The sequence below is a fragment of the Mangifera indica genome, chromosome 4, assembly GCF_011075055.1.
Source record: "Mangifera indica cultivar Alphonso chromosome 4, CATAS_Mindica_2.1, whole genome shotgun sequence".
In the NCBI taxonomy this organism is placed as follows: Eukaryota; Viridiplantae; Streptophyta; class Magnoliopsida; order Sapindales; family Anacardiaceae; genus Mangifera; species Mangifera indica.
This window is the reverse complement of record NC_058140.1, coordinates 19,030,930-19,305,006: the sequence shown is the minus strand read 5'-3', so window position 1 is coordinate 19,305,006 and position 274,077 is coordinate 19,030,930. Positions and strand designations below refer to the sequence as shown.

Below are 274,077 nucleotides of genomic sequence, written 5' to 3'. Positions count from 1 at the left end.
ATTGATCTTTTATACAAGATTGTTGCATACATAGTTGATCTCTATATCCACTGTAAAAATTTAGTATTTTAATATTTTTAAAAATAGTCAATGGGTACCTCATGTTTTACATTCCAAGTGAGCGAGTCATATAAACTAATTTATCCCAACTAAATGCTCCTCATTTTACAAGCATAATTGAAGTGTTATTAGTAAAGTTACCAGATTCATCTGAATACTGAAGACATGTTGCAATATCATCATGATATCCAATTGTGTCATGCATTCCCGAATTCAAGTCACACCTATAAAAATAGGCTCAAAAGGAATCAATATATATCTTGATATTTAACTTGCAATTTGACAAATAAAGAAAAATATTCCATAATTTGGTAAAAGAAAAAATTTATTGTTAAGCGTTTCAGGTATCTTATCCAGCAATAGACACAAGCAACAAGCTGAAAGAATAAGACTTCAGGCAACCTTACAAACTTGAAAAAGTAAACTTAACAAAAAGACAAAATCATGCAAACTACACAAACATATAGTAAAAAGAGAGAATTTTATCACGCACAACTTGACAGGAATTTAAGGAAGGCTGTATAATCTTTCTTGAAATGGTAATATGGACAGAAATCTTCTGTGGTTTAGGCATGGTAATCCTCTCTCCGTTTAGCTTTGCTTTTCATAAGGAAGTTTAAGAATTGAGAGTTCACTTTCCAACAAATCCCATTGTCATCATAGACCATTAAATTGATGATGAAAGTTATGCTAAATGCACCACTTTTCATCAAAAGTTCTGGTTCTACCATAAAAAGAATTTAAAGTGTCATATTGTAGCTAACATTTGAGCATTGTGAATTGTAAAACATCTAATCTTGAACATTCTTGATTTTTATAGTTCCAGTTTAGTGATACGGATGTGCATTCTAATTCAAATTCTCTTCTATCAAATTAAATTATAAACTTAACGAAAATGAAAAGTGAATATCGGTTTGAGTTTCAGTAATGTAATACAACAAACCTTCTAATTGAACCATCAGAGCCAACACTAAAGGCCCCGTGGTCTTTTTGGAAACAACAATCAAGAAGTGCAGCTTCCGTGGGAGACACTAATCTAACCAGAGAACTATCCACATCATACAATCGAAGACACTACAAATAAACAGAAATCTTAAGTCATCAACAAATTTAGATGAAAAAATCATAATTGTAAAAAAAATAAAAATTACTTACAGTATCCCATGAAGAAATTAGGAGATTATTTGAATTTGGAGCAAATCGGATTCTGGAAATGGCGTCGCCAATCTGGTTCTCGAAATCCAAAGAAACTCCATTCATTTCTGAGATTTAAGGACTGAGTTCTTGCTCCCAACCGAATTTTAATTCTACTCCTCCATGCTCATTTTCATGCACCCTTTGAGTAATTAGTTGAACGTACAGTGTGTGGAGCGAACCGACCCTTGTAAAGGTTTCAGGCTTCTCATTCAGAGACTTATGATATTCATTTCAGCCGCTCAATAGCATCGCTTGTCAAGAAAAAATAAAACCCTAATTCCTTTTTCTCTTTCAATGTGGTTGTCCTTCGGGTTTGAGTGTGCTAAACTGAAAAATTAAAAATTAAGTTCCCGCTCGTGTTGACTACAAAAGATAAATTAAGGGTAAATTAATTAAAATAATTATTTTATTAAAAATTTAAATATTTCCAAATAAACTATTAAAATTATCAGAAATAATTAATATTATTTACTTTTTTATAAATTTAAAAAATTAGTAAATTTTTTATAAATAAATTTTAAAATATTATATTTTTTTTTCTTTTTTCTTTTTCAACGTCTTTTCTAACTAATGTCTTCTCTAACTAACTTTTTTTTTTTTACTTGTTTTCAACATTGTCTTCAGATTAAAGATGACAAAAAACCTAATCAAGCTTAATTTTTAGTGGATAAGAAGTTTAGTCCTATAAAAAAGCTGATGGTGCTTAATCATTGCTAATCAACTCTTGTTATTATTTATGACATATTTTACAGTTCGACATTTTTTACAAAAAAATATATGTTTATATTTCTTAGTATCATTAAAAATTCATTTTTAGACACATTAAAAATATATTTTTTTAATTAGTTTTTCTAAATTAAATACAATTATCTTTTGCAATTACTGAATTACCCATCTGGTTCAATATGTTATATATATATTTTTTTAAATTTACAAATGAATACCGATACAATATGTATTTTATATGCAGACCCATTTGAGAAAGCCCATTTGAAAAAGCTCTACTGATATAAATTATGAGAGAACAAAATTTCTAATCCTTTTCATGAAAGTTTAGTTTATTTACAGAATTGTGAATTGTGCAGTCATGCACCAGCTGAACATTCAAACATCTAAAAAAACAAACTTCAATTACTCAAAGACATTGCTTCTGTCCTAAAGAAATCAAACTTTACATCTGCAAAACTAGACATTTCTCCATTATCCTTATACTCAACGTTTGCTATTGCTCCATTATCATAAACATCTAGATATTCTGGCTTCGCAACCAAGATCTGTCTCTGTAGAGGCACTCAGCTGAACTGTATCCTGTGATTCTATCATCACAAGGTCTGTCAGAACATTGCACAATGTTGCTCACAATCTCCCGTTTCGCCTCATCACTTACTGCATATCTGTCAGAGAAGAGAATCATCTCCAAGCACTAGTTACCTGAGTTTGAACCCCTGTAACGTTTGTAAAACCTTTTAATTAATTACTTAAAAAAAAAAAAAGAAGGATCTTCAAAGAAGCTCATTAGTATAGCAGACCATCTACAGTATATAACAGATGGACAATCCCGTTACCTATAAGAGTGAAGGGATTTAGACACATTTCAAATGATCTACAGAGCATAATAGATGGGGTTGTCCATGCTTAACGATTATAGTCTTTGTCAGTAGTGTAGCGGAATCCTTATGCAGATCTTAGTTGTAATGAAATAGACAAAACAAAACAGCAATACTCTGTCATCAGGAAATAATGGCCAACTCGCCTGAAACCTCAAACTCGTATTTATTAATTTTTAAAAATTTAAATAATTATTTTTATATTAAAATTAACAGATAAAAATAAAAATAAAAATGTTATTTTGTTAATAATATTAAAAAATTAAAAAATTGAATTATTTTTTATTGTAATTTAAATTTTTAATAATTTATTCTAATACAAAATTTAAAAAATAATCATTTTTTGTTAAGGTTTTTTCCGTGACCATAAATTTTTCCATCTCAATAAAGCATAATATTACAAGAGTATCATCATTGCTACCTTGCTTAGCACCATCTAGCAGAATATTATACCAACAAAGGAGAATATTACCATTAGAGTGGGTGATATTATGAGAGCATCTGGTCTGTATTAATTAAAAATTATTCGTTTATTGTTGATATTAGTTTTTTTTATTTGTAATGAAATTAATATTTTAATATAATTTAAAATAAAACAATATTCTCATATTTTTAATTATTATAATATAATACAATAATTATTTATATATATCAAAATAATTATTTATATATACAGAATTTTAGTAGACATAATAATAAATTAAACCTAATAAAAACTTTTATTTTTGGTAATTTAAGCCAAATACACCCTGTATATAATGCAAACTGACTGTCCAAAAAAAAAAAAGTGGGAAATTTGTTTCATAGGGGGGGAAATAGTCCTTCGGCCCTGAAGCAGAGGTAAAGCAACAGCCGTTTCATGTACATCTGAAGCTCATTGATTGAATCCATTTATAGTTACATGGGTCGATGGCGATATGCTTCTTTAATTCTCAGTCGTGTTACCTCAATTTATAAATCACTTCTTGTTCCTCCACACCCTCCAACCTTTGGCCCCGGTTTATTTACTTTGAGACACTTCGGTGCAATCCCATCTCGTGTATCTGTTCATTCCGCCGAATTAGATTCTAGGTCACATGATTTTGACCTTAACTATGAACTGGGAGCTAACGAAGATGAAGACACCGCCAAAATACCCGTCAAAGCTTACTTTCTTTCTACAAGGTTAGCCCTCTGTCTGCAAATTTTTTGGAGAAATTAATTATTATTTTTTTAGTCTAGTTTTATTTTTCTCTTTAATCTGATAGGTCCGTATATAAGCATGTTAGTATTTTATGGATTTGGTTCGTTTGCATTCATATATAAGCATGTTGATATTTCATGAAATGGGTTGGTCTGCATTTAACTTACTCTTGAGTTGATACTCGAGTTATAATTTAAGACCTACCAATTCCATATGGCTTCCACTCTGTTGTGAATAAGTTTCCCGTGGAGTTCTGAGTAAACCCTTATCAAGTTTCACGATTGTTTGTGAATTTGATGTAACAGTGTTCTTTGAAATTGGCTTAGAACTGCACACTCAACTAGTGGAAGCCTTTAAACTCTGAGGTTTTTTTTTTCTTTTTTTTTTGTGAAAGATTATGTCAAATGAGATAAATATAGTGCATGTCTGGCCGAAGTTCTTGTTCGACTTTTGTTTCCCTTTCCTTGTATGCAATTATGCATAATTGATTTAAGTGCCACATTCTTAGAACTGTCATGAATGATATCTCCGATTTGCATTTTTTAACACTATATTTCAATTGCCTGTTTTGTCCTTTGAAGACAATGCTATTCCTATAATGCTTTTGTCTTGTTTGGATTGAAATCTTTGATTTTGAGGTTTTATCTCAGGTATTTTCACGTGATATATATGCTCTTCTCTATGTCCTCTCAATTAAGGGACTCCCTCACCTTTCTCTATTGTTTGGTTTTTATGATGATCTGGCTTCTCAGATTCATGGTTTTGGCAGTATCAATTTGAAGAGCTTGCAAGCTGAGAATTTGAGTGATGTTATCCCCCCTTCATCTCGTTCATCAAATTACATTGCCCTCAGATATTGCAATTTGCCTTCAGAAATTTGTGTAAGACAATTAAGAAATAATTTTTCCTGCAACTTGGTTAAAATCTCGGCATGTTGGCGCTGTTTAATTGTTTTGTTCCTGCAGTTGTTACACCTAAGTATCTACAAAGTTACTTCAGCTCATTCACTGCTGTATAGTTTATGATGTCCCTTATCAGTGATCCCTTTTTCATGATTTTGAATAGTCATAGGGCAGTAGAAGCTTTCATGTGCTTGGTCTTCTTATATGGTTAATTTGAGGCTCTTATAGCCAAACGGAGTGCCACCTTTTAATTATCTGCCACCAATGGCAACCTATGCAGCATAACTATGTTTGGACCAGCAGTATAAAATGTTTTCACTTACACAAGGGCACCAAGTTGATTTATGTATTGTTTTTGGATTTGTACTAGTCTTTTTATGATGGTTTTAATTGGAAATTCTTCCTAGATTCTTAATGTGGTCGGTTTTTCTGGGTGTTATGTAATTTCTGATTTAGGAACTTGGGATCAGGGAGAATGTGAGCCACTGTCGTTACATGGTTGTGTTCCAATATGGATCTGCTGTTCTGTTTAATATCGAGGACCATGAAGTTGAAAATTACCTGCATATAATCCGCAGTCATGCTTCTGGATTGCTCCCTGAGACAAGGAGAGATGGTAGTTTTCTTAAAAAGATTACTTTTTATTGAACGCTATGGATATACAAAAGTTGTGTATCCTTTTCACTTTTGTTCTTATTTGATATCTCTTTAGCCATAGATAAAGTATCCAATAGTTTAACAATCAGTGAACTCATGTAATTTGTGGTCGCCATCAACAATGATGTTCCTTATTTCATGTCACATGTTTGCCTAGCTTTTAATAAATATTTTCTGGGTGCATGTGAAGCTAATATTCTCTTTGGTCCTTGACCCGCTGTATTAGATTATGCCATAATGGAGAAGCCACTCTTGGATGAGGACATGCAAGGAGGCCCAGACTATCTTGTTCTTAAGACATTGGATACAGATAGCATTCGTATTATTGGAAGTGTGCTTGGCCAAAGCATTGCATTAGATTACTTTGTTTCTCAGGTAATTCCTTTTCTGAACTCTAGTTGATCTTTTCATAATGCTATGCTGCCTATTCTGCTGTCTGTATTGTTAAGCCGGTGTCATTGAGTTGCTTGTTAGATATCTCTTTTTCTTCCTTCTAAAATTTAATGCTTGAGTTGTTCAAACTAAAGTTCTGACATTATTGAATGCTTGTCACTTTGCATTGAAACAAAGCCAACCTTTCTAGTAATCGCTTGTGTTCTACAAGTCAGTTTCCATAGGAATTAAATAAAGATTTACTTTGATCTCTCTTTCTCTTTCTCTCAGGTTGATGGTATGGTTCAAGAGTTTGCAGGTATAAATCGTGCAATGGAGAAAACTGGAACTTTCACGATGGATAGGACAAAGCTCCTTCAACTTGTTGGGAAGGCTAACTCAAATCTTGCTGACGTTATTCTCAAAGTTGGACTTTTTGAAAGGTAACTTCTAACTCTTTTATGTGGTTTGACTAGTTTCGAAGTCAACTCTAGTCACTAGATTGTAAGATTCCAACTTGTTCTCTTTAAGATAACCTGTGTACAAGAATAGAAAATAATTATTACACTGTGTTTTCTTGCACTGTCATTTAATGACTCATTGACCACAGTTCTGACAAAAGAGAGGGCAAAAAATGATCTAACGAGATCCATTATTAGGTCAAAGTATACAGATTAGTTGAATTGATGGAATGTTCTTGAATTACATTGTATGGTGTCTCATTTGAAGAATGATGTGGCTTCCAACCTTGATATAACTATATACTGGATTGTTTTAAATATAATATGAATTATGTATATGAAGAAGTTCCACCTTTGTATCAAGCATGCTGTCTTTTGCTTATGTGCATATTTACTGGATGAATTGCCTTTAAGCTTGTGCTTGGTTCACTGAAGTTGATAAAGTTGTTTTACTCGTGATAATTTGTGGACATGATTATTTGCTTTTCCATTTTGAAAAAAAGGAAAAAGAAATAAATTAGAGACATTTTCTTTTCTTCCCTACTTCTCTTATGATTGGGTGAACCCGGATCAGAATAACCCAAAATTTGAGCCATTGGTACCAGAATACTGATGTTATTCATAAGAATGCTTCTGTCTGCCCTCATATCTGTTCTGGTCTTCTCCTATTCAGATCTGAAATTGCTTGGAGAGATGCAAAATATGCTCAAATATATGAGTACCTTCGTGACGAGTATGAGGTTGCACAACGGTTTGGAAATCTGGATTTCAAACTGAAATTTGTGGAGGTATATCTGCTATTATATCACTTAAGGAATGCATATTTCTTTTTTGCTTTCTTGAATTTTAGAGAGCCATATATATTATCTCCAAATTGTTGCATCTGTTTGAGATGAAAAATGATGTATTTTTGATTGTTTACTTGAGGGATGTGATGGAGGGACGGAAACTTGAACTTCTTTAAAAGCACAATGAGTTCACATACTTTAGAAGAATAAAGTTTTTCTTTTGAAAAGAATAGGTTTTATGGGGATTTGAAGTTTGGTATAGGTTATATGGGGATTTTTTTTCTACTTTCCATCAAAATTTATACTTTTATATATATTTTTGTATATTAAACTTCACAACTGCTTAATTGTGTTGTTAGATTAAATTGAAGTGATGACAACAATTACTTGCAATGGCATATGCTTTTGTTAATTATTGTTATGAACTATTCTTGTCTAAAGTGAATTACACCTCTTATTGCAGCACAATATTCATTTCCTCCAAGAAGTTATCCAAAACAGAAGATCAGATCTTTTAGAATGGTGTGTCATTTTCCTTTTGACTCTTGAGAATGTGATCTCAGTATATGAGATTGTTCGCGATTCGACTGGTGCTTCTCTGTGATTCGACAAGGGAATTAGAAACCTTAGGATGACTAAATTAAGTGATTATAGAAAATTCAATTGATTTTTTGAGCAAATCAATTTGTTATTATGTATTTGTAATGAGACAGTGACCACATCAAAGTCAGTTGATTTATAGGGAAACTAATTATTCATTAAGTAATTGTAATAATTCTCCCATTGCTGGATATTACTCCAAAAGATTTTCCTTATTGTTTTGATGAAGTTGCTTCCATAAACAGGAAATAAAAAAAAAAGAGAAGACTAGTTGATGGCAAGTGAATTTGAAATTATTTGAACGTCAGATGAGATTTATGGTTATGAGATGAGATTGTTAACTATTTCTTGCATTATTGAACTACTGTTTCACTGATTTCACAATGTAGAATATTGTTATATTGCTTGGTTTAAGGTCAGTTTGATGAAGTAGGCATAGGATTTTAACTTGATTGTTGTTGGCTTGAGTTCAACTTAAAAAATATTTAAAATATATAATTTATATTTTTATGAACTACATCTTCACAATTGAAGTTGAAAAGTAAGAATTTTTAAGATCATAAGTGTACAATTTTGAACATTTAAGAATTTATTTTATTTATATTTGATCAAACTAAACAACAATGAACTTGAGTTGTTGAATTTGAGCTCTGCTTAACAGTAACTGAGTCAACTCGCAAGTAACACGCGAGTTGTTGTTGAGTTCGTTTGCAGTCCTCCCAGCAGAGGGAGAACTAGATTTAGGCAATAATTTCGGTTTTCATGGCAAATTAAAAAAAAAAAAAATTCTACTGTTTACCGCAGGATAACCTGACTAGCTTATTTTCGACTGTAACATCAAAGAACGAGGAAAAAATAAACACACATTGGAAAAATTACTCTAACGTGACAATTTTGTGATTTCACCATTACAATTAGTATTAACAGTGAAATATGTAGAAACTACGGACTCAAAGTGTAGGAGAAATATAACTCAGAACAAAATATAAACGTTCCCTTAATCATGATTCTGAGTTTGGTAAGCCATTAGCATGATTTGGACGATTCCAGAACTTCCATGGAGTTAAGAATGAATAATCATCTTCCAGGAAAGACGTGAGACGTTCGTAATCTATAATGGGTTCACTCACAAGATTTTGTTCTAGCTTCGATCGATACTCTTTTTCGGGCAAAGTTTGATCTATTTCCGCTTCTCGTACTTGTCTTTCTTGCAGTTGCTCTGGCATGAATTGTATTCCCAGTTCTATCCAATCTTCCTGTCGTCCAAGAAAAGTCGGTGGTTGCTTCTCCAAAGTTTGCGACGGAAGAAAAATATCTTCTTGTTGCTCTTCCATATCATGAGTTTCCAACTGTTGTAGCTTGTCTTCTTGGAGTTTAAGCATCCGAGGAGGGACTGGATTTTGTTGCTGTTGCAGTTTGAGTATGCGGGGAGGTAGAAATCTCTGGTGTTCATGTTGGAGTTTGAGAATGCGGGGAGGGTGACATCTTCCTTTCTTAGCGAAAAGAGGAGGCTGTTCTTGGAGAAGTTTGAGAAGGCGAGGAGGAAGGTTTATTCTTCCCATACCTGCTTTCTCTGTCTTATCTCTCTTGTGAGTACAGTATGTATGAATAAGTTGCTTATATAGAGTTTTATCTATGTTAATCCTAGTAGGAGAATGATTAGAAAGAAGACGACGAGATAAATAAATAAAACTCCTATATTTACAAGGAAATACAAGTTTCCTGATTTTAAAATTTTTACGCACCTTTAATTCACCCTCAATCTTCTTAATTATCTTTTAATTAAAAATTTTATTTATCTTATTATATTCATAAATTGAGAAATTGTTTTCAATCCCTTTTTTATTTTTTTTCCCGCCTTATGGCAATGTTTAGGACAAAAATACCCTTAAATTTAAATAAACTCTATTCACGTCTCTCGTCACTCCATTTTAAAACAGAAGTCTTACCTTCTCTCCATTGCCGGTGGTAACGATTCTATCTTCACTTTGTTTTCATAAACGAGACGCAACAATTTCAAAATTAATTTATGGTATGTCTCTATTTCAATCGATGTTTTGACTAAGTTCTAGTAGATTGAGTTAATGTTTTGTTTGTTTAGGTTAATCTATGTTTCGACAAAAGCAACTTGTGTTTTCTTGCCAAAACTCTTGGTTTAATCAATGTCCGAGTTTGATGGAGGGTGGATCCAATCCAAGTAGGCTCAGATTATGACAAATAAGATAGATACAGTTGATGTCTGGCTGAAGTTCTTGTTCGACTGTTGTTTCCCTTTCCTTGTATGCATAATTGATTTAGGTGCTTTACTCAACTCGGCACTATGATATCTTGGATTCGCTTTTTTTTTTTCTTTTCAAACTGTATTTCAATTGCCTGTTTTCTCCTTAGAAGACAATGCTATTCCTATAACGCTTTTGTCTTTTTTGGATTGAATTCTTTGATTTTGAGGTTCTGTCTCAGGTATTGTTCCTGCAGTTGTTACGTCTAAGTATCTACAAAGATTTTTCAGCTCTTTCACTACTGTGTAGTTAATGATGTCACTTGCCAGTGATCCCTTTTTGAGGATTTTGAATAATCATAGGGCAGTAGAACCTTTCATGTGCTTGGTCTTCTTATATGGTTGATTTGAGGCTCTTATAGCTAAACAGAATGCTAGAATCGTCTTTTAATTATCTGCTACCAATGGCAACCTATGCAGCATAACTATGTTTAGAGACAGCAATTTAAAATGTTTTCCCTTACAAGGGCACTGAGTTGATTTATGTATTGTTTTTGGATTTGTACTAGTCTATTTATGATGGTTTAGTTTGGAAATTCTTCCTAGATTCTTAATGTGGTCTGTTTTTCTTGATATCATGTAATTTCTGATAAAGGCACTTGGAATCAGGGAGAATGTTAGCCACTGCCTTTACATGGTTGTGTTCCAGTATGAATCTGCTGTTCTGTTTAATATCAAGGACCATGAAGTTGAAAATTACCTCACATGTAATCCGCAGTCATGCTTCTGGATTGCTCCCTGAGATGAGGAGAGATGATTAGTTTTCTTATGAAGGTTATTTTTTATTGAATGCTGTGGCCTGTGGATATACAAAAGGTGTATATCCTTTTCACCCTTGTTCTTATTTGATATCTCTCATGTTGATGGTATGGTTCAAGAGTTTGCAGGTGTAAATCGTGCAATGGAGAAAACTGGAACTTTCACAATGGATTGGACAGAGCTCCTTCAACTTGTTGGCAAGGCTAGTTCAAATCTTGCTGACGTTATTTTCAAAGTTGGACTTTCCGAAAGGTAACTTCTAACTCTTTTATGTGGTTTGATTAGTTTCAAAGTCACCTCTAGTCACTAGTTAGTATGATTCCAACCTGTTCTTCTTATGATACCCTTTACAAGAATAGAAAATAATTACTGCAATGTGTTTTCTTGCACAGTCATTTTATTAATTATTGACCTTATATCTCTCTTCAGACGGTTCTGACAAAAAAGAAGGCAAGAAATGTTTTTATGAGATCCATTATTAGGTCAAAGTATACAAATTAATTGAATTGACGAAATGTTCTGGAATTACATTGTATGGTGTCTAATTTGAAGAATGATGTGGCTTCAAAGCTTGATATAAATATAGTTTTAGGGATAATATGAATTGTGTATAGAAAGAAGTTACATCTTTGTGTCAAGCTTGCTGCAATTTGCTTATGTGCATATTTACTAGATGAACTGCCCTTAATCTTATGCTTGGTTCACTGAGGTTGATAGAGTTGTTTCTCTCATGATAGTCTTCAACATGATTATTTGCTTTTCTTATTAAAATAGAAACAAGAAAAGAAAAGAAAGTAGGGACATTTTGATTTTTCCCTAAATTCTCCTATGATTGGTTGAACCCGGATGAGGATAACCCAAAATTTGAGTGATTGGATACAGAATACTGAAGTTATATTCATGCAAAATGCTTCTGGCTGCCCTCACATCTGTTCTAGTCTTCTCTTATTCAGATCTGAAATTGCTTGGAGAGATGCAAAGTATGCTCAAATATATGATTACCTTCTCGAGGAGTATGAGGTTGCACAACGGTTTGGAAATCTGGATTTCAAACTGAAGTTTGTGGGGTTATATCTGCTAAAATATCACTTAAGGAATGCATATTTCTTTTTTGATTCCATGAAATTTAAGGAGCCATATATATTATCTCCAAGTTGTTGCATCCGGTTGAGATGGAAAAGGATGTAGTTTTGGTTGTTTACTAGAGGGATGTGATGCAGGGACAGAAACTAGAACTTATAAGCATACTGAGTTCACATCTTTTAGAAGAATAAAGTACTTCTTTAGAAAAGAGAAAATATAAAGTTGAAGATTTATGATATACCAATCGTGTCTGGTCAGGGTTATTTAAAGTTTGGTAATATGTTATATGGGGAGTTTTGTCTACGTTCCCTCAAAATTTTTATCTTTATACATATTTTTGTATATCGAATTTCGCAACTGCTCGAGTGTGATGTCAGATTAAGTTGAAGTGCTTTTGTTAATTATTATTATAAACTCTTCTTGTCTAAATTGAATTACACCTCATTTTGCAGCACAATGTTCATTTCCTCCAAGAAGTTTTCCAAAACAGAAGATCAGATCTTTTAGAATGGTGTGTACTTTTCCTTCTGACTCTTGAGAATGTGATCTCAATATATGAGATTGTTCGCAATTCAACTGGTGCTTCTCTGTGATTTGACAAGGGAATTAGAAAATTTTAGGATGACTGAATGAGTTGATTATAGAAAATTCAATTGAATTATTGAACAAATAAATTTGTTATTAAGTATTTGTATAGTGACTATATCAAAATCACTTGATTTATAGGGAAACCAATTATTCATTATGTAATTGTAATAATTCTCACATTGCTGGATGCTACTCCAAAAGAATTTCCTCTTGTTTTCATAAATAGAAAAAAGTTGGTTAGTTGCTGGCTAGTGAATGTGAAATTAATTATCTTATCAGATGAGATTTAAGGTGATGAGATTGTTAACTGTTTTTTGGATTATTGAACAACCTTATAATGGTAATGGTTTAGGAGTGCAAACTAGACCTTGGCTTGATGGAATAGAAGGTTTGAGTTCAAACTTCTGAGCTAGGTTGTTGCCAGCTTAAGCTTGAACTCAAGTGTGAAAGTGAGTATGGTCAATTTGGGAAATTATTATGTTAAACCCCTCTAAATTATATATTTATCAATTATTTTTATATTTTAAATCGGAAAATAAGATTTTATTGATACAAATATAAAATTTTTAAATTTTAAAAATTTATTAATATTATATTCAAATTGAATTATGAACTCGCTAAACTGAGCAATTGGAAGCTCTTCTTAGGTTTAATTATAATATTCGAATCGTTTTATTAAGAATGTGGACTCTGAGGGATAGCATCACTAGCTTATTATTCAACTGTAACATAAACGAAGGAGTCAAAATACACACACATGGAAAGATTACTCTAGCGTGACTACGTTGTGATCTATCTACCTATTACAATTAGTGCTAACAGTGAGATATACAAAAACTAAGGAATCATTCCGTAGGAGAAATATAATTCGGGTTCAAGATATGAACGTTCCCTTTCCCTTTCTCTTGATTCTGAATTTGGTAAGCCACTAGTATGACTTGGACGATTCCAGAACTTCCGTGGAGTTAAGAATGAATAATCCTCTTCCAGGAAAGATGTGAGACGTTTGTAATCTATAATGGGTTCACTCACAGGATTGGCCCAAGTTTGTAATCTATTTCCACTTCTAGTAGTTGTCTTTCTTGCAGTTGCTCTGGAAAAAATATACTCCCACTTCTATCCAATCTTCCTGTCGTCCAAGAAAATTCTGTGGTTGATCTTCCAAAACTTGCGACAGCGGAAAAATATCTTCTTGTTGCTCACCTTCAATATCATGGGTTTCCAACAGTCGTAGCTTGTGTTCTTGGAGTTCAAGCATGCGAGGACGATCAATATATGTTTCAGTTTCCATCATTAATGCTTGATTTTGCTGTTCATGTTGGAGTTTGAGTATGCGAGGAGGAAGACATCTTCCTTTCTTGGTGAAAAGAGGAGGCTGTTCTTGGAGAAATTTGAGAAGGCGAGGAGGAAGGTTTCTTCTTCCCATATCCGCTTTCTCTGTCTTATCTTTCTTGTGAGTACAGTATGTATGAATAAGATGTTTCTGTGTTAATCCTAGTAGGAGAATGATTAGAAAGAAGAAGAGATAAATTAAACTTTCCTATATTTACAAGGAAATACAAGTTCCCTGATTTTGAAATTTTTACGCATATTTAATTCACCCTTAATCTTTTTAATTAATCTTTTAAAAGTTTTAATACAGTTACCATATCAAAATCAATTGATTTATAGGGAAACCAAATTATTCATTATGTAATTGTAATAATTCGTAAATTGCTGGATATTACTCCAAAAGATCTTCCTTTTGTTCAAATGAACTTGCTTTCATAAATAGAAAAAAATGAAATGGTTAGATGATGGCAAGGGAATGTGAAATTATCTGAACATCGGATGAGATTTATGTTGATGAGATGATATTGTGATCCATTTCTTGCATTATTTGAACTACTATATCACTGATTTCACAATGCAAAGAGTCTAAGGGTGCAAATGAGCCGAACTGAATAATATTTAACTTGAATTTGGTTCAATGGAGTACCTTTAGGGTTTGAACTCAACAAACTCAAACATTGTTAGCTTGAGGTTAAGAGTGAAAGTTTGGGTTTGAGTTTGAATTGAAAAATAGTTAAATTTTGTAATTTGTAAGTTTATTAATTACTCCATAATAATCAAATTTACTCTAACGTGACTATGTTGTGATTTAACAATTACAATTAGCATTAACAGTGAAAACAAAGGATTCATACAGTAAGAGAAATTTGACTCAGCTTCAAATATTAACGTTCCCTCTCCCTTTCTCTTGATGGTAAGCCAATTTGAACAATTCCAGTACTTCCATGGAGTTAAGAATGAACAATCTTATTCCAATTCCAGGGAGTTAAGAATGAACAATCATGTTCCAAGAAAGACGTGAGACGCGCGTAATCGATGATGGGTTCACTCACAAGATTTTGTTCAAGCTTAGATTGATACTCTCTTTCCGCCGAAGTTTGATTTATTTCCACTTCTAGTGGTTGTCTTTCTTGCAGTTTCTCTGGCATTAGTTGTATTCCCACTTCTATCCAACCTTCCTGTCCTCCAAGAAAAGCTCGTGGTTCATCCTCCAGAGTTTGCGACAGCCGAAAAATATCATCTTGATGCTCTTCTATATCATCAGTTTCCAACTGCTGCAGCTTGTCTTCTTGGAGTCGAAACATGCGAGGAGGTATAATATATCTTTCAGTTTCCCTCATTGCTAAATTTTTCTGTTGTTGGAGCTTGAGTATGCGAGGCGGTAGAAACCTTTGGTGTTCATGTTGAAGTTTGAGTATACGAGGAGGAAGAAATCTGAAACGAGGAGGCTGTTCTTGGAGAAGCTTGAGAAGGCGAGGTGGGAAGTTTCTTCTGCCCATATCTGCTTTCTACGTCTTCTATATCTTGTGATCAAAGTAAGTATGAATAAGTTGTTTATATAGAATTTTATTTGTGTTAATCCTAATAGAAGAATGATTAGACAGAAGAAGAGATAAATTATACTTTCCTACGTCTACAAGGAATCACAAGTTTCCTGATTTTGGTTCAAGTTAAGGTCCTCCTGCATCGACGACATGAATTTCTACGCATACTTATCTTCCCCAACCTTTATATTCAATGCAATACTTAAAACAAGCTTATTTAAGCCCAATTTAGATAAATTTGAAATAAGTTTAATTCAAATAAATTCAAATTCCAATCCTAATTTTAAAAGTATTTGACTTATCAAACTTATAAATAAAAAATTTCACTACGAATTAATTAAAATATATCATTTTGATTAATACATATCAAAACAATGATATATTAATTTTTTTATTTGATTATATTAGTAAATTAAACTCAAATAGTTTTGAATTGAATTTGACCCGATACAAATCCTTCCTTGTTCAATGATAATATCAAATGTTTTCTATTTCTTTAAGCAAAATGTAATTTTAAATCTAAATACACTCTATTTACGTCTCTCTTCGAATAAAAATCTATTCAACGATAATTTCTCTTTCTCTTTACTTTATTTTAAAACAATATGATATCTTCTCTCTGTATTTAGATTTAAATATCTAATAAATACAAAAGATTTGAGATTTAGGCCCTCTAATTCTTGGCATCAGGCAATGATAATCACAATTAACTCAAAACTCTTGGACTCTAACAGCATTCTGGGGCATTAAAAAAGCATCCTTAGCCTTAGATTTCTTAACTCCAGCAGTGAACCACACCTTATCAGACTTGTAGTTCTCCACTGCCACACTTGTAGTTACCTTAACCCACACAATTATACTGAGTCTGGCAAGAATTTTGACTTGTTTTGTAGCCCTTGAAAGGAGAAGTAAATTTTCAACATATAATTATATCAATTTGTTTAATTTAGGTGACAGTAATTCTCAAATACTCCTTTTGAGAACCATTAACCGTGATCTATTTTGAAATTTCTTGGATTCGTTTTACAGTTCACCCTTAAATATAGAAAAAAACTGGAAATTCTATGGCGGGTCAATGAAATTGTTCGAAACAGAAACAAAAGTTAATGGTGATGTTTATTATACTAGAATATTTTTGGAAGCATGTATAAATTCAGGGCAATAATCTCAGTTTTCATGGAAAATTACCCAAAAAAAAAAAATTCTATTGTTTACCAAGGGATAGCATCATTAGCTTATTATTCAACTGTAACATAAACGAACGACACATTGGAAAAATTACTCTAACGTGACCATGTTGTCATTTAACTATTACAATTAGTAGTAAAATATATAAAAACTAGGGACTCATACTGTAGGAGAAATATAATTCGGGTTCAAAATCTGAACGTTCCCTTTCCCTTTCTCTTTGATTCTGAATTTGGTAAGCTGCTAGTATGATTTGGACGATTCCAGAACTTCCATGGTGTTAAGAATGAATAATCATCTTCCAGGAAAGATGTGAGACGTTTGTAATCTATAATGGGTTCACTCACAGGATTGGCCCAAGTTTGATCTATTTCCACTTCTAGTAGTTGTCTTTCCAGCAGTTGCTCCGGAAAAAATTGTATTCCCACTTCTATCCAATCTTCCTGTTGTCCAAGAAAATCCTGTGGTTGATCTTCCAAAGCTTGAGACGGCGGAAAAATATCTTCTTGTTGCTGATCTTCAATATCATGAGTTTCCAACTGTCGTAGCTTGTCTTCCTGGAGTTTAAGCATCCGAGGAGGGACTGGATTTTGCTGTTGTTGGAGTTTGAGTATCCGAGGAGGTACAACCCTTGGGTGTTCATGTTGGAGTTTGAGTAAGCGAGGAGGAAGACATCCTCCTTTCTTAGCGAAGAGAGGAGGCTATTCTTGGAGAAGTTTGAGAATGCGAGGAGGAAGGTTTCTTCTTCCCATGTCCGCTTTCTCTGTCCTGTCTTTCTTGTGAGTAATGTACGTATGAATAAGAGGTTTATATGGAGTTTTATCTACGCTAATCCTAATACGAGAAGAAGACATAAAAAAACTTTCCTATATTTACATGGAAATACAACTTTCCTGATTTTTAAAATTGTACGCTTATTTAATTTACCCTTAATCTTTTTGTAATCTTTTGAAAATTCTATTAATCTTATTATATGGAGGCTTTGCCTGGTTAGAGGCATGTTCATAAATTGAAAAATTATGTTAAATGTGTATTTCTCATCAAATAAAAGTCTTGTCCACCTTCACTCCATTTTAAAACAAAAGTCTTATCTTCTCTCCATCATAGGTGGCAATCTTTGTATTTCTCTTTATGTTGAGTGAACTTTAACATATAAATTAATTAATTTTGTGTAATATAAATTTTGATTATTAAATAATCCCATATTAAATAAAAATAATATAAATTTCAATTTGCTAATCTTATAAACCCAATATATTTTTACACTCAATTTTTGTAAACAAGAAGCAAAAATGTCAAAATAAATTCATGGTATGTCTCCATTTTAATATCTAATCGGAACCTATACTTTGTTTAGTATTAACAAGATTGTTTGAATAGGTTAATATGTGAGTAATCTGTAAGTTTGTTGTTTATATAGGATTTTATTTGTGATTATCTTCTATATGGGAGAAGGCTCAGAAGGAAACAAGGAAATACAACTTCTCTAATCTTGATTTAAACAAAATCCCCCAATGTTTTTTATTCTCTAATGATTACAAAAGATTTAGGCCATCTGATTATTTGGCATCACACAATGATAATCAATATAAACTCAAAACTCTTCTACTCTAACAGCATTCTGGGGCATTAAAAAAGCATCCTTGGCCTTAGATTTCTTTACTCCAGCCGTGAACCACACCTTATCAGACTTATAGTTCTCCACTGCCACACTTGTTACCTTGACCCACACAAGGACCTTTGTCTTCATTCCTTCGATACCTGTGAGCTTTCCCCTTATTAGATTTGCCTTCAGTCGTGTTGCATACCTTATAACTGTGGAGTCTTTGAAGCTCACTTCACATGTAGATGGCAAGTACACAATCAGCTTGGCCTTTGTTTCATCAAATTCATAACAGATTATGTTCTGGGGAAAGAGGCCTGGCGGTAGGTTGTACTCTCGAAGCAGATCAGGCAGGCTTTTCGTAGGTTTTCCTATGGGTTAAAAACAAACACATGAGCATCTTGCTATCACTATACAAGCCTTATTATTTGAAAGAACGAAAATTATTTCTAAAAAGTTATCCTCTAGTTTACACAACCCCTGCATGCTCAACTCAAGTATCACCTCATCTAAAGAGTAAAAAGCAAAAAGACTGATCAGTTACATATTAAAGTTTTGATTATATTCATAAAGTTTGATTTTATTAAAAAAAAAAATCTGTGTTGTTAAAATGGAATCAAAGGATACATGAATGAAATACTACTTCAAGTGAAGGCATGGCAAAATTTTCTATCTCTTAGGCAAAATGCAGCACCTTACAAGGGGCTCTTAGTGATAACATCACAAGTAAATGAAGAGGTTACTAAGCATATTTGAAGAGAAAGATACATCACAGTTAACTTATTTCATGAAGGACTGAAATATTTATCTTATTAGTTAACTTTTCTTGCATAAAAAATAATAACTGTAATTAAGTTGTGTCCTGGCATATCAGAACTAGGTTATGGCTTCCACAAATGATAGGCAGCAGCAACATAATCTCCCTCTATGTACTCTGTGGTGATTTTGATACATGATACCAACTAATATCTACCCTAACACATTCCAACTTTATCAAAAGGCTATAGAAAATGCAGTCTTCAGAACATTGAAAGGGAGTTTGTATTGCGGCCAATTGTAACTTTCAGTGTGTAAAATTGGTTTGGCTATAATTAGTCATTCATAAAGCAAATTATGTATCTATAATTAAGACTAGCAAATGAAAGAGAAATTCAGTAATGAACCTTTCAGCTTGTTAAAAATCCATTTTGCCTTCTCTTCAACAGTACTTGAGATAGTCTGCAACAGTAAGGAAGATTTTAGATATATATATATATATATATATCCATCCAAAATGATGACCAATTTCATATAAAAAAAGGTAAAATTGTTCTTGTTTCATTTCAATGTTCATAATATGATTAGCAAGTTATAAATTTTGATACTATACGGTGTTAAGTATTCCAGTTGTAAACTTACACCTTGGCTGACAAACTCAATTGACAAGTGTAGCTCTGACATTTATGAAATGACTTCATACAACAAAATAAACTTACCCAAAGAGAAGAGGAAAATAAGATAACATAAAAGAACATGACAAATCATCATCCCAGGGCCTATATAATGTGACTGTCTATGTAATTGACATCTATATGCAAAGATAGAAATTTGAATAATTTCATACGGATTAAGTTGAGAATTTGATTTGTCATTCAAATGATATTCCAGAGCTAAAAAAAAAAAACACCATTGCTCTCCTGCCCTTCATAGTCGGTCAGCAACAACATTTCACTGTTTCGTCAGGGATGAGAGATCGTGAGGAAAATTCTAAGAATCCAAACCAAATGAAGTCATTTAAATCGGTTTAATACAATTTTTCAAAAGAAATCTCATTTTTCCAGAGCCCAATGGATCAATTTTTTCTATTTCCCTTGCTTTCAATAGTCAGTTTTCTGAAAACTTTATGAATTTGCATACCAGCAGAAGTTTAACAACAAAATTGGAGATGTGATTTCATTTTATCCTTTACAAAAAAAGCCCGATTGACAAAAAGAAACCCTTTTGTTTTTGATAAAGAAGCCTCAGCAGAATAATGCCATAAACATTTAAAAAAAAAAAAAAAAACCAAAACAAGCCCAAAAATTACCAAATGCAGCAGTTAAATCACAGTGTAAGTTTCATTCCTTATCCCGATTTCCTTTGTATAGAAAACCCATCTCCCAATTCTTCCTATTTCAACAAAAAACCGCAGATCTCACACTCCACTAAAATTCACACATCTCCTAAAACCAACAAAACCAGGAAAAGAGGTTAAAATCTGTACTCACATTGATGTCTTGAGAGATATTAGAGAGCTCCTCCTTAGCTTTCTTAGAGATCCATAAGCTCCCAACCTTTAAACTATTAACAGTTGTGAGTGCTTTTTCCATTTCCTTGTCTCTGCAGATCTCACTCTTTAACACTCAAATGTCAAGTGAGTGAATCCAACAGCAACAGCAACGGCAACTATCGTTTGCACTTAAGCCAAGTCATACACTTATATACACATGTACATACAGGAACAATAATCTCAGCCAAACTGTGCTGTGAAAATAGCGGCGCTCACTGTTGATGTATGACTAAATCGAAATGACAATTTTAACCTTAGTGAAGTTCATTATTATCTTATATATTTTGGAAATTTTCTTTTTCGTCCCTAGAAGATGTAACGTTAAAGTTTAAGCAAAATCAGTATCAGATAAAAACTGAAAGAGCATTTTATTTTGAAAAGAAATTCCCATACACAAACACTTTGAGTTGACATTCATATACCCATTTTGGATAATAGCTTGATGTTCAATCACTTGTGAACCAAAATGTAAATGCTGGAATAGGTTGGCTGTTGACAGAAAGGCAAAAAGAGAGATGGGTAAAGTCCAAAAGGAGAAATATTTGGGTAGAAATCTTGGGGCCAAATGTTCATGTTCCACATGGTGGGGTAAAGTAGATGCATTTTCCAGCTCAAAAGTTTAGACATAGGAGAAAATTTTCTTAGCTTTTATAATAATATAAAATAATGTGTGTCTAATTTTGAGTATTTTTAAAAAATATATATAATATATTATTATATTATATATTGATCATGAATTAAGGATATAATAATATATAATCGAAATAACAAATTCCATCTTTTAATTTTTTGGATACTCTTTAGAAGTTTTATCACATCCGTAAGAATAAGACCCATAAACAAAGTCAAGTGCACACACTTTAGCCTGGCTTCATTCGAGCATTTTGTTTGTTGGTGCCCCCTGAGCCTTCAAATGGCCTTTTATGCGCGCATTTGGCCTTGCTTCCAAGTCTTGATTTGAAGGGTGTGATAGGTTCTCATAGCCATGCTTACTGATTCATCTACTTTTCAAATTCCACGTCTAGCTTCTTCCATTTTTTTTTTTTTAAATTTTTAAATTTTAGTTGTATATTGCAATGTAATTTATTAGGTGAAATATATGGAAATAATGTTTGAATCCCACCAGCTGTAACGATAGATTAGACAATCCATTTGACTGATTTTTCATTATAATTTAAGGGTCCATTCTTTGTCCACTCTAGAACGAGCGCTGATACAAGTGAAATTGGGCTTCTTTCAGCCTAGACGGCAGAGAGTGATGTGAGCCCAATTAGGCTTGCTCTCAATTAGTTTTTTCAATTATCATATAATCTCCAAGTAAATCATAATTAACAAATAAATAATATACATTGTCAAATTTTATTAAGAAAATCTCTGCACCTGACAAAACCTGACTAACCAAATTACAAAATTAATCAACCAACCTAACCCTGGTTGACCATGAATTTCTTGGCCTTCTTGTAAGCATCCCTAAAGTATCTCTTCAATTTAACCATGTCAAACTTAACATTCTGGGTCTTCAGGTAGACATCCATAAGTTCCCATCTTCCTCTCGTCACTGCTTCTGGGTTTGTAAGCACCGTGTCATTAGCCCCATATATTTCTGCCAAACTACTTTCCTCTCGTTCAATCTTATACTCCATATACTCTAACCCCAAAACCCTAGCTGGGTTTCTGAAATACGTATCTGCTAACCACTGTGTCCCAATTGGCACCACCTGCACTAGCACAGACCCTCGCCTGAGAAACAAGAAGTGTGTCAATGCTGCACCATGCACCCCAAACATTGCATGACTTCTATGAATCAGCTTGAACGATTCCGCCAAGGAAGTGTTTCTTGTTGGTTGAAAGATGGTTACATCAAACCCCACTTCCATAGCTGTCTTTTTAACTTGTTCAAGGTTCATAATCATGCGGCCATCCTTAGGATTTCTATTCACAAAAACGAGCCTGGGCCTTGAGGCAGGGCGCCGGCTAGACGATGAAGTTTTATCACGATCCTGGCTATAAGCTTTTTCAACAATGGCTTGGAAATCAAGAAGCGTTTTTGAGTTTGGTAGCAATTTCGGATCAACCATCATGGGCTTATGTTTAATGAGGCCTACAGTCACTGAGGGAAAGCAGTGGGTGATTGTCTCCTTGTCCATGTCGATGATCGGATGGCGACTGAAATGAGTGAGTAATTCTTTATACTTTCGGCCCCACCAATCTTTATAATCAGTGATCAAAAGAATAACATCGTCTTGATGATGATCAGGGAATAAAGAATTGAGGGTGATGTAGAGGGGGATGAAGCCGTCCATAAAATCATGGAAAAAATTTCCAGTATACCCGCCTGTGCTGAAAACAAGTGCAGGAGTATCGTGTGTGACTCCGCACCTGCAGACGTCTGAGGGAGCTGTGGAGAGAGTGACTTCTTTTACCAGGGACATTGCGCTCTTGTCCTTTAAACGAGGGTAAGGTCTGGTTTTTATCAGTGAAGATGAAGAAGCCAAATTCAAATTGGCGACATCCATGGACAAGAATCTGGCTCTTACAGGGACGAGGAGTGCTGGACCGTTGATTGAGCACTGTTCATAATTCTCAGAGCCATAACAAGTGATTACTCCGGTGGCCGTGGGTGAGCCTGCACGTCTCAGCGGCGGTGTCCAGCTTTCGATCTCTATAACCGTAACAACAAACAACAGAAACACAAACCATATAATCTTCGTACCTGAAAACCAGATTCTCAAGAAATACATACATTACAGCTTGAAATTTGGTTCATACGGTAGCTTATTCATACCTGAAAACCAGCTTCGACCCATGAAAGGTGCAAGAGTGACATGGAGAACGATTCCCGACAGGACGAAGCATATAAGCGCTGTTGTTAATTTGCTCTTCATAATCACTTGCAAAATTGTTAATTGCTATGGTGAATTTAGATACTGATGTTACAGGTAAAGCTGATTAGGCAGGAAGCTTATTCATAATCTTATCAAGTATATATGCTTAAATTTTATCAAGCTTGGTTGCCTGTTGGTAGTGATGATGGCCTATACCGTAATCAAATGATTTTTTTTATGGAAATAAGGCAATTATAAGAGCAGAATAAAATTAAAAACCCAATAATGCATTAAGAGTGTTTCCAAAATCAGGTGTTAGTAATTCTGGAATGTAAAAATTAAATTAGTTTCCTAATACAGGCAAATTACCAATTGAAGTTTCTTACATGAAAGCCAAGGCTGTAAAAACTAAGTGAGTTTCCTAATATAGGCAAGTTACTAATTGAAGTTTCTTACATTAAAGCCAAGGGTCCATGGCTAAGTAACTAAGAAGATACAAACAAACTATGAAATATATGATATGTTATCGTTTAATTATTGAATATATTTTATTCTTAATTTAATTAGTTATTGTTATGTCAATTAACTTTGATAAAAGTTGCAAGTGGATTTTATAACCAAAATATGTAAATATTTTAGAAGATATCACTTCACTTTTAAAGCCAAATTTTATTATGAATTTGTCTTTGTGTGTCAATTTTTGTTTTCAAAAAGCCACAAAAAAACAAGAGTGTCATTTATATTAAGGGAAAATTTTAACCAAAGTTTTTATTGATATTAACCAATCCTCTAAGATTTCTGAAATAACTGAAATTGAAAATAAATTATAATTAAAAAGAGATATTATCACTTGCCCAACCTTTTTTTTTTTTTTTTAATCAAAATAACTCAATAGTTAGGTTTTCCTTTTTACCAATCACTTACAAACTACAATTTTCTTGTCCATTGATCTCTTGGTTAGGGATGACAATGGGAAGAGACGGGGCTGAATATCTTATTTCCCATTCTTGTTTTTGTCTCTGTAAGAGATATCAATTTTTGTCCATATTGCAAAGTAAAAATGTTTCTCCATCCCCTGACTATAGAAAAAAATCTTCTCCTCATTCTTTACTTGTAGGAAAAAGATTTTTCTCCATTCCCATACCTGCGTGGAATAATCTATTCTTCATATCTTCTAAGCACAATATAAACATATTAAATAATAAAATTAACTAAAATTAAAACCAACCTATTATTTTAAATGTTACAAATAATATTTATTAACCACTTTAATATATATAAAAAACTTAAATAAATTTGAAAAATATAAATAATATAAAATTTTAAAGATATGTTAGTTTTTTAAATAAAAATATAATATAAAATAGTGGAGACAGAGAAAGAGAGAGGCAGAGACAAAGTGAGATGAGGATGAAACACATATATCTCTATCTTTAACCCATTTTTAATTGTGGAGATGTCTTTTATCTCTACGACTCACCAGCACGAGCCGAGGACAAATCATTGGAGAATTGTTCTTGGAGGAATGGGTTTGGCCATGGATATAGACTTTTTCTAAGGGGGCTCGGAAATGAATGGAACTTTTTGAATTTGGTATTATCGTAGGATCTATTTTCATAAATCCATGTGAAATAAGACCTAGAGTTGCAGAAGTGAAGCAATGAGTGACGGTATAGTTGTCAACGTTTATTATGGGATGCTTACTAAAAGTTTGTAACAAAATCTGATACTTGTTTACCCACCAATCTTGAGCTTTGCTGATGAGAAAAACGAAATCTTGATCGAGAAAGACTGAACCGACGGTGATAAACAGGGGAATAAACCCGTCATTGAATTCATGCCAAAAGTTTCCGGTGTACCCACCTGCACTGAACGCTAGAGCTGGAACATTGTGTTGAATTTCACATTTTGGGCTTTGTGCGTCTGACGTTATTGTCAACTCCTATGTCCTCTTCATCACAGAATTCTCAAATTTCCGAGGGCATGGCCTAATCTTTTCTTTCAATGTTGATGGAAAGGCCATGGTAGAGGGATCCACAAGGAAGAAAGTAGAGGTTGTAGGGTCGAGAACAGTTGGACCGTTGATTGAGCATAAGTCATAATTTTGATGAGATCGGTCGCAAGTAATTAGTCTTCCCCGTGGGGATTGTAAAGCTGGTGGAGGAAGACGATCCAACACCGAGTCGTTTGCTGAGTTAAGTTTCAAATCCTTCACACCTGAAATCACAGCGGGAAGACTACTTTACATCCAAATAAAATATTTGCCGGTGCAATTAGTCAAATCAAATCCTATATATTATAATAATCATGATAGTTCATATCATCCTAGAGATTGCAGTTGAGATTTAAGATTCATCAGATTGATCTCTAACAAGAAAAATATTCTGGTAATTCTCAAAGCCATGTTCATGTTCAGTTAAAAACAAAAGATTTGTATCGTAAGAAGTGAGAAGCTGGTAAACTTCTTTGGTTGAGAGACATTAACAGCTTCGAGAATGGAGACAGCACGTGCAATTCGATAAACGAGGAAAAGTAAGCAAGTCTCTAACACATACCTTGATCGATTATCGTTTAATGTGATAAGTTTGTATTTGATATGACTGAAACGTAGTTTCTCTGGAACATGAAGAAGAACACAAAAAAGAAGCATAAACTCACTGACGCCAAATTTTGCCTCTTCATCGATTCTACTGTGTAAATGTACAGCGATGAATCTTCACTTCACCGGATATGCGTCTTCCACGAATATGAAAAGCCAGTTTTAAACTTTCTTAGTCAACATTTGTAGGTATCACGAAGGAGAAAATTATATCAGCCACTTCCATTGGTTGGCTTTGAGAGTTGCTCTTCCTAAACTGAAACAAGTCTACATATACATATAAGAGAAAGCAAGCGTACCTCTTCTACAACGAAGATTTATAGATGGATATTATCTCCTATGAGATGGCAAATTTTAAGATTTATGGATCTGAGCAAACGCTGTATGAATGAAGACATGTTGATAGAGAGAGTCGTGACAAGTTGTGGTTCGGTCAGCTCTGACGGCGAGAACCAGAGAAGAAAATGGAGATGATTGAAACCTTAAACCATCTGGTCAACATTAATTTGCAGCTTTTAAAACTATCAGAGACATCCCAATTGTTAGTCTCCCTCCATTAATGAAGTATTTGCATTTATATATGTATATATTTTATACGCCTGTTTTATTAATTAGATCCACACGTCACTAAATTTTATTAATGAATTTTGTAATCAACTTCAACAGTTATTACTAAACCAACGAAAGATAGGTTTAACAACTTAAGTGCTTACATTTAAACGAAAATGTTAATATATAAATATGTAGATTAGACTTTAACACAAGTTAATTAATTTTATATAATATGAGTTTCAATCTTTACATTTGTAAACTCTATATATATTTTCGACATATTTAAAATCATAATTTCAATATCATAAATTTAATTAAAACGTTTGGAAACAAAGGGAGTTTCTTAATAAATATAATTATTCTTATCAAGACATAAATCTTAACTCTTAAAAACTCTTTTGAAATTGTATTCATGATTAATTCCTTGGTATTGAATTTTGGAAGTCCTGGTAATTCATTAATACAGGGATATTACAATAATAATTTAAAAAAAAAAAAAAGTAAAATTTGATCGATGAACAAGGCTAAATTAATTATCCCTTCTTGTCCATGAATTGCTTCGCCTTCATATAAACTTGCTGTAAATATTCCTTAAATCTAACCAAGTCAAACTTCACATTTTGTTCCTTCAGATATATGGTCATAATGGCGTCCGACCAATTCTTCCCTCGAAATGCAACTGGGTCTTTTATTATTAAATCATTCTTATCATACTTTTCTACCAAGCTGGTCTCTTCTGCATTGATCTTATACTCCATGTAATCCAACCCCATAGCCCTAGCCGATTTCCCAAAGCACATCTCTGCCACCCCTTCAAGCCCCAACGGCACCACCTGCACCAGCACCGAACCCGGCCGGAGAAACAACGAATGTGTAAGAGCTGCACCATGAACCCCAACCATTGCATGGCTTGAATTCACAACGGCATAAGCTTCCTCCAATGGGGTTCTTGGAGTTGGCTTAAATACAATTACATCAAACCCTACTTCTTCAGCTACACGTTTAACTTCAGCCTGGTTTAAAATAACACGCCCAACACTACCTTTGCGACTCGCTAACACCAACCGCGGCCGAGAAATGTGCTTGGAGGGGTAGTTTCCGCCGTGGCCATTGGCTTTCTCCAGGAAAGCACGAAAATGGGCGAAAGTTTGTGAACTTGGCATCAATTTGGGGTTTATGGTCATAAATCCATGCGAAATTAGGCTCAAAGTGGCAGAATTAAAACAATGAGTGGCATTTTCATTACTCAGGTTTATGACAGGGTGCTTACTAAACGTCTGCAATAAATTTTCATACTTGCTGACCCACCGATCACGAGCTTCGGTGATAACAAGAACAAAATCTTGATGTTCAAAGACTGAATTGACTGTGACAAAGAGGGGAATTATCCCGTCGTTGAAATCATGCCAAAAGTTTCCATTATACCCACCTGCACTGAACACTAGAGCAGGAACATTGTGTTGTACTTCACATTTTGGGGTTTGTGGAGTCGCCGCTATGGTCAGCTCTTTGATCTTCTTCATCGTGAAAGCCTCCCATTTCCGAGGGTAAGGTCTAATTTTTTCGACGGGGGAAGGCCGGGATGCGGCGGAGGGATCCACAAGGAAGAAAGTGGAGGTTGTGGGTTGGAAAACAGTCGGACCATTAATCATGCATAAATCATAGGAGTGATGAGAGCGATCGCAGCTGATTCGTCTCTCTTTGGGAGATTGCAAAGGTGCCCAGTTGCTTGTTGATTTACGTTCGAAATCCCTTTTATCTGCAAACATGAAAATGTTAACATATTATTGGATTTAGAATCTCCAAAGTTCATGATTTTTAATTGTTCAGCCACATGCCCATGCTACTGCTATTATCCTATGAAGATAAAACAAAAACGTGGTGAGATGTTCAATTCTGTGGCCGGTTTGCCATCTGACTCAATAGTCAATGCATTGAAATTTCTGCATGTCAAAAAATATAAGGGGCACCCATCCGAACCAACAACTCTATAGAATTAGATAAGACAAGTCACTGTAATCAATGAATAAGATAAGAAAAAAGTTTAATTTTGATATATTATTAAAAAAATATAAATTTATATTCATTTATATATAAAATGTTCTCTTTTATCACTTAAATTATCATTTGAGGTTAATGTTAAAATAATTTTGTTGACATATAATTTATTGTGTTGAGAATTAACAAACATTATTTTAGTGTCATCCAAGATTAAATTTGAATGAGCTTTTAACAAACATTATTTTAGTGTCATCCAAGATCAAATTTGAGCAAGCTAGTTTAGGTTGGAATAATAGTTCAATTCGATCAAACCCAGAATAAATAGTCATCGTTTTCAATTTGAGTTCAATGAGCGAAATATATTTTAACTTTAAAAAATATTTTTAAAATTTAATTTTTTGAATTTTTTCTAATAAAAAATATGAAAAGAAATTGAATTGTATTACAAAAGAAAAATAGTAATATTATTTATAATAAATGAAGTGTTTTGTTAAGGTTTATCTCAGTAATACGAGTTTTTTTATAATTCAATTGAGAGTTTATTTATAATTTATAGAGTAAATTGTTAAGCTGCATATTTCCTAAGTGTGATCACTTTACAAAAAACATATCTTAGAAAAATATAATTTAATAACTTAATTCATTAATTATAAATAAAATTTCAACTAAATTTAAAAAAAATCTCATATAGTTGATATGAACTCTAATAATTTATTTAATCCATTATAAATAACTTTATTATTTTCTCTTTTCAACATAATTTAATTTTCTTCCATATTTTATTTTATTTAAAAATATATATTTTTTTAAATTAATAATTAATAAATTTAAATTTAATAATCAAATTTTAAAAAAATCACAATACCTAGCTGAACTTGAGCTTGGATTTGACTCGTCATATTGAGCTACATTTGAACTCTATCAAAAGTTATTAGCTTGAGTCACCACAATTATTAATACAACTAAATTAAGATAAATATATAATCACAAATTGTGGCAAAAACTTAAATTAAATTACAATATTAACTATATATAATAATTAACCCAATGTTTCGGAGATCACTAAAACGACATTAAAATTATATATCTTCATCTTCATGTTATTGATCCTGGAGAACCAATTGAGCACTTAACTAGTAAAATATTCAGACATTTCTTGAACACCAAGTAATGCCAACTGGGAGACAAATTTTCCGGCATTGACAATTTGTAAATGACAGAATACATAGCATGAACATGTTCAATAAACAACAGAAAGCTTTCGAACACATACCTTGGTGAATTCTGGTTGAATGGGATACTTTTAAATTTAATGTGGGTGAAAGGCTGCTCTGGAAGATGAAGAACACAAAGACGACGAGGCATGCAGTCACTTTCGGCAAACATTGGTACTTCATCGATACAACTAGATATATTAAACTCTTATGATCTATGGATCTTCAGCTGGCGATGACACTCAATTTGAAGAGTGATCATCAGCTTTCTTGCTGATTGAAGGAGCTGTTTTCCCAGAAGAAGAAGGAACAAGTGATGAAAGGAAAATATTTAGAGAAGAATTAATAATCCTTAAGATTTATAGCTGACGGAGAAAGTATGAGTTGGGGCTATAGATCTGACTACCCTGGAAAGAAATGGGAATAAAAATGGAAACCCTAAAGGCCTAACCCATATGTGGGGCAAAGTAGGCAATATTGAGAGCTTTTAAAATTAAGTATACCAGACACCCAATTGTTAGAGTCCATCTGTATAAATTATGGTTGACTAATTATATTAAAAATATATTTTTTTTAATTTTGGTTTTGCAGTTGAAGGATGGATACTGGAAGCCAAATCAAAGAATTGTAATATATAAATTTTTTTCAAGTGTCAAGTGTCAAGTATACCATATTTGGTGGTGACTTGACTTTCTCGAAATGAAATGAAATTTGTGAGTTAGAGTAACGTGCACATCAACAGAGTTGAAAATTATTATTTTTTTAAAAAAAGCCAAACGACTTATTCTCACCAAGGTTTAGTCCTTTCCCAAAATTTCACTTCAAGAGTTTCAAAATTTTAATTATTCACTCATGGATCAACGTCTGTTAAAATTTTTTATTAGTTATAAAGATAAAATTATTATTTTATCACTAATATTAAAATAAATAAAATTGCATCTTATTTTTCTTCATCAATTTAAAAAATTAACAATTTTTTTCATCTAAAAGTTTGAAAAATTCATTTTCCCATGCTACGATTTACATTCTTTCCCTTCATTATTTGACAATTGGACTCTAACCGAACCTGCCATCATTCATCCTTCTCCCTTTGTTACTGTTGATTACGCCAAATGAAGGTTGATGAATCCTCGGGGCAACAAAGTTCATTGAAGCCCAAAGACGAAGAGGCCAACTTCTCCAAATCCTTTGCATTTTTCATCAAATCGGCTCAAGACAAAACCTTTGTCGTTCTATTCATCTTCTTTTGAAGCCAAATCAATAAAAAAAATTGATAGATTCTCGTTGTTCGAAGCCGATTCAATGAAACCTCTTTGTTGTTGGGCTTCGTCTCATCAGTGCTACTTCATCTGTCGTAGGACGTCATTGGTGTTGGCAAAGAGAGAGGGGAGGAGAATGGTGGAGATGGTGGCTATTATCATTGCTAGAGAGAAGAAAACCCTAAGAGTTTTTTTTTTGGGGGGGGGGGGGGAATGCATTTTTCAAAGTTAAGGCTGGGGTGAAATACCACTTTTCAAAATCTAGAAAAATAAGATAAAATTATATTTTTTTAATATAAAAGATGAAATAACAGATTTATCTTTTATCCTAATAAAAAATTCTAATAGAAAATGACCTATGAATGAGTGTTGTTGTTATAATAAAAAATTCTAATAGAAAAATATAAAAAATGAAATAACAGATTTATCGAATTAATGAAATCTCGCAAATATGTTTTTTGGAATAAACTAAACCTTGGGTGAGAATAAGTCTTTTAGCCAAAAAAAAAAAAGCTAAAACTTGTTCAAAGATCGAGTGTTCACTTATTGTTAGAGTTTGAATGAATTGTCTGAGAAATTATATTCATAGTTAAATGGTTATTGTTAGGACTTTATCTTCCCCTTTGAATTGCCCTTTGGACTTTGTCTCCTCACATAAAACAAATCTCATTACCTTCATTCGATGGTGGATGACACTCAGCTTGCCTCTTAGACTTTTCAAGTTGTTACATTGGTTACATATGGTGCCTAATTAGACTTTCTAACCACTTCATTGAAAGAACTTAATGTCAAAATCAATAAGCAATATCAAAGGGAATTTTCAAAAAGGGCTAGGCATCCAAGAATCATATTAGTTAATAAATCAGCAATAATTATATTTATTAGTTTTTTATTAAAACAATATTATGCATACCTATTTTAAATATACAAATGGATATACATTAAATTGAACTATTACCGTAAAAATAAGGAAAAACAAATATCTTATATAGAAATTCACATTACATGAAATTACAAAATACAGTGCCACTCCAAATATGCACCACTAGGGTCGGTCACTAATGTTTGCAACAATGGGAAACTAAATCCTGTGGTAAGGCAAATTTGAAAAAACTTTAGGATAAAATTCTAAATCGACATATGTGATTCGTCGGATAACATTTCCTATATTTCATATAGCAACACCGGGAACAAAGTAAGACACACGTCACTTCTCTCAACTGATAAATCTCTATACTGGGAGGGAAAGTGTCTGTTACCTCGTAAAAGAAAATATTAATTTCTATATCATTTCTAGAATCATTCAATTTCATTTTTTATATTTAAGAAGAATTTTACATTCTCACAAATGACAAACTATCCTTCCATTTCCATAAATTGTTTGGCCCTCTTATGCACTTCCTTCATATATTCTCTAAATCTAACCAGATCAAAATTTACATTTTGCTCTTTCAAATATATGTTCATAATAGCTTCCGTCCAATTATTTCCTCGATAAGCACCTGGATCTTTTATCACTAGCTCGTTCTTGTCATACTTTTCTACCAAGGTACTCTCCTCTGCGTTAATCTTATATTCCATGTAATTCAACCCCATGGCCCAAGCTGACTTTGCAAAACAAACCTCCGCCACCCATTCCAGCCCTAACGGCACCACCTGCACGAACACCGAGCCCGGCCGAAGAAACAATGAATGTGTTAGAGCTGCACCATGTACCCCAAGCATTGCATGACTTGAATTTATAAGAGCATAAGCTTCTTGCAAAGGGGTCTTAGCAGTTGGTGTGAATACAATAACATCAAAACCTACTTCTTCTGCAATACGTTTTACTTCATCTTGATTTAATATAGCACGTCCAAGGCTACCTTTTCGACTCAGCACCACAAGCCGCGGCCTGGCAACCAGAGAATTGCGCTTCAGTGTTGGGTGGTTTCGGCCATTGCTATAGGATTTCTCGAGGAAGGCACGAAAATGGAGGAATGTTTTTGAGTTTGGCATCAATGCAGGGTCTATAGTCATGAATCCATGTGAGATAAGACCCAAAGTTGCAGAAGTAAAACAATGAGTGGTGTTATCGTCGTCCAGCTTGACGATAGGATACTTGCTGAATGTTTGTAACAAATCTGCATACTTGTTTACCCACCAATCGCTAGCCTTACTGATAACAAGAACAAAATCTTGATCAGGGAAAATTGAGTTAACGGTGATGAAGAGGGGAATGAACCCATCGTTAAATTCATGCCAAAAGTTGCCGGTGTACCCCCCAACGCTGAATACCAAAGCTGGAACATTGTGCTTTACCTTACATACTGGGATTTCGGGGCCTGATGTTATGGTGAGTTCTTTGATTCTTTTCATCACAAACTTCTCCCATTTTCGAGGATAAGGCCTAATTTTTTCCACAGTTGAAGGCAGCGTTGAGGTGGAAGAGTCAAGAAGGAAGAAAGTAGATGTTGCAGAGTCGAGAACTGTAGGAACAGTGATCTCGCATAAATCGTAATTATGGTGAGATCTGTCGCATCTGATTTGTGGAGATTGCGGTGGTAACGCAAGAATTTGGTCCATCCTGGTTGTTGATTTCGGCGCTAAGTCCTCTTTACCTACAGCCACAGAAATAATATTTCAATTTTGGACGAAAATAACATTTTTTTCTTAACTCTTGACATCAGTTCACATGTTTAAGAGTCATTCTAGTTATTTATCCAATTTTTTCTGTCAATTCAGTAATCTTATTAACTTGTACAGTTCCTAAGACAAGTGATACATATAATTATAGGACAATATTATACATTAAGTTTTTGAGTAATCAATTAGTTACTTATACATATATCACGTAATAATATATCATTTTAATATTTAATTGAAATACTAAAAAATGAGTGTACTTAAAGGTTGAGTTTCAGTCTACAATAAACAAAATTCAATAAAACTATATAAATTCATTTTAGGTATATAAATATATATACGTTTGTATATGTCATTATATAATTAAATGATTTTGAATTAATGATAAAGTAACACTCAATCATATGATGACATATAAGTATGTATACAATTATGTATCTAAAGTTGATCATATAGCATTGCTCAAACGCAATTATATAAAAAAAATAAAATGAATAATTGCCCCAGAAAATATAATTTATGAGACCTTATATTTATCGACAAGCAATCGTAACATGTATAAGTTTTATTATAATAATATTCTAAAGAGTATAATTAGGCAGAAGGATACAAAAGGTGTTGAAATAATGAGATGTAGCTAGCGATCTAAATTTGGTAGATACCTTGTCTCAATTTACATATTATATTATTATCAATCCCTGAGATTAAGCACTAACTGCTAAAATATTCTGCATTTCTCATGCACCAAGTAATACCTACTTGCACAGGGGAGAAATATATGAAGCTTCCGAGTAAACATGCGCAAAATTTTAACCTAAAAAATTAAGATAAACATTTGTAACGCATACCTTGATGAACTCTCGTTGAATGTGATAGATTTAATTTCGATGTGATGTAGAGGTTGCACTGGAACATGATGAAGAAGACGATGAAGACCAAACATGCAGTCACCGTCGCCGCAGAGTTTTGTTTCTTCATTGATACTAATTGTATAAATGATATAAATAAAAATTGATCTTCACAGAGGATCAACTTCCAGCAGCTTCAAGCTTCCTTATTCAACGTCAATGCGATCTGCGTATCGCCTTATCACGATTTTACACTCAGAAAATCCGCCTAAAAGAAGAAGAAGAAGAAAAAATGAAGACGAAAAACTTGTGAAATTAATCAGATTCATATATATCTGAGAAAGAGAGTACCTGAGCATTTTGAGACGTTGAATCTTGAAAGAATCAAACCTCTGCTGCAGCAGTTATGGTGATGTATGTGATATTGACACGGACATACCTACCAAATGATTGAAAGTCGATGGCGGAAGGATGGAGGCAAGAGAAGCTAATTTGAAGGAAACATATACGTGTCAAAACAACAGTGGATTCTATGAAAGAGTTGTGTAAGTTGAATCGTTTATATATACAACCAATAGCAATCGAACATGTGCACTGAGAGGTTGGCGCGTCCGCTGCAATCACTGTTTGCAACGACGCTGATGCTGCCTGCATAAACCGTTGAGTTGTCATTTTTTGTATTAATAAACATGCGTGCAGGTCGCAACTTACCGAATATGTATTAATATTTAACGGACTTAAAAGGGTTGTTAATTAAAATAGCGGGTTCATACAAATTATTTTATGGATAATATTATGGGTATAATTGTGTATAAATAATAAAATATTATTATATTTATGTATAGATAGATTTAATTTAATGTTAATAAATTATTATTTGTGTATAATATAATTTTATTGTTATTTTATTATCACATTACTATATTTTTTGAAATGTAAATTATAAAAAATAAAAATAAAAGTGTAAAGTTGGTATGTTAAATTGATGATCCAACCAAAAGGGCAAAGTGGTAAAACTAATATTGAAGAGATATGGATATGGTGGGAGCGGGTGCAGGTGATTATCTGACAAAAAGCAACACAAGTAAATAGTAAGGTTACATACTAGATTGGGTAGGTCCCACTCACACATCATTATACACCATCATTTAATCCTGTCCTTCCTCCCCCTCTTCGGTCTTTTCCAGTATACGTCATAAATGAATTTTTAAATTATATTTTTACTGTTAAATATGAATTTTTCTGTTCAACATTTTTATTATTGAGAGGAAAAAAAACTATTTTCCACCCTTTTTTAATAACATTTTTTCATTTTTTTTAATTCAAACATTAGTTTTACGGTTAATCAAATTTTTTATGCAAAATATACAAATGTTATAAAATAATGCATTTATATTTCTATAATATAAAAAAAATTTATCAACTTAAATATTTATCATTTTTTATTTTTAATTTAAAAATTATAATAACTCTTATTTGTCTTAAAATTAGTAATATTATATATATTTATTTTGAGTATACAAATCGATATAAATTTATATATATCATTACATAATTAAGTGTTATTTTATCTTTAATTCAAAATCATCTAATTATCGTATAATGACACAAATAAATATATACTCATTTATATAATCAAAATAAATACACATAATTTTATTAATTTAAAATATGGTAAAATCACAGATTCCAATGCAATTTTAATTAGAATTATATCATTCTAGTATGATTTTGATTGAATTACACTGATTTTAATTGAATCACACTATTTTAGTACAATTTTAACAATTGCCAAAAAAGATTTAAAATGTTAATTTATTGTTTATAATTATTAATCTTAATATTAATATAAAATATATTCAATAAAATTTTAGGAATAAAGTTTTATCTAGAGTTAAAAAAAATAAAAGTATTTTTATCATACCTATTTTAGAATTTAATGAACTTCTCTAATAAAGTCTCATAAAAGATGGAAAAATTTAGTGTTTAAATTTCTTACTGGGATCTTAGCTTCTATCAAAAACTTAAACCCAAATTGTTCCAAGATAAATAAATTTTAAAGTTAAAAAAAATAACTATTTTTTATCTCCATGCCATTAAATATCTAAAATCGGATTTTCAGGGAAATGTCCAACTTAGTTTCAGGCCGCCTTCGGCTCAGAAAGGGGCAACCCGGCCCAAAACAACGGCTCAGCACTAGGAAGAGTGTGGGCCGGGGGGAATTGCCAGACTGCCAGCATAATAAAATGAAAATGGCGTTTTGTTGGTTAAAATTAAATGAAGAAATGGGCCCACAATGGGATGTGATGTGATGATGTGTTACTTGAATACCTTAAAATGGCCACACTAGAGAATAAAATTCTATACCTTTTTAAGACCAAATTTACAGATTTGACATCACGCCAATCAAACCTTAATGTTATAGTGACCGATATCACTTGTGGACCCTAATGTCAGTAAAATTTCAAACCCACCCAATTTGAAATCAACCAATAGCACATATTATTCACTATTTAACTTCAATTACATGTTGAAATCATATTAAATTTCAATAATTATTCACATTTATTTGTATAATTATATAAAAAATTTGAAACCTGATTTTTAAATATTTAAATAATATATTATTTTATAATTAAATATTATTTTATTTTTAATTTAAAATTATTTTTTAATGTAATAGTAAAATACAATTGGAATTTGAAAGAATAAGAATGTGGCAGTAAAAAGTGATGTGTGAAAGCAGAAACAGAAAGGGCGGTGCGTTTTGGAAGAGAAACAAACAGTTACTTTCTCGAGAAAGCAGGGGAAAAAGCACTTTGGGAGTCGTGCTTCGTGACTCAATGTCAAATAAAAGTGGGTCCATCCTTTTCAAGAGGGGTAATTCGGTCATAACATTTTTTGAAGGGTTGTATCGTTATTTATTCAGAAAAGGAGGGGTATTGGCTGTGTTGTGCGAAGGGGGAGCCCAAGGTTCATGGACAAAAGATCCACATGGGGATCTGAGAGTGTGAGTCAATTGGGTTTCGTCTTTGAGAGTTTTATAATATTTATTTAATAATAACGCCAAAAGACTAATTCCCACCAAAGATATAATCAAATCTCAACTCAAACACTTCAGTTTTTTAAACTTAAACACTCATCCATCCCTAATTTTTATTAAAAAATTTTGTTACAAGTAAAAATAAAATTACTATTTTATTAAAAATATTACAAAATATTTAATTTTATCTTATTTTAAAAATTAATAATTTTACTATAATCTCAACTTTATAATTTTAAAAAATAATTTTCTTCCTCAAATTTTACCATAGTCTCATCATAAAATTCTATCCACGATAATCTGATTATGAGGAATCTTCTCAAACAATCCCCAACTATAACGGCTTATCTCCAACATCAATCTTTACATCGATGGAGACAAAGAGAAGAAGTGACGTCTTTTTGTCGATGGAGACGAAGAGATTGATGCCAAAATGAGCCATTATAGTTAGATAGTCACTAGAAAGGAAAAATGAAACTTGGGGATTTATGAAAAAAATGTCATTTTTTAAAACTAAAAAAAGTTTAGATTAGAGTGAAATTGTTATTTTTAAAATCAGGAGAACGAGATAAAATTATATTTTTTTAATATTTATAATAAAATAATGATTTTACCTTTGATCTTAATAAAAATTAAGTAATGAATGAGTGTTTTGGTTTTAAAAAAGGGAAAATGACTATTTCCCACCCATTTTTTAGGCTGATTCCAAACTGATACTCACGGCAGATCAAAACCCATTTTTCTCACCCATGACCAAACTACCGTCTAATTTCTCAGTTAGGGATAGGGGCAAAATCGATATTTTACTGTTTAAAACCTCAAAACTTTAAAATTTCACCATTTCCCCCTTCCAAGTTTTAAAAACTAACAACTCAACACATCCTCAAAGTTTAAAAAGTTTAATTTCACCCCTAGGGTTTGCTTCATTTTTCGGCCACCATCAACGGCCAACCCATTCCACCGATCTCGCATCTTTGACGACAAAGGACGATGAAGGACGACCCTTCGTCGCCCAGATCTGGACAACGAAGCGTCATCCAGATCTGGAAGAGCAGATGAAGGATGACGCTTCGTCGTCCTTCTCCATCGCGTCTAGACGATGCAACGAGCGACGAAGCGTAGTCCTTCGTCATCTAGGTAGAGCGACGAAGAGAGATCTCATACCACCGTTATCGCTCCAAGAGAAAGAGGAAGCGGTGACAACGTCGGAAGATGAAGTTGAAGAACGAGGTGAAATTGCTATTTTTGAAAGTTATGGAGGGCGGCTACATTTTGAAAAATATGGAAACCCTAGGTTTGGGGATAAAAATGTTACTTTTTAAAGTTTAAAAACTTTAGGTAAAAATAAAATGTTAGTTTCTAAAACCTATGAGGGGTGAAAAACAATAATTTTTATAAGTTTTTAATAAAATAGTAAAATAACTATTTTACCCTTCCCTTTAACAGTAAAAATAGATGGCGGTTTGGTGGGAAAAATGGATTTTAATCTGTTGTGGGTATAGATTTGAGAATGGGGTAAAAACATTGGTGGGAAATAGTCCTTTACCCTTTAAAAAACTAATAGATATGATTAAGGTTTCTCAATACCTTAGGTGGGAAAAAGTGCTTTGGCCTAATTAAAAAATATATATAGTAAGTACGGACTGTCTTCGAATCTCACACTATGAACTATCCTAGTGGACTTCCCTTTCCCTATAAATTACTATTTTTTAAAATTTAATTTCAACCACTTACTTTTAATCCTTAATTTCTAATTTTTACATTCATTCAATATTATTATTTTTTTTAAATTCTCTCAAAAAGATAGACATATAGTTTCTCATAGTGGGAATGTCGGTATTAGATATGACATAATTATTCTTAATTTGAAGAATCAAAAAAGAGTTGTAGTATGAATATAAAATGCGTTACCATGACCACCAGCTAAAACGGTTGGTGGCATGTGAAGATCACAATGACATATACTCCAAATAATTAATAATTGTAATGAATTGACCCCTAAATTCTCCATCAATATTGTTAAAAAATCAGGGCGGTCATTTTATTTGCCAGCAATGTTTTTCAAGACATAAAAAACAGTATTATTGATGCTGGAAAATTGCATAGACTATAACTATATTAGATCTTGAGGGTGACGTTAATGCGAGGCAGATTGAAACATATGTGAATGTGAGATTGTAATGAATTGAGTGTCATTTTTGGCATGGTTTGTTCTGTTCTTTGAAAATTTATGTCTATGGTTACTTTATTTAGTATTTGAATTAACAATTCAACAATATGGCAATGTTAATGTTAAAATGTTGCCTTCCTATATTTGTATAATTATTTATTTATAGAATAAGAGATTACGATTATATGAGTAATTATATAATTAGATGTAAAAATTATATTGTTATAGAAAGTGAATAATTATGCACCTGATTTAGTATAAGATTATTGTTTTTTAATTATAACCGAAGATTTTACAAGAGTAATATGATGATAATGGAAATTTGTCGTTACATGTTAAGAAGATTGTGATAAATGATCATAACTATCGAGAGTAACTCTTCTCCTCTATGGGTTTTTTGTCTTTGTTGTGTCAAAGATTGACAATTAAATAATATCCAAAGGACTATTTTCTACTCAAATTTTAATTCATTCTCAAATGTACATTAGCAAGAATATAAAAATCTAAATACCCATTTGTTTTTAAACTTTTGTTAAAATTTCAATTAAATCAAAAAGTAAAAAACATTATTTACCTATAAATTTTAAAACCTTTAAAGTTTATTTTATTTTCTCTTTTTAGTTTTAAAAACTATCCATTTCTCCCTTTAATTATTTTCCAAATTTAAAAACGAACTCTCCCCTCCTCCAAGTCTAGGGTTTTAGCCTCTCATATTTTTCCTATTTATAGTCTACCCCTAACCTTTTGAAAAAAATTTAGTTAAACCCAAGGTTTAACTCAACTTCTAGATTGTCGTTAGTGACCTTCTACCCCTGTCTTTGACATTTGAGACCAAGCTGCTGTGACATCCCCCTCATCTTCTTCCCATTTCTCTCTGGTCTAACATAAAATTTGATTGAAATCGAGTGAGAGATATCACTCAAATTCACATCGACGGGAGGGAGAAAGACGTCACGAATCCTCCCTAGTCTATTCTTCAGTTTGCTCTACTCTCATCCTCCCTAGTGAATTCACTATTTTGGCCAAATTTGGTGATTTTTGCCTTCTTCATTCCTCGATCTTCTACGTCTATAGGAAGGGTGTTGTGATTTTAGCTGGATTTGTTCTGAACTAAAGAGAAATGGGAAGAAGATTAAAAGGATGCCACAACGGCTCAATCTCAAATGCCAGAGACGGAAGGAGAAGGTTGCTAGCGGTGATTGAAAGGTTGGGGACGATTGTAAATGAAAAAAATATAAGAGCTTGAAACCTTAAACTTCGGGGTGGGGGGAGTCAGTTTTTAAATTTGCAAAATAATTAAGTTAAGGAAGAAAATTATTAGTTTTCAAAACTAAAAAAGAAAAAAAAATATAAATTTTTAAGGATTTAGAGTTTATAGGTAATATAACTATTTTACCTTTAAATTTAATTACAAATTTTATAGAAATTTAGAGACAGATTGATGTTTAAGCTTTTAAAACTCTACAAATATATTTTTTCGAGAATAAACAAGAACTTGGGTTGGAAATAGTCCTCTAGCCTTAAACTAGTAGGCATATGCTAACCAATCCAATCGGTTCTTCGTTATTGATTTTGAGAGTTTGACTGTACAAGTATTATTCGTGTTATCATCATCGTATCAGCATCTGAACATTTTTTATTTTGCCCAAATTCGAAGCAAGCAATGAATAAATTTCTAATGGCGTTTAATGTTCATTTGAACCCATCTTATTTTGAATTTTTAAATTTATACCAATTCAAAGGCTTAAAGAGTCCAAGATGCACACACAACTGATCTGATCCCCATCACTATGATGTTACTATCATACTTAATTGTTTTTAGATTTGCGTTAACATAAATTGACTTTGTATTTGTACCTTTTTTATATTATTATTATTATATAAATATTTTATTTCATATACTATAATGTTCATTTCCAATAATATTATATTATATAGTTTTTTTATAATCATATTTTACTCGTAAGTCAGTGGCCCTACCTTTTCGAGTCAAACCAAATTTGGGAAAATATTGGTTTCCCATCAATGATCAAATTACTATTTACTATTACTAAAATAAATTATGAATAATTAAAATTTTTCATTTTATTATATGTTTTGGCATTAATACGTGAATATTTTGATTTTGAAATAGACATTGGGACCCTTGGCATCTGGTTACCCAAATCTGCCACTAGTTGGAACTTGAGAAAGTAAAAGCTTCACGCATTTTTCCATGATAATGACGATTTCTATTTTTAAGTTGGGACCACATTAATTATATTTATTAAATTTCACAAATAAAAAATCTTAATATTCTCATTATTTAATTTTAAAATTAATTATGTGATGATGACATGAGCCACATACGCACCATATTATATATAGGCCATGAAATAGTCTGGTAGCCAAATCTTCTTATAAATGATCGGACCGGTCAGTTTATTTTTATTTTATTGGTTGATAAAATAATAAATTTTTATCATTTAATTTTAAAAAACAATATTTTCTCATCTATGGTTAATTTTAATAATAAAAAGAGTATTTATAAAATTTTTTATATTAATATAAAGTTGATAATATTACTTTAGTTTTTGACAGTTCAAAAAAAAATTATACTTAAATCTGAAATACTTTATTTTTTCTATTTTACTTCATATTTTTGTTTCATTATAAATCAATTTAAAAATTAATGATAATTATTATATTTAATTAAATTTATATATATGAAGTACACCAAATCATTTAATAAATAAAAAATTTAATAAACATGAGAGAAAATATTTTTTCAAATTAAAAGATAAAATTGTAATTTTATCAAACTTTGGGTAGGACATAGCTAGTTAAATATTTAGATTGGGCTGCAGTTTGGTGTTCATTCCTTCACTGTCACTGGTCCAGATGGATTTCGAGTGATGAGTGTGTGTGGATCGCTTTTTAACCATAAATTTCAAACTAATTTTAATTATTTTAAGGAGGATTTTATAATGAACAAAATTTTTACAGTAAATTATTTAATTTTTATAAAAGAAAAAAAAATATCTGAACCTGATAATATGTGAAAATTAGGGAATAAAAAAAAACATATTTATTTTATGAAATTAAAAATTGCTTGTGAAAGTAAGAGTAACAGTAGAGAATCTGAATAAGCAGCAAAAAGAAGCCACGTGTTAGTCATAAAATACTGATATTTTATTAAGAAAAAACGTACAGTCCTAACAATTAAGACACAGAGGATCAGCCAATCAAAATCAACCAGAAGTATCACTTCCTAATCTCGTAAATATCTCCAACTTTTGATGTCATTTATTATCGCGTTAATCTCAGCCTTTCCAGAGTTTTATGGGTCCCACTCTTGTCTACTCTGTTGTATTAACCAATTAATCACTAATTAATTACTCTTCTAATCTAACAATATAAAATAAAAATCTAATTCTAATTTTCGACAAATATATATATTTATATTTCTAAAAATTATTATAAACTTTTAATAATATCCACTCTACCAAAAGCAAGAGAGGTGGGTAGGGTCAAGAAATGCCCGTTTTCTATGTAAAATCTCTTTATTCAAGAAAATAAAAAAATATATAAATAGAAAAATATGAGAAGAAAAAGCAGAGAATAAAAAAGACCGGATATTGACAAATTTCATGTCACTGTTGTTCTTAGAAGGTCGTTTGTTTGTGCGAAGATTTCTTATCTGGGATCTCTCCCTTTCTCTCTCTAAAATCAACATAGAACTCACTTTCCTTCTCCGCAAAATTATATTAAATATAATTAAACTCTTTTATGTTTTGTTTTTCATTTGTGTTAAGAGAGAAAGAGAGAGAGAGAGAGAGAGAGAGTCTGGCCCAGCAGATCGAAACTACTTCCAGATGACGATCTAAGCTTTTTCACTGGTGTTGAGAAAATACGCACTTGCTTGTTCATCGTATAATTATTGTTTTTTCAGCTTTATCTTGTGTTGATAGTGTCACTTTGGACGCTCAAGTTGTTCCATCATGTGGAGTTTCTCTTCAATTCATTGAATCTATGGTGGATTCTTCAAGGAGGGCTGATTAGAGGATGTGGGTCTGAGGTAAAATTTTATTTTATTTTATTTTACTTTATACTTTAATTAATATATCACTATATATGAAACATAATATTTATTTTATATCCGATGATTTGGCTAATTGGGTTTGGGTTTACGCATTTATCTATCACTTAAGGTTAATACCCTTCACGTATTGTTGTTCTGTTCTTATATAATTGTTTAGTTATATTATTTTTGGTTTCTGGATTGATTTAATGATAATTCGATTTGACGAGTGATTTTAGTGTTTGCTAAGGTAAATTTTGCTTGTTTATATTTGCTGTCATGTCATTGGTTTAGATTTTAGTTGCATAGGATCTGTTCTATTAACATTTGTTAACAGTTTTAACATTTTTTTGTATTGATAGAGTCGTTGATAAATTAGAGTTGGTCTTTTTGATAATTGGTTATTAATTTTCCAGATTTTTTTTTTTTATTTCTGTGAAATACAGTCTCTAATGTGGATTTCTAAACATGTAAAGATATATGGTGATATAATGGTGTTCTGGGTTATAGTTTGTAATTAAAAATCCCAATTGTATATTTTTTATTCTAATAGTAGTGGTTAAGATGTTCCTATGCCAATTGTTGTGTTCATTTTAGCTTCAAAGGAAGTGAAGAGATTGCTGATGTATGAATTCCTTGGTCCATAGCTACACATAACAGATTTTAATTTGGTTTTGTTGGGTTGGGCACATTTGTTGGCTATACCTTCTAAGCAAATGAAAGTTATATTTTATGGTCTTCAATAATATTGGAATTTGTTAGACAATGATTTTGGTTTTTACGACTCCTTTTATAATATTTGATTTATGTATGGTTTAACCAACAACATAAGGGTCTTGAAATCATTATACCTATCATGCCACTTCAAAATAGTAGCTTTGATTGCTGGTGACTTCCTTGGCCAATAGGAAAATGAATTCTAATTCTCTGATTTGCATATCATTGAATTTGTTCTCAATGAAGTTATAATAAAATTTTCCATATCAGATAAATTAATGTCATTCATATTTAATAAATATAATATGTCTGACTTTTAATGTTGCTGAGGAGATTTTGTTGTGTTCCTCATGAACTAGATGAAATGAAAGGTAGCCTCGCCATTTATGGACTGATTGAAATTTTAATGGCGATGAATTTTTTAAATGTAGACCAAAATTTTGGTTATTGCAAGTATCCAACATTTACCTTCCAACAACCTAGGTATAGTGGATGTGTGTGTGCACACAATGCATGATTAGATATAACTTAAATCCTTTAAGGAAACTTGCCATTTCCTGCAAGTTCTTGATTATTATCCATATAACAAGTTGTGTGGAGAATTATAATGAGCAGTTTTACTAATTAAATTCTTTTGGAGAAGCTAATTATTTAGCCTGCTAATGTTGGGCATTTCTTTTATTGATTTACATTTTATTTCACGTATTAATACTTTTTAACTGATTGCCAGGAATGGGAACAAAAGTTCAGTGTAAAAGCTACTTGCCCGGATATTACCCAATGAGGGATCTTAATCAGGATAACAATTATAGCTGGCCACTATATTATGGAGATAGAACGTTGACAAATGGGCAGTATTACAATGGTTTCTTGCCTAGGGCTGCTGCAGAGGCATATTCAGGGTATGAAAAAGATGAAGTTAAGCGGAAAATGCTTGAGCACGAGGATGTTTTCAAGAAACAGGTATTCCTATTCTCACTTTTTTCCTGATCATAATTTTTGTTGCTTCTATAGGATGAATGGGATGTAGACGGTCTTCCCTTGATAGGGTCTAATCAAAGTCAGCACCCCATTTCTGATGTATTTATTTGATTTGCTTTCTTGACATTTGCATGTATCTGAATTCTCTGGCATCATCCAGGTGTTTGAACTTCACCGGTTATACCAAATACAAAGGGACTTGATGGATGAAGTAAAGAGGAAAGAACAACATAAGCATCAGATACCTGTCGAGACATCATTTTCGTCTAGCCACTTGGCCTCTCAAATTACATCTGAAGATGCTCGGAAATGGCATATCCCCAGCTTCCCTTTAGTGAACTCTGTTGTTGCAAGACCATCAATTTCAGGTATTGAAAACATTCATTCTCCTTTAAGTTCCATGAAAGGAAGCTGCACACAAGCTGGTCCCTTACCTTTCCAAAACGGTGATAGTTCAAAGGATGTTGAGTTTCTGGAGTCCAGACCCTCAAAGGTCAGGAGAAAGATGATTGATCTTCAACTTCCGGCTGATGAATACATAGACACTGAAGATGGGGAACAGTTCAGGGATGAAACAATATCTGGCTCGTCAAGTTATCTCCCCTATGGAAATCATAAATTCACATCCAATAGTGGTGTCAAGCTGTTGGCTGATGATGGGAAGAAGTCTGGTTGCCAGCTAGATGCTTCAAGATCTGATTCATATTTAAGAAGTACAAACAGTTTAGCTGACTTAAATAAGCCTATTCCAGTTGAAGAATCAAATACTTCTGCATATTTTGATCCTCTGAGCCATGCCTCCCATAAAGGGGAAATTAAAGGCCATGAATTTTCTATTAAAACAACACCACAGCTTCAAGGTTTGCCTAAGGATTTTTCTATGAACTCCCATCATTTAAGCAATGGGACTCCAAACAACCGACACTTAGACATTAATGAAAATGATAGAAGCTTGTTTTCTCATGTGATAGGAACAGGTACTTTTTTTCCTTGAAGTTCCAACTTTTTTTTTCATCATTAAGATTTAGCATCATCCCAACTTTTTTCCTTTTGACATAAAATGCATATCCAGATTTAGCATTATCATACATTAATGTATCGACGGCAAAAGGAAAAAAAGTTTTCTGTTTTGTTCTTCTCTTTTGCACACAGACAAGCTCATATGCACTGTCTTGCATTAGAAGGAGGGCATTGTGGCTTTCATTTATATGGAAAAATGTCACTGAGATCTTTGTCTTTCTTGAGTTTTCTGCTTTTTTTACCCTATTAGATTGCTTAGTTTAGTTCTGATGCCTTTATGTGGTTTCTGTTCACAGACCCCACTAAGAGTAACCTGATATCTGTTTCTCGAGGTCTTCAATATGAGAAGTTACCTATATCTTCTCAGTCAACACTGGGTCTGTTTAACAAAGCTCATGAACCTCCTGCTTTTTTGCTAACTGATCAACGCAAGGTAGATCCATTGAGAGAGAGGACAGTTCATGGGTTAGAAATTTCTGATAGAAATCACTCCAACAATAACCATCCCGAATTTGGTGTAGCTTCTAATATACCCAGTTCCTATTCAGTTGCTTCATCTTCTGGTTTGTTTAACTCCTGGCCTCACTCAGTTTCAGCTTGGGAAAAGCCTTGTGGTAGCTTAAACCAGAAGTCAATGTCAGTCCAGACACACTCATATTTGAATTTATCTGATACCTTGAGTAGGAGTCAGACTGCTGCTCAGACCTATGGGATATTTGGAGACAGTTGGAATCTAAACGGCAATCCTAGACCAACCTCAAGAGTTGAAGGTGAGTTGCCTAACCGGAATGGGTTTTATTATGGGTCCTCATCGGGAACCAAGGAACATGTGGTTCTGGCCCCTTCATTCAGTTATAATCAACTGAACTATGGTCATGATGATAATGTTGTCTCTGAGCATGTCATCAACCATGGTTCTGCAAAGTTCTATAAAGATTCAAGTAGTGTAGACATGAAATCTGCAAAAGATGGGAACTTTAATGCAGTCCAAGGTCTTGAATTTAAAGATGGAGGAAGGAAGAATGAGGACCTTACCATGCTGCCTTGGTTAAGAGCTAAGTCTTCTTGCAAGCATGAGGCAACCAGTACTGATAGGGATTTAAATTTTGGGGACTTGAGTTTTCTGAGATCTTCTCTGAAGCAGCCAGTGAATAACAATGAACCTGGAAATAACCAAATATTTACTCAGAAATTGAAGTCAGATTCAGATTCCAATAATGTTGAGACAGGCAAGGTTGAAAGAAGTGAATTCCTGAGTGACAGGAAAATTCTTGGGTTTCCCCTGATTGAAAAGTTTTATACTTCTAAGAATGATTCTTCATCTCTCACCTCCCCTTCTGTGTGCATTCCCCCTCCATCTGTAGTTGAAGTTGAAAATGGCAGGAAGAATAGAGTGCTTGATATTAACTTGCCTTGTGATGCTGCTGTTTCTGACTCAAGCCAACAGAGTGCAGATGAAGAACTGATCATAGAGAAGAAACCGGAAACAAAGGTTGCCAGTTTCAGGCATCACATTGATCTGAATTCATGTGTGAGTGAGGATGAAGCTTCATTGATGCCCACTGTTCTGAGCACTTCTGTGAAGACAGGAGGGATTGATTTAGAAGCCCCAATAGATCTTGAGACCGAGGATGATATCATGCATGGAGCAGAACATCCACAAAAGTCACAGGAAGCACCTCTACAATCACTTCAACAAATAACTGAACTGTTGCCTGATGAACTTGTCAGAGTAGCAGCTGAGGCAATCATTTCCATTTCATCATCTAGTCCTTGTGATCATTTGGATGATGCCACTTGTAATTCATCAGAAACTTCTGTGAAGGACCCCCTTAATTGGTTTGTGGATATAGTTGAGATAGTTTCATCTTGTGAAGATGATCTTGAAAGTAAGTTGGATGCTGTTTTGAGTGGCAGAGGGGGTGAGGCTAATGAGGAATCTTCATTGGAAGAAATTGATTACTTTGAGTCAATGACATTGAAATTGACAGAGTCAAAGGAAGAAGATTACATGCCCAAGCCCCTGGTTCCAGAAGACTTCAAAGTGGAAGAAGCAGGAACCACCTTATTACCAAATCGGACCCGAAAGGGCCAGGCAAGGAGAGGAAGGCAGTGGAGGGACTTCCAAAGGGACATCCTTCCAGGCCTTACTTCTTTATCAAGGCATGAAGTGACAGAAGATCTTCAGACCTTCGGAGGATTAATGAAAGCAACAGGTCACACGTGGCATTCAGGATTGACAAGGAGAAACTTCACTAGAAGTGGGTGTGCCAGAGGGAGGCGGCGGTCTGTAGTTAGTCCATCACCTGTTGTGGTAGCTAGCACTTGCACTCCATTGATGCCACAACTTTCTAATATTGAGGTGGGACTGGACGATGGAAGCCTAACAGGGTGGGGAAAAACAACTAGACGACCTCGCCGGCAAAGATGCCCTGCAGGTAATCTACCTCTGCCGATGGCGTAATATAGGAGGAGGCTTCTATTTTAGTAGTTGAGCATTTTATAGAGAAAAGTGGGGAGTTGATCCTATGGCTTTTGGGGAGTGAGGTTGTAGTGAGGCATGGGGATTTGTCTTTGTTCATTTCATAGCCCATAATTTTCCCTTAATTTGTCTTGTCTTTGGGTGTTTACCAACTTACGTATTATTCATAAATAATGTTGCATGATTTCTTCAGGGATGTATACCAACCTTGTTTTTTTTTTTTTCCCCCCAATTAGCTCCTGTTTAGAAGTAATTTATTCATTGCATTAGCTGTTCCTGGTCGACGACTTGGTCCAAGGCCAAGGGGACCTTACATTTAGAAGACAGATTTTCTACTAATGTTGCTAGATTGCTAAACCAAAATTAATCTAGAAGGAAGCCTTTAAACCTTCACACGGTGATTCACCAAATCCAGTCAAAATAATAGTAATCTGTTTGAAAATCTTTGATTTGAAATTGCGAGGAAAGTGGGTTCGATTGATTGACTGTTCTATCTTTTTGTTGAGAAATATTGTGGCAGACTCTTTCTCCCGCCTCTGCTTTTTCTTTACACTCAGGAATCATAGCACGCGCAGAGAAGGAGCGTGGATGGAACAGAAAAGAAAGAAAATCTAAGTTTGGTAATTTAGAGAGAAATGTGTCGGTGAAAGTGCCCCGATCCTATCCTGCTCTTTCCCCATTCACCCAATCAAATTTTATAAAAGAATCCATTCTTTCTAAAATACCATTCTTGTCCTCTCAGCTTTTTTGTTTCCACTTTTCTCCCCTTTTATTTATTGATTTTATATTTAGTTTCTAAATATATACTATACATCATCTAGCACACCTATTCATATTTTAATTTTTCCAACTTTATTTTTTAGTAAATGCAAATAAAAAACGTTTATAATATATAATATAAAGGATAACTCTTCATATAAATTATCTTTAATTAAAATAATAAAAATATTTTTTCAAATATTTTTTTTAAGAGCAAAAGTTAATTTCTCCGTTTGATATAATTTAAAATATCAAAATTTGACTGAAATAACACTCTTATCATAATTTTGCTTTCTGATCAACGCAATTAATATGCAATTAGTTGAGCTAATTATCGAAACCGGGAAGGGAGAAAATTGTAATTAATTCAATATTCTTGGTCAAAGTAAAATACTAGACATAAGCAACCTTAATCAGGCCCCGTTAAACAATTGACGGGGTTGGGCTTACCAGTTTAAATAAAGTGACAGTGACAGCGACACTGACACTGACACTGACGCTGAAATAGAATGAAATTGATCTTTCTGGTTCTGGGCATCAGTTTTCTGTTTTCCAAAGTGTGGCGGGAGTGAGACTGGAACTCTTCAATGAGACACCAAACAAACGACCTAATTAACACATGGCGAAACTCATCTCTTTCTTTCGTCGCTCCACGAAACCCTTCCTTCAACTCAAATATCTCTCTTACTCAGCAACGCATTTGCACCCACATCAAACCGTTCCTTCAATACCCCTGTTCTTTTTTCTGGGTATCTGCAAAAACATCCGTTCTCTGAAAAGAATCCATGCTTTGCTTATTGTAGACGGATTGGCTGACGACCTTTTATGTAACACTAAACTGGTTAGCGTCTACGGTTCTTGCGGCCATGTAAAGTATGCCCGTCTATTGTTTGATAGATTGCGAGACCCAGATTTGTATTCTTTTAAAGTGATGATGAGATGGTACTTTTTGAATGATTTGTACAAAGCGATTTTGGAGTTTTATAAATGTATGAGAAAATGCGTCAAAGAGCATGATAATGTTGTGTTTTCGATAGTTTTAAAGGCCTGTAGTGAGTTGCAAGATATTGATGAAGGGAGGAAGGTACATTGTCAAGTTGTTAAGGCAGGAAGTCCTGATGGTTTTGTGTTGACGGGTCTTGTCGACATGTATGCCAAGTGTGGAGAAATTGAATTTTCTCGGGAAGTGTTTGATGAAACAGTCGATAGAAATGTGGTTTCATGGACTTCAATGATTGTGGGGTATGTACAGAATGACTGTGCACAGGAAGGATTGATTTTGTTTAATCAGATGAGGGAAGCGTTAATCGAAGCCAATCAATTTACATTAGGCAGCTTGGTGACCGCGTGCACAAAGTTAGGATTTTTGCATCAGGGAAAGTGGGTTCATGGTCATGTGATTAAGATTGGTCTTGAACGTAATTCAATCTTGGTGACAGCTCTCTTAGATATGTATGCGAAGTGTGGAGAAATTAGAGATGCTAGATCAGTTTTTGATGAACTTTCAGCTATCGATTTTGTATCATGGACGGCAATGCTTGTTGGATATGCTCAAAGAGGCTATCCTAACGAGGCTTTAAAATTGTTTACAGATAAGAAATGGGCTGGAGTTTTGCCCAATTGTGTTACTATAACAAGTGTGCTTTCAACATGTGCACAACTGGGGAATTTGAATATGGGAAAGACAGTACATAGTCTTGGGATTAAGCTTGGATTGGAGGGTCCAGCAATGATCAATGCTCTAGTGGACATGTATGCCAAGTGCCACATGATTGAAGATGCTCGTTACATATTTGAGACAGTTACAGACAAGAATGTAATTGCCTGGAATTCCATCATATCTGGGTATTCCCAAAATGGGTATTCATATAGAGCACTTGAATTGTTTCATCAAATGAGATCAAATTCTATCTCTCCTGATGCAGTAACATTGGTGAGCGTCTTCTCAGCTTGTGCTTCCCTTGGTAGTTTCCAAACTGGTTCTTCTCTTCATGCATACACCATAAAAGAGGGCCTACTATTATCAAATGTCCATGTAGGCACTGCCCTGGTGAACTTCTATGCCAAATGTGGAGACGCTGACTCTGCTCGCATGGTTTTTGATGGCATGGGAGAGAAAAACACTGTGACATGGAGTGCAATGATTGGTGCCTGTGGAATGCAAGGGGATGGTAGTGGGTCCCTTGCACTTTTCAGTGATATGTTGAAGGATAAAGTGCAGCCTAATGAAGTAATCTTTACAACAATTTTAACTACCTGTAGTCATACAGGGATGGTTGGGGAGGGCTGGCGATATTTCTATTCAATGTGCCAAGACTTCAACTTTGTGCCTTCCATGAAGCATTATGCGTGTATGGTTGATCTATTGTCTCGTGCTGGCAGGCTTGAAGAAGCCTTGGACTTTATAGAAAACATGCCTGTTAAACCAGATGTTAGTTTGTTTGGAGCTTTCTTACATGGATGTGGAATGTATTCCAGGTTTGATCTTGGGGAGGTGGTGATTAGGAGAATGCTACAGTTGCATCCTGATAAAGCTTGTTATTATGTGCTCATATCTAACTTATATGCTTCCGATGGAAGATGGTGTCAAGTTAATCAAGTGAGAGAGTTGATGAAGCGCAGAGGTTTGAGCAAGTCCCCTGGGTGTAGCCAAGTGGATTTAGATGTTGCTGATGATTTCTCATGTTCTAGGGTGGCATCTGTTGCTTAGTTGGGCTCAGTAGATAATACTTGCCAAGCTTGAGGTAATCAGGTTTAGCAATCCGAGCTATAAAATTAATAGTCCTCATAGAAGCTTATTGAAGGGGAATGGTTGAGGAATGTTCGAACAGGTTATATCTGCTCTTCTGCTATAAACTCTCTTGGACCAGTGCTCGCATTCACGATTAATGTGAGTGATGCAGAAAAAACAGTCTGTAACATGTTGAAATCTATTCAAACAGATAACAATGCATGCACGACAGTACAAGTATTCCATGTTCCGGGAACTTCATTGAAGGAATTGTGATCCAGAAGGTTCTTCTTGTTGTGCTTGTACACCTTCTCAGTTAAAGATATACTTTTTGCAGTTTGAGCATACTTGCCCCAAAATTTTGAACTTCATGTAGTCCTTTAAACATGAGCATGAAGAACTCTGATGTGTCAATCTCAACCTGAAGAATTATCGTGCATTAAGGTCCATCCACAAGCTTGATGGAAGCTTGTGATATCAGGCGTAGCTTCAGCAACTGAACATCAGAATATTGGCTTATGTTTGGATAAATGCTGGGACTCCTGTAAATGGTGGGGGTTTGTTAAATTATATGTAGATTTCCCAAAGCTTATTGGGGTAAAAAGACTGAATCAATTCTTTCCTGGGGTATATTGCCTCTGTGTTTGGGTAGAATCGGTACGTTGCAAATTCCTTGCAATACCAGTAAGTAAATTGTTTCAGCGGGAGGGAGATCAGCTGAGACTGGAGTCAAATGTACAAGAAACTTTTTTTTTTTTTTAACAAAAAATTGTTTATAGAGTTGTTAATTACACGTGTATTAAATATCTATGAATACTGAAATAAATAGTTTATCCTAATACGAATCAAGAAACCTTTTCTTTTTGTTGGTTTATTTACCTTGCCTATTTGGGATGCTGTTGCAAACTAGAAAGCTTTTGCAATCAAATATAGGCTGGTAAGAAAAAAACCATGGAACTGAGATAATCATGTTAAACCAAACTAATCAACCAAAGTTTTAAGTGTGCTCTTGAATAGAGTCCACTGATTTTCTTTCAGTAGTGACACAAAGCATTATACTTGGGTACATCTGTGAAAGCTGTCATTTAAATAGGAATAAGAAACTCTTTGCAGCTGCAGCAGCAGCAGCGAAATGCTACAAGTCCAGGTACTCTATTCTTGCACGTAATTTTTACTTGTAAATCTCAGAAGATATTTACTCATCCCTGCGTAAATATCTTCTGAGATATTTACTTGTAAATCTGCGTAAATACCATAGTAGAAAGTACATCAGAATAAGACCGACATAATCTGTCTTCTGTCATTGTTTCTTTGATGGAGATTTGGGAGTAACCAGGTGAACTTCTATAACCTTGACAAGATTCAAGTTCCATAAATAAAATGACGAAACCCAGTCAACATTTTCTGAGACAAATGCGGCACCTATAAGTTTGAATTGAACAACTTCGGGGAAAGAATCATCAATCAGAAGAAAATGGGAGATGTTACTGGTATTGTTCATTTCAAAAACAATTGCCAGCTTCCAGCTGTATTAATTTTTTCATGTGCCGATTTGAAAATTTTCCAAAATTCTGCATATTTCTTCAGTCTTCCAAATATGTCACCAGCTCTAAACCAATGAATTCTCAGTATCAAGCTCAATTCTACTGTATCCAGGGACCTTCTGTACATCAAAACCATCCATTACTGACCTCACATGCCCAAATTTATTCCAGTTTCCTTCTTCCGCGTATATATTAGATAATAAAGTATAGTGCCCAGCATCACTTGTACTAATATCTGAAAGGTCTTTTTCAATGATTTTGATCATATCTGTTCTTTTATGTATTCTGCACCCATTAAGAAGAATACTCCAAATGCTAGCATCAGCAGGAAATGGCATTGTGTGGATCATTCGATATGCTTCATTGACATGACCATTGCGGCTTAGAAGGTCAACCATGCAAGCATAGTGTTCTGAATCTGGCTCAACTCCAAAATCCTTCATCGCGTTAAAATAAAACTTCCCTTCTTCCACAGAACCTGAATGACTGCAAGCCCATAAAATGTTTGTGAAGGTAAATTCATTGGGTTTTATTCCTGATTCTAGCATTTGCTTGAAGAGTGAGATGGCAGTCTGTAGCTGACCATGCATTCCATAACCTGCAATCATGGCACTCCAGGATACCACATTCCTTTCTGACATGCTATTGAAGACTCTTTGAGCCGTTTGAAGGTCTCCACACTTTGCATACATGTCAGTTAATGCTGTATCTATATAAATATCCTTCATTATGCCATAGCAGATGAGCTTGCTGTGAACCCATTTTCCCTTTTTAAGATGACCCAAATTGGAGCAAGCTTGAAGAACACCTAAGAAGGTCACTTCATCCATCTGAAGACTGTTCAAATACATTTGATGAAAAAGACTGATTGCTTCAACTGAAAATCCATTTTGGGAGAATCCAGAAATCATAGAATTCCAGTTTACAACGCTTTTCTGTTGGATCCCATCAAATACTGTCCATGCTAAATTCACAAGACCACATTTCGAGTACATATCAATTAGTGAATTCTGGACAAATTCATCTGAAAAGTCTCTTTTGATGACATAACCATGTATCTGAAGCCCAAGGCGCAAAAAACCCACATTTCCACAAGCTGACAGAGAACTTGCCAAACTAAATGAGTCTGGCATCAGACCCTGTGCCTGCATCTGTACAAAGACTGCTAATGCTTCATTCACCAATCCTTTCTGAGCATATTCTGATATGAGCATATTCCATGATATGATATTGTCTTCCCCAAGTGAATGAAGAACCTTTTCACATTTGCTCAATTCAACACATGCAGCATAAAATTGGATTAATGTTGGCCCCAAATAATCAGACTCGGATTCCATAGCTTTTCGAATAATATGACAATGAACTGACTTCCCTTCTCTAAGCCAGGCTAACCCGGCACATGAACCTATTATAGTCAACAAGGTTACTGAATTGGGTTCCGCTCTAACCTCGAGCATCCTGAGAAAAACATCCAAAGCTTTCCAAAAACAACCACTTCTGTTGTAGCAAGAAATCATTGCTGTCCATGAAGTAGTACAACTTTTGTCAACCGTGAAAAAAACAGTCTCGGCACTTGACAAATCATTACATTTACTATACATTACAATGAGAGAATTGCCCAATGGTCCATCAATCTTAATCTTCCTCCGTAATATGTGACCATGAACAGACCTCGCTAGTCTCAGAACACACAATTGGCCACAAGCCTCAGCCACACTAAGCATCGTCACACAATCCGGTTGAACACCTTCAACAATCATCAGTCGAAGTATATCGAGCCCTTCATCAACCTTTCCATTGTTAACACAACATGTAATGATGGAACTCCAGGAAACCACATCTCTAACCGACATTTTGTCAAACACTTCCCTAGCATCGTCTAAACAGCCTATTTCACCATACATACAAACAAGTGAAGTCTCAATAACATCATCATTATCAAATCCACACTTGATTATCCTTCCATGAACTTTTCCACCAATACCCAGATCATCAGAACCAGAACAAGCTCTCAAAACCGATGGATATATGAAGTTACTAATAGGGCCGTGCTTGCATATCATTTTATGGTAGAGTGAAATGGCTTCTTCAAAGAGATTGTTCCACACATAACACTTGATGACGACGGCCCACATAAAAGAATCAGGTTTTGTGAAGGTTTCAAAGACAAGCCTCGACGATTGGAGTGTACCCATTTGGGCATAGGACTCAATGAGCCTAGTGGAGGCGGGTGGGTCATTGTGACGGCCAGTAACCAAAAGGTGGGCATGGAGTTGAGTTAGAGTTCTTAAAGTAGTGCATGATCTGAACAAGGGCATGTAAAGGGTCATGATTTCTGTTTGTCAGCAGCAAAAGCCAGCATTCTGAGGCGGTTTCTGTTCAAAAACTGAGGTCAAGTTCAGAGCAATGAATAAAGAAGACAAAGCTTTGAAGATTTAAGAATGATATTATTCATGATCGTATCTTGAAACTGGCTTTCCACTACAGGCTTCCAATTGGCGATACCGATTTATAAAATTCAGGTCCTTGTTCCTAAATATTGTTGTGCTGTTGCTTTTCTTCTGTTTTATTTATTCATTTGAAAAAAATACTGTTAGCTCCTTCAAGTCTTGTTCCTGTTACAATCACTTCACCCTTATTATAAGATAATTTTTTTTTTCTTTCGCTTAAAAGTCACCAAAAAAAAATACATGAACTTTTCCTGCTTGTTTTCCCGTCTCAACTTTGCAAGTCGGCTCCATTCCTCCCCACGAAAATAATATACATACATACATACATACATATATATATATATATATATATATATATATATATATATATATATATATATATATATATATATATATATATATATATATATATATAAAAGATACAAAAGAATCATGATCATATACAAACTACAGGGTACGGATGAGGACTACTAATAAAGATTGAAAACAGTACTTAGTATCATGTTTTGAGCTCAGATTCTTCAAAGCTCACGAGCATGTCACTTCGGCTCCTCATCTTCTGGATCCATGGGCACTTCATGACGTGGCCTGTTATACTTCTCACGCAGCTGCTTGATTGGGATGAAATCCCCAGCTGTATCCATCCCATAAAATAAAAAGGAAACATATGGATGATCGAACCTTCCCTGTATATGATAAAGTGCAGCCCACATGTGAACAAGAAAATCCTCTGGGGACATGTTTCATAATTTTTAACAATAATTCTGCGTACCGTGTCTGGCTGTTCAGGGGCTATCAAATTATCCTCAGGAACTGCAATACAGGAAAACCATTCAAAGTTTAATAAGAGCATTCACAAAGATGAATAGCAATAACTTTAAAACAACCTAGGATTTTACTAACCCAAGAAAAGATACAACTATATTTCATGTCAACACAGGATATAGTGAATCCAACATATACAATTATGTTATCCACGTCAGGTATTATGCAGGCTCAACTCTGTAAAGCCTACAAGTTGAGTTGAATACTGATAAAAAGGCATTCTGACAGAAAAAAGTAGATTATATTGGTACAAAGAAGAATCAAACTGCTACAATTACCATATGCCACTAGTAGATTGGGATCTGCATGCATGTCAACCAAGGCCTAAGAAGAAATTGAAAACCTTGATTAGATTAACAACAGCTGCAGCTTCATACTCATCTAATTGACTAAAACAAAAAGAAAATGGCATATGCTATTTCATGAGGCAATTGATCCGGCAATAAAAATATAATGCTGTATCATTTACTATATCATCTACATTCTCATGGCAAAAGAGAAAAGATAAAGCCAGTGATAAGGTTAATTGCACCTGATAAAATGGCTGATTAGAACCTCGAGGCAACTTGTCGACTTGTGCAGTATCCATCCATGAACTAGATTCACAGCACACTGGATCCATTCCACAAATTACAGCTTGATAGCCTAAAGCCATAGCACAAGTTTTAGCAAAATAAACAAGCTGAGAAAGGGAAACAAGAAAGAAAGCAATTAAAACCAAAATCCTCTCATCCTATGGTGTCAAAGGCATCTGGAAGATGCATCAAAGGCCCCTAACATTCTTTATCTTTCTTTATGTGTTTATGTTTTTTTTTTTTTTTTATGGGAAGGGGTGTACGAGAGAGGAAAGACACTCCAGTGATCCAGATATATTTTAAGAGATGACAATGGAATAAGGTAAATCTAGTTTACATTGACTAATTGATGAACCCATGCAGAGACACAAAACACTTGAACAAGAGATTCGAGCATCAATCATTGCATCATCAGAAAGGGAGAAGCCAACTCTCATTTTTACTAGTGACATTTGATTCTTTTGGGCTTCAATTATTCATAATTCTACGAGGCATTTGACATACACCTCACACTAAATGATTACAATCAGGAAGGATCTATCCATTTGGTACAAGGTCACATTTGTACTGAAGCAAAAGTTAAGAGCATAAATAAGTATAGAAAAAGTTAAATTAATGCAGTGAAATGCATGATAATTATATACCAAAAATTTTATGCTTCACTTTCTGCCCTAAACGAAATGCATATTGTGCAGTTTCAAACACCAGAGCTTTTGCTGATGCAGCCAGAGACTCTGCCTCTAATTTGGAAATTTGATCCCGCAGTTCAGCCGCTAAAGCATAATTTTCACTCTGAATGGCACTCTGCAAATCTGCACTGCAAGTAAAGAAATTTAAACAGTCCAGTAAAATTTTCATGCTGAAAATTAGTCACAACACTAAAAATGCTCCCTAAAAAAGGAATGACTACATGATGAATGACTCACCGCAATCTTATAACACTTATAGCCTTATCTTGAGCTTCATTCTTTGAGGATAATCCCCTTTTTGCCTCCTTTTGCCTGTTTATTTCTGTCTCAACCTTTCAAGAAGAACACTTAATAAGCGTACTAGGGTCTCCATTTACCATGAAGCTAATTCAAATGCACAGGGATGTGTGTTAAGGTAGGCAAGCATAACCAAACTTAATATGTTATACATTGAAACTATTTAAGGTTAAAGGAAAACAGTCCTCAGACTGGATGCATTAGTCCAAAGAATACATAAAAGTTGTAGTAAACAAATTAACAGAACAGCAGGCTTTGAAGTAAGAAAAAAAACACCTGGAAAATGAGCAGGATGCTTCTTAACAAGTTATTTACTTGAGTAATATGTGGAAACGATCTCCTAATGAGTGGTTTCTGACATATACAGGATGAGAGATCTAACCTCGGTAAGTTTGTTTCTCAACTGTTGTGCAACATCATACTGCTCCATGTTTAAAGCGCACTAAAATTTAATGATACCCAACCATCAAAGCTTGTGAGTGGAATCCTTGAATTTGGGAGAGAAATTTTAAACCATTTCACTATGTCTATGTATAAAGATGAAATTAAAAAAACTGTGCATAAAACCTGTACTCGAGTTGCCAAGTCTAGCTGAAAAAAGAAAATCAGTATATCCTCATTAGCAGCCTCACTACGCTCTGAGCTTGAATCCAACCCTTGGTCACCACCTTTAAAGAGCCACCCAGCTTCAACCCTCAAATTTCTCTGTCTTAGTCTATTGGGCTTACCCCTCAGGTGTAAGTTTTGAACACATTGCTCCCAAAGGCATTGCCCATCAATCCCCAAATAGGTTTTCTTCACTAGTTTGAAATGTCTTCGCCATGAAGAAGTTGACCCATGAAACGCGCCATTTCCAGAGATTGTTAGCGTGCCTACTGAAAGGCCTTGTACCATTTTTGTCCAAGGAAGGAAACTTTAATTACAGAACAGAGTAGAAACTAGGCGTATCACTGCCTTTGCATCTGTATTAACACAAAATAATCAATTCAAGGGTGTTATAGCAAAATTTAATCAAAAGAGAATACTAATATTATTTTTATTTAAAATTTTCTTCCTTCCCTTTAACCAACTAATATTATGGCCTTCTTCCGATCAACTACCAAAACATCACATGGTTCTCAAAAATTACCAAAATAAAAAACAATTTGACAACATGAAAGTAAAGAAAGTGGCACTAACTAATTGAGAGAAATAACTTTAAAAAAAAATTAATTAAAAGATAGCAATTCCATTAATTAAATAACAGACAGGAGGTGGGTGCAACATCTGATGATAATAGAAACTAGAGTAGAGAGAGGGAGAGTGCATCAAAAACTAACCAGAAAGCTGCGGCTGCTGCCTGCCGCGAAACTAGATTCAAGAGAGAAGCCGCTGCCGTTTCGTCCTCAAAAATTACAAATATTGGTTGGTTTGTTGACTTTAAAATTAAAATTAAAAAAGAGGTAAAATCCTGTGTAACGAGGATTATGCTATTGACTTTGTTATCGCGCCAGTATGTTGACAAAACCATTTTACCCTAATGACAAAAATGCCTCCCACAATTCCCGTCCACGTAAACATTTAACTTACTTTGTTTTTTTTTTTTTTAAATTTAATTGAAGTGCAAATGAAAAAACAAAAAACAAAAAATATTGATTTTATATTGTTATATCAAAAAAAGATTTTACATAATATATATATATATATATATCTAATTGGGTTTATTTTTTCTTTTTAGAAATATAGCAAATTTGCATTCAATTAAGATACTTTATATTCATCTTAAAAATAATCTGAAAATAAACAAATAAAACCCATGTAGCTATTAAAGAAAGCTCAAATCAGCTCTGATTTATTTTTATTGAAAATCATCCAATTCCAATTTAACATGATACAAAATGAACAAGCTTATTTTCACCATCAGACACTAATTGCTGAACAAATATAACGCTACAAATCAGAAATCAGACCCAAATTTACATGACTAACAACCAACATACAAAAGACCTCCCCTGCTAAACACATTTAAAGTTAAATACAAAATGGCAAATTACAGCTTTAATCATCATGGGGACTAAGGCCGCTGATACACATATTTTGTTCTTGGGTCCACGATAAGACCTTTTCCTCCATTCACTTCTAAATCAAGCCTGCATCAACCACATAAATACAACATTATAATCCTATTTCCTTTGTTCTGACTGTAAACAAGGAATAAGGAAACAGTATGCAAGGTGCTATGAGTGCAGTAAACGTGAAAACTGCACACGGGGCAAAAGAGTGCCCATTCTTCGGTAAATGGAAACAAAAGTGAATGCCCAAAAAGAAAAGAACCAGAAGACTCACTGGAACACAAAATCAGGGATGGTCAGTTGCTCACGAGGAACATATCTAAACAACTGCAGAAGCCGATCAACATACACCACTTTCTTCCACACCTAAGGAATAGCAATTAGTTACCAAAACATTCAGAAGCAGTAAACTACTAAACTTTCAAAGTTCACATTTCAACTAATGTTTGACAAACAGTTTCAGACATACCACACTATCCACTAAAAATTGCATTGCAAAGATAGCAGCCTTCAAGTGTAAAGTAGGGTGCAGAACGTAAATTGCCTACATAGAGCACATAGTGCAATCAGAATTAAGATTAGCTTTGTTTTGTTAATAAGGGGATTATTAGTTGCATACATGCAGGTTACGTTGATGTTTCCGACCAAGTATTTGCTGTAATCTTCTCATCCATCCCAAGTCTGGTTGGCTGTTTATTACAGAAACAAAAACAAGATAAGCAAAATAGGACTGTAAAGATTAAGGACTGTGACATGCGTTATACAGCTCCACATCAGCCCCTTTGAATTGTTGTTATGAAGAGCTTTATTTATTAACATAAATTTTGAATCTCAAAATCTAAATGCCCAAGGCCAAATACAATTCATAATGCTAGCAAACAACTTCACAAAGAATGAGGTTCTTCAGGAAAATGGAAAACTAGTCAACTAAACACAAACTTCAAAAGAAATTTATTATTCCCACTATTTTACCAAATTCAAATGCATGTTAAGTTCGACTTCTTGACAGTTTCCCAACTATGCTCGGTCATAAAGATTGTTCTGCTTTCTACCTGGTTTATGTTCTGTTCTCAAGGAATGGACTCAGGGATTTCTTAGCACAACAAGGAGATCATGATGAAAATCAGAATGTTAGGAAAGAAGGAAAATCAAAAGCTTAAAAAATTTTAATGAGTACAAGACAACCATTTGATAATTATAACATACATTGAAGGACATGAAAATGGTTTGCCAGATTGTTTCAGTTCCCACCATTATCGATTATACAAGACAAAACAAGGAAGTATAAGAAGGCATAAACCCTTCTCCAACCATGATCAAAAGATCACACTTTACTGACCATGAGAAAAAAAGCTGCTCCTTTGTACTAATATTTTGTCAAAAATAACACGCATCATAGTCACTAAAAGTTATAATTATCACACAATTTATATTGTCCTAATTTTATAGATATATAGTAGCAGAAAAAGGTGCAAAATAACCATAAACAGCTTGCCCTCGACACAATTTAGCACCTAAAAAATACATTAAATTGACAAGGAATCTAAATCAACATGAACAATTCTCAGTAATTTACTTGGCTTTTCAACAGGCAAAGGCACACAATATTGCAACCCAAACTCGATATGCATGTTAGCAAGTTCACCAAAAAATACTTACAGCTGTAAAGATGCAGCAGAATGAAAGTACACAATAGTATAAGGCTTCTGAATTAAGGGCTCAAATTCCTGAAATTAAAATTAAAATATTTAGATCAACATCCAGTTGTTGACAAGAATTAAAAAGTCAATAAGAAAAATTAATTAGGATGAGAGGCATTTCCATAGATGCTAACAAGTAAAATGGGTCAAACGGAAGCACTTTGTAACTAAATTACCTTCACAACATAAAGTACAAAACGCTCAAGATCAAGACAACGGAGCAAAAAATGTGCTCCCACAACAACCATTACAGGGCGTCCCTCAATGTCTACCCCACCACGGTAACTGAAATAGAAAGAACAGAGTTACAAAATGTTATATGCACCATAAGACCATCAAACCAGAATTCATATACTCTTTACAAGGAAAACAAATTGGTTCATAAAAAAGGTTCACAATGCCATCCAATAGAAATGGATCATTATCTGAATTTTGACAACCACCACTAATTAATCTACCTCAGTTAACTTAATAATGGAGAACCAAATCATGTAGTTTTATTTAATTATTTAATCATGTAATTTTCAGTTTCCTATCTCAAAATCATGCAATCAGAATGCAGATAAAGATGAAAAACAATTAAAATATTCAGTCAGTATGTAAACCAAAAGAAAATGACTGAAATGCTTACACAATCTTCATCTCAGCGATTTCAGAAAGATTAAGTGAATTGGCCTTAGATAGGTATCTTGAATGAAGTGAGTATTCTTCAGCAACAGATAATGAAGGTCCACCAAGGTCACCAAATCCAAGCATTTTAGCACAATTCCACCCACGTTGTGCTTGAGCAGTTTTTTCCCATTGTTCCTTGCGTTTCTGATCTGGATCTTTCATTAAGGACATAAAGGCAGGATCCAAATATGAATCCAAATATGACGAGTTCCTATGAAAACAATGTTCACCCACTGAGTCATTTGGTTGTTATTTTATCATCATTATTAAAACAGTAAAAGATTGTATTGTATTGAGTTACGAAAAAAAAGAAACAAAGAATTCAAAAAAAAAAATTGTATGGCCAAGATAAAAGACAACTAACTAAAGTAGAGCTTTACAGAGAAAACAACAAAACCAAGGAAAAAAATCAATATTATCCCAAAAATCCCATTCCAATTGAAAACTAAAACATTCTAGAGCAAGTAATAGTCCAACAGTGAATTATGCATGTGCAAATTTCTGAAAAAATTGACATTTGTACACATACAGACTCCTGGAGTGAATATCTTATATAGCCATTGGCTCAACACCCTTAAAATGGTTTAGATTTAATGCAACATAGTGAACCGATGTGCTTTGATAATGACACAAATTAAAATTAGTCTCAACTATGCTGATAAAAGGGTTCAAAAGTTGTTAAAAATATGGAGCTGCTGGAGCTTCCTCTATGTGTATTTTGAACAGCATGCTGCCTCATCAAAAAAGTGCGATTGCAGAAAAAGCAGAAAAAACTGCAAGACACTTCACTTGAAAGACATAAAACCAGCCTAAATAGTGCATGGCTTCGTGAACAAGCACACAAGCAAACTGAAGTGAGGACTAAATTGTAAAATACTCCTGACATCTATGCATGCCCTTATATATTACTAAACTATGAAATATAATTGTAAGAAAAAAGAAGGAAGAAATTAAATTAATATAGCACAGTAAACCATGACACACAAATCTCAAAGCTCACCCAAATATTAATAATCTATCACAAAAAATTAAAACAAAAGATATTTCACAAAATTGAAAGTTGTATGATTAAGTAATTAACTGACCTCCGTATCAAGCCAACATCACTGACTGGAAGTTCAGCTGGAGCCTGTGGAGGCTTCAGAGGAGTCTTTTTGGGTAACGTCTTTATTCTAATTTTACGTTCATCTATAATTGTCTCACCATTCTCATCCCCAACATCAGCAGGAAGTTTTGAAATGGCCACCTCCTCCTCATGCTTATCCCGAGGAAAATAAAGAGGAAGCAATCTACAATGTGAATGTAATAGTACTATGAGAAAATACCTTTAGCGTAATAAATATTAAAATATATCAAATACAGAAATAACAGCAAATGCCACAAGACAAATAAGGAATTATGAAAATTCATTTAAAGAAAAGGCATATATTTTGCTGCTGCCAAGTAATTAAAATAATATATAACATTACTATACCTTTTATATATTTCTGTATCAGATGATGTTGTAGTGCAAAAAACAACAGCAGTAATTATATCCTTCTGTTTCTCCAGAAACCGCCGTACAGTCCCTGAAGATACAGCAAACAAACGATGAATTGGAGATAATGAATAAGAATAAAAACACTCCACTAATCACTACCGAATGCACATGACCTATGTGCCTTTAACAAAAGTTATTTTGCAAATCTTTTTAAGTCCTAAAAGATAATTGGAGCAATTACATCACCAATGGCATTTGTAAAACTTCATCAAATGACATCATTTTTTAAAACAGTATTTTTGCTTGACTCTACATAAGAAAAAGATATTAAACTTTTGATAATTAGTAATTATGATAACAATCTGTACAATAGCAGCATTTGCAATGACAAATCTGTATTTAAATGTCCTAGTATCACAGAATACATGATTCAGTTCTAGCAATTCCCATATATTCACTATAATCTGTAATGTTAACATAACCAAGAGCTGTACACAAGGACAATTTCTTACTTATAGCCACATGTGCAGCTGGTTCACGTGGATAGTTTTTAGCCTCTGTGTATATACAACCCATAGCAATGCTGCATTCATGCACATAAAACAGGAGTTTCAAATTTACACAACTGTAGCAGCACAACAGATATACTGACTGGAAGAAAGAAAACAACATATTATTTGCTACCAAATAACCTCTTAAGCCCATTTTCAATGAGAAGTTCCAGGCAAGACCGATAGCAGTGACTAAGAGCGTTCTCTGCAGCAGTATGATATTTAACAGCATACTTGGGACCAACAGTATGGATAACTCTCCTAAAATATCATTAAATGAAAAAGATCAATCAGTTTTCAGCAATGCAGAAATTCATGAATCTGGAACTTGAAGAATAAATAGTGAAATAAGCCATGGAGTTTAAAACGAAGCACATCAGATATAACTAGAAAATCACAGATATTAAAGTTCAACATTCAGCAGCACAGTACAACAGACTGCTATGGCATGAAATACCAAATATGCCCATGGTAGAGTTTAAGAAAAATCAACTAATTGCAAGATCTGAATCTAGGGACATATTAGTGGAATGTTCTAAAAATGAAGACTCCCCAGTCTACAATAAGGCATAAGCATTTTCATAGACTCAATTAATAATAGATGAACAATGTATAGCAATAAAGGTGCAATGTCATGTTTGAAGGGAGAGAGAATACAAAAATGAACTTCTAAACACTTGAATATGTTTTCTCTTATCCTAATACACATGTATTGAAAAAAGAAAAAACCTCCAATCTACCCACCTAGCAGGAAGATCGTACGCATTAGTTACTTTCGCCATCCCAGTCCGGCATCCACCCTATCAAGAAACAGAAAGTACATCATGTCAATTCCACTTCTCACTTTCTACATTTATACTGTTCCTTCGTAATCAGACACAATAGAAAGCTTCAAATGAGACATGCTTCCTCTTTAAATATGCACTTGCAAACCACAATACATCTTTTGTTTTAATATGTTAAAGTTACAAGTAGTTGTTGGGTAGCATGTAATTCGGCACCCACGACTAAAGCCATATGACCATGTACCACTGACATTATAGTGAAGTGAAAATTTTTGCATAGAATCCAAGAATGAAACATTTACAGTTAACATACCAGCGTAGCACACTCTTCTGCAAGACTGGGCCCAGCAGCTGCATGCAAACCAGGACTGCTGTGTGCTTCATCCAAGTTCTGTTGACAATCCAGAGAAGAACTGAATAAAATAAAATATTAACTAGCTAATTTATCTTATTAACTATCCCATTTACCAATAATTCATGCTTGTCCAGACTCTAAACTAAGTGGTGAATAGCAATGAAACTAAATCAGCTTCCACAAATTTGAATTTCCTAGTTAAACTAAATACCAAGTTAACAAAGACTGGCTATAGATGTTCCTTATATGTGATGAAACGGCAAGAACTTCCTGGAACATTATCTGGCAAGTCAAGAAGCTTATATAACCACTCCTTATGAAAGGAACTTTCAAGAGATGGTTATGCAAACTCACAATGTAACGATTAAAATTACAAACTAAAGTCAGCAGTATGAGCCTGACTCTGAACATTGAGAGCATGAATCTACACTGTTTATAATGGATTATGATTCAGGGGAAAAAACTTCAAATCCAGAAGTTACAGTCTTTCTGAAAACACAAACATACCAAAAATCATGCCAGGTGTCACAAGGAGACAAAATTAAAAAGAGAAACATAGTCTACAAGTCATCATCATAGAACAAAATTAGAAAGAGAAACATAGTCTACAAGTCATCATCATAGATTCAAATGAAACAAGAATGCATAAGTATTAACTGCTCACCTCATTTGTAGAATTTACAACAGCATCTACTTCAAGATTCCAGGGATTTCCCCTCCACAAATATATTTTCAAGTTAATTTCATGATCCACAGGAAACCTAGAAATCATCCCATTGGTACTACTTTCTGCCCCGGATGGAGACGTTAAGGGATCAGGGAAATATGAATTAGAAAACGAAGGATCGTCATTCTCATACACCAAAGAAGACCTGTGCTCCGCATCACTCCACCGAGGAACTTGATCCAAAGTAACAACAGAATCCCCACTATCACTCGGTAACCCACCCCGTGGCGTGGCTGTGGCCACTGTCCTATACATTTTTGGCCCACCCAATTAAAATGTGTCTTTCCCTAACTTCTAAATTCCCTCTCAGAATCTCAAACTTTCAATCGTCCACATGAATTTCAAATGCGAAACTAAACTAATCGAAACAAGTCACCCTGAAAACAACAAAGAGAGAGCCTACATCAAAATCGAAATCACCACATACAAACGTAGGATAACGAGTCCTTTCAAAAGGAAAAAACACAAAATCAAAGGCTTCTCATTCCCAACTAAAAATTAAGCAGAAAAAATAAGTCAATTCTAATCAACACAGAAAATTGAATTAACCGCACTAATCAAACCCTAAAATGAAAATTTTCAGTAGAATTGAAACATATGAGTATCGGGATGAAATTAAAACCCGAATATGAGAATTGAGACAGCACACCAGTGATTGAAAATCTGAATACTCGTAAATGAGCTTTTAATTTTGATACTTTAAGCGTGAAAAATAACAACTATTATTGCAAGCTCACGATGATACGTCAAGTTAAAATTGGAATTTGTCTTTTGTGCCGTTTGAGCCAGACTTCCAATTCCACCCACTATTTTTCTACGCATTAATGTAGACCCTGTTGCCTTTGCCTGTTGCCTGTTGGTGCAAATATGGATCAAATTTATCAGACAAATAAATAAATAATTAATTAATTTAAGAAAATCAGACTCATGAAAAATACGTAATAGAAAAATTACAAAACTTTTGAAATATATCAGTCAAATGAAACAACATAATCTATTTATAGGAAAAAAACATCTTTTTACAAATTTAATAAACAAATAATATGAAGCAAATATATCTATAATAAAATAAAAATTATAATTTTTTTTCAAAGGAAAAATCCCACTCAAATCGGATTGCCACTTTATAAATTTTATCTTACAAATAATCTAATCTCAACTTCCCTTGAACTAGAATTTTAAGTGAAAGTCATTGTTGGTGCTTATTGCTTAACCACTAATTCCAATCACATGCCGGGCTTGTTTGCACCAAATAGAGTTTGAACATGAATTGACTTAAATTTGACTCGATTTTATTACGATTAATTTGAATCAAACTTAAACTGACCAAAGATTTTGTTGAAAGCTCATTGATGGGATGATTAGTGATATCGATGGTATATATAATATTACAAATGAGATAAATAGTATTATTGATATAAAGAATGATATCTCCGATAGAAAACAATGTCGTCAAAAAGAGAATTTAAGCTGAATCTAAATTAAATTATCAAACTACAGTTTCAAATCGAACTTAGTTCGAATCAAACCAAATGTCAGTTCAAATTAAACCAAATGATAAATACAGTATTACAGTAATGTTTTTACCATAAAAGACACTGTTAAGTTATTTTTCTAGCGCTTGAGTTGTCTCAAAAAAAATTTCATGCGGATCAAGTCAAACTGCATCATTTTCAAATGAAAGCACAGGAACATGGCAACAAAGCTGTGCTCGTCAACATTTTCTTCTTGTTCATGGTTCTCAGTTGCCCTTCTAAACTGGGATTACACCCTTTCTCAACTTAAGATCTGTTTGTTGAGGTAAAAACTGTAAAAACCAGTTGTGCTTTAGATCACTAATGTTTTATGAAAAAAAAAAAAAAGGAAAAAACAATTTGTAATATAATTTCTTCTACACCATTGTCACCTACCAAGTTGAAGAACATTCACCTGAAAGTTGCCCCATCAAAGATGAACTTAGAAGATTGAACTATATATCGATCCAGTCAAATTATGCTCTTAACAAATAAGTTATGAACAACTGAACTCACAACTCACTCTCTATCAGAGACTAGTGTCAATTCATATCATCTCTTTCATATTACATAAATGATTAGGAAAAAAATGAGTACCATTCTCCTATCAGAAACTATATGAACACTGATATTCCAGGAGCAGATTTGTCACTACATACTGCTAACCCAGTAAATTGTTACCTAGAAATGGCTCATTCATTTACTCCAGCCTTTTGTTTCAGCATTTCAATGAATTTCTCTCTATTCTCGGCGGACATCCCCTCCGCTGAACAATCACCAACTCCCCACTCAGCCCCACTCAAGCAGTACTTGTTTTCAATCTCCAGTCGGTCCCTGAAATTTTCCATACTGTAGTAACATTACCATTTAGTGTTTTCATATGATTTCTACATGCATAATTACTATAAAAATGGACTCATCTACATTTGATAATGGGAAGCCATCAACATAATTAGCCTTATAGGGCGATATTGTGTGTTGTGACTTGCTGCATCTGAAAGTAGCTCTAGTATAAACATGCAAAACTGAGTCTGAAGTGGATTCATCTGACAATTGAGCATAAAATAGAGCATAAGTTACATAGCCAAGAATTTACTTCTCTTTATTCAACTTGGATTTCCCTAGCAGCTTCTTGAGCAGGGGTGATTCTTTAAATCTTGCATCATTTTCTGCATACTTCTTCTGGTTTTCCTCTGCAAAAGGAGTTTCAACTCAGTCTATTTTATCAAACAAGAACTGAATTTACTACTTGTTGGTAATCACACAACCAAGTTGGGAGATCAAACCTTTGAAGCGATTTAGGAAGTCGATTTGAGGCAACTCAGGACCAGGAACTGACTCAATTCCAGAAAATCCAGACAAAAATCCAGCTTTACCTGAAAAACTCAGAAACCCAAATGATCAGTTACATTTACAAATCTCATAAATTCATTAGCCTCCATAGACATTAAGTTCCCAGAGGCTGGAGAAGCAATAATAAGACGATGCAAAAACCATCTTTTTGATTGGTTTTGGCTTTGTTCCAGAGGATGTTAGCAATAATACCTATTGATGAATCCCTGACTTCAGGTCTTTTAAATTTGATTGTATAGTTAATTATCTAGACAGCCACTGAAAAATCAGTAGTGAAATCACTGAAATGCTTTGTCACATCTTCTCCAGAATGAACAATATCTGCTTAACATCTTCCATGCCAAATTGTAAAAGGGGAAATCCCATTAAAAGTGTAGATACTCATATTACTTGTTACATGATTAACATTTCTACTTTAAGTAATGCTACTGGTATGCAAGGGAAACAGCTCAAGTGTTGAATAAATTAAGGTATTTTCAGAATTTTGCCTGAAGCAAGCAAGCAAGCAGTTATTATTATCATGACAGTGAAGTCCCAACTAAAACTAATTAATACAAAACTTGTAGAAATAAAAAAAAAACAGTTGATTTGCTCTTCATCAATACCAGAAAAGTAAAGTCAAGACCTAACAGTAATTGAATTGCTCACCAATATTTTATTCAACTTAGAACGAAATAACCGTAATTCTAACCACATCAGTAGTTGTAGAGAGGCCCTTCGAATGGTTGGTCCCTCTTCCATAAAGCAAGAACCCAACAAGATATAATACCGCTGGAAACACCAATAATAATAAGAGAAATTGAAATTTTTACCTTCTTTTTTTTATCGTGTATATATTTATATCATTCATCTCTAAATTTAAATAAAAATATCACAACAGTAGTTTATTTTTTTAAAATATTTCTATTGATGTAACTTATGCAGAAAGAGAGAATATTATTTCTCTCTTTTTCCTCAGTCTTCCAATGAGAAAGAGACGAAAACTGTTAAATTTATTTAAAGAATTAACATTTGTTACAAAGATTTCATAATAAAATTATTCACATTTAAGTCAGTACGTTATGTATTTTTTTATGAACAATTAAAAATTAAATAATATATGGTAGATTCACATAAAATTTAATTTTATTATAATTTTATATTATTAGATTGTTTAATATTGTTTAATATTATTTTTATTATTTAAAATTATTATAATATTATATTAATAATTATAAAATTTAAAAATTTAAATTTAAAAAATTTTCAAACGAAGCCAACCCTTGGCACGCCAACCACCTCCCCTTAATTTTTTTTTCTCTTTTCTTTATGTAATAGGCCCATACAAGTTTAATGGAAAAATGAATTCAAATGCCTCTGTTAAAATAAAATATTATAAATGGGGAACAATTAAAATAAAATATTATAAATAATTTTATTTTTCTTTAGTATTTTATTCATGCAGTGGAGCCCAAGGGTGAAAAAATCCAAAAGAAAGAATTGAAAAAAAAAATCTTAAATATTTATTCAGAGTACACCAACTCTTGGCGTTGTCCCCAAGAGTTGGCGCCAGCCCTTCATTTCATTCAGCTAAACCCCACCAAACGTTATCTCCTTATTTTTTCAGTTAAATTTTATCAAATAATTTTCTAAATTATATTTGTCAATAATTATCTGACAATCATAATAGATAAGGTCTAATATAAGATATTAAATAAATATGATTGGATTGCAGTGGGTTATTTTTTTATTTTATATCTTTATTTTTTAAAATTTTTAATCTAAAATTTATTTTATTTTTCAATTTTTTTTTATTTTTGAAACATCTATTTTATTTTAAAATACTTATTTTATTTTTTATAGTATAATTTCAAAGTTATAAAAAAAAAATTAAAAAAAAAAAGAGAAAGAGAAAGACTATTTGTATGAGTCGAATATTTAAAAAAAATAGATTATTATTATAATATATTTATTTAAAATTTAAGATAAATAGTATATATATATATACACAAATTAAAATAATGTTAAAAATTTGAATATCCCTAATAAAAAAATATCCAATGTATTACCTGGGCTTGAAGAGGGAAGAATGGCAGCTGAAGCAGCCAGAGGGATAATGGAGTAGCGCATCACGTGAAATGGTGTGGAAGACGAAGACAAACAACAAGTGGAGCAACTTTGGAATTTTTTATCGCATCCACGTGGGAAAGATGGGATCTTGTTACGAACATTATTGGGTTTTGCGCAGAGTGTCAAGTTGGAGAATGAGAGAGGCGGAAGTGTGGAGAAGAAAACCACGACTGGACCCTCTCTCTTGGCCGGGGAGAGAGAGAGAGAATAAGATGGGAAAATAAACGGTTGTTATTAACCAATCCAAATTCCATAGAAAGCACTTGTGGCATCCTGCTATTGGGCTCTAATGCAGATAATTCAGTAGTTTGCATGTGTTTAAAAATAACAAATGACTTTCATCTACATAAATTAAAATTTGCAGACAGGTTAATTATCTAATGATTATGATTATCAATTCCACCAGGATTTGATTTATTACATATTCAATGAAACTAGAGGAACAAGAAGATAAAAGGGAAAGCAGGCCGGTGATCAAACTGTGATATCAAGGAGCCATGATTCATGAACCATCAAGTTTTTCTACTGGTCTTCTTCCAATTCTCTATGAGCTCCTTCAACGTCTTCTCAGAACTGCCACCAACTTCAATAGCTTTTCTTGCCTCTTCTCTTAAAGTTTTGGCACGCACTCTCAACGGGTTGTTTCCCATCAAATCTTTGATTCTTTCTCCGATCTCCTCTCCTTTCACCAGCTGCTGTGTACCCCAGCCCCACCTCTTGACCCACATTCCCAGCCCACTCCTTTCAATCACTTCTGCATTGATCTTCTGATCCCCAAACTGTGGCCATACTAACATTGGTACTCCATGCCAGACGGCCTCCATCGATGAGTTCCACCCACCATGAGTAACAAACCCACCAACAGCCCTGTGATCCAATATCTCTTGTTGATTCACCCAGTTCTTAATAACAAACCCATACTTTTTAATTTTCTCCAAAACGTCTCGACCAAGCAACTCATCCAAACTTTCTTCATCCTCCTGGTCAACTTTCTTACATTTCACCACCCAAAGAAATCTACACCCGCTCCTTATTAATCCGTCTCCAAGCTCCTTTATTTGTTCCCTTGACAAGGCGAACCTACTGCCAAAACTAACATACACCACTGATCCTTCTGGTTGATCATCAAGCCACTTCACAGGTGCACTGCACTCTGTCTTCTCAAATTCGCATGGCAAAAGTGGTCCAACGCTACAGTAAGGTGGAAGGCCGTCTGCAGCTCTTTTGTCATTAATCCCGGGAAGGATGCCGCCTTCTAGTGCTTCAAATGTGTTAATTAATATCCCATTTGCTTTTCTGAAGCTCTGACCATTTTGTATGAGCATAGTAGTAAAGAGATGGTTTAAATTTAGAAATACTGGAGGGACTGATGAAACGGGTACCGGGGAAAAGCCTGGGATTTCAATAACCTCATCCAATTGAATCGAATCAAAATTGGTTTTGGATGCAACAAAAGCTGGGAAAGTCTCCTCGAGAGAACACATTCTGGTTGATGATGTGAATAAGACGTAGTTTGGTAGATCTAAGGTTGCACTAACTGGAACAACAGAGGAAACCAAACTAGAATCAGTGACAAGAGCAGAGAGAGGAGGAGAGATGGAAGAGAGGAGAGGAGTGAGAAGGTGAGCTGAACGGCGAATAGCTTCCCAACGGAGGAAAAAAGGGTCAGTTGTATTGGCTGAAGAGGGATCAAAAGGAAGGAGATGAAACTGCTTTTCAGTGATCTGAGGAAAAGCAGAGAGGAGAAGAGAGATTGCTCGAGACTCGGCAACCGAAACAGTTGGATAAGTGGTGATTACAGTGACACGGCAATGGTGTTGAACAAGGGTTGCAGCTAAACGAAGAGAAGGTGTTAGATGTCCCATTCCAGCACTTAGGACGAGAGCTACATGTGGATAGGAGTTGAGTGCATCTGAAGCTGACATTTTTTGTGACTGAAAATTGTCAACTTCGATGAGAGAAATCACGTAAGGAAGAGCTGTTGCCAGTCTTTCTTGTCTACCTCCACATATATAGAGGGAGACTTGGACTGTTTACATTTGCAGGACATTAAAATTATCGGCCACAAAATTGGTCTATCTATACCATTATATTATATTTTTTATTTTCCAGATATTTTTATCACTTTATTTATGAAAATATCAACTTATCTTTATCTTCAATTTTATTAAAAAATAAATATAAAATATAATTTTATATTATAATTTTATATTATTATTATAATTAAATTAAAAATCAGTTAACCGAAATCCCGATTTAAATTAAAAACAGTGAAAAACCGGTTAGCCGGAACACCCAGCGTTGGCGTTCATGCCAGCTTGATTGACACAACATTTCTTTACTCCTGTTTAGCCCAAAAACCTGGATGATTTTGGTCGTGCTCCAGGGGAACTTATAATTAACAATCATTGGCTCACTAGGCACATATTAATTAATTATATATTCCGGCCAAGTGTCTTAGTGCTTCCAATTTGTCCATTTCAAAAATCACAACACTTAGGGGGCATGTAAAGATTGTTTTGTTCATTACTAGTGAAGAAAATTCAGTCAGTAATAATGAGCAGCAGCAAAATGCAACATAGGTCAAATATTAAAAAAAGGCATTTCTTTCTTACAGTTTAGTTTTTAACCTTTGACATCAAATTCAATATCATCGACTATGGCAAAAAACGAATTATCAAACACAAACTTGCAGCGTCTAATCAAACTAAAACTTGATAAAATTAAGAACGAGAGAGAAAGAAATTCAAACAAAGCTGCTGACTTCTTGTGTGATGATGGTAGCAGACTAGTAGTTGGTTGATCTTGCTGGTAGTGGTTGAGCAGTGGAAGCATGTGGTTGGTGACTGTTTGTATGGAGGAAGCATGCGGTTGGTGAAAAAATATCCAGATGCCCCCACCAGCGTTAGGCCACGGTACTAGCCACGCTGCACCAACCCGTGGTTGTATGGTGGAAGCATGTGGCTGGTGAAAAAATGTCCAGAAATAAGTGGCGAAGCCTCGTGATGCAAATTTTCTCAAATTCAATTAAAAAATTTTTATTTTTTTAAGTTCTCTCGAGTGCAAATTTTTTTTTTTAATTTTTAATTTTTTAAATTAAAAAAACTTTTTTTGCAGACAAATGTCTAAAATTTGGAGGGGACCAACGATCCCCTACCCTGTAAACATTTAAAATTATACTTGCGAACTCATTGAACATAAATGGCCAAAGGACTATTCTCCACCCAAGATATATTGTTTTCTCATGTTTTTTCCCGTTAACTTTAAAAATTTCATTTACTCATTCATGAATAGATAAATTAACGAAATCTTAACCCTTTAAAATTTTATCTTTTTTTTCCCTCCTAACTCTTAAAAACCAACTATTTTTCCCTAGACCAAAATTTAAAAAATAGCATTCACCCCCCCTCCCCCCAAAGTTTAGTTTTCAATCTTTAACATCAAATTCGATATCATCGCCAACAATGAAGTTTTCCAGAGGCATCACCATACTCCGGTGGTCTCTCATCCCTCCTCTAGAATGCTGGTTAGTCAAAATCTGAGCTAAAAAGTCGAAGAGCTTCGTCTTGTCTTCTCAGACAAAGACGAGACCGTCATCTTCGTTTTTTTCGCCCTAATCTCCGTCAATCAACGTTTCAAAGGAAGGAAGAGAGACCATTGGAGCATGGTGATATCTTTAGAAAGCTTCATTGTCGATGATGATATCAGATTTGACGTTGGGGATTGAAAACTAAACTCTAGTAGGGAAAATGCTATTTTTTAAAGCTTTATCTAGAAGAAAACGGTTAGTTTTTAGAGGTAGAGAAAAAAAGAGATAAATTTTTAATTTATTTTTAATATTACAGATAAAATGATAATTTTATTCTTTAAATTATTAATTTAACAGATTTGTAGGTAGGTAAATGAGATTTTCAAAGTTAACGAATGAAAACTCAAAATAAAAACATATTTTGGGTGGAAAATAGTCCTTTGGCCAACATAAATTCATAAACTCCCCGAACAAAGTAACAACAAACTTAGACTTGACTCTGCTCAAAGTCAAGTCGATACAAACAACTCATGAACAACTCAGTCTGTTCGCAGCCGTTAACTGCCATAAGTTTGGCATCTTAAAATATATCTAGAAGACCATGTCTCATTGGAAAGATTTCAATCTACTGCTACGACTGAAATTCAGTAGATTAAACTTATAGGATTATTATTCCAAAACTATAATACAGATATTTTAAAGGCATCCAGTTTCTCTTATCTTTCTTGTTGATAATCCCCCATCACAATGTAATGATGCCTTCTTGCAAGAATTAAGTTTAAATGTTTAAGCTTAAACCAAGTTTGCCTCAAAGACCCACTTAAAGAAGAGGAAAAAAATATATATATAGTAGAGAATCTTAGAAAGTTAAGCAGTATCTGAAGCTTAAAATTTTGAACTCCTAAAGTTTCCATCGAGTAAAGTTACAAATAGCTGATATATTTAACACCAGATGAGTCAAACGATTGGCAATATTCAGTTCTTTGTTTTAGCCCCAGATGGGTCAGTCTTGAGTCCTGACTATGCACTCCTTCAGCAAGTATGTCACTTATGACAAATTCCAAGAATTCATCCTTCAAGCATAGCTTTCGCAGCATCAACCAATATAGGTCTAAAATCATTTGAAGCCCGACCAAGCGCGGTGAACCCTTCATTGTCTTGCATATCAACATCTGCTCCATGTCTTATTAGAAGCAGGGCTACCTGTAATCCACAGCCACAGAACATCAATAAGTTTAAATGAGATTTTGCAAATGGCGCAATAGATTCGGAAAAACCTCATCAAATATAGACAAATCAAGCGATCAATCACAAAATAGGTTCAGTGAACGAACAATGCACTTCAGTGGAAAAGAAGTCACTAAGAAAATATTGTAAACATCTGATTGTCCAGTAATTCTATTAAAAAAAAAAAAAAAACCTCTTTGTTTTCGCAAATCAGTGCATGCATAAGGGGAGTTTGACCAGCTTTATCAGAAGCATCAACTTCTGCACCTTCCTCAATTAACAGTTCACACAACTCTGAATTCCCCAAGCTAGCTCCCCGATGCAATGGGGTACAGCCAACCTAACACAAAGTGTTTAAGGTATTCAGTAATAAAAAATAAAATATAAACATCTTAGAATGTCTAGGTAAATGAAACCAAGGCATTAATAGGAGATCAATAAAGTCGTATGGGAAGTTGCAGGCCTTGTCCTTCGAATTAATTTTTGCACCATGCGTGATCAGAAGCTCAGCAATCTTCAACCATCCCTTGCTGGCAGCATAATGAAGAGCAGTGCGCCCACCATCATTCTTCAAATTGACATCAGCTCCTGCTCATAATAAGCCCGAAAGCACAAATCAGAGCTTTTTATGAAATACAATTACAGAACAATAGAGGGCATGACCTAAAATCGTAATTAATAGTTCACGAAGAAACCATTCAAGCATTAAAAAAAATAAAATAATTGCAAACAACCCATCAACATAACCGCATTACAAGCAATTTGGAGACAACCATGAAGTTTCTGACCTTTGCTCAGCAAAATTTCCAAAATTTCCGTGTTCCCAATGCTAGCCGCCGAATGAATAGGAGCTCACCCTTCTTCATCGCCAGCGTTGATCACCTTGGTCGACTCATTGACATTTGACAGTATTTTCACAACCTAATAAGAAAAAAACAAAACAAAACATTTTCTAATTTTCCCGCGTTTTCTCTGCAACCAAACAGAGTGAAAGAGAAAAAATCAGGAGAGGAAGAGGAAAAGAAAAGAATAACGAACCTCGGGGCGACGGGAAGAGACGGCGACGTGGAGGAGGGAGCGGCCATCTTCGTTTCTCAAAGATAGAGATTTGGATATGTGTTCCGGGGCGAGTGATTGAAAAGTTGATGAATCTCCAGTTTCTGCGGCTTCAAAGAGGTCTTTGTCTTTGATGATGGGTTGGTGTTGTGACTGTTTGGGAGGATCCATGAGGACGCTAACGGATCAATCGTACGGTGGATTGAACTTCAAGATTTGAAGGGAATGGGTATGGTAATTTCGATGCAGTGGGTTTCCCGTAGTTCGTTAGGTTAGTGAGTGTAAGCTTGAGGCTTTCCGTATCAATCCCAAATTATGCACGGATTGGATATAAATACAATCCGAAATATAATTTATGTTATTAAATTTAATCTTAATTTAATTTTTTGGTATTTTGTCATGTCAAAAATTGGAATGCTTTCTTCTAGTCTGATGATACTTACTATGTCAAGGCCATGCCATTCTATTTGAAATTAATACAAGGGTTCAGATTTCATTGTTTATATTAGAACCGGAACAAAAATTAGCATTGTGGAGTAATTATAAAAGAGAGCCAAGTTTATTTATGAGTTCGGAAGCAGAAGCGGAAGCATGATGCAGGAGTTTTCCCGGTAGTTCTGATTATATTAGCCTTCTCTTTTGCTTTCATTTCTTCGCCTTTCCCCCGCTTGTGCCCTTGCTCCTCCTGCAATCTGATCGAATATCTCTATTTTTTAAAAAGCCAAAGGATTTATTTCTATCCAAAGTATCATATTTTCCCAATTATTCTCTCTTAATTACAAAAATTTTAAACACCCATCTATAAAAGGTTAAACCTGTTAATTTTAAAAGTAAAATCATATTTTAATTTATAATATTAAAAATAAATTAAAATTTAATCTTCTTTTTTTCTTAAATTCTAAAAATTAATAATTTGTCTCCCTGGTCAAATTTAAAGAAAAGACATTTTCCCTTTATGATTTAGTTTGTAATCTCTAGCATCAAATTCAACGTCATCGCCTTTGACAAAGGACGAATTATCAATAGCAAACTTGCAGCGACTAATCAAACTAAAACTCGATAAAATTAAGGACGGAAGAGAAAGAAATTGAAACAAAACAACTGGCTTCTTGTGTTATGATAGTAGTAGGCTAGTAGTTGGTTGATCTTACTGGCAGTGGTTGAATACTGGAAGCATGTGGTTGGCGAGTGTTTGTATGGAGGAAGCATGCGGTTGGTGAAAAAATCCAGAAACAAGTGGCAAAGCCTCGTGATGCCCTCACCAGCGTTAGGCCACGCTGCACCAGCCCGTGGTTGTATGGTGGAATGGAAGCATGTGGCTGATGAAAAAATGTCCAGAAATAAGTGGCAAAGCCTCGTGATGCCGTCACCAGTGTTAGGCCACGCTGCACTAACCCGTCAGGCTTCAGACTAGTCCCGTCCATGAGCTCGTCTGACCTGTGAATTAGGGCGGAACCAATCTATATAAAATTGAAACCAAAATCATTAAAACTAAAATGAAAGGTGGATTCTAACGGTTTAATTCTAATTTTGTTTTATTGAACCATCGGTTCATAGCCAGTTTATAAGTCGATGGTTAAATTATTAGTTTAAAAATTCATGAACAGGTGGTTCACTAATTTAATTTTAAAAAAATATATTAATTTTAAGTAAAAATCATTAAATTTTTTTTAATTTGTCAATTTAAAAAAACTGTATTTGCAGGGCAGTCCCCTGCAAATGCTTCTGCGACATGGGCATTATACTTTATATATATTTTAAATTTATTTATATAAAATTTTATTTATGAATACCCACTCAACCTTTTAACTCTCTTGTTTATCTATTTTTATTTCTCATTCTTTCGATTTTTAACATAATCTTAATTTTTCAATTAAATTTTTTCAAATTCAATGAAAAAAACTCTATTTTTTAAAATTCTCTCAAATGCAAACTTTTTAAAATTTTTTATTTTTTAAATTAAAAAACTTCATTTGTGGGGGATCGACAGTCCCCTACAATTGTCAAAAATTTGTAGGGATCACTTTTGTAGTATGACCATTAGCCCTTATATATATATACATATGTATATATAAATAAAATTTTACTTATAAATATTTATCCTATCTTTCAACTCTCTCATTTATTTATTCTCATTTCTCATTCTCTTAATTCTTAATATTTTTTCAATCTTTTCATCAAATTTTCTCAAATTCAATTAAAAAAACTTTATTTTTTTAAATTCTCTCAAATGTATTTTTTTTTAAATTAATAAAAAAAAAAACTTTATTTGCACAGACCAACGGTCCCCTAGAAATGTTTAAAGTTGCAAGGGACCAACGGTCCCCCACCCTGCAAATGTTTAAAATTATACTTACGAACTCATCGAACATAAATTCATAAACTCCCCGAACTAAGTAAGAACAAACTTAGACTTGACTCTGCTCAAAGTCAAGTCGACACAAACAACTCATGAACAACTCAGTCTGTTTGCAGCCGTTAACTGCCATAAGATATCCGTAATTCTAACCCCATCAGTAGTTGTAGAGAGGCCTCTGGAATGGTTGGTCCCTCTTCCATAAAACAAGAACCCAACATGATATAATACCGCTCGAAACACTAATAATTATAAAATATCCAATATATTACCTGCAGGAGCGGACCTGGGCTTTTTGAGTTCAGGCCCAGGTACATTCTAAAATTTAAAAAATCTGAAAGGTCCACACTCACTTGGGCTAAGAATAAGAATATATATATGGGCCCAAAATAGATACAAAAGACTTATTCCGTTTTTCGTTTTTTGGATAAGTTTTTGGGTTTGGGCTTGGTATACAAAATATATTTTAACAACATATACAAAACAAACATTTGGGTTTGGACTTGCTAATGCAATGTACGAAATATGCAATTGGCTTTCGGCTTGTTATAAAAAACCAATTTAAAATCATTTTGATAAAAAAACGAAACTTACTTAAAAAGATATTTGGGATTCGCTGCTTGTCACGGCAAGGGTTTTCCAGAATAATAAAATTATGTGTATCTACTTTAGGTACATAAATATGTATATATTTATATGTATCATCATGTGATTAGATGATTTTGAATTAAGAATAAAACAATAACCAATCATATGATGACACATATGAGTGTGTATATATTTATGTACCTAAAGTAGGTACACATAGTATTGCTCTTTCCAGAAAGGCAAAAACACAATTGAAGAAAGCTAAAAACAGGTGTGTTTTTGTCTTTCTTTTATCTCTTTTTGGTTTTTTAATCATGTGGCTTTTATGTTTCTTGTTAGAAAGTGGTATGTCACTGTTATTTGCTTGTCAATTAGTATTTTAGAATAAATTTGAGGCTTTTATTGAAACATGTGAGTTTGTTTTCATTTTGTGTTTTATGGGAATGCATAAAGAATAATATTATACGTACTCATTTTGAATACATAAATATATACACACTCATACATATCATTACATCTTTCGATGCTATTTTATACTTAATTCAAAATCATTCAATCATATGATAACACATATACGTATGTACATATTTGTGTATCTAAAATGGATACACATAGTTTTATTGATGCATAAAAATAGTGAAAAATGAGAGTGAAAGTGAATTCCAATAATTTGTTTTTACTATTTATTAAAACATTTGATATAATTGACTTATAACAGTATTTGAGAATGAAAAAAAAAAAAAAAAGAGAGAACTCATAGAATTTCATTGTTTGAAAATAGTATTTTGAAAATAAAAATAGTAAAATGGATTTAGCATCAGTTTCATAAAAACATTATTTTTAACAAAATCTTCAACATTGGTTGTATCCTCATAATGTATTGGTGTCTTGTATGTCTCATGAGTTCTATTATGTTTATGTTCTATTACTTATAAAGTTATTACAGCTTAGAACAAATAGATATTTTAATAGCAAATACATTTATGGTTTTCATGTTTTTTGTTAGAACAGATGGTTATTTTAAACAATTATATAAAAAAATTTATTTCAAGAAAATAGTGAATTGTTTTTTTGTTTCTTATCCTCGTGCCAAAGTTTATTGTTATTAATGTTTATATAGATGTTTAATGGTAAATTTGTTTTCTTTATATATTGAGTATGAATTTTTAATACTATATGTTTTATTATTATTATTATTGTTAATATGTTTTCTTTGTCATTAATTAAATAGCTATGATATTCAATTATTTTAAGAGATTAAAGAAAAATCTAATGGAGTGTATTGATAAAGATGCTACTGATAGAGAAGTTAATAAAATCTCATTAGAAGAAGTACCACAACCGCGACAACAATGCCAAATACAAGAAATTTAACCTTCAAACAAAGTGTTTAATTTAGACGAGTTTGAAGTTGATCCAAGATTAAGAATCTCAATTTATAAAATTTGTTATACCGACAAACAAAAAGAGGAAATTCAAATAGTACATTTGCTTAAAGGTCCTTGTCAACCTAAATATCATAATTTTCCTTTCACTCTTTTTGAAGATAAAAAACGTAGGTTTACATCAGAGTGATGCAAAGAATGTTCTAATTGGATGAAATATAGTGTGACAAAAGATGCAATATTTTGTTTGCATTGTTATCTTTTCAAAGGAGAAATAGACGATTATGGTGATATCGAGAGAAAATAAATTAGCTTTCTACATTCATTGTTTTTCTCATCAACTCCAACTAGCATTAGTCAAAGTTATGAGTATCATTCAACATTTGGTGAATTTTTTCAATATTATCAAACACTATAACGGTATCTTGCAAGCGCAAAGATTTGCTACGAGATAAACAATATGAATATATAATATCTTTGATTTATAATGGTGATCTTCAGACGGGATGAGGTTTGAATTAAAAATGCATTATTAAATTACTAAGAGATACACGTTGGGGTTCACACATAGGGACGATTCATAATGTTATAAACTTATTTTTTTTCTGTTGTCGATGTGCTTAGGGTGATTGAAATTGAAGGAGACAATTGGTAAAACAAAAGTCAAGCAAAAAGTTTATACGAATCATGGAAAATTTTGAATTTGTTTTTTTGTTATTTTTGATGAAAAAAGTATTGAGAATCATAAATGAACTGTCATAAATATTATAAAGAAAAAATCAAGACCTTCTTAATAATATGCAATTTATACAAATTTTAAAAGGTCGATTGCATAAAATGAGAAATGAAGATACTTGTTTCGACATCTTAGTGAAAGAAACTTCTAACCTATGTAAAAATAATGACATAACAATCACAGAAAATATGGAAAATAACTTTAGAAGGATAAAACAGGAGATTACATTAGTTACAAATAAACATCATTATAAGGTAGAGTTGATATATACAGTTTTAGATAATATTTAAGAAGAACTCAATAACCATTTTGATGAAGTAAATATGAGGTTGCTACAGTGTATGATGATCCGAGTAACTCTTTTATTGCATTTAACAAAGACAAATTACTTGAATTTGTAAGGTTATATCTTGTCGATTTTCCTAAACATGATATTTGGTTACTTAATGATCAACTTGAAAACTATCATGAGGATGTTACCACCAATGCCAATTTTGCTTATATCAATGGGATTGTTAGTCTTGCTAAAAAAATAATTGAGTTTAAGAAAGATGTTGCGAACAATAAAGTTTTCTTACTTATAAAATTAACAATGGTTTTGCCTATGAGTATTACAACAATTGAAAAAGTATTCTTTGCAATGAATCTTGTGAAAAATAGTTTGGGTAATCAAATGAGCGACGAGTAGATAAACAATTACTTAGTGGTTTACATTGAAAATGAAATTTTTACTACAATTAATAATGAAAATATTATTGAACGTTTTCAAAATATATCAAAAGAAAAAATCGTGTTAAAGTCAAGATTTTTAGATATATTATTCCAATTTACTTTCATATTTAAATAATTGATACTCAAATATTCAAATTTTTAAGTTTATTATTCTAACTTGATTATTTGATTAGTACACAGCTAGATGTGTGGACTTTTAATCGGAATGATTTAGTTTTGATTTTGATGATTGGATTTGAAATTATAAAACCTGTAGATTGACAAATTCTAGTAATTTTAATCCAATTTTTTGTAATTTAAAATTATGATAAAATTCTAATTTTTTGTAAAATATAAATATTTTTTTAGATTATGACTAATATAAATAATATTGATTATACTGAATTTAAAAAGATTATTAGATCTCATAATTTTTTTCTCTTATTACATCTAGAGGTTTCTCACATAAAAAATTATTTATATTAGTATTTTTTAATATCATTTTAATTATTTATTATTTGGTGATTTTATTTCAAAATTTCAATAATTAATTGATAAATAATTGTAAAGTTGTGAATGCCCCTGAAAAAGAATCCTGCATCCGCCACTGATCACCTAGGTTTGAAAAGAGAAGAATGGCAGCTGAAGAATGGCAGCTGAAGCAGCCAGAGGTATAACGGAGTAGCGCAGCACGTGAAATGGTGTGGAAGACGAAGACAAACAAGAAGTGGAGCAACTTTGGAATTTTTTATCGCATCCACGTGGGAAATATGGGATCTTGTTACGAACATTATTGGGTGTTGCGCAGAGTGTCAAGTTGGGGAATGAGAGAGGCGGAAGTGTGGGGAAGAAAACAATGGCTGGACCATCTCTCTTGGCCAGGATAAGAGAGAGAGAATAAGATGGGAAAATAAACGGTTGTTATTAACCAACCCAAATTCCATAGAAAGCACTTGTGGCATCCTGCTATTCAGATAATTCAGTAGTTTACTTGTGCTTAAAAATGACAAATGACTTTCATCTTAATAAATTAAAATTTGCGGACAGGTTAATTATCTAATGATTATGATTATCAATTCCACCAGGATTTGCTTTGTTACATATCCAATGAAACTGGAGGAACAAGAAGATAAAAGGGAAAGCAGGCCGGTGATCAAACTGTGATATCAAGGAGCCATGATTCATGAACCATCAAGCTTTTCTACTGGTCTTCTTCCAATTCTCTATGAGCTCCTTCAACGTCTTCTCAGAACTGCCACCAACTTCAATAGCTTTTCTTGCCTCTTCTCTTAAAGTTTTGGCACACACTCTCAACGGGTTGTTTCCCATCAAATCTTTGATTCTTTCTCCGATCTCCTCTCCTTTCACCAGCTGCTGTGTACCCCAGCCCCACCTCTTGACCCACATTCCCAGCCCACTCCTTTCAATCACTTCTGCATTGATCTTCTGATCCCCAAACTGTGGCCATACTAACATCGGTACTCCATGCCAGACGGCCTCCATCAATGAGTTCCACCCACCATGTGTAACAAACCCACCAACAGCCCTGTGATCCAATATCTCTTGTTGATTCACCCAGTTCTTAATAACAAACCCATACTTTTTAATTTTTTCCAGAAGTTCTCGACCAAGCAACTCATCCAAACTTTCTTCATCCTCCTGGTCAACTTTCTTACATTTCACCACCCAAAGAAACCTACACCCGCTCCTTATTAACCCGTCTCCAAGCTCCTTTATTTGTTCACTTGACAAGGCGAACCTACTGCCAAAACTAACATACACCACTGATCCTTCTGGTTGATCATCAAGCCACTTCACAGGTGCACTGCACTCTATTTTCTCAAATTCGCATGGCAAAAGTGGTCCAACGCTACAGTAAGGTGGAAGGCCGTCTGCAGCTCTTTTGTCATTAATCCCAAGCGGGATGTCGGCTTCTAGTGCTTCAAATGTGTTAATTAATATCCCATTTACTTTTCTGAAGCTCTGACCGTTTTGTATGAGCGTGGTGGTAAAGAGATTATTTAAATTTAGAAGCACTGGAGGGATTGATGAAACGGGTATTGGGGAAAAGCTTGGGATTTCAATAACGTCATCCAATTGAATCGAATCAAAATGGGTTTTGGATGCGACAAAAGCTGGGAAAGCCTCGATGAGAGAACACATTCTGGTTGATGATGTGAACAAGATGTAGTTTGGTAGATCTAAGTTTGCGGTAACTGGAACAACAGAGGAAATCAAACTAGAATCTGTGACAATGGCAGAGAGAGAAGGAGAGATGGAAGAGAGGAGAGGAGTGAGAAGGTGAACTGAACGACGAATAGCTTCCCACCGGAGGAAAAAAGGGTCAGTAGAATTGGCTGAAGAGGGATCAAAAGGAAGGAGATGAAACTGATTTTCAGTGATCTGAGGAAAAGCAGAGAAGAGACTAGAGATTGCTCGAGACTCGGCAACCGAAACAGTTGGATAGATAGTGATTACAGTGACCCGGCAATGATGTTGAACAAGTGTTGCAGCTAAACGAAGAAAGGGCATTAGATGTCCCATACCAGAGCTTGGGAGGAGAGCTACATGTGGATAGGAGTTGAGTGCATCTGAAGCTGACATTTTTTGTGACTGAAAATTGTCAACTTCGAAGAGAGAAATCACGTAAGAAAGAACTTTTGTCACTTATCACTCTTTCTCATCTACCTCCATATATATAGAGAGGAAATTAGAGTAGAACTTACACAACAACTGCTTATATTTTTTAAAAATCTTAAAGAATTTTTCAACCCCTCCTTCCTATCTCTTTCTTTCTCTCTTTTTTTTTAAGGTTCTCCATCTGAGGCATAGTTCATTAGTTCTGTGTTTAATTTTTTAATAATAATAATAAATTTAATGTAGAGTTTAGAAGAGAAATGACTGGATTGAGTTCTGTATCATTAGTTGAAATCCTAATAAAACAAATGATCGACGAAATAGACGGCCTGACAAAAAACCGGCAACAGAAGGTGCAGTGGAGCACAGCAGATGGTGTAGTTCCTGATACAAGTGACAATGCACCAAGCAACAAACTGGTTGACCTAAATGGTAGGCCTAACAGTCCAGGTGTTTACACTTAAATGAAAGTGTTAGAGACTTAAATAAAAAGAAAAGAAAAAGAGTTTCACATCTAATGAATAGAACATAAAAAAGTGGTATATAAATGTTGTAGATTGGACCTTAATAAAAGTCAATTGATTTTGTGTAACATGAGTTTCAATCTTTACACTTGTAAGTCTAATATATATTTCTGACATTGACTAGGTCAAGGTTTTTATTTCGAAAATCATCATTATCAAACACAAAATTCACAGCCACAAAGCATCCATTATCAAACACAAACTCGCAGAGAGAAAGAAATTGGAACAAAGCAACTGACTTCCTGTGTTAAGATAGTAGTAGACTAGTAGTTGGTTGATCTTGCTGGTAGTAGTTGAAAAGTGGAAGCAAGTGGTTGGTGACTGGTTGTATGGTGGAAGCATGTGGTTGGTGAAAAAATGTCCAGAAATAAGTGGCAAAGCCTCGTGATGCCGTCACCAGTGTTAGGCCACGACACTAGCCACGCTGCACCAGCCCGTCAGGCTTCAGACACAACGCTTCGCTGGGAGACCAGGGTGTGGCCAATATCATTTTAGTGCGTAAATGCAAAATTATACTGCGAACTCATCAAACGTAAATTCACGAACTCACCGAACTAAGAACAAATTTAGGCGCAACTCTGCTCCAAGTCGATACAAACAACTCATGAACAACTCAGTCTTTTCGCAGCCGTTAACTACCATAAGATTGGCATCTTAAAATATATCTAGAAGACCATGTCTCGTTGGAAAGATTTCAATCCACTGCTACGACTGAAATTCAGTAGACTAAACTTATAGGATTATCATTCCAAAACCATTATACAAGATATTTTAAAGGCATCCAGTTTCTCTTATCTTTCTTGTCAACAATCCCCCACCATAATGTAATGATGCCTTCTTGCAAGAATTAAGTTAAATGTTTAGGCTTAAACCAAGTTTGCCTCAAAGACTTAAAAGGAAAAAAAAAAAAAATAGTAGACAGCGGCATAGACTTTGAGAATCGAATCTTAGAAAGTTAAGCAGTATCTGAAGCTTAAAATTTTGAACTCCTAAAGTTTCCATTGAGTCAAGTTACAGATAGCTGATATATTTAACACCAGATGAGTCAAACGATTGGCAATATTCAGTTCTTTGTTTTAGCCCCAGATGGGTCAGTCTTGAGTCCTGACTATGCACTCCTTCAGCAAGTAAGTCACTCACAACACAATCTAGTTCTGTAACAAGCTCTAAGAATTCATCCTTCAAGCATAGCTTTCGCAGCATCGACCAATGTATGTCTAAAATCATTTGAAGCCCGACCAAGCACGGTGAACCCTTCATTGTCTTGCATATCAACATCTGCTCCATGTCTTATTAGAAGCAGAGCTACCTGTAATCCATAGCCACAGAACATCAATAAGATGAGATTTTGCAAATGGCGCAATAGATTCGGGAAAACCTCATCAAATATAGACAAATCAAGGGATCAATCACAACATAGGTTCAGTGAAAGAACAATGCACTTGAGTGGGAAAGAAGTCACTAAGAAAATATTGTAAACATCTGATTGTCCAGTAATTCTAACAAAAAAAAAAAACCTGTTTGTTTTGGCAAATCACTGCATGCATAAGTGGAGTTTGACCAGCTTTATCAGAAGCATCAACTTCTGCACCTTCCTCAATTAACAGTTCACACAACTCTGAATTCCCCAAGCTAGCTCCCCGATGCAATGGGGTACAGCCAACCTAATACAAAGTGTTTAAGGTATTCAGTAACAAAAAATAAAATATAAACATCTTAGAATGTCTAGGTAAATGAAACCAAGGCATTAATAGGAGATGAATAAAGTCGTATGGGAAGTTGCAGGCCTTGTCCTTCGAATTAATTTTTGCACCATGCGCGATCAGAAGCTCGGCAATCTTCAACCATCCCTTGCTGGCAGCATAATGAAGAGCAGTACGCCCACCATCATTCTTCAAATTGACATCAGCTCCTGCTCATAATAAGCCCGAAGCACAAATCAAAGCTTTTTATGAGAAAAAATTACAGAATAATAGGCGAGATGACCTAAAATCGTAATTAATGGTTCACGAAGAAACCATTCAAGTATAAAAAAAAAAGGATAATCGCAAACAACCCATCAACATAACCGCATGACAAGCAATTTGAAGATAACTATGAAGTTTCTGACCTTTGCTCAGCAAAATTTCCAAAATTTCCGTGTTCCCAATGCTAGCCGCCGAATGAATAGGAGCCCACCCTTCTTCATCTCCAGCGTTGATCACCTTGGCCGACTCATCGACATTTGACAGTATTTTCACCAGCTAATAAAAAAAAAAAACATTTTCTAATTTTCCCGCGTTTTCTCTGCAACCAAACAAAGTGAAAGAGAAAAAATTAGCAGAGGAAAAGGAAAGAAAAGAACAAGGAACCTCGGGGCGACGGGAAGAGACGGCGACGTGGAGGAGGGAGCGGCCATCTTCGTTTTTTAAAGATAGAGATTTGGAGAGGTGTTCCGGGGCGAGTGATTGAAAAGTTGATGAATCTCCAGTTTCCGCGGCTTCAAAGAGGTCTTTGTCTTTGATGATGGGTTGGTGTTGTGACTGTTTCGGAGGATCCATGAGGACGCTAAGGATCAATCGTACGGTGGATTGCCAAGATTTAGGGTTTTGGAGAGGCGGTTGAACTTCAAGATTTGAAGAGAATGGGTACGGTAATTTCGATGCGGTGGGTTTCCCGTAGTTCGTTGCGTTAGCATGCAGCAAAGTAATTTGGTGAAAAAATTGAAATTGAAATAATATTAAACTTTACAAAATCTTGTCAAATAAATAATTATCATTAAAGATAAAATAATTTATATTATTAAATTTAATCTTAATTTAATTTTTTTGTGATTTGTGGTATCGAAATTTAATATGCTTTCTGGTCTGATAATACCTATTATGACAAGGCAATTCTATTTGAAATTAATTAATACAAGGTTCAGATTTCATTCTTCACATTGTAACCGGAATAAAAATTGGCATTGTGGAGTAGTTATAAAAGAGAGCCAAGTTTATTGATGAGTTCAGAAGCAGAAGCGGAAGCATGATGCAGGAGTTTTCGCCGTAGTTCTGATTATATTAGCCTTCTCTTTTGCCTTCATTTCTTCATTTTGTCGCCTTTTCCTTGCTTGTGCTCTTGCTCCTCCCGCAATCTGAGCGATAGATTCCATTTCACTGTGGAAATTTGTCAAGGCTTTTAATCTTCGTTCCGCCATATGTCTCTGCAGCTCCAATAATTCTGGGGTCAGTACGTAGAAATCAATTTCGATTGAATCTTCTGAAAAATGGAATACACAAGTATACCTCTACTCTATCAAGTTTGCTTCTGGCTTTCTTCTTCTTTTTCTCTTCCCAGGAATGTATTGTCTTTTCTAACTTCTCATACCTGAAAATCATTTTCTGTCTATTAATGAAGAAGTATTCTTTTTAACTGTTCGGGAAATACATACAAAAGAAGTACTGCAAAATTTAAATTTGAACTCTCAGTGTTGCATTTTGGTTTTTCTGTGCTTCCACCTTTCTTTGATCTTGTCCATCTCAGATTTCTCCCTGGCATCTGCTTCTGTTTCATCTGCTTCAAGTTTTACTGAACTCTGTCTTTTGATTGCCGCTGGTGCGAATGGAGGTGACCTGATGGGTTTCTCAGGTGACTTCTCCTCTACGGCATCAATTTCTTCAACTAGACCTCCTGAATTCATCATTGCATTTTCTCCTGGTGCTTACAGTTAAATCAAATTTTATTAAACATAAATGACTATTGGAAATTGTTTCTTATGTTCATTATCTTTACCTGAGAACTGTTTGGATCCGCTTCCAGGCGTATCTTCCTTTTTGCTTCTAAGTCTAGTGAAAGATGGCTGAAGCTGCGGGCTCTCATCAGTTATTTCCTGTACTGGGATTGTAGCATCTTCTTTTTTGCTTCTAAGTCTGGTGAAAGATGGCTGAAGCTGAGGGCTCTCATCAGTTATTTCCTGTACTGGGATTGTAGCATCTTCTTTTTTGCTTCTGAGCTTGGTAAGAAATGGAAAAAGACCCTCACTCTTCTTTTTCTGTTCTGGGATGCCTGATTCTTCCATAGACTTAATAGCGTAGGCGGTTGCAGCCACCGCAGCTGCATGCTCTATTTGGACGTTGGGATCATAATCATGACTCAATTGCCTGGAGAACAGTCTCTGCAACCAGTTTTGAGCTTTCTTCTTTTCTGCAAAACAACCCTTTCAACATTTGTTAAACATTGTTCTATCTATAAAAGCTATTGCTATCTGAACCATAGCGATGTGATGTGAGCTACAAGATTATAGTTTTATTTATACTTATGCTTTCAAAAATCAAGATAATGAAAATTTCCAGGAAAATTATTGGTACCTCCTCTGAAAGATTGAGTTTTCTGGAGTTGTGTTTTGGGGCAGCTTGTATTATTTTCTTGTCCCACATTCAAAAGCTTCTCCCTAACAAAAACCCTCGGTCACAAATAGCAATATCTGCAACATTGAATAATGAAATTCCAGAGTTAAATAATAAGGTAAATTACCTGACTTGCTTGATCAAAGCATCCATTTTTGTTGTTGTTGCAGACTATGAACCACAGAGAAAGTGTCTGGGTTATGCATGAAGACTGCGTTTATCTGAAGGAGAAGCTAAGCCTCAAAAATTGATGAGAGATATGCTTTGCATGGAACCGCTAACAAGAAAAGTATTCTTTGTCTTAATGACTTTTGGATTCAATATTCCTTCTCTTCAAACCTTAAATCCAAATTCATCTAGTCTTAATCTTTTGCAGCGGTTAAAAGGAATCAATGCTTTCCAGCTGGGGTTGAGAATGAGAATAATCTTCTTCCAGATTCAAAGTACACTAATATTTACAAACACTGATTAGTGAGTCATGATCTGAAGAGCCCTTTTGAATTTTATTTTAATTAGATTACAATGACTTAGCATATTCAATTACTAATTGTCATATAAATTCTAAATTTACTACAATTAAACTAAAAAATAAGGGAAAGAAATTGCATATTAACCAAATTTCCGCAGCTAATTGACTAAAAAGAGAACTAAAAAAAAATTGGGAAATGAAATGGTCTTCTAACTACAGGCAGGTGCCTCGAAGTCTCTGATGGTTACAAAAACAATTGAATCAGCAGCAACAGAGATAGGGGAAGCAGGGTCAACAAGCCTTGGATTCATTGCAGGGATATCTGAAGAATCAGTGAGCTTCAATGGACTACCATTTAGCAGCATCTCATCACTTTGGATGTTTCCATCTTTTGGTGTCAAATGGTACTCTTCTCTCTCGTTTCCACCATTCTCTGCACTGAGCTCAACATATAAGTTTCCATCATTTATAACAGACACATCAAACGATGTTTTATTTGACATGTTGATCAGCAGCAATGAAATCCCGGGCTGAAAAAGGACCAAAATTTCCGCAGTAAGAACTTGCCTTGGTATAAATGATCAGAAACATCAGTTTAATATAATTACCTTGTCCCTTGCACAATGAGAATATACACGCAAATAAGGAGAGCCACTATGTTTAACTCTGAGTACATTTCTTCCCATCAGCCGATGCCACAAAAGTGCCCTGATAGAATACTACATTAAAATATAACTTTGTTTTTTATACAAAAAACTATTGTTTAGTAACTTAGAACTTACCCATAATAATCTGGATTTGGGATGAAAGTTGTAGTGTTAAGGAGAGCATAATTTCCACCAATCAAAGCCTGTCTGCAGAAAACCTTATGGTTGAAGGTTGATGTCATGCCAAGCTGGTCCAGATACCTGTTTTTTTAGTTCAGTGAGTAAAAATCTGTGATTCTCATTATGCAGCAAAAGGGATTTTAATGGTTACCAGAATCCATTAACAAAAGTATGAGAAACAGTTTTGCCACCACTGTTGTAAGCTCCACCAGCTTCTCCAACCCAAGCTCCTGACCATGGTCCAAACTCTTTGACAGTCGTTTCTACGTCCCTGTAAGTCTCAGCAATCTGGCTCAGGTAGAATGGATCCTGAATCCTGGTAATCAGGGCCGGATCATTCCCTGCATTTGCATCAACATCCATACGTTCAATATTTCATCTTAAAAGCCAAAACAAGCATTTTCATGAACATTAATTGATTATATAATCACCTGCTCCAAGATTGTAGATATGGTGGGTTAATCCATCAACCACATCTTGCCCAGATTGCTCAAGGAAAATTTGAAACCATTTCCTGTCATAGAAACCAGCTGGCCCCAATACCTTAGGCTGAGTTGTGGCATTTGAGTACAATTCTTTCACTAGATTTTTCAGTACTACCATGTCTTTAGCATACTGCTCAGCAGCTACTCTTGCACCCACCCCGGATCCGCATAGCTCATTTCCTGAAAATCCCAAGATCATATAGCTTCATATTTTCATGAATAACACATGAATTATCTATAAGACTCAATATTATTTACCAAGTTCATAAGAGTCAATATTATATCCTTTTGATATGGTATATTCCATAAGAGCGCGGGCATTTTCAGAGTGCCAATCACCCTCCCAAAGATTATTGTCAGCTTTACATTTGTGCCTTCTAATGAGAGCATTCAATCCAAATGTCACTACAGCTCTGCAAAAGAAACAAATTGATTAAATTATGTATCTATTTTCCTTTTTATTCATGTATTAAGAAGATGAATGTATATATGTAAAATACCCAGTTTGTTGAAATAACTGATTGAGCTCATCCCATTTATCCATCGTGAGGCAGCCATGGCTGAATCCAAATAAACCATCATTTCGTCGCTTAAAATGAGGACACTTTTTAACAGAATTCCCAACTTTGTACACAACCTGGTCTTGCAATGACCCTCCAACTCTGATTCTCAGAGAATTAAATGCTGAACATGAAAATTCTCCGAACTTATCAATAACCAAGATTCAAACAAAATATTTACAGAAATATACGATATGGTGTAAACTTACTTACCCTTTATAGCGTTTGAAAGAATTTTGTTCTTCAAATCCTGAAAATCCCAGAGTAGTTTTAGTAATACATAATGAAGATGCAATAAAATTGAGATAAAAGATGAAGTGAGATTACCAGATTGAGAATGCCGGCCTTTCCCCATGGACACTGATTATAATCGCACTTGTTAACAGGCCACCAGTCGAGAGTTGCACACACAAAATTATCATCGGTTGTGCCAATGGTCGTCACTCCTTGGACTGTAACAGTCACATCTTCTGCTGAACACAGTGAGAGCAACATTAAAAGAAGAAATGAAACTGCTTTGATCTTCATTCTCAACATCACCAAACAAACAATCAAATGGATTCTACAGAGAATGTAAAATGTATTCACTATAAAAATCCTCTATATATATATATATATAGACAGAGATTATAGAAGACGAATTCTGTTATGAGAAAAAGAAAAGATAACAATAATTCTTATTTGATGTTATCTCTTTTACAGATGTAATTAACAAGATTATCTTCAAATTCTGAACAAATTCTCCTTGGTCACAATGAAAGAGTTGATATTGTAAACGGACACAAACTCTTAGGATATTTTATTTTGATTATAAGAGTTGAATCTCATTCAACTGAATCTACATTTGTCTCAAAAAATTGGAGACATAAATTGTCAGTGTTTTAATTTCAATTAATTGAGATAATATCTATAACATACCATCTAATTTAATTTTCATCAAGAGGTAAATGGTATTGTTTATGAGGATAAGTACAATTTTTACCTCAGTAAAGAATAGGCAGTAACTGTAATTAATTTACAGGAGTTATTGGAGCCCTTTTTTTTTTTTTTTGAAAATCTTTACGCTGTGCTGTGACATTTGTTAATTTATCGCAGAGAAAACTGTTCAGAAGTAAGTTTTATTCCCTTGAATTACAATAAAACTATATATATATATATATATATATATATATATATATATATATATATATATTATATATATATATATATATAATCATTTAGTTAAATAATTTTATATTAAAAATAAAATCATATTTAATCTTACGATAATAAATCATATGGATATTAAAAAATATTTACACAATACACATGATTAATTATCCTGTTGAATAGTCAAATGATCATGTGATTGAGAACTCAACTTTATGTTCACACGGTTAGTAAAAAATGTATTAACCCTAAAATCCATCTAGGTCAGCTTAAAAATTAAAGAAACCTAACTTTTTTTTAAACGTTCAGTAAATACATGAAATCTGATTTAATTAATAAACTTTTGTTAAGTATTGAGTTTTGATCCTTCTGTGTAGGTTCTGCTTGGCATACCCAATACGTTACAAGACCGTGAGAAAGGTTTATTACCGAGAAAAAAAAATATATATATCTAGGACCCCATAAAAAATAATTGAATTTAAATCTTTATTATATTTATAAAATTTAAATTTAATTAATATAATAATTATAAATTTGATCACTAAATATAATAATTATAAATTCAATCATTAAATTTTAAATCTACCGTTTCAACAACAGAGGCAAGTCCCATATAAAAATAAAAAATTCCTTATTTTTGGTTTTACTTTGGATGAGAGTCGAACTCAACGGTCAAGACAGGACCTCCCGCTTACTTTGGTTAAGTTGATTTTTTGCAACCAAATAACACAGCATAAATAAGTCAGTTTTTGTTAACTAGCAAACAACAAAAGTTCCAAATAGACAAATTTATTTTCTCTTGGTTGGTTATGTGTTGGATTAATATACTATTAATATCTTCAATTCCGGGAAATATCACAGTAATAGCTATTTTTTACAAGTTGATCAGAGATGGACAAACATCAAATGCTCTAGTTCAAATGACCAAATGTATCCTGCTACAGCATACAACCAGAATTCACTATTAATAATGAATACCGAGTGAGGTATTGACTAAACTAGAAAGTCCAAATCAGAAACCTCGAGGACTTTATGGAAACCTATCGGGTTTACTCCAGGCCTGAAGGAATTCCCTTCAATGTACCTGCAAATTCATATCTTGAATTTTAACACCCTAAATTATGACATAGGAATAAAGTGGTAAATTTTGAGTTTGATGGAAAAGACAACTCACATTTCTTTCAAAAACCGGTGTTTATAGAAGGCATTGGGGATTCTCCCCGAAAACTGGTTGTGATCCAAGTACCTGAAATCGTCAAAAAAACAATTGCTTATGAATTAAAAAAGCCTTATATGCCAGCATAAGCAACTATATATATCTCCAATGAGGGTATTGATTGATATCCCAAAATCACACTATGCAAGCTGTAACTGTAAGTAGCACTATGGGCTATATACAGGCCGTAGGGGGGACTGACCCACTCCAAAATTGCAGATTTCTTTTTGTGTTCTCTTCTATTCTTTAAATGATATCTGATTTAAAGACACATGAATTAGTTCACATTACCGCATAAGTATTGCAACATGCTCGTAACCACATAAACAAATGTTATGAGCTTAATCAGCTTATTCCATCAAAGTTCTTAACTGAATTGGATTTATCTTTGATGGTCTTTAAAATAGAGTCAGCAGACTCAATTTAATAAAAAATTTCAATGATATGAGACATCTTGTAAGTTCTTCAACATATTATTACCTAATTCAAACTTTTGGTTGGCTTCAATGGAGTTCTATAGAGAGTCTTTGAATTATTAGCAAATCTTGAACCAAAATAACATGTTTCTAAGATGCAACATTTCAAACATAAACAATATAAACCAGTCAGTTCAGGAAATTAATTAATTGGGAAACTTTTTCCAGTTTTACAGAGAATAATAGTATTACACATCTGAAGAAATATCCTAAATTCTCATCCCAAATGATATGTCATCATAAACAGTGTTGTTACCATATCATTTATCACATCATTCCATTATTGACACATAAGTGCCACATTGGACAGCTCATTATTTGGAATATGAATTTTGGGATTTTACTAGGGAATTTGAACAAGTACACACCATTTTTGAGAATATCTGCAAGATCAAAATATTTAAAGAAAATAGTAGAAAACAAACTCCTTATCACCTGGGTCCTCAGTTCAACTCTATTTTTTCTTTCAATTGATCAAAGTCCTACGACTTCTTGTTCTCTTTTTTCATTTGTTCTTGCTCATTTTAATTCCATCATTTACAAACTATCACTATTAGTTAAAAACATCCAAAATAGCTTTAGTTCATAGCTGCCAAATTTTCTTTCCCTGCTTCATCTCTTTTACTTTTGTCCACCAAAGAGCACAAACCAGGATCTTGGAATGAACCTAACTAGCTCCTAGCTCAATCAATCTCATAAGTTAAAAAGATTTGATCCATTAAATAAAGAAATGAATCCCAACCTCTTTTAGGTGCCTAGTGCCAATAAAAAGTGAATGTTACCCTTGCTAAACTATTATTCAGCAAAGGAAATTAATAATCAGTCCTCAAACAATTGTAAAATCAGCAGAGAAATTGAATAAAGAACTTACAAGTAAGTCAGTCTAGGGATATAAGCAAGTTCAGATGGTATAACTCCAGACATTTTGTTGTTTGACAGGTACCTGTAAACAACAGAGCAATTGGTTCATGATAGTTAATAGATATAGGAAAAAGAATATAGAAAATACATGCTCATTGGGAAGGACAAAAGACATAATACTCACAGGATTTCCAATTTGGTCAAGTTAGCAAGTTGTGCTGGAATTCCTCCAGTGAGATAATTATTATTTATATAACTGCACTTTGAATTAAAGAAATTAGCATATGATTCATAAACAGAGTAGTGCAATGAGAGAGTGAAGTAATTATATATTTGTCAACTAGTAGAAACTTACAGGTTGCAAAGAGCTGGAAAGCTGCCCTCAATCCGAATAAGTTCCCTAATGGTACCCACCAAATGATTGTTACCAACATCCCTATGAAAACCCAGTACTCTTGTGAGACACATCACAAAAATAAATGCGCTGGTTACCTTGCAACAAGTATGCTGAAATGACAATAAAACTTACAAGTGCCGAAGATTTTTTAAAGTACCCAATTCTGGTGGAATTCTCCCAGTAAGGCGATTTTCATGTAGATATAGATAGCGAAGCTCTGGAAGATTAGCAAGCTCCTTGGGAATTTCCCCCTTGAAATTATTGAAACTCAAATATCTGCTCATGTTTAAGTTAATAACTTCTCAGTTATTAATAAGGTAAATGATTAGAAAGGGTTCTCCAAAAAGATGTCCGATTGTTAAAGCGTGTTACAAGAAATAAATAATACTCACAGATGAGTTAAACTCTTCAATTCACCGATTTCAGGAGGGATGACATCTTGAAATTTATTCCATCTCAAATTACTGAATGAACAACAAAACATATGTATTATAAAATAATCAAAATGCTTAGAAATTCAGGGTGTTTTTCTGCCTATTTCATTGCAGTTAGTTACAAAGAACTCTTCATATAAGAGCACTACAAAACAATCTCTTATAAACTAAAAAACCTGCAAAGCTTCCAAGTAAAAGATGTATGCATATAATCTTAATTCAAAATCGCCAAATGCAGTAATGTACTGTACAGTATTTTAAGACGTTTAAGCCGTCCGATTTGTGGAGGAATTGGTCCAGTCAACTTGTTATTATGAAGATCCCTGTCATGTTAACACACGTAAATTCATCGCTTAAATCAAATTCTTCTCTCACTATCAAAAGCATTAACAATGAGCATTGATAAGAGAAACCTACAGTCTAGTAAGATCCATTAGATTTGTGACAGCTGTAGGGAACAGTCCAACGATCGATACAGCATATACTTGCCTACAATAATTTAAAAAATATAAATATTAAAAAAATGTGCACAGATACCTTCCCAAGCTGAACGGAGAAAAGTCAAAGCTTACAGCTCGGTGACGACTCTGTAGTCGCCCTGAGTGGAGCACGTGACACCAGACCAAGGCGGAAGGTCACCGTCACCGCAAGGATCATCGCCGACCCAAGAGTAAACCACTCGCCAACCAAGAGACGCCTTGATTTCATTCAAAGCCTTCACTGAAACAAAACTACAACAGTAAATTAAACAAAAGTAACTTCACAATAATGAAGAATCACGAGAAATACATGACAGAAACGGTACCGTCACGCTTGATAGTTTTGGAGTCAGTCAAGTTCAGAAGAACAGCTAGAGTGAGAATAAGAGAGAGGGAAAACGCTAAGAGCTTCATTCTAGGATGTCGTTTTCTATCGAGTAAAGTGCGTAATTTTCTTTTTTATCAGTAAGATTTTGGATCTGAATAATTATAACTTGTGAATATTATTCCATTATTTAATTCATTCCCGCGTAGCGGAAAGCTCATTGGCTGGCTTGTAGTGTGTCGGTAGCTACTTTTATCACCTACAACTAGCGCCACGCTGTTATCACCTATAAAATTAATCTAAACTCAATTTAAAATTAATTTAATATTATAATTAAATTTAAATTTGATTTTTTTAAATTAAACTAAATTTAGATTGCTTTAAAAGGAGACATGTTAAACTAAAATTTAAATTCAAACCAAATTAAATTTAAACTAAACTATACCCGAAATTACTTCAGTTTGAATGTGACCATGGTTATAGGATCCTCTTATAGTCTGATCTCAGAGAAAGGTTATAAAAAAAAAAAAAATGATATTCATCCTACGGAAGGCTGATAATCATTGATTGTAACTGTTTCATATTTACTTTTAATTTGTAAAAATCTTACAGTCATTATTACTCCTACTCTACTGCCCGCTTGACTGACTCCGAAAGATGATCCCTAACAAAAATGTGACAGAGATGTATGCGACTATCCGTGAACATGATCATCCTAATGAGGCCAAAGGTTATCTCACATTCAAATTTTAGATGAATCTTAAAAAGTATTTTATAAAAATTTAAAATTTTAATTATTTATTTATAATTCAATTATTATTAAATTTTTTTATTAAAAATAAGAATAAAATTATTATTTTATTATTAATATTAAAAAATATAAAATTTATTATTATTTTTATATTAACTTTAAAAAATAATATTTTTTTCTTTAACATCTAAGATTTATTTTTAACAACTCTTTAATAACTATCTTTAATTACTTACGACTTTTTTTTAATTACAAAATCATTGTCGTCTCTTTTAAGACTAATCTTTTGTTTAGAATTATTCGAATCAGATAAATTTAAATAATTTATCTAGATAACCTTTTTGACTTAAGAGATTAAGCTAAAACATGAGTGGAAAATAATCTTTTGACCTCTTAATAATTCAACTTTTATCAATCGGTTCACTGTCACATTTTCTTAGTTAATTGTGCGAAGAAATTACTTTCTTTTCTGAATTAAAACTAACAAAAACTTAGATTTAAAAATTACCAGTAAATTTAAGCCAGAATTTAGTTTGTTTTTAAATTATATTTGTATCGAGTGCACAAGAAATCAGGTGATTGTGCAAGTACTTCACGAAAAGCAGTTATAATAAGTGCTTTTGAAAATAACTTGCAGCTTCTAAAAAACGTTTGGAACCCAGGCCAGGAAAAAGGCGCCTTCAAATAAGCAAAGCCTGGCAAGTTACAATACGAATAGGATTGTGTTGCTTTGGCCACCAACAAAGTTTGGAAATTGAAACACAATGAAAAGTCATAGCACATTTTGGCCATGTACGTACGTACTGCTTCTAGAACTCAAATCACAGCTCACTCATTCATTCATTCATTTACAAGATATATATAAATAATAATAATAAAATAAGAAAAATAAATTAAACAAAAAAATATTAATTCATATTGAAACCATTAATCAGCACTGTACATGAAACTCATGGAAACTTCATCATCTTCTCCATTGGCAAAACGGTAAACTATTTCCATGATTGTTTTCGTTGCTTTCTTCATTCAATTCCCACAAAATTTTCTACCCTAATTTCTTGCTAAAGAACGTAAATAAATCCAAAAACAAGCATGGAAATAACAACCTCATATACATAATGACATGCCGATCAAATAGAGAAGAAGAAAAAGAAAATCTAATTAACAGTATTAACCAGGAATTAAACTGCTCTTAATTTGTTGACGATCGATCATTACCCACTCATGATGCCAAAGACTAATTCTTTTTATCTCCAAGAGGTGCTTCAAGAAAATAGTATAAGTTAAGAGAGAGTGGAAATTTCCCTCAATTGTGAAGAGGGTTTGGTCCGGAGGGGACGAGTCTCTTGTCCACACCGAATACCGGGTCAAGTTCTGCATCAGGCGATAAGGGCGGTGGCGGGGGCGGAGGAGGTCGTCGGGAGTGGCGGTGGATTCTTTGAAGTTGAATGCACAACAGACGAGACTTCTTGTTAGAGAAAGAATCACAAGAATAACCGGGGTGATAATTCCTCGTTGAAGACGGTTTAGGAAGGCGAGTTGCAGAAGTGGAGAAGACGAGTAGAAGGAGGAGAAGCAATATCAAGATCAAGAAACGGTGACGTTGCATGGCTGAAACTGAAGAAAGGGGATGGAAATAAGAGTAAAACTGCAGAGAGGTCTAATTTGAAATGAGTTAGAGAGAAGGAAAAGAAATGGTTTTGAAAAGTAAGAAGAGTTAATTGCAAAGCGAGGGACACATGAAGAAGGAGGATGAGGAAGGGGCCACAGAAATGAGAAAATTCAGTGAGAAAATTGACTCAAATTAAATTTCATCATCAAATAAGTCACGTAGATTCTTAGGTGTAGCAGTTAATTAGTTGCTAGCTAGTTAGGTTTATATTTTTTTAAATTTATTTGAGGTATTTAATTTTATTCAATATATTTGGTTATTTCATGTTAATTATGGAATGTGAGAACCATACATTAAATTTTATTGGCCAAAAAAGACTTTTTCTTCCCACCCAAGATTTGTTGAAACAACAAAATTTCATGGATTAAATTTAAAAAATTAATATACTTACCTCTATATTAAAATTTATTAATATAATTAAAGATAAAAATATTATAAAAACTAAAAGTTTATTATATTTTTTTTTAATTTAAAATTTTAATAATTTTTTAATTCAAAGTTTAAAAAGTGATAATTTTCTTATTAGAATTTTGAAACTATCATCAGAGATAACAAATTTTATTATTTTTGTCCTTAATCTCTCTCATTCTCTCTCAGATAATCTTTATCAAAAACAAAAATGACGAATCGTTAAATTTTTAAATAAGGAAAAGAAATGTGATAAGTTTTTAGTTTTTTTAATATTTTTAACAATGAATTTTAACAAAAATATAAACATTTGGATTTTTTTAATTTAACTGTGAAATTTTGTGATTTCAACAAACCTTGGGTAGGAATAAGTCTTTTGGCCAATTTTATTTTATTTTATTTTAATGAATGGGATGAGGAAAAATGAAAATACTCCAAAGACGAATTAATACACGTTTTAATCATGTAAAACATGAAGCGTTACATCTTAAAAATCAGTCTTAAAGTTATTCATCTAATGAATTACAGCCCGTGTGTGTAAGTATGATGTATTTATCATATTATTTTCAAAAAATTTCCATCTAGAACATGCCTCCACCGCCTGCCTTTCTAGCGTCCGTCTCACCTCGTGAAAAATCAAATTACATTAATGTCAATGAAAATCTTGGTCAAGGATTTCTTTTTTTGATTTTTTCTTGGTTCATTTTGATTTTTGAGTTTTCTTTTATTAGAAAAGAGAATTTGAGATAAGGGACGCTTAAGTCAACGATATGATATTTGATCAATTTTTATGTGTTGAATAAAAAAAAAAAAGTTATAGTTTTAAAGATTAATTTTATTTATAATCCTAATAAATAATCCTTATTGTTATAAATCATTGTATTGCCTTTTTGAATTTCTTTTCCTTCAAATTCTTCTTCATTATCTTCTAAATTCTTGTATTATAAATTAAAGGGCAAAAACACTATTTTCCATTTAAGTTTTAGGTCAATCTAAAAAATGTATCTATATTTTTTTAAAAACTTAAACATTTATATATAGACTAATTTATGTTAAAAATTTTTATTATAATTAAGAATAAAATCGTCGTTTTATTAATAATAATAAAAAATATGTTATTTTTCTCATTTTCCCCCCGATGTTGAAAACTCACATTTTACACCCAATCTTAACTTTAAAAAGCAACTTTCCTCTCCCCCAAATTGCTAGGGTTTTCTCCCCTCTTCGGTCTCCGCCAATAGTGGTCGTCACCATCTCCACTTTTAGCTCGAAAGCGCCCTTTCCTTGACGGAGGACATTGATAGAGACAAGATGAATCGTCTCATCTCTTCATCAAGGAAGAGACAAAGATGATTTGTTTTTGGCTTTTTGTCGACAAAGACAAAAGACAACGAATCTTCTATCTTTGTTGACAAAGAGATGGAGATGAACAACTTCATCTTGTCTCGTCTTGGTTGATAGAAACAAAGTTTTTCGTCTCCGTTGACATCCTATACTGAGAAGGAAGATGATCAGGCTAAGACGAAGACCGAAGACCGAAGAAAGCCCTAAGGATTTGGAGGAAAAAAGTTATTTTTCAAAGTTTGGGATGAGGGTTGAAATGCAAGTTTTCAAAATCTGAGAGGAAAAAATACATGACATTTTTTTTTTTTAATATTATTAATAAAATAAAGATTTTACTCTTAACCCTAACAGAAAATTCTAATGATAATTGGTTTATGAGTGGATGTTTAAGTTTTTGAAGAAGTATGAGTGCGTTTTTGAGATTAAGCTAAAACTTGAGTGGGAAATAGACCTTTGACCTAAATTAAATTATAACAAAATCAATAAATTATATGGTTATTGTCTCCATGTTTTATCTTTTCTATAATAAAATATGTATTTTGAAATTTGAATGATAAAAATCACACCTCTACTAAGGTTTCAAAACATAACAAAAACACCCCTTTTGTGTATTCTATGATTAGATTAATAATTTTCTTATATATAAGATTGAGAGTTGCTTTAGAGTATAGATGTGTAACCTCCCCTATCAAATTTGTGGTATTTGTATGTGATTTTTAGAGTGGGGGTTTTGGCTTAAAAAGAGATTTTTCTCAACAAATTGAAAAGATAAAAAAAAAAAAAAAAAGAGAAAATGAAAAGGAAAAATGGGGAGAAAACAAAATATTTTCTTTTATTTTGGAAAATGATGGAAAAAGTAAAATGGGTATTTGCATTTTTTAATCTAATATAAATAAATTAATTAGATAAAACTTCAATTTTCACCGACAATAGATAAGGCTTCCAATACTTTTTGAAAATTGTGGCTATAAAACAGTATCTTAATGTTATGTGAAAAAAAGCTTTTAAATGTAATAAATCATGATATTTCAATATCTCTCACACATGCAAGTATTTTTAAAAAATAAAAAAGTAAAATCAACCATGACGATACACATTATATCCCTTATTGGTCAGTATTATTCTACCAGGACTTGTATTAATAATAAGTACGTAAAATTCAAAGTATGATGTGATTTAACACAAAATAATAAAAATTAATAAAATTAATCTAATGTATATGATCGTTTGTAAGCAAATAAGAAAATAATGATAATATAAATGTTTTTAAAGTGGTTTAACACAATATTCGTGAATCAATATATACTATTATTTTATCGAGTATTCTAGAATAAGTGTAGCAAAATGAATATAAAATATTACAAATGAACTCTCAAAAGAGTTTTTCTGAGAGTGTTGTCTGATTAACTTCTTTTATATCTGAATAATCCTTCGTTTACACGACTAAAAGATAAAGATTAATGAAGAAAATTACATAAAAAAATTGATATAAATTTTATTATATCAAATATAGTTGTCCAAAGGGAATATATTGACATACTTTCGGACAAAGTTAAAAATGATTATGTGTATAATTATGAGTAAATGGTCTTTTATCCGCGCTTTTGGCTGGCCCGTGAAGGGATGATATGTTTGATTGTTGCGTATTATATAAATAGTTGGACGCTAATTGCCTCTTTGATATCATTTTTATAAGCTTGTATTGCAATATTGATATTTCGAGGGTAAAATAATAATTCTAATATTTTTATCCAGTCTTAACTTTTAGTGATAGGAGTAAGGGTAGATATGAACTGAGTTAAATCTGAATTTTTTTAATTTAAGTTTAATTCAAATTCGTTGACTATGATTTAAGTTTAATTTAAATTTATAATTGGGATATATAGGTTAAATTTGTGACTCATTAATAAAATCATATTATTTAATATAATTTGAATTAAGTCACAAACTAAATTTAAATCGAATTAAAGTCAAACCGAATTAAACTATTTATAGCTTGAGTTTGACTTAATTTTAAAATAAATAAAATTTTTTAATTTAAATTCTATTCATATTTAAAATAAATGAATTTAAATCAAACTAAACTAACTTTTAAATTTAAATCAATTTGATTTGAATTCAACCTAGATGAAGGAGAATCCGTTGATAGATTGTTATTTCATTAAAGATAAAATCTATTCATTAATTTTATAAAAAATAATTAATTATATTAATAAATTTAAAACAGTGAGTAAATCTACTTTTTAACTTAAAATAGTAAAAATTCGTCCTTTCATCACTCGTTAAAAAAGAAAGTACCGAATCGCATAGGGAAACTGGAAAGACACTGTCTAACCAGAATCGTAGGACAGATGGCACCTCTATGTTTCCGTGTGTTTAAATCAAAGGAAACAAAACAGAGAAAGAGAAGTTCTAACTTTTAACAAATTACACGCCAAACTTGAGACCTAGGTGTCACTTCATGGTTGGTTGATCCTTTCTTTACAAACCTTTGTAAATAGATGTGCTTATTTCCGAATATTCCTTCTAAATGTTGTGAAATTACATTCTTGTCCCTGTTTACGATTTTCTATCATCGGCTCGGCTCCTTCTTGACCAACCAGCATTGCCAATTTTCTCCGCTATTCACCATGTTCGCTCTCTTCTTCTTCCTTCTCTTTTTCACCCAAACCCTAGCCTCCGCCGCTCCCACTCTCACAATTTCCCCCAAAATCCTGAACAATTCAGGCGACACCGTTTTGATCAAATGGTTCAACGTTCCTTCACCTTCCAGACTCGACTGGCTCGGCATCTACTCACCCCCCGACTCACATGACCAAAATTTTATCGGCTACAAGTTCCTCTCAGCCTCACCCTCATGGGCTGAAGGATGGGGATCCATCTCTTTACCCATGACCAATCTCCGCTCCAATTACTCCTTCCGGATCTTCCGCTGGACTGAGTCCGAAGTCAATCCCAAAAAGCACGATCACGACCACAATCCCATACCTGGCACGGCCCATTTATTGGCTCAATCGGAGCAGCTGGGGTTTGCGTCGGACCGTGGGCCGGAGCAGGTGCATTTGGCGTATACGGATGAGGAGAGTGAGATGAGGGTGATGTTTGTGGCGGGGGATGGGAAGAAGAGGTATGTGAGGTATGGGGAAAGAGAGACGGAATTGAGTGACGTGGCTTTGGCACGTGTGGAGAGGTATGAGATGGATCATTTGTGCCATGCCCCTGCTAACAGGAGTGAGGGATGGAGAGATCCTGGGTGGATTTTTGATGGAGTCATGAAGGGCCTCAAGAAAGGTGTAAGATATTATTATCAGGTAATTGATCTTCGCTTTAATTTCTTGATTAGCTAATAATTTCGTTGTCATTTTGATTGCTATAATGTAATCAAATTCTTATCTTTCAGTTGGTTAAGAGGGCTTATTGAGGAAAAATCTATAGCTTAGTTTGGTGAATGATGTCGTTTCCCTATTAATCTTAAATGCTAATGAATAAGCTTGATTAGTTGAAATATTCCTCCACCTTTTATGTCACAGTTAATTGGATTATGATTCATAAATCTGCTCTAGTTGGGCCTACTAGTTTGTGTTGGCATATCAATTGCTATTTATATATTGTTAGCTGGTGTAAGGTTATATGCATGTAAGGAGAAAAATAAATATGCTAAAAACTGGTGTGAGGGTATATACATGTGAGGAGAAAACTAAATATGCCTTTTTAGCATTTTTGGTGTGCCCTGTTTGTTGTAGCCAAAATGGCGGTGGGTAGCTATGTTTACCTCTTGAGCTCATCAATTCGGTTGAATGTCTATGCTGTTTATGACAGGTTGGAAGTGACTCTAAAGGGTGGAGTGAGACTCACAGCTTTGTGTCTCGGAATGAAGATTCAGATGAAACCATAGCATTTTTATTTGGAGATATGGGAACTGCTACACCTTACACAACATTTGTCCGTACACAAGAAGAAAGCATATCAACGATGAAGTGGATTCTCCGTGACATTAAAGCTCTTGGTGACAAGCCTGCTTTTGTTTCACATATTGGAGATATCAGTTATGCGAGAGGTTACTCTTGGTTGTGGGACCAATTTTTCACACAAATTGAACCTGTTGCATCAAGAGTAGCATACCATGTTTGTATCGGTAATCATGAATATGATTGGCCTTCACAGCCTTGGAAACCTGATTGGTCACTGTATATTTATGGAACTGATGGTGGTGGTGAATGTGGGGTACCCTACAGCCTTAAGTTTCACATGCCTGGGAACTCTTCAGAACCAAGCGGGAGCCATGCTCCGGCAACTCGAAACCTTTACTACTCAATGAATGTTGGGGTGGTACATTTTGTCTACATTTCAACTGAGACCAATTTTCTTAAGGGGAGCAATCAGTATAATTTTATAAAGCATGACTTAGAATCAGTTGATAGGAAAAAGACCCCGTTTGTGGTTGTCCAAGGGCACAGGCCAATGTACACTACAAGCAATGAAATTAGAGACAAGCCAATAAGGGAGAAAATGCTTGAGCACTTGGAACCTTTGTTTGTGAGATACAATGTGAGTATTGCATTGTGGGGTCATGTCCACAGATATGAGAGGTTTTGTCCTCTGAATAACTTCACCTGTGGGAGCATGGGCCTGAATGGAGAGAAAGGGCAGGCATTTCCTGTTCATATTGTGATTGGAATGGCAGGACAAGACTGGCAACCTATATGGGAACCTAGAGCTGACCATCCAAATGATCCGATCTTCCCACAGCCTTATCGGTCTCTGTATCGAGGGGGTGAATTTGGATATACTAGGTTGGTTGCTACAAAAGATAAGCTTACCTTTTCCTATGTAGGAAACCATGATGGGGAGGTGCATGATATGTTTGAGATCCTGGCATCTGGGCAGGTTCTCAATGGAGATGGTGATAGTAGCGATGGTGGCATTGGCAGTACAGAAGCCACGAGTCATATGGTTGAGTCTACCTTTTCTTGGTACGTCAAGGTAGCAAGTCTCTTGGTACTTGGGGCTTTTGTGGGCTATGTTCTTGGTTTTGTTTCACACAGTAGGAAAGTAGCTGCTTCTGGGGGAACTGGACTCCTGTGAAGAGTGATGACACATGAAGTATATTACATTGAAGCAATAGTTTTCATGCAATGTTTACATAAGGGTTTGAAGTTTTCAGGCAATGGTTTCCCATAGTTTGGACTGCCTGAGAAGATGGAAACAAAAAATGGTATGGCCATAATGCTTGTGAATAACATTTTGTAGATATGCAATTTCCTACTTCTTGTGAAATAATAGTAATGAATGACTCTACAAGTATTTGTAAGTATTACTTTGCCTGTATGTCAAATTAAGATGCTACTATATAATCTAAGAAGTCCTTTGTACTAGTGTATGCATGATCTTGTTTTACCTTCATATCTTGTTTTGGTGGCTAACTAGTTCCAATCTTCTATGATTTCCATTGATTTTGAGAGGACTCTAATGATACTAAATGTAATTATTGATATGTATAGGCAAACCCTTGAAGTATTGATTTTATAACATCTAAGATCTTTTTGCGTTAGCCAATGTGCAAATGAGTCGAATTCAATATTGTTTGAGTTAAACTCAACTCAATGGAGTAGACATAAGGTTCGAGCTTGAACTCAATGAGCTCGGGTGTTGTCGGCTTGAGTTTGAGTGAAAGTGAGGACTTGAACTCAATTTAGGAAATTTGTTAAATCGTATAATTTATATATTTATCAATTATCTCATATATCTAAAATTAGAAAATAAGATTATTTAGATTTAAACACAAAATTTTAAACTTTTAAAGGTTTATTAATATTACACTCAAGTTCATTGCATTGAACAACAAGCTTGAGTTTGACTCAACAACGAGTCATAACTTAGCAGATCAACTTGACCTTTCACTAATGATGGTTATGTCCCTCACCTTTCTTCCTTGATATTCGATATGTTTTTTAACAACTTAAACATTTACCTACCTCATCAAGGAATTAGTAGGTGACTTATCGCCAATATTCACTAGCCAATTGTATGGCATAAGAGATGAAATTATCTCATGGAATTCGGTGTCGGATACTCCATTGTTGCCGTTTATCTACTTGGCCGGTGGTGGATTCACAACTTTTCCGCTGGAGCAAAACGATAAGAGGTTTTTATCGAGGTATAAGAAATGTGAACATATGGACTTTTCAAACTCAGGCTATAAGAAATGATGATTTCATCAAGGTTCGGGTGGGAACAAAGTAATTCAGCATATAAAATAATATTTTTTTTCTTTTTTATTATTTTTGCTCAAGTAAACTGGAGACTGTACAAACTCAAATCGGACATCTGAAGAAAAAGGTAAAGCAATGTTTGCTCCTGGAAGGCACTGTCAATTGTATTAACGCTAAGTTTGAAGTGTAAAAGAATACAAAAATTATATCCCAATGACATCTTCCAAAAAAATAAAAGTAAATTGTAAAAAAGAAAATAAATAAATATCTCATCAGAATGAAGGTAAAAAAGATTGTGATTGTGGCTAAGAAAAATTCTGAGAAGCTTCATAATCATTCATTTTCCCAGCAATTTGCGTGTGCGCTGGTTGGCACCTTTAACTCGAGAATTAAGCTCATCCACGTCGTCAGAGAGATGATCAAGAGCTTTGTTTTGCCTGGATTTACCAAATTATTAGAACACTGTGTTTTTGTAAGACTGAAGCAAATAAACTGACTTATTCCAAGAATAAGGCTTCTAGTAAGAAAAACCAGCATGAAATCTCAACATGGTTCCAAAAGAAGTACTCCATGAAATTCATAAAATTGAGTATCCATATAGGTTAATCAGAAATTGCACATGCGAGAATCAGTAAAACTAACCTGTCAAGTTCGGTTCCCATATCAACTGCCATGCCCTTCAAATCACCAAGGATGTCACTTAAATCTGAAATGGCATCATCTTGCTTCTGCTTCTCCAGCTGTTTTTGCAAAACAACAGTCATAAATACAGTAATAATACCGCTGAAGTTTTATGCAAATAATCAACATATGCAGATACAAACCTCTACTTTCTGCATGACAGTTTGTGGTTCAGAAGTTGTCTTACTAGCTGAGCGTCCCTTCGGTGCAGGAGGCATACCCAATTTTTCCCTCTCCTCTTTGTAGTTTTCTTTTCTTTTGGATGGTTGATCTGCCAAGCCAAGAGGTTACCAAACCGAAAATATTTGAATAAATTATAGAGGAAAGTGAAAGAAGCCGATAATGTTAGCAGACCTGGCGCGGTTAAAGGCCCTGTAATCTCTCGAGTCTTCTTTGGCTTCCAGGGCTTTGAGAATATGCCACCAAGATCGTTTAAAAGTCTTTCACCCTGAGATTGACATTATAGATTAGGAAATAAAAATTTCATCGCCAACAAAAGCCACTTGAAGGAATCAGGGAAATGATCACAAGAACACTAATATCAATTGCAAGGACAAAAAGGCATTTAGAAAAAGATAATCTCTTTCTGATTACCTATTGTACCGCCATGTGCACTAATCCAAGAAAAATTAACAATAGCAATCAAAATTTGGATATATGCCTATATTGAGCCAACTTTGGTTTGATGATTCAAACAGGGTTTTTTTTTTTTTTTTGTTGTTGTTGTATTTGTCATCATTTCACAATTCTTCTATTAAACCTTATGTATCACATGTGCTCACTTTGACTCATCCTTTAGAGTAAAGGATTTTCATAAAATAAAAGAAGCTAATGCTCCCACCTTACTCAAATCTTTCTCTGTGGCAGCAGCCATCTCATGTGTCCTATGAATTTGTTCACCCTGCTGATGCAACATTTCAAGTGTTTTCGTAGCATCCCCTCTGATGTCCTCAGCAATCCTCAAGCAGTTCATAGTAGTATTTGTTGTTTCCTCAGCCTTATATGCAGCATAATTCTCAAGTTCTTGTAAGCTTTGATTCTCAAGTCCTCCAGAGTCGCGGAAATCATTCTTGTACTTTTCTCTTGATTTATCATTGAAGTTTCCCGTAAGTGAAGGTTCAGAAGCAGTTCGCCTTGAAGCCTTTAAACTTTGATTCTTATCAGGTTCATCATCCGAAGCATAAGTAGACTGTGAAGAAGGCGGTGGGTCACCTGGCTTTGCTTTTGAAGACCACAAAAAATCAAACATTTTGAGTATAAGCTACAAGATAGTTACTAAAATGCCCAAAAACCAAAATGACAGGATCGTCAACCAATCAGCCACAGAATGACACCTGAGAAATAAGCAATAAGCATCTCAATTAGGGGAAAAAAATGGTATTTTTGCAGTCACTTTTGCCATAAATGATTAAATTCTGGCATATTATTATGACGTAAACACCAAAGTTTCCCAAAAAGCAGCAACCATGTTGAGGTACCCCGAGATTAACCATGCATAATAAACCCAATTATCGCTAAATTGACAGTAAAGAAACTATACATTAGCAATAACAACATGTAATTCAACAATATGATTAGAGGACCAAAAAATAACAAAAAAATTAAGCTACAATTATTAAGAAATGAATGATGAATCCACCAAATTGATAATGCAAGAACATGGAGCCAAGAAAAAATAATTAGAACTACAATCCACGAAAAAAGTGAAGCTAAATAGAAAATAGGGAGGGGGGAAAGACAAATGGGTACCTCTTCAAACAAAATGGTGGATTCGGAGAACTTGTGAAGACAGGTTTAAAACCCCAACCCAAATCCAAATAAAGGAAAAAAAAAATGGAAATGGGTTTGTGAAAAAACGAGACGAGAGAGGACCTGAAGATGACAAATGCTATATTTATATGGCTTGAGTCTTTGAAGAAATCAAACAGATGGGAGGCGCCGCGTAAAAGCGGACAAGAGAAAGACCAACCAATGATCTTCTGAGACTTGTTTTTTTAAGACCGTTGGGGTTTCAAATTAATTTCTTTTTTCTGTTTGTGGGTATTACGCTGTAAAATCAAGAATGACACGTGTAATTAAATCAAATTTCCACTCTGGCAGAAGTTTTTATCGGGGTCAATTGGATAAGTCGATTTTGGCCTAGTTTTTGGAGACAGATAAGAAAATAAAAAACAAAAAAAAGATAATTACTATTTTCCCCTGAGTGTTCTACCCAATGTTTTTAAAATCGAATCGATAATTAAATAAATTATCTCACTAATTTATAATTCGGTCAGTTCAACTAATTCGATCGAAAATCAATCGATTCAATTATTATCAAATTATAATAAATATATTTTACTTAAAATTATAAAATATAAAATCAATTAAGATAATTATATCTATGAAGATTAAAACATATTATTTTTAAAAAGTAACAATTATTTATTTGATTTTAATAAAATAATTAAAATAAAAAAACTCTCAATCTAATGATACAAAAAAAATATAATTCTGTAAGTTATTGTTTATAGAAGATATTCCAATAGATATAAGATATTTTTTCTTCTTTTTAATTTTATTTTTAATTTTATTTTTCTTTACAAACATTTAGAAATTCATTCAATCTAATAAAAAATAAGCAAACTATTCAAAAATAATTAAATTTTCAAAAAATATTCTAAATTTTGATCAAATCCGGTTCTATCGATTTTGATCGATTCATCCGGTTTGACCGAGTTAATGAATAAACTGTTTTTTTATGTTAACCAGAGCGAACTAGGAGCTAGTTTCCAGTTCAACCAGCTAAACTGGCCGATCCGATTTAGTTTTAAAAATATTGGTTCTACTTGCGTATACAGTGAATGGAGTTGCTGAGATTCATGGTGAGATTGGGAAAATGAAGTTTTTAGTGATTTCTATGAGGCATGTTGTAGGCTATTTCTTTAACTAATTTATTATAAATTGTTGAGTTGCTGTCTACATATTGCCTGATAAATGTCTTCATATGTTACCTGCAGTGGGACAGAAGACTGTTTCTTAAACACTGTGAAATTGACCACACTCAGTAAGGTAAGATGTTTGCATATAATATTTTTAAGTCTCTCTGGTAACATTTGGATCTGCAATATTGCTCCCTCCAGATTTCTCTTGACTTTTCTATGTGGTGTCTGCTTTCTCATTTGCACATGTGAAACAAATGCCCAGAAATCTGCAACTGTTTCACAAGTTCTTTCATAATACTCATAAAACAAATCTGAGATTTTCCCAGTCTGCAGTGCGGATGATGATGATGATTTTCAAATATAAATGAAGAGAAGCAAAAAGAAGAACAAGATTAAGGCTGCATCCTTCCTCCAAGAAAAATCTGGAGGTATTTCCATGTTTGATGTACAGGTTAATTTCCTTCCGATGACTTCTGACTTTTTGTCCTTTTTCTAGTGGCTACTTGTATTCAATTTTTTTGAGTCCTAAATCTTATAGATAAGGGTGTGACTGCAGCTGTGAAATCTCATATTGACTTGGAAATAATTTTCACATAGTAAGATAGTTAAAAAGAAATTGTATGCTGATGATTTTCATACTAATATCCCAACACTGAACACACTAAGAAACCCCCAACAATGTAATTGTATGCTGTTTGAGTATTTATTGTATTGTAATGTCATTGCCATTTAAACAGAGATGGACCAGAATGTCAATCTTGAACACAGCCAGCTCACACTAGTTCAGCAGCAACCGCACAATTTATGAATATGCCAGAGACATATGAGGGTGGAGCCTGTGGTGCTGCCATGAAAGGTGGTACAGGGCACTTAAATTAGTGGGAAATTAAAGCAAACCCACATAAAGAAGTCTTGATACAGATTCAATGCCATAGCTAAATGGTTTTTAGCATTGCAGCTGGTAAAAATCCTTGGTCTGAATGTTCCATTAATAGAAGTAAGTTTTAGCAGAAGCAGAAGAAGATCTTGTGAACATAGAAACAGGATAAAGATCATTCAACAAAGTGATCATCTGAAAGGAAGAGGCACAAGGTAGTTGTTAATATGACAAGAATATAATAGGTAGCTGCTATGTGATTGGTATCTTTTTTGTCAGAAGTATTCTTTAATCTATTTTCTCTCAAGCCAAACGCTCACCTTTTATTTTTATCAATTTTGGAAAATCATTATTGAAGAATAAGATTGGTTACAGTGACAAAATACCCATGGGTTGTGGGCCTAAACAAATTTATAAGGAACAAGTAACACTTGATGCACTGTTTTAAAACCCGAATGGAATTGGTTAGTTTAATTAGAAACCAATAGCAAATCTGATTCAAATCATAATTAAAACTTATTTAAGTCGTTAAACTTAATTGACTTAAAGTTAGAACTAAATAAATAGTGTTGAAATGTGATTCAATCATTAAGAAAGATTGATCCGATCGTTATCAAGATCTCATACAGATGTTATATTGTTAAAACTTATTTTAAAATTCTAATTATGTTATGTTAATATTATTAGTCCGACTAATCAACTCGTATATTAATCTTTTGATTAAATCAACACTTAATCCGAATCTAAGAGATGGGTTGTCAATAATTATTCAATTATTGTTATAAATTATTTCAAAAATTTTTATATATCTTATATAATTTAAGAAATTATAATATGAGCTAATCAAGATGATATATGAATAATATATAAGCATAGCCCTTTTCTAGAACTCCATTACTATAAAAATAATATATTAGTTAATGGGTTGTGAAAAGTGGAATAAATGAAATGCGTCCAAGAATCTTAGGAAATGATGCACTGGGGAATTGAAGTGGATGGAGACCAGCCTGATATTCCCATTAGATTAAGCTATATACGTAAAGAGATTTTTTTTTTTTTGATACCCAGAAACACTACTCAACTTTATCGAATAGGTAAACTTTAGGTATAATGATTAGACCTAAAATTATAAAGAGACGCAACTAAATACTTTAGAAGACACTCATTTTTGAGAATGTAGCTTTCAGATTCTGAATGCAGCATGTCGCATATTGTTGATGTGAATATATAAATTAACTCCCTAAATATGCCAAATCAAGATGTGATTAGAGCTACAAAACCCCACCTTTTTTGGTGCGTAAAAGTTAGATTTCTTACTTTTGTTTGATGTTTAATCTTGTATTTATTATTTGCTCCCTTTTCACTCACATCAAGTTGGGCATCATTCCAGTTGGGTCCATTTTCAACTCCAAGCATATGCATTCAGGTCTTATAAATTTTAAGTAAAATTCATGGAAAAAAAAAGTTATCTTAATCAAGAATTTCACCAATTAGTACTATTAATTAACTTCGTAATTATGTATATAGTATCAAGTTGGAGATTGTGTTAATAGTATATAAGTTAACTACGATATATTTGAGTTAAGTTAAGTTTGAACAAGAGTTAGTTTGAACTCAATTCAAATTTATAATGTCCGCGCAAGATCGAGTTCAACTTTTTCAAATTGTTAAACAAAAGAAGAAGAAAATGAACTATTAAAAAAAAAAGAAAATCATTCGAGCATAAAAGAATCATTAAAAAAAAAATTGTTCAAATACAAAAAAATAATCAAAAAAGAAAAATACTCAGAAAATAAGAAAAAGAATCGTTGATGAGATGAACTCCGACATGAGACATGACGGAATAAGAAAGTTCAAGCTAAACTAAATTCAACCTAAAACTTCTTTGGTTAAATAGTGGAACTTAGAAATTTACTCATAAACTCATTGAACAACTGGAGGATACATAATTCATTTCATTAATAACATTTATTAGGGCAAGTCAACCTCCAATTTTCAGTATTTCACTGCACCCTCCTCACATATCATCTTCCTAGGCCATAATTACTAAAGTATCGGACCGTTTCTTTGAGATCGAACCAATCATATTAAATAGGATAAACTTTTATTCTAATAACCGACTTCACAATCATTAAACTAAATAGGTTAAAAATTTAATTTTGATATGTCATTAGAGAAAATTTGAACTCATATTTTTTTATATATGAAATTTCATTTTTTGTCATTTAAATTACCTTCTCATTCTATATCTAATCATACTATAATTTACCTTTTATATATAGTTATTATTAGTATTTACTACAACAATCTTGAAATGCAGATTTAGGTGAGAACTTTGTGTAAGATGATCCATCAAAGCTATTTGCTTAAAAAGCATGAAAACTTTTTATCTTGCAAAGGCCAGGCCAATGCATGTTAGCTTGCTATCAATTCTTCTCTTTTATTATTTGGTTGTAAGATAAAAAAATAGTATACAGCTTTTACAAAGCTTTCCAGGAAAAGAAAGCTGATAAGATTTTTATTTTACTCGGAGCTTAATTTCATGTCTGTGAGTGAGTAAAACCTTAAGATTCCTTAATTATATATTAAGCATTCATCCTTAATCATAATTAAGGGATTGACAGGCATATATATATATATATATATATATATAAGAGCTTGATTTGATTTGGTAATTATTCTTCACTCACATTTATTCTTTTATCAAATTGATAATATGAATGTCCCTTTCATCTTCATCAAATCAATAGCTAAAGCTCCCACCTACCAGAGCTCCAAAATGGTTTCTTCAAGAATCATGACAGTATTACTGCTTCTTCCTCCACTAACTCTCTCTAATCATGCTATATATATATATATATATATATATATATATAAAAATCAAGATTCATTGCTTCTAGTTATAGTATAAAACAAAAATGGTCGGCCCACTCATGCTTCACCGTATCAGTAATGTCACCAACAACTGGTTGGTCGGTGTCGGCGATTAGCTCTTAACCGTCGGATTTATATTTTCAGCCATGGATGTCATCACATCAACTATCCTATTTATATTCGTAAATATGTATATTATATACCCTACGCAAAGCATCTCTAAATAGTACTGGGATTATATATGAACTGATGCCTGTCATTTCTTTTCTTTTTTCTTTTTTAAATAAAAAATATATAAATGAATTATGAATAATCATCCACTAACACTGCCTTGATTCACGATTCTGCTAGTTGCAGAATGAGGTAAAGAAACGAAGTGGTCCACTGGTCCTGATGAAAAACAGATTCAACCAAACAGCACAATGCTTTGAGCTTGGGATCGGTCGGGCCTGAGCTGATGAGAGCTAGCTAGCCCAAAGGGGCGGAATTCTAGGTATGAATTAATGACAAAGCTATAGGGTTGACTGCAAAAGAGGGTTAATAAATGGATGGAAGGCATAGAACTATAGGTAGCGGCAGTTTGTGAATGGATGGAGGACCATTCTCATAACATTAACATCACACTTCTAGCTACCTATATATATATATATATATATATGAATGGGGTTAGCTAGTTAGGAGGACAGTCCTAATTATCGTTATAATGAAATTTATGTGGCTTCCCATCGTATATTTTGTCATTTACCAGTCAAATTAGCTAGCTCTCTCTACATCTAATTCAATACTTTCTGTAAGGTTATATTCAAGAACAGGTTAGGGTTGAAGATATGAAAATGGTAGCCCATATATCCATGCATGCAGCTGTTTTAAAGGGGTGACTGAAATCTTTCCCACAAGACAACAGAAAGATCAATGTAATCTAGGAGATGATGCTTTTGTAATGTTTATTAGATAAATTACTGTGACAAACACAGAGGGAATTAACCTTTTTAATATTTTTATATTACTTTTAAAAAGGGTATTGATTAATTAAATTGAATTGGGTGAAGGCACAGGGTCCACTCTGCATGCTGAAGACGAAGCCGCAACCGATTCGAATTGACCTATCAAACGCCAATAATCCCTATCATATTGCTCCTAGGGTTAATAATTAATAGTCATGAAAACTAAGAGTTTAAAAAATTGTATTGTGTATATATCTCAAGTGAATATATTTTAGAATTTTAAAAATAATTTGAAGTTTTTTTCTTTTTTCTTTTTTTGGAAAAACACTCTCCCATTTAGGGTTGTATTCAAGTCGAATTAAACTGAGCTCGAGCTCATCAAGTTCACTTCAAAGGTGTTTGAGTTTGGTTCATTTCAAATAAGTTGAGCTCGAATTTGACTCAAGTTTAAGTTCGAATCAAGGTTTGAGCTCGAATTTGACTCAAGTTTAAGTTCGAATCAAGGTTTAAGTTTAATTCAATACCAAAATGATATTGTTTTAATACATTTTCATCAAAACAACTTCGTTTGGTATTGAATTTTTTAAGCTTACGAGCTTAACGAGTCAAATACCTTTAAAACTCAAGTTTGCTTAAACTAAGCTCGTTTTAGACTTATTCGAACCGAATTCAAACAAACTCAGTTCTAGTTCAGTGCTATCCTCATTGTTTGAGAGCATCTGACTTAGAGTAAAATTATATACACAGTTTTTAGTATTTAATTGATTATTTATACGATTTGTATCATGTAATTGTGTGTTACTTTATCTTTAACATAAAAATATTTAATTACATGATTATAGATGATCTAAGTATCTAATTAAATACTTAAAATTTAATACACATAGTTTTACTGATTGAGTTATTATATATTTACTTAATATACAATGAAAAATGTCTTCCACAAAGCAATAGTTGCTTTCTATGTACGATATGAAAATACATGGGATTGGTCATGGTTGGTTGTAGATTATGCGTACATGATGGCTAAGGCTCAAAGGTCCCGCAAGTCACAAGTTGAAGTTGATAGTTTGAAAAATTAAAATAAAAAAAATAAATTTTAAAATTTACATCCACTTGATGACCATCCATCTTATTAATATGCATTATTACTCATAACCCCACACTCCTCTCTAACTCTCTTTCATTCACAAGATTCCACAATTATGTGCTTCTGCTAGACCTTCGCCTTCACCCTCGCCCCCTCACCATCACCACGTGTTTCTTCTATATGTATTTTAATGCCACACACTTATCACTCATGTCTCCTTTTCCTTTCACTAAAAACATATTTTTCTTCGTGGAGATAGATGCTTAAGGATCAAGTTAACTTTTTATATATAAATTAATATTACTAATTAAAAAGAGATTCGAATCCTTCGCCCACATTGGCTTTTTCTCGTTCATATAGTCGTTTCCCTTCTATCTAAATCTTTGTATAAATTATATGTAAATTCGGAAAATATATATCTAAATGCTTGATTCCCTTCAATTCTACCTTTTTCATTAGTTAGAGCTCACCCCTCCATCAATGTGGCAGACAAAAAATTGGACCACTCGCATTAATATCTATTAATTTCCCTTCATACGTTGTTACCTTCAACATTATTGTATTCATAATCACATATTAACTAATAATATTGTCTTCGTTAATTGGGGATTTTCAATTAAATATAAATTATAATCATGAAGTTATGGCGTTGGTGTCACCAAATATGGGCATATTTTAATTCAAGGTTTGGCCAATTGATGGCATTGCTAGAGAGCTATGGCTTTTGTTGAATGAGTTAGTTATTGTGCAATGACTTAATTTCAGCCACATCGAAAATTATTCAATCACTAATTAATTAATTATATGCCTAATCATGAAATTAATTGCTAATTTATTTATTTTTTCCTTGCATTATTTGAACGAGTTCAAGTTGTTGAATCTAAAAACTTAGGTTTGAAATGGCCAGAGGACTTATTTCCACCCAAGTTTTGATACGTTTTTAAACTCATATTTACAGGGTTTGAAAAACTTAAAATCCTACTTATGGATCAATTGTTGTTAGAATTTTTTGTTAGAGATAAGAGTTAAATTGTTATTTTATTAATAATATTAAAAAATATAAAATTTATTATTTTTCTCCTAAGTTTTAAAAGCTAACAACTTCATCTCTACCTAAAGTTTTTTAACTTTGAAAAGTCAAAATTCCCCCCCTAAACCTAGGGTTTTTTTTTTTTACCCCTCCCACCACCATCTTCAGTGCCTACGACTTTTTCTCTTTACTGTAAACGGTTGATTGACACACGAAAAGAGATACGGAAACACCGACAGTCGAAGATCTCTTCTCCGATGAACAGATCCAAAATTTCTTCATTGGAGACAAAAAGATTGATTCTAACTCTTCGTCAAGATGAAGAGATCCAGATCTCTTCATCTTTGAGGAGATACTCTAGTCGTCGATGTCTCCAGATCTCTTCCCGTGTCTTAACTAACAGTTTAGAGTGAAGAGAAAAGAATGTCGACGTTAGAGATGATGATCGAAAAGATTAAGAAAAAATCTCAAAGTTTGGGAAAGGAGAATATAATTTTTTAAAATTAAAAAACTTTAAATAAGAATGAAATTATTAATTTTTAAAACTTAAAAAATAATAAATTTTATATTTTTTAATATTATTAATAAAATAATATTTTTATTTTTAATAATAATAATCCATCTATCGTTAAACTCGTGTTAATGTGCCTTTAAGAAGCATCAAAGCCAAATAGTCCTTTGGCCTTTTGAAATCAACATCAATCTTTAATTCATGGCCCCCGCTCCCAAAAATCGAATTATTTAAAAGTTTGAGTTGTTGTGATGTTGGTAATAACAGGACAAAATTAAATCTTTGTGCCAAAATCATATCTTATTTTCTATTTCAATTTGTTTAGTTAAATAAATTTGTACCATTATCGTGACATATTTTAGTACTTAATTTGTGCTATTAGAATCATCTTATAATCGCACAATAATTGATTTCCTTTTATTTATTAATTTATTATTACTCGAAAATAAAAACGTACAAATTTAGTGTAGTGTGAATAAGTTTAATCCACCTATATAAGTAATTTAAATGGTAAAAAAAACAAAGTATCTAATGGGTATCTAATGTCTTATCCATATGACACACCACAATGAGTGTATACACTTTGTTGCCCAAGCAAATTGTGCTGCATTTAATATAAAATTGTTGCATGGGTTCAACAGGACACTAAATATAAAGTCATTGAGTTGCTCAAATAACACGTACCACATTAAACGTTAAGTGGTAGAACAACACCCAACTCGCTTGAGCTCATTTAGAGATAGTTTGTTTTAAACTTATTCAAATTGAGTTCGAATTCGAATAAGTTTGATTCAAATTTAACTCTAGTTGTATGACTACCATGAAACACTAAATATAAAGTAGTTGAATTGCTCAAATAACACCCAACCCTCTGTAATATGTGTTAATCTTGTCAATACACATAATTTATCCTTGATTGAATAGATATGTAAACTAAGGAAATCCTGTCAACACCATATGTCTTTGATAACGATAACGCCCTCTCCACTTGAAAATAAAAACTAAGAGGAAGGTTAGGTAAAATGATCATTTTTCCAAAAATCCTTTTGACAATATTCTTCTATGATCATCTCTTACTGTCATACTTTAAACAAAACCAATATCCCTCTTAATTCTCGCCAATATTATATTATTGGTACAAATTCACTCCTCAACGTATAGCAAATATTTGGCAATAGCACACCGTAATGGACTTGGTCGAGTAAGTGGGTGACTTCATAACCGATGTTAACAAGAGATCAAAAGTAGGCTTTGTAGCTGAGGGAAGTATTGTCGAAAAAGGAAAATTGTATGGTTCTTATAGAAATAATCTAAAACGAATTTCATATTAAATTAAATTGCCTTATAAAGTATGTATTATTTTTTGAATCAAAATGGGATATTTATAAATAATAATAATAATAATAATATATTATTATGAGACTAAATTCTGGTGGTGTAAGAGTAAGACCACAGAAAATGGTCAATTCAACTAATTATTTATCCTATACACAAATTATGTAATATTATTATTATTATTTTTTTTTTCCTAAAGGCAAGTAGTCTCCATCATGCTCCACAAAATTATGAACAAAAATTGATGTTCACAATTGTTTCTCTCACAAACCTTTCTTTCTGTATTCGGTAAGCAGCATAATGTATGGTGAACCCACCATCTTCACGCCCACTCTCATCACCATAGTTTTAGTGACACTATACAATGCAATTTTATAGCTCCATTCAATGAATGTTAACTCTTCTTAAATGGGAGTAGTTGAATTTATATAATTTTTAAATATAAGTATTCTATTGTTAAATGAACAATGCTCTATATATATATATACCTAAATTTTGATATCTAAGTAGATATCTAAATGATATTTTCTTAATTTAAAATCATTAAAATTGAGTATACATAATTTTATTGATTGTTAAATATATGTAGCAATAAGAATAGTATTATTTGCACAAACAAATTTTACTAACTTATTTATACAAACTAAAATAGCAATATGTGATCCCAATGATTAGTAAAACTGGTGAAATATTAGAATTTTCTTGGTAAATGCCTAGGTTCCAGCCTCTGTCATATTTGTGAAACCTTGACTTAACTTGTGTTTAGGTTTACCTGTCTAACAAATATAAGCGAAGTCCCATGTTATCTTAGTAAAACTAATAGAGTATTAGAACTTTTAAAGTGAAGGTCTAAATTCAAGCTTTTATTATGTTTGTGAAATTTTGACTTATTTGATACAATGATTATAGGTTCATTCACTATATTTGGGATTTATCCACCAACGAATACTAATGGAGTCTATGGGTATTTAAAAAAAAAATAGTAGGGCAATATGTAATTGAATGATGTACACATTTTACATATTCACTTTTGATACATTCAACAATAATGATTTGGTTATTAATAAGGTGATAAAAATGCATTCAACATCACACCGTTTACATAGACATAATGATATCACTCACAGGAATACAATCCACATCTACGCAGATCGTCATATGTTAATGTTTTCTTCTCAAATGAAAAAAAAAAAATATGGGACATTGATAATCGATTGAGGTTGCCGTAGTATTGGATAATGGCCAAATTTATTTTGTAATTATTATTATTATTATTATTATTATTATTATATGATGTCCTCATTATTTAATTATAATAAAACTAATTTAATAATTATAATTTTTGGCGAAAGTGAAATTAGGAGTAGGCTTGTGCAAGAAAACAAGGTGCTCTCGTCGCCCTTGTCGGAAAGTATCTCTCTATTACACCAGTATTTATTCATGCGTGTGGGACCCATCTAACCTCCCGTACTGTTGCGGTTGACGGCGATTTTTCTAACTTATCTCTTTTCTATTCCTTTCTCACTCTCCCTGTATTTGACGCGACAACAAAAACAAATTCAATTAAATTAAAAAATAAACCCCCCAAAAAAAAAAAAAAAAAGCTTGAAAAACTACGCGTCCTCACCAACACAACAGGACACAACCCCAAAACCCTAACACACACACACACACACACACTCACTCACTCACTCAGGCTCTCTCTCTTTTTCCAAAATAACCACTTTATTATTGTTGTTGCTTTTTGTCTTTCCATCTTCACTCGTTTTTTACCACCACCCGATCTCTGCTTATAATGGATGATAATCAGAAATCGGATCCAGGTGGCACGCCCGTTTTCAGTAGCGACTCGAGCTGGACACTCGCTGAGCCTGACTCGGACAGTGTAAATTACTTGCTTAACGGCGATAGAGACTCTTCTATTCTCACTGAATTTGGCTGGAATTTTCATCCTGACAGTTCACGCTCCTTCGCCGATGAGAGATCCGATTTCTTGGGGAACGACGTCGATTATGCTTTGCCGCAGACTGCTAGTAGCGTCGACTTACATGCTGGTCCGGTCATTTCGGTACCGTCTGCTGACGTGTCGACGTCCAATCCGTCTGTGTCATCGAGCTCCAGCGAGGATCCGAAGACGGAGAAGTCTACGGCCTCCGGCGTTAAACCGCCTGAGATACCGTGAGTGGGATATGAATGAAATGAAATGACTAATTTCGTAATTAAATTTTCTTTTCAACGGTGAAAAAAATTAAAAATTTTATTTTCAAAAAAAAAATAACAAAAAAAGAATCAAACAAACTATCAAATCCATTGAATTGTAACCAATTCATTTTATCTTGCAGTGAGAGCTATGTTCGTACAGTTATAGAAACTGTCAAAAATGTGTGTTCGTGCAAGTTGGGATTTGTTAGCTGAGAGGCCAGTTTTGTAATTTTGTCGAATGTGTTGTTGGGTCGGGGGGGCTGGTCTGGTGAAGAGAATTTTCATTAATTGAAAGTGCCTTCTTTTGTTAACTCCATGAGCACCGGCCGTTATTGCGGCACGAATGACGTGCTCTTAACTTTTATTTTTTTTCGGCTTTTGGGGAATAATTTTCGGGTCTAAATCTATATATTTATTACTTAAATCCATTCAGAAAAGGGACATATATTTCAGAAATGTTAATTCTAGATACTGCTACTAGAGAGTGGTGATGGTCTAATTTAGAGAGAATCTCTTTATATAGTTTTTATTTATGAGATGCTTGTTTTGAAGTGTGTTTCTCTTGTTCTTCATTCAACCCCGTCCTCAGATATTTTCCCTTGCTTTGTTTATCTAATCTAGTGAAAGGTAATATATGTCTGTGATTCGTATGACATAATGCTTCTCTTAATGGGTTTTCACAGTTACTTCATTTTTTTATATATAGTCAGTCATTTATTTGTAAAATTCTGAACTTAGAACTTGGTTTCTTTATCTATTTTCACTTTTCTGATCTCACAGTTGTGAAGTTGTTTCCTGGTAATTTGTTCCAATCACCATAGGCTTATATAATTTTATATTTGTTTTTCCTTGTTTGGACTGAAGAAGAAAAACTATAAATGCTGCTATGTATTAGTTTGTATATTGCTTGTAACGATAACATCGGCAGCGGAAGGATAAACAGTTTCATGCCATGTATGCATACTGCATAAAGCATTCATTTTAAATACAAAATTTATGGTACAATGATGTCATTTTGTTCAGTGGGCAAGCATGAAGAGTGCTTATAGCTAGCCTTCGTTGTAAGTGCTTTTATTATTGTTTAAATTTCTGCAGTTACCAGTTGCAATATCAACCCTAGCCTGAAAAACTTTCATGGATTTCGTTCTTTTAAATTTATGATAGAGGGATTTACTTTCCTCTTTTGCATTCTGGTTGCGGCAGAATAGTGGGAAAATCTTCATGGTTCTAGGGAATAGTAGCGCTAGATAGCTACATGCGTACACTTGTTGTTGACCTTTTAACTAACTTCCGACTCATTAAATACTGGTTTCCCTTTATGTGTTCCTTTTTCTTTTCCCTTTTTTGTTTTGATTTTTAAGTATTATCACGTCTGTGAAGCTGAACCTTTAACATTTCACTTTAATTTATGCTCTTCATTTACATTGTATATCAGTTTTTGACAAAATTTTCATTCCTTGAGACAACATATAAACTATTTCTCAGCAATTTTTTAGTTTGAAAGAGGATAGTCACCAAAAGGAAACACCTCTCTTCATGTAAATATCTACATTCTTCACTGGGTACATTGAGTTATTCCACGAAAGCAATACGTTTATACATATCCTATGATAATTTTATGTAGTTGCAAATGCCATTAGGGTATTTCTTTTGTAGGAGATTCATGTCTTAATAATTTTCTTTGACATTTTTTATTTCGTTGTTATTTCATAATAATGGTAATTTTTTTAGCAGGAATAAGGTGAGAAAGAAAGGACAAAAGCGAATTCGGCAGCCACGTTTCGCATTTATGACTAAGAGTGAGGTGGATCATCTGGAAGATGGCTATAGATGGAGAAAGTATGGACAGAAAGCTGTTAAAAATAGTCCATTCCCCAGGTCTGTTGTTAGCTTCCTTTTCAAAAGGAACCAATATTTTCGTGTTTTAAATTTAATCCAAATCTTCAATCTTCCGTGTTAAATTTTATAGGTGCAATGTTGCGATTCGAATCACAATAAGTGATTGTATAACACATTTGCTTCATATCCTCTGCCCCTTTGTAGAATATAGTGGCTGACTTTTTTCCTAAGTTCATTTTCTTTAACATCACGAATTCAAAATTTTCTTTTCGAAACAATAATATCTAATTTTGAAAATGAATTTATTATTTTCTGTAGGATAGTATTTTCAATGTTTTAGCCTTTTATGAAACTATTCAGATGAGAGTAGTTTGGATGATTTTTTATTTCGACAAATTATGTGGCTCAAAGTTTTAGCCATCCCAGTTAGTTGAAGTCCCGAATTTTCCATCTTTGTTTTAGATCTTTATATTAAAAAAATAGCTGAAAAAAGAAGGTGATCTTATGTTAATTGAGCTGTGTACATAAACTGAAATAACTGCGCGATCTTTACTCGATGTCATAGGAGCTACTATCGTTGTACAAATAGCAAATGTACTGTGAAGAAGAGGGTGGAACGGTCCTCCGAAGATATCAGTATTGTAATTACAACTTATGAAGGTCAACACTGTCATCACACCGTTGGATTCCCTCGTGGTGGAGTCATTAATCATGAAGCTGGCTTTGCTGCCCATTTGCATCCTACATTCTCACCTTACTATTATCCGGCAGTTCAGATGCCACAGGAAAGTCCCAGTAGTGTACAGTCTCATCAATATGAAGAGAGAGAACAGCCTGCCTTGCCAGACCAAACCCCACAGCTGCCCACTGATGAAGGACTACTTGGGGATATTGTGCCTCCGGGAATGCGTAATAGATGATACAGAAAACAATGGTACGCTTTACTTCACTTACTGAAGTTGAATTGTTAAAGTGTGCATGTCAGAATGTCTAGAATTCCCTTGAAATCAACCCAATACTGAAATTAAGAATATTAATTCTCTTAACATCATTCATAGAGTGAAGTCAACCCTTAGGCCTTGTCACTTAAAATCTGTAAATTTTGGTTACTCATAGGTGACTAGAGATGTCAGAAATTTCCCTTGTAAAGCACTTATGGGAACTGTGCAGATTCGACAATTTAAAAAGTGATAGACTTGGAACTTACCTATTAAATATTACTCGATTGAGTTCGATCTCTAGGTTACTTTTATATCTCTTAGCGGTCAGTGGTCACAAAATTTCAATTGAAAGTCATGGAACTTGGTGTTTTGAATTTCAGATTGTAGAAGGCCTTTGACATATAACCACATTTGCACCCGCACGAAATATGGATATTATCCAAAACATTAGTCAATAGACATCTTAGAACGATTATACTTGCTTATATGTGGTAGGGCAATCTCTTGCTTGTGATGTTCTTCGCCTACTAAATTGTTTCCCAGTAGCAAAACATCATTGCCAACAACTTCTTGTTCTCATTCGCTCTAAACTTATCCGGTTACTGTTGCTTTGGATTTGGCACTTGACATGTGGACTCATTTTGCCGACTATATCATGTTCATCAAGTTTCCACTAGCTTTTTAGAGAAGATTGTGATGGGCAGCTAACTTTATGAAAGACTAATAGCCACTGGAATTCCTTCAAATGACGTATTAGAAGTCCTCTCCCATAAGAAAAAAGATGCGCTAATAAAGTTTATTTTAAAATATCATTTTTATGTTGTGATTCATAGCTTCTCCCAGACCTAAAGTGGGATCTACATCAATTATTTGTGCAACATTTGAAATTTTCATTGGGTCGTTCTCTTTGAAAGGTTTTCATTGCTTGTTTGTGGTTGGTACCTTGTCCTTTATTTTGGGTTGGGTAAAATTTTTATAAAGAGACAACTCTAGTATTTTAACATAAATTCTGCCTACATATTCCTAGTTCCCTATTCTCTTCAATGATAAAATTGGGTCACAACACTTGAACTATCAAGAAACTGACTAGATTTGATGCTTTAAAGCAAATTACTACTTTGCGATCATGCTTGTTTTCTCATTAAAGTGTTCTTTTTCTTTCTTTCTTTTTAGAAAAAGCTCATATGAATATTTTTAAACTTGTTTAAAATGAGAAAGCTACACCTTTGGATGATTTTAACATCTGTCAAACTCTAAAGTCTCTATTAATTCAGTTCTCTTTAAGGTACGTCCTCTGAGTATGTGATACGTTAACATGCCTAACCATAAAAACAGAAAGAAATATCATCACAAAGGCAGGCTTGATAAAGAGTTTCTGTTCATAATCGTGAAACTGATACACAGCATTTAATTAATAAAGAAAAAGTTGAAGTTAAAAAGAAAGAAATATCTGGTTCCAAAGTGCAAGCCACAGGCCATCTATTTGGAACAAAGATGAGGTGTGGTGACGAATCTGACATTTATATATGCCTTGGTGAATATGTTTGAGATGCTGGCTGTCTCTCTTTTCTTTTTGCAAATATTTTATTCATAATAATGTTTATAAATATATCTTGTTTATAATTAGTAGTTTGATATTAATATACAGTGTTTCTGAGAAGAAAGCGATTCTTCTTAAATTGATGATGCTTGTGCATGTGCAGTGCAGGGATGAGTGGTAGACAGGAAAATGATATATCTTACCTTATTAGTAGGACCATGCCCATGTTGCTATCGATTTTGAAACTTGAAACCCTCCTGCAGTTTAGTCTGGAGGTAGGTCTCTGAAAAGGGAAGGGAGAGTCATGTTATTTGATGATAATATATACACATATATATATGTATAAAAAATGATGATTGCTTTGGAAAGCTGTAACTGAATTGGTGTAGGCAGATTAATTAAATTGTAGCATCCCAGATTATTGGAAGATTACTGCTAACTTTGTTATTCTTCTTGATACTTATTTTCAATTCCATTTGAAGGGAAACCAGATCCTAGATATAGTGCCTTTTTGGTTGGTTTTTGGAGGATGGGAGAGAGAGAGAGGGAGTGAGAGATGTTGGTGGTTTTGTTTCATACGTGAAGAGGTGATAGATAGGAAATGAATAAAACAATAGAAATGTTGCGTGGATTTCAATGTTGCTTGAGGAGGAGATGTAGTCATCCGACATTACTTTTCCACCTCTCTGTTAAACTTTTTTTTTTTTTCCTTCGGTCCGGACATTGTTGCTTTTCTTTTCACCTTACTTTAACCTTTTCTTTAGGGTTACGTTATCCCTCTCTCACTTCATGACTCTGTCACTTTTTTTTCCTCGTTATATAAATCAATTAAATATTCACTGTTCCTTTTTTTTTTTTTACCAATGTAACAGTTTCTTTCTCGGGGATAACAACTAGGAGGGATAAAAGGGAGATTGATATCCTGCCTTTATTTTCATTGAGGATATCAATTTTTCCTCTTATTATAAGGATAATAAAAAATTTTTATCTCATTTTTATAAAAAAAATGTTTTTCTTTATCCCATAAAAAATTCTCACCTTATATCTCATAAATACAATATAAATATATTAAATAATAAATAATTAAAATTAAAATTAATTTAATAATTCAAATATCATAAATATCATATATTAATTATTTTAATATACACAATAAAAATATAAATAAATTTAAAAACATAAATAATATAAAATTATAAAGATATGTTAGTATTTTAAATAATGATATTAATATAAAGGGGTAAAGATAGGGACGAAAATGACGACGAGAACAAGGCAATGAGAAGACACATATAATCTCGTCCCCAATTATGAGATTTTTTGTCCCCATCCTTGTGACCTTCCCTTTTCCCTTCTCATTTCTTGTTTTTATTAAAAAATACTCTCCCCATCAAAGTCAAAGATGGTCTAAGACTTAAATTAAAATTAAAATTGTCATCTTTATTCTCTCTCTCAAATAGCGTTTCTCTTCAAACAAAATTAACAAATATCCAATATGTTTCCACTAAGATTGAATAGAACGACTATTTGCCACCGTGTTTTTTTCTTTTAAATTACACTTTCCGGTCTTTACTCTTTAAAAATGATATTTTTTTTCTTGTTTAGTTAAAATTTTAAATGTTAATTTTAACTATAAAAAAACAATTTTTTTTAATGAAACTTAAAAATGAATGCCACCTAAATTTTTAAAATGCAAACAAAATACATTTTCCTTAATCAATTAAAAAATTTATCACTTCGATTTTTATCTTTAATTAACAAAATGAAATCCTTAATCCTACTTATGATCAATTTCAAACTAATAATCACATCTATTAATGTTAAATTTGTATTAGTTCTAATATTATCTAAGATGAATCACAGGAGACTTCAATTGAATTGTGGTATCTTGTGTGATTCAATTGAATTACATCAAAATGATAAGATTCCAACCATGTTAGTACCGTTTTGGTGTGATTCAATTGAACTCATACTAAAATAGTATGATTTACAATTAGAATTACACCATCTCGTTGCTATTAAACTAAAATAGCATACCAACCAAATGTTATTCTTGCCAAGTCACAATATTTTGAGTTGGGTTTAGCCGGAATTAGATTTCACTAGTTCGTCAATGAAATTTATAACTTATTTTCATTATTATTAATCTTAAATTTTATGTAAATCATGAATATAAATATAAAGTTTTAAAGACAAAGTGATATTTAAATTTAATAATATTGAAATTAATAAGAATATTTTTATTATTTAACTATGTTCATCTTAAAAATTGATAAAATTTACTATCAGAATGAAAGTTAAAAAAAATATTTTTAATTTCTATTAATCTCAAAATTCAATAAAATATTATATCCTAATCATCCATAGAAGAATCTTAAGTGATTGAATTAGTTAGTAGCGTTGCTAAATATTATTTTTAGTATAAATCTTAAAAATAATCTAATAAAAGAAAAAATATTTTAAAAATAACAAATAAATAGCACAATCTAATTTATTATTATTTTTTTAAATAAAAAAAAGAGGTGGTGTGTAGTATACAGCATAGTAATTTGACAAGTACAAAAGATGAGAGAGAGTCAAAGAGAACGTCATTGTCAAAATTAATGGGCGCGCGTGAACATAATGATGCCCCTACTCTTTCAACCATGTGATGTTGTTCCTTTAACCTATCGTACACGTGTCATTTTCTTCTCAACCTGCTTTACCACCACCGTCATCTCTGGTAAGGGCAGCTTTTCGCCGCTTTCTTCGGGTGTTTTAATCGCCAATTCCTCGCCTGACAGTTAGGCCGTTAGCCGTTACGTTCACCACCAAATATTAAGATTAAGTTCTTTACCCAAATAAAGATTTTTTAGGAAATTAATTAAAATAGTGATTTTTTTGCCGTTTATCCTTTTTAGGACAATTTTTTTACCCTTCACTTTTAAAAGCAACTGATATAATTTGTATCTATTTTACTTTTTAATATAAAAAATAAAAAACTCTAAATTAAAATTAAAATAAAATACACATAAAACCAAATATAAAAAATATAAGATAATCAAAAATAGAAATTTCAAATCAACTGATAACTGTCCTTGGAGCCGGAATCTCTTATAAGTAACAACACTTCATGAATAAATTCGAAAGTAAGTTAGAGTTTTTGTTATTTACGATCGTCGTTTATATGATTTGAGTTTATATATATTTTTATCGAACTGACGGTAAAACCTGACCGTTAATAGTTATGACTTATTTGTCTAAAAATATAGTCGTTGATGGAGAGAAAACCTAGGCACAAAACGCTTAAATTTATAAGTAAACTGTGTAAATCATGCAAACCACGCAAATCCATGCAAACCATACAAACCTTGCAAGCCCACACAAATTATGCAAATCACGCAAACTATGCATAATATGTGAAGTGTCTATTATGTGGTTGTGTAGTTTGCGTGGTTTACATAGTTTGCTTGTAAATTTGCGCGTTTTGCATCCAAGTTTTCTCTTTGTTGACAGCTATACTTTTGGACAAATAAGTCATAACTATTAATAACTAGGTTTTATCATTCGTTCGATAAAAATAGACATAAACTTAAATCATGTAAACAACGACCAAACATAAATAATCAAAACTTTAACTTATCTCTAAATCTTTTTCTAAAGTGTTGTTGCTTGTTAGAGGTTTCAACTCCAATGATAGTCGTTGATTGGTTTGAGATTTTCGTTTTTGGGTACTTTGCGTTTTCTGTAATTAATTTTACGTGTATTTTGTTTTGATTTTGGTTTAGCGTTTTTTGTTTTTTACATTAGGAGTAAAATTGGTATAAATTATATCAATTACTTATAAAAGTAAAAAGACAAAAAAGTTGGCCTAAAAAGATATAAACGGCATACCATATGTCTATTTTAATTAATTTTCCGATTCTTTATTACTAATACTAATTGAGGAGATTAGTGATTTTTAAAACAAAAACAGGTGTTTTTCACTGTTTTTTAACATCCATTTAGGCCGATTTTAGGATAGCACACCTAATTTTATAAAAAGGTAACAGAAAATTTGGAATGAGAATAAGGTTTTCATTATCAATATTTTACATATCTATTTACGATAAATAGTTTAATCATAAAAAAGGAAGAAAAAATTAAACACCAATTTCATATTTTTTAACATAGAAATAAGAATATTATTAATTAAAAAAAAAAACATATAAAGGAAGAGAGATATCAACAACGTTATAATTTGTTTTTGAACATTTATTAGCAGAGGATTATAAATCAATAAATTTATATATATATATATATATATATATATATATATATATATTTTAAGCATATAAATTATTTGTTATCATATGATTTGATATTATTTTATCTCTAATTTAAAACCACTCAATTATATGATGATACATTATATATATTTGTTTTATTATAAATTTATAATTATTTAGTTAAGTTAGTTGTACACAGGAGTAAGGTTGAATTTGAGTCAAGTTGGCTCAAGCTCATTTGTTGGCTTGAGTTCATTTGTTAACTTAACTTAAATAACTCTAAAATGAGTTTACTTTTGGTGAACTCAAACTTTATAAATTTTTATTATTGAGCTCAAGTTAGTGGATATTCGATTAGTTAAACTCATAAGCCTTAAAAAAATGAATTCGAATTGACTAAAATAATATTATTTTAATTAATACATATCAAAATAATATTGTTTTAATTGATTTTGGCTTAATATGATTCATAACTATAGCCAAACTCGAGTATGAGTTCCCTCTGTAAACAAACTCAAACTAGTTTGAGGAAAACTTGTTAAGCTTGAGTCTAAGCTCCAGTTTGACTTTTCAAACTCAAACTTAAATCTAATTTGACTCAAATCCAACCTAGGGCAAGCATTCAGGAAGAAGTAAAAAAAAAAATAATAATAATTGAAAATGAAAAAATGTCAAATTCAATCCGTAAAATGAAAGGCATCCAACTTTATATGATGGATCATTACAATAACGCAACACACGTGAAAAAAATAACATAAGAAAAGCCCATATCAGTTTAATGAGGCAATCAAGCTAGCTGAACCTTCTTACTCTATCAAACTAAGCCCATATCAAAAGCCCAATTCTAAATTTTGGGCCATGGCCGTTCAAACTCTCACATCTCAAGCCCAAAACGTTACCACAATCTTTCTTTGAATTTTTTTTTTGTTTTTAATATAAATAAGTAAAATTCCAATACATTTTAATAAATAAATTACTTATACAATTTTCTGGGTTTTATTCAAATTTATGCAATTATCAGTCAATTTTATTTTTAAAAAAAATTATTTTAAACAGCTTGAAAGAGGAAATAGAACTGAAATGAGTGTGAATGTGACATTATACCATAATTTTAGAGTGCGAAAGACTCAAAATAATAAATTGATAAGGATAATTATCTGTTAATCAGTTTTAATTTGTAAATATATATTTAAATAAGGATGATAAATAGGTACATTTTAGTTTTTTTTTTTAATTATAAGGAATTAATGATACTAAATGTGCACTAACAATTTAAGTCTAAATATCCAAGGTCCATGTTTCACTGGATATTTATTTTTATAGGATTTAAAAAAAAAAATTAATGACATTTAAATAATTAATTTACCTTTTATTTTAGATTTTGTTTATACTTTGTATATCTACATTTATGGTATTTAATCTTCATAATCACAAAGTATACAATACATAAAAAATAAGGCAACAAAATTAAACTGACCTGATTACCAATTCATTCCTAGAAAGGCATGGAATTTAAGTACATAATTTTAAGATCCAGAAGGGGAAATTTGATTGAACTAAAGAACTTGGGCCAAAAAAAAAGTTCAAATAGCGAAAGAGCAATGTTACGTACATCTAGTGTTAAGTGTCCAATTGGGTATTTGGGTATCTTAGATGATATATCATTACATATGATTAAAGATTATTTTATTTTTAAAATCAAATTATCTAATTATATATTAACATATAATCAAAATATTTAATTAAATATTTAAAATTAGACGTACATAATTTTATTAATAGTGACTATGATGAACAGGTCAAGGATGACCCATTAGGGAGTCTTATTTAGTCTATTGTAAACTTACTTAAAGTTTTTTTATATACAATAAAATTATGTACATTTAATTTAAATATTTAATTAAACACTCCTATGATATTTTATTATATATTTAAATAATTTTAAATTAAAAATAAAATAAAATAATATTATATATTAATATATTAATTAAATATTCGAAATTGATACGCATAATATTTCACACTTATATAATGACAGCTGACTTAAACCTCATCCGGCTGTCTCTCACTCACTCACTCACACACTTAAGGATAATACAATAAAATAAGAAACAAACATGAAGGACACAATAACCAAAATAAAATTATGAAATCCTCTCAAATCATGTGAGAAAAACAAGGCATAACAGTGTGATAAGTTCTTTAGTTCAATGGTAGGTGACTTCACAACCACCATCACTCACATTTCCTCTTCAAAAACAGAGCAGTGAAGCCAGATTTTGATTCATCATAATGTCACGAAAGCCTATTCTTTACTTGGAACTTAAGAGTGTCTCAACCACCCCTCAAATCTTCTCTTCCATTTCAATGCCATGACACCTAGACACTACCTTTGCCTTATTCCTTCACAACCCAATTGGCTCTTCTTTCTTTGCCAAATAAAATTTATAAAAAATAAGACATGGGGTTGACCTTAAATGATGAATTGTTGTATGGTAGAGAGCAGTGATAATAATTGTGGCATGTGAGGTATGTTGTGCAAAAGGAGAACCTTTTTTCATGTATAGAAAGGATTGCATTAAAAATGAGCAGATGCATTTACTGTAGAGTATGTCAATAAGTGAGCTGAAGTTAAGAAATCTCTCTTTGGCTTTGCCTTACAAATGCTGTGCATGCAAAAGCTTCTGGCATGTAAATTTGTAAGAGGAAGCTTCTCTCCTAATCCATAAAAAATGCCCACTTTTTAGTGTTTCTAATAATGCAAGGCTTGGTGGTCCCACATTCTTTTAGTAAAAAACAATTTCTATCACTAAAGCTCCTTCAAGTTTTATGATAGATTATGCATTAATATAGACCTAAGCTTGTGTTAACAGAAGATCATTGGTCCTTACTGACAAAAACAAGTGATTTCAATGGAGTTTAGTATGCAAGAAGAAAAAGAAATTAACATCAATGTTGTTTCAACAAGAAACACATCAGTACAGCAGGGTTCTGCAATTAAAGGTGAACATTTTACCTCTAAATCCAAATTCTTAAATGTGAAGCCAAAGGAAAACACAAAAAGCATTCACCAATTTGTTCTGTCTGTACACTCTTAAGCCTTTCTTGGATCTTCATCAGCATCATCATCAAGCTATGCTAAAATCTTCTGAGTTAGAGATCAAAATCCAGCAGCAGCAACTCATGCTTCTGTTGCCTCCCAACCACCAACCAAACCTACCACTGTGCGAAGCCTGCTTCATCAGTTGCCTCTTCCTCCATTGGGGCAGGAAGATTAAGATCAATTAGGCCATGCATCTCATTTAACTGTTGCTTAATTACCACAGTTCTATCTTCACTTCCTCCAACAAAATGGGACCTTTTGTGGCCTCCTAAAGCTTGGCCAGACTTGAATACCCTGAAGCAGAATGGGCATTCGTGGCCCTTGCTTTTCTTGGACCCCAATCTTTTCTCAACACTCTGCTCAATTGGGTTTTTTCCATTGCAAGACTTGGAAAGTTTTCTGTTATGTGGAAGAGAATTGGTCTCTAAGCTGTTTTCACCGCTCTCATTGATCGATTCGCAGCAGCCCGTTATCTTACTATGGCTGGCTGTGTGTCCCCAGAGAGATCGATGTGAATGGAAGACCTTGTTACAGGTCAAACACTTGAATTGGCTTCTCTTTTGAGCATTATTGCTGAAATTTTCAGGACTTAAAGATTCATTCTTAGTTCTCTTTCTTGAATCATATTTAGTTGAAGCCCCGTGTAGTTGAGCATAAACTTCTTCTTTGGTCAAATCTTTCCCAAATTCAGTTCGCTTGCTAGAACTTTTCCCCAAGTTTACACCAAAGTCCTCAAATCGAGATTTGCATTCCTCTCTAGACTTCTTGAATTCACCATTCCCGATAAACCCATCAACAGAAGCATCAGATTCAACCTTCTTAGGTCCATTTCTAAAGTACCCAGAATCAGAATTATCAGAAACATCAATCTCTGCAGATTTAGACTTGCCGTCTCTTGCTCTCTGCATTTCCACAAACTCATTACAGTTCGAGACACAATTTACACCATTCTTCCCGGAAATTTTAATTTCAATAGACGATGATTTAGCTTCCAGAACCACTGAATTGTTATCAGACGAATCGGCAAAAGAATTTAAGCCCTTTTATAACTAGAATCCCTGGACAACATCATCAAACACATAGCCACCTCTTCTTGCTCTTGCTCTATCCCTGAAACAGATGAAGAACCATTTGCAATATCGAAAGAAGAAGAATTATAAACATCAATGGTCCTGTAACCAACTCTCTTTGATCTCCTTAGCCTACTTGGAGCCGATGTTTCAGTATCTGATTCACTATCCATTATAAATTTTTGCTTCACATCATGACTACCCTCTATATGATCTTCAAAACCGGTTTTAAACTTCTCAGAATGACAAGCCATGTGACCACAAAGAGCTTTCAGGGATTGAAACCCTTTACCACATTCTTTACAGACCATTTCTTGATGTAAAGTAAGTGTGTTTGAATCCGCAAACCTCTTTGTTCTCTTTGGATTCTCTCTAAGAACATAACCAGATTGTCCACCAGCTTCAAGGCCCGGCTCTTTTTTAGTGCTTCTTCCATAGAGAATCTTGTCTATGTCGAGCTTAGCTGCGGCCTCTTCCGCTGCAGCTGAATTGCCGCCATTATTATTCATGTGAGTTCTGATGTGACCACCCAAGGACTTGCCACAAGGATACCTCTTGTGGCAATACTTGCAGACGAACTTCTTCTTTTGATTTGCTTCCATTTGTTGATCTGATTCTGATAAATAAAAACTAAAAAATACCCAATAAACAAAACAAGATCAGTAACTCATAGTTTACCTTAAATCTTCAAGAATGCTGCATTCATCATCTCCAACAAGGTGATCAAGAAACACAGAATCAAATCCAGATCCAAAAGCGAACAAAATGGTCCACCAAGTTGGCTTCTTGTTTTCTTAACTACTGATTGATCAAGAGACGATCAACTACCATGGTGTAGAGATGTGACATTTTATTTTTAAAGTATGAGATCCGACCCATGAAAAACAGACCCCTTGAATCCCATATGTTTCAAGTACACATATACATAACATAAACCACTCTTGAATATTAAAAATTCAATGGAGTTTCAAAAGAAAAAAAGGGATTAAAAAAAAAGAAAAAGGAAATTTCAAAGAGACGGGCCGCCAATGATGGCGAAGAAGGGGCATATGAAGAGAAGAACCCAAGCAAAAACCATGACTCTTTCTCTTTCTCTCTCTCTCTTATTTGTTTTGTGTTGTAGTTGGAGGAGAATTCCATGCATGGAAGCAAAAGATTAAAAAGAGAAAAAAAGATAGGCAGCACGTGTATTCAAATGAGGACTCTTCGGAGTTGGATTGAACGGCCAGGATTTCGAGTCTTTTGAGGATCCCCAGGAGTCAGGAATACTAGATTTACCTCACCAAACTGAAACTGAAACCGCATCCAAACTATGCCTTTCTTTGTCTCTCTTCTCTTCTCCAACTTCATACACAACTCAAAGTGATAGCTCAGAATCTCCATAACAGTTATTGCTTTCAGCTTCCTCATTTAAAGACTCTTCTTGTACTTTCCCCACTTCATTTCTGGCCTCATCACTTTTTCAGTTAGTTAAAATTATTGGATTTTATTCAATAAATATATTGTTCTAATCTAAATATATAAAATACTTCTATCAATTCAACAATTTTACCCTTAGGCAACTTACCATAGCCTCTGTATGATGCCATTAACAACATAAAAGAACACTAAGGGAAATTAAGTATTCTGACCTGTCTTTTCTAAAAAAAATGTTTGGTACAAATTTAAGATCAAATTGGCATGATTTCAATAATGGCAACTAACTGTAACCTGACCCTCAAAATGTGCCAACTCTTTAATTCTTTAGTAATAATGGTTTCCTTTCACCAATCTCTCTTCACTGTAACTGTTCCTATGATTATGAAATCAAGTTCATATTGGAATTGCTTACAAGTAAATTCTCATAAATTTGCTAGGTAGTTTCCTTTCACGTTCAAGTGAAGCCAGATTTGTAATCATCCTCTTGGCTATTGTCGCAATTAGTATAACTTTTATTTTCTTGTATTTCTCTTTATTCTCTTGTCTACGGGCCAATGCTTCTTCCTTGGTTGGATTCGCTTTGTTTTTGTTGGGAATGAGGACCCATTTCATTGATAGGTTGAAATCAAATGAATTAACAAGTAAATTTCCTAGAGCATGAAAATGAAAAATATTGGCAATATGCGTTTCCGAAAAGGTTGAAAAGAAAGAGATTTATCGGTGGGTTTGTCTGTTTTCAGTCAGTCAGCCGACGTATTCCCAATGCTAAAGGTTTGTCTCTGGTTCGTTGGATTCAAGATGACCAAAAGGTGAATGGTCATTGGCTTGTTTTTATTCTTTTCACCAATTATCTCCGAAATTGACCAGCCCATTTAAAGATATCACCATTTCTGAAAGGACTGACTTTGAATATCACATTTTCATTATACAAACGATCAACACGATTGTTCTGGTCAATCTGCAACACTAGAAAGCAGCTTTCAGTCAAATTAGTTTTCTATTAGTACATGAATAAGAATATAATTTGTTTTAAGAATTAAATTAAGAGTATAATAATTTAAAATATAATATAATATAATAATAATATTTTAGAATAATTATATTTATAGAATTTAAGTAAAATAATATATTAGTATTTTTTTATTATTTCTAATTGAATATAATATTTATTTATATTTATCTAATTTTTTCGAACATAATAATAATTTATATCAAATAATCTTCAAAGTAATTTATCTTTAAAATAATTTTCTAACCAAACGTCCCATGAGTTATAATTCTATTAAGAATAACAATTTATATATATGTTGTCTATAAAAAATGGTTAAATCCTAAAGTTAGAGGAATGAAATACAATAAAAGAGTGAGAATTACTAAAAGAATGGTTTAAAGAGAGTCATTTGTGAAGCTCGTGAGATATTTTTATAATTTAAAATTTTCTGCAACTCTCATACACAACTATAAATCTTATATTTGTATTTGTGGTTATCTTTTATGTCCTTTGATCACTCTATTTTCACTTTAAGATTTGTTAATCTCCCCTAAAATCTTCGTGGCCAAGAGGGAAAAAAAGGAAAAAAAAAATACATCAGAACCTTCCTCACTGACACTTCAGCATACACTAAAAGGGGGAATCACCTTCTTTTTCCCAATCCCAACGGTACATAACTCAAGGGACTCAATTAGTGTTGTTCAACCAAATGCCTTATACATGTCATATTACTGTAATATATTATTTTCCTTTATTAAAGTATTCTAGGTGGCTCCTCTGGGGCCCTAGCAAGAGTTCAGGTTTGTGCAACACAAAAATGACAAAAAAAGATTCCATTAGGAGTGCTGCAACTTGCTCATGTACATACATTTTATTCCACAAAAGAATGTACAAGGAAATTTAGAGGACAAACTCTCCTATCTTTAGATAATATAAGTTTTCTTGCATGACACTCCTAACTAAGAAAGTCTAGAATGTGGCCCTACTGAGGTACCAGCAGGGAATTTCTCAATGAGCCACCAACGGATGCCTTAATCATATCTTGTCTTTGTATCTCAACTGCCTTGGCCAAAGATCTCATCAATAATGTTGCATGTAGGCAGCAGATCAACACCTTTTATCGGACTCGAATACCGTCCATCCCAAGCTTTAGCATCACAGGAATCCAATAAACTTGCATGACCAACCAGGTCATTACACGCATCCGGTTCACCATGCAAACTTTTACTAAGGTCAGTCTTTGCTCCACTTACTTGCCATGCACGTACAGCATCCAGTGGACCACAAGTATCAACCATATCAAACTCAAAGGAAGTACATGAGTCATCTTGAATACTAAGAGTGACAACTCTCCCTGTACTTGTATCTACCTGTGGAACTGCAGAATCAACCCCATTCCTGTTTGACGACTTTTCCATGTAAGACTGAGATATACAATCTAACCCATAATCTTCTTCAGTTGCATCAGCACCAAAATTTCCAACATCTCCATCAGCATCATCTTCCTCAGAACAATCCTCTTCAGTGTCTGCTAGCTCATCTTCAGCAACAGGAGACTCAATGGCAGAATCTTCTTCTCCTGAACCTTGAACATTGTAGAGATCCCCATGACTTCCATGCCATTCATCATCATCGCTATCGATATCCAGAGAGTAACTTCTATTTTGAGAAGCCCGCCTCTGGATCATGAATACATTAAAATAATAACTAACTATTTCTTTTTTGGTTCTGGAAGGGAACATTGCTGACAAGTGCTTCCAAAAATTCCTGCCTAGGGATGCAGGATTAGAGTAAACAGCATCATGAAAGGCCTGCTCCTCTTCTTCAGTCCATTTACGGGACACCACCTCTCCCATGTCACATAAACCCAACTTAACAAAATTTTCATGCCCAAGGGATTTCAAAAGTTCTTCCCGTGCTTCCATAATATGCTGTTGCACACATCTGACAGAGCCCTTGTCCAGGCAGTCACAGTCTGTACTTCCCTCTCCAACCTTGTCAGTGTTCTGTGCAGACAAAATTGAGTTGGGCATTGGAATAATACAAGTCCCCATCAGCAACTCTTCATTGTCATTTTCAACATTGTTGTCTAATCCCAGATAATTTGAGGAACTTTCGTTGATTGTGGCTTTACAATCTGATATGTTCTTGCTTGTGTAGGGGTCCCAAGATGGAAGGCTGGCCTGATGATTTGGTCCAAGAGGAACCTGTTTTTTAGGGGAGCGATCTAAGACAGAAGAATAGGTATTATCAAATGGAACAAATGTTTTCCATGGGAAGTTATATCCAAAATGTTCAAGTGAAATAGATGCATAAAATGTTGACTTGGACCCAGCATCTTCCTCAATGGAACTATTGGTGAATTCATTAACAACAGTTTCACTTTCAGATTCCCCTTGCCATCCATGTGGATGAACTCCATCCACATCCTCACCTGGTTCAAACGAAAATACTATTAGTTCAAGTAAAAATTTCAACATTCAAAAGATTCAGTTATATTTTGACCATTGTCTTACCTGAAATATCAGGTTTCTGAAGCGCATTATTAGAGGGAACTTGTTGAAATTGAGTCAGCTTATTGTTAACATCAAGCTGTCTTGAATGTTTGCAATGTAGCTCCTGGAATTCTTCATCATCAAAAGGCCGCTTAAATCCCATGTCTTTAATCTTAAGCTGAAATATAATTAGTTAAGAGTCAAGCCACAAAGTCTATGGTATTGAACTCCAGAAAGTGGTACATGCAACGGTTCTAACAAGCATTGTTGGTAATATCACATTCCTAGTCTCTCTTCCCTTTTTGCTTATTGAAAAAAGTTAAATCATTTTCACTATGAACCCCAAAATGAGAAAATGTGATTAATTGTTTTAGAACAATGCTACATGTATACATTTTAAGTACACAAAATAGGTACATAAATGATGTGTCATCATCTATAGACCCATTTTGCGTACTGAAAGTGTGCATACATAGTTTTATTGATAATTTTAATAACAAAATTATATGCATACATAATAATTTGTTACCATGTGATTAAGTGTTATTTTATCTCTAATTTAAAATCATTTAATCACATAATAATATAACATTGTTTGTACACAAAATTATATACATTGTTTATGCACATAATACCACTCTTATTTTAAAGCATGGAGATGAAAACCAAAATATGAGTGCATTGCCACATTCAAGGTAGACTGTAGTACAGGAAATTACTATTCATCAAAAGAATTCAAAACATGCATCCCCTCAATGGGTATTGCTTACTGTCAAGCACTCAGAAAAGGTACTAACAGATTGTAGGCAGTAAACAGACAAGTAAACCTAGTGGTAAGTAAAACTTGATAATATGGTAACATAAAGAATTAAAAGCAAGCTTAGGAAAATGATATTAACAGTAATTTAAATCAATAGTCCATGTAAATAAGCTTAATCAAATTAATAGAAAAAGACTACCTCAACAGATATGTCCAGATAAAATTTCAGGCGACTTGAGACCCTAAAAGGCTTAAGTTTGACAATATTAGACCGTATAATATTCTAGAGAATCTTAATTTGATGTGAATTTACGTTTCCCCAATTGAAACATATAAAAAAACAAACCCTAATTTTTTCAGAAACCCTAACCGTAGAATCCCAATTTACGGTCAACAAGAAAAATTAACGGCACAAAATTAAATGAACCACCTTCGAATCTATCAAAGGAACCAAACCCCTCTACAAATTTATAGATTTGAACAAACCCTAAGGAACAGAAAAATTCGACCCTAAAAGACTTAAGTTTGACAATATTAGACCGTATAATATTCTAGAGAAGCTTAATTTAATGTAAATTTACGTTTCCCCAATTGAAACATATAAAAAAACAAACCCTAATTTTTTCAGAAACCCTAACCGTAGAATCCAAATTTACGGTCAACAAGAAAAATTAAAGCACAAAATTAAATGAACCACCTTCGAATCTATCAAAGGAACCAAACCCCTCTACAAATTTATAGATTTGAACAAACCCCAAGGAACAGAAAAATTCGAAACCTAGAACGGAAACAAATCGACACTTATCTACGAAATTATAATCGAATAAGGGAAAATATTAACACATGTCGAGAGTCGAATTTGAAAACATGAGAGATCAAAAGATTAAAGGTCTCGATTAAGGAGATCGAAACCCTAACCCTAGGATTGTGTAAAATCAACGACTGGGGTTAAAGAAGATACCTATCGATTGAGAATTAGACGAATTGAAATAAGCTTTTCGTCGATTTGAAGATTAAAGCGAAATCTTTCAATAAAAAAGGAGATCGATTTGGGAAAGATTGGACGAAACACTGGGTCGATGAGAGGAAAGGAAATGCGGTTCGTGCCCTTTGTAAAGCAAGCGGTCTGAATTAAAACCGGGTTAATTTTGAATAGCGAAATTCTCGTGCAGTCTGAGCTGGATGCCTAGATCCGATACTCTTACTTATAATAAACCGGCCAAGTTTAAGTGAAATTACTATAAGATCCCTATTTCAGTATTATGTGTTATTTAGAGTATGGTCAAATCACTATGTCTCACCCAAACTTTGATGAAATAACATTTCACGCCGTTTAAGTTTGAACATTTCTTTTCCCCACCGGTCTATCAATTCTGTTAGTAAAATCCATAAATCGGAAGAGTAAAAAATCATTTCATGTCAATTCTGTTAGAAAATTTCTTTTCCCCACCAGCCTATCAATCTGTTCAACCACGAGCATATCATTCCATTGCATTGAATAACTTGCCTAAATATTTTGTCATTATATCAAAGTCCAAAACTAAAGTTTTACCAAGTACATGAGGATTTTCATTTTACAAAAATACCCGCCATTAAAGTGTCAAATGAGAACTCATTTAGACCTTCATTCTTTTGATTACATTATTAAAGCTGACCTGCCAACAACTCAAACAAAACTCAATCTAATTCCTTTGCAACGAATATATAGAAAGCAAGCAATACTGCAGGTGTACTGGTACTAAAGATTGATTTATTACATTAAAAAGAAGTAAACAATAATAAAATCGGATATTCTACTGAAAGATCCAGACACCAATAAGTCTGAAACCCAAGACAATATGTAAAGTTAAGAAACAAATATTATATTAATACTATGTTATAAGACTGGTAAACAAAATAGAAAACTATTGGGTGATGCTTTCATCTCTCAAACATCTACTATTCTACGTCAACCCTTCAAATATTCTTCTTGTATTATGCATTTTTCTTGTTTATGCCACAGCAGGCATGTCCTTGAGCCAAGCATCCAGTGGCTTACCAATGGAGTAAACTATGAACCCAATTTTCCTCAGCTCCTCCGTATCGACAACATTTCGACCATCAAACACAAATGCTGGCTTCTGCATGTTGTCAAAAATCTTCTTGTAATCAAGATTTCTGAACTCATCCCACTCAGTCAGAATGCAAACCCCATGAGAATCCTTTGTTGCCTTATAAGCATCAGAAGTAACTTCAACTTGCTTGATGTCAGTAGGGCTAATTGGCTGAAGATGACGGGGATGGTCCCATTCATACTTCTTCATTGACAGATCCCTCCTAATCTGTTCTTCGGAAACCTCTGGGTCATATATGCTCAACATAGCCTTGTCACCCAATAGCCCGTTGCAGACATCAATGGCAGGTGTCTCTCTAGTGTCACCAGTGTCCTTTTTGAAAGCAAATCCTAGAATGGCAATCTTCTTGTTCGAAACTGTGTTGAACATTGAGGAAACAATACGATTTACAAACCGGCACTTCTGATAGTCATTCACCTTAACTACCTGTTTCCAGTAATTTGCAACCTCAGGAAGGCCATTGCACTCACAAATATAGATCAAGTTCAAGATATCCTTCTGGAAGCAGGATCCACCAAAACCTACGCTGGCATTCAAGAACTTGGGCCCAATTCTTGAATCCATACCAACAGCATGTGACACTTGGGAGACATCTGCACCAGTTGCCTCACAGAGTGCCGACATGGCATTGACAGAAGAAATCCTCTGTGCCAAAAAGGCATTAGCAGCGAGCTTTGAGAGCTCAGCAGACCACAGATTGGTGCATATAATCCTGTCCACAGGAACCCATTGAGCATAAACATCTTTCAGAGTTTGAACTGCCTTTTTACCTTCAGGGGTTTCCCTCCCACCGATGAGGACCCTGTCGGGGTTATACAGGTCATTAATGGCAGTTCCCTCAGCAAGGAATTCTGGGTTTGACAAAATTTGGAAATTAATCCCCTTGGCGTTGTGTGTCAAAATTTTTTCTATAGCCTCAGCTGTTTTCACAGGGACTGTTGATTTCTCGACAACAATTTTATCAGACTTGGAAACATCAGCAATCATACGAGCTGCACTCTCCCAATAGGTCAAGTCGGCAGCCTTGCCAGCACCAAGCCCTTGCGTTTTGGTGGGGGTGTTAACAGAGACAAAAACAATATCAGCCTCGGAAACATGCTTCTCCACATCAGTACTAAAGAAGAGATTTACCCCTCTGCACTTTTTAACAACCTCTTCAAGGCCTGGCTCATAGATAGGGAGTTGATCACTATTCCAGGCGTTGATTCGTGGCGAAGAGATATCAACAACAGATACTGTAATTTTTGGGCACTTGAGAGCAATCACAGCCATGGTTGGCCCACCCACATATCCAGCTCCAATACAACAGATCTTCACCATTTTTTATAAGCTATAAAATACAACACAAACAAAGTTATAATTTGATACCAAAAACAAAAAACTAACAACAAAATTCTAAACAAACATTCAGCGAATGAATCATCAAATTAAATTACGTTTAAGTTATTCGAAAACGATATTTAATTACCTAAAGATGACTTATACACCTAAATCTGTATTGAATAGTCTAGTGTTTGTGCTAGTGCAGAGATCAGATCTTGGAACATTAAAAATAAACCCATCAAGATCTCCAAGCAAAAAGAAATGGAAACGACTGAAAATGAAACGAAGAGAAAAGCATCTCCATTGTATAAACAAGCAAATTGAAGCATCACCACCCCTAAAATTACAATTCTAATAAAAAACAGATTTGCGCTTATTATTAACAACACACCGATGGAACACAGAATAAAAGAATTGACCTGAGAGCAAAAACATGCAGAAGAAAGAAAGAGATCAGGATACCTTCTTCTGGGTGCGGATGCTTAGATCTAATAGTAGAATATTTAGAGAGAAAATGAGAGGCAGGTGGCGAAGAATGAGGAAATCATAAGGCTGTGATTTGTATTTATACCCAGTAAGTTCCCATAATTGAAGGGTGTTTTAACCTTCTTGACACGTTTTTCATTCTTGCTTTTGTTTCAGCCACCAATACACAGAAACTTAGATTGATAAATGAATCAAAGAAGAAAACTTTAGAAGTCAAAAGAGGAGTTGGGTGGAGGCAAATCCAAAACGACATAGAAATTGAGTAGTATTGAAGTCGTGGAGTTGGGACGAGGATGATGAGATGCTGAAATATGTTGGTAAATTATAAATAAAACTATATAATATACGGTGGAAGGATTTATATATTATTATTTTATTATAAGGTAGACCCTATACGTGTTACATACTAACATTGCTTGGAAATATGTTCTTTGACGTGTTTTTCTTCTTTATAATATTTTAGAATAATATTTTATATTTTATATATATATATAATATGTTTTTAATTGATTAAATATTATTTTATTTTTAATTTAAAATTTTTTAATTTTATTATATTCTTATTTTATATTAAAAAAATATATACATATAGTTTTGTTAAATATTTTGTTATCATAAATAAAAAATTATTATAAAAATATATTAATGTGTATAAATTATTATTTAATTTGATTAAATTACTATGTATAAATTAATATTTTGTTTGGTTGGTAATATTAAAAAAATATAAAAATATTATTTTACTTAAATAAAGGTGAAAGATCGCAAAATTGCAATAAGTAATGATAAAAATTTGGGCCAAAGGACTTATTCCCACCTAAAGTATCTTTTAATATCAAGTTTTCACTCCTTAATTAAGAAAATCTCAAACACCCACTTATGAGAGGTTAAGTTTGTTAGATTTAAGGGTAAAATTGTTATTTCATCTGTAATATTAAAAATAAATTGAAATTTAATCTCTTCTCCCCCCCCCCCCCCCCTCTCTCCCCCATTAGAAACCCTAAAAACTAAAAGTTTACCCCTAGCCCAAGTTTTAAAAAATGACATTTCCCCCTTAGAGTTTAGTTTTCAAACTTCGGTGCCACTATTAGTGGTCTCTCCCTTCGATGATCTCTCTCTACTTAGCTGGACTTTCGATCGATGTCGAATAAGGCTTGAGAGACGAAGGGCTTTGTCAGGAAGATAAAGTTTTATGTCTTCTTAGACAAAGACGAAAATCATGGCTTCGTTTGGGAAACAATCATCCTCCTAGAAGAAAACGTTTGGGAAGACAAAACTCTTTGTCTCCTAAGCCTCATTCAATGTCGATCGAACATCAAGTTGAGTAAAAAGAGATCACCAATGGGAGAGAAAACTTCGAGAGAGAAGACCGCCAAAGATGATATTAGAGTTTGAAAACTAAACCTTGAGAGGGAATATCATTTTTTAAAACTTGGTCTATAAGAAAAATGATTTGGTTTTAGGATTTGAAAGAGAAAAAAGATAAAATTTTAAGGGTTAAAATTCTGTTAATTTTAACCACCCATAAATGGGTAAATAAAATTTTCAAAGTTAAAAGATGAAAACTTAAAATTAAAGGATATTTTGAGTGAGAAATAATCCTTTGGCCTAAAATTTTAATAACATCAAGATATCTTTGATTTTTTTTCTAAACATAAAGATGAAAATAGTAATTAGATTTACCTTCTAATAATATTTGCTCTAAGCTGTCCACTAAAAATCTTATAGATCAAAGTAATGTACAAAGGGTTACCTAATTACATGTAACTCTACCTCTTATCCTATAAGTTGAAGGTTGTACAGGGACATATTGTTATTTATTATATTAATTCTGTTTCAGATTTGTAATGACAATGAATTGCACCCTCAATTTGATGTGTTTTTCGTTGGTAACTTAGTATAGATTTTCATCATCCACCCATTTTATCTTAATTACAAATTCTCATCGATGCAAAATTTTGCATATGAGTACACTTAGATTATTGGAATTTAAATTCATATTTAAAATCCATATTCACATGGGTTAGAAGATTTAAAATTCCAAGAGCATTCTTACAATAATAAGACAAATTTTTATTAAATTCAAATCCTTGCTTGTTGACACTAAATCAGAATACAGACCTTACAAATTTAGAAGAATTATAATGCCAAGTGCAGAAAATGGAAATGAAACAAAATAAAATTGTATAAAGCAAATTAGATATAACCCTGTTTGACTCTTCAAATTTGTCAAACTATTATTGTTTTTCATTAATATCAATTAACTATTTTAATTATTTTATATGTGTATGACAATTAGTCAAACTTTTATTTTGTATATATTTGTAGCTGCTGAGCATATTGCTGCAAGTAAGGAAACGTACATGGCTGGCCAGAGGTCCATTGTGTTGGTGACTGTTATGGCTTTATGCCTCTTTTGCAGAGCCACAATGGCTAATGGGAATTACTGGAAAGTTGCTCATGCAACGTTCTATGGGGATATGAATGGCTCCGAAACCATGCGTTAGTCATCCATCATCAGCTTCCTCCTCTTCATTTTACAGGCTTTCTTTTGGTGTTTTAACTTACAATCTCTAACAACTTCAGTCTTTTCTTTTGTTGTTGTTATTTCAGAAGGAGCCTGTGGCTATGGAGATTTATTTAAACAAGGCTACGGCCTTGAAACAACAGCCTTAAGTACAGCACTATTCAAAAATGGCCAAACTTGCGGAGCCTGCTACGAGATCCAGTGCCACAACTCCACACAATGGTGCTTAAAAGGCAAAATCAGAGTAACTGCAACAAACTTTTGCCCTCCCAATTACTCAAAACCTGACGGAAACTGGTGCAACCCGCCTTTAGAACACTTCGATCTTTCACAAAGAATGTTCAGAAAAATCGCTCTTTACAGAGCCGGCATAGTTCCAGTCATATACCGTAGGGTTCCTTGCGTTAAACATGGGGGTATTAAATTTGAGATAAAAGGAAACCCTCATTGGACCCTTGTTTTAGTATACAATGTGGGAGGCACAGGCGATGTCGCAGACGTGAAGATCAAAGGCTCCAACACAAATTGGATTCAAATGTCGAGAAACTGGGGCCAAAACTGGCAAACTTCAGCGCATTTAGTCGGCCAAAGTCTGTCATTTCGAGTGAGAACCAGTGATGGGAAAATGGTGCAAGATGCTGATGTTGTGCCGTTTCATTGGCGATTTGGGGATGTATACGAGAGCAAGTTTAACTTTCCCTGATGAATAATAAGGCCATGTTGATTATGGCCTGTTTAGACTGAAAGATGATTCAGTTTGTGTGTAAGTAAATATCGTTTTCTTGATAACGAAGAACGATGAATAATCTCTGATGAACATACGTAATATTGTATGTTGCAATAAATGTTATTTGGTGCATTTTGAATCTTCGATGCACAAAAATACGTTCAGTCGTATAAATTTAATGTTTCAGTTCTGAATTCTACACTATCCGAATCATGCCTCAATTCCTGCTTAGAAATTGAAACGGTACCCAAAAAAATGTGGAAACTAGACATCAACCAATATAACTGGTATACGTTCTCTTGTAACTGCAAAAATTGTCCCAAGAGCATCATCTGATTGGAGCCAATCATGGTCAATGAATAGCTGCATAGACAATGATCAAACATACATTTTGTCTTCCAATAATCCAGAAACGTGAATATACATTCTCTTCTACAGGACAATTTTCCCGTTTTTCTACCGGAAAGTTATTTATTCCATCCCGATTCGGATAATACTGTTATTATAAATATTTCATCTTACTTAAATTAAAATAAAAAAAAATCGACTTAAGAAAAAGTATTAACGAAGAAAAGAAAATCATGTATGCATCCATACAACATTGAATATGTTTTTTGATATAATAAAACTATATATACTCATTTTGATGTATAAATAGATATATATTTAATATATGATATTATGTGATTAAGTGATTTTGAATTAAGAATAAAATAACACTCAATTACGTAATAACACATATAAATATATAATGAATACGTATAATATTGCTCATTTACAATAACAATACTATCCTAGCGTTAAAAATCTATATAAAGAGTCATTTTTACTTTTTCATTTAATAAAATTCTCTCACTAAAATGGACAATGAGTAAGAAATTCAACATTTTTAGATTAAATTAGGGAGATTTTGCCATTTTAGTAAACGTTTTTGGCCTATAATTCATAACACTGTTTAAGGAATCATAATTATTAAAAAAAAAAAATTGAATAAAAAATATCCATCCGAGTGATTCAGATGTATCAATCAATCATTTATTTTTACCGATCAAGTGATTGAGTGTGATGATTAGGGCAATGAAAATATATGATGAAAGATATTTGATAAAAAAACCAGAAATCTCTCTATTAAGCTCTACTTGCTTATAAGTCAAGAGAATAGAACTATGCCTATAAACACATTATAAAAAAATATTTTTATAATTAAGACAAATTTGTGATTAAGTGATATAATTTTTTTTTTTTTTTTCGCTTCAAAATCATTTAATTAAATACTACTACTCTAATTTGTGTAAATAAATTCATATACATAGTAAAATATATTGGCTTAAAGACAATTTTTACATGGGAGGGAGGACATGGTAGATAAATTCAAGTTCAATGTCACCAAAGAAAGTTGTAAATAGACGACAAAGATGTCAATTTTTTTTACCTTACAATGAAAAACATTTTAAGAACTGCTGAATGAGTGTATCACATATCATATGTTGAGGGTATGTTTCTCAAGTACCAGCAACTTAGAATCACATATTCCTGCAGAAACACAAATTGGATTTGGCAGAAGAAATTGGTTTAACAATGGGAATTTTCAGCATTTGTTTCAATTTTCTCATCTTATGAAGAAGACAGGAATTTCTTGAACCATTGAACAGAGTCCTTTGGGTATCTCTTCTTCTGTTTGTCATTATAATCGACAAAATAGAGGCCAAACCTTGAAGAGTATCCAGCTGACCACTCCCAGTTATCCAATAAAGACCATACAAAATAACCTTTCACATTGCACCCATCTTCTCTGCATTCATCATAGCTAATTCATATTAACTTTCACACTTCAAATAAAGAATCAAACACACACACTTACTTAGATGTGAATGTAGAGATACAGAAAATAGTATTACGTACTTTATAGCTGCTAGCAAGTTTGTTAAATAGTCATTGTGATATTTGATTCTTTTCTGATCTTTCAAAGCTTCTTTGATTGGAATAAGTAGGTTATTTGGATCATCCATTCCTGTAATGACCATGTACACAGAATTGTTTTACCTTAATCCTTCTTTGAATAATTCTTTTAGGCTTTAAGAAGATTACCATTTTCTGTGATCATGACCGGAGGGTTCCCATACTTTTGCTTGATGTAATTCATTAAGCTCCTCATTCCATGAGGCACTATATACAACCATATAGAATTTGCCTGCAATGAGACAAAATTAACCAGTGTATTACTGGGACAGGACTACTTGAAAGTAAGTGCAATATTTCCATCAACATAGTTTTCAAGTCTACCAAAGAATTACTGCTAATTTTCTTCAACTGGGTTATTAAACAATTGTGAAAGACAAATGCACGGGCACACACACACATAAAACGAAAAAGAATTCAGTTTCCATGGATTACTTACCCTGTCTGGAATAGGTTTTCCAAATGCAAAGGCTGAAAACAATAAGCAAACAAAGATAAACCTTTTTATTCAGATTCCAAGCAAAACTACAAAGAAATTTTTTCTGTGTGTTTTTCACGTAATGTAGACTAAATGTAGGACACTTTATCACTTACGAAGAGTAAGGGCACCAGAGTCTGAATTAGAGTCGTTAAGACCCCTAAGTGGGCTTTTTGAAGCAAGGAATGTGGTGTAGTGATTGATTCCAACAAAATCTATGGAGCCCTTGAGAAGTGCAGCCTCAGATTTGGAAAAACTTGGCAGACGGCTTCCTACTCTGCTTCTCATTGAACTTGGATAGTCCCCAAACATCACAGGGTCAAGAAACCTACAGGAACAATAAAGTAAATGATATCTTTGTTTGAAAAAAGAAGAGGGCATATAGATACTACTAAATATTTACAAACTCAAAAGTGTTTTTCACCCACCAGCCAAGTTGAAACTCCTGGGCCCTTTTTGTTGCTTCAATGTCTGCTGTGGAATTTGATGCAGGATCAAACCAAATAACATCATATGATATGCCAACTGATCCATGTTGTGTTGGCTGCACAATGATATGACCGAGTGGCCTTTGTTGCTTGAGTATGTTGATTAACATAATTAAAAAAAAAACTAGTGCATGAATGCCTAATGGCACATTTATACATGCTTGAATGTAAATGTTAATTTAATTGATGCATAAAATAGCCCAATGATCTGTTTTGTAATGTTACAGAACAGACGACATTAACTCTTTTCCTAACACTGTGATCGATACAGTAATTTATATATCCCTTCACCATAGCACTATATAAGTTGCAGTGGCACACAAAAGAAGATCTTTTCTCTTGATTCAAACTAATATCCTTTGACACTTCACCTTGTACTTTTTCCTGTATATATCTGCTGCTGCTCCATGAGAAAGAAGAACATTGTGGGCGACTATGTAAGGTTCAGTTGCAGAGTTCCCAGCCCTGCAGAATATTCCACCAACGATTGAGCAACGTCCAGGCGCAAATATACCCACATCATAGCCTTGTACGGAAAATGTATGTGGCTCATTGAAAGTGATCCAGTACTTCACCCTGTCACCAAATTTTTGAAAGCATGTCTCGGCATATGTTGCAAAGTCCTGTCTGTAAATGACTTGGGTCATCCGAATGCTTTTCATTAATGGAATATATTTACAGCAGAAGAAAAGTACTTAAAGGGTAAGAATATATACATAATTTGACGATCAAGCCATCCATTATATTTGTCCTCCAATGCTTGAGGAAGGTCCCAGTGGTAAAGGGTGACATATGGTTCAATTCCTGCACATGTTGGAAGCCATCAAATCTTTTGTCCCCTCAAAAACATAGTTCTTCAATGAAAGTGATAACTGTTTGAGTCAAGAACTTGAATAGCAGAAACAATAACATGGATAAAATTTAATTGGGTCCAATAGATGAATTGGAGAAAATGAATACCTTTAGCAAGTAATGCATTGATGAGATTATTGTAGTGATCAACTCCTGCCTGATTAATTTCTCCCGTTCCATCTACAAACAGGCGCAATCTGAGAACTTTTCTTCATAATTGTTGTCTGAGTAAAAACAATGAGAGAGTATAACACAAAAGCTTACTAGGGAAAATGCGAGACCAAGCAATAGAAAACCTGTAGGCATCCCATCCCATGTCCTTCATTCGGTCTATATCTTCCTGTTCCCAAATCAGTCTCTTATAACTTTGTCGTTCATCTTTAGTTCAAAAAGAGAATCTAATAAACCATAAAGAAAATTATTGACTGAATACAAGCAATCTGTGCACTTACAGGGTAAAGATGGTACTGATCCACTGCAACATCTGCATTACTGGCGTCCAGTATCTTACCTGCGTCAAAATAAATAAATAAATAATTAGATTTCTTTCTACTTGGTTGGTTTATTTACGAAAGCAAGCATTGAAAATGAATAGCATGTTACCGAAAGTATGTGAAAATGTATCCCAGATAGTTGGTCCCCTTCCATCCTCTTTCACTGCACCTTCATACTGCAGACAAAGTACTTCATAATCATGAGCCACCCGTGTACTTCTATTGAATAAAACATGCAGGCCATTTACTTGAGTGTAAAGCTAAATAATAATAATAATATGTATTCAAATAAATGTTTAGTTATTTTTCATCGTTATTTATAAATTTAAGAAAATATAGGTCCAAAATGAGAAGTGATGACGAAGGAGACTTTTATGGTTTCTTCATGAGTTTGTTTTAATATAAATTGTGGGTGAAGATTGTTATTTTTTGAAAGAGAATGGCCTATAACTAAACTTAGGATCAAAGGCAATCTAACTCCAATTTACACTTTAATAGAGATAATTACGTACATAAATAATATATTATTATATAATTAAATATTATTTTAACTTAAAATTAATTAATTATATATTATTTATATATTTAATTATGTCAACTAATTTTATTTGATAATAGTATCAGGATAGGAGCTGCCGGTGGTTCTTTAAGCCATGAATAGTAGATGACAAATGATTTGCCATGTGGTTGTTGCCGGTGGAAAAAGAAGTGGACTTAATGCATTCTGTGTAGATACAAATAAGTAATTCGTAGTTTATTCTCTTGGGCTGACTATCTCTCAATTTCAGACTTCCTACTAATTCCGTGTGCTTCTAGAATACCCCAAAAGACTTTAGGCTTAGATAAGAGTAGACTTATACATTTCTACTTGTTTTGTATTTTTAACTGTGAATAACTTCCCAACGACAGCTAAAAAACCACCAAACCAAGTATTTTTTCCCTCTAGATATATTAAAATATATAAGAGAAGAACGTCTTAATGACGTATATTTATAAATAAGAGGCCTTTTTCTAAACGTACAAAAAGTAACTGCTTTCCTGAACTCGGAATCGTTCCATGCACGAAATCGTGCCTACAAAACCGCGCGGTTTTCCAACCGAAAATGACACATATTGACAAAAATACCCTCTTTCTTAAAAACATAACAAATAAAACAAAATTTACGAAGGACATCCAAAGCTGATATCATAGAATACATATATTACATAATTCCAGCGACATTTTGCCATGGTATGATTAGTTTATATATATTTTTATTTTTTAATTTAAATTTATTTAATTATATAATAATATATTATTTATATAATTAAATTATATATAAAAAAATTTACGATATCTTATTATATATAATAAATATATTATCAAATATAATACATATCGATGATATAAACCGATATAATTTCTTCAAGATTTTGTAGGTGTATCTAAAATTTTCAGAGTGTTTAAACATTTTACAAATAATTAGAATGCTCCTTATTCTTCTCCTGAATTTTTCTCACACAACAGACTGATGAACCAATAATGAGTATTTTGTTATCTTTATGGAATTCAATAATTTTCCGTTTTGGAAACCATGAACTGTAATTGCCAAGGCAATCATATCTTCTTAAGATTGGAAATAGTAAAAACAGCTTTGAATCCGTTACCAAAATCAGTATCACGTGAAAATCTCATTCTGTGCTTAAGCTAAGAGGATTAACAGAATGAATGAATTTTTTTTTTTTCTTTCAGAAAGGGGAAGAAAAGCATCTCTGAATCAAAGAAATATAACATGATTTTAATTCCATTAAATTAAACGAACCTGGAAAGCAGAAGAGGCAGTTCCAAAAACAAAACCCTGGGGAAAACTTGCTCTGTTAATCTGTGAAATGACAGTCTGAGTCTGAAGCACCAGTAATACCGATACTGCAAGAAGAGCAATTTCTTTCCTCAGCAACATGCTTTTGATTGACCGATTTACTGTAAATGTGAAACTGGCTGACTCGTTTTCTGTCTTTGAGAGAAAAAGAAGGCTGACTAAGATGAGAAGAGCGTGAAAGATTTTGGATTTATATAGAGAGATATTCGAGACTGAGAAAAGCTAAACAAATTAGAGGCGTTTTTGTGGCGGGATACACGGCGGAATAGGCCAGCTATGGTGGTTCACACTTAATGTCAAAAAAAAAAAAATACTACCAACTGGAATTCGTTCAGAATACAGCCTATCTTTTCATGTCTTTTTGTCTGCGATACCTTGCTCTATTTTGAACTCCGTTTTATCCATACACTCATAAGTCGACGCATAGGCCGACCTTCTCCGAATTTCTACGGATCTTGTACGCATCACTTATCACTACGTGCTCACTTACCATCTATATACACCACAAAAATAGGCAAGTTTAAATTTATTTAGCCATTCATTTATTAATAAATAAATTGAGGGAATCTGGATTTTTTAATAAATTTATTCAGTAATTTGAGGCAGGTCTAAATTTTTGTAGAGAAGTTAACGGAGATGCGCACCGTTCGACTTTCCTTTGAGTCACGTTAATTCTTTATTCAATCATCATAGGAATTTTTGCCTTTGCGTGTCTCCACCTTAGCTTAAACTTTACTATTCCGACTTGCCTCTCTGACGTTTTCATTCTCCTCGTGACCCAATAATTTTCCGACTGTGAAGTGTTTAGGTCACGAGTTAATTGTTAACATAAATTCATCTTTTTATTACGTTTAATTATGATTAACACAGTATTAAGATCTAATCCCTCAACAACCTCCATTTTTAGTGACAATCTAAGGTCAATATAATTATAATTTACAGCGTCTCTCTGGACCCCAAATTATCGTGTCAGCTTATGAATGTGACACGATAAATGATGTGGCAGAGATTATAATAAAATTATTAAATTATATACTAGGCTTGTCTTGTGAGAAAAGGTAGCCTAAACTTGTAAGCAATGAAATCTAGTTTGTTTCTATAATTAGCTAGTATACTATTGAGTCATTTTTAGTAAATAAAGAGTGGATTCATTTTCCTACCAAGTTTTGGCCAAAAAGACATTTTTCCATTTTTTAATGTTATAAATTATAATTTTTTAATCTAAAATTAAATCAAATTATATTTTAATTTAATATAATAGACATCATCTTTAAAAGATATAATAAAAATAGGGGAGCCTTAAACAGGAAATCCATTTGAAATTTATAATATTATTAATAATTAATTAATAATGACGATTGTAATTAATTAAACAGTATTTATATATTATAGGATAGTAATTAAATAAGGAATAATTAGTAAGACAAAAGATATTTTTTTTAAAGTGTTTGAATAGTGTTATTTGGTTCTGGAGAATATTCTAGCAGAAAATAATATTCTAAGGAGGACTTTTATTTAAACTAAAAGTGAACTTTTATTCCATTTTATTAGAGAGAGGGAGACGTAATTAATGAATAATTGATTTGTTCCAATTTAATAAAAGGTCATCATTTTCTTCGCTAGATACAGATAATTTTAAGTGTGTTTTCAAAGTTTGAAAAAATTCAAAGGCTTTTCTGATATTTTAAATATTTTATTTATAGTTGTTATAATAATTCCAAAAGTTTATAAAAAAAATTAAAGGAGGGTGGGGGAGTGTTTTTAAAATTTGTTTAAAGGCTGTAGACTTATTCTCTCCAAATATTAGAGTTATTTCAACTTTATAAAGGCAATATTATTTTCATTAAACAAGGAGATAAGAAAATACCAATAATAGAGAAAAAAAATTACCATCAAAGAGTTACCATTGAAATCTTAAAAAAAAAATAGTAATTTTTCAAATATTAAAAAAAAAAGATAAAGAAATTGTTAGTTTTTAAATATATAAAATAAATATAATTAAATATTTAATTTTTTAAATAATTTTATTAAATAATAATTTTATTTTTATTATTAACTATAAAAATTAATAGGTAAATGAATATTTAAATTTTTTAAAATTAATAAATTACTTATAAAAACGCTAATTTTTGGGTGGGATTAAGTCATGAGGGGCTTTTTTAAATCCAATCCAATGCCACTTCCCCAAACAGCATAACTGAAGTATTGAAAACAACTCGAACTCGGTGAGAGGTGGATCGACTCATTTTCCCAGGGACAATAATGTAAATTTAAAAAAATTGTGACTTCTTTAACCAAAAAAAAAGGCTAAGAAGTTGGCTTGGGAATGAAAATGGAGGACGAAGAGGAACGTCCACCTCTCGCCGTTCAAATTGACAAACCTGCGCAAGAACGCTCATACTCTTCCAAAAACGCTGACGTTTCTGTGGGTGTAACTGTCATCACTGGCTTTCTTGGAGCTGGCAAATCCACTGTAACTTACACCCTTGTTTTTCTAAAATTAGTTTTCGTATTATGCTTTCTGTTTTTATTTCCAGTCAATTACTTGTTTAGTGGAGTTTTATTTATTTAATTTAGTTTTTTGGTACATATATTGGATTCTATTTTGTGTAAAAGCAAGTTTGTGTCAATTTGCGACGAAAAGATGCTGAAGTTTAGTGACTATTACAGATTATGAGATTTTTATTTAGTGAAACTGGTCAATATCTACTAAACCAATTTAATTTTCATTGAGGGGAAATGAAATATGCCACAAAATCATGTACAAGGACAGTTAAACATCTTCAAGCTTTATGAAAAATTTACAGATTTTAAGATTAAGTAGCTCATAATGATATCAGAACAGTTAATCTTATTGGTTGAATGTACAGAAGAGGCAAAGACATATGCATGTTGGGACAATGATTAACTTTCAAATGCAAAGAGGCATGGTCTGAATGTTTTTTTTTATTGGGAAAGAGAGGATTTTTAGCTTGCTGGAAATTTGTTGACTGACAAATGGGGTCATGCATTTCAGCTTGTTAATTATATCTTGAATGTGCAACATGGAAAAAGAATTGCTGTCATCTTAAATGAGTTTGGTGAAGAGATTGGAGTGGAAAGGGCAATGATAAATGATGGAGAAAGCGGTGCAGTTGTTGAAGAATGGGTTGAATTGGCAAATGGGTGCATTTGCTGCACTGTTAAGCATAGTTTAGTTCAAGCACTGGAACAACTTGTAGAAATGAAAGAAAGGTAATTTTGTTTCTTGCATTCAATTTGGGACTCAACTTATGGGAACTTGGATAAAACACTTGGAGGAGTTATGTAGTAGTGGAAATTAATGGTCTAAGAATGGTTCTTTTGTTGTCTGTAGACTTGATCATATATTGCTTGAGACCACTGGGTTAGCGAACCCTGCTTCTCTGGCATCTATTCTTTGGTTAGATGATCAACTGGAATCATCCATCAGACTTGATTCTATTGTCACCGTAAGTAAGATTATGATCTTTGACAAATTTTAATAAATTTTCTGTATGATTAGAAATTGAATTGTTTTTATTAACCATTCAAATTGTTCAGATGTTATATCATGCTTGGCTTCATACCAGTTGGTCAGTTTGTATGATGGACACTAAGGATACAACTTATAAGCTTTTCATAGGTTTTATCAAATCATCTCCCTCTGTGGTAGATGCATTTCTTCCATTTAGGTTGGGAGTTGAATAATATGATGCATGCTTCTATATTGTTCTAGTGCCTTGTAGTAGTAGTAGTATGAGGCAAACATATCATGTTTTATGTAACTTTATGTTTATCTTCTTGGTATATGAGTGGATAGAGTAATGTATGATTCATGGGGGTTGAACTTTTGATGTATTGTTTTGTCTTTTCTATCATATGTTCTTTCCTCAATTACCTCAAGTTTTCATATCAGTTCTTTCTGTTAATAAGTTTTTTGCTTAATAGGTTGTGGATGCCAAAAACCTTCTCTTCCAAATAAATAAATATCGTGAAGTATCTTCATTTCCTGAAGCAATTCATCAAATAGCATTTGCGGTGAGTCTCGTGTTATTACTTAATGACTGATTTTGCTGCAAACTAGCTTTTGATTTCTAGAAAGATTGTTTTTCACTTTGCTATTAATTTAATTTTCAGAGGCTTATAAGTTTCATTTTTTCTTGTAGGATGTTATTATTCTTAACAAGATTGATTTAGTTTCTCCAGAGGCTTCCGAAGATGCCCTTGACAAATTGGAGAAGGAAATACATGAAATTAACTCTCTTGCTCATATTATTCGCTCTGCCCGTTGTCAAGTTGACTTGTCTAAGATATTGAATTGCCGAGCATACGATGCCACAGTTAGTAATACTATTTTTTTATTTAATTTCATATTATGCCTATTTTTATATCAACAGATGTCACTCAAATCTTTCATCTTTGCTCTCAGCATGTCACTCATCTGCAAGCACTGTTGGAAGAGCACCAATCTGTACCTTCTTCAGATCTTCATGACAGTGGTGTGCGAACCTTGTGCATTTGCGAACAACAGGCTGTTGATCTTGATAAGGTAATCTCCAAAATAGCTATTGAAAAATTCAGTCTTGCTATACCAAGTATTGTAATTTGTTATTAGTTGCTCTTGTATTCATTACTTTGGAAAGAGTACTACAATAGTTACTCTTGTATTCACTTTTTCGGAAAGATAATTACAGTTATCACAACTGTATACTTAATAATTCTTGGAATATATATATTCCATCTATTGATCAAACAATCACATCCTTGTTGCCTGTCTAACCCTATTGTTCCATTATTGCAGAGGTCAGTTTTTTTAGCTTTTCTTTTTCCATTATACTGAAACATCGCTACCTTATTATAGTGTATAATTTTGAATGTAAAATCCATATGTTATTTTGATAGTGTCTGCTATTCCGTGTATTCTCAGGTTCGCTTATGGCTTGAGGAGATTCTTTGGGATAAGAAATATGGCATGGATGTGTACCGCTGCAAAGGTGTTTTAAATATTCAAAAATCTGATCAACTACACATTTTGCAGGTAAATATTTGTAATGTTTGCTTTGTTTACTTATGCTGCATTTTGGATTTGGATTATAAGGTGCTTTTACCATCCCCAACTCCTTCACTACCACTCCACTTTTCCTCTGTTTCTATGATATTTTGTTTTCTTCTAGACTGGTAGCCACTTTTGCAACCTGATATTCATAATACTCTGTAACTTCTTAATTGGCTCTCAAGTGCGATTTTCAGAGAATGATTAAAACCTGAGGCAGCAGGGTATGGAATAGCAAGCAGAGGAATTACAAACACATGCTAACTCTATGCGAGTATTTGCAGAGAGACCATTAAAAATAAATATTCCATGTTAAGTTACACTAGAAAGTATTTCCATTGTCTGTTAAACTTAACATTTTCAAGAGTTCAAACCATTTCCATGCTGGCTCTACCTTGTAAAATGATGCTTGAGCCTACTAAAGAGTAGGCAATATTGTGAGTCATGGTCCATTTGATGTTTCCCGAAGCAGGGGAGGAAATGAGCTTGTAGGTGACTGTAAAGTTTTATTGTAATTTTTTTTCCCAAGGATTAATCACATATCTCAAATAGGGATGGTGAACTCATAAGTGAGAAGTTGAGGTAAAGGTTCCTCTATGTAAGTTTTCATAGTGATCTCAAATTTTGAGGAATGGGTCTGGCATTTAGCAAAATTTCTATTTCTAATTGGGTATTTCAGCTTGTTATTAACACTTTTTTCCCCATTGTATGCAACTTCATTTTGTTTGTTTTGCTTTTTAACTGTCACTGATGTTACTTAATTTTCAGTTATTAGTTAGTTGCATGCGTTCTCATTACAAATTTGTTTGTTCTTGAACATTTGGCAGGCTGTAAGGGAGATTTATGAGGTTGTTCCAGCTCGAAAATGGAGAACAGATGAGAATCGGACGAATAAGATAGTGTTTATAGGTAATGCTCTTAACATTTTTTCACCCCTGCAGTAATTTCTTTATGAAAAACTTCAACTCTAATCCCTCTGTTTCTGTTATTCGTAAATTCGCAGGGCATTATTTGAGTAAGGATGTTCTTACTAATTCCTTCAGAACTTGCGTATTATCAACTACTTGATTGGTAAATTTGGTTAACTTGTGATGAAGTTTCAGAGGAGCTGTTAATTGCCATGTTTAGGTTTGTTTTTATTATTAATTTGTTTAATTGTAGCTTTTGAATTTTGAATTTTGTGTCTTTAAATCTTACAAATACAGATAAAGTATTGATTTTTGTTTTTAATGAATGCTCAGTAAAATTACATAACCTTTTTTCCTGCAATCAATCCGTTCCTTAAGTCATTGCAACACAAAATACACGATTTTTCAAGGCAAATTCTCTGTTTCACTGAATGAATTGGATAGAGCAAACACAAGAAGTGATTAATGCTATTGTGGAAGCACAATCGAAAGCACTGGGAGGGCCTCTCAATGGGATGTCTCTTGGACAGAGTTTGCCAAATATCAATATTTCAAGGTCAGTTGAGCTGCCTGAGCTACATAGACTAAGAACATTCATTAAATTGGCAGGGAAAACCAGTTTGAGTCTGCTTGAATGAGCATAATACCTAAGCACCAGGTAAATTGGCGGTCTTGAATCCGAGCTCTCTTGGGACTTCTTTAGGATTTTACGCTTAGCCATTCAAACTACTCTTTGGAAGTAAATGGATGTTATTTGGATTGTTTCTATACATGTTTTTGCTGACTAGGCGTTACAAAATCTTCAATCTGTAGATTCTGTTGGATTAAATACTTTGCTTCACGGTTAATTTTGAAAAAAAGCAGTTTCTGAGAAGCCTGTGTTTGTCAGTCCACTGTCTGGAAATAAATTCCAGGATGACAGGCCTTTTCTTCTGCCTTTTCAGGCATATAAACACCAATCTTTGGGTTCCTATTATCTTTACCGTGGAACTTGAACCGTACGATAGCAGAAGCCATGGAATCAAATCCTGTTTGTTATTGCTCGAAACGTGTTGAATTGTGTTGGCTAACCGTTAGCCCATCGTACCATACCGGCCCCACTAAACGAAACAATAATTAAATTACAGTTAAGTCATCAACCACAAAATCCAGCTGCTTTAATGGATGCGTGCATGGGATTTGGTTAGTTATAAGGAAACTTATGTTCTACTCTAACATTAATGTCATTGCTTATGCATAATGAAACAAGAAGAGCAATGATTTGTTATTCAATTCGGTTAATGCAGTACTAAGGAGATTCATTATTATATAATCTAAATATTATTTTATTTTTAATTTAAAATTATTTAATTATATAATAACAAATAATCTGAATACTCAATTTACCTCCCTTGTGTCCTCAGTTGGAACCAGTCAACCAGTAATAAAGTTGTCATTGCTCATTAAATACGACTAATTATGGGGTTCATTGAAGAAATGTATACTCCTCCAGAACAAAGGGCCGAATCTCAACAGCTCATTCCAACTTCTACACCAAATCCAAGGCATAGCAAATCACACTTGGACTTAGAAAAGTTTTTAGGCTGGCTGGCGTAGTGCTAGAACAAACAAATTTAATAGTGTCTGCCGCTAAAAGCAAAAGTTTTTCAACACCCACGTGATAAATTGCGATCATTCCCCTGTTATGTTGAGCAAAAATGATTTGCCTGTTTATTCTGTCTAGAAGTCTCAGCTTCTGTTTATTTACTGATTAGAGATCTATCAATTTTAGTAGTGTATACTCTTCTGAAACTTAATCAATTACACAAACCCAAAAGTAGAATTCGATATAAATGGACTCTTAAAAATACCTGTGTTATGTTGGTTTTGCTTTGAATCCCCATTCTTCAACACTCTTTAATTGGTATGTCCTCCAATCCCAATCTCTGATCTCATTTTTGCATGTGCATTTGATCTGACATTTGTTTCCGAGTTTCCTTTTTGAGATCTGGGGTTTCTTTTAGTTGATTATAAAATGGAAAGTTTTGCATTTTCGTTCTTTTTGTTGTGAAAAAGGAAATGGGATTTTTCAGGAATTACATTGAGGCGCGTGGAATCTAGTTATATCATGAAATGTGATATTGGTCTTGGTGGATCTTTGAGTTTTTCGATATTGTAGGTTGATCTGGTTCGTTGGCAACGTGCTGCTGGAGACTAGTTTTTTTCTACAATCGGCAATTCTCAACTTTCTACAATCAAGTATTACAATTTCGGGAAAATTCAACATTTTTTTTGGGGTTTGATTTGGACTTTCAATTCTTCTACATTGTTCAGTTCTGTGAATTGTTGACCCGTAATTAGATTTGAAACCTGATTGTCCCGTTCTAATTTTCTCGGTTTTTGGTAATGTGAGAAAGATCTGTTTTTGTTATTGGAAGAAAAAGTGTAGAGGGGAAAATCTGAGTGCTTGTAGGTGTTGTACGGACTAATGGCAACTTATATAGAAGCTCATATTTTATGATATGTTATGGCTTTGGTTGTTCTGGGAAAATAATGTGAAAAGGCTTGGTTTTTTAGTGCATTTTGAAACTCGGTTTGTTAGTGTCACAAAGTTTGGGACATGAGAAGTTCCTGGTTCAATAAACTTTCTGTCATTGTTGTGCCTAGACCGCCATTCAGTTGGTTGTTATTATGCCTTATTATTATTGTTGCACTTGTTACCGTCTTAGGATCATCATCTTCAAATACCTTTGACTTGGTAACTTCAACTCAAAAACCTGATATATATACAAACTATTGGAGGCTAAATGAGCAAGCTGCAGTTGATTACTTGGAGCTTAGTACTCTCTCATTGGTTGGACCCAAGGAGTATGACCTTTGTGGCAAAGAGAGAGAGAATTTTGTACCATGCTACAACGTGTCAGCAAATTTGTTGGCTGGATTTCAAGATGGGGAGGAGTTTGATCGGCATTGTGAAATTTCTAGAATAGATCAGCGGTGTTTGGTACGCCCCCCAAAGGATTATAAGATCCCCTTAAGGTGGCCCACTGGCAGGGATGTGATATGGAGTGGAAATGTGAAATTACAAAAGATCAATTTCTCTCATTTGGAAGTATGACGAAAAGGTGCTTTTTAATTAATGCTAGATGTGATTCTATGGTGGTCATAAGTATTAAATCTACCTCCCTCAGCTCCATAATTTGTCCAAACTGTCCACACACAACTCCTATTTTCTTTATTATTCATTGTAAGTATTATTATTTCTATTTCTCAGTTTTGTAAGTTATGGTGATTGTATTTGCAAATTGTAATAACTTTTCCAGATTGATGTTACTGGAAGAGAATCAAATTGCATTTCACTCCGAGAATGGATTGATTTTTGATGGAGTCAAAGTTTACTCCCGCCAAGTGGCAGAGATGATAGGTTTGGGAAGTGACTCTGAATTTCATCAAGCTGGTGTAAGTTTTCTTTGTACATCATGGTTTTAGGAATATCTCTTTCTTCATTGGACAAAATTCAATTTGAAAAAGTTTGAATTTCTTGAATAGATAATTTATTGCCCTTTTAAGTCTAATACTATAAACTTACATTGGGAATAATAACATTGAAGTATGGTTTGCTCTTTTTCAGTTTTGAAGGGTGAATAGGCCTGTCTGTTGCATCTTAGTTTTAAGCCTTATATGAAAATTGCAGGTTCACACCATACTGGATATTGGTTGTGGATTTGGAAGCTTTGCAGCTCATTTAGTGTCATTGAAGCTATTGGCTATATGTGTCGCAGCATATGAAGCCACAGGTAGTCAAGTCCAATTGGCCCTTGAGAGAGGTCTCCCAGCTATGATTGGAAACTTCATCTCAAGACAACTTCCGTATCCATCATTGTCATTTGACATGGTTCATTGTGCTCAGTGCGGTATCAATTGGAACCAAAAAGGTTAATCTGGAACTTTTTATCACTCTTGTTTTCTAATACTTGTTGATTTGCTTCCTTTTGGCTGATCCAATAGCAGAACTTAATTGAAGGAAATCAATAACTTGATTGTTTCCGTTTTCTGTTGGTGACAATAACTATTGTTTGTATTTTGGTGCTGATTTGTTTTTATTTGATGATATTAGTAGCTGTGCTCTACTGTTTAACCCTCTGATCAGACCCATTGGTAATGAATTGCTTCTATTTTTAGAATTAACAACTTTAGAAAGGTGCTACTCAGCCATAAAAAGAGAACATATTGCAAATGGGTGCTAAAACTATATGAATCCTGACTGAATCTGAGCTTCAGTCCAGTGCTGCATTTCTCTGAAATGATGTAACTTTACTACTTATCAGTATTTCAAAATTTGGTTCATATTTGTTATATAAATATATATTGTATTTTATTACATGATTATAATGTTATTGATATTGTATTTTGTGAACCAATTCTGCACTTTCTGTTGTAAACATACACTTTAGCCAATCTCATTTTAGTTCCACTATTAGTGCTATTAGACCACAGTACAAAAAAGTTTTACCCTCCTGAAAATGTTCCAATAATGCAACAGATGCTGGTCATGCAAATTACAACATTGTAACTTACTGCTTACTTATCATAGGTTATCGAACAGATATATTGGCCCCATCATGTGTGGCAAAATAGTTTGAATGGTAGAATTTATGCCTGAGCTCCATGAACTACTAAATTTTTTAACTTCACAGGATTGTCCAAGTAATCTTGGAGATTACAGGTAATTCTACTGAATACATGCTTGGAATTTCAGAGATTAACTTCTTGTCAGAATGTCTATGCATTAATAAACTTGGTGTGGAGGGTTAATACTTGTTGCTTCTATTGAATCTTGTTGTACCGCTTTTAACTGTTCTGCACAAAACAGATGGAATATTCCTTGTAGAAGTGGATCGATTGCTTAAGCCTGGAGGTTACTTCGTTTTAACCTCGCCTGCAACCAAGCCACATGGAAGTTCACTGACTATGAAGAAGAGAACCATGCTAAAGCCAATGCAAGAATTCGCTGAAAAGATTTGCTGGACTCTGATGGCCCAGCAAGATGAGACATTCATTTGGCAGAAGACTGTGGATTCTCTTTGCCATTTATCTAGGTGAGAGAGCGAAAATAATTAGCATTCTTCCATTATTAGTTCAAGTTTAGTTTCACTTTTGGATGGGTCCTTGAATTGAGCAATTTCCATGTACCTTTTTTTCTTCAGCTTGCTGTGTTTAGAAAGCTTTGCACATTCTTTCCTCTAAAAATATGGCTTCATGGGGGGAATTATAGTAATAGTTTTCTACTTGTTCTTGAATTTAGACAGGAGGCTATTCCACTTTGCAAAGAAGGACCTGATGCTGTAAAATATTATCAGCCCCTCGTGCCCTGTATTAGTGGGACAACCAGCAAACGCTGGATTCCCATTCAGAAGAGATCTGCTGGGTCCCAGTTGAGCTTAGCTGAGCTTGAAGTTCATGGAAAGGATTGTTTTAAGATGAGTTTTCCCCCAAAATTTTGTTGCAGCTTGTACATTAATTCTTGTACATCTTTCATCCTTGCAGGTGTTCAGCCTGAAGATTTCAATGAAGACTTACAGGTCTGGAGTAAAGCTCTGAAAAATTATTGGTCTTTGCTTACACCGTTAATTTTCTCTGACCATCCTAAGAGGCCTGGTGATGAAGATCCATTACCTCCATTTAACATGATCCGTAATGTAATAGACATGAATGCTCAATATGGGGGTTTAAATGCTGCATTTCAGGAAGAGAAAAAATCTGTGTGGATGATGAATGTTGTGCCTGTTACAGCTCAAGATACACTTCCTCTCATACTTGATAGAGGCTTTGCTGGTGTTTTGCACGATTGGTAAGTTCAGTTTGTAAAATTTGATGTTTATGAACTTGCTTTTAATTCAAATTACTTAAATATTAATGAAATTATTTAGGATTACCTTTAATTTCTTTGGAGGTAATCCTAAATGGTTTTTCATATTCTCCGTGAATCAATTTATTTATAATTTATGTTTGAAATAATCTTTTAATTTTGAATGAGTCGTAGAATGTATTTCCCGCAGTTTTTTTTTTTTTTTTTTTACAGTGAATCATTTACATTAATTCTTTCAACTAACAAGAATAGAGAAAAATTTTGGTTTTTTAAGAAAATAAACCCTTTCACATTGAGTTAGGATATCACAGATTGGTTGTGTGCAGAAAGATTGATAAACTTTTGGAGAACCAAACCTTAAAAGTAAACTTTGCAATAGCTCCGCAATCCTAACACCCACGCGGACTTTCAGGGGCTAACACTGCAATAGTAACGTCATTACCTGTGTCGCACAATTGCAATTAGAGATGTGGTAACATCTCTAATACGAAATGATATGAACATTGAAAGAATCATACCTTAAAAACTAACTATTGAAATTAGAGAGTTTAAAGTCATATAAACCTCGCATTAAAAATTCATATACTTTTCAATATAAAATCTAAGTCTCATGCCTTGCACTTGGGATCTTAACAAAGATCAATTGATGTAATCTTCGGTTGGTGGATAGGTGTGAACCCTTCCCAACATACCCCCGAACATATGACATGATTCATGCAAATGGGCTCCTCTCCCACCTCTCTGAGAAAGTTTCTCCAGAGAGGTGTGACACAGTGGACTTGTTTTTGGAGATCGATCGGATACTACGCCCTGAGGTAATCTTTCTGCTCCTCTCTTTTTTCACCCACTTGCATATGATTGAAATTTTGTGGTGTGTCCTAAAAAGTTGTTTACTCTGAAATTTTTTAAGGAAAACTGCATTTGACCACCGTGTTTGTTTTCTACCCCTATAGTTATTGTACTTTCTTCAAGAAGTAATGCCCCTGGTGCCCTTGTTCCTGACTTCTAGTCTTGTTCAGAAATCTAAGCAGCAATTCGCATCCCCTTCTCTTTATGTTTCATTTTATCAAAATACAAGTCTCAAAATACTCTGTTTCACCTAGAAAGTTTTTGTGCTGCATCCATTAGTATCTCATTTGATCTTTTCTTTCCCCATATTATGTCACTTTTTTATGCCATTAGTCATTAATGCCATGTGTGAAATTTTGACTCCTAGGGATGGGTAGTCATTTCTGACAATTTGGGAGCTATAGAGATGGCACGCTCACTTGCTACACAGATGCGCTGGGAAGCAAGGGTGATCAACCTGCAGAATGGCAGTGACCAGCGACTACTTGTTTGTCAAAAACCGTTTGTGAAAAAATGATTGATTAGCAGCAGGTCTCACCATACAACATGTACACACCTTTTTGGCTCTGGTAATCAGTCCAGAAAGAATGGAGTATTAACTGTAGGCGATAATGGCGTTATTTGGTCGTTATTATTGCCATAGCATGAATACTTTGTCTGTACTAACTTGTGATTGCAGCACATGCCCAGGGTGTTGACAAAGATCATTACAACAAGCGAAGCTGTAGATTAGAAGGCAGATTTGCTGCACAACACAAAGCTGCCGCAATTCATTTTATTTTTCTGTCAATGCGCTTGTAGCAATTCATTCATGCAATTTTTTTGGCAATTTTTTGGTTTCTTTACTTTTTCTTTTATATTGGACAGAAGATTAAAAACTACTTGTAGCTATGGAATGTCATAGCTACATTTATTGTAACTCTCCCTCTCTCAAAGTGCAAAAGAGACATTTACCACACAGCTCTCTCAATGTGCTTCTTACAAATACTTAAAATCATTATATAATAATAAATAAAAAAAAAGCCTCTGTCCTCCTAAGTCTATTATATTCTACTGATCCAAAAGTTAAAAAATTGTGCCATCATCTAAAACATTGTAGATTTGTTTATAGTAGTTTAGTATTGTCACGTATCAAAACTGACATGGGTAGCAGAAATGATTAACACCAGAAAATCAGAAAACAAGCCTCACAAATAGATCTATGTTTTAACTCTAGGGTCCATGCAATAGATTAAATAACAGGCCTTCTTCCAATTTATTGTTCTAGTATTTACTTGCGCAGATGCGGCTACGCATTCACGCTGGACAACCCCAGATGCTTTTATGTGTGTATAAAGACATGAAAAGAGAGAATTCATTCTCTCAACATAAAAAATCTCATTTTCAAATTCTTTTGAAACTATAGCAAAAACAAGTTAAAGATCTCATGTTATTCTGACAGTTGATGTTTGAACGGAAAGTGTGAGGCAGCAAAAGTTTGTAGGAATGAAAATGGTAATGCCACTAAAGACCTACCTTTCATACTCAACCTTTTCAATTAAAACGAGCACAGTTCATACAATACAAACTCATCCATATGATTCTTTAGTATTCAAGGTACAGAGTCACTTTTTTATGCTTCACAAAAGGCAACTTTATTCTCCAATCCTTCTGTTTACGGCTTAGTGGTCTACCTTTACTTAGAGGATCCCTGTTTTCCTTCACATCTGCCAACTTCCATATGCAACTCTCTGAATCCATTTCTATGTTCTCCAGCAGGAAGACTCCATCCTTTTCTGTGCAATCAGACTCCGCATCTTCATAGCACACAGTCACTGGTGAGTCCTTAAAACGACTCAAATCATCAGGTACTTTAAGAATCCGCTCTGCACCTGGAGTTGATACCTTAGATAAACAAAACCTTTTTTTTTAAGAGATATGTCTTTGTGGCATTACAGAATGCATTACTGCATCCCCATCAATCTAAAATATAAAGAAGCAAAAGTACCATTCATTACCTCAAGGGCTAAATCATCAGGTATTTCTCCTTGAGCTCCAACCTCATCTAGCTTTTTCTTGTATTCCTGACTATAAGTTTCAAGCTCCTCCATGCTAGGACACCCATATCTAATAAAAGGCACATCAATGAAACTACAAAGTAATATATACAATACAAACGAAAATATAAGCATCATAAAACGAGTATAAGTACTCTACAAATCAGACATATAAAATCCACAATTCTACAGCCATAAAACAACATAATTTGGTACAAAATTTAGAAATTTGGTCAAGATAAAGAACAAACATTGTTTTCAATGTTTTTATCAGGACAAAAGTGGACCACATTTTGCTTGTATTATAGCACCAAAGTTTGACAGTATCTCATAATTTGAACTGTCACTACTTGTTGCTGAATGGAATTTAGAGTGAGTTTAATATAGAAATTAAAATTTTCTAAAACTTAGGTTTCATGTTCTTAATTTGGCTATGGTCTATACTCCAGCATCAGGACTTATATAGAATTGGCACCTAGAACTCAACATCAGAAATATTCAGGCCTCTTCTCTCTGAACTAAGTTTGACAGGTTACATCTATAGAAAGCCTTACTTGTTCGACATTTTGTCAAGTCTCACATAGACATATCCACGAGGAGTAGTCTTGAAAGCATAGATATTCATGTCATTACCAAACTGCAACAAGACCTCATGGGCAATAGACAGAGCCCGTTCACCCCAAGAGACACCTTGCAACACCACTCCACCCCCATCCCCGCCATCACCAACCTGCATTATTGAAAACAAAATTACAATTTAAATCTTAAACACCTTAAGCAAAATCCAAATAACAATAACGTTCAAGCCATAGTTAGAACCTCAGGCTCTGCCTCATCCTCCTCTTCCCACCCATCTGTGGTTTCTCCCTCTTCAATTTCTTCTTCATCTGCAAATCATTGCATACATCAGGAAAAGACAGCAACACAGTTTTCGACCTGACTCCGAACAAAAAACTACTAGTTTCCCCTCAGATAAAGCAAAATGGTATTGAGTTTGGAAAATTTTCAAAAGGGCCAGGTCCTTCTTTCTTTCTATATTTCATATTTTATATTTCAAATGAAGAAAGCAAGTCCGTGGAATAGGACATTAATCAAACATCTGAAAAACATGTTTACAGAAGCATGCATTACGGAGAATAAGAACCCACAACAAACAAATAAATAAATGAAAGAATAGTTAAAAAAAAAAAAAAAGGATTTACAATTAAGTGGATGTTGGTGGCGGTGGTCTTGACTTGAAGTGGACTTGGAGGTGGATACGAAGCGAACACCTATAGCTGAGGGAGGAGTGGGTTTAAGAGAAGAAAAAGAAGGGATTTGTAGGTTTTGTATATGAATAGGAGGAGGATACTTTATATAATAATAAGAAGTGAGGGATGTTGGCCTTGGGAAGAACACAAATGACCTGAAGCTGCAACCAGAACGCAGGATATTCTGAACAATCATTCTTCTCAAACTTAGAGAGTCTATCCCAGTCAGGTAGCCCTCGATTTGGCAAAATAGATTCCAGTTGGTTCGAAACTGAAACTTCTATTAAGAAAAAAGTTCATTGATTTTGGAGATGCAGGGGATCGAACCCTGTACCTCTCGCATGCAAAGCGAGCGCTCTACCATTTGAGCTACATCCCCTTGGTGCTATGGCTTCAATACTTTTTAATAAACAATTATTAGATATTGTGGCCTATTCCAAAAAATAATTGAATGATTTGTCTGCACCAAATATGAGCAAGGTGCTAATACAAACCGGAGGAATGGCGATTCTTGCGGTAGAGGACCTGGACATGGTGGTCACTACTCCAACTACAAAGATCGTGGCAGACACCACAGCAAATCATGGAGGTAGAGGCAACCAACACAATCAAGAGAGATCGAATTATGGCAATCGGCAGAATTTGAATTACAGAAGTCAAGGTTGTGGGAAAGGAAGGTATGACAAATCTAATGTTGAATGCTACCCATGGAACGAACGTAGCCATTATGCAGATATAAAGAGAACAATCAGAGAGCTAATTGTGCACAAGAAGTTGCAGATGATGGAAGCCATGCTCTCTCCTAATGGTTACTGTTATCAATGACTCATCAAGCTACCATATGCGGTAAAAAGGAACTCTTCGCTGATTTGGATGATGAGTCATCCACTCTAAGGTTAAGTTTACTGATGACAGCACCTTACCAGAGATGGGAAAAGGAAGAATCCTTACTAAGTTGAAGACCAGAGATGACAAGCTGGATGAGTCATTCCACTCCAAGTTCAAGGCTCACTTAACAAAGAACTATATGTTTCAAGTTGGTATTGTCAGTGATGTTTATACTCGATTCAGTATTGTCATAAAAGATGAGTCTTGGTCGTAGTTACATTTCCTTGCACCCCACAACACAGTGGAGTTGTCCAAGGAAAGAATAGAACCATCAGGGATAAATGTCCAAACTCATTCTGGGGAGAAGATGTCTCATGTTCCAACTACTTGCTCAACGAATCTCTAACAAGAACTGTACAAGATGTCTCATATATGCCTATTATACATGAAATATTATTTTATAGCTGATACATTATTGTTTTGGAAAATGTATCCCTCCTTTTCACATTGAATTTTATAACGAGCCATTAATATACAATGCGAACATAAACACTGTAACAGAAAACGAAATGCACCGAGCTCGTTGAGCAATTCATACGTAGTACAAGGATCTTTTATAATAACACTCTCTGGAATCAAACTCCTGGAAACCCTACCCTATTGTCTGGCTTCGTCTCCGTTCAACAAAGAGCTACTTCCAAACCTTCGCATACTCGCAACCGCTCTGCTCATCGTCAAATCATCGTATCTTCCACTCCTCACAGTATCCAACGAATTTTCCTCGGCTGATCTAACCACAAATATACCGTACTCACCGTCGCCATCTGGTTTTTTGAAATCCTTAAAAAAGTTTGTTTACTGTAGTGTGAGTGGTTTTTATCTTGTTCTTGGTCTTGACAACCATTGTACCAAAATCTTCATCATCGTCGTCGAGCAAAGTGACGCCGAAGTCTTTAGGTAGGCGTTCGAGAAGAGGAGGGAGGGATTTGTCGTCTTCCATAGAATTATCGTTTTGAGGATAGCTTTTTCATTTGTTGAGGACGTCGTGAATTACAAAGGCGGAGTAGGGTAGGGGATCCATTTTATACAGAAAAACAGAGCCGATTCTAATGTTTTATTATCTGTTAAATATGATTAATTTAAGTTAAAAAAATAATTTGATTTATATGAGATTTTTGATATTCCCAAAAAATAAAAAACTACTGTACTAGGTTAGTGCCCAATGGGCTGAAGCCCACAAGTGTCTAGGGCCAGCCTTAGCATATTTGATACATAAATTATTATTATTATATAACACTGGGCTCTTCATGTTTAATAATTTAATAATAATATATAGGCCACATGACTATTTCTCACCCAAGGTTTGATGTTTTCTCAAGTTTTCATCCTTTAACTATGGAAACATCAAACACCCACTCATGATCGGTTAAATTTAACGAAACTCTAACCCCTGAAAATTTAATCTCATTTCCCCCCTACAAATTTAAAAACTAATATTTTTTCCCTAAGCTAAGTTTGAAAAGATCGTATTTCCCCCCCTAGGGTTTATTTCCAAACCCTTTCACTTTCTCCGGCACCATCACCAGCCGTCTTCCCCTCCCGACAGTTTCTCTTCCACCGACGACCCCTCTCAACTCCACTCCAACCCATTCGGCGCAGAGAGAAGTCGTCTAGGAAGACGATCGTCTTCCCAAATGAAGACGACTCAGCTTCCCAGAGGACGACGAAGTTCTTCGTCTTCCATGGCTTCTCCGACTCCGATCGGGAGTCCAAATGGAAGGAAAGAGATTGTCAGAAGGAGAGGATGCTTCGGGAGGGAGAGGCCGTCGGTAATGAAGCCAAAGATGTCGCCGGAGATTTCAAAACGAAACCTTAGGGTGAAACTGCGATTTTTTAAAACTTAAGCTGGGAAAAAATTTTAGTTTTTAAAGTTTAGGGGGGCAAAATTAGATTCTATTTTAGTTTATTTTTAATATTATAGAGAAAATGACAATTTTACCCTTACCACCGTTAGGGTTTTGTTAAATTTAACCGGTCATGGGTAGGTGTTTGATGTTTCTATAGTTAAAGGGTGAAAACTTGAGAAAACATCAAACCTTGGGTGGGAAATAGTCATTTGGCCTAATATATAACAAAACATATAGTAGATAAATGTCTTTGAAATTAGGCACATGAATAAATGTAACCCGCATTCCTTAGCTGGAGGCTATAGCTAGGCTTAATTTATTCTCACAGAATACTAAATATATGCCCCAAATCTTGTGTTAGTACTATTGCCTCACTAGAAGATCTCTATAATCTTAAAAGGAAACATATCTTTACACTTCTTAGATGTTTGAGGCATAATTAATACTTTAATCCATTAGGGTTTGATGATAAAGTTACTAAGATATTAAAAATGTTGTGTTAATTAAGTAATGGGATAAGACCCATAATAAAGCCATATATATTTAATTTAACAATTGTATAATTAAATAATTTTAAAATAAAATAAAATAGTATATAACTATATGATAATATTTTATATAGTTATTATTATTCCAAATCCCGAATGCAACTCCTTTATTTCAAGAACAATATTATTATTACTATTATTATATTATAATTATCGAATTCCCTTTCCATAAAGAATATGAATCTTTCAAAAGAAACCAGAGTTGAGACCATATCAAGGCTTTGCATGGGGGGTTCTGATTCTTGAATCATTTCATGCTTCCTTCTTAAAAATATACACAAATTTTGAATAATAGAGTTTTTTATGAGGCCAGTCCTAGCTAATATAATATCCACGGCCATGCATGCATGCATGGAATCCTGTAAAATTTTCTTTTGCTTTTACTCAAATAAATTGAACTGGGAATCCTGGTACACAAAACATCCTTTTATTCTTTAGATTAATAACACCAAACTTGTGTACAATGCACTACATGGAAGATTTAGATCCTATTTTAATCTTAGGACATTTTTCTACATATTAAGAGCTCAAAATCCCATCACCATTTTGTTTCCAAGTAGAGCCTAATATGCTTCTAACACACACCAAACCCTAATTATAGATATATCACTATCATACATAATCTAAGCCAGATGTTCAGCCAACCTCGAAATGGCTTTGCAAGCCAAAGGCTTTTTCATCTCCATGGAAAGTTTCAAGCACTCGGTCAAGTCTACTACTTCAGAAGCGGTAACCCATTTGAAACTTTGCAGGAGCTGAGCCAACCAGAGGTGAACAGTGGCCAAACCCATAGCTTTTCCAGGGCAAACCCTCCTGCCAGACCCGAAAGGAGCCAGCCGCAAATCAGACCCCATGATGCTTACATCCTCGTTGGTAAACCTCTCTGGCTGGAACATTTCTGGCTCTGACCAGACCTTCTCATCATGAGTGATTGCCCACATGTTGACCATGGCCGTTGTTCCTGCTGGCACAAAGTTGTCCCCCACATGAACATCATGTATAGCAAGGCGAGCCCATGAGAGTAAAGGACCTGGAGGATGCACCCTCAGAGTTTCCTTTACAATGGCTTGAAGGTAAGGCAGATTTGGAATATCGGAATCAAACACAGGCCTTGATTTCCCAACAACAGCGTCAATTTCAGCCTGAGCTTTTGATTGAATTTCAGGATGCAACACCATTCTTGCGAGAACCCACTCCAGCAGAATAGCCACTGTATCAGTTCCTCTGAATATCATTTCCTGCAAAGTTCCTAAAGAAAAATTAAATACCCAAGAGGGAAACACTAATACGAAGAAGATAAGCATTTATAGTTATAAGAAAGTTGACTAATAAACGTACCCAAAGAACAGCAATCATATCAGAGTCACTTAGCTTGTCATCTTTCTCCAAATCAAGCAATACATCAACAAAATCACCGACAATATCCAAACCACCATGAATCCTTCTGAATCTATGCTCTTCTATGATCTTTCCAACAAATGTATTCACCTTCAAGACCAAACTTTTGCACCTTCTCCGCACACCTTGCAGGTCCAGCCACCTCAAAAGAGGGAGATGATCACTCCAGTTGAATATTCCAAGCAACTCGTACCCTTCACTCACTAACTCCTCAAGCATGAAAGCTTCATCAGAATGCTCAAAATCGTACCTTTTACCAAACACAGTCATCATCACATTGTTAAGTGACCCAAAATGAAGTAATTTTTTAACCTTTACTTCACCTTTTTTAACCATAGAAGTTTTGACTTGCTCCACCATCTGAAGACCAATTTCGCGCCTAAAACTTTCGAAGTCAGCGATTCTTTTGGGACTAAACAAATAGGTGGCTGAGATTCTCCGCAGATTCCTCCAGTACACACCGTAAGGAGCAAAACCCATAGCTCTATGAAACAGCAGTTCATATGCCGACTCCTTAACCGGTCTATCAGCGAAAGCAGAACTATTGAGAATCTCTTTAGCAGTCTCTGGTTCACTTGAAACAACAAACCGAGTCAACCCCACTGAAAAGGCCATGAGTGGCCGAGCTTTAAAAGCTGTAGCAAGCTTTGCAAGGACTTGATGAGGTATCGACCCACTGAAGACGGTGAGTAACCCGATGAGTGGGTAACCGGATGGACCAGGAAGAGATTTCGGCGTCTTCGTCCTTGAACGAGCCCATGCGAGACCACCTGGAGCTAGCCAAACAGTAAAAATAGCCATAAAGAAAAAAACCTGAATAAAAGTTTGAAAGTTGTCAAAGAGAAAATGGAAGAACAAGTACTCCGGCACCATTTTCATTCTACAAGCCGCGTTCAAGTTTGCAAAAGAAAATGCAGAACTGAGTGACTACTGGCTGTGATACCACAAGATACATAACGAGTGAGAGGACTCGCATATATAGAAGGTGGCGGGCGCTTAAGAAAAGCCTAACCACAGTAAAAAAATTAACCTTGGGTTAAAATTGCATGTATAAATATATAGAGTTTAAGTGTGGAGGTTGAAAAGAATAAATTCTCTCCCCTGAACTGTGAATACAATAAAATTATGTTTGTAATTTTTTTTTTATAAATTATAATATATTATTTTATAATTAGATATTAATTTATTTTTTATTTTTAATTATATGATAATAAATTATTTCTTAAATAAAAAATTATATATAAAATATTACTCTATTAATAGTATCAGACAGAGTTTATGTTGCTGTACGTAAAAAAATTATAGGTTTATATTTAAAAAATAATAATTTTAAAATTTTAATTTTAATTTAATTTAGATTATTATTATAACATCAGAGTTTTGCCTGTTGTGATTGGTTTAATTTAAAAAAAAAAATTAGTTTGACTTGACAAATTTTCCTGTTTCCGGCACAGTGTATTTCGACTTGGGACCGGCAAACCCAAAGGTTCATTGATATTATTAAGGGACCCACAAAAAATCAGATTTAGGATGATTAAATTAATGGTAGCCGTGTGATGATAAATGTAATGCATCTAATGATGGCTTAGTGGGATGGGATGAATGGATTAGATAATTTCTCGTGAATACTTTGTTGCGATATTACGACGATTTGATTCCAAAGATATTAATGGATGGAACCCTTTGGACCCAGGAATGATTCTTCCAGATATCAAAAATAAATTATAAATCTTCTTGAACAGTTTGGTGCACTACCTTCTCACCCATTTCATATTTTTGTTTGGCAGAATGCCATTTCTTACAAAAAAGAAAAATATGAAGTGATCAGTGTAAAACTTGGGTTTTGAAGCTTCAAATTATGGCAATATCGTCACCATTATCTAAACAATGGTTCAGATAATGGTGACGATGTGATGATTTGGTGGTTGCAGTTTGTTGTGAGAGAAAGTTGCATGCCACCAAGTCCACCATGACAGATTTGGATGAAAAACCCAGAGAAAAAAGAGTCATATGTCACCAAGAAACGTGAGAAAGAGATTGTGAAGTGAATGGTGGTGGTCTAATGGTGTGAGTGGCAATTGTAATTGTCTAGTGATGTGATTGCAACTTTGTTATTGGTGGCTTTTCATTAGCCATATAAGTGGAAAATTTTTAATAAAGTTTTTGAGGAACAAATTAATATCATAAAACCTAATGATTTTAATTATCTGAATTAGATGACAAGTAAATAACTCAAACTTGAAGGTAGGAAAGGTCATTAAGGTAAACATTGGGTTGCAAACAGTGATTTTAGTTGTTGCATAATATAAAAATAAGAGTAATATTATATGTAACTATTTTTGGTACATAATTCATGTATATAGTGATATATCATCATATAATTAGATAATTTTAAAATATATATTATCATATGATAAATAAATATTTAATTATATAATAATATTTTATCTGTATATATAAATTATGTATCAAAAATAGATACACATTATTTTATTGTAAAAATACATTAGAGATCACAAGAAAATCACGTGACATTATAGCTGTCCTATGGTCAAAGATAATAGATATTTAAGCAAGCAAGGGGTGTTTGACAATTGACAAACATGAGTGGGCATAAATAAAAAAGATAATGGCAAAGTGGTAAAATTGAAAATATTCCCTGCCTAAACCGTCGTCAAATCTGCGTGCAAAGGCTGCATGGAAGATACGAGCGTACGAGCGTACGAGCCAGCGGTGTTCGCCCAGTAGCTAAAAGCTATACCCGCCGGTGGTTGTATGTTACTGCAGCCTCGCGCTCGGACAACGACGCAGCATTAGCCGCGCCCAGTCCTACCCACCCCAACAGATTTACCATACATACTTACGTCCCTTGTTTTGGTGCGGTGTGTTGTATTGTTGTTGGCATCAGCTTTATTTCGTAATCCTGACGGCGCCGCCCTATATGTCAGGAAATTCACCCCTATAATCTTTTAAATTTATTATGGCTCGTGCCTTGGAATTGGATGCTTCTAGAGCAATAGCTGTAGAGTGTTGATGATGACCCTGCCCGCTCCTTGTCTTTCCAGCTGGAGATTCAATCGCAGCAGCTCAATCTCATTTCGCTTGTCGCAACGGATGGCGTGTTGGTGGCCTCATTTATCGCTAAGTGGGAAGCGGGGTAGTCAGAAACCACTCTCAAACTGAAACCGCTTCCGTACACAAGTTGTTTTTTGAAATTCGGATATACCTCAACGATGCCTTCTAGCATCATGAATTTTGTTCAAAAGGAGTTAACAGTATGCCATTTGTTGGTTTTATAGGTGTACAGCAAGCCAAGGAGCGAAGGAGAAAGCATCAGTGTCTATAATCCATTTGCGAGAAAGATGAACAAGATCATTATTCTGAAAACAACCCCTTGTCAACAACTCACCTAAATTATGGGAAATTAATTAAAGTAGGCACTAAATATGTCACCTGAACTTGTTTTGATAAGATTTTTTATTTTTTTTAAGTGAATAATATTTTTAATCACCCTATTACTTTTTATTTATAACAATTTTCATAGAGTAAGTTTATATATTTTAGAGTATACGGATTAAGTTTAATTTTTCTGTAATCAATAAGATTTACAGATAAAAAATATATTAATTTATGATATAATAATTGATATTTATATATCTTTACAAAATAATAAACATAAAACAGTACATTTTTTTAAACGGGTGCAAAAATGTGTGAAAGTGTAAAGGGGTGAGTGAAAATGTGAATGTGTGCGTGAAAGTCTAAAGGAGTGTGTGAAATCGTAAAAGGGTGTGTTATTCTTTTAAGGGGTGTGTGCGTGCATAAAGGGTTATGTGAAATCTTAAAAGGTGTGTCAGCTTCTGAAAGGAGTGCGTCAACCTTTGAAGAGGTGCTTGAAAGGGTGCGACAATGCTGAAGGGATGCATGAAAGGGTGTGTCATAACCTGAAAGGGTGCATGAAAGAGTGCGGCAAGGTTGAAAGAGTGAGTGAAAATATAAACGGGTGCATTAAACTTTAAAACAAGAGGGCATAAAAATACAAACGGTTGTGTAAAAATATAAAATGAGTGCATAAAAATACAAAATAGGTGCTTGAAAATATAAATGGGTGAGTAAAAATATGGGTGCGTGAAAATACAAACAAGTATTTAAAATATAAACAGATGCGTAAAATACAAAAGGGTGCATGAGAACATAAAAATATATATTATATTATATATATTATATATATAATATAATAATATAATATATTATTATTATTATTATTATTACGCATTCGTTTATATTTTCACGCACTCTTTACACTTTCACGCACCCTTTCACAATTTCACGTACCCCTTTACAATTTTACGCACCCCTTTATAATTTCATGCACTTTTTTATAATTTCAGACACCCTTTCATTGTTTCATGCACCCTTTTTGCATTGTCGCACCTTTTTCACGCACTCGCACCCCTTTAGCTTTGCCACACCTTTCACGCACCTCTTTACATTTTCATATATTTTCACACCCGCTCGAAAAAATACACCGTTTTGAGAAAACGCCCATCCTTTCACTCATTTTTGTACCGTTTCAAAGAGATACGCATCCTTTCTCACCCGACACAAACCCACATATCCTATATTAGTTATGTTCATCATTTTGTAAATGTATAAAAATATATATATATCAATTATTATATCGAAAATTAATCTATTTGTCATCTTTAAATCTTATTCATTACAAAAAAAATTAAGTTTGATCCGTATACTCTGAAATATAAGAAAAGATTAATTTGTAAAAACGATTGTAAATGAAAAGAAATATGATGATCGGTATTTTTGGAATGAAAAATATCATTTGCTTAAAAAGGTAAAAGTTGAGAAATGCGCATCCTTTCTCACCCGACACAACCCACACATCCTATATTAGTTATGTTCATCATTTTGTAAACGTATAAAAGTATATATATATCAATTATTATATCGAAAATTAATCTATTTGTCATCTTTAAATTTTATTCATTACAAAAAAAATTAAGTTTGATTCGTATACTCTGAAATATAAGAGAAAATTAATTTGTAAAAACGGTTGTAAATGAAAAGAAATATGATGATGGTATTTTTAGAATGAAAAATATCATTTGCTTAAAAAGGTAAAAGTTGAGAAATTTTACTGAAAAATGTTAAACAACAAATTCAGTGTCTATTTTAATTAATTTTCCCCTAAATTATAATTCTCGATTAATAAGAGAAATTACAATTAATAAAAAGATAATTATTTTACAAATAAGCTTGAGCATTTCGAACATTACAGTTGAATCCTTTTAATAAATTTAAAAACTTGTATCCAAAAAGTGGAAATGTTAAAAGATTTTAAAAAACATAGGGGTGTAAATGGTAAAATAAGAAAAATATTTTAATATAAATTTAATATTTCAAAGATTTTTTATTAATTTGATATATATTATAAGTTTGAAAAGTTAAGTAGTTAAAAATAATATAGTAATTTTATATTTTAATATTGTTTTAAAGTTTTTTTGCATTATTAAAATTTAATTTTAATTGAAAAATTATTATTTATGTCACAATAGAAGAAAAAGGTGTTTTAGCTAAAAGCTTAGCTGGACAATGTAATTTATTCCTTTTTATTTTATATTTGTTATTTTTAGTTTTTCCTCTTTCAAAAGGTTTATTTTATGAAAAGACAACAACTATGCCATTACACCGTCTAATATTTCCTAACAGCAACTGTCTCAGGCCCAGTCGAACTCCAGCATCGGCATTTTTATTTCTTGCGTAGGTGCTTCTGAAAATCTTCACACTGCTTAGGTTCGCTCAAAGGTTGGTAAATTGATCAATCTCGTTTCTTTCTATAAAAATTTTAGATCTTTTCTCATTGTTGAGTTTGTTTAGATTTTAGTTGAAGGTAGTCAATAATAGTATGATCGAAGGTGGGCGAGTCCGGCTGAACCGTTGGCAACAGGCGGCAGTTGCGGTTGGTTCCGCAGTTGGTGCATTGTTGGACCCACGAAGGGCGGATCTAATAGCAGCTCTTGGTGAGACCACTGGGAAGCCTGCTTTTGAGAGGGTTCTTCAAAGAATGAAGACAAGCCCAGAAGGCAGGGTAAGTTCCTCTTATTTTTGCATTTCAATTGATTCTGTATTGCTTTTCTAAACAACTGGCGGTCTAAGAATTTCATATACATTTATGGGTTTTTTATTTTCAATTACTTGTTTTGATGTTGTTGAGTAATTAAACTAAAAATGCGATTTTTTGTAGATTTTTTAAGTTTGTCTATTTTGGCTTCATTGCTTCCTGTAAATAACAGTTTGGTATCATAATGTTAATTGCCTTTCTCCTCCCAGAGTTGGGAGATAATTGAATAATCTGCCTTGGCAGAGAAATAATTTTTTCTCTTTTCCTTTTTATCTGAAATAACATTCGATTGTTTGAGTTGATGGACCTGGCTGAGCAATGTACAATTTGAAGAAATTAGAATCTACAGAGGATATCTAATGTCTGCCGCGAGATGGTGGAACCATATATATATATGGAGTTTTTGTTATCCATTTAAGTTTATCTATCATCTTTGATCAGTTATGAGAAGATGCTTGGTTGATCTCATCAATTGAAACAAATTCTTTTACATTCTGAATGAAGTTGGTTTTATTCCACCTTATATCATTGGGACAATTTATGGCTTCATTGTAACCCAAAAATGTATCTCAAGCATGTTGCTTACTGGCTTCATTCTTATGACGCACACATCACCCCTGAGAACAGGGATGTTGAGAATCTAGTGTTTTGTTACTGTAAAATTCTTGTGAAATTGAGCCAAAAGTATATCTACTGACAGTAACATGTGTGTGAATATGTCATTTGGTTCTTTCTAATACTTTCTTGTTGGCCAACTTTTATCCCTCTTTTTGGATGCAAGTACCTTAAAAATATCGGTTGAAATTGACTAAGATTGCTTTGTGCTGTAAGTGACCAATGTGTTTCTTCTTTTTGGCAGGCAATACTCTTGGAGCGACCGCGAGTTATATCTGCAGAAGTTGGGCATGCATGGGATCTACCACCAAACACATTTGGTGCTGCCTATGCAAGATTCATGGGATCCAGGAACTTTTCTCCAGATGATCGTCCACCAGTGCGGTTCATGGACACAGATGAACTAGCTTATGTGGCTATGCGAGCTCGTGAGGTGCATGATTTTTGGCACACCCTTTTCGACCTTCCAACTAACTTGATTGGTGAGTCTGCCCTCAAAGTAATAGAGTTCGAGCAAATGTACCTTCCCATGTGTATGCTTTCAGTCATAGGAGGCACTGCAAGATTTAACGAGAAGCAAAGGACACTGTTCTTCCAACACTACTTCCCATGGGCCATCCGAGCTGGTATGCAGTGCACAGATCTCATATGTATATATTATGAGCGGCATTTTCATGAGGATTTGGAGGATGTTCGGAGGAAGTGGGGGATAACCCCTGCTCCAGCTGCTCCGACAAAGAATGGAGCATGAGAAGTTAGGTGAACAGATACCTTGCCGGATCTTAGACTTGTTTGATTGTCAAAATACTTTTGTTCCTTCAGGAAAAAGCAGTTTTGAGTTTACAAACTACTAGAATAAATGTATACTTATGAACAATGAAGCTCTGAATGAAACATTTATTATCCGAAGCCAGAGTTGATTCCAGTCCCAGGAACACACGCCAATCCCTGTCTATTGGTGTTTGAAATTCAGTACTATTTAGACCCAGGCAGTAATATAAGGCTTTCATTAAGGATGAGGAGGCCAACCCTCTGGAAAACAGCGTGAATTTAAGTGGTCAAAGGCAAAAGAAATTACAAAAAAGCTATGTGAGTAGAAGAGCAAAGTTGATGGATCATGGAATTTTCGTAATTCATTTGTAAGGTGCTTTCAGTAGGTTTTTGCTTTTTGTCTTGCCAAGGCTGATACTTGTTCTGTTACCATTGCTGATTATTTCAAATTGCCATAGGTAGCTCTTGACCGAGACAAAATAGATGAAAAGTTACGAGTTGAAGTTTTCAATTAAATAGTACCTAAAAGGTCAGAATCCATAAACGAAATCTATTTTCTCCTCAAAATTAGGCCACTCGTAAATTCTACAGACGAGAGCATACCGTTATGCTCCTTTGGTGTTTACAAACTACGTCTTGGATGATACTTTACTCCATGATTTGTAACTAAAGCTTGTAAGGAACGAATGAGCATTTAACTCCACATCAGTAATAAAGGATAAATGACACGTCAGAAAATATAACATCATTCTTAACAATAAAGGTCCTGACGCGGATGCTTATGCATCAAAAATTGAGAGTACAGTTGATTTAATATGCACACAACCACAACACCTATATTACATCAACATCCGACAAGCTCAAACTGTCTTGAAGTAAACATGAGTTCATGGCCTCATCCAGACTAAGATCAACAAGAATAAACAAACAATACTTATGGAGATGCCAGGGCATACATATCATTTACTGCCACCTGTAGGCCCACCACCGAAGAGGTAATCCAGAGAAGATCCACCACCGGGGGCAGCATGGACCTTGGTTGATGGTCGGTCCTGCAAGAAGAAAAAAGAAGTTCATTATCATAGTGAAGCATATTTAAAGGTAACATAGGCAGCATAAGAAAGGAGGCCATCGAAGGAGAAGGGGAGGATTATGTTGATTATTTGAGAAAGGCTTCTGCCTTAGGGAGGGAAGACACCTCTAATTGCCTAGGGAAGGCAGGCACCTCTTTGTTGTCAAAACTACTTTTTTTTTCTTTTCTATTTCTTTATCCTCTTGTTTGGGCTTGTAAACAATCTGGCGTAAATCCTTGAGACAACCATTGTACTGGCTGAATTGTTATTAAATAACATCAGATTGTGTTCATTCCATGAATTAAGAGATGTTAATATTGGTTCTGTGTTTGAGATATTGGATTGGGAGTGACTGACTCTGCAGGAACCTAACAATTAATCACTGCAGTAATGTTCAAAGCTAAGAATCACCTAACTATAAAGTGCCACTATAAACAAAAAAACAATATAAATTGATTAACAAACTATTTTACAACATTCGTTTGATAAATTTCTTTCCACTTTAACAAAGCCAAGGGCAAGATATTCCTTTATTAGAGCTTAATAATAATGGACACATATGCTCCCTCAGCTGGTACCCAAAGACTGCTGGCTCAATGGATCAGGTTATTAAAGTATATGCGATTTCCACTCTTTTTCAGGATAGATATACATCACAGCTCAAATTGGGCCAATCAAACTCCCTAGACTGTTATAGGTAAACATGCGACTTGCAAAAGAGAATAGACACTTCTTTAGTCTATATAATTTAATTTTTCACAAAAGGTTTAAGTTCGGTAATTATTGATTCTAAAACAAAATTGTAGCCTATTCGAAAGATCACAAGCTCAAACCTCACAAAAATTCAGTGCTTTACAACAAGTCTGTTTCAGCCACCAATGATCTAAGTATGATAGTCCACAGAAAACAATGATATGCATCATCTCTTGAATGCTTTATTCTTTTCCCTCTGAGAGTATAAATGATTCTTAACATCAACTACCATCCTATTGCCAAGGGGTTAAAAACATACTTTTATTATGATCAGGACAACACACAAGTTCAATTAACTTCAACTCTCACTGATCATAAAAATACAAGAACAAGATATATATCTAAGCAAACTATTCAAGCCCCAAACATAGTGCAGACAATTAGTTTAAACACCGCTGAATTTGGAAATGAACAAGTTGAAGTAATAAAAATGACAAGAGTCTTACCGTGATGAAGTTGCCAGTGTTCTGACCATCAGCCCTCATATAGTTATTTGTTGAATAACTGTTAATACCAGCTGGAACCTGTTTGGAAATGTCCACCGGTTGCGGAACAGCAGCAGGCTTGGAGGAAGGCTCATTACTTACAGACTGCCCTTCATTTGCAGCTGGTTTTGGAGCCTCCCCAGTACCAAACAGATAGCCCAATGAACTCTGCCCGCCACCAGCACTAACTCCGCGACCCATGACCTCTTAATTCTAAGGTAATGAACTCCCAAACCTGCTTTCAGGCATATCACATAAAAACATAATAATCCAATCAAATCTTCAGTAAAAAGGAAAGAAAAAAAATATTACACTTCATTGCAGAAATCGATTCCTTGCCAAATATTGTATCATTCAACATTAAATGATGACTTAATTGGAAATTGAAAAAACCTTGAAGGTCTGCACAAACAGCTCTATCCCTAACATTTCACAAGCCAATCCAAGTCTACAATTTAAGATATCATGGAAATACACTCTGACTGAAATCCGCTGAATCTAAAGTGTTTCAGTGTCTGCCACAATTCCATTCCAAATAAATTTCCTCCAAAGACATCTATAAGGCACATGATTCCAACTACCGTTTCCTTAGGATATATAGGAAAAACTAATTTTTCTTTACACCTTTAGTATTTTTAGTTTTCGACTAAACTTTGACCTAGATATTGAAGCTTCTTTATAATTTAATAAGAAGCTCATCTTTTTCTTCATAAAAAACTGTTACACTTGAAACTTATTGATTATTGAAGCTTCAGAGGATTAAGCACACAAACACAAGTAAAACGTTTACATAAGCTTTAATCACCGCATGCACATTCACCAAGTAATATATCTACCGAACAAATACGAGATCTAGAGTGATAAAAACAAACAAATAATTAACATAACTATATAAGTATATCAATTAAGCAGCGTAAAAAAAAAAAAAAGAACACGAAGAATTCTCATTGTTACTCCAACTTTGAGATGCAAACTTATTAAGAGAACAAATGAACCAAACAGGTTATACACAACAATAAAACCAAAGCAAACGCTCAATTCACCCGAAATTAAAAAAACACATCCACTTTCATTCGCAGTGAGAGAAGTCACAAACAGATCTTGAAAAGAAAAAGCAAAATTACAGAGATTATTAAACAATAGAGTGAAAGACGAGAAATGATGAAGAAGAAGAAGAAGAGATCACCTTGGTTGCTTGCTGGCTGATTGGATCAGATCTCAAGAATAACAGTGCCAAAGAGGCAATGAGCGAAAGCCAAACCTCTTTGGTGCATTCTACTTTATAGACGGACCACCTCCAGATGGTGACAGCGTACAGTGTAAAGATTTATGAGTTGTCATTTTTATGACCAAATTGGATTTCCCACACAAGGTTTGCTTATCTGACAATTTTTACCTTATAAATTTCAAAAAACCAAATTCTCATCTATCATTCAAATTTATTAGTGAATCAATTTGTTTTCTTTGAATTGACTATTTTACCCCTTTTTAAAATTATAAAACTATTATTAAAACTTAATGTAAATCTCAAATTCCCGATATATCTTTATTTAAAATTATATCACTTACACTTCTAAAATTATCAAAATTCTAATCAATTTTAAAATAGTGAGTTTCGATCACTTCTTTCTTTGGGAGTATAATTGTTATTTTTAAAACTAATAAAGGGTATATTAAAATTTTGAAAATTTTAAAAACACCCCAAACTTTATTTAATTTACAAACGCTTTAAAAGTTCCATTAACACTCCTAATTTTTTGAAAAGGAAAAATAGAAAAAATAAGAGAGACAAGAAAAATAAAAAGAATAAATGGAAAGAGAAAGTAGAAAAAATAAGAGAAAATATAAAAATATATGTAAAAGGATTTTCTTATCCTTTCGTTTAATGAGATTACTAATACGAATGGATAATGAGTGAAAATTTTATTTTTTAAAACTTAGGGAGTGGGAATTGTTATGTTAGCAAACCTTGGGTGGGAAATAGTGTTTTGGCCTTAAAAAATTTTCATTAAAGTTTAGGAGGTTAGTAATTTTTGGATATATATTGTAAACTAGTGAGTAGGGAAAGTGAAGCGTAGTGGAAGGAATAAAAAGAGGAGTGGAAATTGTAGCTTATATTTTAAGCAGCCAGTAGTAGAGGATCTAACAACTGTGAAATTATTATTATTATTATTCTTATTATTTATAATTTTAATTTGTAATGTTTATTAAGGAAATTACAACAAAATCTTTATTCCAAAGTTGCTAATTCTGAATAATGTTTTTTGATGGCTGAAGATATCATTGCATGATTCGATTTGACTACCCATCTCCTCAATAAAATCTAATGACACCAAAAATTTCATTATCGCATAAGAAAATTACCAAACAACAACAACCCACCCCCCCAAAAAAAAAAGACCATTAAAATGAACATATGTTTCATGTCACCCAATTAATTAAGAAGAAATAGATATATAGATTGAGAATCTTTGAATGAAACAAGACATACAAAATCATTAGAAATAAGTAAATATATGTATAATTTGAGATGTCTATGCCAATAACGAAAAACCCGAATTTGGAGATAATTGAAGAGTACCCTCTCTGTACACCCAATTTAGGTACCACAGACCTTTATTTTAGTTAGCAAGTTCTTTTTAGGGAAAAAAACAATTGTTCACCCGAGTTTTAGTCTATATTAAAATCATACTTATAACAGATAAAAAATTTAAACACTTATCTATATATTAATTGTCGTCTAAATTTTTAGTTAGAAGCAATTGTCATTTTATCTATAAATTCTAAAACCGAAAAAATTTATATAATTCCTCCTCTTAGCTTAGAAAACTCACATTTACCTTCGATAATTAAATTTTGAAAAATTCACTTTTCTCCCCTTTTTAGGTTTCATTTTAGATGACTTAAGAAACTAACCAATGATCTGAAAGAAGTGAAGGTCTCCTCTGATGAAGGACAACCCTTCATCGTCTAAATCTAAACGACAAAACATCATTCAAATCAAGAAGACTCAATGAAGGACATCATCATGTTTGAACGACTGTCCTTTATCGTCCTTTGTAGCCGAATTTGGAAGATAGGTGAAAAATATCGATTGAAATGATGGTGGCCAGAGAAAAAAACAAATCCTAAGAGTGAAATCTAAATTTTTTAAACTTTGAGAATGGGTTGAAGTTTTAAAATTTTTAAAACTTGGGGTATAAATTTTAAAGCTTTAAGATTTATAGATAAAATAACAATTTTACTCTAATCTTTAATCGAAAATTTAGATTGCAATTAGTCTATAGATGAGTATTTAAAATTTTCATCTGTTATGACTATAATTTTAAGATTAAACTAAAATTTAAATGAAAAATGGTCCTTTTCCCTTCTTTTTATTATTCTAGATTATGTTCCATATAAACTCATGTATAATGCTTCCACTCCACAGCTGAAATTACACAACTCACAACCTTCATGCTTTGCTTTGAACTACTGTTTTGCAGGGTAAGGTACATGACGGCTACTAGGGAAAAGATATAGGAGAATAACAGACTTGAAATTTATAGGCCAGATGGTTCCCATGATCATAATTCAAGAATTTGATGATTTGAAATGGATAAGCTATCTTAAAAATGATCTCTATTAACTTTAATCTTGTACATCCTTTCGGAATGGACAGCACTGTGACAATTTGCAAACATGCACAATCACACACCCATCCATATAATTTTTGTAAAGCAATGTTATGTATGCCTACTTTTGGTATACAAATGTGTATATTTATAGATGTGTTATCATATGATTGGATGATACCTTATTATTAATTCAAAATCATTCAATTACATCATGACACATCTATGTGTGTACATATTTGTGTACCAAAAATATGTACACGTAGCTTTATTGAATTACTGTATTCTAATTTTTGATACAAACTAACTTGAAGCACCGAACCCAACCTATGCCCCTTGCTAGAACACAAGTCTTAAGTGCTGGTCGGACACTCGGGGGATCAGGGCTCGACCGGCTATTTAATCGTTTCCTTCTGTGATTTCAAACAACAACCAGCCTCTTCTTAAAACGGTTCTTATGGCTTCACCCAAAGGGAAAATGGAAACATGGTTGCCGTTTATGTTGTAGCCTCCAAGTCCATCAACTTCCACCGGTAAGGGTCGGGGAAAGGATAGGGAAACCCTCCAAGGTTTTTACGCTATTCCTTTAGCGACACTGTTCAAACGTGTGGATCAGGATTCATCTTACCATCAACTTTTGTCTTCCCAGTCGGATCTTCATCAGAAACATCCATTTCTCTCAAACAATAAGTAACCCAAATATGCCAAAGAATGCCAACCCTCTCACTTTCATTTCCATGTTGAAAGATAAAATAGGGACACCAAGCTGCAGCATTCCTACTCAGATGTCAGGGATTACCAAGTTGGAATAAACATTAATCTTCAAAGTGAATGTTTAAAGCACAGTTAGCACCCAAAATTGGTGATTACCATCCAAAATATGATTCATGCACGGTGCAATTAAAAGGGTATAACAGTCCAACCAAAAGTCTGGATTTCAATCTTTGAGGGCAATGACAGAAGAACCTAGGCAATGCCTATATACATTTTGTATGTGAAGTTGGGCGTAAGCCTGTACCAACATCATTTGGTCCATGATTCTGGTTCAGATTGCACAAAACTGTAACTCATGCATAATATTCTCTACAAAAAGCACTCTAAAAGTGAGAGAGAATACCCATGAATTTGCATTCAACAAGAGTATCCATGACATGACTGAACATGCCAAATGAGGATTTGATAACACTGGTGGTAGCATCTAGCATGATTACAATAATACAATTTGTAAATAATCAGTAAAATATATTAACTGTTAAAGTTAGTACCTGAAAATTTAATTCTGCATGGTATAAAATTGAGGAGCCAACTCAGTCAACCACATATAATCAATTCTAGTTATATTGCGGATGTACTTATGATTAGTTTGGACCAGTTCATTGAAAATTATGCACTCTGGTTTTGCCCGAAATAAGACAGATGAAGGATGGATCTGCACCATCTGACCACTTGCCAAAGCCCTGTCAATTGATAGGATAAATGAGAAAAGACTTGCATTGGGAAACAAAAGAAAATTTAAGTTGACATTATCTATAGATATAAGAGGAATGTAAATGATGATAAATTTGCAAAGTAAAATTTCTAGAATGACCCTATATTAAAAAGTTGTCCTCCAGAATGAGTAGAAACAGCAGCAAAACATGAAAGGATCTCCCAAATGAATTTCAAAAGCCACACCATGATTAATTCATTACCTGTATGTTCCCTCAGGCTGCTTCAAAGCAGCATTAAGGAAAAAGGAGGCAGCAAGGCACCTACGGAATTGAAGTATGTCATCTCCACAAGAAGAAATATGAAGACCCATTTGTTCAACGTGCCCTCGAATTTGACTGCATCGTAGCACAGCAAACCTAAGAAAGCATATATCTTTAGGTTCAAATTTCACAGGAGAAGAATAAAAGAATGCTGACCTATGGATGTCACGAGCATGTCTGAGAGAACGGCTGTTAATAAAATTTTCCTTGCACCATTTTCTCAAAAGTTTTTCACTTTTTTCTTTACTAATTTCCATCTTTCTATTCTTTAAGAAATCCACAGATCTTCTAAATACATTGATCAAAGTGAGGTGATCTCCATCTGGACTAGCAAAACATTTCATTGCAGTTCTTGCCTGGCCAAAACATATAATTAGAGTATTTTCTACTACGAATGCAGATATAAAACATGTTCCAGCACAGAAAATAAAGAATTGAAGTTTGTGTGCATCCTAAAAATATAGAATAAAGGAGCTCCAACAATTCTCTCCCTATGAAAAGACTAAATGTCTCAACCAGGAATTGTACAGTTATATAGCAACAAAACATGTGTCCAATATCATTCAAGCAAGCAAAAGACCACACAAACAGTTCAGTCCAAGTTTTCTATTCTGTGAACTGCATAGGCTCATAATCCATCCCTGATTAAGGCATTAAACTTCTAGTCATTTCATCCAGAAGAATAAAGGATAAAAAAGACTTAAAGCCTATCTTGTCAATTCACTACTACTCGTCAAAGCTAATAGCTCAGCCAAAATGAACCAGAGAAACCATGTTACAGAGATTTGGTCAAAAATTAAAATGACTGGTCAAATAACATATCGTCTGACCAATGCAAATAAAATTTTGGGAATGGACTTGCTGTGTATTATCAATTTTGTATCCTGGTAAAGGACACCGATAAGAGAAAAATAAGAACAACTAAACATTAGTGTATCCAATGCACATACCTCGTCTAACTTTTCCCGAGGGGCATAGAAGATGGATTCCACTGAGAGCATTGCAACAGTTATCAGCATTTCTTCCAAACAGTTGAACTGACTTGCTACAATGAGAGATTTGGAATAAATGGGGTCCAAGGGGAGCCGAGCCATTTGATGTCCAACTGGATCAGACAGCTTACAGTCATCTGTTAAAGCACCAAGCAAGAACAGCTGCTCCAATGATTTGACGATGGATGCCCTGTTAAAATATTGACAACTCAAGTAAGACATATTCTCAAAGCTATAATGGATGCATTCCTAGTAGGCTGCATATTGAACTGAGAAACTAGAGCAAAATAAATGCATTGTTTGTCTTTCTTTTGATTGGTAAACAGAAATGTCAAGCCAAGCATGAGACTTCTTTAGTAAACAGGCAGGCTCTACCAAAGTTAAGATTATTCATTTATGACAAAGGACACAACTCATGAACCAAACTCATCAATGAGAAGAATTTAGCTCTAAAAAAATCTTCTGTGGCTCTATAACAGAGGTGTAAATGTTGTCTCTCGTAGGATAGAATATAATTTATTCTCGTAAACAAAATCATAGTGAGCTTGACTCATTTGTTAAATCAAGCCAAGCTCAAACACATTTATAAGAGCCCAAGCTCAAACCTGTTATGTAAAACAATGAAGCTTAAACTGCTCAAAGTTCAACTGAGCTTAGTTCATCCTGTGTTGCTTAAACTTTTAATCAACAAGTACTTTTGCTTGTCTCAGATTTTTAACATGATGGATGGGTGGGGTAAGCATTGAAGACATTTGAAGGTACTACAAAAGTGAGAAAAGAAGCCAAAAGTATGTGAAGCAAGATAAATTAAAAAAAAAGAAAAAAACGTGTGCACGATGCTAAACTTGGGAAAGCTCTCCAAAACTTTCACCTTGAAGGTTTTTCCAAAAAGTCAAACCCAATGATATCATCAACACCCAAGGCCTTGAGCTGCAAGATAACATTTGATAGATTACAGCGCTTGATTTCTGGCTTCGTTGAATCCTCAAGTTTCTCAAATTCACTCTCTGGGTAGAGACGGAAGCATTTCCCTGGCCCCTCACGACCTGCACGTCCACTGCAAAAAGAAATAAATAATCATCCCAGATTATCATTCCTAAACATGCTCCTAAATATTGCTGAGTCTATCAAGCTGATATATTGTATCATAACTACAATTTAAATCAACAGCCTCCTGCCCACCACACATGCACATACACACACACAAATAACATAGAGAAGCAAACAAACAAGAAGTCAAATTTGCAACAGATTAAATAGTATTTCCACAAAAAATTTCAAGTTATTAAAATAGGATTCAAAGTTGTTAAACTAGGATTTATTTTCAGGAAGAAGGTAATAATGCAAGTAAAATCCCACATCCTCTTGACAATCAAAAACCTTCATTACTAGAACAAGCAAGTGCCTAGCTTAACTATAGTGGTAAATCACATTAAATTTAGAGTAATTTAGTAGCAATTAAACTCACATAACTCTTGTGGAAAATCCTTCAATTGAATAAGATTTGTTATAATAATCCATCCATCATGGTTACCTTCTTTGAAGAGCCTGTGCCTTTGAGATGGGAACAATGATTAATGATTCCATCCCTTTAACCGGATCATATGTACGTGCTTTAACAAATCCAGGATCAATAACATACTTGATTCCAGGTATTGTCACCGATGTTTCAGCAATATTTGTTGCCAGTATCACCTAAAAACCAATATGCTTCAACAAGATTAATAAATATTACAACACAGAACTAGATAAATTCATGATTCTTTCCTATGATAAATAGAACTTTACTATGAAATAAAACAATTCATTAGTGAAAAGAAAATTAGAATAACTATTAATTTTCTGATGAAAAACAAAATTTCCCCAAAACATGTAAACATGAATGATATTTTCCAAACTCCAAGATTTTGCAAATCAAAGAAATCATCTATCACATTAACAATCATACACATCAAAATTCCAGGAGTTCACACTCTAAATAGAAGCAATCAGGTGACTTATTTAGTTACCTTACGAAACCCATATGCAGCTGGTGCAAAAACTCGCATTTGCTGTTCTGATGGAAGAGATGAGAATATAGGAACAGTTATCAACTTTCGACTGGCTTCAGGTAACTGTTGAAGTCGCTCCTGCAAAAGTCTTTCAACTGATTCAATCTCTTCTTGTCCGGTCAAAAAGACAAGTATATCACCAGGGCCCTCCTCCAAATGAATCTGACAAAATAAAGATCACAAAATGAGAAAACCCATACAAGGAATTCAGGTTTGTTTCCATCATACAAAGCCCAATGACGAATTATAAACATACTTTCTAACTAAACATAATTCAGCTCAAAATGAGGAGAGTGATTCTACCAATTCCACAAACACTTTTATGGAAGCATAATTAAAATTATTGATTGAGACAAATCAATCCAAAGGATCAAAAATAAAGAAAAGCTAGATAAGTTATAAAGTTCCAAATATTTAAATTAAATATCTGTAGCTGACATGCAGCACCACATCTATAACCTGAAAACTTTCAGCAAGCGAGATGAAAATTCAAACCAACAAAGCAAAACTCTCCCTGGAATCTTAACTTGCAAACTTACTGAAAGAGAGCTCTAAGTAATAACCTGGAAAATTGTAATTAAGGCTGCATCCATATAATCAGGCTCTGGATAAAGAGTATAAAGTATATCAACAGGAAACTGTCGTCCTTGGATATGAACAGCTCTTGCACCACCAAAGTACTCTGAGAAAACTCGTGCATCCAAGCTTGCTGACATGATTATTAACTTCAATGGGGGGAATTTTCTTCCTCGGCATTGCTTAAAACTACCGTTGCACTGAACACCATTTTCTTTGTCCAACAGACTATCATTGCTTGCGTTCTTATTCTCAGCATTAAAGTTGTCATCAACAGATTTGGACCTCACATTTTGCACCTTTTTCAGCAAGCCCAGCAACACATCAGTATGGACAGTTCTCTCATGAGCTTCATCAACAATGATAACAGAATACCTGGAGAGATAAGGATCCAGTAATGCTTCCCTGAATGTGTGTACAGAGAATCACATTAGTTTAAATCAGGGAGAAAATCCATGGAGAAATATTAATGGATTTAACTTTCTATTTGGAAGAAGAATGAATAAGAGAACAGAAGCAGAAAACTGCTACTTCTACAAAACATATCTCTAACAATTATTTTCTTCTCATCAGCTCGAATGCATCTTTCACATTTAACACTATAATGCATTTACACCTCAAACCAAAATAACACACAGAATCGTCACATGATGAATTTAAGCAATGTAAAAAAATCTATTCATACACACAGACAAAACAGAAGTTGCTCGTAATATATATATATGTATGTATTTCAACAAACACAATCCACTCTGACAAAAATGTTTTCAAAATCTTTACACCAAATTTTCAATATTGACAAAGTGCAAAAATGTGCACACATTCTTTCTTTTCTTACCTCAGTAGCAATCCATCGGTCATGTACTTGATCCTTGTTGTGCCAGAAGTCCTATCATCAAACCTAATGGAATACCCAACTCTTTGGCCCAACTCAACACCACATTCTTCAGCAACCCGCTTTGCAACAGTGACTGCCGCAACACGTCTAGGTTGCGTTATTCCAATAACTTTACCATCATTACAAAATCCACCATGGAAAAGAAACTGGGGTAATTCTACAACAAACATAGCCCATCATGCATAGTTAGGTATATTTGAATTAAACAAACATTCAATCCATTGTCATGAATTTCAAACAACACAGTGGCAACTTACGAGTTGTTTTCCCACTTCCAGTCTCACCAACTATAATCAAAATATCGTTTTTACGAACCTCCTCGACAAGACGTTTCTCAACTAAGAAAAGAAACCAACAGACAACAGTGAATAAGAATACTATTAAAGGTAAAATAAGCTACTGAACGTGTAAAAAACTATACCTGAAGCTATTGGTAGGGACTTTCTCTGTTGCATAATTTTTTTCCTCCTGCAGTGCATTCAATAAAGCAAATATTCAATTCGCTTCTAATAAGACCAAAATTAAGGAAAATAAAAGTTTCTGAGTAGGCTTTAGAGTGTTTAGGAGATTAAACATTGAAAGCTTCGTTTTTAATTGGATGAATAGAGAGGAAAAAGGTTGAACCTGGTAAAGGAGTCATTGGGTAAGACTTTGGAATCAAGTTTATGGCTTTTGGAGTTACTCACTCCGCCTTGAGCCATTGAAGGCATCTCCCAGCTCCACAGTCACACACGCACACAAAAGACTAATAACAGAAGCTTATACTTATTTTCACCGACAGCAGGAACCACCAACACCCAAAAGCAACACTTCCCTTATTAAATATTTTTTAACATATAAATAGAAATATCTATCTGATCAACTTCTTTTTCACCCAATTCAACCAAAAAAACCCGACCCCAGTAGCACATAAATCAAGTATCTTATTCAAAGGGACAAACCAACATAGCCGCTTTGTTAGAATGGCCTTATCACCACAGCCCTGAAAACCATTCCTCTATTTCATCAAAAGAAAAGAAGAACCGATTAAAGAGGACGAAACACAGGGCTACAATGGAAACACAGAATTATATTTTAAGAAATTTGTATTGCGATTTGGGTTGGTTTTAATCTGATAAAATTACTTTATAAATTTCTATTTTCATTAATTAGGGTTTAGTAATATAAAAGTTCAATGCATTTACCCTTGTACCCTTCATCCGTTTAAATTTACCGTTGAACAAACGGCAGGTGGTTTCAAGTTATTTCTGAAACAATAGGAAGCTAACAGATACTGGGTTTGTCTTGGGGCTTTTAGTAATTATACCTTTTAGACTAAACAAGAGTCTATATGTAATATCAAAACGCAGCGTTTTTACGGGGACTACTTACAGTTGAAGACTCGAAGTTTCTGAACCCCGAACTTCCTGAAAAATGGATTCAGGCAGCAGCGGCAGCAACAACAAGAAGACGGGCGGTTGGAAAGCTGAAGAAGCCATCGGTGGAAACAGACAAGCAGTGGAAGCTCTAAGAGAATTCATTACTTTTCCTCTTCTGTACTCTTCACAAGCCCGGAAGCTTGGTCTCAAGGTTCATTCATACAATTCTTTTTCTTTAATTTTTTATTTTCTATATTCTCTTCCGTAATTATTTATGCTTCGTTTCTCCTCAGTGGCCTCGAGGTTTACTCCTGTACGGTCCACCTGGCACCGGAAAGGTATTCGGTTTTTTTTCAAAATTATTGTTGTTGTCGTTAGGATGATGGTTTTAATTATTACTATTGTTATTATAATTATTTTGATGATTCAGTTTCCTGCAATTTTAGACAAGCTTGGTGCGGGCTGTTGTTCGGGAATGTAATGCACATTTAACAGTTATCAGGTTGTAGATTCTTACTCTTTTCTACTCATTGCTTTGATTGTAATAATGATGAAGCCGTGTGAGGATTAGTTTTTTTGAGATTAAATTTGTTTACTTCTAGTCCACATTCTGTTCACAAAGCACATGTGGGAGAAAGTGAGAGAGTTTTGCGGGAGGCTTTTTCAGAGGCATCATCACATGCAATGTTGGGTGAGCCGGCAGTTATCTTTATAGATGAAATCGATGCCCTCTGTCCTCACCGTGATCATAGGTATGAGGAAACGTCAGATATTTAGGAGCATTTTCTATGTTCATTTATCACTCTGATACCATTTTTTATATTAACTTTTTAAGCTTGCTTTCTCATTGAAGAAATTATAGTCTTCAAGCTTGTCTTTTGCTGGAAAGGGGAGATAGGGAATCCATTGTTATATAATACTTTAAATTTTGGAGGAATGTATAGTCTGAAACATGTCAACTAGTTGAACTCTGAACAAATATTACATTAAAATGACACATGTTGTTTCTTTGTTTTTTCTGTTATTTTAATTAAAAGCAGGAAAGATGCAATTTCTATTTCTATTTTTGGTTATTTTGTGTGGACTTTATGTTTCCCCATTGATGTGTTATAGATATAATTACACTTAATGCAGGCGAGAACAAGATGTTCGTGTTGCTTCTCAACTGTTTACACTTATGGATTCCAACAAGCCATCAACAACATCTGTTTCACATGTTGTCGTAGTTGCATCAACGAACAGGTTTTAATATCTCTATCTACTTTTGAGGCCCCCAATTAGATAGAAATGGTAGAGAGATTTTGGCAAATTTTAGCTTCTATAGATTTTCATAGCTTGATGTCTTCTGTAGTTTTTCCCGGTAAACTTGAGGGCTATACTAAAGTTCTAACTTTATACCAGAAAAAGGCTGTTATATCATAATTTGAGATTCTTTTCTGTTTTTTATATCACCACAGCAGTGTGCTATAGCCTGGTTATAGCATAAGGTTGTCACCCAGATTTAATGACTTGAATTTATTCTTAGCTTTGATTATAATTTATACCTAAAGCTACCTATTCACTCATGCATATAACTGTCTAATTCAGCATGTATATAGGTTTAATTTCATGCTGGATTTTTTTCTCTACTTAAGAGTTTCATTTGAGTTAATTTTTTAAAATTTTCTAATGTGGATGAAGAGTGGATGCGATTGACCCTGCACTTAGAAGGTCAGGGCGTTTTGATGCTGAAATTGAAGTTACTACACCTACTGAAGAGGAACGATCTGAGATACTTAAGGTCAGAATCTTCTGAACATTTTTAGTTGTCACACTTGTCTGGTTCTTAGTGACGCCTACCTGCCACTAAAAGTGCAAACCTTTTTTATTATTCCTATAGTTTAATCTGGTTCTACTGGTTTAAATGTTGTGCTATGGATGGTTTATGGGTTGTAAGGCCATCATGTTTGTTGTGCTAATTTGATCAGCTCTACACAAAGAAGATTCCTTTGGACTCCAATGTCAACTTACAAGCCATAGCTGCATCTTGCACTGGGTATGTTGGGGCTGATCTAGAGGCTTTATGTCGTGAGGCCACCATGTCTGCACTTAAAAGGTCTGCAGATGAAAATGAATGTGCCACTGTGCTTAGTGTAAAGATGGAGGATTGGCAGCATGCAAGATCTGTGGTTGGCCCAAGCATAACAAGGGGTGTTACTGTTGAAATACCCAAGGTTTCCTGGGAAGATATTGGAGGACTAAGCAATTTGAAGGTCTGTAACTTCACACATTCATTTCAAGCTAAAACTTATACTAACAACATACTATCTATGGACAGAAAAAGCTTCAACAAGTTGTTGAGTGGCCTATCAAGCATTCTGGTGCATTTTCGAGGCTGGGAGTTTCACCTGTACGTGGAGTTCTTCTTCATGGACCTCCGGGATGCTCAAAAACCACCCTTGCTAAAGCTGCTGCTCATGCTGCCCAAGCTTCATTTTTTTCTTTGAGGTTTGATCATATATGATGGTGTTCCCAAAGGGATGCATTTACTTCCATGAAACTTAATTCATTATAAATGTTTGTGGGGATTTTTAATTTGAATGCCCGCCCTTAGTAGTTTTTGAGGCTGATTGCTTTCAAGCTAACTATATCTTCCTAATCAAGAAAAAATGTGGCTCATTGAAAGTCTTAGGATTAGCCTAGATTGGCTATCTCCTCGTCTGCCTTTTTCTTTTATCATAAGAAGCATTTTGATCAAATAATAAATAGTTTTGTAATACCACCAGAACAAACTGAATATAATGCAGGGAAAGATTATCCCTGAGAGAAGGACAATGAATGATCTAATCTAGTGAGAATCAAAGATGAAGTATCAAGTCTTTTATTAAATAAATGTCATGTCTCCCTCAACTTGGAGTTATTTGTTTAAACTTTCCCAGCTTCCTATTTTCGGAAGAGTCATTGAATCATCTGATTCATTTCACTGTAGAATGAATTAGATATATATTATAAATTTTCTCAGCTCTGCCAACTTGGTCACCTAATTTTAAAAAGAGGATGTGCCTGCCTTAAATTCCAAGTTATCTTTTCAGTGTAATTGCTTATCCTGACCATGTGAAGATTTTTCTATTTTAACTTAACCAAAATCCCTTATTTTGTTCATCAGATTTGGAGTTGTGAGCTTTTATCAATATTTGTTCTTGTTTTTCAATCCATGCTCTAAAATTCATGAACTGTTAATTAGTGGTGCAGAATTATATTCAATGTATGTTGGAGAGGGTGAAGCTTTATTGCGTAATACATTTCAGAGGGCCCGGCTTGCAGCTCCAAGCATAATATTTTTTGATGAGGCTGATGTCGTTGCTGCCAAAAGGTTAGTAGGTTACAAGATATGATTTGAGTCATTGTACTTCCAATCAGAGGGTAATTATGATTTTCCTTATGATTCTTTTTTTCCCATGAAATCATAGTTTGTCGATCAAAGCTGTGAACATTTATTAATCATGAGTTGATTTTGTAAGCTTCGTGCTTAAAGGCATTGAGAGTGATTGCTTATATGCAAATATGCTTTTAGATAGATCACCTTGTGATCATGCATATATTATCATAGTTTAATTTTTTTTTTTTCATCAATGGCAGAGGTGGAAGTTCAAGCACTAACATTACAGTTGGAGAAAGGCTTCTTTCTACTCTGCTTACAGAAATGGATGGTTTGGAACAGGCTAAGGTAATAATTTATCTTGTAAGTTTTTCTCAAATTTTTTTACATTTATCTTGAAATTGTTGATAGACAGTTTGATGTCTTTCTGTAATCCAACTTCGTGTCCCATTTTCTCGCAACTTTTCAGGGAATTCTTGTTTTGGCTGCAACAAATCGTCCTTATGCAATTGATGCCGCTCTTATGCGGCCTGGACGGTTTGATCTGGTACAGTGTCTGTTTTTTGTGCTGCTGTTTCCCTTTCTTGTCATGATTTCTCAAAAGTCTATTCTAGTTAGCCCTGGATGTAAAGCTCTTTGCAGAATTACATATTTAGTAAATTGTTTGTTTCCTGCTATACAAACTCCAAAATGAGTTTGTGGTTCTACATTGCCTCTAAATCTTGCATTAATGATAATTGCTTTCAAGTCCTGCTTACTTTGTCAGTTTTTGTGCAACCATAGGTGCTTTATGTACCTCCTCCTGATTTAGAAGCTCGATATGAGATACTTCATGTGCACACACGTAATATGAAAGTTGCAGATGATGTTGATCTCAGAAGAATAGCTGAAGACACTGAGCTCTTCACTGGGGCTGAACTAGAGGGACTCTGCAGAGAAGCTGGAATTGTAGCTCTGAGAGAAAACATTTCTGCTACTGTAGTGTGTAATCGTCATTTCTTGACTGTAAAAGAATCTCTGAAACCAGCATTAACAAGAGAGGAAATTGATTCATATTCATCATTTATGAAGACCAGATCGCCAACACCCGCTTCCTTGACAGTGTCTGAATCTAGCGTCAAACATGCTATCAAGGCCAAAAAGAATTCAATAATTCCAGTGCTTTCCGTAACAACATGTTTTGCAAGCATCGCATTACTGGCAGCTGCAAAATATCTTTTTGTGCAAACAAATCAAACACAAATCGAACGAGTGTGTACCTGATAAGTACTCTGAATGCTATACTGTTACAAGCTGTCTGCATAATTGTCTGTTTGTCATAGCTTTCTGTTGTTCCTGGCATTGCAAAAGGCCCTGGCCATGATTGAGTGAAACCATGGCCACTGGCAGATTCTGTGATTTTTTCTGTTTTAGGTTCAACAATTATAATGTGGTAATACTTGAAGATGGAATGCATACCCATTATTAGTGGATTATTATTGAATTATTATTTATATATTTTACTCTCTTTTTTTCTCTTTTTCTTTGGAGACTTAATTGGACTGAATTTTTGGGATTAAATTGTTGTTTCCGGATGGATTCAAAGTCTATTTTATTGAACTAAACTGAATTTTTACAAAAGAATCCAATAATACCATAAGCAAATGGATTCTAAAAGATAAATACTTTTTGCCTGATACCTTTAGACCTCATGCTTTATCCTTTTAAACTTCAATTATTATTAATTTTTTAGTTACAGTTTTATTTTTATTAAAATTATTAAACAATATATAGAAGATGCAAATTTTATTTCTTTTTCAATTATTAACCCTAAATTTATTTTCAAACAATGGAGACATTTTTTTAAATTGAAAGGGTTTGATAAAATCATAGACACTTTGTTTTTTTTTTTTTTTCTTTTTCTTTACTTGTACACTTTTTCTTAATTTTTAAGTCAGTTAATGCATTCAAATATCTCAATTATTATTCTTACAATCTTGGAGATAAAAATAAATTTGAATGAATTTCATCTTTTAAAATTACTTTGAAAACAAGAAGTAAAATATAAATAAAAGAGTATTTATTGTAGTGGGTAGGATTTATAAAGGCATTTGCATACGTTACAACATTTTAATAGGGTAAACTCAAGAGCAGAGTGTCAAATAAATATTTAATAACTATTTAGTATTTCTAATTTCTTGCAGCCAATCTAAAGACTGTTCAATGCTTAATAGGTAAACAAGTACACGGCCAGTCAACCTGGAATTGGAAAAAAAAAAAAAATTTATATTGGACAGAAATTTTCTGGACTACATTGTCACATACCACCTAATCAATGGTTAAACAATTATAAAGGCTAAGATTTCACCAGATTGATAAAATGTAGCATGCCAAGATCAGTGCTGCTGGCAGCTAAACAAAAATGATGATAAACAAAAATGATGATGATAATTATAAAGGAAATAAGAATCAAGCCAGTCATGGATACCGATTATTCCTGGTATCATCGAAGAAGGGTGTATCAAGTCAGATTTTGCTTGCCTATCACTACACTTCCTGCAGATGCCTGGTTTGCTGCACGGTTACTCCCGAAATTCTTGCGATTCGATTCCCTTGCAATTCTTGAACCAAACTATACCGGCAAAGATGAACAGAACCAGATCAGATAATTTATTCACAAGGAATTTTTCTCAACTTGGTGCTTTCAATATTGTATTGCAGGTGAAGATTTGACTGGGAAGTCCAGAATGATATTCAGGTTTCATGAATATACACATATGAAGTGAGTTTAGCGAGCCGATAAATTTAGTAGAAAGAAGAGATACCTGAATTGCCCTTTTTGGCAAAACTGCAGCTTCATGTAAACCAAGAATTTTTGCAACCTTCAAGGAACATGACAAAGAAACAATATGGTGTCTGGTCAATGCAAAGTTAATGATGTAGAAACATTGAAGAAATAGCACTGACCTCTCTCAGAATCTTCTTATCACCAGTTCCACTTGGTTGATCTAGGTTGGCAATCTCCCACAAAGGTATATCAAGCAAAGTCCTTATAACATCTTCATCCAAGAAAGGAAATCTAGCCTGCTTAAAACAAGTAATTATATGTTTATGCAAAATAAGAAGTCAAGGAGTAAATTTTGTTTGAGTGGTTAACTGTACCTCCTTGCCTTGATCAGCACAGCATCTATCATCTCTCCCTAGATTTCTTTTCCAAATTCTCTGCATATCCAACTTCATTTCCTCGTGTAGAGCAAGCCAACTGAAGACAGCATATAAAAAATCAGAACTGCTGCAATAAATAGTAAAAAATAGAATGTATTTCTCTACAATTTACCTAATGATTTATTGTAAAATGTATCCCCAAATAATAATAAGAAAGATAGAAATTCTAGCTCTAAACAGGATATACATATGTTCTCAAGAAATTGCCAATTTGTAAAGAGCCATTCTAAACTGTGAATGTTTGTAGCCAAACATCAAATGTTTTGAGTTCCATGGGCAACCTATCTCATCATATCTCTATGTCTTTGCACTGGCGCCTTTCTCTCTCTCCATTTATTTTGACTGGATAATTATATTGACTTGACAAACCTGTTTGCTCCAAGACCCATATTATCATTCAGCAATTGTCAAGATGATGTTAGGCCAATTTTGAGGTTCTTGGGGCACTTTTGTAAATGTACCGCTGTTTATATTAACAATACTTTTGAATTAATAGCTTATCTAGGGTGACAATATTTAACAAATTCAGTATTGAGGTAGTTAAAGTCAATTGAAACTTGAAAATTATTCACCAATTCATTTTGTACAGCCTCTATGTAAATGAACTTGCTATATATGAAGTCTGGATAACATGTTATTTTCTCCATCCATAGTATATACATACCTTCCATGTCTATATTTCGTTTTATGCCTACCATAGCCAGCACATTGCTCATCAGCACCAGAACCAACTAGGATTATTCTGGACTTAGACTTGTACTTGACACCTTGTTGATCCTCATCATCATTTTTGGTGATTCCTTCAAACACCCAACCGTCACCGCCAGCAGCCAGCCACAAAGCTATTCCTATATTCAGGTCCTGAAACATTAAGTAGTATATAAATTTCAATCCAATTAGAGGGATGAAATAGCAGATATGTATTCCATCTTCATTACCTTGATTATCATATATATACTGAATAAATGAATCCTCAAGTAAAACAGGATAACTAAAGGAAAGTTGCAACTGAACATAGCCAGAGGGTGAAAAGAAATGATAAAAAAGAGGGAAACAGCGAAGTCACCCAGGTGGATGTATCATACATACATGCTGTCTAAATAAGCTATCTACATAAGAACAAAATAAGAATACATAGCCAGTTAAACGCATTATAGAAGCTGGCATGAACACAAAAACTAAATTATCTTAGGAAAAAATTGGTACCATGTAGGTATTGGCAGGATTTATGAGTGACATGACATGCTTTGTTTCAGAAATCAAATTTGACAAATCAGCATCAATCTCCACAAGCTTCCACCTGCACTCTCAAGACCATTCATAATTAATTGTAAGACATTCCATAAGCAAGATGGTTAACTCAAAATTCCTTTTGGACATCCACCCAGCATATAGTTAATTCAACATGCAGCTTCCACCCATAAAAAAATAAAGTAAAATAAGATATAGAACAAAAATAATTTAAATCACAAAAGACTTAGATTTAAAAGCTATTGAAATTCCTCGGAAGAATAACACAATTATTTAAAAAACCATGCCACAGGTTTCTCATTCTTATGTAGGATGAGGAATAATGAAATCAATTTTATTCAATTAGACTTACATTTTTGTATCAGGTTCATAAGATTGGAAGCATAATAATAATTGTAATCAATCAAATGAGAAGGATGAAAACTTAGTCATTAAAAATGAATACAAGATGTGAAACCCACTTGTGCATTAAAGACAAAAGTTTTCCAAAATTATTTTAAAATGGTGTAAATTGCTTTCCTAAAGCTATAAGATATTTTTTTACTCTACTCTATATAAATGCAACTAAAACCTTGAGACAGGTAGTGCATACTTGGGGAGAAATTTGACTTACAGATTGATTTCTCCTAAGCAAGTAGGAGAAATCCTATTCACTAAACCCTTTTGCTATTATTTTTTGGGTAAGTCAACCCTTTTGTTATTCACCATCACTAATATGTGCTTTCTCAAATTTACCAGCTTGAATTTTGATAACCCACTACGTTCAACTTTCTTAGATAAGAAAATCATATATAGGTGATATTACAAGGACATGGACAAAATTAGACCATAAGAGAAGTCCAATCATACCTTCTTGAAGGTGCAATTCTTCTAAGCTCATTCACCCCTGCCTTGGCAGAGATTCTATCAGGAGCAAACTTACCATCAAAGCTCACATTAAGGAGATCAATCTCACCTGCCCAAAAAACTAAGTTAGATATTCACTCAATCAAAAATCCACAGAGGTAATCCATGCATAGAAAATCAAAACTGGGAAAATAAGAAACAAATTGCAAACTTATATTATGCAAAAACACTTACACTTGAGATCTAGGCACTCGTTTAGTAATGCAGCAAGTATCATAGAATCCAATCCCCCAGAGAAAAGCACTGCCACTGGAGCAAGTTCCTTTTGTCTCCGATCACATGCAACTGCCTAAAATGAAGCTTGTTAAATAAGTAAAATAAACTAGTGCCTAAATTTCTACCCCATTAGCAGTCAAAAAGAATAGATCCCACTATAACTGAATATGTTCATAATATTATCTATAAATAAAACCATCCTGTTCACGAGATTTATCGAAGATATAATTATTCTGAAATGGAAATTGGTTAACCTTTGCAAAACAGCTACAAATATTCAAAGCCATTCCAAAATTTTATGTCAAACATGATATCATGACAGCTATAAAATAATTTCATTGAAGAAATTGTCTGTCCAGAAATACAAAAATTACTTTTTCAATAGCTTCATATAATTGATTTTACCGTAATACATCTTTCAGGACGTAGATTCATAATCCTTAAAGTTATTTTATGATTTGTATACTAATGTGGGTTTGGAAATATTTTGTTTTGGAAAGAATATTCTGCTGGAAATTTCAAGTGGAACAAAGTGTGGATTAAATCTGGGAAGGGTTACAAACACTCTAATCTAAACTATGTAAAAACTTATCCTTGGGGGCTTAAAGTTTATTTTTAGAGTGTACTACTTTTAAGGGTCCTTGAAAAGGGAAACCATAAAGAAGAGATTCAAGGAAAGCATGAGATCAAAGAAGGAACATAACCATATTTTTTTTCATATTTATAAATTTGACTGAAATTTTAAAGTTATTAGAAAAAGACCTACGATATTATACAATTTATAAAATAACATATTCTGAGGTATTACAGTACAACTGAAACAACAAACCTGAAATGTCATATGTAGAGAAGAGCGCCGCATCACTGATTTTCTCAAAGCATTCAGCACTTTCTGCACAGACACTGAAACTGAAGCTTGATTAGACCCTAGTTACCAAAATAAATACCAGAGATGTAGATACTCAAAAAATGAATTTTGTTATTTCAATTAATGAAGTATCTCTGCCAAAATTAACAAATAGAGAGTATGCCAAAAAAAAAAAAAAACACTAACTGAAAAGATTTAACTTTTTTTTTTTGTGCAGCTTTTGATAAGATTATAACCTGATTCAGATGATATCATATCTAAACAAGTTGGACGCATGTTATGTTGCCCCTTAGGAGACTGCCAATCAGAGAGGTGTGATACTTCAGGTTTAGGATTAATCAACATTCTCTCCCATTTAACCAGTTCATTCAGCATGGCATTGGTCCATTCATGTTTTTTGACGTTACCAACAAAACCTCCATCCAATTTTGAGACATCCATGGACATACTGTATATCCCACAGGGAAGTTCTTCCCAGAAGTTCAGCTTGCTAATTCCAGTTTGAGCTTCAAAATCTGCAGCGGCAAGGCACTTGTTACAATAAATAATGGAGAAGGAAAATATATTAATGATGATATTTTAACCCCAAAATTGGTCATTTTAACAGGACACTTCTGTTTAAGATTCACTCTAAGGCAATGCAGCCCACTGATGATAATCACACTAATAAATCCCTTTACAAGATAATGAACAAAACTAAATTAAAGTTATGCAAACCTGATGAGCAATGTTCAAAACAAACATTACATACCTGAAATTTGCTCAACTGAAGATGGAGGTGACACAGAAGACAGCAAAAACTGTGGGTCCTCTGCAGTTGGCCAATGAACAAGCAGGCTGCGCCGACCAAATGCATCTCGACCAAACCACAAAGTTTTGGAACTATCCTTTACATGATAAAATACACCAAAACTTCAGAAACAATACTCCTCAAACAACCAATTCCTTTCACAAATTCAAATCGCAATAGAAAGCAACTTACCACTCAAATTACCTGCCAGTAGATTAGAGCCCATGGACCCTTAATAGCTGAAAGAACATCCACAACGGAACATCTCCCACTTCCTTTGCATAAACATGTCGCATCCCTATTTGAGTTGCAGGAACAGCACTGTTCCAATGCTTGCAAGAGAACTTCAGTATCATTGCTATCACTCTCCACATGAATGCCTCCAAATATTTCACCTTCAACATACAAAAGAGTTACAATCGATATTAACAAACAAGCTTTAAGTCAAGTAAATTGAAAAGAACAATAAATTTACCATTATACACAAGGATATTTTTGGACGAATCTTGCAGTGGCTGACTGATAGGATTTACTCCTCTAAGCTGCAACGTGGCACCAATAAAAAGCAGTTCCACTTGATAATGCACAGAAGTAAAGATACAGTCCTCAGTAACAGATACAAATTCTTGATCCTGGGGAGAAGTTGAAGTGTTTGAGTACAGATGAACCTTCTTGCAACTTAAGCTATCGGGACCTCTCCTCCGAAGCGTTGCTTTTAGATTATCCACAGAAAACACCAGCTCCTCCTGCACTAGCAAAATCAAAATTTTAAGCCTAAAACAACAGTAAGCATCCATCTTTTTTGTTTCGGCTGTTTATAACGTACTCGGTGAGACTTCGGAGATGTAGCGTCGACAAAGATAGATGATAAATCGATGTGAAGGCCATGGATTATTAAGGCAATCCCACACATCTCTGAATCTTACTCTCTTCACTTCAAAACCCCGTTACTCTGTCACCGTGTTGGCTTCAAGGGTTTAGGGCGGCCGCAGAATCCCGAATCGGTTATGCATAAATTAAGCCGAATGACTATTTCCCATGCTAAATTTCGTGAATTTGACACCCAAAGTTTAAAATTTTCATTTATTTTCCCCATCTCTTGCAATCAAACGTTATATTGGAAAAAGTGTTTGGTTCGGTAAATATTTTATTTTTAAAATTAAAATATTATTTTTTATTTATATATAATAAAATTTAATAAAAATATAAAAAAATTATAATAAATACCTAAAATTAAAAGGTGTTAAGTAAAATTATTTAAAATTTTAAGGATTAAGTAAAAATACCTTTAATTTGAAAATAAATAAACTATCATTATATATAAACTTTACATTTTCTATGGATTTAATGTTCAAATTCAGAGAAAAATTCAGATCTCTTACGAGTCTCTCACAGGTGCAATGAGTTTTCGTCTTTTCATATTTTTAGATAACCGAAAATGATAAATAAGGATAGCATTTCATCTCATTTTTTGTTTAAATCAATTTATTATTAGAAGTATTGAGATTTGAGGGAGATTTTGAAGTTTTAATGTTTAGGGTTCTGATTTTAAATAATACATAAAATTTTTTGATTCTTAATTGTGTTTGCTTGAATTTCTTTGAGAGATTTTATGTTATTGGATGTGTAGATTTGATTTGTGTTGAAATTAGAGGCTCAAATGACAATTTTTGACTGAAAAATGGGTTAGATCTGTGGGCGCTATGACAATTTCCCACGATTCCCGTAGGGTGGGGGAAAATTCAGTGTTTTCAAAATTTTAGGGGGAGGGGGAAAAGAGAGAGATCCACGGGGGTCCGTGAGAAATTTTACACTGAATCGTGGGGCAGTCTGTAAAAACTATGGGTTGAGTGGAAATTGACTTTTTTTAAAACTATAAGGTCTGTAGGAGATAGATTTTGAATTATAATAACTTTTGATCCGAGAGGAGTTACGAGGCTTATAATATATCAATGTGAAGCTCGTTTCGAGTTCTATAATGATTGCACCCAATTTAGAGGCCCAAATAAAGTTGTTTCAGTGTGTATTATGCATTTTTTTTGTTTTATCAAATTTAGATTTTCGATTTTTATGATTTTGAGCTTGTTTGTGATCGGGCTAGACTTTTTTGATATATAGTTTTCAAACTTGACATCTTCTCTTTAGTTTTGTGCTTTTCTAGACATATTTTACGATATAATTACAAAATTTCAGATCGATTTTTTGGTTTTCTCATTCCTAAAAACGTGTAGTTTTCAAAATTCAGATATATTTTTTCAGTTTTTCAAATAATTTTTTTTATTATTGACATTCTAGGGTATTTCAATATATCTATTTATTCTTAACATATTATTTAAATTTTTTATATATTGTGTAATATCAAAATGTCTCCATATTTTTTTAACATTTCATTTAACCCCTAAATTATTATTAAATATCTAAATACCTCCTTTACATGAGATACAAATTAGATTTAACAAATAAAATTAAATTTTGAGTTAAGATTTACATAAATACTTTTTTTCACAAATTGATTTTTTTTACTCAAATTCAGAAATACGAACTTTTTTCTTCTGAACGAACTCGTAGTAATTGATATTAAATAAAAGTGAGAATAAGTGTTTAAGTGATATGAGAAGTGTATGTAATGAGAGTGAGAGTGAGAGGGTGTATATAGATGTGGTGAAGAGTAATTTTGATATTTTAAAAAAATTAGGGCATTTTTTCTTAGAAATAAGAAAATTGGGTATTTTTGCTTAATAAAAGGGTAAAATGGTCATTTAATTTATTTTCCCAAAAATATATTAATATAAATAATTATTGTATTTAGTTAGAAGTAATAAAAAAAATACTAGCATATTATTTTATTTAAATGCACATAGATTGAAGTATTTTTTATATTACCTATCATATTACCATTAGTAATAGAAGATTACCGAAATGTTTTATTACTTATAAATCAAATAAAATAATATAAGTAATAAAAGAAAAATTACCGGAGCAATCTTTATAAACCCTTAACAAAATGCCCCCCAATGGTTATTTTTGTGGCTTTGTAACATACTAGATTATTGCCTTAAGTTAAGGTCTTATACAATTATAAAACATTAATTTTTAGTTTTATAATTACAATAAAATTATATGTGTATATTTTTTATATATAATTTAAATATATAGATAATGTGTTATTATAATTTGATAATTTTGAATTAAAAATAAAATAATACTCAAATTAATAATTATACATCATTTATATATTTAAATTATATACTAAAAATATGTACATATAATATTACTTTTATCATTATTAACTAAATTGTCATTTAATTTTAATAAAGATAAAATGTATTTTAGACCTTTTATCACATTTATAAAAGTAGGTGGAAAATGTGCATCTTTGACCTTATTAATTACTTTGAACATATGAAGCTTTTTATTGTACCTGTAAAATTTTGCTTTAAGTTTGGCCCTCATAGCCGGTATCCACCCAAATCAAACCATCAAAATTTAGAAACCCTAGTTGTGTTCTTTTTTTTTTTTTTTTTTGGGATAAGTGAAACCCTAATTGTGATGGCATCATTCACAACCCAAATCCAAACATCCGTTAAACACGATAATTTAACTCATTTAAAAATTTAAAAATTTATAATTCAATTAATATAATTCAAATTTAAAAACTCTAACGATTATAATTGTTATTTATCTAAACTTTAACCTATTAATACTGTCGCCTACCCAATCCCATTAAAATGATTTGCTAGAAAAAAAATATATAAGTGAAGGAGGAAGAGAAGGGTATTGTTAGCAAATTTAATACATTAAAAACTACTTTTAATTTTTATTAATTTAAATTGATATAATAATTTTAAAAACTAAAATAGTTCAAGATAATATTATAATGGCCAAAAGGCTTGTTCCCACCCAAGGTTTAATTACACTATTGTATGATTTTTGGATTTTTTTAATTACACTTGAATTTTTTAAAACTTGCTTAGGTTTATTTCAATTAGCTAAAGATTTGTTAATGATTTAATATTATTGTTTCTTTTGTTGTTTCTCATGAATATTAACTATTGTTACCTTTAGTAATATTGTCTATCGATTTAACTTTTTACAACTTGATTCATTCCATATTTGATATTAGTTTATAATATACTCACTACAAGACGTGTGTCAACCACGATCTTGAAATTTAAAATATTGGTTTAACTCCTAACTGAAATCTGACTATTAATTGAGCCTAGTTGTAGCTTATTCAAATTTGAAATAAATAAAAAAAAATTGTCTTTAATGAATATTGTTTGTTGCTCTAACTTCTCACAACGTGTTTTGTCGGCTTAACTTCTCACAATTTGATTCATTCTATATTTAACATTAGTCAACAATACACTCACCATAAGACGTGTAAACCACGTTCTTAAACTGTAAACAAATTTTCCAACTCCCAATTAATATAGGGTCATTAATTGAGCCTATGCTTAGCTTGTTCACATCTGAAATCATAAAAAAAATTGTTTTTAGTGAATATTGTCTATCGATCTAACTTATTACAACTTGATTCATTCCATATTTAACATTAGTTATGCTCGTTTAACTTCTCACAAGTTAATTCAATTAAATTACCATAACGCTTTATTTATGTAATATTTGATTTTTTTAAATAAATATAAAATATTTACAACATAAATTTAATGATTATAAATTTAAACTATTTAATTGGCAAGCTTCATAACGCTAGAGAGTAGAATATAAAAAATAAAATTTTATTATTTTACTAGTAGAAATTTTTTATTAAAAAAAAAAGAGATTAATATGTAATAGATGAGAACTAAAAAAATAGAAATAAAATAATAATTTTGAAATATAAAGAAAATATATTCTAGAACATGAATGCATTTTTAATTTTTATAATATTTAAAAATAGTTACCATATATAAACCAATAAATAACACTTACTTAAATAAAAGAAATAAAATCAAATATATAATATATAAGGAAAGTAATATTAATTATTATTTTTGGAATTCATATATGGTAAAAACTTTATTTAATTTATGCCTTAAAAGGTTTATATATTCAAAGCTATAAAAATAATAATTAGAAATTTTAATTGATGACTTAAGAATAAAAAATTAATAAATCCATTCAAACCATCCAAGCCGTCAATTAAGTGATAAACTCTAAAATCACCATCACAGCCGTGCAATCATCAGACCCCACAAAATCAGTAACACGAGAAGGACCCCACTTACTAGAATTCCCTCCATCACTATAAGTACTCTTAAAACACTGGGAACTTTGTAAGTCTCTTCTTTTCGATCTCTTGCTGTGTCCTCTTGTTCGTTCCTTCTGATTACTGTATTGTATGTTTATTCCAATTTTTTAAAATCTAGCTCAGGTTTATTTCAATCAGCCAGAGATTTGTTATTGTTTAATATTCTTGTTTCTTTCGTTGTTCTAATGAATATTGCTTTCTTTTGTTTAGATCCAGTGTTCTGACTTGTTTTTCATCATTGAATTTTTTTTACTGATTAAGATTGGTTTAGAGTGTACTCTGTATCGTTTTTATTTGTTTTTGTGTTGGTTTTGTTTGGCTTTATGGAAAATTTTCTCCTCTTCTAGAATAATGTATAGGTTTGCTGTGATTTTTTTTTTTGTTTATTTTAGGACTGGGGGTTTATGTTTAGATATTATAAATTTTTTAAGTATGTCTGAGATTAATGTGTGGTATTCAAGGTGATGATTAGGTTTTATCTACATTAATAGAGCTTAATCATAGGATGAAGGTTTATCCCTATATACATTATTGTTTTCCACTGTCTTTGTTGATAACAAGTGGGTTATTAATAATCTATATTTAAAATAAAGATGAAAGATACATGTAGGCTTTAAGTTACCATAATAAATATTTAAAACTTAGTTTTTTAGGGTTTAGATTGAGCCTTTGTTTGGTACTTATTTTGCTAAGTTGGAAGTTATTCCCAAGCTTTATCGTAGGTTTTAGAGTCCTAGTTTTCTTTTTAATATTATTAACTTTCTTACTTTTTCACAATCTCTATGAGGTTTTTTCATATTGTGGAAATTGTTTGAGTTCAATATTTACAGTATCTTGTGATTTTCTTTCGTAATTCTCAAAGGATGTTTACTTATTTTTGCAATGCATGGCTGATTCTTTATATTGTGTGTTTGCACAGATGGCAACACAGGCAGATTCTTCTTCTGCCTTAAGTCCTGAAGTAGTTGGGAATGCCTTTGTGGAGCAATACTACAGTATTCTTTGTCAATCTCCTGATCATGTTCACAGATTTTATCATGAATCAAGTATGCTAAGCCGGCCAGATTCTTCTGGTGCTATGACCTTGGTGACTACCATCAAAGTAAGCTGACTGTAACAATATACTAACTGTTATTTTAACTGGATTCACACAATATCAATGAGTCAAACCATGCCAAATTTTAAGTTAGGGCATAATTGTACCACATAAGCACATTCATGATGTCCATATATTTTTTTTAATTAATATGTGAATTACAAAGTTGCTAATCATAGTTATCAAGACGTTTTACTCAAGGAAATGGTCACATCTCCTTGAGTATGGTCAAGGCGACCAGTGGTTCAAAGGTGATCGTCTTTAGCACTTTTTAGGCACTGAGAAAGCGTGCTTTATTATCACCTAGGCTATCTATGATTAGATCTGAGGGTTACCGACAAATCTTGGACAATTTTTGGCATAGTTTCAGGGTTGTGGCAGGTTTTGGGAAATTTTCACTAAATATGAGAGTTATTGACAATTTCTTAGGTCTTCGGTGAGGTTTAAGGTTGTTGAAAAGATTACTAACAAGTTCTAAGGTTATAGAGAGGTTAATGGTGAGTTCTAAGGTCGCCAAGAGGTTGTTGACGAGTTTTAAGGCTGCCGAAGAAATTGTTGGAGAGATTTACGATCGTTGGATAGATTCACTGATCCTTTATAAATGGTCATCAAAGAGGTCTGGGCCAGGTAACCAATTGTTGGTCTGATTTGAGACAGTTGATGAGGTTGTCGGTCAAATTTTTAACTCTTGATATAGTAACAAATTAATTTAAATTTAATGGAATTGCCTTTGGTAAAAAAATGACACCTTCACCTTGTCTTTTTTGCCTAAGTAATAGGACTCCTCATCACCTTTTGGCGCTTTTCGCCTTTGACAACTATGTTGCTAATTTTGATTTTTTTTCTTTGTTTTGCTTATGTCAATTGATTTTAATTAACTGGAGCTTTCCCTTCTGGGGCAGGACATAAATGATAAGATTTTGTCTATGGAGTATCAGAAATTTAAGGTCCAGATATTTTCTGCTGATGCTCAAGCTTCATATAATGATGGATTGATTGTTTTGGTAACTGGTTGTTTGCTTGGAAAGGATAATTTGGGAAGAAAATTCACTCAATCATTTTTTCTAGCTCCTCAAGACAAAGGATACTTTGTCTTAAATGATGTTTTCAGATATGTGGATGAAATGGAAGACAAAGGAGAATCTAAAGGGGTTGTGAATAATAAAGCTGACGAAATTGCTCCAAGAGCTCCTTTGGCTGCTGCTCCTGGTAGCTTTCTCTGCCCTAAGTTGCATTTTAAATTTTCTGTCACTTTGTTTCAATTGTGGCATTGCTTCTTTATCAATGTGTTTGAAAAAAGAATTATGATTCAGCTGTTTTCGCAGAGCCAACTCACGCTCCTGCTAACCATGTGGTAAACCACGCTATCCCGGAAAATGAGGATGGTGAAAACAGCAAAGAAGCTAGTCATCCATTGGGCAATGGAAAAGTTTTGGTGACTGAGAAAATGGCTGTTCCAGAGCATATAGTCGTTTCAAGTCAGAGTGATGCTTCTCTGGTCACAAAGACACCTGCTTCTAAAACACAAGATGAAGTCCCCAAGAAATCTTTTGCATCAGTGGTATGCTCATATATACAGGCATTGTACAAATATTATGATCATTGAACATTTCTTAATGTGTTCTCTTATTGATATATTTTAGGTACATGATCTGAAGAAGAGTAATTCTCCCTTTAATGTTGTTGTGAGGGCTCCACCTGTTAAACCTGTGGAGCAAATGTGGGGCACTGCAGCAGCAGCTGTAGAAACTGCTTCTAATGGCAATGGCACCATGGAAAAAACCAACAATAATGCAGGTTTTTATTTCATTTATTTTACATAACTAGATTTACATCTTGTGTGATTTGAAAATTATAGATGTGTAAAGTTATTTCTCTACTGCTGTTTGTTTTAAAAATTTTTGTTGTACATTTAGCAGTTAAGGGTCACTCCATATTTGTTGGAAACTTGCCTGAGACTGCAACAGTTGGACAACTTAAGGTGATTTTTGAGCAGTTTGGGCCTATTAAACCAGATGGTATTCGAGTGAGAAGCCAGAAGGTATGTTTCAAACTTTTTTTTTGAGCTCTTCCAGTATTTTGATATGATACCCATTCGAATGTTGATGTACTTCTTTCTACAGCAAACAGGGAACTGTTTCGGTTTTGTAGAATTTGAGTCTGCCAGTTCAGTGCAAAGTGTGCTCAAGGTACAGACTTTTTCTTCCATTGGTTGTATCATATTTGTTGGGCTTGCTAATCTCTTTCTCCCTTTAATAAACCTTAATTTTTTGGCACACAAGCTCACACAGTTTTGTCTTTCCCTTTGAGACTGCTTGCTTGATGTGTATTCTGGTTCTGTTGATCTCTTAATGACTTTTTTAAGTTTTGTGAAACCTAGAGTTTGCAATTTTTTGCAGGCCATCTACCTTGAATACAAGAATAAACTGAAAACTTTTGTTTCTATTGCTTTCTGATTTGAAAATAGTTTGTGTACTTTATGGGCGATAACTCAGGTATTTTAAGATCTTCATATAAAATTTCGTTGCTAGACTTGCACTTTTTCAATGCTTGGTGCTGGTGTTTTAACCAAAATTTTGAACGTAATGACAAACATAAAATTGAGATGAAGAACACTTAGAACATTTCCCCCCCTTTTTTTCCGGTAATCCTTGATGTGACGTTAAGATTGAAATCAAGTTTAGACATGTAATGCATTTTCCTTTTTCTTCAATTTAATGACAAAATTTGTTATTTGCTAATATAAGTGTCCTTTTCGGTCTATATTTATGTCTGTTATCCTTTTCGTGAAGAATCCCTATTGTGATTTGACTAATATTGAACTCCATTGCTATATCAGGCTTCTCCTCTCTTAATTGGCAATCGAAGAGCTTCTATTGAAGTGAAGCGAGGTAAGTGGAAGTTCCAATACTCCTTTTCTTGCATTCTTTTTGGGTAGTGTGTCACCTTTTAGCCAATCATTTTTCACTCGAAGTGTATTTTCACATTTTTTCATCAATTAGGTTATGTGTAATATTTTTATACTTGTTGATGGAGATTAGTTTTACTAATCTGAGTTGCTTACAATGATTGCAGGTAATAGTGATGGTGGAAAGTTTCCATCAAGTCAGGGTGGTTATCGAGACAATAATTTTAGGAGGCCCTGGAATTTTAATGAAAGTCGTGGCTATAGGAGAAATGAGTATGAGAAGCGTGGTGAGTATGCAGATCGTGCTCGTGGCTCTAGCAACATCAACGGAGGGGCTAACCCAAAAGGCAATGAGATCGGAGGTAAAGTTGCCCCGCAAGGAGGAGCAAAGTAGATTGCTCATCTTTCTTCTCTTTTAGTTGTTTTCATTAATTCTCCCTTTTATTTTTATCATAGACTGAAGTCAATAGCGAGCAAATTTAGCCAGCAATTTTGATCTTTATTGCTGATTTGTCAGCATTACTTCTAAGATTATTCTTTTTTCAGCACCATTCGGCTAAATCATAAAATCTGAGAAAAATAATTGTTTCTTTTTTCCTTTACCCGGACTGTAATTTTATACTTGAAACTTATATTATTGGAGCTGAAACCTTTGTTTCTCAACCTGGCTTTTTTGCGTGGAATTAATTTACATTGATGATTTGTATTATGGAAAATTGCAACTTGCTTTGTTTTACATATTCTCTATCAAAGCTAGAGGGGGTTTTGCTGGTAAGTTTTAAACTAGTAAATCTGGGCCTCAAACTGAGTTCTTTGAGAGAATGTTGTCTTAATTGGGCTACCTGCATTTGGAGGAGAAATATACTATAAGGTATAAATGAAAAATAATATGTATTATAATTAATATAATATAATAAATATATTTTATGATATAATATATATTATTAATACAAATTAATATATTTAAAATAATAATAATAATATAGTAAGAGTGTGTATGAAAAATTTAAATTTTTAAAAATGTTTATAATATTTTTAAAAATAATAGTGTATTAATTATTTTTTTAATTATTTTATTAATATTTAATTGTTTAATCGTTTAAAAATTATATTGTTTAATATAATATATAAAATTAAATTTTTACTATAAGATGAAATTCACAATTTGGCTACTATAGGCCAAGTATTGAAAGTTTAGCGGTAGCGTAGATAATGTCCTTTTGCTTTTAACTAACCAACACGTGGCGTGAATAAATGTGAAAGAATCTTTTAATCTGTATACACGTCACATCAGTTACTTGTCCAAGCAAATCATAGCATCTGGTTCCAAGATTTTGTTTGCCCTTTAAAATTATGTCAAATTTAGGGTTGTTTGACTACCATATTATGCTCGCCTGCCTGTGCCGCCTAAGGTAGCAAAATTTAATTAGCTTAGCTGGAATCATCATTACTAAAGATAATTGCTCTCCACCACATCATCACGTGGCTTTTTTTCTTTAACATTGGTGATTATAATAATATTAAATTAAAAATTATGGTAAGAATTAAATCTCTATAAATAAATTATGCAATAAAATAAATATATATTGGGAAGAAAATTGAAAGAAGTTGTCGTCACTCTGAGTCTGACGGATGGAAAATGAGCTAAAGACAGTGTTGAATATAATGGACTGAGCAAGTGGGGGCCTCCATCCACTGTGACACGTGTATCTTCATTCCAATTTCGAAACGTGGCCTATACATCTAACATAACTACATCCTTTTCCTTAGACTTTACTCTATTTCTATTCATCAACGAACTGCAACTTGCCCTCACTGGACCCCACCGTCGTCAACACTTGAAAATATGTTTGTCTTTTTTACCCCACGTGCGTCACGGATGCATTGCTATGCTATGCTCTCCTCCTACGCCGATTTCTCCCATCTCTTTCCTCGTTGACTTCCCTCACTGTCAAAAATTCGTCTAACTTACCCTCGCCGATCTCCCGGGGACTCACCAATTTCTTTCCTACTTACGGGTAGAAATTTTGTTCATCGATCTCGAATGTTAAAGAAAAAAGATGATATATTATTATTATTCTATTTGTGTAATTAACGGGTCATTAAATTTGATAAAAATAATTAAATATTTATTAATTATACTTTTAACGCCGCTTCTTTCATTGTTTACGAGATCCCATATGAAGCTTCCACGTGGAAATTTCCCCTATCACTAAATTGAACGACGCGTGTCTTCTTTTTCCCTTCTTTACATGCATCGACACGTCTCCAGCACAACTCCCAACTTGTTTAAAAAAACGTCAAAAAGACATCAACAGTAAAAAGGCCGGAAGTTCTTGTCCGTCGTCACCACGTGTCGTCCTTGCAGTTGTAATGTTCGACACGTGGCTTCTCCCAGGTAGTTTATCTGTCTAATCTCAAGGGTATTTTCGTCACACAATGAGTATCATTTTATGTTTCACAAACATTAATTTTTTCTCTCTCTTCCTCTGCTTTTATTTTCCTTTGATTTTCTTTTTCAAATAATTCTCGCTGTGTTTCCTCTGTTTTTCCTGCTTTCTTCTTCCTTTCTGATATTCTGTCTTCTGGTTTTTACCTTGCATTTGTGAAATAAGAGATAGAAAACAAAAGTTTTTGTTTTTATTTATTTATTTTTTTCTGTTTGTGTTTGTGTTTGCTTTTGTTTTTCTTGATTCAAGCATTTCACTCTATGATTTTTTTTTTTGGTGTCTAATATCATAGATTTATCTGAAAATTAAAAACTCTAGCAATAATCAAGTTGTAAGTTATGGCGATCTTTAAATCGGGTCAAACACTCTTTGTTTTACTTTGCTTTGGCAAAGTATTATCGGTCTTCTGAGCAGAGTAGCAATAAAGATAAAAAATCATTTCTGATTTCTGTGTTTCGTTTTGTTTCAAGAACAATGGGGGAAGCAAGTGAAAACAGAAAGAAAAGTAGAGAAATGCACAATCTTTCATTACAGTTGGAGAAGTATCCAAGAGATCTGTTGCAGAAATTTATGTCAACCAGTGACACTCAACAATCGCAAGACCTTACACCAACTTCTCATAAGGAAGAAAAAGTTGGAGAAATCGAGCTAAATCTCGGGCTATCACTTGGTGGACGATTTGGGGTTGACAAAAATGCCAAGAAAAAGCTAATTCGATCCTCATCTATAGCAGGCTCAATACCGATATCTAGGGAGCTTGATATCGCAACAACACCTACAGCAGCTTCAACTACAACGATGACTGCACAATCTGTAATGTATCCTGCACTTATAAGAACCTCTTCGTTGCCCACGGAGACGGAAGAGGAGTGGAGGAAGAGAAAGGAGCTGCAGACTTTGAGAAGAATGGAAGCAAAGAGGAGGAGAAACGAAAAGCAAAGGAATTCTAGTTCAAATGCTAGTGGAAATTCAAAAGTGGATAGAATGGAGCTAAATTTGGAGGAAGAGAAGCAAGCTTTGACAGCAAATAGGGCGGTGGGGTCGGCTTTTGGGATGCAAAGCTGGGCCACTGCGGCCAGGCAAGCCTTGCTTACGGGTGGAGTAAAAGGCGGCGGTGGGTTCTTGCAGGGGTTGGTGCAGCCTAGTTCACAAGGCTCTGTGGAGTCTCAAGGTGGGAGTTCATCTGGTATGTCTGAATTGGAGAGTAAACCTATTAAAGGTACTATGCATTTATTCTGTATCTATACATTTTATCTAAGTTTCAACTTCGATTTCTTTTGAGTAATTCTATTCATTATTCAGTTTGGTTTGACTGGGGTTAGCTGTACAATCTGGGATTTCCTTGTGTGTCTATTATGTTGGGAAATATTGCTATCTCCCAGGCATGGAAATAACTTAACTTTACCCTGGATGGTTCTTAGTACTTAAAAGAACTTGACAAATTTTTTAGCCAAAGTTACTTTAGCCCGTTTTAGATTAAAGGTTTGTGGAAGATAATCTATGACATACTATGACAAATATGATACATTATGAAATGTGTGGTGTCGCGTAGTTGTGTCTTGCTGCCAGAAAGGGAGAACCAGTGCTGCAGATTGAGTATCTTATATGATGGGATCTAACTTCTAACTTTCTTCCTTTAGTCTTTTGGGATTCTTTCCATCATTATAATACAAGAGATGGACTTGTGGTTGTACATTAAGAATTATAACTTTTGTAAGTGCCTTGATAGATGGACTGGCCTGTACTACAAAGGTTTAATGGTCTTGCTAAACTAAAAAGTTATTTGCTTATGTGTAAAACATGACCTTTAGTTAAAGTTAATTGAGGAACTTAAATGGCCCCTTCATATTTAGCTCTTGCTTCATTTATTTTCCATAAAGGTCTTTCACTATACCATTGCAATATCTTTATTTCAGCTAGATTAGTCTATTTAATGTATCAATTATGGTGGCATTTTAGACTTAAGTTCGGATATAGTAGTGATTTTGTATGTTCTTGATCATGGACATCTGGAGTTCACAGATCTTCATCCCTGTGGTCAGCAACAAGATGTAATATGCTTTTTTATGAAAGCATATAGATCTATAAAGAAAGGGAAGAGAATCTCCCTTCTTTTTTTATGATTAAGATGTTTGCATGATCTTATTAGAGATTTTTAACCATGGGGTTACAGGAATAAGTTTCTGGACTGGGTTGTGGAGCAGGCTACTATTATAAGTATCATGAGAACATTGAGAATAATGTGCACATTCACAAATCATTGGGTCAAAAGGGAAGGAAAAGCCTGGGAGGGACAAGCTACTCTGCATCAGAGGTGTGGTGTAAGTTATTTGGTAGCTGTAGCTGCAATTTGCAATTTGAAATTTGCTCTAGTTGTTTCATCTTAATTCCATGAACAACTGGTGGGACATTGCTAGAAGGAATATATTGTAGGAAGAGGTGATAGAGTGTTTATATTCTTTTATATTCTATTTCATTTTTGTGTTTGAACTGCATCGGAGTGGAAAGCGATATGATCAGCTGCACCAGATTCAGTGAAGCCAAGTCAGATGCTGCTAATAAAACACCCATGAAGCATCTGTTAAAGGAGCACAGCTGCAGAGATTGAACTGTCGCAGAAGTCATGATACATGCAGTTGGAAATCAATGTTTAAATTGGTCTATGAGGGATAATGATAAAACAGATCTGATGCATCGTTATTTGAAATTAACTTTCGGTTTTGAGTAGATACATCTATTTACATGACTGGTAGAGATATAAAATTCTAATTTACATGGAATTGATTGAGTTCTTTCAAACTTGATAATCATAATATTATCAAACCAAGCTCCACATTTAGGACAAAGGCATATATGCTTGGTGGTGAGAATTTTGTTAGTAGGACATTTATCTGAATTGTGGAATTTTCACAAGCACTACTCTCCACTTGTTTCTTGACAAAATGATGCTTTCAGTTAATAGAGAAATTTAATCTGCTATGTGGCAGCTAAGAGTGAGGCTAGAACTTAAAGAGATTGAATTCTACTTGAATTGGATTTAGGCAACAGGAAATAGCAAAATCAGTGAAGTGTTCCTTAGAAATCATTCACATAGGTAGCAGTTCATTCACATAGTAGTTTGAGCTCCAACAAAATGCATAGTTTTTTTATGACCTTAGTAAAACTTGGTGAAGTTAGAAGTTCTTTCTGGGTTCCTATGGGTCAGTCTTGCTGTTGCCAGGTCTTGTTGCCACTTTGCAGGATTAGCTACCTTGAGAGGTGTCAGTTTCTTTCCCTGTTTGTTATATTCTTATAGTTTTGAAGTCTTCCCAACACATTAGAAGATTCTTAAAAAATGAGGCTCTGGTTTTTTGCACAGTCGAGAAAACCTCCAATTTTAATTTGAAAAGACATTATGTTGCCAGTAATATATTATTGGCTTGCATGAATCTGAGAAGGTGAGTTAAATTGATTCCACCAGGGGAAAACACACAGAAAACATGCTGATTCTGATAATAAAGTTTATAGATTTTCATGTTCTAATAATTTTCCATTCACATCACAGGATCAAGTAGTGGTGGAGAGATGAGAAGCCCTGCTAGTACCCGATCCTGGCAAGATCGAAGCAGTCAAGAGATTGTAGGTTCTTCAGGGACAAAGACAAATGAAAATGCAGGGAGAACTTCCATGATAGAGATGGAGAATCTATCCAAGAAACTTGAATCTGCAACTAGTGGGATGAATGCCTATGAAGATATGCCTGCTGTCTTCACCAAAGGGTCTGGTCCCAATGGAAGAAGGATAGATGGCATTCTATACAAGTATGGAAAGGGAGAGGAAGTGAGAATAATGTGTGTATGCCATGGCAGTTTTCTATCACCAGCCGAGTTTGTTAAGCATGCAGGCGGTGGTGATGTCGATCACCCACTTAGGCATATTGTGATAAATCCTTCCCCTATCCCCTTGTCATGACTTCCGTCCAAGCTGCCCCTTAGAAATTAGTCTTTCCATTTGATTTTTCAAGTTCTAGATAGGGAACATAATATAATATTAACTGTTTCTGATGCTATGAGTGAGTTCTAATGCATCTCTTTAAGAGGCTTTTCTGCTAATCTTTGTCTAAAAGACTGAATTAGGCAAATGAATAGAAGCAAAACCATGTAAAAATTTGCTAGATTGCATTTATCTATAGCTAAGGTCTCTCCTCCAAGCGAATGCTTCTAATGTTTTTCAATGTTCTAATCTTCCAAAGTAGCCAAGAAGTTTATCTTAACAAATTTGTGGATTAGAAGGCAATAAATTTTCCCTTGGAAATTGTATCCAGTTGATACTAACCTGCCATAACAACAGTGTTTCCAAAATATTATCAGTTACAGACAACACAGGTAGGTGTATGTGTATAAGCAATTACAGATTTTCCTTATATTCAACAATGAGATTAATTAACATTATCAGTATTAATTAAAATGATTTGTCAGAAGCTGCAAGCGTAGGCCAACCAAGCCTACTATATATAATTTCTGTTGCTAACCTGAAACTAGCCAATTTGATGATTAATTTGTGACAATGAAGTATGGGAATAATTTGACAAACATTACATATATCTTATTAACCAACTAGAAAGAAAGCAATTACGCAACACACTCAAACTTCAAAGGTGCAGACGAACTGTAACTGACCTCAGAACAAAATAAGTTGCATGAAATCATACTACTAACAGTAACACAGTTGATATGGGAGCATGTCACTTTCAGAAACTAAAATCTGGTTCTATCTTGAACCTTTATGAGAGAGAGGATGTCAGGGAAGCCATGAATGAGGTGAATAAATACTTCCTAGTTGCATGTTTTTTCTGCACTCAGTAGGCCATTAGGATAACATTTATCTATGTTCTTATTAATGTGCAGGAAACCAAAAAAACCCATATGATTGGGTTCTCTGAATAAAGGGCGCAAGCAAAGTTGAGTTCTCAATTCCTGCTGGTACTAAAAGAGTGAAGGAGACCAGAGTGTTCAGCCTAGCTCCAGATCCATAAAGAAAGTAAATCTCTAACTAGTAAGTAGTCTAACAAATATGTTTATAAACTCTTTTGCACAATTATTGTTGCAACTATTTTTATAACACATTATTTAGTCATTCAAATAAATAGTGATATATATCAATTATCATAGCATTTATAATAAGAAAAATGTTTACTTAGATAATACTGAACATTTAGCACATATCTATTTACCATTAACAGCCAATTTATAAATTCAAACCACATTTTGATGTCATAATTCAGCATAGAAAAGCCAATTTATATACTACCCATATAAAGAATACTGTTTTCCCATTGGACAAATCATCCATAAAAAGCAAATTTTAAAGAGCTTGAACTCAAAAACCCAAACTTGCTTTCTGTTATCAGCAGGACATATGGTTATGAAAATATACATTGGAAACATAAGTTCAAAATTAAAAAGCTGGGAATTTCCTATTAAGTCACTGGTTTAGATATACTGACAGTATACTATACCTATGTACCTTCTATGCTCAGATGTACAAATGCAGATGCCTCGTCAGTCATCAGTCATCATCCTTCTAACGGGAAGGTCGAATTTGCTTCAAACATTGGACAACATGCTTCATGGTAGGCCTGGTCGATAGTGTTTCAATGGTACACTTGAGTGCCAAATGCAGCATACTCACCAGGTCATCCTGGGGACCTGTCTCCCATAGCCTTGCAGTGAAGATATCCTTGGCCTGACCTTGTCGCAAAAGCATTGAGGCCCAAGAAATTATGTTGAATCCATTTCCATGTGAAGAAAATGAAGGATCCAAGGCTTTCTTGTCTGATATCAACTCAAGCAGCACCACACCATAGCTGTAAACATCAGCTTTCTCAGACACACGGCAGGTCATTGCATACTCTGGAGCTACATACCCAAACGTTCCAGCTACACCAGTTGTTGCATGGGTTTCAGAAGTTCCCAAGAGTCTGGATAATCCAAAGTCAGACAGATATGCATTGAAGTTATCATCCAGCAATATATTACTTGGTTTGACATCACGGTGTAGAACCCGTGGAACACATTGCTCATGCAGATATGCAAGCGCAGATGCTATGCCTAGAGCAATCTTGTGAAGAATCCTCCAATCAACAGCGCTAGCAGATCTTTTCTGGATAAATTCTTCCAAATTACCTCCTGGCAAGTAATTATAGATCAGGAACATGTCATCTTCACTTGCATGGTACCCTATTAAAGTCACAAGATTCCGGTGCCTCACACTTCCAAGGGTCTTTATCTCAGCATGGAATTGTTGAATACAATGAAACCTTCCAACAGCAAGCTTCTTTACAGCCACTAGAATAGCTGGAGAGATTTCGGCCTTGTAAGTAGCACCAAAGCCTCCACATCCAATGCAGTTACTGGAGTTGAAATTCCCTGTTGCTCGAACAATATTCTCATAAGTTAATGGAACCCCAATGTCAATGAAGAAAGTGATTTTCTTAGACTCGGAGACCTGAACTCTGGAATCTGGGACCCACTTCCTTGTGTAAAAGAAGAGGGTTACAAGAATTAGGAGAATTAAAACAACCGCTGCTGCAGACACAATGGATGCAATCTCAATTGAATTAATATTATTATCTGCAGTTTTATGTCCCGCTGGAGGAGATAACTGAATATCTGAATCATCAAAGCTGTTGGTAGATTCTGAAGAGGACACAGCAAGGGAATATAAAAGGCAGGAATTAAGGTAAGTGTTTCCACGAAGACCGCTGCAATTCATCACTTTACTATTCAAGGGAACCGAACCAGACAGATTATTGAAGGATGCATTAAATGTTAACAGTGATGTTACATGTGTCAAACCAGAGGGGATCTGCCCTGAGAGTTTATTATTGTTGAGCAGGAGAGCAGTTAGGTTTCTCAAGTTTACAAGACTTCCAGGAATCTCACCTGAGAGAGAATTTGAAGAAAGTTTCAGCACTTCAAGTGATCTTAAGCATCCAATGCTTGATGGAATGCCACCAGTCAGGTTGTTACCAGCTAAGGAAAGATGTTTAAGACATTTCAACCGATGGAGATTGGCTGGAACCTGACCTTGTAGTTCATTCTCACTCAAGTCAAGAAGCACAAGAGACTTCAAATTCCCTAGACTCTGCGGCACTATCCCCGAAATTTGATTCTGAGAGACATCCAAAAATCTAAGAGATTTGCACATTGCACCAATATTCAAAGGAATCTGACCATATATGTTATTATTGCTGACATTAACAATCATTCCGTGCAGTTTATTACACTTCCCAAATAGACTTCCAGGAAACGGTCCAGTAAGCTTGTTTCCACCAGCAAGAAATGCATAATCAGTCTGCCTTCCCAATCTCTCCGGTGCTATTGGAAGCCAGTGGATTGAACCAGTGAAGTTGTTATCACCAAAGTTGTGAATTATCACCAAAGAAGCATCAGACATCGGAAAAGGCGTTGCAAGGCGAGTTCTATAGGCAAAGTAAGATAGATATATGTATGATGGGCTGAAGAGTTGCAGAAGATCCAAGCTCTGCGGAGGCAGACGAGGGCAAGCCTTGTTATGAAATCTGGGGATAGATCCTGATATCTGATTTCCGCTAACATCAATGAAAGTCATACAGGGAACTGGAAGTTTCACATCAAGCTCCCCGGTTAGGTTATTTGAGCTCAAGTCAACATGATATAGCTTCTTGCATCTATTGAAGACTCCAATGACTTCTCCATTTAAAAAGTTCTGAGCCAAGTTCACCATTTCCAAGCTCTCACAAGCACCCCAACTGCTTGGAAGTTTACCCTCATGATTCATGTTTGGTGCCCAAAGTATTTTAAGCTTAGAAAGGGTTGTAATTTTCTTTGGAATGGGGCCATGGAAAGTGTTATTATCAACACTAGAAGCACTAGTCAATCCAACTGGCAACCGTCCACTTGTTTTTCCAGCATTCATTACAGGATCAAAAAGATTTGAAAGGACAAGAACCGACAATTCAGCACAGTTCCCGAGCTCAGTGGGGATCAAGCCACGAAGTCTATTTCTCGAAACATCTAGAACCTCAAGCTTACTTAGCCAGCCCAGTTCACGCGGAATGACGTCATTTAACATATTTGAAAACAACAAAAGTGTCCTTAACTGCCGACAATTCCCCAAACTACCCGGGATTCTACCAACTAGGAAATTCCTAGACAGATCAAGATGCTCTAGATTCGGGGAATTATTTCCAAATTCACTTGGAATTGAACCATTTAGCTCATTATATGACAAATAAAGCCCCCTTAACTTCAAAAGGTTACCTAAAGATGCCGGAATCAGTCCCTTCACCTTGTTACCAGCTAAATTTAAAACCTCTAAATCCTCACACTTGTTAAAAGAAACTGGAATCTCCCCATCAATCCTATTAAACCCAAGATTCAAAACCCGCAATCCTCTCAACCCAACAAACTCATTAGGCAATCTTCCATCAAATAAATTCCCTTCAAGATCAAGCACTTCTAATTTCTCTAAACCCCATATCTCCCCCGGAATTTCACCACTAAAACCATTAAAAGCTAGAGACAAAACCCTAAGTTCACCAAGTTTCCCAATCAATGGAGATAGTTTGCCTACTAACTTACCCTGACCATGCAAACATGTTCTTCTAATTCCAAAACCATATAATGGAAACTCATATAACTTGGAACAAGAAGAGAAAGCCTGAGAAGTACCTTCAGATACATCACCACCAGTGATATTCAGAGAGATGACCCTAGATTTAGAGTCACAAGAGATGCCATGCCATGAACAATGGTTCGTTATGTTGGCGTCCCAGCTTGAGAGAAGGCCTGAAGGATCAGAAACCAAGTTCTTGAATTCCAGCAAAACTGTTTCCTCAGAAAAAACTTCTCCGGAAACCGATGAGAAGCTACACAAGATAAGTAAGATCAAAGCTTCAACAAAGATGCTGCATTTCAAATGAAACCAACAGTCAACAGGAAAACCCATATTGCGGAACTTGTCAAAAAAAAGTCTAATTTTACTCTCTTCAGAGAGGAAAAGAGGACGAGCTGTTGCAGGTAAACAAGCAAAGCGTTTATCTTGTTTCGGAAAACGCGTTCTTTATACTATTGCTGCTACAAGTAGCTGTTCTTTCTGCAGCCGAAAATGAAAAATGTTTTCGGTTTTTTTCTTCTGTTTCTCGAGTTTCTAAGTTCTAACACGCCTTTTAATCTGAGTCTAAGTTCATTGTTTTTTTTCTATGAGGGTGGGGCCCAGTGAACTTCACTTCCGTGGCGCGTGGGGACCACTCCCTTCCATTAATGCATCATGCCGTCAACACACGGCAGCTCCCTCTTAGACCAACACGAAATGTGGGTTCCATATCTTGCTTACATGGCTTGTTGGATATGCCACGTCGGATTTAGTACAGCTGAAAAAGTGCTGGCTCGTCCTCGTCCAAGTCCAACTCCATAAGTTGCAAAATATTTATGAGGATCTTATCTTCTCAGTGGCGTTACAAAACTTTAATTAAATGCTTATGACATCATTCACAAACAGATGCCTTTTTTTTTCCTCCAACTTATTATTAAAAATTTAAATAAAAATAATTATATAATTTTTTTTGTTTTGCTTTTAATAACTTGTTATCAATTTTCATAGCTTTTTAAAGGGGATAACAATTGACACTGGAGGTATCCCTTTATGGATTTTTTTTTTTTATAAAATTCAAGAGATTAAAGTTTTCTTCAATTGAATGATTGAACCTTCAAAATTTTTTTAATTAAATGAATCAAACTTTTATTTTTTTTATAAAACAGATTAAATTTTTGTTTATTTTATATTAGGTGTATTGAACAAACATAATTATCTTATTTTATTTTGTTTTCGAGATAAATTGATTAATTTGGTATATTTAATAATAAATAATAAAAGTTTTCATCAATAAAAAGTTGATCATTCAATACAAAATTTGACATTTCAATAGGAAAAATATGATAATTTATAATTTTGTCATCCCATTTTAATCTATCATGATATTAATATTCAATATTACTTTTCAATTATTGTGAAATTTCAAAAATAACTCTATTCAACCTTTTTCTAAAAGTTGGATGTCCGTCGATAGAATTTGACCTACGTATCAACCTAACATAGATAATTTTTGTTTTAGTCGTTAACAACATTTCATCAAAATATTAATTTAAATTAAAGATAAAAATATTTAATCATATTAATGTAGACAAACATTAATTATAAAAATATTAGTTTTAGCAATATCTAATGTGTGATAAATAAATATTAAAATGCTAACCTCATCCAAATCTATGGTTGATTTGATCCAATTTTGAATTCCTTTGTATTACCAGTAATTTTTTACCGGTCAAATGATATTTGCTACCCTGCGAGTACATACCTTTTCCATTGTTTTAATTTTTTTCCTTTTTAATTATGGCTGCCGGTATTAGAAGAATAATAATAATTAAAAAAAAAAAAAGTGCCGGTGATGGACGAAGAATTTTGGTGGGTGGGAACAAAATATTATGTAGAAAAATAAGTCAGGTTTAAATTTGGGACCATCTCAGTTGCACAAAATTCTCCTTTGAAAGGTCAAGTTTGGAAGTTAGTGTAAGTTTGATTATTGTGTCTCAAGTTTTATCGATTTGACAAAACTAGATCGGATTTTTCAGTTTTAAAAAAAAAAAAGAGAATTGTATAAATAATGATTGTAAACATATTTTTTGATGAATTTATACTTAGCAAAGTAAAATTACTAACTTAACAATAAATTAAAGACTAATTTACATCACCAAAAGGAAGAACATTCATCTGTACATAATACTTGTCCCACGAAAATTCAAGACCCAACATCATATGGATTATGTTTCTCAAGCGTATTTCCATGAAATATAATTATGTTCATAAACAAGAACACTAAGCCTGTGATATGAGCCACTAACTGCTATATTCAAATTGTCATGCTTTAATTTATTTGAATTCTATGTGTAAGCTCTTGCATTTAGGCTCAACATGTGGTGATTGATAAGGCTATAGAGGGGCTTGGATTGGTGTTTTCAACATGCAGAAAGGAGAAGGAGATTTAAGGGTTCAGTTGCACATACTCTTTCAACAGCAATAAGAGCAACGAGAACTGCAACAATAATGGTGACAAGAGGAGCAAGTAAAACAGCAGCAGGCAGGAGATGTTGAAGCCATTTTGTCAAACAACTGCTGGTTTGGGTTCTTCTGAACCTCTGCTTTTGGCGAACTGCCTTCTGGTCCCTCTGTTAAACTGAAGTAATCCATAAGAATTTAAGTCAATGAAGTTTAAAAGCTATAGCACTGCCGTAGAAGAAAAGAAAGTGTATGTGTGTTGACTGTTGAAGTTATATGGACAAGCATGAACATCTAAAACTAACAGTGCAATATATATATAAAAAATAAATTAGTACTTTATATTATGTTTTCCTTCATCTTAGACGCATTGTAAAAATAGGTATGAGAGAGATATGGTGAGAAGCATACGTGGTAGGAGTGGAAGAGTGACAGCACCATCTATATAGACTACAGTTCCAACAGTAGCAGAATGCCCAGCTACAATCAGAACAGTAGCAGCTTGGCCACATTAAGTAGCAGCTTGGCATTGAACAGTACCAGCAGGTGCAGCTACAATCAGAACAGTAGCATGATGGCCATGCACACCTCTTCCCTCTACTCATTCTGCAACAAAAAAAGCGACGGATTCACTTTCGTTGTTCTTCTTCTCTCTGTAATACAGGGCATATTCCTCATCCACCTTTGGAAACTTCCATAGTTCCATTACAATTATAATATGCATTAATGCAGGGTACCATGGACTTGTATAAACAATGTTCATGATCATACATGTAAATATCTACAAAGTGAAGGGTGCAGATAAAAGTAACATGACAGGAAGTACAATATTTTTCTCTTGAATGTTTGCTACTTAGTGCAAGTTCATCTGTTGTAAGTAGGCTGAACCAACATATATATAAGTTGCGCACATGGAAGTCTATAAGTGTTTTGAGACACTAGAACACTCTCATTTGTAAGAGAAATGATATTAACTTACATTGGAAATGCAAATGAGCGAGCACTATCATTTGAACGGCTGGAGACACTAGAACACTGCATTCCTTTGGTAGGTGGTCCCCTTTCATTACTTTGATCTTCTGTGTTATCTATTGTTGAAACCTTGATGCCATCATCCGACTCTCCAATTTCTTCACCCTTCTCCCATTCTAGACTCTTTCCCTCAATTTCCTCCACTGTAACAGAAGGGCTAAACTTAAGAAACTCACCTGACATGGGAATTTCACCAGACTTCAACACTTCTCCACCCAACATAAAAACATGGTCTCTGGAGGAACTGTTATTGCCTAAGTGAAGGCTAAACAGTGAATCATTAGAAGCAGCACTCCATTCCAGGGGTGATGAGGCTTTTCTTTCAAACACGGTTGATGGTATTCTAAGAGGATCATATCCCTCTGAACGGTCCATCACTTGGAGTGGGGGGGATTGTGTTGATGGCAAATCATATGCCAATGATTCATGTGTTTCTTGAGAAGATGAAGAGGGAACTGGAGACCCATTGTCAAGTTCTTTTGATCTTGAAGAGTTGCCAGTGATGGAAACATGTGTTGGTGCAGATTGAGAATCCAATTTAAGTTTGGGGGAGGAAGTAATATTGGTTCCTGACTTGCTAGGTCCTTCTATATCCTCTATGGCAAGATCCAATGACGATGTTGATGAAGATGAAGAAGAGTGTGTGCTTGACTTTTCATTACTTTCTTTTGATGTAGTCTCTGGATGCATTACCATATATATGTACTGCAATGAAAACTGTCAATAACAGCTGGATGTTTTTCTGAATGGTTACTGCTTTCACTCCCATCAACAGCTATCTTGAAATTACTTCTAATTCCGTTTCAATCAATAACCCTTGGGTCTTATACTCATTGGTTCCTGTCCAACTTATTAATTACTTTAGAATGTGTTTACTGGTTTGATGCAAACTGATGTCCCTGGATGACTGTCTTGACGCTTACTGCATCCAGTGTCATCTATAATCTCTGAATGTATACTTAATTTCTTATGCTTCTCCTTCTATCTACAGATCTCTTGACTGAAAAGTATTAACAGGATTCAGATTTCAGATTCAAAATGCCTTATGATTTTACCTTGAAATTCAATAACCAATATGAAAGGTGACATAGCAAATTTCGTAAGTGTTGAGACATCAGAGGAACTAAATGAGGTTTCAAGTGGAAATAAAAAGAATGGCATGTTAACAATGAAACTCACTTCAAAAACAGATGGGAAAATTTTCTTTTTAGACAAAAACCATGCATGTAAGAAGGCAAAGAGATTAAATTAGTTGCTGAAATATCAAGATATTTTTCTGGGCTAATTAATTGCAATCCAAGCTACAATTTTATATAAAAACCATCAGATAACTAAAATTGATGGTGGTACATATGGTAAAGGAAATAATACAGCAATAACATAAAAAAATAAATAACTTACAATACAATTTTTAAATCTAAGTATCTGGATACAATCAACGGAAAGGATCTCCAATTTCCCAATAGCCAAATTTGCATCTGGGTAATTTGTGCAATGACTCCCTACAACTAGCTTAACTTCATAAAATGCGTTAATTGAGCTATCTTATTCCTAAATTTCGAGTAGAAAAAACTTCCCCATAAATAATTCATAACGAAATAAACCTAACCCGCAATTTTTTTCCTTCAAGTGTTTACCATTTAACCATACCAAAGAAATTTAGGTTCTTTTAATTGTGATCGGGTCAGACTATCAGATTTAATTAATCAGCTTAATTCTTTATTTTGATCTTTTCTAAGATTCTTCGTCCTAAATAAGCACCCTTTAATCAGCTTATATTGTGTTCCAGAATACAAGTTAAACTTAAGTTAATGCTAAACCACGTTTGGCGTCTCTATATAGATATGAATTAAATTTTTTTTTTTTTAAAAAGACCTCATAAATGTTCTTAAATGTCGTTTTAATTGGCAGAAATCAACACGCCGGAAATGACACCGGCCACCTCCACCACCACCTCAAGGACGTAAATCTATAAATTAATTACCTATATTTATTTGAATTTAAAAAACATAAATAAACGAAGAAACATAAATCAAATTTAATCAGAAAACTTGGCACCTGAAAGACGTAAGTTTTGAATGAAAACTACGGAACACCGAATTTAACGTTCTCAAATGGTAAAGATGACTACTTCTTCTTGTTGTTGAATTTGAATTTTGCAATTCTGTTCTACTGAAGGAAGAAGAATAAGAAGAAAATCAAATGAAGTAAAAATTGAAAACGGAAATTAGGGTTTTTGGCAGGTTAGAAAAGCAATGATGGAAGGCGTTGAGAGACTTTAGGCATTTTTAGTTCTGTTTTTGTAACTAAATTGGACTGAGATTCGCGCCATATCCAACAACTCGCTGTCTCTTCGGTCATGATAAGAGGGAAGATCCGATACAGTCAACTATCTTCACTTTCTAAACTTAAGTCCTATGATTGTGTGCCACGTCATTAATGCAGGTTTTGTTATTTAACATAGGCCAAACAACTATGTCCCACCCAAGGTTTGACGTTTTCTCAAGTTTCCACCCTTTAACTATGGAAACACCAAACACCCACCCATGACCGGTTAGATTTAATAAAACCCTAACGGTGGTAAGGGTAAAATTGTTATTTTTGCTATAATATTAAAAATAAACTAAAATATAATCTAATTTTACCCCCCTAAACTTTAAAAACTAAATTTTTTCCTCAGTCTAAGTTTTAAAAAATGGCAGTTTCACCCTAGGGTTTGGTTTTGAAATCTCTGACGACCGTTTCGGCTCCATTGCCGACGGCCTCTCCTTCCGATAAATACTTTCCTCCCATTTGGAGGCTCGATCGGCTTCGTCTTCGCCTTAGGAGACGAAGAACTTCGTCGGGGAAGACAAAGATTCGTCTTCCCAGGCGAAGACGAAGCCGTCGTCTTCGTCTGGGAAGACGGTCCTCTTCCCAGAGGTCTTCTTCTGGGAAGACGATCGTCTTCCCAGACGAAGAACTTCGTCTCCCAAGGCGAAGACGAAGCCGATCGAGCCTCCAAATGGGAGAAAAACATTCACCGAAAGGAGAAGTTGCTTCGGGAGGGAGAGGTCGTCGGCAACGAAGCCGGAACGGTCATCGGAGATTTCAAAACCAAACCCTACGGTGAAACTGTCATTTTTTAAAACTTAAGCTGGGGGAGAATTTTAGTTTTTAAAGTTTAGGGGGATAAAAAGAGATAAAATTTTTAGGCGTTAGAGTTTTGTTAAATCTAACCGGTCATGGGTGGGTGTTTGGTGTTTCTATAGTTAAAGGGGGACATTTGAGAAAACATCAAACCTTGGGTGGAAAATAGTCGTTTGGCCTTTAACATATCATACTCAATATTGATAGCGGGATAGGTTGGGTAACTCAAGGGGTAATTGGTAAATTTCATAAATTTAGGTATCACTATGGACATTATCCAAATAACGTTGTAATTGTCAATAGGAGAAATGGTTAGTACCAGACATGTCCAACAGCCCGGTCGTGTTACAGTCCGTAATTCTGTCAGAGGTTTTTAGATCTGGCGGGTGAACTGGCCATAGAAAAATAAATTAATTAAAAATAAACAAGAAAATATATAATATAACGGATTCATCTATTAAAAAATATACATTAATCCGTTAAAAACTCATAAAATTACGGTTCGAAAAGTTATAGACCATGGTCCGAGCCTTCTCACGCTGTGTGTCGGACACAACTTATGGATATGGTAAACTGTAACAAACTCGACCCGACGGTAGATTTGATAACAACATAAAATGAATTTTACCATAACATTTTGAGATGATCTCCTTCTCAAATTATTATTATTATTAGAAAAAGAAGTAGTTGACGAGGTGTGGTGGTAGCACAGAAACCGCAGTTTCATAATCACCCATTTAACAGAAAGACAAACCCCTGCAACTGCAACTTCTTCACTTTTAAGATTGGAACATCATCTCTTCTCTCAATTGTTTTGACTGGTATATATGCTTTCCTTTCCTTTTAATTGTTTTTTTTTTCTGTTTTCACCCGGGTTATTTGCTTCTTCATGTATTTGCTTTTGTGGGGTTCTTTGATTACTTCTTGGTAAGTGTTCGCCATTTTTCGTCAGTTTTTTATTTGATGCTGTCATCTTAAAATGGTTGAGCGTAGTTGCTTGCTGGACTCTCCAGGTCTTGTTATTTTGCTTCCATGCCCCTATTTTTTGAGTTTGTTGATGTAGATGTTAAAATGTTTTATTTACGATTTGGGTTTGAGGTATCTAGTCAATGTATGGACTTTCAAATTATGGGTACTATTTTCGATTGATTTTTCGCATGTGCAGTCTCTCTCTCAGAGTAATTGAAGCTAAGAAGTTGAGTTGTAATGGAGTTATAGATTTGACAATTAGGCTTACGTTAGTTATTGCTCAAGTATCAATAAATAATAAATATGATATTCCTTTTCAACTATTTTTTTGCTACTTACAGAGCAAAATATGGTGAACTTGTTATATTAGTCTAGTTTGTTACAGTCCATGAAATCCTTTAAATATTTAGTAACTGAATTCAGTGTTTTCTTTTCTACCAGATACAATATCCAGGTTTTGCATCAGACATGCACATAGACCATGGATAACATTAGCATCAATAATTGTTGTTCTAGATGCATTCGACTACCTGCTCATTCAGACAATGTTGCATTTGTCTGAGAGAGGCGATTTGCAACCGATTAATGTGTACTTCTGTGTCAGGCCTAGGCAGTTGGCACCTAAAGCAGGAAATATTAAAATCCAATGTATGATTCACAGCAACCTTCTCCTTTTCTTCCAGCATCAGCTTCATCTAGTAGTACTGGCAGGACAAATTTAGATGTGAATGGAAGTCACGGGTCTAGTTTTTCAAGCACAAAGAAGAGAAGTCAGGGAAGTCGTTCATGGATAAAGATTGACCAAAATGGGACCTCAGAGATTTTGCAGCTTGATAAGGCTACTATAATGAAACACTGTTCGTTGCCAGCCAGGGATTTACGTCTTCTTGACCCCTTATTCATTTATCCATCAACCATATTAGGACGGGAAAAGGCTATTGTTGTCAGTCTTGAACAGATCAGGTGTATAATAACAGCTGATGAGGTTATTTTGATGAATTCTGTGGATGGTTGTGTTGTTCAGTACAATTTGGAATTTTGCAAACGCCTTCAGACCAACAAAGATCAAGCTGGTAAGTGCTACCTCTAGAAGTTACTGTTGTCAATGGCCAATTAAAATTTCTTGTAGCAACTACCGGCTATTAAGGAAGGCATATAAAGGCAAAGTGCTGGTGCATTCTGAATTCGCTTTTTAAATGCCAACATCATCTTTATAGTCCTTGCTATAAAGTACTGATTGGTGTCACTTTCTTACCAGACATATAATCTATTTGAATTTCTCAAATTATAGGAACTTACTACTGCATAAATTGCTTACAGTTTGTCCCAATTTTATTCAGATGACCTGCCATTTGAATTTAGGGCTCTGGAGCTGGCTTTGGAATTAACTTGCATGTCTCTTGATGCTCAGGTATAGTCTGCTTTGGTTGATAAGCGTGATATTTACTATGTTCTTATTCAAAATACTTGGATAGGATTTCTTTTATCTCCATAGTACTAATGGATGTACACTTATGTGTCCCATTCAGTAGAGTTTTTTAGGGCACAAGATTAAAGATATTCATTGTTGGAAGAATGAAGCAAGTGTTCAATTAATTGTCTTCAAAGCTGATGCAATTTAACTGCATCAACACAATGGTACTTCATGTATCAATTTGTACATAACCCGTTTAAGTAAATACTTTTTTGTGGGATTAACTATTATATTATTACGCTTTGAGAAAATGATAACAAAAAGAAATTTGAAACTGGAAAAGCCCAAAATAGCCTCATTCGAAACTTCAATTTTTGTCTAAACTGTGACATCATTGAGTTGTTTGATTTGATAGGTAAAAGAGCTGGAAATGGAGATATATCCAGTACTAGATGAACTAGCAACATCTATTAGCACTCTTAATCTGGAACGCGTCCGTAGATTGAAAGGCCACCTCCTTGCATTGACACAAAAAGTTCAGAAGGTTAAAACAACAGTATGTAGTCCTTTTGGAAATTTGTTTGTCTCATCTGTATATTATGACTTAAACTAATTTTTCAGGTACATGATGAGATAGAACATCTCATGGATGATGACAGTGACATGGCTGAGATGTACCTTACAGAGAAGAAACTGAGGTCGGAGGCTTATACCTCTAGTGATGTGTGTAGTCAGGCCAATTATTCTGGCGGGAACAGAGTGGCTTCAAAATCTGCACCTGTTTCACCAGTGGGATCAGCCAAGGGATCCCAGAAATTGCAAAGGGCATTTAGCAGTATTGTGAGTTCAAGCAAATATGGAAGCTTAATGAGCTCATCTAGTAGTGGGGAAAATATTGATCAACTCGAAATGTTACTTGAAGCATACTTTGTTTTTACTGACAATAATCTCAGCAAGTTGTTATCGGTAAGAGATCTGATCTTTTACTTTCACCCAAACATATATTTGAACCTTTTCAAATTTTGTAGGGGTTATTGGCAAAAAGCCTGCATTTTGCCAATATGGGATTGGTTTGGGCATGCCACTTTTTTTCAACCATTATAGCATTCCTTGTTTTGAAGGCTACTTAGCTCATCTCTATTACTTAGTGTCTTGTCTCTTCCGTTTATTTATGTTCATTTTCAGTAAATATCATATATTGGAAAGAGCAAGAAGAGAAGATGGACATGGGTGATACAGCAAGAGGTGAAAAGGCTAGGCTGCCTTTTTCAGGAAAAAAATTACCACACCTGACTCTTTTCCATGAATAATCACAAATTAAATTGATTTGTCTTCAAAAAGTCAACCTACCATTTTATCCCCTTGAGTACTAAATAGTAGGCTGCCTTCGCATACATAAAGATGGAATATTGTTTATTAAAAAGATAGAGCTTGGGTAAATACTGTTACTTAGAATACTGATTATTTATTGGTGGTGCAGCTAAAAGAATACATTGATGATACTGAAGACTTTATCAACATTAAATTGGTGAGTCATTACAGTATCCAGATTTTGTGGCATGACCTTTATATTGTCAAAGTAAAATTAAATTTTGCAGATCATTTATCTTTTCCTCTTTTACAAACAGGGCAACATTCAGAATCAACTAATTCAATTTGAGTTGCTTCTGACTTCAGCCACCTTTGTTGCTACAATATTTGCAGTTGTGACTGGAGTGTTTGGAATGAACTTTGCAGCTTCAATTTTTGATCACGCCAATGTATTCTATTGGGTTCTGATTATAACTGGTTTTACCTGCGGATTCATGTACCTGTCTTTCTTGTTGTATTTTAAACACAAGAAAGTCTTCCCATTGTAAACCACAGAAATGTCATCTGCTTTATTAAAAGCTTCAACGGTAGACATCTAAATTTTGATATCCTCTTGCTTAAACTTTAACTTCTTCAGGACTGTTTGTATCTTTACTGACTTGATCCTCGTTGTAATTTCTTAATTAGACTTGTATGTTTTTCCAGAGCTTCCTCAGACAAATTTATAACCATGAGTCATCATCCTCAATAGTTTTCTTCTCTGGAAGCTGTGCTTTGATGGGAACAAGATTCTGCATTGCCATACGAGTCTCTTTCCTTCCAAGGAATTACACTTTCCACTTCCATAGAATGCAACCTTTTCTGGCTATGCTCAAGAGCTGTTTCAAGTTCAATGATGAGTGCTTCTAGCCTTGACTGAATAACTTTATGAAGTCGAATACTTAACTCTTGAGGTGACACAGCATAGTTTTCTTTATCAGGTCGATCAGTGGATTTCCCTCTTACTTCATGGTCTGAATCAGATAAACCGCCTGGGTTCCCTTTGCCCTTTTCTAGTTTTAGATCACCATGAACAACATCTGTGTCAAAATCCGGATTCATCTGTAAACAAAAACCAGAGACTGTCAAATTCTTTGAATTTTGAACTTGTTTTAGACAAATCCAAAATGTATGCATCTTAATTAGGTATAATTCAGAAGCATCATTACCTCAACATAATCAGAAATATTGTCCAAGCTATATGTCCTCATGTTTATCTCCAACCTTTCCAGTTCTGCTTCAAGCTCAGCCTCAATTTTACTCATTGCCTCAGAACCTTTTGCTTCCTTATCATCTGGCTCCTGACCTTCACATTTGTTATATATATCGAATTCTTGTTCTGTGTATGAACCATGTGGTGTATCGCTGAGTACTGGATGTTCATTTGTTCTTAAGGGCTCAAAGGCCTCATTAATCTTAAGCTCCTTCACGTGTAGTAGTTCTTTCATCTCCAGCTCCTCATGTAAATCTCGAACCAAGTTCTCATTCTCCTTCAACTGCTTGTTTAAGCTTTCCATTTCACCTTTGTTTGCAAGAATGGTAGACATTGCACCAATACTTATCCCAAGGAAGAAGAGAAGCTTCGGATTGGGAAGTCCTGCAGGTATGCAGATTTAAGGAATCATAAAGTTGGAAGATGAAAAGATACATTCATAATACAATCTTGAATTTTCAGAGCAAAATGTTGGATTTATTTGCTAACAAAAGTAATATTCTTGTTCAGTGAAGTTGAAAATATACAATTTAATTCTTGAGAAGCAATAGACATCAATGCAGTATAAAATCTGAAAGACAGAAAACAACCTTGTGAAAAGAATGGTTGACTAGTTTTCCTCATCATGGACAATCGTCTGGATTGCCTCCGACTCTCTTGTTGAAGTTTCCTTTGTAACAGCTGCATCTCATTTTGCTCTAACCCATCTTCACTTTGAAGCTTATATTCTCCATTCTGTAGCCGCATCTTGCAGTTGGGATCACAACTAGCCCTATTGATTATCCGGCTCCAATCAGTTAACAACAATGGCCTCGCGGTTGGTATGCACTCCTCAGGAAGTGAATTACAAACATATTCCTCCATTGCAGCATACTCCATTAGCCTCTGAACTGTAAGGCTGCTTTCTAATGAATCAAGCTCAAGGGGTTCAAAAAAATTCCCACAATAGCTACTTCTAAGATGTCTAGATACATCAGAGAAGTTATTCTTTCCCTCCATTCCATTTCCAATTCCTTGAAGATTCTCATTTTCTCTTAACAATGTTGGAGAACTTGTTAATGAAAGCAAATTATAGTCGTCATTGTTCTCCACTTGCCTTTTTCCATGTATAAATAAGCCATCTACATCTAGTTGTTCATCGGCTAGTCTGCGCAAGGGGTTGGTCTGATCCCTTATTTGTTGCAGCAAGTTTCTGGATTCAGATTTCCTGTAAATTGAATCAAAGGAAGATGATGCAGATGAGGTTTCTCTATCATTAGATGTCAAGTTCCGCCAGTATTTGGCTATGTACCCGGCACCTGTAGCTGCTGCAACCACCCATAAATCCATATATTCTTTCCTCTTTTTTGATGAATAACACTAACCCAGCTTGTCAACCAACTTCATCGACAAGCATAGAAAAAGAAGAATGAAAAACTCAAGAAAAGACAGTTAATTTAGTTATTCTGGGAACATTTCATAAAAATCTAAACTCTGATCCAAATGGAACCAAGCTCACTAATGAAAAAACTCATAAAAATATAGGAGTGACATTATTCCTCAAGTTTGAAGGGCTAAAAATAGGAAAGACTGAGTGTGCTTTGTCTTAATGTGGAGAATTCTAGTTTTTGAAAAGCTTATGTTTGGCTCGTTTTGTTTTTCTGGAATTGCAGGCCACGAAAATACACATAATGGATTGTAGATACAGCAACAAATAAGAAGAAATTTTGTGGACTATAGAAAGTCTGTTGTCAGTATCCATTCCTTGGTTATCCACAGACCATACCATTGAATAAAATTAAAAATTTCACATTCTAACGTGCAGGTTGCTTTTTAATTTCCTTCTTCTTTGTTACAAAATTATTTATGAAAGAGCAGTGTTATGTGTATAATTTTTATGCACAAACAATAACGTGTCTTCATGTGATTAGCTAGTTAAAAATTAATAATAAAACAACACCTAATCATATGATAATACATTGTTATTTGTATACATAGTTTTATTGTTTAGGGTATTATCTTCCACTATTATGAACCCTATTATTTTATGAAATTATCCTCCACTATTATGATGCCTGGGCAACTATCAACAGTGCAAGCTAAAATGTCCCCGTGGTCCTGGGATATTCTGAAAGGTCATAAACCTTTCCATCCCTGCTTTTCTTCTAGTCGAACAAGAGATACGAATGATCAAATGCTGTAAGTTTTGCCAATGCATAGTCATAATCTTTATATAAACTCCACAAGGTTCGCAGAGTTGTAAATTCTGAAAGACTTGCACCACCACCACCAGCAACCACATATATTGTCCCGTTCAGGTGCCTTTATAATAGTGCTTCTCTTCATTGGTGCAGATATTCTGTAGATTGACTCCAATTATTAGCTAAACAGCTGTAGAATATAGATGGTATCCAATCTGTAAGGTAATGTGGAATACTGAATCTACCATGGAAAATGAATAGCCATAAATATAGCCAAAGGGAAATTATGCATGCGGGATAATGCTCAAGTTCGAAGCATAACAACCAACAACTCATTTTAAGAGAGATTTTTACAGATTGTTATTATAGAAAGTGAGAAAATTCTATCAGTATAGTATGTGAAAAGGAAACCATTTCAAGGTAAATGCTTTCAAGGATTTTCCCCCCTGTTTTCTTCAAGGAGAAACATATTTCTCGTCTGTTTTCTTAAATTTTATTTTTTAATATTTTGCCTGAAAAAGACAATTGAAATGTTTAATAAATTAAGGGAAAGCAGCATGACATAGCCGGGCATGAGGAGATTTATTAATATGTATCTTAAAATTTGAGGGCCTTCTCATAATTTGGATGTGAAAGATATTGGTCAATTATGGCACAAAACTATACTGAGTACAATTACACTCAGAATTGAGATAATGAAATTTCAGAAAGACTTTTAGCTGCCTGAGCTCAAATGCATCTATCAATTCTTCAAAACTTGTGCACACATTCTCTGCCTTGAATAAAAAGTGTCATCCACAAGAGAAGAAATCCTGCAATCCAAAAAACAAAGCAAACACACAAAATGGGAAAATGGGTAAGTTCACATTTCGCATAATGTGTTTGAACTTCGAACAAAAGGCTACTGCTACAGGACATCTGATTCTATCTTTCTTTATGGATTTGCTTTGCCTGGTGGGGAAATCACTCATGCACAAGTTTACAGTTTCACCAAATATGCAAGGCCATTAAATTGTTAATTGGTTTTGTCAGAGAACGTTTGATCTTTAAGCAAACTGTTAAGAGGCTAAAAAGTATAAACTGTTAAGAAAAGAAAATTCTTATGCAAGGTAAGACTTTTTGCAGAAAAGGATAAGGAGCATAAAGTCAAGAAAGAAAAAGGCATTGCCATTATTTACCTAAAGTATTCAACTTGATTTGAACTTTTGGCCCCCACGTCCCGCTCAAAGCATATCCTAATCAATGCAATTCCATATATCAGACAAGCATGCTAAAATTAGACTAAGAAAATTCAACAATACCCACATGCCTTGCTCAAGCTAACTTCATGGTTGAACAAACAAGTAGCGGCTTGAACTATTAACTTACCTATACCAAAGCAATTGGTGGTGGTGTTCCTTCCATTCCGGCAAATACAAGCAAATGACTCATCTAAACCAGTGAAGCCACACGAACCCCCACTGTTTTCACAATCCTTGCATGCATCAGAAGTATACGAATCATTGTATTGCAAAGAAATCCCATATTTCCATTTCATTGGATCACCCTCGCTGCCCCCAAACCCGTATATGGATGTATATGATGAGCATTGTAGCTTTGGGAGATCCAATGTGAATCCTGATCCAAGGCCAGTTGGTGACTCATAAACACAACAAGTGGATGCAGGTGCATTCTGTTGCAACCCAATTCCTGACACTCCTTTGCAAGAATACATTCCTCTGCAAACACGAGAACCGGAACCAGTGACACACAAATCTTCATCCGCATCAAAAACAGGTGATGTGCTGGAGCATCCTAGCAAAACAATGATATTGTCATCTGTAACAGAGAATGGACTGGCCCTGTCTAAGCTAAAGCTTCCAGAATTCTGCATTGAAGAACAAGTTGACATGAAGGGGTCTGTAACAATTATACTGTAGCTTGTGTAGTCAATAGAAGAAATATTGTAAATGCCAGTGCCAGTGGAGAATTCCAGACTCTCAGAGTTACATTTTATGTATCTAGCAAAGTCAGGATGCCCGCACCCAGATCCGGTGCCAAAGGGGAATTTCACAAAGATTGCACCACATGTGTCACGACATGTGCCATTAACTGGGATGGCAGGGACCGAGAACACAATATGAAGGAAGAAGAGCAAGAGCAAAATATTGATGAACAGCAATGGCCTTAGAGCAGGTGACATTGGTTAAGGTTTTGGAAGAATGGGAGACTGGTGAACATGAAAAATAGAGCTAACTAAGGAGTATTATTACTTTTAGAAGACAGTGATGAAAAGAAATGAGAAAGAGAATTCTTTTCGGTGGAGCAGATTATATTCAACATTCTCCCTTTTTTTCTTCCTAAAAAGCAGTGCCAGGCCAGCAATTATGTGGCTTCTAGCTATAAAGCAATATGCATTTTCATTAGGATTTAGAAGGGAGAGGCAAATTAGCATCTAATAGTCGATATGGTTGCAGCACTATTTGCGAATCAAATAATCACAAGGATATTCCTGTTCCCCGTTTCACACATCTAGGATGATCACAAAAGGATCACAAAAGTGCCGTGAAAATTACTCTTTTCAGTTTCCATGCATTATTTCGCCTAAAATTTTATCAGTTCAAATTTATCTTCAATGCCCTATACCAAATCAAAAAGTAAGCCAGGAGTAGCTTTTGGACAAACAAGCAATTTTTTATGTAAATGGAATTATTATCACTGGACTACACCCGCAGCAATGCCAATTAGATATAGCTTCTATTGATCCAAAAGTAACAGATCAAATCAACAACCAATCACAGTAGCCATTCAAACTGCTTACAGTAGGAGTCTTTCGGCACAATATATTTTCACATTTCATTATAAAAATTACATATGAAAGTATTATCCAGATGCAGATGTATTACTACATGCGCATCATTTAATGTAGAGAGGCATTCTTATTTGTTGCAGGATAATAACTACCTGCAACTTTCAAGAGAAAGTAGACACTCAAAAGAAATCTAAACTGAGCCCCTACAACTCAATTTTCCAGCTAACTCTTCCATCCATAATGCCTAAAGGTTCAATCTGCAGACAAAACTTTTGATTAATAGTTAGCCCATAAAACTTGAATTATCCTGATTTGCAATGAATATGACACTGTCCCTCCGTCACCATGTTGCAAATAAGCCACCCTCAGTAGGAGGAGGCATGGTAGGCAGAAGCCCAGACTCGGTGGATCACATGATCCCAACAGAGTAATAAGAGTTTTAGTCTTTCAAAGATTCCTCAGGTCATCCAGTGATGCTCAGCAAACACTAATTTTGGTATCCTAAGCAAAAACCATTGTCAATAAGGTATATATCAGGTGCTCCAAACAGAAAAATTCTGAAATTGTTCCAACTGCTGATGGTTGTATACCCTTCACTTGCATCTTTAACTGTCCAACAGCATCCCATAAGGCAGTAGCCACTATTAAACCCAAGTAGCAAAGTATCAAACTGTCACTCATTCCTATGACTTGGAATGTGAATGCAATTTGTAACTTAAAATTTATGCATTGAGACCAGCCCAGTTCTTGAAAGCAATGAGTGCTTCCATTTTCCGGAAGTTCCTCTTTCTCAACTTTGCTACTTTAAGCTTTTTATGGTTTTCCATATACGCTTGCTTGTACTTCCACTTATCAACAAATATCTTCATTTCTTGAGATTTTTCCACAACTTGCATCACTGCATCAAAGAAACCCCCTTTAACAAGAGCAAACAGGAATGCATCAACCAGATTGTGATCAAATTCAACCCCCTTCCCTCCATTAGTTGATATTTTTCGCTTAACCTCATTCCAAAGCATCAAAACACTGAAATAATTCTCTGCAGTCATGTAACCATTGATCAAGGACAAATAAGTTTGATCATTAGGCTCAAACCGTAGGAATATCATCCTTCTGAAAGTTCTCTTAGCATCTTCCAACCGCCCAGCTTTACAAAAGGCATGGACAATTGAATTCCAATCATGAGTCTTCACTTCAACTCGAGGGTCTTCAACAACTTCATCCAAAAATGCTGCCATTAATTCAGGACGATGGTTCTCCATCAAACCTGTCATTATAGTGAGGTAACTCCCCTTTAAGTTGGATATTCTTGCTTCTCTCATGTCCCTAAATAAAGAAAAAGCTGATTGGAAATCTTGACTCGTCATAGAAGCTTCTATCAGAGCATCGTAGCTATCAACATCTAATTGAAGCCCTGAACTACTAATATCCATAACTAGTTGAGTAGCTTCAGCTGTTCGATGCTCTTTGCAATAAGCTTTCAGAATTGGCACATAAATCCCAAGCCCAACAAAACAACCCCGAGCATTCATTTCATCAAGAATGCTGTGTGCCTTATCTGATAATCCTAGATTAACACAAGCATTAACAATACCAAAGCCAATGGACCTAACCACAACCAGCCCCGAAGGCTCCAACTTTTGAGCTTCAATAATCAAATTTGTTAATTCCTTAATACTTCCTTTTTGAAGAAATCCTTTAACCACTTCACAGTAAGTTTCTTCCCCAAAATTTGAACTTTCTCCTGTTCCTTCACTTAAAGTACGCAAGATAGTTCTCGAAACAGACTCTAAATTACCTGACTTAACATATCCATTAATCAAACGACGATAGAAGACAGTTTTGTTTGAGAAACCAAAACCGCCCATCAATTTCTCTAATTCAATTATCTTCTCTTGCAGCCCTTTTAATGCATATAAATAAGCAAGAAAACCAAAACTCGATTCATCTGGCCTAACACCTAACACTGACATAGTTTCTATAACTTTCTCAGCATCACTAACTGATTGAAGACCACAACAACACCCCTCTAATGCAGTGTTACAAGCATCTAAATCAGGCTTCATAAAATCCAACTTTTCATCCAAAGCAACCTTACAACATTCTTCGAAAACCCTCAAAAAACCAACAAAATTACCATTATTTCTACAGATATCAACAAGAAAATGACCCCACAATTCGAAAGGCATAAAATACCTGTTCTTAAACAAACACTTGAGTAAAGCAAAAGCAGGGGCAGCAGTGTTGGCAGATTTCAATGAACCCAAAAGGGTATGCACAGTTTGAAAATCTAAGAAACTGGGGTTTTTTTCAATAAGATAAACAACAGAGGCAAATGCCCTCTTCAGGTTGAGAGTGTCTTGGAAAGAGGAGAGGTGAGAAATGAGAGAGTTGGTGAGGGGTTTGGTTGGCAGTAAAGAGTTGTTGATGAGGGACTTAAAGTACTTCCAGGCCTCATCAGTGCTGTGGGTGAGGAGGGATTTCTGAAGAGAGATTTCTAGTTCACGGATGTGGTCTTGAGTTAGGGTTTGTTGCTGTTGTTGTTGGTTTGGGAAGTTGGAGGGGTTTTGCGATGGGGTTTTGGGTTTAAGGGCAAAGATGGAGGGTTGGAGGAAAGAGTAAAGTGATGGAATTTCGGGTGTAGAGGAGGAAGAGAAGAGTCTTCCTCGTATATGCAAGAACATTCTTTGTTCATCCAACAATCAATCTAGCTGCTGCCGGTGCTCAGTCTTTATTCCACGATCGTTACCAGAAAATTCAAGTGTGACATCCTTCTGATTAAAAACTTAACTTTCTAATAATAAAATTATTTGAGACAGGTCAAAGAGAGGCTGGAATAGCTCAGTGGGTTAGAGCGTGTGGCTGTTAACCACAAGGTCAAAGGTTCAAGCTCTCTTTCTAGCGTTTTTACCTTTTTCTTCATTTTAATCCCCTTACAAAGGATACAAGAAGCAAGTCAAGACGACCAAAACCTCTCACAGTTGCAGTTGAACTAGAGCTCTTCCCTTTTGAATTTGATTTGATGGATATGAAAAGTGAAGTAAAAAAAACCTCGCAGTCACAGCATCTGATAATCGAAGAATGGAATGGCTCTTCTTCAACAAAGCTCTTTAAAACTGCTATAATCTCTGCTTCCCCCTCTCTCTTCATTCATAGGTCTGTAGTCTTGCACTTTGAATTGTGTTTTCATTTCTTATTTTATTTTCCTTCATTAATCTATGTTGTACGCAGATCCGGTAGCCGTTTCAATCATATCTGGAGACGACTTCTGCAAGCCTTTGTACCTGAGGCAAGCTTTGTCAATTTTCATCCAATTTTTTTTTTTTAACCAATTATGCATTGACCATGGTCAAGATTTAGATTTATTTCCAAACTAGATCGTTGGCCTGTAATTACACTAAATCTTAGAGGATGATAAATGCCTATTATTTTGTTGAACCAAACATATATATGTTTGTTCTATTAAACTGCAGGGATTCCCCGGCAGTGTGACTCCGGATTATTTGCCATTTCAAATATGGGATTCTTTGCAGGTAAATTTTACAGGTATTTGCAAGATATACCTTTAATAAAAGACTATGTGCATTGGTTTTTCAAAATTTTTTGTTTTGTTTTTGTTTTTTTTCATAGGGTCTCTCTACATACATTAGGACCATGCTTTCTACACAGGTAAGACCAAGTCACTTGATAGTTATCTCCTTTTTTCTTTTTTTTTTAAATATATCATACAACATGTTTTGATAACTCCTCTGTTGTGGTGCTGAAATTGTGTGATAGGCTCTCTTGAGTGCCATTGGTGTTGGTGAGAAGTCGGCAACTGTTCTTGGTGCAACATTTCAGGTAAAGTTCTTAATGCAACATAAATGTTTGTTATTGAAAGCATATTTTACTATGTACTAAAAGATGCAGTTCATTTCAATTTCCAAATTTAATAGCGGCTTGGAATTGTATGATATATAAACATTATCTTTTGCGTATTGAAATTGTTGCAGTGGTTTTTGAGGGACCTAACTGGAATGCTTGGAGGTGTCCTGTTCACATGTTATCAGGTGTAATGTACTATAATTATATGATTGCCTTTTGACTTATATCTGCTACATATCTGGGAATCTCCGGATGGTAGCAGATATAGATATAGAAATTTTTGTTTAAACCATGTCATGTTGTGTGACTTGTGTCTCGTTCTTACTTTTGTGAGAGTGGCGTAATTTGCATTCGCTTCCTTTTGAACAACCATTTTTGAACTTACCACAAGATTGTGACACCACATAATCTTTTTAGGGCTCAAATCTGGATAGCAATGCTAAAATGTGGCGTCTGGTTGCAGATCTTTTGAATGATCTTGGTATGTTGTTTTATATATATATATATATATCCAAGATTGTATTTCAAGATATTGGTTCTAGAAAATTGTTTTCATTCTCTCTCTCACTCACTGACACAGAGCACAAGCATGTGGGTGTTAACTCAAACCAATTCTGGCAGAAGCACATTCATGAGCCTTGACTCAGTTCTTTTTGTTAGAATCAGGTTTTTTCTATTTGATATAAAAAATGGGGCATTTCCAACTGCCATGGGAATTTCAGCATGTTGACCACATGGCCAAAATAACTCTCTACGATATTCCTTTTGACTAGTTTTAAGGCTCTTTACATGAATTTTATCTCTATCTTGAATCAATGTCTGTCAAATTTTGAGGAAAATGATGCATTTGGCTATTCACTTCTGAATAGAACTGTTAATTCTATAAGATTTAAAATGCCATAACTTCCCATGGGCTTTAACTCAGATATTGAAAAGTCTATCATGGTTGGTGTAAAGTTTAGGCTGAAATGCTGCTAAGCAGAAAAAAGGGATGTATTTATGATAAATTGAATGGTATGAAAAAATTGCTTCTGAGACACTGAAGCTTTAGTCTTCATGCCAATATCATAATAGAACTCAATCTTAACATTCTGTTTTAACTTTGCCATTTCACTTAGTCTGTGGTTCATTTGCATTCATTTGTCACACAATTGATTATGCTTTTGTTGTATTTTGACATCATTGAATATATTAATTGACAAGATAGTATGTTATATTGATTGCAGGGATGTTGATGGACCTTCTTTCCCCTTTGTTTCCTTCAGTTTTTGTGTTTGTTGTTTGCTTGGGGAGCTTATCAAGATCATTTAGTAAGTTTGTTTCTCCTAATGTAGAAGTTGAAAATTACTATGAGTAGCTGACATCTCTGGTAAATTTATTAAAATTTGTTGACCAAGCAATTATCTGGTATGAGGTATTACATCTCTCTTGGTATATGTAGGTTGGGAATACAATTCATTAATTTATTGTTGTTTCATTACTTTATATGCATTTGTGACACTATTGAAACTTTCAATTGAGTAGGTGTTATGAACCATAGTAATATTCGGTTTTTTTTTTTTCTGCATGTTTGTTATATATATTATTTATGTATTAACTCCCTTGTTAAATAAAAATATTCTAATGGCCTTGATCTGGCTTTCTCAATTCAATCTCTTTCTCTTTCATTTCCAATTAGCTGGTGTTGCAAGTGGAGCTACTAGAGCTGCTTTGACACAGCATTTCGCCCTCCAAAATAATGCTGCTGATATATCTGCCAAGGTACCAATGCAGCCATTCTCATGTCTAAATGAGAACCACCAATTCATGTACCATTCCCCATTTACTTGTTCTTAAATACTGATAGGAAGGGAGTCAAGAGACAATGGCCACAATGATTGGCATGGCATTTGGAATGCTTCTTGCACGTATAACAATAGGGAATGCATTAGCTATTTGGTTTTGCTTTCTTTCGCTCACTATGTTCCATATGTATGGTAAGTTCTGCTCCTATGGCTGGAATAGAAACTGTACGTAATTAAACCTGGTATGTAATTTTTCAAGGAGCCAAAATGATAATTGAAGGCTTAAGTCAATGCCACTTTTATTTCTTGAGATGACTTAGAGCTGTAATTATGACTTTCACCATCTTCAAGGACAGATTATTTGTATTCATACTGGAAAGAAAACTTAAATTCATTACTTTATTTGAAACAAACAGTGGGGCTTACTGACATTGATCTAACTTTCCCCAATATCTGTTCTCCTGTGTGCAGCAAACTACAAGGCTGTACGTTGCCTTGCATTGACTTCATTAAACTTAGAAAGGATGTCAATTCTTCTTCAGCATTTCATGGAGACTGACCAAGGTGATAGGACTTGTTATTTTAGTTATTCACTTCACATAAGGGCCAAAATAATGTTTATTTTCCATTGCTTTAGTTTATCTTTTTCTGATGCTAATGCCTAAACCTGAATGTTTGCCAGTACTTTCTCCGGATCAGGTCTCTACCATGGAGCATGTTTTGCCCATATGGATCACTTCATGTTCAAAGAATTCTAAGTTACTGCACAAGCAGGTAGACTTAGGTTTAAGGGTTTCCTCCCTTGATCGTCAAGAAATGTGAGTTCTTTTACTCCATTTGATTCATAAGCTTAGTTGAGGTACTTCAAATAAATGGTTCCTCTGCATCTAGTCATGCATTTTATAATGAACAGTAGTGTTTAGTGATCCTTCTTCAACGTCTACTTTGGATCCACCTGAATAAGAACCAAGAATGGGTTAGTTTTTTATGCATCCACAACACAGCTCCACACTGGAACTGAACTCTTTAATTACATGTAAAATTGACGTGTCAATGATATTATCTGACAGGATGGAGCTGCTGCATTCTGCTGGATCTTTTTACACAAAAGGTTGAGCTCCTCATAGTTCCTTCAACTATTGAATATTTTCTAGAAAACTATTAAATTTTCAACCAATTTTTGTGTTTTTTTAGCGAAATACATGTTATTGGAGAGGAAGGGAATCATTGTTGTCATTGTACATAAAGATTCAACTGCTGCAGAAGTATTGTATTCATACATTCACGCACTAGTTATGGCAAACCTTAAGAAGGGAACCAATACTATCCATTCAGAGAGTCAGTCATGGATGGATAAGCATTATGAAGGTTTTATTGAGAAGGTATATCCTTATATCTTCAGCAATATCAAAGTCTGTCGTTTACAGTCTCATGTTCCAATTGTATGGTTTATATTCCCACTATGATAGCTATGAATACTATTAAAGATTTAATCACTACCATTCGTCGGCTAAATTCTTGCATATTCAGAGCTTCCTAGAGTCATCGAATTACATTTATATAGGAATGGTGAATGATGAATTATCACTGCATGCAGTGTAATTAAATGTTATCAATTTATCTATCTCTAGAAAAGCATAATCTGTATAGCAGAACCTCCTGATCTTATCATTAAGGTGGGCCTTGCAGCAGATGCCAATTTTTCGTTATCACTGTGGTAAATGTTTATCCCAAATGCTGGAAGTATGACAACTTTTTCTTGAATGCATAGTGATCAATGGTGTAATTCAGTTTCATTTCAAAGGCACCATTTTGTTTGTAACAGTCCTTTTTTCAGTCTCACAGACTTATCCGATACTTGCAATTGTTTTGCAGCTGAAATCATCAGGTTGGAAAACTGAACGTCTACTTTCTCATTCTATCATTTGGAGGGCAAACTGGAAGTATGCACCAGCAGATAAAAAGATAGACTAGGTAATTACTAGTCTGTCTCATCAAAATGGTGGGAAGAACAGAAATTTACATATGTTTCATTAGGGAGTGAACTGCATTGCTTCTGTCACTTAGCCAATCCTTCCAATCTTGATGAGAGCAATTTCAGCAGAGACCTATTTAAGGGATAAGAGGGTTATCTTCCATGCAATCTATAAATTAAAATCTCTTACTCTCATCCAAATGGTTGGTCTAAAGTCAAGGTTTGGATGTTTTTACTTACCTAGTCTGTCTCATCAAAATGGTGGGAAGAACAGAAATTTACATATGTTTCATTAGGGAGTGAACTGCATTGCTTCTGTCACTGAGCCAATCCTTCCAATCTTGATGAGAGCAATTTCAGCAGAGACCTATTTAAGGGATAAGAGGGTTATCTTCCGTGCAAACTATAAATTAAAATCTCTTACTCTCATCCAAATAGTTGGTCTAAAGTCAAGGTTTGGATGTTTTTATTTTCCAAGCGACTGAGTATTGTGCCTTATTAATCTTGCTTTATTTTAAATTATGGATAACAATACTTCAATGTACTAAATTATCATTTTTTTCGAATGAAATAACTAAAATTATTAATATTTCTATTCAAATAATCAAATTTATATTATGTCATATAAAAAACGAGTTTAACCTCTAATGTGTTAAAAATTAATTATGTGAAATTGTTTGTTTTAATTTATAAATGTTATTAGTAATTGTTGGTTGATGTAGACAATTTTTGTTGAACGAATTTTGTTTTTTTTTTATTGAATGGGTTAAATTTTAAAATTTTCTTATTAAAAAAACTGAATTTATATTTTGTCATACAAAAATAAGTATAATCTCTGTAAATGCAATGTCTTCACTACAATTTTTTTTTATCACGTATCTTATTTGTTTAAAATTATTTTAATAAAAATGATATTTATTAAAGTTAAACCTTATTTTTCTTTAATTTTTAAAGAGTATTTGGTTCATTTAAATTATTTTTATTAGAAAGATAAATTATTGAAAAATAAGAAAATTACTCTTTTACATACTTGCTGAGCCCAAATGATTAGGAAATTTCTTACTTACAATTTAAAAAATAAGATAGATTTTGCTAGCTGTTTGTGGCTTTTATAATAATAATAATGACAGATAGTCTTCAATGAGAATGACAAAAAGACTTCAATAAGAAGCGCAGCTGGCGTAGTGGTATCATAGTACCCTCCCACGGTACTGACCAGGATTCGATTCCCTGGATGCGCAACTTTTTCCTGTACTTTTGTAGGATCAGAAAGAATTCAACAATCAACATTACCAATTACAATGTGGAAATCTATAAAGACTTTTGTAGAGCAGCTCCACATGTTTGCAGCTGCAGTAATTACTGAATCATAATTACCTTCTTTATGGTCTACAGAAACTCCAGACTACTTTGCAGCTTCATGCTCCTTTCCGGTGCCCTGATGATGCCATGAGAACCCCAACTGCAGCTATAAACATGAACAACATACCAAATAACAATATATATGTTCTTTGTGATGACTTCCGGTACTCCCCAAACAGGACTACGCCCCAGAATGTACTCACAAGCGGAAGAGCCTGACATCAAAAACCAGAAATTGATCAGCATAGGTACTGCAGAGTTGGAAATATACAACATGCATACTTGTGAATGTAGCAACATATAATGCTGTGTCAGTAGGTCTCTTGCAGGCATTAAAACTCACCTGAACGGCATCCGCTGCTGCATATCCGGCAGCTTGACCACCCATAAATTGGAGACCATTTCCAAACCCACACAGGAGGCCAGCCAAAAAGGCCCAGCCTCTGCCATTCCAGTCATTCAAATAAGCCTTGAATGATGATCTGGGTAGGTCCATTACAGGGCGGTAAAGAAAGATGATGTTTAAAATGATGGCTATTATGAAACAAGATATAGAGAACCAGAAAAACGCTGTGTAGACAACCAACTTAACAACCCCTTTCTTCAACGTGTGCCACTGATCATTTGTTGCCAAATTGAATGCTGGTGAGAAAAGAGAGAAGCAAAAACCAGCAAAGAAGTTTATGGCCAATCCAATCAAAGTGCTCTTCCCAAACACCTGAAAAGAGAGTGAAATGTGAGAAGTGATATAAAATGTGTCTAATGGAGTTAAGAACAAATATGATGCAGTGGAATTACAAACTTTGATCGCTCGTTTATTCTCAAGTTCTACAAGGAAGTGCGCTGTCCCGGCTTTTGCCTTCCCAACTATACCATTCCCACGCTCTGGATCCTCTGTTCCTGTCCATACAAAATAAGGCTGGAGCTGCAATCCAATACACAAAAACAACTAAAAAGTTATGACATTCCATTGAAGAGAATGTATTACCCTTCTCTGACAATGTTCCTGTGGCTGCGGAGGTATATGTTGCCCTGATTAACCAAGAAGAACAGAGGATGAGTGTTAAACAAGTTGGACAGAAGATCCAGTGGCTAACTAGAGCTAAATAAACGCCTCAACTATAAAATGCATACTCTATACATAAACATCATATGTTCAATTGTATATAGGCAGGAGCCAGAGGCATACTCAGTCTCAGATCCATCAACACTCGGCAAATTTCTAAGTTTTGCTTTATTATCAGCAGCATTTGATGAGTGTACAGCTGACCCAAGACAAACTGCAATAAAAAAGCAAGCGACACCTGGGAAAAGAATCTCAGCTTTATTGATTTTGTCATCTAAGAAGTAATTCAAGGTTGTGCCTGTCAAAGTCGAAACAAAGTCAATAATTGAAGAGCAATCAGTACGTTTAAAAAATTCCGGAAACAAACTTTTTTGATAAAGAAATGCAAACTCAGACCTATAACGACTGTAATGCTTGAAGTGATCACTTCTGTTACAGATAATCCAACAAAAGCCCAAGCATACTGTGTGGCTAAATTTCCAAGGCTGAGAACCACCCCACCAGCCATTGCAAACAAAACAGAAGGCCAGTTATCCTGCATCAATTAAGTAATTAACCCAGAGTATTCAAAACCAATTAATGCTGTTGCAGATGAGATACAGGGCTGGTTATGTTATATCAACAACTTAAACAATAAAATAGCACACAGTAAACAGGACAGATAAAACTTGATGGGATCATGATATTTGACCATTCAAAATATTAACATGTTATAGAGCACTGGATATTAAAAATTCCTTTCTTACAAATTTTCAATCTTCCCATTCATTCCCCAAGCTCCTTCTTCCCCTAATTCTTTCCATCTATTGTACCAAGGAATAATCTATAACAATTGACAAATCTAAATCAGTTAATTGTTCCCCAGTAGTAACTCCACAGAAGAAATTTATCAGTTGCAAAATGTGTTGAAACTTGAAGTAGTTAAAAAAAAGGTGGGATGTTCTACCAAGGAACCTCTGAATTGTTAAACAGAAAAAAGTAATTCATTTTTAGCTATAGGCATATGAAAAAAAATTGGGATAGTGAAAGTTTTGAGTAAAGAAGTACAGAGAGCAAAGATTAATTGCCTTATATAAGAACTACAAACTAGATTAACCTTGTTGTTCCCTAAAGAACCTATTGTCCTTCGAATAGATGTTTATCAAAAAATTTTGCATGCTAAACACCAGCATCTATTTCAGAGGAAACTAACCTTCAGTTCAGAAAGTTGAGAAAAAAAATTTGGTCTTTCACTGCCAATCTCACCAAATGTCAAAGCTATAAGAACAGCAGCCAATAGATTTGTCATCGTATAATCAAGGTAAGTATGCTGAGGAAGGCGGCCGCGTCTTTCTAAGAGAGTCATAACAGCAGGCCATGTACCCAGGAAGAACAGGGAAAAAAGCATGCATACTATAGCACCTCCTTTGCTTTCTACCAGATACATTTTCAACCCACTTAAGATACTCTTCTCACTTGGTAAAGCAATCAGTGAAGGAATGCCCCAACGATCCTGCAAAAAAGTACCATATTTGAGATAAACAATCTATTAGACCTTCAATTAGGCCAAATTTAGCATCTTCACTAGATAGCTAAACCACTTCTGAAATAGAACAAGTTATAACCAACTGGGTATCAAATCAGGGTAATACATAAGAAGAACAAGAAAGAGAGACGTGCAGAATATTCGAAGTCACCATAGTTTAAAAAATCCGGCAAGGGAAAAATCCCAGAAAAAAAAAATAATAAAGATACAGGAAAACATAAAGAATCTGCTAGGAAACCACCAAGGCAAACTAAGCATCTCCTAGCAAAAAGGCATTTTTACAGTATCGAACAAAATGAAAATCCTCGTAACATCATAAGATCTAAAAAGTCACCACACATGAAAGAACAACAAATACCCACCATATCTCCAAAAAAAAGAAAGAAACCAAAACTTTGACTGTCTAAGAACTCAAAGCCATAAAGAAAATATATATCACAATGAAAAATGACAAAAACCGATACTGGATTCCACTCTCTTGCATTTAAGAAAAATTATTTTTCAAAAGAAAATAATAACAGGAGGGAAACATAGATCACCGAACAGTCAAAAGAAAGGCTATGAAACCAAATGCTGAGGAGAGAAGAGACCCCAATACGCCAAACGTCGCAATCACAATCTCGGATTACTTGCCAGCAGAAAACTTGGAATGATGAAAAAAGTTCCAAGAAAATCTGTTTATTCTGTCTCAACTGTCATGTGCAAAACATTAAAGAGAGCTATGTTAGAACATGGAACTGTAAACTCAAGGCTTGAGAGAAAAAGATAACAAACTGTAAGTGATTCCAGCAATGGTTAGAAATTCCATAAGGTACAGGATCTCCTTACCTGTAGGAATCTCAAAGTGGGATTCCCCAGAAAGGCGTTGAATTTATATTATACGCTTTTATGCTTTTGCTGTAGCTGTAGCCAGTAAGGACCGCTGTTGTTTGTTTACTAACTTGTGGGGCATTCTACTTTGCAAAACAACAAAAACAAAAAAAAAAAAAGTCCTTGTGGGACATTGTAACGTGGGAATTTGAGGTGTGGTAAGTCAGAAGTTGGAAAAATCAGCCAAAGTTTGAATGGAAAGTTTTGTCGTATCTAAATTTGCACGTATTTCTTTGGCCAAAAATTTCCCACGCAAGTTTAGGTGAGTTCCCAGTCACACCTATCAAGTTTGAAAATTTTCAAATCTCACCCATAATATAATTTGTCATTAAAACCCCCTATTAGAAATAAAGATAAAATTGTTATTTTATTAATAATATTAAAAAATATATAAAATTTATTATATTTTGCTTCTAATTTTTAAAAACTAAGAATTTCACCTCTACCTAAAGTTTTATAACTTTAAAAAGTCATATTTTTCCCCTAAATTTTTTTTTCACCTCTCCTACCACCATTTTCGACATTAATAACCGTCCCTTTTCACCCTAAACTGCTGGTTAAAACAAGTAAACAAATCTGAAACAAATCTTTTTATCAGACAATAAGATTTGGATGAAGAGATTTTAAATCTTTTCATCAACGAAAAGATCTAAAATCTTTTAGTTAGAGACGAAGAGATCTAGAATCTCTTCATCCCAAATCTCTTCATCAAGGAAAAGATCATGAAGAGATTTAAAATCTCTTCGTTGACGAAGAGATTCAGGTCTCTTCAAGCTTTGTCGTTATCTTTTTTAAATCATTGGAGAAAGTGGTCTAAGAAAAAGAAAAAATTATAAGGTTTTGAGAAAAAAATGTAATTTTTTAAAATTAAAAAACTTTTAGAAGGGATTAAATATTAGTTTTTAAAATTTAAGAGAGAAAAATTTAATAAATTTTATATTTTTTAATATAATTAGTGAAATAATGGTTTTATTCTTTTTTTAAATAAAAATTTGTAATTTAATTGATTAATAAATAAGATTATAGATTTTTTAAATTTTGTAAGTGTAATTTATAATTTTGTAATTTTATCCCTTCTTCGGCCTATTTCTTTTTTGGGTTTTTACGTCTTTTGCCTTGCTGGGTTAGTAGGCAGGGCTGTCTGTCTGCATCAATGTAACTTGAGAAATTGAAGTCAATATCAGATAAACATTTGCTGACACAGAACAGAATCCCAAATGCGGCACTCAAAGATTTGCAAAGATTAGGTGGACGTGGTATTTCATGGAACTGGGATACTTGGCATATGTTTTTCAGCAAAGGACCATGCCCCACCCAAGTTGTAGAGCACTCTCAAAAACACATGTAATATTTGAAAAACTTAAATATTTATTTATAAATTAATTTTTATTAAAAAAATTTATTTGAGATAAAGTTAAAATAGTTATTTTATCATTAAATTTTAAAAATTTATATCATTTTTTCTTTGATTTAGAAAACTCTTAAATTTCTTCTATAATTAAATTTTAAAAAATTCACTTTCCCCTTCCTCTCATTTCTAGGGTTTCATCTCCAATGGTCATTAACCGATCTTTTTCGACGAAAGATGAAGGACATCTATTGATTTTCTCTCAGGATCATCCACTCTTTTTCTCTTACGAAGTATGACAATGTTAAGATAATTGTCCAGACAATATTTCATCGTCATCTAGATCTAGATGATCCGGATGGTTCATTCGACGTTATCATCTTTTATTGGAGAAGATAAAATCCTATAAATAAGAGAGTAAGAGAAAATGATTTTTTTTAAATTTAATCATGAGAGAAAATTGTAAGTTTTTTAAATTAAAAAAATAATATAAAATTTTAAAATTTAATGATAAAATAATAATTTTACCTTTATATTTAATAAAAATTAGTTTATAAATAAATAAAATAGTTTTTGAAATATCATAATATGTTTTGAAAATAAACTAAAATTTGGGTAGAACATAGTTATTCGGCCATAATTTTTTATATGGTAAAAGATGGAATTAGTCAATAATGAGTAGGTACATATGGAGGAATCCTCAACGCATGGTTATAAAATTAAATATGCATTAATTTAAAGGCCAATAATTTTATTATTTTAGAAAAATTGTATTGAATTATTTAAAGAAAGAAACAGCGTGAGGCAAGCGAGAAGAATATCCACCCGTAAATGAAAAGAGAGAGAAGGAACACTTGGAAAGGAGGCGTTTGATTGATGGGAATTAAATATTATATTATTTATAAATAAAAAAAATTTAATAAATTTTTATTATTAATAGTGATATTATTTGATTATTATCATATTAAATATTAAAATATTATAATTATATCATTATTTATTAATTTTTTAAAAATAAAAATATTTTTATTTTCAATTAATATAATAAATAACATGAAAAATATTTTAAAATAATCATACTCAAAGATATTTAAGTAAAATAATATATTAGTATTTTTTTATTATCTTTCATTAAATACAATAATTATTTATATTTATCTAATTTTATCAAATATAATAATAATTTATACCAAATACTCTTCAAATTAATCTATTTTCAAAGGAATTGTCTTATTTTAATAATATAATATTTTTTAAATCAAATGACTTAAAAATTTTAATAAATATATATTTTGTGTTTATTTAAATTGATATATAGTAATAATTATTGTGTGAGCTATTATTATTATTACTATTATTATATTAAATTAAAATTATTAAGTAATTATAATATTATAATAAAAGAAAAAAATTTCTAATAATAATAAATAGATTAGCTTAACAGAGTAAGCTTTTATTCCCACCGAATGAATGCTAGTTCCTCATATTAAAGATTTAGATTAGAGCCACATGGGTTATCACTTCTAACCGTTCTTCTCTTTTCAAGGGCTTCAAAATTCAGGGCAAAGCTTTTCAGAATTCAAGAACAGTGAAAACATATTATCTAATTAAATACTTAAAATTAGACATACATTGTATTAGCCAATTATTTTGAGTCTTTTTAAAATTTTAAAATTTAAGAAAATGGTTTAATAAAATCTAAAAATTCGTTGGATTTTCAAGTTGAAATATTAAAATAATAATATTTTATTTTTTAAGTCGAGGCAGATGTTGACTCTAACGGGTTGCTTCATTACCAATAGCCAACGACTTTAATTTTTTTTTTTTTAATTAGGGATAAGAACAATTTCCCACCTAAGTTTTATTGAAATGATAAATATAAATTCATACTAGATAAAAAAATTTAAATACTCACCCAAATTTTAATCTATGAAGATACACTTATATATTTTTTGTTAGGGTCAAGGGATAAATTTGTTATTTTATTAATAATATTAAAATAATTAAACTTATATCTCATTTTCTTTTTTTAGTTTAAAAAACTATTATTTTTTTCCTTAAATTAAGTTTTAAAAAATTCAATTTTTCCCCTATCCATTCTAGATGACAATTGTCGTCCTCACTGAACGATGCTTCATCATCTAGCGTTGTCCAATAAAAGATGATAGGTGTCGTCCAGATTTAGATGACATTCGTCGTTTAACTTCCAATCACATCAGTTCTTGATGGTCAGAGAGAGGAGTGAAAAAAAATTAGGAATTTAAAGAGAAAAAAAGTTATTTTTCAAAATTCAAGTATGAGAGTTAACTATTAATTTTTAAATCTGAAAAGAAAAATGAGATAAAATTATATATTTTTAATATTATTATTAAATAACGATTTTACCCTTATATTTAAAGGCAGTTTAAAAATAGATAAGTGTTTAAATTTTTTATCTATCATAAATATACTTTTTAGATTAAGTCAAAACTTAGATGAAAAATAGTCTTTTGCCCTTTTAATTATATCATTTAAATTTTTAGACATGTCTCATTATGGTATTTGATAAAATTTTTCAATAATAATAAAATTATATATACTTAAATATTAATTTAGATATTAATAATGATGTATTATTATATAATTAAATAATTTTAAATTAATTATTAAAACGATTAAGGAAGAACTTTTTTTGATATTGTGGCCACTGGTTCATAATCTCATCCTGAGACCTTAGTAGGCCATTCTCTTCGTCAAGAGAGATCAAGCAGCACAGAAGCCTTTGACTTCGACCTTAGGGCTTTTTCCAAGGGAAGACAGATGGTAACACACCATCGTTGGTAGTAACCAACCCCTAAGACAATCAATCCTCTGTAATATAGAAAGACTGCTATCAATTTGGATGCATTTGAAATTGATATCAGTGCTGCAAAACCTATGCTAATGAAAGATGGGAATAAAAACAAGCATATATATCATGACTGATAGACACCTGTAACTGTAATTGCATGGTTTTTGCAGTAAACAGTTGGAATTCATTCAACGGATTGGCAACCCCTGCAACTGGTGGCCAAGAAAAACAGTGATTGCCCCTACCAAAGGCAAAATGTAGATTGGGAAACAAATCAATCCGTTCTTCTTGTTTTGTGGCAGTTTCCTCACCAACTTATATTATAATATACACTAATTAGAATTTAAGCGGCTGCTCTGATCTCCCTAGATATATTTTTGGAGACCTCTTGAAGGAAGCTTCCTAGCAGTCTCTGATCAAAAATCATACTGGGTACCTGCAAAACAAAGACAAAACTGGGATCACGTGCTTTCTCTCACTTGAAAACAAAAGAAGGCATGGGCGTGAGAGTTAACAAACCTTGTCGCCAAAGAAAATTTTTGTATTATCAGCTATGGCCTCAATAAATTTAAGCTCAAGATATTGGGGAGTAAGCATTAACTCGTTTGCTTCAGCTTCTTTCATTAAGCTGCAAAAGTGACAGAAGAATACCATTAAATATTTACAATATCTTATTTTCATATATTAATACTCTAAACAGAGAAAATGAAAAAGCTTTATATTACCGGTAGAAATCAGCATCTGACAAGCTCTTTTGACGAGCCAAGTACATTTGGTTTTCAATTTCTTCCTGCCTCCTGGCACTTTCCCTCTCCATCAACTTCTGCTCCATGAGGATCTTGCTAACATTGGAATTCTTTTCTGCTTCACTTATGGCCATCTTCTTGTCTGTCTCAGCCTCTTTCTCCGCCACTTTCTGTCTCTCAATTGCAATTAACACCTACCCCAGTAACATGCAAAACACAAGATAATATTATTGGTAACATGCAAGATTGCATGCAACACACAAGAAAACCACCAACCGCATTGTTCTATCATGTTATATCATGAAAACATGTATGACACATCACTCATGCATGAATGCTTGTGGTAGACATGTTTGATGGAGGATACCAGGTTTAGCAATAACCTTAAATGATGGAATTATAATTTCTTTTTCTGTTTACTTTTGATGCCACAACCATAAATATTTGATAAAAGCAAAGTAAATTACTAAAAAATACGAAGATTTTCAACCACACGAACCTCATTCCAAAAGTAACAACAGTAAAGGCCCTTGTCTTTAAACATGCATAATTGACTAAACTCTTAAAAACATTGTTTACGACACAAATGTCAAAAAAAGGTAAAACAAAAATACTAACTTACCAAAAAAAAAAAAAAAAGCCTATTAGATTTAGCAAATTCACCTTAGTCCGTTCCTCTTCCATCTGTTCAAAATTCTGTCTAATACTATCTGGAATAGTAGGCTTTGTGACACGCACACTGATAATTTCAATGCCTGGAGCATATTGTGTGCAGTCAACCTGAAGAGCATCTTTCATCTTTTCATCAATCTGAATAAGTCAGATAGATCTTTGTCAATATGCAGTAAAATTTTGACTAAAAAAAAGGAGAAACTCACAAACAAACAAATTGATCACTGTATGTATCAAAGTATCCATGCATATACCAGAGCAAGCTCGTGAAGATTTAAAGCCTGAGCCAAAAACTCTTTAAAAGGGCATTCTTTAATTTAATATAAATACCTTTTTTTCAATTTATATTCTTTGAAGATTTTTTATAAGAAAAAAATCATATCCAAGTTCATAATACAGTTTATCTTGAAAAGTACATTGAAATAGACAAACAATAGCTGCAACGAATATGCACACTAAAAGGTATATTGCAGATTCAAACAACAATGTGAAATTAACTAAAGTAGAAAGCAATGAAATACAGAAATTTATTGCAATTATAGCACTCCTTAGAAAATTCAAAGAAATATAACTTTAATTACAGCAAAAGACAATAACTTCTACTATGAGAGAGACAAGTTTAGGTAGACACCATACTTGACGTTCAATGAGAGAGAAGCTTAGGGAGACACCAAAAATGAATGAGGATAAAGTAGGCTGATCTTAGTAGGGCAGAAAATATTTCTGTAGAATAGTGAAATGAATATGTAACTCATATAATGATATATTGCCTCAAAGCTACAATGTATTTTTTCATGCCTGATCAAACACATCAATATAGACTTGTTGAAGAGAATGAGAGCTGCAGAACTGATTGATCTCATGATGAATCTTGTCATATATCCAAGTCTTGTCATATTGCACACCATAGTCATGCAGTGTCTCATACACATATTCCTTACGAAGCCGATTAACAACCTGCAAAAGAACATTCAAATAACAGAGAAAATTGAAGTTAGACTATTCGTTAATATAAGCATGGTGAAGTAGAACATCATGATTACATTGACTATCAAAAAGACTTACTTCTATCTTCTCAAAGTTGATCATGACACCACCTTTGGTCCCACAAGGAATGTCAGTCACCTTCATTTTCAGACAGAAGAAGGGATCAAGCACATGCAGAAATCCAGAATTTCATAACTTGAAAACAATATATACCTGATCAGTCTGAAGGGTTACTTGAACAGGCTCATACTGGGTTATCAAAGGCAACTTCAGATGGAAACCTGAAATTCCAGAAACAGTAGGTGTGGGCAGTGAATAAGCTTTATGTATTCAACTATATCTGTGCAAATCACAAAGGAAAGGAATATCATAGCAGACCTGGACCAGTAATTGTATCTAGAAGAGCACCCCCTCTCCAGTATACCCCAACATGGCCTTCTGGGACTTGGTGCAAAATGGATAAACTACTATTGATATTTGAAGCTGATGGAATCAATATCTAGAAATTTATTTATGGAAATGTAATAAATTTATAGGCATAAGCTATTCCGACTAGAAAAAATATCAGATACTTCAATAAAATCAACCTAGCATATCATAAACAAATGATAAAGGATTAAAGGTGACAGCCAATAACAAAGAACACCTCAACAATTGTTTTATGAAAGCTAAGACATAACAAATTATACAAGAAACCCTAACGATGAAGCTGAGCACGTGACGATTCACAAAGTATTGGTGGGGTAACCATTTTCTGAAGACATTAGTGCATAGTGAGGGCTTCACACCATTGTAAACCAACAAAATCTCTTCATTTCAGTTTAAGCAAATAACATTTTTCTACTGTGGAACACAATACCAGTTGTTTCCAATATAAGTTTCTCGATTCTCAATCAAACTCTTCCTCTAAACACTGCCCAGAAAATGGAAAAAAAATTGAGGGTATAGAATTACAGCTTAGCTTGACCATAAAATTATACAAAAGTTAGTCCAGTAAAAGCCTCATGGTGTGATAATTTAACAAGATAACACAAAATCAACTCATAGTATAAGTTAAAATTGACTAAACAATCGAAATGGCGTAAAGCAAGGATAAATGAAGACACGCAGTACGGATTGTAGAGAAGAAGAGAATGTATACCATGGCAAATATACCGATGAAAGCGAGGAACACTGAGAGAATGGCTGAGGAATCGCCAGCCGGTGGCACCTGAGCTCCCGCTCTCTCCTGCTGTTGATCCATGGCTATTTTTAATTTCCCTCAATTGACTGACCAATTCGTTTGCTCATTCATTCTTTGTCTAATAGAGAGGTGCATACAGACTGGGCCGGAGGACTCATTCCTACCCAAAGTTTATTCTTTTGTGAATTGTTTATCCATTAATTATAAAACTTTAAATTCTCATTAATTCATTAATTTTAATTAATATTATTATTTATTAAAAATAATATTACCATTTTAAAATTTTATTTAAAAAATAATTTAGTTTAATTTTTTACTTTAATTTTAAAAATTAATAATTTTTTTATTTAAAAATTAATAATTTTTTTATTTAATTTAAAAAAATTAATTTTTCATTCTCATCATTTTAAAATTTTTATATTTTAAAATTAATAATCACTTTTTCAAAGTTCAAAATATTATATTTATAACCTTAAAAATTCATTCATTCTCTTTTACAATTTGATGCCTTTCAATATTTTATCAGTTCCATAATCCATAAATTTTCTCTCTCTTTAGTGGTTTTCTAAAAATTCAACCACTTTTCGGGTGTGTTTGGTTAAAGATTTTTAATATTACTTTGATAATCTATCTTTTATTCTCTTGTTTGGTTTGTCAGTAATAAAAGATTACAGTAATCTTCTATTACCAATACTGACGTGACAGGTAATATAAGTGGTAATCTGATTACCACCTTCACCTTAGGTATTTAAAGATTACTGGGGTAATCTTGAGTTTATTATAGAAAAATTATTATTTATTAATTTTTTGAGATAAAAATAAATTTATTTTTAATTAATATGACAAATAATATAAAAAATGTTTAAAAATAATTATATTTAAGGGCATTTAAGTAAAATATTTTACTAGTAATCTTTTATTACCTTTAACCAAACACAATAATTATTTATATCTATCAAATTTTATCAAACATAGTAATTATTTATACGCAGTAATCTTCTAAGTAATCTATCTTCAAGGTAATCTTTCTATTTTAATAATCAAATATTACTCAAACCAAAAGCCCTCTTTCAGTATTATTGGTGTACCTAAGATGAATGGATTTAGATCATACAATCAGTTCACACTATTGTAGCCCATATATCGATATAATATTCCGTAATATCATATTATATTGGCTCATATCTAAACTATTTTATATACATCTATACTTACAAAATTAACATAACAATCATATATATATATATATATATATATATATATATATATATATATATATAAAAGTCCAATAATGTCTTTTTCACGGTAAATTCAGCTTCGATAGCGATGGATGTTCCGAGAACTTGTGTATGAGAAAATAGATGTTAGGAGACGTTTAGTTTGGGTAATATTTTATTATCAAAATAAAAAGATTATCTTGAAGATATATTACTTAGAAAATTATTAGGTATAAATGATTATTATATTTGATAAAATTTGGTAGATATAAATAATTATTGTATTTGATTAAAGATAATAAAAGATTACTAATAAATTATTTTACTTAAATGTCATTGAATATAATTATTTTTAAAATTTTTTATATTATTTATCATATTAATTAAAATAAATTTATTTTTAGCTCAAAAAATTAATAAATAATAATATAATTATAATAAAATCAAGATTATTTTGATAATCTTTAAATACTTAAAGTGAAAGTGGTAATCAGATTACCACCTATATTATCTATCACGTCACCATTAGTAATAAAAGATTATTGTAATATTTTATTACTAATAAATTAAATAAAAAAATAAAAAATAGATTACCAAACTAATCTTAAAAACCTGTAACCAAACTTCCCTTGCGGTAACTCTTAATGATAGAAGAATCCCAAATGCGGCACTGGAGATGGAGGGAAAACAATACAAAAATATACAAATTAAAAACATTTAAATCACGCGCGTCTGGATCGCGTAACGCAGACATAGTAAATCACGAACAGCATAGCCACGCTATCTACTTCCAGGTCCTGCGGCACCACACACACAAAACAGAACGAATCCGTTAAATCGCAAAGAGAGCTGCGGTGGTGCTATCGCCACCGGCCGGTGCAAAGATGCTCGCCCTCACAGCCAGCGCCGCACCAGGGGCATTCAAATGCGGAAAATTTACGCGGTTCAAAGTTATGGCGGAGAAGTTTCCTTCGTTTCTACCAAGAGAAGTTGAAAACATTAAAGACCCCTTCGCTCGTAAGCTGGCGACAAGAATCGAGAGACTTACCGTTCAAGTGATTCTCGCTTCTATCAATTATTTGCTTCCGCTTGTTATTTTCTGTTTTTAAGATCTTATTTTTATCACGCAATACAAGTTATATACTTATATTGAATCAAAATATGTGTAATGCACTCCAATTGTGAACTCTTGGGACTGTCGCGGAAGTTAAACATGGTCTGTTTATAATTTTAGTTTAGATGATTGTTGACTTAGAAAATTGATGAATATATTACATGACATCGATTTAATCATAAGAAGTCTGTTTCTTTCCTCTGCATGTGATTTTTATGGAGTTTTGTGCTATAGGCTTATTTATATCAGTTCATATTGCTCTTATCATTGGACTAAATCCTTGTATTGATAGATTATTGTTGAATTCTCAAGGGACAAGTGCATTGTATGATCAAGCCTTTGATTTGTTTACACTTAACACAAGATTTGTGGTCCCATTCTTATTTCACCGATCAGGCGATTTAATTTTGCTTTCCCAGGCTTTAGAATTTGGTCAGAACCTTATTTCTAAAGCTGAGTCACTAGCCTGGTTCAGTATGGGTTATTATAATAATAAATTGGATCACAAAGTTGAACTTTTTATCTTGGATGTGCCAAAGATAAATAATATGAGAAGAATCTGCCTAATAAGTATGAGGTATTGACAAAATGCCGATTTTGGCATGTGATATTTTTCAACTAAGGAGATTTCTAGTGAAGCTTACTAGTTTAAATGCATGACACTAATTGACTGCTGATTCCAAGTAATGTGAGTTCATTCAATATTATTCATCTAAAAAGTTTATATGTGAAATTCTATTGACATAAAGAACAGTTATTTCTTGTCAAGATTGGGAAGCTCTACATTGCATTCAGTACATTTTGACGTCATAAGCTGCAGTTCCAATTTTAATCTACTTAGTTGCACATATGCAAGCTGTATGTTTGTCCCTTTCACTCTGAGTGTGTGGACAATGTAGGTAAGCTTTTCAGAGAGTAGTATCTTGAGTAGTCTTGTGAAGCCACTGGTACAAAGCACAACAAACCCAGTGGTTCTCCTTCATGGCTTTGACAGGTTCCACATACACAAAAGATACCATTGTCTATAGAAAAATTTTTACATACTGTCTGTAGAATTTCATTACATCTTATATCCAGTTCTTGTTTAGAATGGAGATATACCTTCCCATTACTCGAGGAGGCTGGTTTGGAGACTTGGGCTGTTGATATTCTTGGGTGGGGTTTCTCTGATTTAGGTTAGTCTTATATTTCATATCTCTGAAAATTTAAATGAGCCGGTAATTTGAAATTTTCTGTTTGTCCTTGTTGTTTTAGTTATAAAATATTTCTTTCTTTTCATTCTTGTGCTTTTTAGGAAGACTTCCATCATGTGATGTGACCTCCAAGCGCGAGCATTTCTATCAGGTAAGTTTTGTTGTCTCGAGGTCATCTTTTGGATTTTGTATGGAAGAGATTCCTTATCTTGGGCTATTAAATGTTAGAAGAATTTAGTATGACACAAAGCAGAATTATGACTCTTGGTGACTCTAGCAGATGTTTATGTGTTAATCATTAATGTATTGTTTTTGTTGATTGTTCATGTGGTATTGATATTGTTCACCATTGTTATCAAACACCACTTTGAGCATCAATCACGAAATTGTAGGATAATAAACTTACCTCGTCTTTAGTTAGCAAACCTATTTTATTTTCATAATGCTGAGACCAAAAATGTGTATGTTGGAAATCATGTAGCTTTGGGAGTCTTACATCAGAAGGCCCATGATACTGGTCGGTCCAAGTCTTGGTGCTGCTGTTGCAATTGACTTTGCTGTCAACCATCCAGAAGCTGTAAGTATTTTATGAATTGAGCTAAAGATTATGCATTATATATGTTCAATATTGGAGAAGTTAGTAGTTATATTTTGACTGAAGTCGCTAAAATTACTGCATTTTTTTCCTTATCTTTTTCAGGTGGAAAATTTGGTTTTGATTGATGCAAGTGTATATGCTGAAGGAACTGGAAACCTTGCAAAGTTACCAAGAGCAGTAGCCTATGCTGGGGTGATTCTTCTACTCGATGCATAGATACCAAGAGTCAAAATCTTTTAATATAGATTCTTATTTGTGTGTTGTGTGGGTATAATTTTTACAGCAATCTTTTATTATAAAATGCCAAATTTGTTGATCTTTAAAATATTTTTGACTTTGTCTAAAACTTTTGGGAGGTGTATAGTTTAGAGAAATTATCACCTTGTTATTATTTGAAACTGCTGCATCTTCAGCTGGCTTAAAAATCTTACATGCATCGTGAGATGCAGGTTCGTCTAACAGATTGTTTAAGGGATTTAACCCAAATAAACATAATCTTTCGATATATTTCTTATGAGAAAGAGCTGGAGGAAGCTATCTTATCTTTCCCTTTCACTTTTTCTTCTATTTTTGAGTTCTTCAGCTTCTTCTCTTCTTTATGAGATATATCATACTAGACTTTTGTGTTTTATGTGAAGACAATTGTGCTTAACAAGCATTACTTTATTTTGCTGCTGTTTGGAATTCAATGTAGCATATCTTGGTAACCTTCTGAGGTTAGATAATGTTGATGGATCTAATATTAAAATCAAGTACACTTGAAATTGTCTGTCATTTTGCAAAAATCGTTTCTTCTTTTAAAGGAAACATAATAATTATTTTTCTATCAAAAAGAGTATACAAATGGTATTATGAACCAGTGGTCCATGAAAGATGATTTACAAGTTAGTGGGACTAGTTTTTCCATGCTACAGTTTCTAGACTTGATACAGCCCCAATATTTTCGAACACGTTATTGCTGTAACCATTATTGCTTTTTGCGAGCCAGGTACTTTTGTTGAAGAGCATTCCTCTACGCTTGTATGTGAACTTTTTGGCTTTCAATGGTATATCATTCGATACCAACAAAGATTGGACAAATGTAAGTGTTTCTGTCATTATTGCTAATAATGCTATTGTGGCATTGGCTTTGTTATGGTCCAGAATGTTTAAGGATGCTGTAGGGGTGAAATTGATTCTAACGCCAACTTTATTTTTGTAACCCTACCCAGGTGGGCCGTTTGCATTGTCTATATCCTTGGTGGGAAGATGCCACTGTAAATTTTATGATTAGTGGTGGTTATAGTGTCCGTACTCAGATAGACCAGGTTTGTCCAGATTGCTTTTCCATTTAAGAGAATAAGTTGTAGCTATTCTCCAAAATGATTATTCCTTAGTATCATGCTCGAAGAAAACTGCTTTAAATTTTTTTCTGAAGTTTCTTAATCAGCTGCCTCTATGTTGTGGTCTTGCTTTTCTTTTTTCAGGGAGTCCAAATTTCTAAATAAATACCCTGAGATATCATCTCTCTCCCTCATGCTACTTAAAATATGTTGCACAGGTGAAGCAGAAGACACTTATCATATGGGGTGAGGAGGACCAGATCATTAGCAACAAGCTTGGAGTTGTAAGCATTAAAACTGATAGCTTTTACTTTGTGGGCATAAAGTCCACTTTACAAAAAAGTGATTTCTATCATAGTAACAGTTTTGGAGGAACATGATTTTGGTTGATAAGAACTACTTAAATTATCCTTTTTCCTTGAGCTAGAACTTTCTACTTTTATGACCATCACTTGGTAAAGCTGGATGCTTAAAATTGTTAACTTGTGTGCCCTTTGTAATAATATAATGCAGAGATTGCACTGTGAATTGCCGAATGCAATTATAAGCCAAATACCAGACTGCGGTCACCTTCCTCATGTGGAAAAGCCAAGTTCCGTTGCAAAGTTGATACTGGAATTCATTAAACAAAAATAGCAACATAAAGAGTTCAATGCGTTCCTCAGCATTGAAGGTCTAATTACTTATCTCTCCAATTTTACTTAGATTGCTCATTGTATGGATAAAATAGTGGTAATTTAAAGTCACTGCTTGCTGTAAAATGGGTGAATTTTTGGATCTTGTAAATTTGTGCTTCAGTGTCCCACTTGCATTCCGCTATACAGTTAAAGGCGATGTCAGCCATTCATTCAAATCCTTGCACATTTAAAGTGAAATGTACTTGTCAAAAGAATCCTTGTCACAGTCTGAAATGTTCTAGGTCCACTATATAAGCATACAATTGTCATCCTGATCCCACATGAATGTTTTACCTCGCTTCTATTCAGTTTCATTTGCTTGATCAAACAAATGCTTCAATTGTTGGAGCGATGAATGCTTCTGAGTTCCTTCATCTGTTTCTCAACCTGTTTCTTTGATGAATAACTTAGTTCTGCCATGGTATCTTTCGATTGGGTTTGCCAATTTAATATGTTGCCTTTGATTGAGTTTCAACATCATGAATCTGTTTGTGATAGTATGTTAAATTATGGAATGCTAAAGTGTCTTTTACTGTTACTGATATGCAATAGAATTTTAGCAATTTAAAAAAACAAGTGGTATCGAATTAATTAAATTGCCTTGATTACAAGTTTTACTAAGTGCATGCCACCCCATTTGCTTTGATTAATAGTTTAGTGATTTTAATAGAATGGCTGGTAGGTGGTTCACAAGTCATAATCAGCCCATAAGTTCTATACATTTTTGTAACGAATAATTCATTCAACTTCTGCAGTTTGTCAAAGCTCAATTATTCTCCCGTGAATTTCTGTCAAAAATTGGTCCATCAAATGAATAAATGGTTATGGTTCTCGCTCAGCATTTAAACAAATTGCTCAAATTAGATAGATAGAAGAAACCCAAAAGTAAATCAGAACTTGGACAAATAGGCTGGGATTCCATTAAACAAAAATAGACAAAAAAAAAATAAAAAATACAGCCTCTCCCTAGATATACAGAAGGAAAAATCTAAAACGAAGAGATCAGGTTCTAGTTCTACCGCTAATAGCAGTCATATACATCACCCAAGAGGAATCAAATACCCCAATTTTTCACATAGGTAAAAAAAGAATCCTGTTGGGGTTTTGCCTCTAGACCATTGTGAAATTACATGCTTGTCCCCCCATCCATTCGTGGCGAAATCTAGTACCCACATCAAACCCCAGTTCACTTCCTCTTAGCTTCACTGTACTAGATTCAACCCCACAGTTGCTAGTGATGAAACCACAGCCATCGAGAAAAACCAGTGAGTGGTTTTAGAAAGCCGAGACCCGGCACTAGAGTCGGTGATGCCGCCGGTGCCGCTTCCTGTCGGGCCGAGAGTCCCTGTGGTGCCACCAAACACATTTGGACTGCCTGTTGTAGGTGAAGGTGTGGTTGATGTTGTTGGTGTTGTGGTTGGTGTGGTGCCAGTCCCTGTGCTGCTTCGTAAAAAGTGAGCCAAACCCACCAACAGAATCAGTATACAAACCCCAAAATAAATTAAAACAGCAAGATGAAAAAGAAAATATCAGATGTCAAGTGAAGATAGAAATCTGGGAATCAAAATCTATGGTGGGAAAGGACAAAGGGCTAACGAAATATCAACATCATTACAGGTCACAGCTGTCAACATGACGCTAGCCACTGAATTAAGAGGACAAGGAAATTGATGCAGATATTAGATCTATAAACATTTGTTATTTTTATCTGAAATTATTGATTTCGCTTATGGGAGCAAAACCCATTTCGCAGTTCAAATTTGTTGTGTGAATCACACATAATTAGAAAAATACAAACTTGAAATGGTAAAGTGGTTATGTACCTAACAAAAAAGAAAACCCTTAAGCAAAAACTCAATCATAAGAGTTGGGAATCAGATTCTTGACACTGAAACCCTATCAGTAGAGATTAATCCTTCCAAAGGGTAGAAAAAAAAAGTAATATTTGAGATGGGAAGAAGAAAGAATACAATACAAAGAACAAATTCACAGAAATGAAATTAAAATTACAGAAACAAGTAAAAAGCTGAGAGCAAACCTGGCAGTTGAAGGGTAAACACAGTTGGATGCAACATCTGGGAATTATTAAGAGGATGAATAAGAAGAGTGAGTAGAGAATAGATGGTAAAAGAAATAAATAGAGGGTTTTGAAAAAGGGACTTACTGGAAGGAGGGTTGGCATTAGTTGAGGCAGCGCCTGCAAAATCACAGCTGCCATTAACTTGACTCTTCCTCTGGAAGTAGCTATTAACAGCATAGTTGCAGTGATCTTTTACAGTGTTGGGATTGTAACAAGCACCATTTTGGATGATCGGTGTGCAATCAGCTCCAGATCCACAAGCATAATCTATAGCCTTCTGAAGAGTTGAATCAGCTACCCCATCTTTACATAAACAATAAAGGGCACCTGAAACAAAAGCAAAAACAGCCTCAGTAAAGTAGGATTTTTGTCTGAATAATTATTATATAACATCAAAAGAAAAGAAAGAAAAGCACAAGAGAAAGCGGGAAACACAGAGAAACCTCTTAGCAAATTTCCTGAGTTAAGATTATCAAACAAAGGTGGTAAGAATAAAAAAGGAAAAAGAAAAATCAAGTAGCTCACTTGAATGGCCAGCCATGGCCAAGAAAAGCACTAAATACACTACAGCAGCCATGATTAATGCAAGATTGTGGGGGGGGGGGGGGGGGGGGGGGGGGGGGGGGGGAATGGGAAATCAAAACACTCTTTAAGAGAGTTTGTTGAGGTTGAGATGAAAGCTGGTAGAGTATGTGAGACAGAGAGAGAGAAAGAGTGATGCGATGAGATGGAGATTTCTAGAGAGGTATAAGAATTGGACGGTGGGTGGTGAAGGTGGGTGTCTGTATCTGTTGTTGGCGCTTATTAGTAATTATTTATTAGTACAAACAGAAACAGATCATTATAATTAATATTTTTTTGGGGAATATTATTTTTTAATGTTGTTTACAAAAGGGTAAAGGAGAGAGAATTCTCGGAAGTAGAGCAAGAGTGAAAAGCTTTGTCATTTATTTGACAGATTGTGCATGTATGTGTGTGTGTTGATGAGTATTTTCTGTTCTTTGTTTCAAACGGTCATAAACTCATGTGGAGGATCAAAAGTTGAGCCAGGTTGGGTTAAGTTTAAGCCTGGTT

The 274,077-nt window shown here is 33.8% G+C and overlaps 47 protein-coding genes, 1 long non-coding RNA gene, 2 other non-coding genes and 2 pseudogenes across 88 annotated transcripts in view; 17 read left to right on the top strand and 35 right to left on the bottom strand.

The window, feature by feature from the left end:
* Positions 1-1,362, bottom strand: part of LOC123214371 (mitotic checkpoint protein BUB3.3-like) — an 8,569-nt gene extending 7,207 nt beyond the window's left edge. Inside the window, exons 1-3 of the mRNA XM_044634111.1 lie at positions 1,216-1,362; positions 1,004-1,134; positions 202-284 (exon numbers count right to left, since the gene is read on the bottom strand). Of these exons, the coding sequence (XP_044490046.1) occupies positions 202-284; positions 1,004-1,134; positions 1,216-1,320 (319 nt within the window). The 5' untranslated portion in view covers positions 1,321-1,362. The remainder of the gene's footprint in view (positions 1-201; positions 285-1,003; positions 1,135-1,215) is intronic.
* Positions 1,363-3,635: 2,273 nt separating this feature from the next.
* LOC123213108 (protein RETARDED ROOT GROWTH, mitochondrial) lies at positions 3,636-8,051 on the top strand. The gene is made up of 7 exons (XM_044632467.1): positions 3,636-4,028; positions 4,817-4,928; positions 5,406-5,565; positions 5,833-5,981; positions 6,270-6,421; positions 7,113-7,227; positions 7,691-8,051. Exons 1-7 carry the CDS (start codon positions 3,766-3,768, stop codon positions 7,829-7,831), a joined length of 1,092 nt encoding a protein of 363 aa, XP_044488402.1. The 5' UTR covers positions 3,636-3,765; the 3' UTR covers positions 7,832-8,051.
* Positions 8,052-9,759: 1,708 nt separating this feature from the next.
* LOC123215022 lies at positions 9,760-12,740 on the top strand. The gene is made up of 3 exons (XR_006501935.1): positions 9,760-9,859; positions 10,984-11,116; positions 12,400-12,740. It is a non-coding gene; the product is annotated as an uncharacterized LOC123215022 (long non-coding RNA).
* A 5,319-nt stretch (positions 12,741-18,059) lies between these two features.
* On the bottom strand, positions 18,060-20,763 carry LOC123213243 (uncharacterized protein At5g01610-like). The gene is made up of 3 exons (XM_044632636.1): positions 20,449-20,763; positions 19,366-19,420; positions 18,060-18,573 (listed from the first exon to the last, which is right to left on the bottom strand). The coding sequence occupies exons 1-3, from the start codon at positions 20,548-20,550 to the stop codon at positions 18,194-18,196; spliced, it is 537 nt and encodes a 178-aa protein (XP_044488571.1). The 5' UTR covers positions 20,551-20,763; the 3' UTR covers positions 18,060-18,193.
* A 6,256-nt stretch (positions 20,764-27,019) lies between these two features.
* LOC123214369 (xylan glycosyltransferase MUCI21-like) lies at positions 27,020-28,255 on the bottom strand. Its single transcript, XM_044634110.1, has one exon. It carries the CDS (start codon positions 28,253-28,255, stop codon positions 27,020-27,022), a length of 1,236 nt encoding a protein of 411 aa, XP_044490045.1.
* Positions 28,256-32,316: 4,061 nt separating this feature from the next.
* Positions 32,317-33,525, bottom strand: LOC123214368 (xylan glycosyltransferase MUCI21-like). The gene has a single exon (XM_044634109.1). It carries the CDS (start codon positions 33,523-33,525, stop codon positions 32,317-32,319), a length of 1,209 nt encoding a protein of 402 aa, XP_044490044.1.
* A 9,734-nt stretch (positions 33,526-43,259) lies between these two features.
* Positions 43,260-49,098, top strand: LOC123214483. The gene is made up of 4 exons (XM_044634270.1): positions 43,260-43,703; positions 45,154-45,386; positions 45,565-46,381; positions 46,721-49,098. Exons 2-4 carry the CDS (start codon positions 45,156-45,158, stop codon positions 48,886-48,888), a joined length of 3,216 nt encoding a protein of 1,071 aa, XP_044490205.1. The 5' UTR covers positions 43,260-43,703; positions 45,154-45,155; the 3' UTR covers positions 48,889-49,098.
* A 1,036-nt stretch (positions 49,099-50,134) lies between these two features.
* Positions 50,135-53,237, top strand: LOC123213956 (pentatricopeptide repeat-containing protein At2g03380, mitochondrial). Its single transcript, XM_044633609.1, has one exon. The coding sequence runs from the start codon at positions 50,285-50,287 to the stop codon at positions 52,373-52,375; it is 2,091 nt and encodes a 696-aa protein (XP_044489544.1). The 5' UTR covers positions 50,135-50,284; the 3' UTR covers positions 52,376-53,237.
* A 106-nt stretch (positions 53,238-53,343) lies between these two features.
* On the bottom strand, positions 53,344-56,488 carry LOC123213955 (putative pentatricopeptide repeat-containing protein At1g69350, mitochondrial). The gene has a single exon (XM_044633608.1). The coding sequence runs from the start codon at positions 56,268-56,270 to the stop codon at positions 54,006-54,008; it is 2,265 nt and encodes a 754-aa protein (XP_044489543.1). The 5' UTR covers positions 56,271-56,488; the 3' UTR covers positions 53,344-54,005.
* A 279-nt stretch (positions 56,489-56,767) lies between these two features.
* Positions 56,768-60,247, bottom strand: LOC123213957 (clp protease adapter protein ClpF, chloroplastic). Its single transcript, XM_044633610.1, has 9 exons — positions 60,096-60,247; positions 59,344-59,738; positions 59,159-59,218; positions 58,717-58,811; positions 58,435-58,607; positions 57,748-57,860; positions 57,494-57,539; positions 57,163-57,203; positions 56,768-57,076 (listed from the first exon to the last, which is right to left on the bottom strand). Exons 2-9 carry the CDS (start codon positions 59,668-59,670, stop codon positions 56,930-56,932), a joined length of 1,002 nt encoding a protein of 333 aa, XP_044489545.1. The 5' UTR covers positions 59,671-59,738; positions 60,096-60,247; the 3' UTR covers positions 56,768-56,929.
* A 331-nt stretch (positions 60,248-60,578) lies between these two features.
* On the bottom strand, positions 60,579-67,889 carry LOC123214824 (protein GDAP2 homolog). Of its 4 annotated transcripts, none has more exons than XM_044634821.1 (15): positions 67,747-67,889; positions 67,035-67,474; positions 66,329-66,406; positions 65,975-66,030; positions 65,372-65,491; positions 65,192-65,262; positions 64,674-64,767; positions 64,285-64,488; positions 63,159-63,410; positions 62,704-62,812; positions 62,487-62,554; positions 61,447-61,516; positions 61,297-61,371; positions 61,102-61,193; positions 60,579-60,905 (listed from the first exon to the last, which is right to left on the bottom strand). In XM_044634821.1, the coding sequence occupies exons 2-15, from the start codon at positions 67,350-67,352 to the stop codon at positions 60,830-60,832; spliced, it is 1,683 nt and encodes a 560-aa protein (XP_044490756.1). In that variant the 5' UTR covers positions 67,353-67,474; positions 67,747-67,889; the 3' UTR covers positions 60,579-60,829. The 4 variants fall into 4 exon arrangements, with proteins under 4 accessions (XP_044490756.1, XP_044490755.1, XP_044490757.1 ...); XM_044634820.1 differs by having other exon boundaries at positions 67,720-67,867; XM_044634822.1 differs by having other exon boundaries at positions 61,102-61,184; positions 67,035-67,796.
* A 721-nt stretch (positions 67,890-68,610) lies between these two features.
* Positions 68,611-72,315, bottom strand: LOC123215093. Of its 3 annotated transcripts, XM_044635150.1 has the most exons (5): positions 72,013-72,315; positions 69,898-69,987; positions 69,708-69,804; positions 69,293-69,460; positions 68,611-68,904 (listed from the first exon to the last, which is right to left on the bottom strand). In XM_044635150.1, exons 1-4 carry the CDS (start codon positions 72,071-72,073, stop codon positions 69,304-69,306), a joined length of 405 nt encoding a protein of 134 aa, XP_044491085.1. In that variant the 5' UTR covers positions 72,074-72,315; the 3' UTR covers positions 68,611-68,904; positions 69,293-69,303. The 3 variants fall into 3 exon arrangements, with proteins under 3 accessions (XP_044491085.1, XP_044491084.1, XP_044491086.1); XM_044635149.1 differs by lacking the exon at positions 68,611-68,904 and having other exon boundaries at positions 69,049-69,460; XM_044635151.1 differs by lacking the exon at positions 68,611-68,904 and having other exon boundaries at positions 69,049-69,445.
* A 131-nt stretch (positions 72,316-72,446) lies between these two features.
* On the bottom strand, positions 72,447-74,085 carry LOC123215092 (UDP-glycosyltransferase 13). The gene has a single exon (XM_044635148.1). It carries the CDS (start codon positions 73,996-73,998, stop codon positions 72,586-72,588), a length of 1,413 nt encoding a protein of 470 aa, XP_044491083.1. The 5' UTR covers positions 73,999-74,085; the 3' UTR covers positions 72,447-72,585.
* Positions 74,086-76,461: 2,376 nt separating this feature from the next.
* LOC123215090 lies at positions 76,462-78,212 on the bottom strand (annotated as a pseudogene).
* On the bottom strand, positions 76,462-89,542 carry LOC123215091 (26S proteasome non-ATPase regulatory subunit 10-like). Of its 2 annotated transcripts, none has more exons than XM_044635147.1 (6): positions 89,174-89,542; positions 88,933-89,065; positions 88,610-88,734; positions 88,340-88,486; positions 87,954-88,131; positions 76,462-76,641 (listed from the first exon to the last, which is right to left on the bottom strand). In XM_044635147.1, the coding sequence occupies exons 1-5, from the start codon at positions 89,360-89,362 to the stop codon at positions 87,997-87,999; spliced, it is 729 nt and encodes a 242-aa protein (XP_044491082.1). In that variant the 5' UTR covers positions 89,363-89,542; the 3' UTR covers positions 76,462-76,641; positions 87,954-87,996. The 2 variants fall into 2 exon arrangements, 1 of the variants encoding a protein (XP_044491082.1); XR_006501947.1 differs by having other exon boundaries at positions 76,462-76,632; positions 87,941-88,131.
* LOC123215088 (UDP-glycosyltransferase 13-like) lies at positions 84,714-86,458 on the bottom strand. The gene has a single exon (XM_044635143.1). The coding sequence runs from the start codon at positions 86,263-86,265 to the stop codon at positions 84,853-84,855; it is 1,413 nt and encodes a 470-aa protein (XP_044491078.1). The 5' UTR covers positions 86,266-86,458; the 3' UTR covers positions 84,714-84,852.
* Positions 89,543-89,681: 139 nt separating the features above from the next.
* On the bottom strand, positions 89,682-91,715 carry LOC123215089 (muscle M-line assembly protein unc-89-like). Of its 2 annotated transcripts, none has more exons than XM_044635144.1 (6): positions 91,317-91,715; positions 91,151-91,233; positions 90,576-90,986; positions 90,302-90,503; positions 90,089-90,170; positions 89,682-90,006 (listed from the first exon to the last, which is right to left on the bottom strand). In XM_044635144.1, exons 1-6 carry the CDS (start codon positions 91,340-91,342, stop codon positions 89,809-89,811), a joined length of 1,002 nt encoding a protein of 333 aa, XP_044491079.1. In that variant the 5' UTR covers positions 91,343-91,715; the 3' UTR covers positions 89,682-89,808. The 2 variants fall into 2 exon arrangements, with proteins under 2 accessions (XP_044491079.1, XP_044491081.1); XM_044635146.1 differs by having other exon boundaries at positions 90,302-90,497.
* A 56-nt stretch (positions 91,716-91,771) lies between these two features.
* On the bottom strand, positions 91,772-94,187 carry LOC123215087 (heparanase-like protein 1). The gene is made up of 9 exons (XM_044635142.1): positions 93,858-94,187; positions 93,744-93,780; positions 93,471-93,654; positions 93,229-93,383; positions 92,917-93,150; positions 92,637-92,826; positions 92,441-92,566; positions 92,267-92,366; positions 91,772-92,188 (listed from the first exon to the last, which is right to left on the bottom strand). The coding sequence occupies exons 1-9, from the start codon at positions 94,065-94,067 to the stop codon at positions 91,868-91,870; spliced, it is 1,557 nt and encodes a 518-aa protein (XP_044491077.1). The 5' UTR covers positions 94,068-94,187; the 3' UTR covers positions 91,772-91,867.
* A 1,295-nt stretch (positions 94,188-95,482) lies between these two features.
* LOC123213023 (probable leucine-rich repeat receptor-like protein kinase At1g35710) lies at positions 95,483-99,026 on the bottom strand. Its single transcript, XM_044632344.1, has 11 exons — positions 98,869-99,026; positions 98,636-98,783; positions 98,481-98,552; positions 98,315-98,386; positions 98,022-98,093; positions 97,762-97,905; positions 97,588-97,668; positions 97,417-97,488; positions 97,243-97,314; positions 95,854-95,925; positions 95,483-95,763 (listed from the first exon to the last, which is right to left on the bottom strand). Exons 1-11 carry the CDS (start codon positions 98,954-98,956, stop codon positions 95,673-95,675), a joined length of 984 nt encoding a protein of 327 aa, XP_044488279.1. The 5' UTR covers positions 98,957-99,026; the 3' UTR covers positions 95,483-95,672.
* Positions 99,027-100,511: 1,485 nt separating this feature from the next.
* LOC123214848 (CLAVATA3/ESR (CLE)-related protein 10-like) lies at positions 100,512-101,390 on the bottom strand. Its single transcript, XM_044634852.1, has one exon. It carries the CDS (start codon positions 101,225-101,227, stop codon positions 100,925-100,927), a length of 303 nt encoding a protein of 100 aa, XP_044490787.1. The 5' UTR covers positions 101,228-101,390; the 3' UTR covers positions 100,512-100,924.
* A 4,135-nt stretch (positions 101,391-105,525) lies between these two features.
* Positions 105,526-108,445, top strand: LOC123214123 (probable inactive purple acid phosphatase 2). The gene is given in 3 exon segments (XM_044633859.1): positions 105,526-106,353; positions 106,862-108,107; positions 108,110-108,445. Coding segments are annotated over 3 exon segments (2,091 nt in total). The 5' UTR covers positions 105,526-105,543; the 3' UTR covers positions 108,145-108,445.
* A 937-nt stretch (positions 108,446-109,382) lies between these two features.
* LOC123213552 (putative SNAP25 homologous protein SNAP30) lies at positions 109,383-111,886 on the bottom strand. Its single transcript, XM_044633012.1, has 6 exons — positions 111,685-111,886; positions 110,777-111,269; positions 110,290-110,383; positions 110,079-110,206; positions 109,897-109,994; positions 109,383-109,691 (listed from the first exon to the last, which is right to left on the bottom strand). The coding sequence occupies exons 2-6, from the start codon at positions 111,182-111,184 to the stop codon at positions 109,592-109,594; spliced, it is 828 nt and encodes a 275-aa protein (XP_044488947.1). The 5' UTR covers positions 111,185-111,269; positions 111,685-111,886; the 3' UTR covers positions 109,383-109,591.
* An 11,264-nt stretch (positions 111,887-123,150) lies between these two features.
* LOC123215049 (probable WRKY transcription factor 57) lies at positions 123,151-128,491 on the top strand. 3 transcript variants are annotated; one of them, XM_044635095.1, is made up of 4 exons: positions 123,151-123,698; positions 125,454-125,600; positions 126,127-126,495; positions 128,211-128,491. In XM_044635095.1, the coding sequence occupies exons 1-3, from the start codon at positions 123,316-123,318 to the stop codon at positions 126,479-126,481; spliced, it is 885 nt and encodes a 294-aa protein (XP_044491030.1). In that variant the 5' UTR covers positions 123,151-123,315; the 3' UTR covers positions 126,482-126,495; positions 128,211-128,491. The 3 variants fall into 3 exon arrangements, with proteins under 3 accessions (XP_044491030.1, XP_044491029.1, XP_044491031.1); XM_044635094.1 differs by having other exon boundaries at positions 123,156-123,698; positions 128,206-128,491; XM_044635096.1 differs by having other exon boundaries at positions 123,163-123,698; positions 125,457-125,600; positions 128,206-128,491.
* A 6,685-nt stretch (positions 128,492-135,176) lies between these two features.
* On the bottom strand, positions 135,177-138,132 carry LOC123213248 (annotated as a pseudogene).
* Positions 138,133-139,690: 1,558 nt separating this feature from the next.
* On the bottom strand, positions 139,691-143,307 carry LOC123214820. Of its 2 annotated transcripts, none has more exons than XM_044634815.1 (3): positions 143,089-143,307; positions 141,389-141,545; positions 139,691-141,306 (listed from the first exon to the last, which is right to left on the bottom strand). In XM_044634815.1, exons 2-3 carry the CDS (start codon positions 141,528-141,530, stop codon positions 139,928-139,930), a joined length of 1,521 nt encoding a protein of 506 aa, XP_044490750.1. In that variant the 5' UTR covers positions 141,531-141,545; positions 143,089-143,307; the 3' UTR covers positions 139,691-139,927. The 2 variants fall into 2 exon arrangements, with proteins under 2 accessions (XP_044490750.1, XP_044490751.1); XM_044634816.1 differs by lacking the exon at positions 143,089-143,307 and adding an exon at positions 142,327-143,082.
* Positions 143,308-143,860: 553 nt separating this feature from the next.
* On the bottom strand, positions 143,861-146,360 carry LOC123214715 (UDP-glucose 6-dehydrogenase 1-like). 2 transcript variants are annotated; one of them, XM_044634673.1, is made up of 2 exons: positions 145,984-146,360; positions 143,861-145,571 (listed from the first exon to the last, which is right to left on the bottom strand). In XM_044634673.1, the coding sequence occupies exon 2, from the start codon at positions 145,559-145,561 to the stop codon at positions 144,119-144,121; it is 1,443 nt and encodes a 480-aa protein (XP_044490608.1). In that variant the 5' UTR covers positions 145,562-145,571; positions 145,984-146,360; the 3' UTR covers positions 143,861-144,118. The 2 variants fall into 2 exon arrangements, with proteins under 2 accessions (XP_044490608.1, XP_044490607.1); XM_044634672.1 differs by having other exon boundaries at positions 146,027-146,358.
* Positions 146,361-148,400: 2,040 nt separating this feature from the next.
* On the top strand, positions 148,401-149,462 carry LOC123213160 (expansin-A23-like). Its single transcript, XM_044632538.1, has 2 exons — positions 148,401-148,552; positions 148,664-149,462. The coding sequence occupies exons 1-2, from the start codon at positions 148,414-148,416 to the stop codon at positions 149,278-149,280; spliced, it is 756 nt and encodes a 251-aa protein (XP_044488473.1). The 5' UTR covers positions 148,401-148,413; the 3' UTR covers positions 149,281-149,462.
* Positions 149,463-150,709: 1,247 nt separating this feature from the next.
* LOC123213159 (beta-glucosidase 40) lies at positions 150,710-155,898 on the bottom strand. Of its 2 annotated transcripts, none has more exons than XM_044632536.1 (13): positions 155,378-155,898; positions 153,685-153,751; positions 153,534-153,592; positions 153,346-153,421; positions 153,190-153,261; positions 152,946-153,033; positions 152,601-152,856; positions 152,170-152,285; positions 151,858-152,069; positions 151,703-151,734; positions 151,393-151,495; positions 151,207-151,315; positions 150,710-151,096 (listed from the first exon to the last, which is right to left on the bottom strand). In XM_044632536.1, the coding sequence occupies exons 1-13, from the start codon at positions 155,513-155,515 to the stop codon at positions 150,919-150,921; spliced, it is 1,506 nt and encodes a 501-aa protein (XP_044488471.1). In that variant the 5' UTR covers positions 155,516-155,898; the 3' UTR covers positions 150,710-150,918. The 2 variants fall into 2 exon arrangements, with proteins under 2 accessions (XP_044488471.1, XP_044488472.1); XM_044632537.1 differs by having other exon boundaries at positions 153,685-153,794; positions 155,378-155,502.
* Positions 155,899-157,702: 1,804 nt separating this feature from the next.
* Positions 157,703-161,756, top strand: LOC123212894 (COBW domain-containing protein 1). 2 transcript variants are annotated; one of them, XR_006501628.1, is made up of 10 exons: positions 157,703-157,907; positions 158,451-158,668; positions 158,790-158,904; positions 159,383-159,472; positions 159,601-159,774; positions 159,864-159,983; positions 160,362-160,472; positions 161,315-161,396; positions 161,491-161,615; positions 161,729-161,756. XR_006501628.1 is itself a non-coding variant. In XM_044632123.1 (9 exons), the coding sequence occupies exons 1-9, from the start codon at positions 157,761-157,763 to the stop codon at positions 161,553-161,555; spliced, it is 1,122 nt and encodes a 373-aa protein (XP_044488058.1). In that variant the 5' UTR covers positions 157,704-157,760; the 3' UTR covers positions 161,556-161,756. The 2 variants fall into 2 exon arrangements, 1 of the variants encoding a protein (XP_044488058.1); XM_044632123.1 differs by having other exon boundaries at positions 157,704-157,907; positions 161,491-161,756.
* Positions 161,757-162,855: 1,099 nt separating this feature from the next.
* Positions 162,856-169,048, top strand: LOC123214660 (probable methyltransferase PMT5). The gene is given in 9 exon segments (XM_044634578.1): positions 162,856-164,454; positions 164,457-164,499; positions 164,698-164,833; positions 165,069-165,309; positions 166,248-166,473; positions 166,680-166,837; positions 166,922-167,225; positions 167,914-168,058; positions 168,460-169,048. Coding segments are annotated over 9 exon segments (1,863 nt in total). The 5' UTR covers positions 162,856-163,994; the 3' UTR covers positions 168,610-169,048.
* A 520-nt stretch (positions 169,049-169,568) lies between these two features.
* Positions 169,569-171,709, bottom strand: LOC123214659. Of its 2 annotated transcripts, none has more exons than XM_044634575.1 (5): positions 171,331-171,701; positions 170,948-171,015; positions 170,683-170,858; positions 170,090-170,198; positions 169,569-169,976 (listed from the first exon to the last, which is right to left on the bottom strand). In XM_044634575.1, exons 1-5 carry the CDS (start codon positions 171,572-171,574, stop codon positions 169,677-169,679), a joined length of 897 nt encoding a protein of 298 aa, XP_044490510.1. In that variant the 5' UTR covers positions 171,575-171,701; the 3' UTR covers positions 169,569-169,676. The 2 variants fall into 2 exon arrangements, with proteins under 2 accessions (XP_044490510.1, XP_044490512.1); XM_044634577.1 differs by having other exon boundaries at positions 169,792-169,963; positions 171,331-171,709.
* TRNAA-UGC lies at positions 171,685-171,757 on the bottom strand. Its single transcript has one exon. It is a non-coding gene; the product is annotated as a tRNA-Ala (tRNA).
* A 3,315-nt stretch (positions 171,758-175,072) lies between these two features.
* LOC123214658 (cytochrome P450 78A5-like) lies at positions 175,073-176,992 on the bottom strand. Its single transcript, XM_044634574.1, has 2 exons — positions 176,000-176,992; positions 175,073-175,899 (listed from the first exon to the last, which is right to left on the bottom strand). The coding sequence occupies exons 1-2, from the start codon at positions 176,936-176,938 to the stop codon at positions 175,285-175,287; spliced, it is 1,554 nt and encodes a 517-aa protein (XP_044490509.1). The 5' UTR covers positions 176,939-176,992; the 3' UTR covers positions 175,073-175,284.
* Positions 176,993-181,752: 4,760 nt separating this feature from the next.
* LOC123214655 (ubiquinone biosynthesis protein COQ4 homolog, mitochondrial) lies at positions 181,753-183,722 on the top strand. 2 transcript variants are annotated; one of them, XM_044634570.1, is made up of 3 exons: positions 181,753-181,882; positions 181,955-182,165; positions 183,058-183,722. In XM_044634570.1, the coding sequence occupies exons 2-3, from the start codon at positions 181,983-181,985 to the stop codon at positions 183,562-183,564; spliced, it is 690 nt and encodes a 229-aa protein (XP_044490505.1). In that variant the 5' UTR covers positions 181,753-181,882; positions 181,955-181,982; the 3' UTR covers positions 183,565-183,722. The 2 variants fall into 2 exon arrangements, with proteins under 2 accessions (XP_044490505.1, XP_044490507.1); XM_044634572.1 differs by having other exon boundaries at positions 181,756-181,882; positions 181,962-182,165.
* A 574-nt stretch (positions 183,723-184,296) lies between these two features.
* LOC123214657 (protein SPIRAL1-like 1) lies at positions 184,297-187,228 on the bottom strand. Its single transcript, XM_044634573.1, has 3 exons — positions 187,082-187,228; positions 185,857-186,130; positions 184,297-184,636 (listed from the first exon to the last, which is right to left on the bottom strand). Exons 2-3 carry the CDS (start codon positions 186,094-186,096, stop codon positions 184,544-184,546), a joined length of 333 nt encoding a protein of 110 aa, XP_044490508.1. The 5' UTR covers positions 186,097-186,130; positions 187,082-187,228; the 3' UTR covers positions 184,297-184,543.
* Positions 187,229-189,499: 2,271 nt separating this feature from the next.
* On the bottom strand, positions 189,500-196,881 carry LOC123215045 (pre-mRNA-splicing factor ATP-dependent RNA helicase DEAH10). 2 transcript variants are annotated; one of them, XM_044635088.1, is made up of 13 exons: positions 196,402-196,881; positions 196,199-196,245; positions 196,035-196,115; positions 195,718-195,934; positions 194,867-195,284; positions 194,262-194,465; positions 193,787-193,947; positions 193,124-193,309; positions 192,211-192,442; positions 191,417-191,616; positions 191,201-191,335; positions 190,775-190,966; positions 189,500-190,286 (listed from the first exon to the last, which is right to left on the bottom strand). In XM_044635088.1, exons 1-12 carry the CDS (start codon positions 196,485-196,487, stop codon positions 190,783-190,785), a joined length of 2,151 nt encoding a protein of 716 aa, XP_044491023.1. In that variant the 5' UTR covers positions 196,488-196,881; the 3' UTR covers positions 189,500-190,286; positions 190,775-190,782. The 2 variants fall into 2 exon arrangements, with proteins under 2 accessions (XP_044491023.1, XP_044491022.1); XM_044635087.1 differs by having other exon boundaries at positions 189,500-190,275; positions 196,402-196,880.
* Positions 196,882-197,132: 251 nt separating this feature from the next.
* LOC123215048 (cell division control protein 48 homolog B) lies at positions 197,133-201,968 on the top strand. 2 transcript variants are annotated; one of them, XM_044635092.1, is made up of 12 exons: positions 197,133-197,346; positions 197,429-197,473; positions 197,582-197,637; positions 197,738-197,887; positions 198,270-198,377; positions 198,816-198,915; positions 199,103-199,387; positions 199,453-199,622; positions 200,359-200,487; positions 200,754-200,841; positions 200,963-201,040; positions 201,277-201,968. In XM_044635092.1, exons 1-12 carry the CDS (start codon positions 197,191-197,193, stop codon positions 201,754-201,756), a joined length of 1,845 nt encoding a protein of 614 aa, XP_044491027.1. In that variant the 5' UTR covers positions 197,133-197,190; the 3' UTR covers positions 201,757-201,968. The 2 variants fall into 2 exon arrangements, with proteins under 2 accessions (XP_044491027.1, XP_044491028.1); XM_044635093.1 differs by having other exon boundaries at positions 197,331-197,346; positions 197,566-197,637.
* Positions 201,969-202,628: 660 nt separating this feature from the next.
* LOC123215046 (asparagine synthetase domain-containing protein 1) lies at positions 202,629-208,780 on the bottom strand. Of its 3 annotated transcripts, none has more exons than XM_044635091.1 (14): positions 208,555-208,780; positions 208,204-208,474; positions 207,933-208,123; positions 207,690-207,825; positions 207,175-207,453; positions 206,900-206,962; positions 206,029-206,139; positions 205,798-205,903; positions 204,904-204,997; positions 204,362-204,558; positions 203,635-203,734; positions 203,440-203,556; positions 203,298-203,354; positions 202,629-203,104 (listed from the first exon to the last, which is right to left on the bottom strand). In XM_044635091.1, the coding sequence occupies exons 1-14, from the start codon at positions 208,639-208,641 to the stop codon at positions 202,994-202,996; spliced, it is 1,920 nt and encodes a 639-aa protein (XP_044491026.1). In that variant the 5' UTR covers positions 208,642-208,780; the 3' UTR covers positions 202,629-202,993. The 3 variants fall into 3 exon arrangements, with proteins under 3 accessions (XP_044491026.1, XP_044491024.1, XP_044491025.1); XM_044635089.1 differs by having other exon boundaries at positions 206,029-206,143; positions 206,900-206,979; positions 208,555-208,779; XM_044635090.1 differs by having other exon boundaries at positions 206,029-206,143; positions 206,900-206,973; positions 208,555-208,779.
* Positions 208,781-213,000: 4,220 nt separating this feature from the next.
* LOC123212822 (nuclear transport factor 2-like) lies at positions 213,001-217,649 on the top strand. 4 transcript variants are annotated; one of them, XM_044632029.1, is made up of 9 exons: positions 213,001-213,105; positions 213,902-214,084; positions 214,981-215,287; positions 215,392-215,639; positions 215,722-215,875; positions 215,995-216,119; positions 216,202-216,267; positions 216,918-216,969; positions 217,154-217,649. In XM_044632029.1, the coding sequence occupies exons 2-9, from the start codon at positions 213,902-213,904 to the stop codon at positions 217,378-217,380; spliced, it is 1,362 nt and encodes a 453-aa protein (XP_044487964.1). In that variant the 5' UTR covers positions 213,001-213,105; the 3' UTR covers positions 217,381-217,649. The 4 variants fall into 4 exon arrangements, with proteins under 4 accessions (XP_044487964.1, XP_044487966.1, XP_044487965.1 ...); XM_044632031.1 differs by having other exon boundaries at positions 213,014-213,070; positions 215,404-215,639; XM_044632030.1 differs by having other exon boundaries at positions 213,014-213,070; positions 215,998-216,119.
* A 1,841-nt stretch (positions 217,650-219,490) lies between these two features.
* On the top strand, positions 219,491-223,625 carry LOC123213362 (ninja-family protein AFP1-like). 2 transcript variants are annotated; one of them, XM_044632783.1, is made up of 2 exons: positions 219,491-220,622; positions 222,981-223,625. In XM_044632783.1, the coding sequence occupies exons 1-2, from the start codon at positions 219,911-219,913 to the stop codon at positions 223,385-223,387; spliced, it is 1,119 nt and encodes a 372-aa protein (XP_044488718.1). In that variant the 5' UTR covers positions 219,491-219,910; the 3' UTR covers positions 223,388-223,625. The 2 variants fall into 2 exon arrangements, with proteins under 2 accessions (XP_044488718.1, XP_044488717.1); XM_044632782.1 differs by having other exon boundaries at positions 219,491-220,655.
* A 1,105-nt stretch (positions 223,626-224,730) lies between these two features.
* On the bottom strand, positions 224,731-228,605 carry LOC123213361 (LRR receptor-like serine/threonine-protein kinase RPK2). The gene has a single exon (XM_044632781.1). It carries the CDS (start codon positions 228,404-228,406, stop codon positions 224,999-225,001), a length of 3,408 nt encoding a protein of 1,135 aa, XP_044488716.1. The 5' UTR covers positions 228,407-228,605; the 3' UTR covers positions 224,731-224,998.
* Positions 228,606-230,124: 1,519 nt separating this feature from the next.
* On the bottom strand, positions 230,125-233,918 carry LOC123214207. Of its 2 annotated transcripts, XM_044633977.1 has the most exons (4): positions 233,603-233,918; positions 231,492-232,544; positions 230,924-231,118; positions 230,125-230,690 (listed from the first exon to the last, which is right to left on the bottom strand). In XM_044633977.1, exons 2-4 carry the CDS (start codon positions 232,238-232,240, stop codon positions 230,525-230,527), a joined length of 1,110 nt encoding a protein of 369 aa, XP_044489912.1. In that variant the 5' UTR covers positions 232,241-232,544; positions 233,603-233,918; the 3' UTR covers positions 230,125-230,524. The 2 variants fall into 2 exon arrangements, with proteins under 2 accessions (XP_044489912.1, XP_044489913.1); XM_044633978.1 differs by lacking the exon at positions 230,924-231,118 and having other exon boundaries at positions 233,603-233,917.
* Positions 233,919-235,291: 1,373 nt separating this feature from the next.
* LOC123214206 (magnesium transporter MRS2-5) lies at positions 235,292-239,527 on the top strand. 6 transcript variants are annotated; one of them, XM_044633972.1, is made up of 8 exons: positions 235,302-235,494; positions 236,084-236,715; positions 236,983-237,053; positions 237,472-237,612; positions 237,678-238,022; positions 238,537-238,584; positions 238,685-238,954; positions 239,073-239,527. In XM_044633972.1, exons 2-7 carry the CDS (start codon positions 236,289-236,291, stop codon positions 238,913-238,915), a joined length of 1,263 nt encoding a protein of 420 aa, XP_044489907.1. In that variant the 5' UTR covers positions 235,302-235,494; positions 236,084-236,288; the 3' UTR covers positions 238,916-238,954; positions 239,073-239,527. The 6 variants fall into 6 exon arrangements, with proteins under 6 accessions (XP_044489910.1, XP_044489911.1, XP_044489907.1 ...); XM_044633973.1 differs by having other exon boundaries at positions 239,055-239,527; XM_044633976.1 differs by lacking the exon at positions 239,073-239,527 and having other exon boundaries at positions 235,297-235,494; positions 238,761-238,989.
* LOC123214205 lies at positions 239,112-241,358 on the bottom strand. The gene is made up of 3 exons (XM_044633970.1): positions 240,210-241,358; positions 239,576-240,003; positions 239,112-239,468 (listed from the first exon to the last, which is right to left on the bottom strand). Exons 1-3 carry the CDS (start codon positions 240,946-240,948, stop codon positions 239,112-239,114), a joined length of 1,524 nt encoding a protein of 507 aa, XP_044489905.1. The 5' UTR covers positions 240,949-241,358.
* A 987-nt stretch (positions 241,359-242,345) lies between these two features.
* Positions 242,346-244,477, bottom strand: LOC123214790 (wall-associated receptor kinase-like 22). Its single transcript, XM_044634781.1, has 3 exons — positions 243,168-244,477; positions 242,978-243,034; positions 242,346-242,611 (listed from the first exon to the last, which is right to left on the bottom strand). The coding sequence occupies exons 1-3, from the start codon at positions 243,979-243,981 to the stop codon at positions 242,550-242,552; spliced, it is 933 nt and encodes a 310-aa protein (XP_044490716.1). The 5' UTR covers positions 243,982-244,477; the 3' UTR covers positions 242,346-242,549.
* A 132-nt stretch (positions 244,478-244,609) lies between these two features.
* On the bottom strand, positions 244,610-247,409 carry LOC123214786 (pentatricopeptide repeat-containing protein At1g69290-like). Its single transcript, XM_044634772.1, has one exon. The coding sequence runs from the start codon at positions 247,272-247,274 to the stop codon at positions 245,313-245,315; it is 1,962 nt and encodes a 653-aa protein (XP_044490707.1). The 5' UTR covers positions 247,275-247,409; the 3' UTR covers positions 244,610-245,312.
* Positions 247,410-247,420: 11 nt separating this feature from the next.
* On the top strand, positions 247,421-247,494 carry TRNAN-GUU. The gene has a single exon. It is a non-coding gene; the product is annotated as a tRNA-Asn (tRNA).
* On the top strand, positions 247,455-252,808 carry LOC123214787 (protein root UVB sensitive 3). 3 transcript variants are annotated; one of them, XR_006501895.1, is made up of 15 exons: positions 247,455-247,746; positions 247,822-247,879; positions 248,064-248,123; positions 248,221-248,259; positions 248,368-248,430; positions 248,583-248,639; positions 248,872-248,935; positions 249,681-249,764; positions 250,133-250,215; positions 250,301-250,430; positions 250,710-250,802; positions 250,921-251,056; positions 251,152-251,349; positions 251,433-251,620; positions 252,114-252,202. XR_006501895.1 is itself a non-coding variant. In XM_044634773.1 (15 exons), exons 1-15 carry the CDS (start codon positions 247,613-247,615, stop codon positions 252,210-252,212), a joined length of 1,329 nt encoding a protein of 442 aa, XP_044490708.1. In that variant the 5' UTR covers positions 247,470-247,612; the 3' UTR covers positions 252,213-252,808. The 3 variants fall into 3 exon arrangements, 1 of the variants encoding a protein (XP_044490708.1); XR_006501896.1 differs by lacking the exon at positions 252,114-252,202 and having other exon boundaries at positions 251,152-251,214; positions 251,309-251,349; positions 251,433-251,533; XM_044634773.1 differs by having other exon boundaries at positions 247,470-247,746; positions 251,309-251,349; positions 252,114-252,808.
* Positions 252,809-253,211: 403 nt separating this feature from the next.
* On the bottom strand, positions 253,212-257,116 carry LOC123214789 (ureide permease 1-like). Of its 7 annotated transcripts, XM_044634778.1 has the most exons (10): positions 256,995-257,116; positions 256,706-256,858; positions 255,834-256,133; positions 255,038-255,176; positions 254,765-254,939; positions 254,564-254,607; positions 254,378-254,475; positions 253,919-254,293; positions 253,591-253,790; positions 253,212-253,462 (listed from the first exon to the last, which is right to left on the bottom strand). In XM_044634778.1, exons 3-9 carry the CDS (start codon positions 256,065-256,067, stop codon positions 253,632-253,634), a joined length of 1,224 nt encoding a protein of 407 aa, XP_044490713.1. In that variant the 5' UTR covers positions 256,068-256,133; positions 256,706-256,858; positions 256,995-257,116; the 3' UTR covers positions 253,212-253,462; positions 253,591-253,631. The 7 variants fall into 7 exon arrangements, with proteins under 7 accessions (XP_044490713.1, XP_044490712.1, XP_044490714.1 ...); XM_044634777.1 differs by lacking the exon at positions 256,995-257,116 and having other exon boundaries at positions 256,706-256,988; XM_044634779.1 differs by lacking the exon at positions 256,995-257,116 and having other exon boundaries at positions 256,711-256,988.
* Positions 257,117-261,314: 4,198 nt separating this feature from the next.
* Positions 261,315-264,943, bottom strand: LOC123212980 (erlin-1-like). The gene is made up of 9 exons (XM_044632261.1): positions 264,761-264,943; positions 263,998-264,118; positions 263,833-263,900; positions 263,698-263,757; positions 263,431-263,589; positions 262,624-262,770; positions 261,940-262,154; positions 261,734-261,842; positions 261,315-261,650 (listed from the first exon to the last, which is right to left on the bottom strand). Exons 1-9 carry the CDS (start codon positions 264,860-264,862, stop codon positions 261,558-261,560), a joined length of 1,074 nt encoding a protein of 357 aa, XP_044488196.1. The 5' UTR covers positions 264,863-264,943; the 3' UTR covers positions 261,315-261,557.
* Positions 264,944-266,681: 1,738 nt separating this feature from the next.
* Positions 266,682-271,203, top strand: LOC123212953 (uncharacterized hydrolase YugF). Of its 2 annotated transcripts, XM_044632211.1 has the most exons (10): positions 266,684-267,074; positions 268,033-268,127; positions 268,211-268,308; positions 268,428-268,477; positions 268,808-268,903; positions 269,027-269,116; positions 269,913-270,005; positions 270,136-270,231; positions 270,465-270,530; positions 270,760-271,203. In XM_044632211.1, exons 1-10 carry the CDS (start codon positions 266,904-266,906, stop codon positions 270,880-270,882), a joined length of 978 nt encoding a protein of 325 aa, XP_044488146.1. In that variant the 5' UTR covers positions 266,684-266,903; the 3' UTR covers positions 270,883-271,203. The 2 variants fall into 2 exon arrangements, with proteins under 2 accessions (XP_044488147.1, XP_044488146.1); XM_044632212.1 differs by lacking the exon at positions 270,760-271,203 and having other exon boundaries at positions 266,682-267,074; positions 270,391-270,525.
* A 617-nt stretch (positions 271,204-271,820) lies between these two features.
* On the bottom strand, positions 271,821-273,605 carry LOC123212884 (PLASMODESMATA CALLOSE-BINDING PROTEIN 3-like). Its single transcript, XM_044632111.1, has 4 exons — positions 273,529-273,605; positions 273,088-273,330; positions 272,962-272,998; positions 271,821-272,363 (listed from the first exon to the last, which is right to left on the bottom strand). Exons 1-4 carry the CDS (start codon positions 273,578-273,580, stop codon positions 272,126-272,128), a joined length of 570 nt encoding a protein of 189 aa, XP_044488046.1. The 5' UTR covers positions 273,581-273,605; the 3' UTR covers positions 271,821-272,125.
* Positions 273,606-274,077: the final 472 nt, after the last annotated feature.

Coding starts and splice junctions, on each gene's coding strand:
- LOC123214715 (XM_044634673.1), bottom strand. CDS start 145,561: ATGGTGAAGATCTGTTGTATTGGAGCTGGATATGTGGGTGGGCCAACC.
- LOC123212980 (XM_044632261.1), bottom strand. CDS start 264,862: ATGGATCAACAGCAGGAGAGAGCGGGAGCTCAGGTGCCACCGGCTGGC. Junction 263,758..263,832: donor TAACCCTTCAGACTGATCAG/GTATATATTGTT, acceptor CTGAAAATGAAG/GTGACTGACATTCCTTGTGG. Junction 263,590..263,697: donor TCAACTTTGAGAAGATAGAA/GTAAGTCTTTTT, acceptor GTTCTTTTGCAG/GTTGTTAATCGGCTTCGTAA.
- LOC123214483 (XM_044634270.1), top strand. CDS start 45,156: ATGGGAACAAAAGTTCAGTGTAAAAGCTACTTGCCCGGATATTACCCA. Junction 45,387..45,564: donor AGGATGTTTTCAAGAAACAG/GTATTCCTATTC, acceptor GGCATCATCCAG/GTGTTTGAACTTCACCGGTT. Junction 46,382..46,720: donor TTCTCATGTGATAGGAACAG/GTACTTTTTTTC, acceptor TTCTGTTCACAG/ACCCCACTAAGAGTAACCTG.
- LOC123213243 (XM_044632636.1), bottom strand. CDS start 20,550: ATGGAAAAAGCACTCACAACTGTTAATAGTTTAAAGGTTGGGAGCTTA. Junction 19,421..20,448: donor ATATCTCTCAAGACATCAAT/GTGAGTACAGAT, acceptor TTACTGTTGCAG/ACTATCTCAAGTACTGTTGA. Junction 18,574..19,365: donor GATTTTTAACAAGCTGAAAG/GTTCATTACTGA, acceptor TTTAACCCATAG/GAAAACCTACGAAAAGCCTG.
- LOC123214790 (XM_044634781.1), bottom strand. CDS start 243,981: ATGTCACCTGCTCTAAGGCCATTGCTGTTCATCAATATTTTGCTCTTG. Junction 243,035..243,167: donor CACCAATTGCTTTGGTATAG/GTAAGTTAATAG, acceptor TGCATTGATTAG/GATATGCTTTGAGCGGGACG. Junction 242,612..242,977: donor AATCAAGTTGAATACTTTAG/GTAAATAATGGC, acceptor TTTGGATTGCAG/GATTTCTTCTCTTGTGGATG.
- LOC123215087 (XM_044635142.1), bottom strand. CDS start 94,067: ATGTTGAGAATGAAGATCAAAGCAGTTTCATTTCTTCTTTTAATGTTG. Junction 93,151..93,228: donor TATTGACTCTTATGAACTTG/GTAAATAATATT, acceptor TGGGATTTTCAG/GAAATGAGCTATGCGGATCC. Junction 92,567..92,636: donor ACTTTTGTTAATGGATTCTG/GTAACCATTAAA, acceptor CTAAAAAAACAG/GTATCTGGACCAGCTTGGCA.
- LOC123213160 (XM_044632538.1), top strand. CDS start 148,414: ATGGCTGGCCAGAGGTCCATTGTGTTGGTGACTGTTATGGCTTTATGC. Junction 148,553..148,663: donor GAATGGCTCCGAAACCATGC/GTTAGTCATCCA, acceptor TTGTTATTTCAG/AAGGAGCCTGTGGCTATGGA.
- LOC123212953 (XM_044632211.1), top strand. CDS start 266,904: ATGCTCGCCCTCACAGCCAGCGCCGCACCAGGGGCATTCAAATGCGGA. Junction 268,128..268,210: donor CTCCTTCATGGCTTTGACAG/GTTCCACATACA, acceptor TCTTATATCCAG/TTCTTGTTTAGAATGGAGAT. Junction 268,309..268,427: donor GTGGGGTTTCTCTGATTTAG/GTTAGTCTTATA, acceptor TGTGCTTTTTAG/GAAGACTTCCATCATGTGAT.
- LOC123215089 (XM_044635144.1), bottom strand. CDS start 91,342: ATGGATGCTTTGATCAAGCAAGTCAG. Junction 90,987..91,150: donor AACTCAATCTTTCAGAGGAG/GTACCAATAATT, acceptor GTTGTTTTGCAG/AAAAGAAGAAAGCTCAAAAC. Junction 90,007..90,088: donor GCAAACTTGATAGAGTAGAG/GTATACTTGTGT, acceptor TTGGAGCTGCAG/AGACATATGGCGGAACGAAG.
- LOC123214206 (XM_044633972.1), top strand. CDS start 236,289: ATGTATGATTCACAGCAACCTTCTCCTTTTCTTCCAGCATCAGCTTCA. Junction 237,613..237,677: donor TTCAGAAGGTTAAAACAACA/GTATGTAGTCCT, acceptor CTAATTTTTCAG/GTACATGATGAGATAGAACA. Junction 238,585..238,684: donor ACTTTATCAACATTAAATTG/GTGAGTCATTAC, acceptor TTTTACAAACAG/GGCAACATTCAGAATCAACT.
- LOC123213956 (XM_044633609.1), top strand. CDS start 50,285: ATGGCGAAACTCATCTCTTTCTTTCGTCGCTCCACGAAACCCTTCCTT.
- LOC123214657 (XM_044634573.1), bottom strand. CDS start 186,096: ATGGGTCGCGGAGTTAGTGCTGGTGGCGGGCAGAGTTCATTGGGCTAT. Junction 184,637..185,856: donor ACACTGGCAACTTCATCACG/GTAAGACTCTTG, acceptor TTCTTCTTGCAG/GACCGACCATCAACCAAGGT.
- LOC123213552 (XM_044633012.1), bottom strand. CDS start 111,184: ATGTTTGATTTTTTGTGGTCTTCAAAAGCAAAGCCAGGTGACCCACCG. Junction 110,207..110,289: donor AGGGCCTTTAACCGCGCCAG/GTCTGCTAACAT, acceptor TTGGCTTGGCAG/ATCAACCATCCAAAAGAAAA. Junction 109,692..109,896: donor ATGGGAACCGAACTTGACAG/GTTAGTTTTACT, acceptor TGGTAAATCCAG/GCAAAACAAAGCTCTTGATC.
- LOC123212894 (XM_044632123.1), top strand. CDS start 157,761: ATGAAAATGGAGGACGAAGAGGAACGTCCACCTCTCGCCGTTCAAATT. Junction 158,905..159,382: donor GACTTGATTCTATTGTCACC/GTAAGTAAGATT, acceptor TTTGCTTAATAG/GTTGTGGATGCCAAAAACCT. Junction 159,775..159,863: donor GCCGAGCATACGATGCCACA/GTTAGTAATACT, acceptor CTTTGCTCTCAG/CATGTCACTCATCTGCAAGC.
- LOC123215046 (XM_044635089.1), bottom strand. CDS start 208,641: ATGTGTGGGATTGCCTTAATAATCCATGGCCTTCACATCGATTTATCA. Junction 206,980..207,174: donor TATGATATCATCTGAATCAG/GTTATAATCTTA, acceptor ATCAAGCTTCAG/TTTCAGTGTCTGTGCAGAAA. Junction 205,904..206,028: donor CGAGTGCCTAGATCTCAAGT/GTAAGTGTTTTT, acceptor TTTTTTGGGCAG/GTGAGATTGATCTCCTTAAT.
- LOC123214787 (XM_044634773.1), top strand. CDS start 247,613: ATGGATATGAAAAGTGAAGTAAAAAAAACCTCGCAGTCACAGCATCTG. Junction 248,260..248,367: donor GGACCATGCTTTCTACACAG/GTAAGACCAAGT, acceptor ATTGTGTGATAG/GCTCTCTTGAGTGCCATTGG. Junction 251,350..251,432: donor TGGATCTTTTTACACAAAAG/GTTGAGCTCCTC, acceptor GTGTTTTTTTAG/CGAAATACATGTTATTGGAG.
- LOC123214848 (XM_044634852.1), bottom strand. CDS start 101,227: ATGCAACGTCACCGTTTCTTGATCTTGATATTGCTTCTCCTCCTTCTA.
- LOC123214659 (XM_044634575.1), bottom strand. CDS start 171,574: ATGATTGTTCAGAATATCCTGCGTTCTGGTTGCAGCTTCAGGTCATTT. Junction 170,859..170,947: donor AGGATGAGGCAGAGCCTGAG/GTTCTAACTATG, acceptor TCAATAATGCAG/GTTGGTGATGGCGGGGATGG. Junction 170,199..170,682: donor CTTGACAAAATGTCGAACAA/GTAAGGCTTTCT, acceptor GCCTTTTATTAG/ATATGGGTGTCCTAGCATGG.
- LOC123214369 (XM_044634110.1), bottom strand. CDS start 28,255: ATGTTTGCAGATAAAAGGGATTTCGAACGTAAATCAACAAGCAACTGG.
- LOC123213159 (XM_044632536.1), bottom strand. CDS start 155,515: ATGTTGCTGAGGAAAGAAATTGCTCTTCTTGCAGTATCGGTATTACTG. Junction 151,316..151,392: donor GGTCATGATCACAGAAAATG/GTAATCTTCTTA, acceptor TGGTCATTACAG/GAATGGATGATCCAAATAAC. Junction 151,097..151,206: donor AACTTGCTAGCAGCTATAAA/GTACGTAATACT, acceptor TGATGAATGCAG/AGAAGATGGGTGCAATGTGA.
- LOC123214824 (XM_044634821.1), bottom strand. CDS start 67,352: ATGTATAGGACAGTGGCCACAGCCACGCCACGGGGTGGGTTACCGAGT. Junction 65,492..65,974: donor GCGTACGATCTTCCTGCTAG/GTGGGTAGATTG, acceptor ATGATATTTTAG/GAGAGTTATCCATACTGTTG. Junction 65,263..65,371: donor ATTGAAAATGGGCTTAAGAG/GTTATTTGGTAG, acceptor GCATGAATGCAG/CATTGCTATGGGTTGTATAT.
- LOC123213361 (XM_044632781.1), bottom strand. CDS start 228,406: ATGGGTTTTCCTGTTGACTGTTGGTTTCATTTGAAATGCAGCATCTTT.
- LOC123215091 (XM_044635147.1), bottom strand. CDS start 89,362: ATGGATCCTCCGAAACAGTCACAACACCAACCCATCATCAAAGACAAA. Junction 89,066..89,173: donor TCTCTTCCCGTCGCCCCGAG/GTTCCTTGTTCT, acceptor TTTTTTTATTAG/CTGGTGAAAATACTGTCAAA. Junction 88,132..88,339: donor TGATTTGCCAAAACAAACAG/GTTTTTTTTTTT, acceptor TATGGATTACAG/GTAGCTCTGCTTCTAATAAG.
- LOC123213108 (XM_044632467.1), top strand. CDS start 3,766: ATGGGTCGATGGCGATATGCTTCTTTAATTCTCAGTCGTGTTACCTCA. Junction 4,929..5,405: donor ATTTGCCTTCAGAAATTTGT/GTAAGACAATTA, acceptor TTTCTGATTTAG/GAACTTGGGATCAGGGAGAA. Junction 5,566..5,832: donor CCCTGAGACAAGGAGAGATG/GTAGTTTTCTTA, acceptor CCGCTGTATTAG/ATTATGCCATAATGGAGAAG.
- LOC123215092 (XM_044635148.1), bottom strand. CDS start 73,998: ATGTCAGCTTCAGATGCACTCAACTCCTATCCACATGTAGCTCTCGTC.
- LOC123214368 (XM_044634109.1), bottom strand. CDS start 33,525: ATGGACCAAATTCTTGCGTTACCACCGCAATCTCCACAAATCAGATGC.
- LOC123213362 (XM_044632782.1), top strand. CDS start 219,911: ATGGGGGAAGCAAGTGAAAACAGAAAGAAAAGTAGAGAAATGCACAAT. Junction 220,656..222,980: donor GGAGAGTAAACCTATTAAAG/GTACTATGCATT, acceptor TTCACATCACAG/GATCAAGTAGTGGTGGAGAG.
- LOC123214655 (XM_044634570.1), top strand. CDS start 181,983: ATGATCGAAGGTGGGCGAGTCCGGCTGAACCGTTGGCAACAGGCGGCA. Junction 182,166..183,057: donor AGACAAGCCCAGAAGGCAGG/GTAAGTTCCTCT, acceptor TCTTTTTGGCAG/GCAATACTCTTGGAGCGACC.
- LOC123215093 (XM_044635150.1), bottom strand. CDS start 72,073: ATGCGCTACTCCATTATCCCTCTGGCTGCTTCAGCTGCCATTCTTCCC. Junction 69,988..72,012: donor TCTTCCCTCTTCAAGCCCAG/GTAATACATTGG, acceptor TGAGTTTTTCAG/GTAAAGCTGGATTTTTGTCT. Junction 69,461..69,707: donor TCCAAGTTGAATAAAGAGAA/GTAAATTCTTGG, acceptor ATGTTACTACAG/TATGGAAAATTTCAGGGACC.
- LOC123214658 (XM_044634574.1), bottom strand. CDS start 176,938: ATGAAAATGGTGCCGGAGTACTTGTTCTTCCATTTTCTCTTTGACAAC. Junction 175,900..175,999: donor ATATGATTGCTGTTCTTTGG/GTACGTTTATTA, acceptor GGAACTTTGCAG/GAAATGATATTCAGAGGAAC.
- LOC123215049 (XM_044635095.1), top strand. CDS start 123,316: ATGGATGATAATCAGAAATCGGATCCAGGTGGCACGCCCGTTTTCAGT. Junction 123,699..125,453: donor GTTAAACCGCCTGAGATACC/GTGAGTGGGATA, acceptor TAATTTTTTTAG/CAGGAATAAGGTGAGAAAGA. Junction 125,601..126,126: donor AAAAATAGTCCATTCCCCAG/GTCTGTTGTTAG, acceptor TCGATGTCATAG/GAGCTACTATCGTTGTACAA.
- LOC123212884 (XM_044632111.1), bottom strand. CDS start 273,580: ATGGCTGCTGTAGTGTATTTAGTGCTTTTCTTGGCCATGGCTGGCCAT. Junction 272,999..273,087: donor TAATGCCAACCCTCCTTCCA/GTAAGTCCCTTT, acceptor AATAATTCCCAG/ATGTTGCATCCAACTGTGTT. Junction 272,364..272,961: donor GTTTACCCTTCAACTGCCAG/GTTTGCTCTCAG, acceptor TTTACGAAGCAG/CACAGGGACTGGCACCACAC.
- LOC123213957 (XM_044633610.1), bottom strand. CDS start 59,670: ATGGTACAAGGCCTTTCAGTAGGCACGCTAACAATCTCTGGAAATGGC. Junction 57,861..58,434: donor AGTGAAGCATAAAATTTTTG/GTATATAATTAT, acceptor CTATGGCTTTAG/GCTATCAAGCTGTAATTTGT. Junction 57,540..57,747: donor CTAATCAGCCATTTTATCAG/GTGCAATTAACC, acceptor ATTTCTTCTTAG/GCCTTGGTTGACATGCATGC.
- LOC123214207 (XM_044633977.1), bottom strand. CDS start 232,240: ATGGTAATGCATCCAGAGACTACATCAAAAGAAAGTAATGAAAAGTCA. Junction 231,119..231,491: donor CGCTCATTTGCATTTCCAAT/GTAAGTTAATAT, acceptor TTTTTGTTGCAG/AATGAGTAGAGGGAAGAGGT. Junction 230,691..230,923: donor CACTCTTCCACTCCTACCAC/GTATGCTTCTCA, acceptor GGATTACTTCAG/TTTAACAGAGGGACCAGAAG.
- LOC123212822 (XM_044632029.1), top strand. CDS start 213,902: ATGGCAACACAGGCAGATTCTTCTTCTGCCTTAAGTCCTGAAGTAGTT. Junction 215,288..215,391: donor TCCTTTGGCTGCTGCTCCTG/GTAGCTTTCTCT, acceptor ATTATGATTCAG/CTGTTTTCGCAGAGCCAACT. Junction 216,970..217,153: donor TTCTATTGAAGTGAAGCGAG/GTAAGTGGAAGT, acceptor CAATGATTGCAG/GTAATAGTGATGGTGGAAAG.
- LOC123215048 (XM_044635092.1), top strand. CDS start 197,191: ATGGATTCAGGCAGCAGCGGCAGCAACAACAAGAAGACGGGCGGTTGG. Junction 200,842..200,962: donor ATGGTTTGGAACAGGCTAAG/GTAATAATTTAT, acceptor GCAACTTTTCAG/GGAATTCTTGTTTTGGCTGC. Junction 201,041..201,276: donor GGCCTGGACGGTTTGATCTG/GTACAGTGTCTG, acceptor GTGCAACCATAG/GTGCTTTATGTACCTCCTCC.
- LOC123214789 (XM_044634775.1), bottom strand. Junction 254,608..254,764: donor GTTGATGGATCTGAGACTGA/GTATGCCTCTGG, acceptor TTGGTTAATCAG/GGCAACATATACCTCCGCAG. Junction 254,476..254,563: donor AGGAACATTGTCAGAGAAGG/GTAATACATTCT, acceptor TTGTATGGACAG/GAACAGAGGATCCAGAGCGT.
- LOC123213955 (XM_044633608.1), bottom strand. CDS start 56,270: ATGACCCTTTACATGCCCTTGTTCAGATCATGCACTACTTTAAGAACT.
- LOC123215088 (XM_044635143.1), bottom strand. CDS start 86,265: ATGTCAGCTTCAGATGCACTCAACTCCTATCCACATGTAGCTCTCCTC.
- LOC123213023 (XM_044632344.1), bottom strand. CDS start 98,956: ATGAAGCTCTTAGCGTTTTCCCTCTCTCTTATTCTCACTCTAGCTGTT. Junction 98,387..98,480: donor CTAATGGATCTTACTAGACT/GTAGGTTTCTCT, acceptor TTAACATGACAG/GGATCTTCATAATAACAAGT. Junction 97,906..98,021: donor TTGAAGAGTTTAACTCATCT/GTGAGTATTATT, acceptor AAACATGAGCAG/ATATTTGAGTTTCAATAATT.
- LOC123214786 (XM_044634772.1), bottom strand. CDS start 247,274: ATGTTCTTGCATATACGAGGAAGACTCTTCTCTTCCTCCTCTACACCC.
- LOC123214205 (XM_044633970.1), bottom strand. CDS start 240,948: ATGGATTTATGGGTGGTTGCAGCAGCTACAGGTGCCGGGTACATAGCC. Junction 240,004..240,209: donor TCAACCATTCTTTTCACAAG/GTTGTTTTCTGT, acceptor GCATACCTGCAG/GACTTCCCAATCCGAAGCTT. Junction 239,469..239,575: donor ATATTTCTGATTATGTTGAG/GTAATGATGCTT, acceptor TTTTGTTTACAG/ATGAATCCGGATTTTGACAC.
- LOC123215045 (XM_044635088.1), bottom strand. CDS start 196,487: ATGCCTTCAATGGCTCAAGGCGGAGTGAGTAACTCCAAAAGCCATAAA. Junction 195,285..195,717: donor ACCGATGGATTGCTACTGAG/GTAAGAAAAGAA, acceptor ACACACATTCAG/GGAAGCATTACTGGATCCTT. Junction 191,336..191,416: donor CATGCTCGTGACATCCATAG/GTCAGCATTCTT, acceptor GCTACGATGCAG/TCAAATTCGAGGGCACGTTG.
- LOC123214820 (XM_044634815.1), bottom strand. CDS start 141,530: ATGGGATTTAAGCGGCCTTTTGATGATGAAGAATTCCAGGAGCTACAT. Junction 141,307..141,388: donor TCAGAAACCTGATATTTCAG/GTAAGACAATGG, acceptor CGTTTGAACCAG/GTGAGGATGTGGATGGAGTT.